Here is a 272,023-nt window from a genome sequence, read left to right on the forward strand (position 1 = left end):
ATAGTTTCGGAAAAAAGTGGCTGTGACATAATCGGACAGACAGACGGACATGACGAATCTATAAGGGTTCCGTTTTTTGCCATTTGGCTACGGAACCCTAAAAACCGGGAGCTTGAGTTTTTATGATGCTTCAAGTCAAAAAGTTTTAACTTTGGACAAAAATGTAAAGAGACCTTTTTTGTGTAAAATAAAATTACCTTTTCTGTTTATTTAAACTTTTTTTTTTGTAAAATGTATCGTTCACGACTTATATGCCGCAACGCGTTATTCGGAAGACGAAATGGCTCCTCCACACTTCCGGTCATGCGGAAACCGGCAGATTTTGTATTTTTAGTAAGTTTTAGATTATATTCTTCAAAATAAAAAATAAAAAAATCGCGCTCGAGAATGCCGGATTAACGTTTTTTTTTTACAAGTTCGCGACCCTATAACTCGGCGGCGTCAAGGACTTATCGTCAGATTAGTTAAATTTAGTCTTAAAACACTAAAATCAACCCCCAATATCTTAATCTGACGCGCTCGAGTATTTCAGACTGTCAATTTTTTTTTACTAATCTGATCGTCTATCCTAGGCGCGCGTCACTACATATAGATCTAAATACTTTACAAGGTTGTTCTATTAGGTCTAAGGTATCTCTCATATCTTAAACTGCCACGCTCGAGTATTACCGAAAATTCCCCTATTCGCCTCCCTAACTATAAGTCCACTATTCACATTATATCACGAGAATTTTGTTTATATAGTATAATCCAAACGCAAGTTATGAGGGTTCAAAAAATGACGAATCGCTGCCAGAAAATATAGACAGTGCCCTTGCGCTTCGCTTTGCTCGTCTTGGCAGGGCACTGCCGTGCCCCAAGATGCTATAAATAGAATAATAATAAATAAGAAAGAAATAGGTATCAAACTTTGCTCTCTTGTAGTACAAATAACCATTTTCTTCTTGTTCCTTTTTAGGGTTCCGTATTTTACTTTGACTATGCTCACTTTGTTTTTAGGGTTCCGTACCAAAAAGGTGCGACCCTTATGGTGCGACTCTACTCGTCCGTCTGTCACAACACTAAATATCTCGAGAATCACTTAAGCTATCGATTTGAAATTTGGAATAGTTAGGTTAGGAACAAACGCCAACCCAGACACATTGAAAGTATTATTTTGGTATTTTATTTTTAATAACTATGGGAAATGTCAAATATGAAGAGGGGGCAACAATTCAAAGTCTAGTGACTAGGTCAAGTGGGGTATCATTTTAAAGAGCTCAAATTGACCATTCCAAAACCATTTTTTTATAAATTTCTAGTAGTGGAAAAAAATTATTAATAAAAAACAACGGGTTGCACTCCGGGAGTGCAGGCAGAAGTGATAACTTGAATATTAACGTTGTGCATTTGATATTTTGGAGAAATTGAGTAGTAGTTTTATAAAAAGAGATAACGCTTCTTTTCTGTTATTTAACTTTTTGGTAAGGAAAAAATTGAGTATCTACAATCATGGACACCCAACAACCCAAAGATACAATACAACACAATTAACAAAGATTAAACCTCTTTAATGTTATGACAACACTTTGATTATGAAGAAAATAAAATGTCACACTTGAATGAGATTAGATTTTTCAAAAGTAACTAGTATGGAGTGTGGATTTAAAAGGAGTGAAATCTCTTATGGTAGCTGTTGCAAAAGTGTCCAGCTGTCTGCTTTAAATAATAGTTCCAAATCTCTCCAGAGTAGCGCTAGAGTAACTAAGAACCTAGGAGTTATTGACGGAGTGAAATCCGCTGTCTATGATTTGATTTTTTTATCAAGTATTCTAGGTATTGCAGCGCCACCTATTTAAGGTTTTTTGGCGACACTTTTTGGTACATGGAGATTTAATTCCTTATCTCCACCTTCCATAGTAACTAGGCTTCGATGACATTCAATTGGCACGCCACCATTATGTCACGTGTCCGTCTTACGAATTTTCAATCTGACGGTCACGTGACCGGACGCGACTGACGGTCACGTGACCTGACGCGAGTTGAACATTTTTTCCCCATCACAAAAAGCGCCGCTAAAGAACTTTTCACTTCAAAAATACCATCCTCCCTCTATTATCTCCGTAGTTTACTAATCTTTACTTTTTTCATTGTTTCCCGCCATGCTTCTCTACGCACAGATTTAAAGGTGACCCGGTGAGAGCTTTCACTTTGTCGGTCCATCGCGTTGAGGGCCGCAATCTGGGTCTTGTGCTATCCACTCTGACCTGAACAACCAGCCTCTCCATGCCCCCTGAAAATAATACTATAAAACCTAAATAAGGAATGAAAATTGGTAAGTATTTCAGTAGACAAAAATGTAGTTACGTTTTTATTTTAGTAATTGTAGTTTAGGGCAGCGGCACGTGATTGGTATTTTTTTATAGTTATCAATCATTTACAGCGTATCGAAATGAATCTTAGTTGACTTGGGTGCCCATACATGAAAAGCACGTAATTATAGTTTGGTATACGAAATCTTAATTCAACAATTACAGTCGACGAGTGAAAAATTATGGTAGCTCTCACTGTTTGATGAATATTAAAAGACATCCTAATTTTCCCTACGTTATACACGGGATGTAGTCATTGAGCTCGTATTCGGCCCGTACTACCGGCGAGCGCCCACGAATGGACGCGGCGCTTTCGGGGCACCTGCGACCTCAAGCTATTACATCCCGCCGCCGTACAGATAGTCAGATAGGTACAAACATATACAACACATAGGTACATCATCTCTACTGCCGCCATACCGCCCGTAAAGGGCCCAGCTACCGGACATGGCATTGGACTAACTAATATATATCTACAGGCTACGCTTGAGGTCCACAAAGCGCTATAATCACCGGCGGAATCAAATATTATCTTTGTCTATTCCAACGGAAAATTAAGTAACTTGATTATTTGGGATGGAATTAACCAAAATCCATTTTTTAAAGGCACCATAATGCGAAAACTAAGAAAACTTAACATTACATGATTATATTTTTAATGATTTTTAAACCCATATATTTCTAGCAATCTAATAACGTTTCATGTACCAAATAAAGTAGTTTTTTTATTCCTTGCTTTTTCATACAAACGAAATTCATCCCAATTTACTTACACGACGAGGTTCAAAAGAAGTGTATGGCGAAAATTTCATTTATTTGTTACATGCTATTATCGCTGACTGTACTTTTCTTTCCATAGGCAATTAATACTCATCGAGACAGTTCTAACAACCCCAAACTACTTAGTTAACTGATGAACAAGTCACCCTACTTACTGAATTGATACATATATTAGGGAGATTCTATGAAGAACGTGCACTTACGTAGTTACGTACCAGTTACTAGCCCCACTGGGGGATTATACAAGCGATAAAGTAAAGAGGGAGGTAGTTTGTGTACATAATACTTCGCCTACCTACTCTACACTGATTGCTCGCGACCGCAGATCCATTCACTGCACCTATTTGCTTGAATTATTGCGATCGATACGTCCTTCGTGTTCAATCATAATTCATAACTTTTAATCGATTAATTTGTTGGTCTATTCGATTTAGAAACTAACAAATTGCTACGAATAGTGGATGCTTCTTAGTTGACGGAGCGTCAGCGAAGGTCTCCGTTTCAGCTTGGACAAAAATGCTTTCGTATGTCCGGATGGTCTATATGTCGTAATTCTCAACCGGTTGTCGTGAAGTTTTGTAAGTAGGTTCAAGAATTCAATAAATAGCATATATTTATACAGAGCCACTATACTAGTTATTATACAGTAAGAAGAGAATACGTAGTATGCTTATAGATAGTATTTTCATTAAAACAACGATTCATAACAGTTTTATTGGAGTTTTTTTTCCCTTTGTCGATTTGAAAGTTATTAAAATAATATATATTACGCACAGGTAGAAAAACTAGACACCTTATCTAACTTACAAGGATTGGATTGTATCTCATAATCAAGTTGGTTTATTCTAAGGTAAAACTCCTTTACATCGACTTTAGAACTTCACTTTCGCCTAAAATTAAAATATTATTTAGAATGAATTTATACCTATATAGTTTGTTCGTTGAGTTTGAGAGTATTACAGTTACCATCAGTTTGACATTGAAATATTCGCTGACGTCTGCGTGTTTTCTATAAATCTTCTCGCACTAATGTAATATGCCAGTACGAGCGAGATGCATAGAAAGTAAGTTACGCAGACGTTAGCAAATATGTCAGTGTCAAGTTCGTGGTAAGACTACATGTTTTTGTTCTCGTGGTACTGTGTCTAGTGGCATATAGTTTTCCTATAAAGTGCATATTGTAAATTTAATTTAACCAAATTTCTTTTCACCTGCAATTGCTGCCTGTAACTGTCTTTCTCGCAGGCATCTCTCGCTCCCATAAACACGTTATTATTGAAAACACGCTTTTAGCCAAATAATCTGTACCTACTTACTTAACTAAGTTACTATACTAGGTATTAATTATGCCCAGGAGTACAACAATGAACAGTTGGAATCAATGGACACGTGTGATTATAATATGATCGAAGCTGTATTGATTAGTGATTAGATTACAGACGCAATGTCATTTGCACTGCCGACGTATCACGTCTTAAACGATGTTATATATCTGCACCGACGTCATGTATGTTAATTAATTTACCGACATACGTGGGATTTCGCAACTTTAGGTATTTAGGTATTTTGTATGTAACAGTTGTTTTCCCTATGTACTCATAGAATTACGCCTACTGTCTTAATATAATACATGCAAAAGTAACTCTGTCTCTCAGCCTCTTACCTCTTCACGTTTAAACCGCTAAAGTAGTTTTTATCAATAATAATCATCATCATCATTCCGCGCAGACGAAGTTACTGGCAGAAACTTGTATTTGATAAATACTTACGTTAGGTACGACATACTTTAGACAATGGTAATATACAGGGCATAGCGGCGCGTAGGTACGTTAATTATTTTGAAATATAAAGCTGGCCATACACATTAAGGGTATGCTTGCGCAGTTTTATCAATTGCACAGATAAAACGGAGCGTGTGTGGCATTCGACTCGACTGTGCAGTTTACTACGAGTATACAGTTTTGCCTGTGCAGTTGAACTGTACAGGTAAAACTGCGCAGGCATACCTTAGTATGTATGGCCAGCTTTAAAGGGACTGCATTCACTGCATACAATCTCATACTTACATTTCGATCCCCTGCTATGCAAAAGTGACTCTGTCTGTCTGTTACCTCTTCATACTTAAATCGCTGAACCCATTTAGATGAAATTTGGTATGGAGATAGTTTGAGATCCGAGGCGGGACATAGAATTTTTAAAGACGAAATAGCAGGCAGAAGCTAGTATATTCTAAAAACGCCCGTCGTAACAGACATCATGTAATAATCAGATAATACAGTAACTTTATACATTTAGCGTTTGCATAAAATCCTGTAGATCTGATTATTTGCAGACTTGTTGTCTCGTATTGTAGCAAATTTAGTCTACTTTTAAAACGCTTTAAGAAGGTACTATAAAAAAAAACCGATCAAGTGCGAGTTCGTTTACCTCGCGCACCGCGGGTTCCGTACAAACTTTCAATTTTCTCTTGTAACTATAATCATGAAAGACTTTTGACCAGAAGCATATAGAAATAAGAAGTAATAGAGTGCTCACTCCATATTTACATCAGTTTTGGTACCAAAAAGCTTATTATATACGCAGTCGACATCTAGCATCAAGTAGCGGAACTCTCAGTGCTGCTACTCGACAATAGATATCGCGGCAAACAAAATGTCTAATGCTCAACGATTTTCCGCTAATATTAGAACCAGAGTAACCGGAACTCTATTTTCAACTCCTACACATACTACCATTAGACTTTTTGTTTGCCGCGATATCGATTGTGTAGTAGCAGTACTGAGAGTTCCGCTACTTGATGCTAGATGTCGACTGCGAATATAATAATCATTTTGGTACCAAAACTGATGTATGGAGTGAGCACTCTATTACTTCTTATTTCTCTATGCCAGAAGTAGACTATTAGAATATTTGTGTACAGCGCCATCTATGGGCAAATTGGCTAATTTGTGAGATCTGTAAGTATGTTGGTTTTTCAGGGATAATTCTTTATCATGTGAAACGATTTCAATAAAATTAAATTATGTTTTTTGTTAATTAAATGATTTTGTAATGTTCAATTTGAGCTCTTTCTAATGATAACGCACTTGACCTAGTAACTAGAAATTTTGCTTCTTCTTTATATTGGCCATTTTTAGGGTTCCGTAGCCAAATGGCAAAAAACGGAACCCTTATAGATTCGTCATGTCTGTCTGTCTGTCCGATCATGTCACAGCCTCTTTTTCATAATTAATATAAATAAAATAAAATAAATTACACTTCCAATATGTCTGGGTTAGCGATGTTCATTATCAATAATTAGTATTCCAAATTTCAAATAGTATTGCTCAAGTGATAGCTGATAGCTTGAACTTCTTGAGGTATTTAGCAATTTGACAGACGGACGGACAGAGTCGCACCATAGGGGTTCCTTTTGTACCTTTTGGGTACGGAACGCTAACTAGTCCTTAAGGGTTATAATCGCACAAATCTATCATTTGTATCTCTTTTAATTGACATATGTTTTGAGGTTTCATGTTTATTATGGCTTAAAGCTATGCCAGTCATTACCATACGGTGGTCTGTATTGTCAGTATGGCATACGATGCCAATGGCCTTTTTTTGTGATCTGATGAAAATGTGATCGAGACAAGCAGCCTCTCTAGTCGGTATGGAGATAGCAGGTGCTAGACCATGTTCGCCTGTTAAGCATAAATACTCAGAACAGTCTGATGGTATGGCTGTGTTTATGTTTATGTCTCCTGCGACAATCATTTGTTGATTGTTGAGAATCTGCCGAAGTTGATATTCATATTCATATTCATATTCATCTAATGCCGCTGTTTTGGTTTATATATAATTTTACTGGTTCTGTGGGCTGAGTAGCCAGGAATTTGAGGTATAACGGATAAATCACTTAGCCAACACTCAGTCAATATAATAACATCTATGTTCATGTTAAACCTTACTACACTTAGTACACTTGCAATGAAAAAGTCAAAGTTTTTCTGAGAACTTTAAAAGTATATTCACCGGTCATGAACGTTTTACAGGTTTCAAGCTCAGTTATTTTGTGGCAATTTATACTCATGTGATCGATATCATCTGCTAATTCATCATTGAAGCCTTTTGTAAAATAAACATAATATGAAAACATATCAGTGTTGTGAAAAACTGCCACATAAAAGATTTGGGTTTGGCTGTTAGAGAATGAACGGCTTTATGGTTCGGCTCGGCTGAGACTGGACTAGACTTAGGAGTTACTAATGTAGGAATGTTACTAATGCAGAATTTTGCCTGGTTCGCATATATTACAGTGAGCGGCGTGAAAAATGGAGTGTAGGTTAATACGTTTGCTTGTGTGATACTCATTGCTACGGTGTGCTGTGATCGCGACGAATCTTCTTGCCTATTCTTGCCCTTCGACTGTAGATCTACGCTCGGACAGCTCAGCGTTGAGCCTGATGTCAGGAGAGTTCTGTAGTTTTTGGAGGTCATCTTTCGATCGGATGTGTAAAAGAGTTGCACCCTGCTTCTGTCGCGCAAATATAGAGGCCCGTTTGCACCAGCAATACTCATAGCCGTGTTGCTTCACTGTTTGTTTAGCATCTCGAAATAACTGCCGGTTTTCCTTGTTGAAAAAAGACTTTAAGGGACGGTCCATCCAGGCCAACAGCTGAGCTTATTACATTGCAGCGCGATCGGGAACTGTTCACTTTTTTGGTACGTAGAAGGCGCACGACAACTGTACGCAGGTATCTGAGCTCCTTTCCCTTAGGGCCCGCACGATGTATCCAATCCACATAATTTTCGGTCACCTCTACGCCAACTGCCCGGGCTCCGAGTTGCACGACGTGTTGCAGGTTCTCGTTAGTTGACTCCATTATGCCACATAGTACCACTTCGTTACGCAATTGGTATTGTTCCCGTGCGTTCATCGTTTGTTCCATGTGGGCAACCTTCTCCTGTAGCATTGAAACTTCCGCGTCTCTCTGTTCGAGTCGTTTCAACCGGGTATCATGAACCTTCGACAGCTCGTCGAGTCTGTCGTGACATCGCTTCAGAGAGGACGTCGCCTCTTCCAGTTCGGTTTTAAGACCTTGTATTTCGTTGGTGAGCGCGCGGACTTCATACACTAAGGCTTTAACTTCGCTTTGCGGGGCATCGGCTTCGTTCTTCCTGCGGTTGTTCTGGTCCTCGCTGCAGGCCCTTATCGGTGTGTGTGTGTTGTCCCCGCCCTTTTTTTGCGCGGCGCTGCAGTCTGGGCATTTCCATATTTTTTTACGGTCAGCCGGATAGAGCAGTTTCTGGAGCACCCGTCACATTTCATTTTGTAAGTTTTTATAATGACAATCTCACTGAGGCAAAATACACAATCACTATTACGCGCGCAGTCTGCGATCAGTACTCTTTGATGCGCCGTGCGTCACAACTGATAACGTAATACCGCTGGACAGCTACACTCCACTGACCACTTTAGGCCCTATGCGCACAGTTGCCATTCGCGCGCAGCCGGGCGTGTGTATGTTTCGCTACCCGTGCAGGGTAAAAGGTAACGTGTTTACATTGATACTAATTTTGCTTTTATTTTGGACTAAACGGATACGCAAACACTTTTAAACACATCACTATCATTTTACACAGTTTGTAATTTTATTGCAGTATTTAAAATTTTAATTATGATAAAGGAATATTTTTAGACGGAGAGATAACTTAACGTTACTGTCAGTTAGACCGACCGGTCAAAGATGACATACACATTGTCAGAGTATACAGATATTACAGACATATCGTGCGCACATGACACTAAAATGTTTCTAGTATAATCGTACATAACACTACCTCTCTGTGATTTAAATCAGGAAAATCTTAACCGCTCTCTCTCTTTCATAATTTACCGTCACGTCTCAATACTCTCCATTCAAACAACCCAAAAAACGACGTACTTAGCCCGGCTAAACCTACCATATAAAAGTGCAAAATGCATTAGGATTTGAAACTAAAAGAACTAGATAAAGTTACAAGAAATAAACTGCATTTTGAAACCAGAAATAAACTGTATTTAAAGATCTTCAGAAGTTTTGTGTTAAATTGTTTTACTTTTAGGTATAAATAAAACGTGAATCAAATCATTTTCTTTTAATTACAGACATAGGGTACCTTGACAATATTTATTCTGTAGGAACTACACCATCCATTTTCATGTTAAAAGAATATCCAAACTATCCAGTACTTTAAATAAAATTCAAACCCAGGTTCTAGATAATGATTTTCTTTTAAATGATTGAATGCAGTTTCACTACCTTTTTGAATCTCTCACATCTATCTTATCTTAGATTTTTCATACAGACCAATTTTTCTAGCGATAGCATAGAGCTCCAGTATGTGGGGAGATTCTAGGATGTCAATTCTAAACGTGGGAATGCCTCTATTAGTAATGTCATTCAAAGTATCAGAGTCTAGTATCTGCTCTGCCTATGAGTTCGTTTTGTGATGTGCGTAGGTACGAGTAGAATAGTGTCAGCACATTTTGAGTGACTTGTTCACGTAGTCTATTCGTAATTCTGTTTATAATACCCCAATAGGTACTTTGTACAGTTTAAAAAAAGTGTACAATTACATTCTGAAAATACCAAGATGAGCCAAGTATGTTTATTGTGCTGCTTGTACGCGCGTTGTATACTATCCACCTTTTTAGGAGGAACCCTTATAGGTATAGTTTCGCCATGCCCGTCTGTCCATCTGCGGCTTAGCTCAATCATAGCTAGAATAAGATAGATAGTTAGATAGATATAATATGGTAGCTGCATTGGCATGCTACCATAACCATTGTTTTAAGTGAAAGCACACTTTCCCTATAAATTATCAAGATATTTGAATCAGATATTTTTAAAAGTAGCTCTTTAAAAAATCAATTACCTAGGTATGAAATGAGTGAAAATAAGAAAACAAACTTAGGATCTGGATATGATTATCGAGAATTTTCAGATTTAAATTTTATCCTCCACTGGGTATTTTTGGGGATCAAACTTGAGTATTTCTCGAAATGGTAATTTTTCGCTTCTAAGACAACGAAAGTTATTTCATGATAACAGAAGACCAAGTACCTATTTAAAAAAACTTACCTTTGACATGCCACCGAGTTGACAAAGTATATAGTTAATCGCAAAAATGAGAAAATAAAGATAAAAGTTAAGGTAAAGAAAGTTCTACTTTAGTTTTGTTACGAGTATTATACAACGAAAAATGCGGGCTCGGCGAGCGCAACTCAAGGCCCTCCATATTTTGATCGAGCCTAATGTATGAATGGCCTTGATTTTGCAGTTAAGTGCAAGTATGAATTTATAAAATTTTCAACTTTAGATACTAGATAGATACTGCTTGGACGTTATTTATACTCGTACCTACGGTAAAATAGTAAATTGGTGTGGTTTAGCATATCAAGAACCACAAATGATATCCTCTTTTTATTAAATCGGTGTACATGTAAACACTATTTAATTTCTCAGGAAGGAGGAATCGCTCAGATGTTTTTTCTCGCGTTTCATCATGCTAGCCGCACTGCTTAATAGTTGTTAAGTAACACATAGGTATGTAATGTACCTATTTTAATCTTTTTCGAAGATATATTACTCAATTGTCAAAATTCTTGGTAAAAAATCGTACAAAGCCCTGCGAAGGTACCTTTTGTGAAGGATGTGTAATTACGGAACCCTACATTGAGTAAGGCCCGACATGCCCCTGGCCGGTTTTTTTAATTCAGTTCCCAAAGCTTAAATTGCAATTTGCTCATAATGCAGTAATAGTGTAGGTACCTTTACACCTGGATCTGTATATTTCAAGACTCAGATATTATATGAACACAATCGTAAAAAAATAAATTATTAGCCATTTATTTCTTGATGATAGCAGTTTGTTATCAACGATTATCTAAGACATGAAATATCGCCGTGTGATAGGGTTCGAGCGAGGCGACACAACATGCGCGGCTGACACACTTCTCGCGATACGAAGCTAATTATTAAGCTAACTGAATCACTTTAATGCTCACTACGTCCTACCATTCAGCTGCAACATAACATCCGATAAACCTTTACTCGCTCATTTTTAGGCATAAAACGAGTGAAGTAGTTGCTTTACGCCTTAAACGTACAGGTGGCACGTGCATACCTGCCTTATTAATATTATTGGTAGTAAGTGCCTGGCTGCTGATAAGACGTGGACGTACCCGCTGCTTTACCGTGTTTACATTCGTTGAGTAACATGCCGTCGTTCCTCTTGTGACATCGACACGCTCGTTAGTGCTTAGAAATGATTCAGTGTTAAATTTAAATGTGTGATTGAATTCCATGTAAATCATTAACCAACCCGAGGTCCCGCGGGGTCACTGCGATCGCTCTTGTCGATAAGTGTTGTCGTCACACTTTCTTGAGTGTTGTTTAAAATGATGTGCACAGGTGTTATAATGTCAGTAGTCCGAAATGTTACTACTCGTAATTTAATAAGTGGAAGCCAGGACTAAATTTGCTGGTAGATTTTATTATATCACTATATTAGTTGTGGTGTTTCAGTGATTAACGTGTGACACGTTGTTATTAAAAATATGGATAGGTTTAGACAAAAAACGAAAAAAGATAAACCCATGAAACATGCGGAAAAAGAGAAATCTCCTATGTTCACGGACGTAAAGACTATAAAAGAAAATTTAAAAATAAAGGAGATATTGAGATCTGTAAAAATGAATAATAGTATGCGAATCAAGGCACCACGAGGCAGTGTTGTGATGGATAAAAATGAGTTTACTGATGTCCAAGAAGATGGTTCCGATGATCACAGTGACCTCCAAGACACAAAACCTGATGATGACTTGCAAGAAGCCAAGAACTTCGATATAGTGAATAATTTATTACACGAGAGTAAAAATCCGAACACACATTTGCAAAATGAAATTTCTACGAATACGGAACAACAACCTGAGCCCTATCAGGACAACTTGCAACTTGCGCACGATACTGACTATAACAATCATTCGACTCAAGATACTGAAATGTCTGCTTCAAAAGTGGAATGTATGAGAGAGCCCGATGTAAACCAGGAAAACTTAAAAAGCGAAGAATCCGCCTCTAAACCTGATTCACTACAAACCAAAACACACATCGTAAAAAATCGGGAGCGGAAATTATCTTTAGACAACACTATGTTAACCCGGCGAGAGAGTTTGTCTCAATCAGAAATGGATCTGCATTCTATAGGAAAATCTCCGCTGGAGAGAAAATCGTCATTTTTTAGGAAAAAAATGGACAGTTTCTTAAAGAACACAACAGAGATTTTTAAGAGACAGTCGTTAGGGAGCAAGTCTCACAGTATGTCCCGTAGAGGCTCCATGTCAGTTTCCCTTCAGTCTTTAAATGAAAACGTGGATACGGTCGGAGACGAATACAACAGATCTGCACTTAGTCAACAGGTAAGCGCTATATTATAAAGTTGTAAAAACTGTACAGGGATCAAATATCTGAGTCTTGAAATATACAGATCCAGGTGTAAAGGTAGGTACCTACACTATTACTGCATTATGAGCAAATTGCAATTTAAGCTTTGGGAACTGAATTTAAAAAACCGGCCAGGGGCATGTCGGGCCAAGCTCAATGTAGGGTTCCGTAATTACCCATCCTTCACAAAAGGGGGTACCTTCGCAGGGTTTTGTACGATTTTTTACTAAGAAAGGAAGACTTTCTGCGATAACTCAAAAACTTTCCACTGGTCATGTTCGTTTTAGTTTCGATTGAATGTCTTTATTAAGCTCCGTCTTCACAATTTTTTATATATTTTTTGGACCCATGGTTTAAAAGTCAGAGGGGGGACATTTTTTTTCTTTCAGACCAAATATTCCTAAAAATATTTTCAGTTTTAAAATTTTTTGGTGAATACCCCTATTAATTTAAAAATATCTTTTCAACGTAACCCCACACCATAGAGTTGAAGTGAAAAATAAAATCCCTACTTTACATGTAGTGAGGTCCCCGAAAAAAAATCTAGATATTTTTTTACCACTTTGTCGGCATGATTAATTTATAATATCCATGCCAAATTGCAGCGTTCCATTACTAATGATCACGGACCAAAGCCTCGGACGGACAGACACACAGATAGACATACATGGCGAAACTGTAAGTCCCTAGTTGACTACGAAACCCTAAAAGAGCTAGTTCAGCGATTAAATTGAAATTGAAATTGAAATCGTTTATTTCGGACATAATTATCCATAGTTTTGCTTAAAATATAATGAATAATTTATAATTTATAATCTAATTTACTTAATATAAATAAAATCTACATTAAACTAATTAATTAACTTACATTGAATTAGTATTATTATTCTGTCTCACATGCATTGACATCCAGTGGATGATCATAGGACTGTCCATCTTCTCGGCGACCACCTTTAATAGAGTGTTAGGGCTGCCCTGCAACCGCGCCCACAGGGACGCCACGCGCTTGCGCAGCACGGCGTGGAAGCCGTCCGTGCCGCTGTCGGCGAACATGCCCGACGCGCTGCAGCGCCAGGGCAGCCCCAGCAGTCCTCGAAAGGCATTGTTGTATTGGACCCGCAGAGCACTAAACGTCCTATTGGTGTAATCACTCCATAGGCTACACGTGTACAGCGTCTGACAGTAAGATTTAAACAAAGTTACCTTAACTTCGCTTCAAATTATGATGGTCCATTTGTGTTCCACTACGGTCAGCTACAGGCTGCTTGAAGGCTTGCTTCCATGAAGCTGATATACGGAATGTAACAAAAATCGTGGGGATACGTTTAAAAGCATATTCGGTATCGTGTTTTGATCAGGAAAAGTAGAAATGGAGGTTTGGCTGACTTGGACAACCCTACCTTCCTTAAAAAAATTGAGACAAGTTTTTTTCGTCTATTTTCCTTATCAGAACATAATATCGAATATACCCTTGAAGGGATCCTCAAACAAAACTCAGCTCATAGGTACCTTCTACTAGAACCAAAAATGAGATAAGTGGTGGACATCTATAAATGATATTCTAAAACACTTACCTACCTAAGACCATTTCAGAACTATGTGGGTACTGTCTCACTCTCAATGACCATAAGTGTGAGCGAGATGGAAGTGTGTGCCCGGGAGCGCAGATATTATTTATGTTTAATTTTAATATTTAAAGTGTTTTAAAAATAAAAAAAAGTAATCGCTGAGTTCCCTCAAGCAAAGTATTGCTCATTTTTAGAAATAATTTTCATATGTTTAACTTTTGTGCAAAATAAATTATAATTTTTTTAAATGCATTTTAGGCCTATCATTTTCTCTAAACTCAGGGCTCGAATTGCTTAAATTTATGGCAATCCATAAAAAAATTTAACCTTCTGAACCTACTGCACCTTAACTATCAACCTAAAGCAAGTGGGATTGACTTCAACTTATGCGGGCGTCCGCATTTTACGTAGGTACCTTCACAAAAGTTCAATTTCATTCAAATAGTCGTGCGATTTGGGGCACAATTACTTGAGACTCAAAGTAAAGTTGATTTATAATAAACTTACTAACTGCAAGTTCCTAAAAACTAGACAATTACCTAAAGGTCGCGACTGATCTGTAGGGCTAGGTCGGCTCTTTATCATTTGTTACCATGCCTGTCACGTTCTAACAAGTATGTAAGCGCCAAAAAGTGACGGGCGTAGTGACAAGTGATAAGAATGGAACTATGCTGCCACCGCTGTACATTTTGCTCATAATGTGTAACGGGATACAATACCGAAATGTTACAAGTGAACTTTAAGAATAATTAATATGAGGAATAAATAATTTTGTTGTAAAATTTTGTGTGGCAAGCAGGAGGTGCGAGGGAGCGCGGCGAGCGTAGCGTCGAACTCGACGCTTGGTGTGAGCGAGCGCGACAGCGCGGGCAGCCAGCCTGTCCTCTCGGCCAGCCAACCCAGCGTCGTGCACAGGCAGGGCAGTCCCACCAGTGAGTAAACAGAGCTATTCCACTGACACCCAGTCTGTCAACTGGAGCTCAAATAATCTTCACTAGTAAAAAACTGACTTCACATTATAAAAGTTTGAAATGCCATTAAAATCATTTACAATAATAGTGCATCTCATAACAATTACAATTAGCCCCAAGACGTAAAATGCCTATCGCGGAGAAGTTCCATCTGGTCTTCATGAGCAGTTCCATTTCACCAAACAGCACTGTTTAAATGCAAATGCTAAGTTTTTCGATTTAAATAAAAAAATCGCAATAAGTATGCCCTCAAGATTTGAGGAGTTCCAACAAACCCCTTTGGAATTCATCATCGCAACTCGACCTTGAACGTGAAGTACGTATCGTTGAGGTGTTCCGTTCTGGTCTTCATCAGCAGTTCCACTTGATTAAATGTCACTGATTTGCACATGGATTGGGATGGAATAGATTAAAAATATCAAAAATCACTATAATATGTATGCCTATAAGATTTGACGAGTTCCCTTTCCCTCAATTCCTCATGAAATCCATCATTAGAACAAAATTTTGACAAAAATTGTAAGTAAATTTCCGAATTGGTTCAGAAATGACGGAATTCTGAGGTAACAAATAAAAAATATATACAACCGAAACCGAGGTTATCATCCTCCTTTTGGAATTTTTTGAACTCTGTTAAAAATGCCGGTTAAATGTGAGCCGATGCTCATGGTCTTACGATTCAACGGACCCGAAGGGGCTTCCACCACTCATGCGTTCAGTAATGCTGATGGGGTGTTATGATCATGAAGCAGCTCCTAGTTTTAAGAAGCCGACTAGCCCGAAAAGAATATACCTTTATACCTAAAATACTTACCGTAAAATGTGCCCAAGTACTTTTATCCCCACTTGGCAATTGTGCTCCAACAGTTTTTAGGGCTCGGTACCAAAAAGGCAGAAAATGAAACCTTATCTGTCTGTCACATTGCCAAATATCTCGAGAACAACTTGAGCTACCTATTTGAAAATTGGCATAGCTTAGAACGCTAACCCACTCAGACACATTGAAAGTGTTATTTATAATTTTAGTTATTAATATACACAATGCCCAATATAAAGAGGGAGCAAATTTCAAAGTCAAGTGCGGTATCATTTGAAAGAGATCAAATTGAAAATTCCAATACATTTTTTTTTCATAGTGTTAAAAATAAGGTAATAAATACCATTGTCTCAAGTAGGTATATCAACAAAAAATATCAATTTTTTACATTACATTATCATAATATACAGTGTGTAAATCTAATACGGGCGAATCTCTTAACGGTGGTTAGTATAGGACATAAGAAATGTTATTAGATCATATTTACTTAAAATTGCAATTAAAATTTTATCCATACAAAATAATTCGGCCCGCAATGCAATCACACGCGCGTTAAACGCTCGTTGACTGTTACTTCCAAAAGCTCATATCGCGTATGTAATGTCATTATTGTGATTAACTGCCATGAGTGGGTAAATAATAACCAAGTATGATGCTTTTAATCTGATAAACGAAATACCTAGTTAAAAATAAAGTTAGATACCCTTACACGTAAAAAACTATTTTAATACCTACCTATTAAAAGCACAGTTTAGTTTCGCCGGTTTCGCCACAGATACCTATTTTCCACGTGTCTTCCTTGTATTTCATAACAGGTTTCGCAACGTCGTTTGACTAGCTCCATGATCACGTGGCGAAGATTGATGGTATCCCAGACTTTCTGCAAAACTTCAGTTATCTTGTTTCTCAGTTCTTCTTCTACCTCCTTCCTCTACTGCTCTCAGGGTCAAGTGCAAAATGGCGGAGGATTCGATCGAGAATAGCTGCTCCCTCCACCCTTCGCGAACTCACTGTATCGCGTTTACAATTACTTACTGGAGCGTTTTTTGGTACAATTCGATCAAGGAATCGCTCTCTGTACAGAGCTAACACTCGATTACCGTTTTGTAATGCTTCGCTTAAATCAAAATCATGTCCATTAATTGGTTCGGGAGCAGTAAAAGTTGTTAAACGAGGCATTTTTATAACTTACGATTACTTCTGTATTGACTATTGAATGACTCAAGAATGACTGACATTGTCAAATCAAAGTTGAAATAAAATAAAAAACATTTAACTTTACCAAAGAGTTTGTCACGTTTTGAAACAATGTACCAAACTTTGTGGTGTTTACACTGTTAAGTTAATTCTCGAAATCAATTTTGGTAATAATACAATTATCAGAGGGGCCGTATGCTTATTTCCCACCATCTGGTATAACAACATCAGACAAATGTACTGATATGAAATGCATTTTCAGAAAAGGTGCTATCAAAGCATGTCTATGCTCAGTATTAGGAAACATCACGTCAAGTACTGTTATCGTGACTGATTAAAATGACATTAAGTAGATGAAGTCAGTTCTTTGTTGATAAAAATGATAAATAAATAACATTTAATTTCATTTATTATTATATATAGAATATTTATTTATTTTTATTTATATATATATGTATGCATTATTTTATGGTTATTTTTCTATCTATGTATATTTGTATAAATGTCTATTCAAAACGTGCATTTCATTAATTTCAGTGATTGTACACTTTTGTTTGCGTTTGTCATTCATTCACCGTTATTTCTGTTTGACTCTTTTCCTCAAAGGTTGACTGGAAGAGATCCCATACAGGGATAAGTTCACCTTTGTTGTATTTAATTTACACTGTAACTGTGTTTTTCGTGTTTTTATTTCTATGTGCAATAAAGTAAATACAATAAAGTATATACATTTAATATCTTTAACATGCCTAGTAGCAGTCTGTCTACCAAAATAACCACAAAACATTAAACGCAGTGTAACACTAACATGTGATTGTTCCTGCAGATATTAGGTAAGTTTGTTTTGTAAATGCGTAGTAATCGTTTCGAATAGATATTCTGGTAACGCAACCATGTTTAAATACATTGCTGCTGATAAAATTTTCAAAAATTAATTATGGGGACACAGTTAAGTGTAAGTAACTTAAAAAAAAACATCTTAATTAATTATTATACTAATGAGTTCTATGTCTGGTTTAATTTATCGCCCGTATTAGATTTACACACTGTATACATATTAAGTCCAGGAATATAATTGTAATCACACCTGTATCTTGATAACTTTTTTTAACTATCATTTTTTTTTCTAGTTCAACCTCCGTTGCTTAAAATTTGTATGAGATGACATTAAAGACACCTTCTTTCAAATAAAACAAAACTTGTTGAAATCGGTTCACATAATAAAGAATTATCCCAAACATACACGGGTAATTCTTATTCTTATATATTTTTTGGGTTACCTGTAAGAAAAGCATATGTTTTAAAAAAAAAAAATAAACAATTTAATTCTAGTTTTATGTCAACCGTGACTTCCCCGGATTTTGTGATATAATTTTTTTTATTTTAACATGAAGTGTTTTTATTACTTATCCCTATTCTACAACACTGTTTAAAAATTGTATGCATATATAAAGATTTTATATAATTTACAACATCATACATTTTGTGATCAGTTTTCGTGTCACCGTCGCGCGGGTTAGTATAGTCCTCCTCATCGATTTCGATGACGGCGACCTCAGCAATTACGGATTACGCCGATTATGCGCCCTAATGTGGCTGGCCAGGCCGAACTTGGTCTTAAAGACTCTTTTGCAGGTGTTACAATAGAGTTGGCCGGACGCGTTGTATGTATACGTGTAAGAGGGCTTCGTTCTCTCTTTACGTTGTTGGCGTTTGGTATCTAAGGCATTGAGGCGGTTTTCCTCAAACGATTTGATGTGGTTAAAAATGGTGGACCGCCAAGATGCTCTGTCTGCAGCAAGCTCCTCCCAGCGCTTAGCGTGTTAGTATAAACATGCGGTACTCGGTAGAAAATTATCTTTACGATTAGCCTTATATATTTTTTTGCGTAAAGCAACACTGTGTTGTTATCAGATTTGCAAATGGAGAGTTGCATTTTGAGTAAAAAGATTTGCAAGGGAGAAGTTTTGTCGAAAAACATTTCTTTGTATTTATAAAAAAAAGGTGAACTTTAACGCGTCACCGCCGTGTTTGAGTTTTAAAAGTCATTACAGTTTCACGTTATTATTTGTATCACAAGATACATCTCATACATTCAAGATTAAGGCTAATTATGTAATTTGTGCAGGGTCAAAGGTAATTTTTAAGTAATACTGAACATGTTCCAAATTGTCACGGCCGTGGCCTCAAAATTTTGTCACCGCCACGGACTTTTGAGTCCACGTTCGTGACGTATAGACACGTTTCGTGACATTCTTAATTACTTTGATTAATTTAGAGGCATATGGACTCTTTAGAGATGGATTTTTATTAGGGTCAATTTCACCAAACCAGCATTTTTATCTAATTTCCATGGAATTCGGAAATATTAATTTAATATAGGTAATAAAATGTAATGTCATAATTTGTAGAAAAATAAAATACTAACTACAAATAAATACTTTGTTCGCCGTTTCGCTATCTAAATGTTGCCTGGAAGAGATCGCTGTTTAGCGATAAGGCCGCCTGTTGTTACCTACACTATTAGACTCCAATGAATTCTCTGTAACTTTTATTATGTAGTTTGTAATAAAGTGTTTTATTATTATTTCTTTATTTATTTTTAATCTATTATTATTATTAAGTATAAAGCTAATATGACATTCAGGATACACATGTTCATGAAAATTTGAAATATATTTTAGTTTTAAAATTAATTTGCTTGGAATCGTTTAAGTTCATAACAGTGAGACTTGCTGATTAAACAACTAATCAGTACCATTGCGATAAAACCAAGTGTATACCTATTTTGTAACTATTAGATACGAATTAAGAAGCTTAGATACCTTATTATTCATAAAATTGTTAGATAAAGTTTTTTTCTGTATTTATATTTAAATATGTCAAATGATGTAGCCTCCGTCAGGGCCTTCGTATAGTGTTGCCTTATAGTGTGCTGGAGTTGCGGTATCATTAAGGATGTGCTTACAAAAAAATGAATATAATTATAATTTTCCGTTGAGCTGTTTGTTCCTTATTGGAACTCATTGGAAGATTTTTTAAGACATACGGTGAAATTGCGCTTATTGTCTTCAGAACGAGGAACTCTATATACTCGTATACCATTGACTTATATGTACATCTATCCACCAAATTTTATCAAAATGTGACGAAAACAAATCGACACCAAATAAAAAATCAGTTAATTTATATTATTTACATTTATTTTAGTGATAGTTCCAGAGAAATGTGAATTAACGTGCTTTGACAAAGTGTGTAAGTGTCAGCATAAACATCAAATATAGATGAAAGAATGATGCTTATATATTATGGCACATCTACATTCAAGTATTCAGTAAAGAGTTAGCTAAATGATGCGTCCCAACGGGTGTCGATCCACGCAAAACGCGTTTAAAGACGAATTTTGTTTGTTTGCAATTGCCAGGGCGAGCCGTCAAACGAACAACTGCAATTCACAGTCCTTGCCTAGAGATAATTCATTATCAATTAATATAAATTTAATAATTTTTATTTACAATTAAAAATATACATAATGGATATATACAGAGGATTACTAAAACTAACTTAAATCTAAAATAGGCCCTTAAGGCGATACAATACCAAGGATGCTGGCGGCATTTCCTCGTTGTATCGCAATACTGATACGTTATGCGAGGCTGCGAGCAAGGCGCCAGCTTTCGGTCGCCAGTTATGTCAACCAGCGCGATGGGACCCCATTAATATAAATTTAATTTTATCAAAAATTACTGCACTATACGACACTGAATGTCAACATATGGGCCCACCAAACCATTTGCGAAATAAATCACGGCTCGTGCCGAATTAAAGATGTGTTTAACCTTACCCTTTGTATTAGTTATGCATATGCATATATTTAGGTATTTGAATGTCTGCCGAAGCGCTTATGTCATACTTAGCCGTTACTTTATGCAAATATTATAAATAATTATGAGAGACATGGCCAAAATCAACAAATTTTAGGCCTTGAAGGCCTATACTAAGTAAAATTTCAAATTTCAGTAAGTATCTCCCGTGTTGAAGACAGTGTTTTTCATAACACTTGCTAGACCGGACCGCGCCCGGGCGTCCGACACGTCATTTTCTATGACGGCTGATCGGTGATCATGTGGTGCTTTTCATAGAAAACGAAGCGCCATCCGCCATAGCATGAGTCATCCTCGTGTAGGGGCAAATATAAATATACACGGTGTATCACGAGAAACCCGAAATATTCTATCCACACATTTCTGAGGCCAAAAGAAGGAATAGTAGATTGTATTTTTTAGTTTTTTAATTATTTTTTGTACTTCTTTGGCGGATGTAGGGTACATGAACATTGAACGCATATTGGTGGGTATGTGACTCGGATATGGCAACTGAGTTGGGGATGCATTAATTTGATCAATAAAATAATTGTTGAAAGCGTTGGCTATACATATTCTCTAGGTTTACTAGCAACACGGTCTTGGTCTATTCGAATTGTATGTAGGTATGGGTTCTTTCGGGCATATCATTTTCGAACTATTAATTATTTGCCAGGCTTGTGCTTTCTTTGTTAACTTTTTTTTTTAAAATATATTTTAGAGTAATTGTCAAGGAGCGATTTGTTGTCTTCTGTAGGGGAGAGTCTGTAGCGCCACAGTAAATTTCTTTGCTTCCGACTGCATATTTTTATCCCCTTCGATACCCATTTAACTTTACTGAACCTTTTAAGTAATACTTTTTTATAAGGGAAGCATAAATCATAAAACATTCGAATTTTTTGCAATAATAAGTCATATGCTGTGTCTGGATCTTATGTTTGATAAATTTCGGTAAAAGACAATGAATCAAGGCAAGACTTGAATCTGAAAAGGTTTGAACTAGAAATGTCGCGTTTCATTACGGACCATGAACCAGGAATACATACATGTTTTTTTATGCAAACTTTTAGTATCTGCGCTGTGTGATCTGACAATCCCAGGTCGAGTACTTCACCATCACAGCCAGATTCTTATGTCTATGACTTAATTAAATAATAAAAATGGCGTACCTACCTACATACATTGATGTACCTTCTATTTAAGCGAATAGTTAAGTGAATGAAACACTTGTAAATTGCATTTGACTGTTAATTTTATTAACATTAACCATATGCTATCTAATTTTCAGGCACTAATGGAGCATATAACCAGGACTCACTCCTCAATTCTCGAGCTATTTCCATGAGCTCGGGGTTAGACTCCGCGTTCGGACAGCGGCGCCGGAAGACGTCTAAATCCAACAGGTAAGTAGGTAGGTATTACCTAGTTGGTTACTAAGTTCTGTTACTCGATTTGTAACCTCTTTATTTCCCTTAAAACAAATGCTACCGAAAAAATAAAAAAATACAATGTGATGGATTTGTGAGCTATAATTATATACCACACATAACGCTTATCTCGTCGTATCTATAATGAATTGGGGCCTAAAAGAGAATCGTATCGCAGTAATTGCGTTGCACAAATGTGGGCACCCGCCAAACATGATTTTGAAGTTGCTTGAAAACCTAAAAATCAACAAACAATTTGTTTATCGCACAATTAATGGATACAATATTACTCAGAGCTTCGATGAAGGTTGGTTGTGTCCTTTGTAATGTCTTGGTTGGAACACTGCCGTACCCCTGGGTACCGTCACAATAGTTGGAAAAATAATATGACATTTTACTTGTATTTTAATAAAAAAATATTTTCATGGTACAATTTTCAATAATTACTCCCCAGACTAAACTTTGGCTCCCTTATTTCCAGAATAGTACTGAGGTACGTATGCCTAAGAAAGCTCATCATTTTTTTTAAATATGAATAGTTTTGTGATGGTAGTATCGATAAAATTACAATTCAGAATTTTTCAATTTATTTCATAATTATATTTCTTGTTAATCCTACCCTGACGATCCTTTTTAGGAGATAAAATATTATAGTATTTTATGATTTTCATGGAATTCTCGCATGTTTGTAATTTTTTACGATCGTGATGTGAATTCTTATAATTTTGGCTTAGGCAAATTTGTACTGAACTTTATATCATGAACCGCAAGAGGTCCGCAACCGCAAGAGGTCTGGAAGACCACGCACCGTTCGGACCCCAGCTCTAATAAAGGGAGTGAAGGCGAGAAGTGCAAGAAACCACGTTCGGAAGCAAAAGTTGTTGGCTATACAGATGTCTGTGAAGAGAAACTCCCTAAAAAAAGTTATCAAGGAAGACCTTGGACTACACGCTTACCGCAGACAAAAAGGTCATTTGCTTAATGGACGATTAAAGACTATAAGGCTAGAGAGAAGTCGCGTGCTATTGAAGCGGTACGCACAAAATGACCACCAAAAAATACTATTTACAGATGAAAACATTTTTACCATTGAAGAATGTTGTAACCGCCAGATTGACATTGAGTGTATGCAAAAAACAGTCAAGAGGCGAATGCGGCTGTTCCGAGAGTGCAACGAGGCCATGATCCCTCTTATGTGATGATTTGGCTGGGAGTGTCATACTCAGGGCTAACACAGGTTCATTTCTGTGAAAAAGGTGTGAAAACTGGGGCCAAAGTTTGCCAGGAAACCGTTCTCGAACCAATAGTGAAGCCTTCAAGCCACACCCTATTTCAAAACCAGCCATGGGTCTTTCAACAGGACTCAGCTCCTGCACATAAGGCAAAAACAACTCAAGCCTGGTTTCGAAGGAGCAAAATTGACTTTATTGCCCACGAAGACTGGCCGTCCTCCAGCCCGGACCTTAACCCCCTGGATTATGCCATATGGCAGGTTATTGAGGAGAAAGCCTATGCTAAACCCCATACAAATCTTGACTCCCTCAAGCGGGCCATAGTTAAGACAGTGACGGAATTAGACATGACAATCGTGCGTGCCGCTATTGATGACTGGCCTCGTCGTTTGAGGGCCTGTGTCAAGACCAGAGGAGGCCATTTTGAATGATATTGTCATATGTAATTCCTGATTTTGTGTACTTCATTTTAATATATAGTTTATTCAACTGTCGTTCGTATATTTTATGTAGATAAAGTTTCTTACAGTAACAGAATTTAGTAACCAACTAGGTAAATTTGGGTTTCACTTGTTCAATAAACCACACATTTAAACACTACTTTAAAAGTCGTTTTTACAACTATTAAAATCTTTATTTTACTCTGAATAACCCCAACAGTTAAAACAATTACCTGATTAATCAGTTTTTCAACAATAATATTTGTTTTGGTTAAATAAGAAATATATATATAAACAGTAGGCCCAAATAACCAGAAAGATTTTAAAGATGTATTCTTGATCGCATTTAGAGACTAAAATGTTTAGACTAAAGGCCTTAGGGAACGTTCGAGGTGCTATCAGCCCCTGCCACTTCGATTATCCGCGCACTGGCCCGTTATTTTCCTATTTACATCCTTCAGTCCTCCAGGTTATATTATTAACGTGAACAACCGATCATAAGTATTTATGTGATGGCCAAGCATGTTTGTTTGATAAAACAATAAATGTCGTTTTCGGTCAGTTTATGTTAGCTTAAAGCTGCAGTTGACGTTGATCACTAGATGATCTAATAGATGATGAGTGACTAATGGTATAATTATATGTAACTATAAGTCCTTTCCCGCTGATTACACATTGAAGCTCCCAATTTTAAAGAACGTCCATGTCGTACGGCATTTACTCGTATAAGTAAATTACAATTATGAACAAAAATGTAGGTAGGTACCCACCTATGAAGATAAACAAAGGCTGTTGTAAAATGTATGACGGAGGACAAAAATGCATGTTTCTTATAGGTACTAAATATGTAAATTTAAGGAATCGATGATATAATTTGACAAATTGCTGAATAGCGTAACGGAGCGGCCAGCCTAGCCAAGGTGACAATCGCTATCGCTACGACTACGAAACGCTTTGTGTCTATCTCTCACACTTCCCTATTAGTACGACAGTGACAGTTGCGTTTCGATCGCTACGGAGCGTCAGCGATTTGCATGTTAGCTACGCGGCCGGGTTGCGCTTAAGTGTGGGATTATCCTGCCCTAGCCTCATTAAAATAATGTCGCACACGATTATGGACGGTGCCACTGTGCGTCGGGACGAAGTAACTTTCCCGTGACACCATACATTGCTCAGAGTCGTAAACATGATCGTGATTGAATAGGACTTGATGCCTAGGGATAATCAGCATACCTATTTAATGCATTACATTTACTCCTTTTTAGGGTTCCGTAGCCAAATGGCATAAAACGGAACCCTTATAGTTTCGCCATGTCCGTCTGTCTGTCTGTCTGTCTGTCTGTCTGTCTGTCTGTCTGTCTGTCTGTCTGTCTGTCCGAGGCTTTGCTCCGTGGTCGTTAGTGCTAGAAAGCTGAAATTTGGCATGGATATATAAATCAATAAAGCCGACAAAGTCGTACAATAAAATCTAAAAATTTAATTTTTTTAGGGTACCTCCCCTACACTTAAAGTGGGGGTGAATTTTTTTTTTCGCTTCAATCCTAGAGTGTGGGGTATCGTTGGAAAGGTCTTTCAAAACTAATAGGGGTTTTCAAGAAACATTTTTTGATAAAGTGAATATATTCGGAGATAAACGCTCCGAAAGAAAAAAAAAATGTGTCCCCCCCCCTCTAATTTTTGAACCATAGGTCCAAAAAATATGAAAAAAATCGTGGATGTAGAGCTTAAGAAAGACATTAAATGAAAACTATAGCGGACATGATCAGTTTAGCTGTTTTTGGTTTATCGCAAAAAGTTTTCCCTTCATAGTAAAAAGACTTACTTTAATTAGGTACTGATTATGCAAATTTGCCTATTTGTTTAACTCGGGTGAAAGGTACCGTTTCATCCCTTGGTTAACAATTTACTATACTTTAAGCTCCAGTTTAGCTTATTGTGACGGAAGAGTAACTACGGAACCCTACACTGAGCGTGGCCCGACATGCTCTTGGCCGGTTATTATGCCTATATTCCAACATGCGTTATACTATTGTTTAAGATAAGAGAATCATAATTGCTGAAAGATACTATAGAAATTACTTCAAGATACTTATTATTACTCCCGAACTATTGAGGTATTTTTTTAAGTACCTACAAATAAATTACCTACTTACCTATTTTGTACAGCAATCTCGTGTTAATAAATAGAAACAACGCAAAGAAAGCATGACATTCCAAACTTGGTACTCATATCAACCAAGGCAAATTTTTTGGGTAGGTACACCAAGGTACACCGAGAGCCTTCAACCACTAAATGCACGAGGTATTCAAAATTATCCTGGCTAAGTGGCTAGGCTTTTTTCAAGCGAGCGAAGCGAATTGAATAAGTAGTTTGTTTTCGTGATGACTTAAAAATTGGAATAATTTATATGATACGAGTATTAGTTAAAGCATAGATGATGCTATTATAGAACGAGCGAGCGAAGCAAAGAGAAGTTCTTACATTCAACTTGGAACACACGGCTGGCTAGGGGCACGTCCCGGCATTTCAATGTTTAAAACTGAACTATCAAAGGATAGTTTGTTTCGGAATAACTAAAGTATTGTTCTAATTTAAATGAAATTATATACATATTTTATTCTACAATTATGATCAGGCTCGATCAAGGGATTATGGAGCTAGAATAGCCTAGAAGGCCCAAAGGCTATTTGTCGACGCGGTGGGTACGCGGGAAACTGGGCATTTTAGCAGGAATATAAAATATTTGTAGGTATCACTGGTCTAATTGAGTTGGAAATCAAAACCTGGTAGGTACGGTGGGCTCAAAAATTATATGCGAACACATGTCGATTCCTTATGGATTTCATTATTGAATTCCAGTTTGGACAGAGAAAATTAAAAAATTATATCGAAATCACTTTCTTCACTGGCTCAGTTACCTAGTTAAAAAGGATCTTGGCCTCTGACACATGAAAGCGCCGCTCTGCCCCATTCTGCGCCACTTCATGCCGCAACCAGCTCCTATAGCTCCCTATTCTTTCTGCACCTCTAACTTCCATCTTCATCCCTGACATGTCCCAGAATCTTCTACAAGAATATTCGCAATCAGTTCATAAACAAAATAAACTCCGTTTTCCACAACTTTTAATTAGTACATGCAAGAACTTTCATGGCTTTCAAAGATTGGTAAGCTATGGCCTGCATTTAACGAAACACAATCATAAAAAATCAATCTGATCGGTCATTTAAAATGCGGTCGCGGTAATGACTTTATTGCAAGGCAAAAGTGATCGGCTAATGGGCGTAGTTATCAGTGCGATCTATTCTTTAATTATTCGATTCCGACTATTTGGAAACTAGCGTGATCAGAGCTATTGAATGAGAGATTATTTCGTAGGAATAAAACTTGAAAGTTGACCTTTCTATATTTATATACTTACCTATTACAATTTAAGACCGATTAAGCATTTTTTTTATGGTAGAGGAGGCAAACGAGCAGATGGATCACCTGATGGTAAGCGATTACCGCCGCCCATGGACACCTGCAACACCAGAGGGCTTGTAAGTGCGTTGCCGGCATTTAGGTTTTGTCATGGTTTTTACATTTCCTCTCGCAGATTTGGAACTACATATGCGTAAGGAAGGATAATGTTAGTTAAATGTTGCAGACTAAAACTGCAAATACAGATAAATCTCCCAGAATTTTAAGTTTTGTGCAGGTTCGGTAAGTCCCACGAGTCTACTCCTCAAAAGTTCATTATTGCCCCAACTTAATACTCAAAAATCCGTGAACACAGAATAAACGACAAGCGCGGTTATTGGATAGGTACGAGTACCTAGTAGATAGCTTAAAGAAAACAAATAGTTTTGTTGAAAAGCTCCTTTAATGATGCCTGTGTTAAGGTCATCGGCTATTGACAGCGCCATGTAACCGTTTTGTACTACAGCGACTTCGATTCCAAACTGTATTTTAAATTATACGTACTAGAGCCGCGCACACAAGGCATGTGTAAATTAACTTAGATCATAGATATTTTCGATAAATCCGTGTTTGTTTAAAAGTAGGTACTGAATTAAACTGAACTAACTAGTTTACGCAAACATCTAATACATGCCGAATTTGGTGGCTTATCATTGGAATACATTTCGGTTGACGAATGTAGTTAAAGTACATATTTTACGTTATTTGCGTTTTCAATTTAGGTTTAATGTCAAAAATTAAAATAATATTATTGAAACATGATTTTTTTATTAATTTGCCCAATAGGTGATAGGGAGTATGTATAATGCCCGGGCAATTTGAATAGTTATTAATAATAACTATTATTATCAAATCACCATCTCATATTGGTAATATTACATAATGCCCGGGCATTATGTAAAATGACCCATTTATCACTTGGTCCATAGCACATACACAACTCGTACTAAGCCATTAACACAAATCGCAAGTATTATGTTATTATGTTGTGTGTTGGTATTGTGTTGTTTCTTTATTTGATAGGCACGTACTTATATTATGCAAATTTAATATGTACGCGGACAATACTGAAAGTTCGTATAATGAGCCACTTAGTGATGACACAGTCAAATTTGTTTTAAGATATCATTTGAAAATCTATTTAACATTTTTTTTGTGGTACTATTTATTTGGGTGTAATTTGTACTTTAGATATGCTGCTTATAATGTGGGTATTTATAATGTTAAGTCGAGAAATTTGTTACGCTCGAACTTTATGCGACTTTCAATTTTCCCTCAGTCGATAAGTTTAGCTTCGAATATTGTCTTATAATGAAGCCCAATACTCGGGTGATTATTTGTGGTGGTTTTATTTGTTTGTTTTCATATTAATCTTACGGAGGACAATTAAGAATGAAGTCTTTCAACAGCGACTCTCCAAACTAAAATCGCTGTATGCTCAATAATAATAATTTACAAAAAAATCGCTTATCCGCAGATTCAGACAATCTTAGGGACCCAAATGAGTCAAGTAAAACCAATCCTACGTGTACCCGTATACGTCAGAAAACATGAATCTAAGTAGATACCCCGCAAACGCCATACTAAATCACTGACGGCTAAGTTTTCATACAAAAAGTGCCTGAGGAAAAATGGGCCGTGATTCTCAGGATGATCCTGTCGTAAAGAAAATTTGTACGCATTGTCACAATGAGTTAAGAAAAAGAATTATAAAATAAAATGTTACACAATAAATAAAGAAGTACTAGATTTTCTTCTTGAACTTTCGGTATGACCTAAGTATGTATAAGTATGACTACACTTATAAATTGACCGGGATATAAACCATTATTACTTTTTATATTGTTTTTATTGCTAAATAGCTTCCGATATTTCCCGGTCGATTTAAGTGTAGTGAAACTAACCGTGAATCTTTCAAAACTGTTATTATATGCTTAAGGCATGTACTGAAAAGAACTGTAAATTTCAAGCCGCTGTAACTTTGTTTCTAAGCAAGATGACTACGGCTTTCTTACCACGATAAAGTCTTCTTATTATTATATATTGCAATATAAATATATCTGGTTTTACGCTGTTCGACTTTACACCGGCAAATAGAAGAGATCACTGAAAATTGGTATTTTCAATAGCAAGTCAATTTGCAACATCCTACATGTTTGATTTTGAAACACATAAAATTACTTCAAAGTTTCGTGCATTGCATAATAAATAGCTAATTAAGTATGTTGTCCCTTGAACAGAGGCTTCGAAGCGGTAGATCTCTAGGAATAAGTGACCCTGGGCCCATCACAAAGACTGCTAATAGAATTTGCGAAAACGAAGCATACCTGGCATAATTATCGTAAAAACTACATAGGGTAGATATGCGGCTAAAATGCAACAAACTACGATGAAAGTCAGTTCAGTTCTTCGAACGAAGGTTAGGATAGCTAAAGTTACAGAAAATGTGTGTTACTTAATTCTAGGCCAAATCGAAAATCATACAATTTCCTTCGTACAAAAATCGCATTTAGCAGTTGACATAGAATAAAGTAATGTCGCTGGGGGGTGAGAACCTAGACTCAGTGTCAAAGTTTGTGTACCTGGGGAGCGTAATATCCTGTAAAGGTGGAGCGGATGAAGACATCGACAGCAGGATAAAGAAGGCGAAGGCTGCGTTCGCTCAATTAAAGGCTGTTTGGGAGTCGAATGTGCTCACGCGACGAGTTAAACTTTCCCTCTTCGAATCCACTGTGAAATCTGTGTTGCTTTTTGGCTGCGAAACGTGGAGAGTGACTAAAGGCCTAACTAATAAACTTCAGGTTTTCGTCAACAAGTCCCTCAGGTCGATCCTTCGCGTTTTCTGGCCAAAAACCATTCGAAATGAAGACCTATGGAGTATATGCCGGCAAACACCCATTGACGAAGAAATTGCGACACGGAAATGGAGATGGATAGGACATACTATTCGAAGAGGGGAAACGAATAATGCTACCATAGCTTTTGCGTGGAAACCGCCGGACGGGAGCCGTGGCTCCGGGCGTCCTGTACACTCTTGGCAACGGTCCGTCCAAAGAGAGTTACGAGCGGTCGGGTTGAGCTGGAGCGAGGCCTGAGGACGAGCTGAAGATAGGAAGGCGTGGCGCGAGCTTGTGAAGGCCCTTTGCACCTCTGGGGTGCTTTAGGACAACAACAACCTGCTGCTTTGTATTGTTTGGTAATATTCAGTAACAGTTGCCTGGAAACTCTAAAGACGAAAGTAGACGAGCGCCCCGAAACCGCCTTTATACGAAAATATTGTGTCATAATTTGAAACTATTTTAACCACAGCTATGTCCCATGTTTATTTTTATGGTTTTTTTATTAGAGCTAGGATAGGAGCATCAACAATTAGTATGGAATTTATTATTCTTTCTTAACTTTTATGAAAATCACCATTCGAAGTAAAAGTAGGAGTACACCAGGGATCGGCACTGAGCCCATTCCTGTTTAACCTGTCTATGGATTACCTCACAAAAGATATCCAGTCTTCTCTCCCGTGGACATGCTCTACGCAGACGACATTGTGCTCATCGATAAGTGCGCCAACAAACTAAATGCCACCCTCCAGCAATGGAGACGAGCGCTTGAGGACAGTGGTCTGCGCATTAGCCGATCCAAGACCGAATACCTAAAATGCAGCTTCAGTGAACAGCCACTTTCAAGCACAGACATCGTCATTGAAGGACAACCGGTGTCTAAAGTTAATCAGTTTAAGTACCTCGGGTCCATGCTAACAGCCGATGCCAACATAGACGCAGATGTCACCCACAGAGTCAACGCAGGATGGTTGAGATGGAGGACCCTTACCGGGGTGCTTTGTGACAACCAGATGCCAATACGGCTAAAAGGGCGCATCTACAAAACCGCAGTACGACCGGCATTAATGTATGGCTCCGAGTGCTGGGCGACCAACAAGAAACATGAACAAAAGATGCACACCAATGAGATGAAAATGTTGAGGTGGGCAGCGGGAGTGACGAGACTGGACAGAGTTCGAAATGAATATGTACGAGGCTCTTTCAAGGTCGCTCCCATTGCAGAAAAGCTGGCTGAAAGTCGTTTGAGATGGTTCGGGCATATAATGAGACGCGACGAAGAGTATGCGGTCAAAAAGGCCTTGGCCATTCCAGAGAAAAAGAACGGCAAAGGGAGGCCGCTTACCACGTGGTGGACAACCGTTACCAGGGACATGGAGCGGGCGCAGATCAACACCCAGACAACCCAGGACAGAAAAACCTGGCGCCTTCGAACGAGGAGGGCCGACCCCAGATAACGGGACAAGGCAAAGAAGAAGAAGAAGAAAAACTTTTATGAAAATAGAAAATCTAAAATATAAACATATAAGTAGCTACGGTTGATAAAGGTACATCCAATTGCATAGAAATGTTTTCTATAATGTTAATATCCAAGGAGGAAAATGGGCACTACGTTTTTATGGAAAAGCGGTCGTCCCCTGTTGTTACCTCTATCTATCTAATTGTCTTTGTATGTAATTCTGTACATTTATTGTAAGAGTATTGTATTGTATTTTATATAGAAAATATATAGATAGCTATGAACGAAATTTTAAAATAAATTTATGATAGCTTATCTCTGATTTTGGTCCTATCTTTCAGAGTCACATGGGTGGCTAGTGAAGGTTTGACCAACTACCTACGCCGTTCGACTCAAGATGAAACGAGCAGGGAGATGTACGCAGCCCATTCGTACCAGGACTTCTCGAGCATCCCCGAAAACTCGCTGCACGAGCCGAAGACCGACTCGAAGGGCCGGCGGCTCTCCTACCAACGTGCCGTGTCCGGCGAGGATCCCGCGCCCAGATACGACTCCAGCTTGAAGAGAAAACCTTTAATTCCTGAACATTCAGAGGTACGTTCTCATCACTTGTTATTACTCTATAGATCTTTATGTTGCTACCTAATCTTCTTTGCTACCTAATCAGACCAGCTTCCAAAATCCCAGAATGCAAAATACTATTTACTTATTGCCACCCGATCTTCCTGCCTAAGAGCGATTGCTATACCTCGTTTTTTAGATTTTACGGTAATTCAATAACAGATTAGAGACACGGTGATTCCAGTTCGTGTAGGCAGGATATTTGGTCCCTTCGAACGCTAGCAAGCGGTTCTTTGAAGTGAAGCTTATAATTATGCACCTACTACCTACCTGCAGTTATTTAGATACTTAGATTTGCCACCACCAGACAAGGCTTGAAAAACATGTACTTACATTTATACTTAAGTCGGGATTCCAACAGTTCCTCACAGTGCCGCATGCACACTGATATAATTTCGCCTTTGCGTAATCCATATGTAGGTAACTAAAATTATTATGTTGTATCAGGTAATATAAGGTAAATGTACGGTTTACCGAATGGGCCCTTTCACCGAATTTCGTCTATTTTAAGCTATAGTTAAGTCAATTACTGCTCATACATATTAAGTTGTATTTTTTTTCCGCGAGCTTAATACATTTCCACTATGTGGGAGAGCTGGCTAATTTGTGGCTTAGTCCAGATTGAACAATTGAAAGAGTCGGTCGATTGCCGCTTTGTATGGCATGCCTTAAGAAAATCAATTAGAAATTGCGTATACTTCTTAAGGTCATAATCCGTTGTTAATTATTTCAATCTTTCAAAATATGATTTGACAGGTATATTGTTTAATTACTTTATCTACAAACATATCATAAACCCTCAATGATGCCTTCAAAATCCGTAAATATTGGCCAACATTACGATAAACTGTTTTGTTACAACCAATTTCTTATCTGCGATAATGTTGTTATTGCTTCATAACTACATCAAAATCGATTTGGTTATGCATTCAAATTTGAAATATCCTCTTATTTGGAATATCCTATTATTTGACCTCTATTCTTATATCAGTCTAGATGCCTTTTTGTTCGAAATGAAATGTCAATTTCATACAGTATTGACATATCTCGCATGTTAGTTTGTATCGAATGATACGGAAATAGGCCTCCGACTCTAGTTTGTCTCTGAATTAAAAAAAAAATACATGCGTGAAAAAAGTTTTCATTTACCGCCATTTGACGTACAGTTTATCTTTTAATTAGTTTTAAGCATAAGTTGAATACGTTTTGTTGTTTTTAAGGTAACTATAGCAAATGTTTCGTGTAAAATAAGCGATAAAAATATTTCGGTGACGCCACCACATGTCCGCGAGTTCCGCCAAGAAGGCAACGATTTGGCAATGATGCCCCAACGGAGGCTGTAATTTGGGTTAGTGAATATTTCATAGAAAGTTTATAATATGTGTGTTGATAAAATAGTGTATGTAACTGTACATAATTAGGCATTAAAACACTCGTGTGATCTTTTTAAGAAACTCACTTTGTTGTTCGTTCAAACCCGCACTCGTGTATTTTAATGCCTTTTATTATGTTGGAGTCACATAAACTACTGTTTCTTACTCCTCTACTGTTATCTGTAATTTCTACATTCATTAACACGAAAATAAGAACACACATAAAAGGTTTCAAGAAAAGTCTATATTGTCTATTCCTCATAACAGCACTTGTGCTTTAAAATCGCTATATCGTTACTGCGATTAATGGCTACCAACCTATCAAAATCAAAACTAAAACAGTTTCAAACTAAGTGCATTGCTGCCAACTTACAAAATATTCATTTGGTTGCATAGTAGAAACAATTGCTTCATAAGTCGGAAACACGCATGTGACACCCGTAATATAACGACACCCATAGACTACGAAGACGGCTTAGCGTTGCTTGTTAGTCTTCATCGGCCACTGTGGCCAAAATCGAGAAAAAAACTGTCCAAAAATTCAATTTAGCAAAGAAGCAGGGCCTCATGAGCTACGAGAAGGGGTCGCTGACCGGCCGGGCCGGGGCGGGCCGGGCGCATACCAAGGTATGCTCGCTAGGGATTGCAAACCTAGGCTGTTGGGTTAACCATGAATGGGGGTCAAGCAAAGAAATCAAAACTAGGATAGAAATTGCCCGAAGCACATTTATGAAAATGAAGTCATTTTTCTTAAACAAGGATATAAATTTAAAATTGAGATGGCGAATGGTTAAATGCTATATAAATAAATAAATAAATAAATAAACATTATAGGACATTATTACACAAATTGACTAAGTCCCACAGTAAGCTCAATAAGGCTTGTGTTGAGGGTACTTAGACAACGATATATATAATATATAAATATTTATAAATACTTATATACATAGAAAACACCCATGACTCAGGAACAAATATCCATGCTCATCACACGAATAAATGCCCTTACCAGGATTTAAACCCGCGACCATTAGCTTCGTAGCAGGGTCACTACCCAATAGGCCAAACCGGTCGTCGAAATGCTATGTACTGTCAGTACTTCTTTATGGATCGGAAAGTTGGACTCTCTCAAAAAAAATGCTTAATAAACTTGACGCTTTTGAGATGTGGATATACAGACGCATGCTTAAGATATCTTGGCGAGACAAAGTCACTAATCAAGCAGTACTAAAAAAATGAAAAAGAAACAAGAATTGGTACTTACAATAATGAAAAGAAAAACCGCTTACTTTGGGCATGTATACAGACATAGCAAATATAATATTATTAAAGGGATAATAGAGGGAAAAATCGAAGGGAAAAGAGGCAGAGGGAAAAGAAAAACTACATGGATGGATAACCTTAGGAGTTGGACGGGAATGGACGCTGCCACGCTGGGCAGAAACACTGCAAATAGAGAAGAGTTCCGAACTGTGGTAGCCGACATCCGTAGAGGATATGGTACCTGAAGAAGAAGAATAGTTTTTTGCATAATACGAATTCCTAAATCTATAATTTGAAGTTAATAAATAACCTCTTAACAATAAAATAGAACTTAGTAGTAAAAAAGTGTTACAATGTGAATATTACTTTAAAAACAAAATTTGAAATCGGTTTTTTATTATATTTAACTATTTGCAAGTGCTCAAATTTTCGTTTACAATTATAAATTTGATTAGTTTCTAAAGCCCGATGATGGGATGTGGGGTGGGAAATGAAACTTCTTGAAAGGACAAGTTTTCGTAAGTGTTCTCTGATTGAATTCTTTGTAACGATGACATCCATTCTAGTAACAAAAGAAGATATTTTACTTTTAATGCGCTCCAATATTACCTTGTTCTAATTTCTTTGTCCGAGAAAGTAGTAAACTGTATGATTAAAAAAAAATTACAGAAAAGTATATTGGTCAAATTATAGGGAACGAAACACAACACGACGATCTCATGCGAAAAATAATAGAGTGTAGGATTAAAAACCATCGTGGAAAGGGACTTCCTAAGAAAAGTTACATGGATCAAATAAAGAATTGGCTAGACGTAGAGTAGCATGTACCAGGAGATGAAGGAAACTGCATTAGATTGGATGAAATTGTATAGACAAAAGATAACTTTTTAACATTAACCTTTCTCCTTAGCATAAATTACAAATGCCTTCCATGGCATCTCCATCCTTTAATTTTTCCTTCTATTACAGTATTTATGTAATCGTCATATCGTGCCACCAATATGAAAGAAGAAGAAATCCTTTCCTGTTCCCAGTCATCGTCATAATAAATATATTTTTATCTCACTAAATTTAAATTTTTTCATTCGTTTTCTGTTCTTTTCAACTTCATACCTCTCATCCGTCACCTTTTCTTCTTCTAAACCGCACAATGCGTGCTGTATTTAGGCATGATTTTAATTTTACCGGATCCGGTCCGGATCCGGTGATTTTTACCGGATGCGGTAGCTCCTGGAAAAGTGCCGGATCCGGCCGGATTACCGGATCCGCGGACCCGGATTGCAATCCCTAATCGCGTATCTTAGCTATATACTGTTGCTACTTAACTCACTCCACTCGCCTTTTTTGACCCTTCTTATACAACTGTTGCATAAAATACTATATAAAACGTGACTGATATTGCAAAATATAAACAAAACTAATTTTAATATTTGGAGCTTGTGGGTGGCTAGCTAGCTGCTAGAAGTAGGTACCTTAGAATTCTGATAATCGTGAGTTAATGAGTGAGTGTGTCAGTGACAAAACTAAGGAACTTTGACGTGTGATACAGTGTGTATTTTTTATATAACCGCTAACATAAACTTGACGTAGGTTTTAGTGCTCTAAGACGATTCTGAAAGTTTTTTTAATTTAGTGGTAACTACCACACGTCGTCGTCTTCTTTTTATAAAATCTATGAAAGTGTGTTCATTTTTAAACGTGGTGGCCGCTTTTGGGGCATAAATTAATAGTAACCAAAGAAATTGCTAAATATATCGTGCAACATATCAAGTAAAAAGGCTGGTAGTGAGAATCTCAAATATTATATTATTTAATATAATTGTATTGAAATTATGTAAGAACATAGGCGGAAATTGATTATTAGGTACCCCTCTTGGTTTATTGACGGAATGTAATTCCGCAACCAAAATTTCCGTTGATTTCATTTTGCTGGATGGCCACGCACTGTTTGGTCGAAGTTCACCTTCACCTCGGTTTGCTCGTCGTCGCACCATGCAATTAATTCTGTATGTTGTATGTCAATTATGTCGTTATAATATCTATTTGACAAAAACTCTCCAAGTAAAACGTTACCAATATAAAAATTTGGCCAAGATAAGTTGTCAAAGTAAATAATAGTGCGACGAAAAGACAGAACACCACCCCGCTTATCACCGAAATTACTTGGCCTAACAATATTTAAAAAAAATAATAATAGAAAATAGGTCTATACCTAGAGATTACTGATAAACTTATACGACGGTTAAGCTAGAGTCGATCCTACGAACAAAAAAATATACTTTGTAAAATACTTAGGGCGCGAGTCCGCCTCTCACTTGGGCGGGTTTACTGTTTGGTATCTCCAAACAACATATTACTCAGCGAATCTCACTTCGCAGCTCGAGGCAAGGAACATTGCAGTTACGTATCTACGAGTATATCAAAATGGTCGTTTCAATTAGCCGAATTGAAAGAACTAATTTAAAACCGCCTTGCCGCCTCTTGGTTTTATTTTTATCGTTAAAATTTATGTTTCCTGTATTTAAAAATGTACATGCAATCTTCTTCCTCGCGTTGTCCCGGCATTTTGCCACGGCTCAAGGGAGCCTGGGGTCCGCTTGACAACTAATCCCAAGATGTGGCGTAGGCACTAGTTTTTACGAAAGCGACTGCCATCTGACCTTCCAACCCAGAGGATAAACTAGGCCTTGTTGGGATTAGTCCGGTTTCCTCACGATGTTTTCCTTCACCGAAAAGCGACTGGTAAATATCAAATGATATTTCGTACATAAATTCCGAAAAACTCATTGGTACGAGCCGGGGTTTGAACCCGCGACCTCCGGATTGCAAGTCGCACGCTCTTACCGCTAGGCCACCAGCGCTTCAAAAATGTACATGCAATAACGTATCATAATTTAGGCATTTATTCTGAAATGAATAAACATGTCGTGCGAGTGACAAAACACGTCACTGTAAACCGTAAAATTAGTTTAATGTTAGTATATTTCACGACAGTTTAAATTCGAATAATATGTCCAGGTTGCGAAACATGGGTTGCGCAACCTACGCCGGGCGCTGCCCTATCCCTCCATTTCACACTCAAGTCAGATATAAATGTATTGTCGTTAATATAAACTGTCAAAGGTTATTTCTTATTATAACCGTTTATATAAAACAAAAGCTTTTTAATGTGTACGTGTCATAAAATCTAAAGTTTCAGTGCTATTTTAATCCTGCCCTTACATGCCCTAGACATGCCATGCCATGGAAAATTTCTTAACATTATGTATAAGTATACCTGTCGCGATTCCTGTGGAAAACAAAAGGCTGCTTTTAGTATGAGTGTACCTCCCTTTCATGTATCAGTATGCCTACTAGAAGTAGCCTTTTGTTATTAGAATGTCATGTCATGACGTGCCTTTCGCCGACAGATAGCCGATAATTATGGCATTTATAGGAGCCCACTTCGATTTAATTGTGCTCTTTGATTAAACAAAAATAATGAATAATACCTATAAATACATTACTTTAACAACAATACGAAGTAAATTTGGTTTCTTGATATTTATAAATAAACAAATATTGTTTGTAAAAAACCTACGTTGCCTTGAACAATAATTTTCGTAACAGAATTAGTCATAAACTAACGACCCTCCCCAGCTTTGCTCGAGCTACACAAAACCTTAGTAAATTATACACTTAAACCTTTCTCAAGAATCACTCTTTGATTAGCTGAAAACCTCATGAAAATACGTTTAGTAGTTTTTGAGTTTATCTCGAACATACATAAAACGCGACGGGGACTTTGTTTTACAAGTTGTGTAGTGGTACACGGAATCTTAAGTTACTTGTTAACTCTAATTGGTCGATAATCAGGCCAATTCGAACGTAAACTGATCTGAAAATGATATCTGAATAATGTTATTAGTTATTACATGCCTCGCCAGCGCTGAGATGAAAGTGTTGGTAAATTATGAAAAACTTGATACTAAATAATTCTTCTAATTATAAGTATTGTATTCATTAACTGAAAATCGGCCAAGAGCATGTCGGACCGTGCTCAGTGTAGAGTTTCATAGTTACATTTTTTTTTCATCAACAAAGCCGCAGACGGACAGTCAAGTGTAAAAATATGGGTGTACACATCTTACTCAAAAATATGTCCCATAGCATCTTTTTCCAGTGTAATAAGAGCGTAGTACCATATTTATGAGAAGATTTATTCGATACATCTTTTTGCAGTTGACTGGACATGGCAAAACTACGAGTAGGTATAAGAGTTCCTAGTGGACTGCGGAACCTAAAAATGGTAGGTATTCAAGTAACAGTTTTGAATGATTTACGGTTTTTTTTTATACTACGTCGGTGGCAATCAAGCATACGGCCCGCCTCATGGTAAGCAGTGTCCGTAGCCTATGTACGCCTGCAACTCCAGAGAAGTTACATGCGCGTTGCCGACCCTAAACCCGCCCCCCCCCTCGTTGAGCTCTGGCAACCTTACTCACCAGCAGGAAGACAACACTATGAGTAGGGTCTAGTGTTATTTGGCTGCTGTTTAGTTTCAATAGACTTAAACCGACCGGGATAAGAACCGTGATTATCTTTTATATTGTTTTTGAGCTCCCGATATTTCGACGCAGTTACCCGTGAACGCGATGCATGTAACTGCGTGGAAATATCGGGAGCTCAAAAACAATATAAAAGGTAATCACGGTTTATATCCCGGTCGATTTAAGTCTAGGTATTTAAGTACTTACCTACGTATGTATACTAAAATAATTTCGAAATAAAGAGCAGTAGATATTAGCTTGCGACCTGGTTGGCTTTGTCAATTTTGGCAAATGAACTAAGAGGGTAGAAAGTGCAAACGAAGATCTTTTCAATGATGCTATCAAAAAACGGTTACAATGCAAACGACGTACAGGTATGGTAAGGTAAAATGAGGCTCAATGCGCAGGTTTTTCGCGCATTGAAGGTGTATATAAAAGCGTGCCCACTGCCGCCCGCCGCCAGTGGGGTCGAGTTCCCGCTCCGCCTCGCGAGCGAATCCTCTCAACCCTCGCGACAAAACATAGAATTATTCAAGGCTATAAAGAGCCATTAAAACGTATCGCTCTTTTGAACGCAGTTTTCCGCAGGTCACTTTATAAGTACCTGTAACTAAATATCTGGTTTTAAAAATAGTTTCCAAGATTAACACGCTGTTGTAAACTTTCCAACATAGATACGAAGTAAGTTTTGCGACTTCTCGCGTCAGTTACTTCACAATAGTTTTACGACAATCCATAATTGGGAACAATCATCTGCGATAATAATATTGACGTTAGTTTGATTTAGAATTATTTTTATAATTTTTGTGCGTTGAGTATTGGATTTGCATAGTTGCAAGGTGAGTTTTACACGTAGATGATATACGTTATTTTTCATTGAATAAGTTAGTAGGTAGTAAGGGTTGAATCTCGCATGAAGTTAAGTTTGAGGGCGGGTGTTAGGACTAGCTGAACTGGCGGGTAAAGGTCGCGGTTCGCGGCCGCCGGTGTGTTCGTTATTGGGTAAGTTTGGCGTTTGCCGGCTCGTCACGAAATGAACTTTAGTACCCAGCGGTGTTCGCGATAAAATCTGCCTTGATATTGATTTAGGGCAAGGTGTTTCGTTAACTCGACACTTAACTTTACACTCTCCGTAAACTAGGCCAGTGTCTTTCAAATCGACCGTTACAATTTAAAGTCACTCAGTTAATGAAACAAAACAGGAATTGAAAGATACCTCATTAATCAAGATCGGCTAATAGTTTTAAAGTTTGTCTTTCTCAAAAATGTAATGCATAATGCTAACAGTGTTCGTTTAAGCTACCAAATATAAAACCGGCCATGTGTGTGTCGGACCACGTATAATAAAGGGTTACGTATCTTCATACAGTCCAAAAAGCGATACGAGCAAAAGAGGGTAGGTTCGCGACACTTATTACGTCGTTTTAGTTTGAAGATCATTTTTTCCTCCCGTTTTTCGAAGGAACGGACAGACGGACATGACGAAATTATAAGGATAAGGGTTCTGTTTTTGCTATTTTGACTACGGAACCCTAAAAACCAGCAGCATGAATTGAAATTAATAAATGTTAAGTTTATGACGAATATTTTTTTGTCGACTGCACTTTTATAGTCTGTAGTCATCTACGACTCGTAAAAACGGCTCTAACAATGCCAAATTATATGCGGCTGGGTTGTGTGACCAGTGATCACAAAGGTGCATCGACCACCATTGGTAACCATCATCAAAATAGGTTAAGTGGATTGCAAGCATCGGTAGGTAAATGTTCTATCCATTGTTTACCTTCCCCACATGTTTTATTCGCATAGCTGACTCAACTGAACGAATAAAGAATTGAATTAAACTGAACATTATCACTACCTGAACTGAAGAGGGGAAAAAGGAAAAACAGAAACCAGTCAATCTTAAAGTGGGCATGAACACACAAAGGGTGGATTAGAGTCTGTGCGGAAAGAGAAGAGTCGTGGAATGTATGGGGCCCGATGCATTCCACGATTCTTCTCTTTCCGAACAGACTCTACGCACTGATGTCTATACTGGCACGTAAATACTGTCAAGTCATTTCCGTCAATAGAAAAAAGCGGCAAATTAAAAAAGTAGGCCTGAAGGGTTATCGCCAGTGAACGAAAATAAAACATGGAATCCGGATTTGAGAACATTACCGTTCAAATTATCGGGACAATTAGCACACATATCACGCCGACATTTAAAAAAAAGGTGCAAGTGCGAGTCGGACTCGCGCACGAAGGGTTCCGTACCCTTAATTATAAAAACGGCAAAAAAATTATGTTTGTTGTATGGGAGCTCCCCTTAAATATTTATTTTATTCTGTTTTTAGTATTTGTTGTTATAGCGGCAATAGAAATACATCATCTTTGAAATTTTCAACTGTCTAGCTATCACGGTTCATGAGATACAGCCTGGTGACAGACGAAGACAGCGAAGTCTCAGTAATAGGGTCCCGTTTGACCCTTTGGGTACGGAACCCTAAAAAGACGATATGTTTACAGACCCTGTAATAAACGAAATAAATACTTTGTAGCAGTCAAAGTGGGCAAAAAGTTACGTTTTAAATTAGCATAGTAATATTGAAAAAAAATCGTCATATTTTACTGAAGTTATCTGTTTACTTACCTATACGTGAAAAGTGATCCTACTGTCCTTGGAATGTTCAGGATAACTTCTGCACCACTTCATGACACATGAAGACACTTTTAATTGTGAAAAACGTTCTTTTTATAAACCGATTTAGCCATCTATCACTGACTGTCATCTCGATCGAACTGAAGTTGCCAATCGAGTACTTTGTAACCCACGCCCACCTTAGGGTAGTTTACGTGAGCGTTCAGAATGCTTCCATTTTTTATTTTCGTTCACTGGTTATCACCTACGTACATAGATATTATTAAAAACATCTATGGTGAGCTTTTGCTGCAGTCATAGAGTTCCATATTGCTTCGTGGTCGATAGAGTCAAAATCTTTTTGGTAGTCAATTAAGCCAAGATAGAGTGGTCTCCTAAATTCTGCGTATTTTTCTATGAGTTGCTCTACTAACTGCAGGTGATCGATCGTAAAACCTTTTTTGAAACCTGCTTGCCAAGAAACTTGTGGTGTTATTCTTGACTGTAAACCTGCTGAAAAATTTTTATAGAGACGGACATTAAGCTTATTGGGCGGTAGTAATAAATTTCTATAGGATCTCCTTTTTTTGTATATAATAGTAATGTCGGATTCAGTCCATGCCTGTGGTACTTTCTTTATATGTAGTATTATGTTAAAAAGCATAGCTAGGGGTATGTATGGACAGCTACCCTTTAATAAGTCATTTGTTATGCCGTCTGGCCCAGGACTTTTCCTTGGTTTCAGTTTATTTATAAGCTGAAGTATTTCCATTTCATCAAAGCTTTTGATCGTACTATTGTATCTAGTTCATTGTTTTCAGAAACATCCGGTTCATTTTCCAGAAGGGTTGATCTTCTTTTCTTATATAGATTTTTATAAAATTGAGTTGCAATTTCCTGTATGTCTTGTCTATTTTCTGTGTCGGTAGTCTGATTTTAATTTCGACATCCATTTTTTGTGTTTATTAAGCTCTTTGTACGCTGTCTTCATGCTTCCAGGTGTTGTTAGGTATTTTTCTAGTGTAAACATTCTATGTTGATTATATTCCTGTTTAATTTTTTTGTTAACTTTTTTGTATAGTATTTTTTAATGTTGTAACAGTCTTCCTTTGTAAGCGGTTTTTTATTCTGTAAGTCATGTCTAAGTTTTATTAAATTTTTAGTCTCTATTGATATTATAGACGGTTTTTCTTCATTCTTCTGAATTGTAGAGCTCATAACACTGGATTTTAGGCATTTTATAATTTTTTCATAGTATTTCTGAGTTGCGTCTTCTATAGTACTGTATAAAGTTCTTCGATGTTTTCTTGTAATTTTTTGTACTGATTGATTTCTTCTTCGTTTTTATAAACATGTAGCAGGGGCTTTTGAAAATTTCTTCTTAATTGCCTTCTGCTTTGATAGTATCACTGTTGCGCATAGAAGACGGCGCGGTGGTCTGATGGGAACGTCGGTGTTAAGATTTCATGGTTTCTAGTAATTTTTGGATGAGTGGTTAAAATATAATCTATTTCATTTTTAGTATTTTTGTTCGGCGATATCCATGTTCATCGTTGTTTTTTTTATAGAATAAGGTGTTAACTGTCGTTAGCTTGTTTTCTGTGGCGAACTGTATAAGTCTGTGTCCTCTTTTGTTTCTAACTCCTGACCCGTAGTCTCCTGTTGTGAAGTTCTCTCCTCTTTTCGGTGTTCCAATAATCGCGTTAAAATCTCCGATTATAAATTTGATTTGTTCCGATAACGATTGCGCTTTCTCAATTGTATGGTAAAACCTTTTCTATGTCTTCATCCGGAGAGGCACTAGTGGGGGCGTGGACTTGTATGATAGACATTGTTTAGTTTTCGAAACGTACATTGAAAACCGCGACTCTCCCAGAAAAGCACACAAAGCTTATTATGTTTGTTTTGTATTTTTTTCTTAAAAGAAAGCCAACTCCTAGGTGGCCCTGTGTCTCGCCGTAATAACAAAATATGTGTGTTTCATCTTCTTCTATACTATAGCCTTGTTTTCTAATTTCTGATAGTCCAAGTATATCGCAGTTAATTGTTTCAATAGCGTTTTTTTTTTTAATTTTATCATTTTTTCTGTTGTAGCTAATGTTCTTGTATTATAAGTGCAAATTAATAGTCTGTTCTCTTGTTTTGTTTTCCTTTTAAAAGCTGAAGGGTTGTGGTATGTCTATCCCGCGGTTACCAGCCGTACTGGGACCTTTGAGTTTTTTTGATTAGTATATACTTGAGGTGACTTCGCAGTTGGAGGGTTGGAGGGGGCCTCTAAACTTCATGATTCTTCATTTCGTACAACATGGGACATCATGGAGTTCTGTGACGTTTTATATTTTTTGTGTGTTTGTGTTGATTGGTTTTCTTTACTTATTATACTGGTTTCCTCGTCAAATACATTTATATTTAGTGGGGTTGGGGGGACAGTAGCCTTTTATTATTGGTTGTTTCTTTTTTGTTATGTTTTACTATAAGCCGGTCGTAGCGTGTGTAGGCTATATTTCCTTTCTCCGTCTCTTTCTGTTGTTGCTTTTTAAGTTCTTCCCTGATTTTTAATATGTTAACTGCCCGTTCCATTAAGTTTATTTTTATTTTGCAGTACTTTAACTTTTTTTCCCAGTGTTGTAAATACTACGGATATTGGCCTGCAATGAGTATTTTTCTTGCCCATTCTCCTTACAGACTGAAGTTCCGATTCCTGTATATGTACTTTTATAGTCTTATTTATTTTGTCTAGTATTTTGTCCTGTAGCTGAAAGTATGATTTCTCGTTTTGTTCGACTCCATAAAATATAAGGTTTCGCTGTACACTGTTTTTTTCTATCATGTAAAGTCTTTTATCTTGGTTTTCAATTTTTAATCATAGGTTTCATATGATTTATCTATCCATGTCAAATTGCAGCTTTCAAGCACCAACGATCACCTAGCAAACCCACGGACGGACGGACTATAAGGGTTCTTAGTTGACTACCTAACCCTAAAAAGTTAGCTGAAGTCGCTTAGGCATATGGTTATATTTAACACATTAATCCAAAAATAACAGAATGGTCTGTTTGTTTTAATTATTTGTAACGTAATAGGGAAAAATTAAATGTAATAACACCATTAAATCACCTCCAGGTAAAAAAAACTTTGATCAAGTTCATATCATACATTTTAGTATGGTTGAGCGACCTCTAAATATTGTTTGCATGATTGTTCTCAAAATTGACCTTACCTGTACTATAAATTTTAATTTAAGTACAAGGTGCTCATCAAATGTACACTATGTACGAGTATGTACAGCAATGTAGTAGTGAGTGAGTGCAAAAAAGGCGAGTGATGTGGGTTAAGAATTGAGGGTATCCCTTTTATCAAAATGTAAAATTGAACTAACTTTTTAAAGTCACCTGATGGACTACAATGACTATACGTTGTGGTGACAGTAGGTACGTGGGTAGTTGATTACATTCAAGTCAATAACAGAAATAGCTTAGCTGGTGACGTTTTCAATTGATATGATTTTTTTTTATTGCAAGAATAAGAGTTCAGGTCATTTTGCTGCCGACAGAATAAAATAACTTAAGGTGCCGTGGATTCAGACAGCAGGGTTTTTGAAAATTCTGAAGCCTTTCTCTAGTAACTTCATTCGAAACCAGAATAAACAACTTTTGCTCTATAGAAAAAAATCGCGAACACAATCTATAACGCACCATTAAATTAGATTTTTTTTTTGTTAAAAAATACTAAAAAAATAACAATGACATACGCGACCCCGGGCACGCACGCGGCTGTCTGCTCAGTGTCTGTTTGGCGAGCTGCGTCCAGCCCAGCCCGCGAAGCCAACATGCCAATCGTTAAGAGGAATTCCTAGTGGTGATTTTTCCATACAAACGCTCTCGACTGTTTCCTCCCTGGATTTTGAACCTAGAGCAATGATTTTTTCAAATAAGATCAATATCATCAATATCTGTGCCGCTATGTTTTGCTTTTTTGGATTATTATATTTTGAAGAAACTTACAGCGCCTCAAAAATCGCAAAAACGGCTCAATTGAATTGGCTGTAAAAAAAGGCACAGTATACAAATATGACAATAAATATCCAAAAAATCAAAACATAGCGGCATAGATTATTTCTTCCTCTTGCAATTTCCAAAATTTCATAATGATTGGTTGCGTTTTGGAGGAGGAAACAGTCGAGAGCGAAACCTCGATTTTTGAGTTTTTTGCGAGTGAATATTAGTCCGAGCTGCAGTTGTCCTTATCGCACGAATTGGAGGCGGAGACAGTTTATAAATATACGTACACAGAAGGAATAGTGATGGGCATAACATCCTTTTTAGGGATTGCAGAACCGGTACTGTTTTAAAGAACCGGGATTTTCGGTACTATTGGAAATAGGAACAGGGATTTCCCGGTACTTTCGGAACTGGTCTAATTATTTCATTATTTTAAATAAAACGACAGCATTTTGCGAATTTAATAATCAATTAATCACAATTTCTTTTACTACGTATAATCACAATAATTAAGGCATTTTTTTAGAAATAAGTACTTATAGTATTTTACATTGCTCACACTTATGCGTCACAAGTAAAAGATAACTACTTTGATGTTTGCCACTAGATAGCAAAAATGAAATTACATTAACGAGGGGATTTATATATAAGTATCGCAGTCGTATTGTATAATCCACCGTATTACAATACGGCTAGCCAATATCAAAATAAGGGCCATTTTGAAATGCGGCGGTTCAACGATTAAGGTAGGTATGTTGAGTAAATACCGGATGCGGGTGAAGAACGTAGGACATTCATGTCTCCCTAATTTGGCTTTATTTTTTTTAATGTTGGCAACATTGTGTTAGATGCCATTTCATTGCGCCTCGACTGCCATTTCTTTTTCGATATTTTTTATATAACTATCCAATCAAAACAGACCTAGGACTGCTGCAGACCGATATCCGATCTTGACCCTTCCAGGTAAAGATCCGAGAGAAACAACCCGATCTTTACCTATTTAAAAATCAGCAGTGATTGTCAAACTTTAAATTTTCTTCAATTTACCTACTGACCTACTTAATTATCACATTTATTGTTTTCTTGATCACACTTTCGTACCATTATTTTTATCCAGTACCACTACCAACGCGACGGTAAATCAAAAGGAAGAGATTTTGGGAGTCTATTTTGTATGTATGTGTATGTACACCTACTTACGGACAATGTCATTTTTTTAATTTCCGCAACTCAAAGGTAGCCTGGAAGAGATCGCTTTTTAGCGATAAGACCGCATGTTGTTTACCTGTGCTTATGTTTCTGTTTTCTTTTGTATTGTTTTCTTTTATTGAGGTTTGCAATAAAGATTATTTATATTGTATAGGGATGATGATACATCTTGAATTTTATAACAAAATCGGGTAAAATAGATAGCAAATGAGCAATTTTTTTGCAATAAAGTACCTACACTTGCATATGTAGATGTGCACGCATACATACATAGCTAGTTTCGGATACAAAATAGAGATAGGGCTTCGAAATTAGTTTCCTTAAAATGCTTCAAGATGGCTCCCTTTTCCTATATATTTACTTTACTCTTTACATACGATCCTTACATTTTATAAAAAAAAAGATTGTATATCAACTATATATATAATTTCAAAATTATACTAACAAAATCGCAATTTTACTTATTTTCCATACTTCAAGATGGGCTCTCAATGACCTTGACCTTTTTAAAGAACTACTTAGTCTTTTTGATTTCTAAGTTTGATTCTTATTTTTTTGGCGACCTTCATTAAAAATGACTGGGCACGATTATTTTTTTATTTCGATTTTTGTCCCTCCTACTTAAGCACGTAATATCTTCCAGTACATTCCTTTCAATAAACAATACATTTACACTTTCACTAAACCTGTACAGTTCACGAGATCTTAAATTGTCAAAACTTCGAAACCTATCTATTATTTTAGTCGTTTTTCTTATTTTATTACTTCGGGTAAACCTTACAATAAGAGGTTTCTTAGCACATTGTTTACATATCAAATTGCCTTATATTAGGTATCAAAGTTTGGGAGCCACAATTTCCTTCTGACATAGGTATCAAAGTTTGAGAGCCACAATTTTACCAATTTTTGTATCAGGGTTAAGATCGGATTCAAAAATACGAAATAAAAACAACACTTAAGTTTGTAATTATTGGTGGCTGCAATTTATATACATTCGAAAAGGGTAGAAACCGGATCTATTTCTTTGTGATATCTTATTCTCTTTCCATTAGAAGCAACTTTTTTTCACCATCCGATGTTCTCCCTTGATGGCAAAACACTCGTTACCCTAAAAAAAGTATGTCTCATCTTTACACAGGTACAAAACTGAAACCGTTCTATATTGAAGATTACCAAAATTCAGGCCAAATCTACGGTTATTATTTAACGATTTGCTCCGTACTTCAAGAATCTGTCATGTGCTGAGATCTTGAATAAACGTTTTTTCACGAGTTCTCTCAATTGGTCCCAAAATTGTCCGGCATTACCCCAACATACTTTACTCAGATTGTCATTGCGATAGGTTCTTCAATAAGGCGACCCAAGTTTAGCCCCATCGTACTACAAGTTAAATAGATTGTAGTTTAACCATATATTTATACCTACTTACAAAATTTCACAACACACCATGATCACACTCAACTTACTGTCACGGATAGGTACAGTCAAGTGTAAAAATATGGGTGTACACATCTTACTCAAAAATATGTCTCATAGCATCTTATACCAGTGTAATAAGAGCGTAGTACCATATTTATGAGAAGATTCTTTCGATACATATTTTTGCACTTGACTGTACGACGACGACCGAAGCAGGGACATCATTCTTTTTTGCAGTTTTTACCTATATGGTAATTAATAGATACAGTATAATATAAAAATGAAAAACAATATTATGTGATCAAAATATGAGATCTGTGATATGAGACCAAAAACAACTTGCTTCGGGCAGCGCAGGATGAATTCCGTCCGGCTCGCGGGCGACGTCGACATGTCGACGCAACGGCGCGCAATGAGCGAGCGCTCGAGTCTCGCGTCTGTGTGTGCGCGCTCACACTTAGATAGCTCCGGCTCCCGCCCACCGCATCGCGACAGAAACATAGCTTCAAAAATTCGAGATTTGAAAAGTTGCTCAGCTAGGAATTGCTCTTAACGCTCGCACTATCGCAACTATCACTGTCGCACTAATATGGAAGAGTAATGGAGAGAGATGACTACGCTACGCTACTAAGCGTTAACCCCTTCAAACCTGAATTACGAGATTGTGTTTAAAAAAATATTTCTGTCAATTAACTGTATATTTATGGTCTAAATGAACGATTTTAGGTAAAAAAAATTTTTTTTGATTTATATTTTTCTAGATATTTTTGTGTCCATTGTAATGGACAGGAGGACTTAACTGTTGCTTTAATTGTATATATGTATTAGTTTATGTGAGGTTTTTAAGTTGGGCATTAAGGGTACTAAAATAATATGTAACACATTTTTTTTAAATATTTTTTTATTATTATTTGGTATAAAAAATGAAAAAAAGCAAACTCATTATGTGTTTTGGTGGAATGCTCTAAAACAATTCCTTTCACTTACAAAACACAAATGTATATCGCATTTTAGGCAGTAGACATGTGTTTTGCCTTTACAGCCAGGTTTTTTGCACCTTGTAGCTTCTTTTTTTTGTCGTATTCTGGTAAATGGTCGACAGTGTCGTACCTACTGTATTTCACTAGCTGGCCTAAATTCGATACACCGGCGACTCTTCGGTGTACTAGGTGGTGTATTTATTGGACTGCTGTTTCCAGAACTAGATGGACGTCCTCTTTTTCTTGAAAGAAGTGGTTGTCCCATTTTTATTAGAGCTTCAGTTACTCGTTGTCGGAAATGCAGAAGGTCTAAAATATCTTTGTCTAATATTTTACAAACTTGACAGTCTTCTTTATATTCTAACCAGCTGTTAGTCACCGCCAAGTCAATCGCGTGAAATATCATTCGCAACGTCCATTTTTTAGACCTTATAAAAATGCGGTACAGGCTAAGTAAATGGTCAATTTTATCAACGCCTCCCATACCGTTGTTATATAGTCGTACAAGTTCTGGACGTTTCTTGTTCAACTTCCAAGTTTTCTTCGAGTGGTTGTGGTTCATTTGGGCGTACAATATCACTACCCACACGAGTTGACGTTGATGATGCTGGCTGTATAATTTCATCATCACTTTCTTCGTCGAGGTCTGACAGCGTACCATTTTCTAGATCCAGCAGACTGGCAACGTCTTTGTTTCTTGATAAATCAAGTACTAAAACACAGAAAAAGTAATAATATTCAGTAACATAATATATTACTTGTACACTTTTTTATTTACAGTCGGATCCTAATGTCCATTCCAGTGGACAAACAAAGTTACTCATATTTTGCCAGGAATATTGATAAAAGTTACTTAGATTTTTAGATAAATACAAACATTAACGTCCAACCTACTTGAAAAAAAATATGTTATATTCATAAACAATCAATTTGCCAAAGAAAATAATTGAACAAAGTTAGCTTACCCGTACTGCGTCTACTCATGGCTGCCGTCAACATTCGACTTATTGTTTCGATATACCCACATAATTTTTCTTAGAACTTGATGAAGCATAAACAATTCACAATGACTAAAGAGCACGGCTAAATGTTTACATTACCTTTAGAACAACACTGGGTCACATTACAAAAAAATATCAGTAATGTCCATTGATATGGACGCCGGGTCTGAAGGGGTTAACGATTGGCATGTTGGCTACGCGGGCTGAATTCACGGCGCCTAAAATTTACTGTAAAAGAAATCCAACGATCAGGAAACATGAAAGTTATTAGAAGCGTATCATGAGCGTGTCTATGGTTAATTTGTTTTTATTTAACGTCTACTTACCAGCGTATCATCAATAAACAAGAGCTTTTTCCTTTAGTTTTTCATAAAACGTGAATACAGTGATTCTCTTTAAGTAGGTATTTGTTATTGTTGTGATATTATAAAGCGCGCCGTATTAGGTACCTAACCCTAGTTTAGAGGTCTGACCCTGACCACTTAGCATGCCTTGCGTTGTCGCGGCGAACCAATTAATACTTGAAGTCACACTGGGAGTTACTCGCACCGCACATGATAACGCAAGTCATGCGAAGCGGGACGAGAAGGGAGCAGCTTGTACATACTCGTTCTAGGCCTGTCTCGGGGTCTCTCGACGAGTGTGTACTGCTTACATAACAGTGTACGCCATAACACTAAACGCTACAGACACCACGAAACAAGACGCCAATGGACGTCCTAACAACGGGTTCTTGGCGTTCAAAGCATTATTAGAGAACGGATTTTAAATCAGTGTCTGAGAAAGACTTACTTTATTTTTCCAAAGACCTGTAATGGTGTTTTTCATTAAACGTTTGTAAAATCTAACAAACTAATTCATGGAAATCATACCAAAAAGAGGTGTTGCCTTACATCAAATGAGGTAGTTCTGTTTTTTTATATATATTGGTAGTGATGAAATAGTAATGACAAATCCAAGTTTTCCACCTCGAAAGCCCTTGCCTTCTTTGCATTAACATTGCAAGATGTAACTATTTTAAGTATGTTATAAGCGAAACTTAATTTTCATCTTTAACTGTTTGTACACAGGTCTGTGCTCCCTGCTAACGGAATAGTGTAACTAAGATGTGAAGTATAAATAATGCTTATGAAGATTTGTGTTTTAAGTAAGGTGGTCAAAAAGGTAATGTGAAAAAGGTGTGAGAAGATGTCGAGCAGTCGCGAACGCGAGGCCCGCGAGGGGCGCGGTGGCGGGCCCAGCCGCCCGGGCTCCAGCATGTCGGGGTCGCACTCGCCGGTGGGAGGCCGCGGAGACTCCGTAAGTCTGCATGAGCTCTCTGCATGCTGTGTGCTCTTTGCTCCGTATACCTCACACCATGCACGTTCCCAAAGGCTTGATCAGAAACAGAATTTCACTGAGATAGGAATTACAGCAGCAATCTCTGCTTAAAATTCGAGAGTATGCATGCAGGTGGTTTATTTCAGCGTTTGGTTGGCATTATTAGACGTATTCGAATATAATAACAAGTTGTGAATTAGACCTGGATTCGTTATGCGTCAAAAGTGACGTTTCTTCTACCAAAAACGTCACTTTTGACTCTTAACAGGTCAGATCCATCTGATCCTGGTTTAATTCACAATTTATTATTATATTCGAATACTATATATATATATATATATATATATTTTTTATTAGTCATTGTTTTTTCCCACCTAAATGAGTAAATACGAGTATTTATCGAGTGGAGTATTTATCACCCCCACCCATCTCTAATTGTGCAACGAGGGGCGTAAGTGAGATACTCGTATTGTAAACGAGGGTTATAATTAATTACGAGTAAGGGTCCGAGTTTGCAATATTCTTACCCCCGAAGTTACGCAATGATTTCATCACACATGCGAAGAAAAAACTAAATTTTCAGTGAAATAAGTATACCCAGGTACTCGTACCCATCTGGCATTCAGCAACGATTCAATATTGTATTAAAATATTTGAAACGGATAATAAAATAATCTAATTAAATATTTATAAAGAAACAAAATAATATTTTATAAACGTCAGTATTTTAAAAGTAAATAAATAAATTAAATAAATAAAAACCGTTTATTACAGATCACTGATCCATAACGACTATTATTATAAACTTAAAACTATGTTTATTAGGTACTAAGAGAAAAAAAAAACTTATAACTAATAAAAAAAGTTCTTGCAAAATTTTCTTTTTTGGTACAAGCTGTTATCGCTGACTGTACCTTTCTTTCCACAGGTAACTTATATTCATCGAGCCAATTCTAAAAACCCCAAACACAATAAGGTTGCGTTATTTTATCACAGAGTTCCTATGGCTACCTGCTGTCTTCATCATCAGATCAGCTCGATGGTACCACAATATTGCATTATCACCGTACTTGTTTACATATCTATGGAAATTTTAAGGTTTATCGGATTTGACCCGTACATACATAGGTAGGTACATTGCAAGTTAATAATAAGTTTTTGGCAAAAATTAAATTTTTGGTACAAGCTTTTATCGCTGACTGTACTTTTCTTACCACAGGCAACTAATACTCATAATACTACGGACAAGTGTACTTGTTAGAAGAAATTTTATGTTTGTTACTTTTTTTTTTTTTTTTTTTACTTTTTGATGGTACTAAATGTAATACCAGTTTTGTGTTATTTTTTCGAAAATAAAACTACTTTCTTTTTTAAAATTATGTGATCGGATCATTATGTGTTTGATTTCTTAATATATTAAATTCCTTTTGATCAACTCAATAAATTAACGTGAAATCAACCCTCAAAGTATGGCATTGTCACTTAAAATCTATTTACCATGTGTCCCCAAGCATAGGAGACTTGATCCCTTCGCATCAATACATTTTATTGGCGGAAATATAACTGCTAAGTATGGAAGATACAGTATATATATGTTTGTTGTGTGTTTTCCTAATTCTAGATGCATTGCTAGTTCCGATTCGGGTTATATAATCTGTGAGAATCTGGTATGGGGAGACACGGTAAAAATCTGTTTACCATGTGTCCCCAGAACCTGGGAGACTTGATCCTCCAGGATCAAGGCTCCCAACCAGGGGTAAACATGTCTTCCTTATACAGGGGACACATGGTAAAAGTCTACATTATGGCATTTCTTTAAATAATGGTCTAAATTGTTGCACAATTCTGTTCTAATTCAAAGTATTAAGAAATAGATAAATTCTGAATCGTATAGAATATAAAGCTTTTCAATACTGCTAATAGTTTAAAAAATTTAGTTTAAAATCAAAAGGGGTGATCAACCCTCCCCAGTTTCCCCATTGCAAGTTAATAATAAGTTTTTGGCAAAAATTACATTTTTGGTACAAGCTTTTATCGCTGACTGTACTTTTCTTACCACAGGCAACTAATTCTCATCGAGCAAATTCTAAAAACCCCAAACACAATTAGGTTGCGCTGTTTTATCACAGAGTTCCTATGTCCACCTCTTGTCTCCATCATCAGATCAGCTCGATGGTGCCATAATATTGCATTGTCACCCGACTTACATATGTATGCAAATTTTCAGCTCAATCGGAAACCGGGAAGTGGATCAAATTTACCTTGCAAGATTTGATTACAAACAGACAACGGTCAGGTGAAAGTAAATAAAAGCTTGTAATAAAAAGCTTGTAAAAACTAAGATGTGTGAAGAGGAGGGGCGTAGGTTGCCATACTCTATTTCGCTATCCCAATTGCCACCTCCACCCAAAACTTTATAACCGGACAGTCGAGGCGCTCGGCCAACACCTTGAGAAGACTGTTCAAAAACACAACAACACAACGTTGTTGTTGTGTAAAACTCATTTATACCTACTTGAAAAAACATTATGCCTAATATGCCCATGGGCATAATGAAACATAAACGGTGTTATTATATGCCAGCATACTGAGATGGAATGAACTATATAATGCCCACGGGCGGTAAAAGTTTTTCTTTTTCAACTTCGTTATGCCCATTTTTTAATTATGTCACTAATTCATACGAACCATGTGAATGTGTTTTACTTTTAAAATATTGACGTTTATAATTCAATATTATTGTTTATGTTTAAAAATTGGTGCCGTGCCGTGTGACGTGGCCATGACGTGGCGGCCAGCTGTCACTTGGCTGTCAGGGCTGTTTTAGATACGACAATTGCCGCAATGTTGCAGTGTATAAATAGTTTACTTAGTAAAAGCATAACCGCCTCGTCGTAGAACGGCGTACTCCTGGGTTACAACGGAAGAACAGCGCTGGCTTTGCCAGCTACATGCTGAGTTGTGACGCTTTTATGGCATTTTGCGCTAAATGTTAATTCACGGTATTGTCAACATGTTTTTGTCATCTCTGTCTGTTTTGTCATAAATAAATGTATTTTCTTTCTTTCAAAAATATTTAATTCGATTAATTTAATAGCCGTTTAATAGTTATTTACGATACAAGTGCGAATAATAGAAAATTCGTAATGAGTGGCGATAAAATAAAACACGACCGAAAGGAGTGTTTTAAGTCGACACGAGTTGCGACTATGCGTGAAAAAAATTGCATTACCGCCATTTTAGACGTTTAATTAGTTTGTAAGTATAAAACTACTTTGTTTTGTTGGAGCGTATAATATTGACGTAGATATAGCGGTGTATGTAACTCGTGTGATCCTTTTATAAAACACATCATTCGTTTCATAAACCCACACTCATATTTTTATGAATTTCATTATAATATATTAGTCACATAATAGTAGTTTATGTGACTGCTACATAATGAAAGGCATTAAAACACAATTGTGGGTTCGTAATAAAAGGACCACATGAGTGTATTAATGCCTAATTTTGTAGAGTTACATACACTATTTTATCTACACACATATTATAAACTTTCTATGATATATGCACTAACCCAAATTACAGCCAACATTGGGGCATCGTTGCTCTTTTAGCGGAACTCGCGGATATGTGGCGGCGTCGTCGCCGAAATATGTTTATCGCTCATCTTAAACAAAACTTTTGCTATAGTTACTTTAAAAACAACAAAACTTACTCATTGTATACTTAAAACTAATTAAGAGATAAACTGTACGTAAAATGGCGGTAAATGAAAACTTTTTTTCACACATGTCATGCATTCGTAGTTTTTTTTTTATTCAGAGACAAACTAGAGTCGAGGGCTTGTTTCCGTATCGTTCGATACAAACTAACATGCAAGATTTTTCAAAATTACATTTCATGTCGAACAAAAAGGCATCACGACTGATATTAGAATAGAAGTCGAATCGAATTGCTTTTTTTTCAGAGATTTTCTAAATTTGAATGTTATTACCAAATCCACATTTTCACAGATAAGAAATTTGTTGTTACAAACCAGTTTATCGTAATGTTATCCAGTATACTCGTATTGGGAGCGTGCACGACTGTCACGCAACCTAGTGTCCGCAAGTCTAGGGGAAAACGTCAATTCACTACATCTTATAAAACTACTCCAAAACTAAAATGTCTATCTTTTAAGGATAACTTACAATATCAATTCTTAACTTCTAGAAAAAGATCACGTAATATGTGGCATTTGCAAAGCTATTTACATGGATACATTATTAACAATTATCAAAATAAATACGTTAGTTATATTAAGCATTTCATACAGATTACAATGGTCCCTTACACCATACAATTTAAATGAATATTTCAGGAGTAATCGTAAATCAAAGTTTCATTTCGAGCCATATAATTGTACGAAATGTTAAAGACGCTATCCGCAGTTAGTTCAAATTTTTACCACCTTATGCGCTGGGATCGCTTTACTTACCCCCACCATGCACTTCGCACGGTCCCAATACAGATTTTTAAGGTATCATAGAAGGTTTATGATATGTCTGTAGATAAACTACTATTACGTTGCTGATCTTTGCAAATATGTTATGGTAAACCAGGCGCACAACTAATACTACATACATAATTATTGATAACCAGTCTAGTTACCTAAAGGCAATTAATTAAATAACTAAAATCAAGAATCAGTATACAATATTTTGTATCGAACACTGACCACAATTATCGAAACATAAAAATGTATTGAAGTGTATTTTAGGTATATTCTTTTCGTCACTATTTTCACAATAGGTAAATTGACAAGTAAGAAAGTGTAGCAAATGATAGCGATAGTTGTTTAATGTTTGTTATAGGAGTAGCAGGGGGAAAAATGGGGCTGGGGCGGCTGTTATCACGGTATAAAAGACAGGCAGGATAGGTGCAGTCATCGGGTTTATCGACTTGATTTAACTTAGGGGAAATCCCTTACATTTATTTCTACTCTTTATTATTTCTATACATCGTTACAACTATCTAAACGATTGAAATGTTATTTTTTTTAATTATGTACCTATTATAGTATTTTATGCAACAGTTGTATGAAGGGTCAAAAAAGGCGAGTGGCGTGAGTTACAATGTGAGCCGGAGCCGAAGGCGTAGGCGAACATTGTAAAGGAATACGCCACGAGCATTTTTTGACCTACTTATACAACGTTGCATACAATATTTTTCCTACGAGTCAACAAAAATAAATCTTAATTTAGGTAAACAAAGCAAAAGTATATAGCCAAGACTCGCGACAATACCTTGTTACGCGCCCGGTCCGCCCCGGGCCGCGGCCGGCCGGTCAGCGACACCTTCTCGTAACTCATGAGGCCCTGGTACTTGCTCTTTGCTAAATTAAATTTTTGGACAGTTTTTTCTCGATTTTTGCCACCGTAGCCTACGGAGACTAACAAGCAACGCTAAGCGGTCTTCGTAGTCTATGGGTGTTGCTATATTACGGGTGTCACATGCGTGTTTCTGACTTATGAAGTAATTGTTTTTACTATGCAACCAAATGAATATTTTGTAAGTTGGCAGCAATGCACTTAGTTTAAAACTGTATTAGTTTTGATTTTGTTAGGTTGGTAGCCATTAATCGCAGTAACGTTATAGCGATTAAAAGCACAAGAGCTGTTATGAGGAATAGACAATATAGACTTTTCTTGAAACCTTTTATGTATGTTCTTATATTCGTGTTAATGAATGCATAAATGACAGATAACAGTAGAGGAGTAGGAAAACATTATTTTATTATGGTCGTCTTCACTTCAACTTACTAAAACAAAACCTCATCGCCGGCTTCAATTATGATAGTTCATAATAAATATAACTATAACTAACTACTGTTAAAAATGGGTTAGCTAAATCGAAATGATGGAATTATCATAGCAGATTTGCTGTATCGGGCCTTCAAATTCTTAATAATTATGACTTAAGTTTACCTTAATACCTTGATTAATAATAATATAATAATAATAATAACGTTTATTGCTTTCACATTGGTGTTCATACAGATGTTCTTAATGAATAATATAATGTTTCACAATATGACACCCTGTAAGGGTATTGCAATTTTATCTATTACGAGTCGTGCAGTTGCTTCCAGAACAACCCACCCTTAGTTTACTCGTAGGTAAATATTTGTTCATAGAATATATAAAAAAAACATTGCCAAAATGCACAAGCTGAATACAAAAATACATATACATGTATAATATAAATTAAGTTACATTTTGTAGTAATGAAATGACGCAGCAAATGCCAAATAGAAAGAGGCCTTTTGATGAGAAGATTAAATTTGTGGAAGAGGTGAGGTCCGCACCGCACTACGGCCACTATACGCACAATGAAAGTCGTTTCAGAGTAAAAGCGAATGTACTTACACATATCTATGTAACTTTAGCCTATATGCTCGGAAATTCGATGACAAATAACATTAACTTATTTAAGTAAAAGATATGGGGTATAACTTATTTTTAGCAACATTTCCAAAAATTTAATATAAGTATAACTAAAACCATTTTACAAACAATAAAAATAGTATTTATTTAAAACGTCTTTCATTCACATTTCACATAACAATGAATTAACGAATGAATACGCTGTATCAAGGACGGGGTGTCTCTCTACAATCCTAACAACTTTTATCCTAAAATCACTTGCCCTAACCGTTTTGTCCTAATGGATATTTAACTTAATGATCAATTATCATAACATCCACTTGCCATAGTTTCCACAAAGATCAATAATCCTAATTTTCATTACCATAACATTAGTTTTCATAAAAAAAATTGTCCTAAACTATTTTACCACAAATATGACATCCTAATAGGTATCGCCCTAATGTTCAATAGCCATAATAGTTATTTGCTATAATTTATCGATTGTCATAAGCATTTGTTACGATAACAACCACCTAGTATAATTATGTGTGCCAAATTGTTGGCAGCTCCAATGTAACGCTATTGTATTGTAGTTATATTTTAGTGTATTGTAAGTTAGAACTGCGATCCCCATGAAATCGAAATATTGCCAGAAGAGTAGGATTAGGTTAAGTTAGAACTGTGACCCCCACAAAAACAAACTCTTGTCAGAAAAATATGCTAGGTTGGGTTAGGTTGGGCCCTACGGCAACGATTTGTTTCCAAAAGAGTAGATTAAGTTATAAGTTAGAACTGTAACCCCCGTGAAATTATTTGTTGCCTGAAAAGTACGTTAGGTTAGATTAGAACTGCGACCCCTAGAGAACGAACTGTTGCCAATACATAATATTCTTCTTTCCAGTCGCATCCTCATTGCTGAGGGTCGTGATTGATTGATTCGTTTGTGCGACGGGCTGTCCACTTGATCCCCAGTATTTTCCACATAATATTACGGTAATCAAAATAAGGAAATATTATCATTAGAATAAATTATATTACGAAATAACATACGAGTCCGAACTTGTTTAGCCACCCACTTGCTTTTGGTAACTGTAGTTACCAGCTGTCACCCTTATTTTATTATAATAATAGAAATCACTGAAAAATATGAAGCATGTGAGTGGTTATGTGCAATAACGAGTAGAAGATATATGGGATTTAGGATAAATATTATGGTAATTTCTTCATTATCGAACACAACATTAGTAGTACAGATACTCAATATGTCAAATCCAATTAGGAAATAACCTATTAGAGCAAAACATTTTAATCCATTCCATGTTGGGCAACCGTAATTAGGGCAGAAGAAAGTTAGGACTAATTATCATTATGACAAAAAATATTATTAGGGAATGCAAAAATAGGAGAAAAATCTTTAGGAATCCCGAATCCCGATATAGATCCTCAAGGACGATATACATTTTGCCACTTCCAGAATGTTGTTGGTTATATTCTTTTTGTTCTAGGCTTGTTCCGGGCTACGAAGCTTTTATACCGAATTTAAAGCTATTTCAGAGTTACGTTTTAAGGGTTCCGTAGTCAAAAGTGCTAGAAAGCTGCAATTTTTTTTGGGTCAGTTTACCACCATTGCGTAGTTTGTGTCTGGGTGTTTTCAGCATTTGACGTGGGTATATAAAATGAGCAGATTAGATTAGAAATGCCGTAAAATAAACTCATAAAAATTTTTTTTTGGGAACAGCCTCTACTCTTTGTAATTTTTTTTTTGCTTCCACCCTGTAGTGTGGTGTATTGTTGGATAGGGCCTTCAAAACGAGTAAGGGTAGGGGTCTTCAACAAACATTTTTGATTAAGTTAATATTTTCGGAAATAAATTCTCTGAAAGAAAATAATTTTTCAATGATGGGTCCAAAACATATGAAAAAAAGTCGCGCTAAAAGAGCTTAAGAAAGACATTAAATAAAAATTAGCGAACATGATCAGTGAAGCCGATTTTGAGTTACTACATTCATAGTAAAACGACGTACAGCCACAGCTAGAAATAAACGTTATTTCGACATTAAATGGGTCTTTAAAGTTGTTGGGCATTATTCATGTAAATAAAGTAAAATATAATAACGGGTGATAACAAAAAAATTAGAATGATTTTCTGTGGACTTATAAATGAAACTATCTACTTATGTACATAAAAAAAATCTCTTAGTAAAGTTGTTGCTAGTTCTTTTGAGATTCTTGAATTTCAAATGTTTTTTTTTTGTGGCCAGCGAAGATAATTACCAAGGCAAGCCTGAATCAACTATGCATTTTTAATTATATGAATTCCATGAGCCAACAAGATGCCGCCAAAAATTTTAAGTGTTACCAACCGTACATTGGTTGATCAAATAGGTCTGGAATGATGCTAGAAGGTAAGAGCCCCGGAATACACTGATCAGTAAAAATCGATCGTTATGTTGAGACATAACGTCATCTGATTTGTGTCGCTAGATGAATCCAAAATACAAAGGGAAATCATTCAGTTTGGACGATGAAAGTTATTTTCTTTTTAGCAAAACTGATATACCTGGAAATGGTTGACACTATACTATAGGTAGCAATAATTCTACAATACCAGGCAATATCAAACACAAGTATTACGGACAAGTATGTCCCACAGACCATCCATAGTGTCGGCTGATTGATAGTTTTTTTGGCTGTTGGAGTAGTTGAGTGTATACAAATAATTGGAGAGTTGAAAATTGTGCCCAGATAATAAAAATGACTAAGACTTGTGTTCCGAAAATGGACAAAAATGGTGTCCAAAGGTCTTATTCCCGTTTAGCCTATTGTGACGGAAGCCAATACTGAGCATGGCCTGACATGCTGTTGGCCAGCTTTAGGTATAGTTTTGTATGAGATTATCAGTCCTAGTGTATATCGTCCTTAATTGTGCTTGCAGTACTTGAGACGTGATACCTTTTCGACTAGAAACCCTAAAAAACCTTTAATAATACAGTGTCTTACCTATACATGCGTCACTATGTATGCGTAGATTCTGCGTGAGCAGCTTAGAATATATTATGAAACAACACACAGGAGTAAAAAGTGGTTATTACGTTGCTTAAAATGGAAGGCACAGCCAAGAGGGACTGTTGTGTTCAAAGGACCCTTAAAAATACAATGGAAATAATACAGACTAACACAATGACCTTAATTACATACCAGTCTTTTATACTTACCTATAATAAAAGGGTATTTCAAAGATTTTATATATTATTCCAAGTTTTACCTATAGCTAAATTACTTGACGCTTTGATAGTCATTTTATTTATGAAGCAAATAGACCCATATGGTGGGGAAATTTGCTGCCTATGGATGAGGTCTTGGTGGCTCAGATGGCAGAGCGATGGAGTATCGATCCAGAGGCCGTAAGTTCAAGTCTCACCCAAGGCAGTATTTTTCCACTTTTAAATTTATTCTAAGCTTAATAGCATCGTTCGCAGACGTTTCTGCTTGTTAAAAATTAATTTAGTATGGGTAGCACATCGTTACTAGTGAATTTCCAATATGACTTGAAACTCCGGTAGCCGTCCAAAAAGTGTAATTTTCTTACGGTAGATGTCGCTAGGGTCCCCTAGACCCATATGGTGGGGAAATTTGCTGCCTTTGGATGAGTTCTTGGTGGCTCAGATGGCAGAGCGCTGGAGTATCGATTATCGATCCAGAGGCCGTGAGTTCAAGTCTCACCCAAGGCAGTAATTTTTCCACTTTTAAATTTAGAATTAAGCTTATTTATGAAGCGTTTAAAAATACTCATGAATTCACAAGACGCCGCCCTCGTGTATTGTTATAGAACGATGAGCTATACTATAATAACATTAATAACTATACCTACTAGTAATAAACCACACTAAAATACTAATTTCGGATTTTTTTAAATGTATTTCAATGTTTATTGTAACGTAAATAATATTTATTTTCACTTAAATGGTATTTATTATCTTGTATGATGGTTAAAATTGTAAAAGCGAGTGATATACCCTTTATCTTCGATCTCTATATTCCCATAACCTCCCCGCCATTATATTCTCTGAAGGCACAATTTTCCTCAATATGACGTGATCGAGAGCTATATGGCCTATCCTCTGCTTTATAAGCCCTGTGCTTCTGTAGTCACAAATCCTTATGAATGTGTTAGACCACGAAGATGGGAAGGATCCTTTTTAGGGTTCCGTAGTCAACTAGGAACCCTTATAGTTTTTAACGAGTAAGGTTCAAGGTCACAACAACAAAACATTTAATGCGAACTTTGCAGACTTCATTCTAATTACTACTGATATAATGTTATATCCGACAAAGCAGTGAATTTGTAAATTTACAAGGAGCATTAATAAATAGTGCCAAACACCAGCGCCGCCCTACATCGAGAAAACTACTAAGTGGTGCCCTATTGATTTGCCGAGAAAAATACACCGATTTTCGTTTCTCCGACAACGATTCGCATGGCAAAGAAACGATTGGCAGAATGTCATTACCCATAATGTGTCGTTTGCAAGAGTAAGCAGAGCATTGATACGCATATTTACTTTTCGTAGAGTAATAATTTACCATTGGTCGAAACAGCAGAACTTCTTTCTTATTTATGGCTAGACTAGGATACGACTAATCTACACAACTTTTAGTTTGACTCTGATAAACATGGTTTTGATTTATTTAATTATCTACTTATTTTCACTAACAATAATGAACTAATTCCTATGCTTATTGTCCATAATATTAAGGTTAAAAAAACGATTAAAACCTAAATTAGAAGCAATCACGGTATTCTATACTAGTTTTTCGTGACACAAGCTTACAAGGGCATCGGCAGCAGGATGTATGTTATTCTTAGATAGTCAACTAACAAGAGGATACATTTAAAAATAGGTACATATAAAAATAAGATTTCTGATAGTTTACACTGAACTGAATCTAATTTACAGCGAACTGAACGGTATGTGAACCAAGAGTCTACGTAACATTAGTCGACCCAAAGTTAAATCTACAAATAATCATTCTGCGAAACGGTGTTCGGCTAAACGTCTGCGAATCGATAGATTACCGATTCGCGAAGAAAAATTCGGAGTCATTAGAAACCCATGCTAAATAGTATGGTTATGCGTTCTTAACTATTATGTACATACTTATAGAATAACTGTAGGTAGCTACGTAAATTTTACTACATTTCAAACGTAAGAAATTTTGCGTAGCCCAAATGTTTGCATTTCCCAAAGTAAATATTCTCAGTAATGTTATGCCCCACCACGCATTAAAACCCTATGTAATATAGCGTTAATATGCGTGGTAAGGCTCTCATATTGCCGGAAAGATTTCCTAAAGCGTTAGGAAACATTTTACCGACATTGGTTAATTCCATGTAGGTATATGAAAAATAAAGTCGAACTTGTCTTAAAATACAGAAGGAGGAAAATTATAAAAAGCTACTGTTTTTAGTTTAATTAACGATCAGTTCATTACCCAATAAACAACAATATTACTCATTAAACTTCAACAAAAATGTTTTTTTGAATTATAATTATGTAGCCATGACACAAGCTCACAAGTTTACTTTCAAATGCTTGTTAAAAAGTTGTTGCATGACACATATCACATGTTTATCTGGAATAAATAAGTAGGTACCGGCAGACTGTTTATTGCGTATATGTAGGTATAAAAGGGAGTTAACTTAGTGAGGATCTCTAATAATTATCGCACATATTTACAGGTTTTTCTTAATAATTTTATAGGCAAATGATCTGTCACTTCGGACATCTGGAAGTACACTCCGAAGTAACCTTGTTATAAGTATCACTTGGAATTCAAAAGTTTGATCATATATCCAGCTACCGTCGTCAGCTCAAGTGGCTTCCCATACGTCAGCGCCGTTCCTTTCGAATACTCTCCTCACTTTTCTCTATCCTATTCGAGCCCTCCACTCCAGAATATCTCAAATGTAACTTCAACTTTATGACCCCCCGCCCAGGCTGCGAGCTGCGCTCTGCCCGTTTTCTTAAACTCTCTGTTCTCCCTCACCATACTGGTTTCCTAACGTCTTCTTTCGCTGTTCAAGCAATCCGTCTTTGGAATGCGCTTCCTCTAACGATTAGACAAGCCCCAAACAAGCTGAATTTCAAACGAATTCTCTACAAGCAGCTGCTAGATACTGTCCCCCCCTCCCCCCACCCCCTGCCCTGCACACATGCAGAAGTATATTTATGTATATTGTATAGTATATTATGTAATTAATATATATATATATATATATATATATATGTATTTATAATGATAATTTGTGTAGTTTATAAAAGTATTATATATATATATTACCTATTAGTTTGTATACTGGCTTATTAGTATTAGACTTAGTATTTAATTTTGGAATTTTTTTTTTCACACTGCATCCACCTTAGCAAATTTCTGTTTGGCCCAGTGGTTGACTGGTAGAGAATGCCTCAAGGCATTAAGTCCACCTGTTGTACGTTATACTTGTACTTGTGCAATAAAGTTTAAATAATAATAATAAAGTGTTTTGTTTTCTGGAATGTGTTTCACCTCAATTTTGTTTAATCTAACAGAACCCATAATTTCTGTTGGTGATGATATTCATGATTGTTTTATAGTCTCTGATTTCTCCACAATGTAGTAATAAAAATATTTAATTATTTCAATTTTCGATAACTTTTATTTTACTTTTAGGCTAACTTCGAGCTGTCAAACCAATTGGCGGAATTCACAAGGAATGGTGTACCTCCGTTGGAGGGTTTCGAATTCACTGACAACGACCAGCCTCACTACCGCTACCTCCTGTGGGCCGAGGAGCGAACCAACATTGACGGAGTTTACGACTGGACTCGTGAGTACTTACCTTATCCTATCGCAGCTTATTATCTTGTTACGCAGCTTATTATATGAGGAATGGAGTTGAAGAAGAACTCCTCGGTCATGAGTATAGGTTTATTATGAATAGAATAACACATGTAGGAGCTTATATAGTAAGTTATGTCACGTGGGAGGGTAAGGTGTAGCACATACACAACAATACTTGTAAATATATCCTGTTTTCTGGTGAAGGACGTTTTTTTTGGTATATGTTTGGCATATGTATGTATTACATATGTTTATTTATTTAGGTTTGCCAACAGGAAAATACAAAAAAATACTTATAAATGACAAGTTACAAAATAAAATTGTTTGAGTATTCACCCAATTACAGGCAAACACGGCATGCATTTAACAGATTTTGCTTACATTTATGTTTTTTTTTAATTGCTGCAATTAGTAGAATACAGAAAATAAGTTAAGTATATCTAAGTAGTGAAATCGATGCTATCAGTATATATTATTATTCTGTTTGTGTATGTATATGTAATAATGTTAAGGATGTTCGGCAAGTTTTCTAATGTCGTATTCGGCCGAATTACCAGGTTAAAGTGCCGAATATTCAGCAAAATATTTTATTATGTTTGCATCATTGTAAAATGTAAGCTCCTCCAGGACTTTTCAAGTACCGACTCTCTTTTACGTTACACCAAAACACATTATCGAACATGTTGAATCCATAAGATGTATTGGATAGTGTTGAAAAGTCTGCGAGTCCCTTGTCTTTTAACCTATTTGTTTTAGGGAATTGCCTAGGAAACGATTAATCTTTAGCTGCTAATGTAATTGAAGCGTTTTCAAATGGTTTATAAGGATAATACAAATGAACCGAATAATTCGGAGGAATATTCGATTCGGTAAGATTTGAATCGAACATTCGGCCGAATATTCGTACTTAGCAAAGTCCGTGTTCGGCTCATCTCTATAATATAAGGGGTGTACCGAAAAAAACTGTAAACTTCAAATGAAAAAAACTGATGCGATTGAGAACAAACTAAGGTTAAGGCCTTGGTCACTTTTTCTTAGTATATGAAATTTATTTCAGTTTATAAACTAAGGTTTTTAGAATAACTACAATAAAAATCGACTCTTAATTTAGATATTTTTATTTTGTTCTGTAGGAGTGATAGGCAGCTTCTTCCTAGCGCATTCAGCGGCAGCTTTTTACGGAGCCGTTTTTCATGTTTGCCTGCAGCAGCCTATTACCTGCTGGAATTGTAATTGTTTTTTGGCTGTTTCATTCTTTGTTTTTCATACACTTTGGATTTGAGCCCAATAATGGTTGAGAGAACGGCACTGCAGGACGTTTGGAGCTCTTACTCTATTCTATGTCAACTGCCAAATGCGATTTTTGTACGAAGGAAATTGTATGATTATCGACTTGGCGTAGAATTAAGTAACACACCTTTTCTGTAACTTTAGCTATCCTAACCTTCGTACGAAGAACTGCACTGACTTTCATCGTAGTTCGTTGCACTTTAGCCGCATATCTACCGCAGTTTTTACGATAATAATAACAGGTATGCTTCGTTTTCGCAAATTCTATTAGTAATCTTTATGATGGGTCCAGGGTCACATGTTCCTAGAGATATACCGCTTCGAAGCCACTGTTTAAGAGACAACATACTAAATTAGTGTTTTAAGTGTTTTGAAATCAGGCATGTAGGATGTGGTACATTTTCTTGCTGCTTGGAAAAGGCCAATTTTCAGTGATCTCTTTTTTTGCCGTTGTAAAGTCGAACAGCGTAAAACCAGAACTATTTATATTGGAATATATAATATAATAATAAGACTTTTTATTGCGGTAAGAAAGCCATAGTTATCCTGCTTAGAAACAAAATTACAGCGGCTTGAATTTTACAGGTTTTTTTTCGGTACAGGCCTTTATTGGTCGCGTTATTGTTCCACGTAAGTATGTTGAGTAGGGGTTAAAAGTTTAAACAACTTATCCTAAGGTATCACGCTGTTACATACATGTATGAATTTCAACATTTTATTTATAGGGCTTACCTTTCAATAAACTGATTGAGTACCTTCTCGTAGAGCAACTCAATACTTGCAGCGCGATGGTTCGTTTTCTAGAAAGTATGAAATTAGTTGATGGATGTGTGCTACGTACTCTAAATATCAAATTTAAAATATGGATACATATAATTCTCCAGCGCTCTCTAGAGAGTTAAAATCATAACATCTATCTTCTATATTGTATTAACTGTAGCAAATATTTTTGAACTAAATTCGTGAGTTGAATCGGAATTTACTAAATCTTCCAAGATCGGAATATACTTTCGGGCACAAACAATCACAACACAATCAACCATCATTTGCCCGTGCGTCTCGCTCGCGCCAATACGTGTATGGACAATTACGAGTGAAATTTACGTGCGAACCATATCGAACTGAGTGACATATTTTATAGATGTCATAATATATGTTCAAATTGGACTCCTAAAATATTTGTGTTTTCAGATTGGTAACAAGAGTCAGTCTAAGCTAACTTCGCACAGTTTGAACAGAGCAAAGTGAAAGAGTGTCATTATAAACATCATACTTTCAAAGAAACTCGTCATTTATTATGACATTCCAACACTTTGTCTTCACAAATGCCATGCACTTGACTTAGTCCGACTTTTAGCTTTAGAATAAAAAACGTACAACACTTTTCCTATCCCAATATTGCATGTTTCCCTAAGATTGTTCATATAAAATCAGAATACGCCTGTCAGAGCCAGGAAATACATGTTTTATCCGTATTGGGGCATGGCATCCCAACTTAAATCTAGAGCAATTCCAAAAAAACCTTGTTAATTTAAATGAGTATGTATTTCAGTTGAGGTGTTTCATGCTCCGTGCCCAATCTTTCCGTGATTCTAATTATGGCCACCGTCATCGTCAGTAGAGTGACTCGCTAACCTAATAGATATTGCAACCAACTGTGTGACAGCGTAAACATTGGCATGTTTTCATGAGTAAATAGAATATTCATTATTGTAGGTAGGTATTTGTGTTTGGCAAACAACTTATGGTTTGGTATTAAACCTACAAACTACCTAAAAAAAAAAAAAAAGAAATGTATTGTATATTGCTATTATAAGTTAAGAAGTAAATACACCTAAATGTAATCTGAGTGTTAGCATGTAAGGTTTATCTGTTAGTGCTAATATTAAATAAATAAATAATAATAATAATAATAATAATAATTTGTTGGTTTTGTTAGTAATATAGCTATGCGTACTGAAGTAGAATTTTTATTTATGTTTAGTTTTTAACTACTTTTATGTTTAGATATAATTTAGTATGTATTTCCATGAAATTTATTATAATAGATACCATAGGTGTCTATAGTTAAAATATCATAGGTATTGTACATATTTAAATAGCTCTCAATCTCTCAAGTTTATCTTTTAGTCAAAACTAGTTTTCGTAAACTACCTTGGTGAAAACTAGTTTTGATTGATTGTTCAAATATTTATTTCAGTGAAAACTAGATTTTTTATTAGACGATACGTGGACGATACACGTAACACAAAATACTACTTAGGTACATTGTGCAATGAGGGAGGTAATCAAGATATTGTAAACGAGGGTTATTTAAAGGCCCGAGTTTGCCATATTCTTACCCCCGAAGTTACACACAATGTTTTTCATTACACTAGGGAAAAAAATCTAAATTTTAAGCGAAACAATTCTTAAATAGCGGTGATATTTCAATCAATCGTCCGCCATATTGTCATTTTTTGACCGGGTAGGCATCGAAGGCACAAACCCAACTGGCATTCAGCCACGATTGAAAATTATGTAAAAATATTTTAAACAGCTATTAAATTAAATATTTATAATCATCCACAAAAAAATTATAAACGTCAGTATTTTAAAAGTAAAACACGTATATACTTGAAGAAACATTATGCCGAATAATTCCAATATGACCAATGACCATGGGCATAATGAAAATTAAAAAAAATATCTATTACCTACGCCAGTTTGGTCATGGTTAACTTCGCTTCGCTCGTGGTCACCCATTTTGACTCTGGCAGAATATCGTGGAAAGTAGATTTAACTAAGAAAAAATACGTTTTCACTTAAAACTGGTTTTTAATGTAACATATAGGCTGTATTGTACCGCCGGTTAAATCGTACCACCTATAGTTTACCCACTAAACAACTTAGTTTATTTACACATAATGCACCAAACAGTGCGCTAATAGAATTAAGCTCAGTAATCTAATCAAATATGGTATATGACTACCATCGAACAAAAGAGAGATGAAATATGTGGTTAGACTTGATCTAACTTTTAATGTGTATTTGTAATACCATAACTTATGGTCAAGATAAGTTAAAAATACCAAATTAAAAGTATATAAGTAACTATAAATATATAAACGGGTTTACTGTGTAGTTGTTTAAAATTATCTAGTTTTTATACTTTGGTTATTATACCGATTATTTAATAAAAATAGCTAGTCGTTTAAATCGTACTATAGCATACTAGCATAGGTACGATTTAAACGACCAAGTATTTTTGAGTCGTGTAAGTATGATTTCGGATTCCCGTAATAAATATTTGTTATTCAAGCCTAAAATAAGCAATAAACTTGCAAAACGTTTCATAGATACAATTTTATTATGGGTGGTACGATTTAACCAACTGGTCGGGTAAATCGTACCGATGGCAGTGCTTCCGAAGAAATTCATTTTGACTTTGTTAATTTAATCTCAGAATGCTCATCTTCATAATGAATGTAGCCAAGTAACTGAACTTTTATATGCACAGTAAAACATATTTGTAACTATCTCCAAAAACAAAATATCCAAGTTGATGTAAAAACTGGTACGATATATCCGACTCCCCTACCTACACAAATCATTTCTGGTTAAAGACATTTATTTACTCAAAAGAAATTTACATTTCACTTAATGAGTAGGTAGGTAGTTTAAAATACAGAACAAATAACAAGTTATTATAATTCATGAGCGTCTACATTAATAGTTGTAGCAGAAAAAGCTATAGATTAAAACAAAGTTTCTCAAACTTGTAAGTATTGAGTGAGAATTAGTTGAGTATATTAATATTATTTACTAACAGACAATAAATATCACGACACAAAAATCACATTTACATATTCTTTTCCTTTTTTAAGTTATCAATATATACAATGCCAGGTAGGAGTAAAAAAAATATTAATGTTATTCGCTTTGGTACCGGGCGACCGGCCGGTTACTAAGCTCGCGACAAGACGATGTGTTTGCCAGCGGCGGCATCATGGTTCCATTTTTATCACTTGTCACTATGCCCGTCACTTTCGCACTTACATACTTGTTAGAACGGGACAGGTATGGTGACAAATGATAAAGAGCCGACCATCTTAGCCCTACTGGGCCGTATTTAGATAACCGGGATATCAGAGAGTATATGAGATTTTAATTTATTTTTAAATATTGAAAAACTTCCAGTGTCTTTTATATTTTTGGGAAGATCGTTGTACATACGTGCACCTTGGTATGTTATATTTTTATTTCCAAAATTTATAGTTCGCGGGAAAGTAAGGCATAGATTATTTGCACTTCGGAGAATTCTTTTTCCACTTTATTTTTTTGTTTTAAATGAGATTTGACAGTGTATTTTTTTGTGGAGTATGTTTCTTATTAGTGTAATGGTGTTATAAAAATAAAGTTGGTTAATGCTCATTAGCTTAGTTTTGGGACATACTGTTGCTGTAGGTGTTAGGTGATCCAGATGAAAAAGTTTTTTTATTATTTTATTTTGGACAATTTAGATTTCTTTAAGACTTGTTTTGCAGGCACTGCCCCAGATTTTGATAAGGTAGTTCATTCGGGATTTGATCAGTGAGTTGTATATATTCTAGCGTACATGATTGGGAACGCACTTTACAATGTTTCTAATGGAAGCCAAAATAGAAGACAACTTAGACTTAATTTGTTTTATGTGAGCATTCCATGTTAGGCCGTCATCTAATATAAGACCGAGGTACTTCCCTTGTGATGATTGGTTGATTAGGATATTGTTAACAGTTAATGGATTAAAAGTAGGATATTTATTGTTTTTAGATTTGAATATGATGTACAATGTTTTCGATGCATTGATTGTAAGCAAATTGTATTGAAACCATTCATGTAACATTTCGAGGTCTTCCTGTGCTAATTTAGTGATGTCAGTTATTGGGCTCCCATGATAGAAAATACATGTGTCATTCGCATATAGGGATATGTCACCATGTAGATTAAGCTTGCTTATGTCATTAACCCTTTACCAGGCCAAGGGATATATTCCACCCACATCTTATATCGGTGACCGTAGTCAGGTTTTGACTCCAAACCACCTACAAAATATTTTGTCAATCCTTGAAAATATTATTTTATGATCTTCATTCACAACACGCTTCTAAATTGCGAATATATCTTTGGCAGCCGTTTAAATTCACTTGAACGCTAATTTCAGTAAACTACGGAGAAATTCGAACACTTTCCATAATTTCTATGAAACAGAAGTACATAGGTCCAACAATTTTTTGATATTTTGTAGATTTTGAGTGTTGAAAGCTAATGTAATTGTAAACATTGCTAAATATTCATGCATTATTGTGTATGACCAAAATTAGGATGTGGGTTGACATTATCCCATGGCCTTATTAGAGTTTAACTGTGTGGGAGCTATTTTTCCCATGGCCCGGTAAATTGTCTTGTCATGTCATAAAAACTCACGTAAGTAAGTAGACTAAGTAGTGATTTATATAATGTTTCGTAGGAGATTTGGAGTTAAACCTTGACTATTATAACCGATATAAGATGTGGGTGGAATATATCCCTTGGCCTGATCAAGAATATAATAAGACAAAATCTAGTATGACAGTTCATTACTTAGACAGGCGATGGGATAACCGTAACCCACATTTTTATTTCTGGTTTAAAGGAAGATCTCCGACTTTCATAAATACATTTTTTTACAAGGCGATCAATACGGTTGCAACAGCATATAAAGTACGCTGGTTCTTCGGGGCCTGGTAAAGGGTTAATATAAATAATGAAAAGAAGTGGTCCCATTTTAGTTTGTTATACTTCGAGGTACCGGAATAAAAACGTAAGAAAACTGAGGGCATCAAAAGTTGTCTTATCCAAGTTTTTGTATTTTTTTTATATTATGATAAATAAAAATACACATTTAATAATTATATGTTTATATCTTAGGGAAGATGAATGTTCCCTTACGAATCGCCATTTGTCTGCCGTAGCGAAAGCCATATTAATTAGCCGTCGCTAATCAAGTGGTTTCATGAAGAAAGCTATGTGATAAATGATTTAGCTATACGTAGGGATAATCTCCTCGGTATCTAATAATCGCTGAATGAAACCTTGATTTTAATAAATAATCTCCGGGCGAGACTAAATGCCGCATTGAGGTCTATTTAACTTAATGATGTAGAACAACGATCAAACTAAGCTATTAAATGCACATATTAAAGCTTTTCCATGTTGAGGTAGTTTAGGGAATCATACGACGCTAAAATTCATAATCATAACATGTGGTATGCCGTCACTGTCAAAATATAGGTAAAAGAAGATCATCGTTTTTCGGCCCACTTGGTACAGTCGGTTCCCTAACATAAGTATCCACATTTCTATACAACTAGTATGGCTACTTGGTTACTTAAATTAGGCCACCGACCATACTATAGCGTATAAAAGTTCGTACTGTTTTGTTATTTAATCAATACGCATTTTAATACGCAAAGTAGTCGTAATATTGGGGGTAATTGAAACGGAAACTAGAAATACATAATAATAGTTATTTGTACAACAAGAGAGCAAACTTTGATATTTCTTCGAGTACTTATTTTGAGTCCGGTGCAAGCGAACGATTATATAATTAGAATCTTGAGCGCAGTAACAGGTTCAAAAGCGCACGAGATGTAAATAACTTTGATCTCGTGTAGTAGACAAAATTTTACACGACAGCAGTTAGAACATATTTGGAAGGTAACAATACAACCTGAAAAAATGTAATCCATTTTCATCACTATTTCACTCATGTTTTCTGAAGGTATTCATTCTAACAATTAAGTTTAATTCCCGCAATAAAACAAAACGAAAGAAATTTCAATACCTAATATAATAGAAAAATAACGAAATAACGAACATCAATTGACAGTTCAAAAAAAAGATACGGTCCGAATTGCGGATACTACTATTTGTCAACTATAGGTAGTAGTGATCGTTAAAAGTAGAATTATTCACTTTGCGTAACAATTGCGTATTTTTTTATAAGTTTATTGTTTTGATTGTATAATAAAATACGTAAAATATGATGTTTTTATGAAATGTTAAACTTTTATTTCATTAATTAATTATTACGATTGAGGACTCGTAGAGTGTTTTGGAACGATGCGGTCTGACTTATTTCGGGGGTCTAATATAAACCGTCAATATACTATTGAATCACTAATGATTTTTTTCTCTCTTTCTTTTTGCTAATGACGTGAAAGGGACAAAGACAATAGAATATTTCGAATTTGTATTAGGTCACTTAAACGTTATGTTGTCCCACTCACATGTATGACTATTTGTACGTAACGTACGAATAGCCATGTCAGATACACGTCAGTCCATACAATACATATGACCATTGGCCGAGATTTTCGACAGAGGGGTACGCTCTTAAAGGCCACTCCAGTTGTTGTATTTTTTCCTTCCAAATATGTTCTAACTGCTGTCGTGAATTTTTTTGTGTACTACATGAGATCAAAGTTATCTACGTCTCGTGCGCTTTTGAGTCCCTTACTACGCTCAACATTCTAAATTATAGAATCTTTCGCTTGCACGGAACTCAAAATAAGCACTCAAAGAAATATCAAACTTTGCTCTCTTGTTTTTTGTTTTTTTTTTCTTTTTATTGGAGAAACAACAGAAGTATGCGACAGGATAATAGGTTACATTGTTAGATACATACAATATAGAGATGAACACGCTCTCACTAAAACATACATAAAATAAACGGACTTAACTAGCTTAACTTAACTTGTTAAACAAATAAATATTTTCATACAAGGCTCCATTGGTAATTTATTTAGTAATCAGCTAATTTATCATACCGAAAGAGAGGATACTTCTTATATTCAGAAATACAGGGATTAATGTAATGATTTGCATTTTTAGGTGAAGTGAAGTTATAATCACTGAATTAGTCAGGCAATGGCACGATTCGATATTAGGTTATGTTCCGTACATTTAGTATTTAAGTTGCAAATGGCCAAGCGAAGCTGAATAATTATATGCCGCCTGTATGAATCTTGGTTACTCACTGACTCAAAAGTCCAAGAAGGTATCAATAGATCGAGGGCGAAGTAGACCGATGGTGGCTATAGCACGATTGATGGCGAGCCCGCGACCTCGTTGCGTGAACACGTCCCAGTACCCGCGCCAGTAGCCACGGCCAATCCATGATGCGCTCACGTTTATCACAATATTTATTTATTAAAGATGCCTTGTTAATAATAAGCGCTGAAATAAGGCAACTTATTTCTTATTTGCATACAAGTTTCAATTAATCAACCACAACCAAAGAAAAACCTACAATTTAGTTGCCTTAGGATAAATACCTAGGAGGAAAACAAATATTATTTAATAGGCTAGATGACAAGTTTTGTTTAATGTTATCTGTCAATCCGGTTCATTTTGAAGATCAAATGCCTTTGTATTACCCATAGCATTAATGCAATACAAAATTTAGAAACAGCTGTCGAGTGGTATTCTCTTTTCTTACTACTTAAACTGTACGTGATCGCGAAGTCACGATCACTATCATTAAGCCGTTTATGGAAAACAAGAAAATTGCTATTTTGCCGGTGAAATATTGCGTTTATGTACCTATACCTGTACCCCTAGTGTAACTTTCGACATCATAACGTGACGAACGCGTTTGCGTTAAGTCTCATTTTGTATAGGATTTTGAGTTTCCAAAACGTCCCGCTTGGCGCGCTCTTTCGAAATCCAATACAAAATGAGACTAAACGCAAACGCGTACGTTACGTTTGGAAATCGAATTTATTTACACTAGGGGTACAGTAGTTGCTATACAATTTATTTATCAATAAAAACAATCGAATGGTACCATTTTCTTGTCATTTAGAAAGTAAAAAAATCGGCCAAGAGCGTATCGGGCCATGCTCAGTGTAGGGTATCGTAGTTACCATTTTTGTCAGAATAGGCCAAACGAGGGCTATTAATTAGTAAGTATCATGTACATTACAAGCATAAGGGAGTACCTTCGCAGCGCTTTGTACGTCTTTTTTAGGGTTCCGTAGCCAAATGGCAAAAAACGGAACCCTTATAGATTCGTCATGTCCGTCTGTCTGTCCGATTCTGTCACAGCCACTTTTTTCCGAAACTATAAGAGCTATATTGTTCAAACTTAGTAAGTGGATGTATTCTATGAACCGCATTAAGATGTTCACACAAAAATAGAAAAAAAAAAAACAATAAATTTTGGGGGTTCCCCATACTTAGAACTGAAACTCAAAAAATATTTTTTCATCAAACCCATACGTGTGGGGTATTCATGGATAGGTCTTCAAAAATGATATTGAGGTTTCTAATATCATTTTTTTCTAAACTGAATAGTTTGCGCGAGAGACACTTCCAAAGTGGTAAAATGTGTCCCCCCCCCCCCCCCCCGTAACTTCTAAAATAACAGAATGAAAAAACTAAAAACAATATATGATATACATTACCATGCAAACTTCCACCGAAAATTGGTTTGAACGAGATCTAGTGAGTAGTTTTTTTTTTTTAATACGTCATAAAAATTTTAAAAATTTTTTTTCATCAAACCCATACGTGTGGGGTATGGGGCTATGGATAGGTCTTCAAAAATGATATTTAGGTTCCTAGTATAATTTTTTTCTAAACTGAATAGTTTGCGCGAGAGACACTTCCAAAGTGGTAAAATGTGTGTCCAAAGTGGTAAAATGTTGAACAAGATCTAGTAAGTAGATTTTTTTTAATACGTCTTAAATGGTACGAAAACCTTCATGCGCGAGTCCGACTCGCACTTGGCCGCTTTTTTTTTACTAAGAAGAGAAGTTTTTTGCAATAACTCTAGAAAGGCTAAACCGATCATGTTCGCTCTAGTTTTCATTGAAAGTATTTATCAAGATTATGTTTTACAATTTTTTTTCATATTTTGGGGTGACATATTTGTTTTTTTTTCAGATCGATTATTTCCAAAAATATTAACTTTATCAAATAATGGTTTTTGGAAACCCTTATTCATTTTAAAAGACCTATTCAGCGATACCCCACACTATTGGGATTATTTTTCTGATTTATTTCTGATTTTTTTTGTATTTGACCATTCTATTGTCATGCATGATTTATGTATCCATGCCAAATTGCAGCTTACTAGCACTAACGATCACAGAGCAAAGCCCGTCCGCGTACGTCCGTACGCGACGTGGAGAAACTATAAGGATTTCCAGGTGACTACGAAAGCCTAAAAAGCTTAAATATTGAAACTTCTGTATTGAATTTTTTAAATAATTCATTAGATATATTGAATTTATTTACTAACCAGAATTTGTTACAAGATCATTAGAACTTGTCCAACATGTGTCGTCATTATTCGCTATGTGCACGACTATTTATATTACGTTTATTATTATACATGAAATTCTTCTATTTTTAACCGACTTCAATTTCATAGAAGGAGGAGGTTCTGTATTCGGTTGTGGCAATTTTTTTTTTTAATGTACGTTCACCGATTACTCCGACACCCGTGGTTCGATTTGACTAATTCTTTTTTGTTTGAAGGGAGTTACTTCCAAGTTGGTACCATTTTAATTTGGTTCTGATCTGATGATGGGATCCATGAGGAATAAAGGGAACTCCTCAATTTTTAAAGGCATGTGTATGGTGATTCAACTGTATTCTTAAGAAACTCAAGCATTTCTTCTCGAAAACTACCAATTTGATTTAGTGCAACTGTAGCCTTACCACGAGTTTGACTCTACATATTAGCTGACGTGTTCGTAACTTACTTTCTATACATCTCACTCGCACTAATAGAATGCCAGTACGAGCGAGATGCATGGAAAGTAAGTTACGCTAGCGAATATGTCAGTGTCAAACTCGTGGTAAGGTTACTTACTGACTATGAAGACCACGGGCGATATGTGGAACTTCCCTCTTATAATTGGGTGTATTATGATTTTTGATGTAGGTAAATAAAAGTGTAGGTAAATAAATGGAAATAAGAGTGTATGTGTGAGAGGTTTGTGAGATAGACGGTGGTGGTGAAGTTAGACGGGGATCTGAGGTTGGGGGTTGAGGGGTTGGGGCTTAAGTCAGGGTTGAGGGGGTGGTGAGTTGATCGGTCGGGGACTGAGGGGTTGGGAGTTGAGAAATCAGGGGGTAGGAGATGAGTGGTCGGGGTTGGAAGTAGAGGAATTAGGGGTTAGGAAAATGAGATAAATGATGTTGTTGATGATGTTGAGGGGTCGGGGAATGGTGCTTGAAGGTTTAGTTGTTCAGGGTCAAGGGTTTCAGTGATCAGGGGTTGATGTGCTGTGAGGTTTACTGATCGGAGGGTTGAGTGACTCCATGACACTCCATGACTTTTGTACTTGTATATGGTTGTTTTGTGATGTAAATAAATGTTTTAATGGATGGATGGAGTGATTGGGTCAGTGGCAGAGCGGAGGATAGACTTATTGTTAGAGTAGTGGCAGGAATGATTTCCCAGACGGACTCGAGGAAAATCCTGATTATTTATTAAAGTTAACGGATTGAGTGTAAAACATGATTGTGTTTTTCATTCATGGGTCACACGTCACTCATAGCCTTAAAACTAAAAATGGTAAAATAAAAACTATTTACAAAAAAAAAGTAAACCGACTTCAAAAAGGATAAAATAATATATCATCCTTTTTTAGGTATGTATATGCTTTACCAAATGATATATTTGAAGTTGTTGTCGGTACCAAGCCAAATAGTAACGATACCGGTCAAAAATAATCAGCTTCATGTCTGATGTACTGTTGAAATTTACAGTTTTTTTTACAAATCACATTACAACTGTAGTAATAAGTATTATAAACGTGGAATTAATTATATCTATCTCTTTCACGGCTAAGCATCTGAATCGATTTAGGAAAAAAATTGGCATGAAAGTAAAAGTTTAAGCCCTGAAGACGGTCCTGGAATTGTTTTATATTTTGAAATGAAGTTCTCTGGATAAGGGCCTGCAAAATAACTCAGTCTCAATTCCACACTTGTGCGCTATGGATAGTTCGAAAATTAGTAAAAAAGCTTTAATAAATTTTATACGCCTTGAATTTATACTAATATACCGACAAACATGGTACGGACTGCGCTAAGAAGTTTCCACCATGTGTTCTTAAGTACCTACCTATAGAAATGATGTCCATTGCTATCATGTAAAGCAATCCAACATATTGTACATACTTATATAGCCGCATCCTTATCAAATCGCACCAAAATCATGGTATGCTTTAAAATTTGGATTGGCACCGACTTCAAACATATCAGTTCGTAAAGCATATACTTAAAAAGGATAATTCTTTATTTTATCTTTTTGAAGTCGGTTTACTTTTTTTGTAAAAAGTTTTTTGATTAATTCATTTATATAAGCATGACTTATACCTACTTTATTATTATGCATGACAATTATGACAAACATTATTTAAAAAATCGCACACCTACGGACAAAACATAGTGCTCCACGACATGTTTATATTATAAGATCAAACATTTTGTACCTATGTTTTACGAATTACGATGATGATGATGATGATGTAGTAGTACTACCTAAGTATATGTATTAAACTTTATAATGCGGCTTTAGCGAATTTTTGTCACTACAAAGTTAAAATAAAAACGTGGATTGAGTTGTAAATTATTATTACGTCATACTAAGTAAGCGACCCCAGTGCCCTCTGGCGACCCGCGGGACTCCGTCTCGCCGCGCGGACGAGTAGTCGTTCAAAACAAATATGTTTTCGCTGGGTTTATTTATGTCTAAAGCAATGAATGTATTATAAAATAAACAAATATAAATCTAAATCAATAAAATAACAAACAATAAATTATTATTTTTTTTTTTTTTTTTATACTACGTCGGTGGCAAACAAGCATACGGCCCGCCTGATGGTAAGCAGTCTCCGTAGCCTATGTACGCCTGCAACTCCAGAGGATTTATACTGAGTTTGTTTAAAACGCATTAGGATTTTTTATGATATACGAGACAAACGAGCAGACGAATCATCTGAAGGTAAGCGATTACCGCCGCCCATGGACACCTGCAACACCAGAGGGGTTTTAAGTGCGTTGCCGGCTTTCAAGATCGGAATACGCTCTTTCCTTAAAGGTGCCTTCGCCAATGGTCATGACGTAATATTATTTAGGTACATACTTGTTATGTTTTAGTACACAATTATCTTATAGTCGGTATGTTAACGTGATCCCTTCAAAAACACTTTCATGTAAAATGTATCCAAGACGAGACCATAAGGCTCGCACTGTCAAAAAGTTATGAGATCTCTTGTGGAGCCAAGCTTCTAACTCTACAAGCCCTAACTTCACACACTACACCTTAGTCAACATAATATGGCTTGGCCGTTTCGCTACGGTCAGATGGGCGTAAGGTGAAAAATTTATTCACTATTCATTATTTTTTATTATACAATACTTCTTGTAGTAACGAAACGGCCAAGCCACATATTTTGACTAACGTGTAGAGTGTGTGAAGTTAGGGCTTGTAGAGTTAGAAGCTCGGCTCCACAAGAGATCGGATAACTTTTGGACAGTGCGAGCCTTATGGTCTCGTCTTGGCTACGTTTTACATGAAAATGTTTTTGGTAGGATTTCATTTCTTTTTGTAAGTCACTTATGACAATATTGCATCCCCTAATTTAAAGGGCTGGGGGTGATTTGCTATTAAAAATCCTGAAATATTCCCCATTTAAACTTCAACCACCTTTCCCCCCATAACGCCCTTTTTCACCCCCTTTCACCCTTACGGGGTGCTTTTGGGATTGAAAACTATTCTGTATCCTTTCCCATAGCAAAACTATCTACATGCCAAATTTCAACTATAGGTAAATTGGTTCAGCGGTTATTGATTCCCCATACAAAATTCCACCCCACTTTTCAACCCCTTAGGGGTAAAAAAATCTCAAGTTTTTGATTTTTTTTTTGTTGTTTATTTACTAATACTATCCTACATACCAAATTTCAGCTTCCTAGGATATCAGGAAGTACCCTAAAGCTTTTGATGATCATCAGTGAGTGAGTGAGTCAGTGACGAAATCAGAGTTTTTTAAATATGCATAAACTCTGAAGTATGAGAGCTATAACAATTTAATTTTTTTACGCTTAATAAGTCCACTATTGACATTATATCCCGAGAATTTTGTTTATCTGGTATAATCTAAACCCAAGTTATGACGGTTCAAAAAACGACGAAGCGTTTCGAGAAAAGGTAGGTAGTGCCCTTGCGCTTCGCTTTGCTCGTCTTGGCGAGGCAGTACTGTGCTCCCAGATACAATTTGTGAAAACAAACCGTAATAATGACAACGTTTATTGTCCATGCGCTTGATCTTCCACAGTGGTGTGAATTTATCGGAATAAATATCTACATAGCGGTTAAAATCGTAAAAGTCCTCGTAATCGGATTTTGACGCTTGTATGACATAGCTACGAGTATTTAATACTAAAAAGAAAGTGCATGGATAGATTAATGTTATTATTATGAGGTCGTGTTAAGTATAAGGGCTGTACCGAAAAAAAACTGTCAACTTCAAATGAAAAAAAACTGGTGCGATTGAGAACACCTAAGGTTTTTAGAATAACTACAATAAAAAGCGACATTTAAATAATTTAGATAATTGTCCGTTTTTTATTTATATTTTTTTCTGTAGGAGTGATAGACAGCTTCTTCCTAGCGCATTCAGTGGCAGCTTTTTACGGACCCGTTTTTCATTATTGCCTGTAGCAGCCCATCAACTGCTGAAATTGTTAATGTTTGTTGGCTGTTTCATTCGTCTCATAATACACGTTTGATTTGAGCCCACTAATAGTTGAGAGAACGGTACTGCAGGACGTTTAGAGCTCTTACTCTATTCTATGTCAACTGCTAAATGCGATTTTTGTACGAAGGAAATTGTATGATTTATGACTTGGCCTAGAATTAAGTAACACACATTTTCTGTAAGTTTAGCTAACCTAACCTTCGTACGACGAACTAACTTTCATAGTAGTTCATTGCACTTTAGCCGCATATCTACCCCAGTTTTTACGATAATTATGACAGATATGCTTCGTTTTCGCCAATTCCATTAGCAATCTTTGTGATGGGCCCAGGGTCACTTGTTCCTAAGGATCTACCGCTTCGAAGCCTCTGTTCAAAAGACGACATAGTAAATTAGTTATTTATTATGAAATTCACGAAACTTCGAGGTAATTTTAAGTGTTTCGGCAATCAGTCATGTAGGATTTAGCAAATTTTCTTGCTATTTGGAAAACAACAATTTTCAGTGATCTGTTCTATTTGCCGGTGTAAAGTCGGACAGCGTAAAACTAGAATTATTTATATTGGAATATATAATATAATTATAAAACTTTTTATCGCGGTAAGAAAGCTAGACATCTTGCGTAGAAACAAAATTACAGGGGCTTGAAATTTACAGTTTTTTTTTTTCAGTACATGCTTTACCTATAGTGTAATGTTAATGTTGTAACATTTGCCGTAGCTACGCCAGCAATTTATGATTAGGTACTTTGAAGGCTCGAGCCGAGCGCTTCCTGCTCGCGTGTTAAATAGGCCCCACACCAAGGCCTCCCCACCGGCCCAAATTATAATCGAACTCGGGCGCGAAGGGGAAATCTAACCAAACAGAAGGTCGCCAATGAATGGCCCTTCTATAGCAATGATACCCTTTCCATCGAAAACTATCAAATTATTGGTAGTTATACTTAAACCTGATCTCTCATATCGATTATACGCTGAACATGTTTCAATCCGTCTATGAGATGAATCAATCTTTATAAGTACTAATCCCTCAAAGAATTAACGTGCTTTTTAGTTCAGAAATATTTACGAATTATCAGAATTAGTTCAGAAGAGCTTTTAGAATATACAGGCTAGATTTTTTAAATGGGGCACCGAGGGCAGCTTCGAATTCCCGTACTGGTATTTAAAAACCAATACTATAAATTATATATTACCTACCTAATTTGAGAAACTGTAACCTGAGCATGGATTTTTTTCATAAAGATCTTTCAAATATTTGGAAACAAACAAAAATGTTAATTAATTAAAAGACGCAGAAGATTTAATTCTACAGTGGATTAAACATCATTCTTTAGATAACAAACTAATCGTACATTAATGCAATCCATATATTATGTACCGTAGACCGAAAGAGAGGTGGGCAGACGAGATAGTTCGAGCTGCTGGAAAGGACTGGATTACAAAGGCAATGGATAGAGATACTTGGACGGATATGGAGGAGACCTTTACTCGTTGAGAGGTCCTTAAATAAACAGTTAAATAAATAATTATGTGAAATTTATTAATTTATATATATTTTCTGCATAAAAAAGTACTAATTCATAAAACTTAGCAATGGTTTATGTAAGGTATAGTAAATGCATGAAATGAATTTTTTTTAATTAAGAAAAGATACTGTGTAAATTGTGTTTGTTTATTAAGGAATAAAGAGGTTATATTATTATATTATGTACAGACATCCAGTGCATGCATCAGATAGATACGTTTGCTTTATAACCACCTGCTAAGGCAGGCGTAGTGGGAATTAGTCGGTAGGTAACCCATAACGCACGTGCAATTGTATGTATATGTATCTATCCTTGTTTATCCATATATATGTGTATATGAGTGTACTCATAGTCATAAGGTATAATGAAACATACTATAGTATTTATTTAGAAATTTTATTTCGCTCAAAAGTTACGGTTTTTTTTTTTAATTCTCACTGCACCCACCTTGAAATTTTTCTGTTTTGCCTTATGGTTGACTGGTAGAGAATACCTATTGGCATTAAGTCCGCCTGTTGTACTCTTTTTTATGTGCAATAAAGTTTAAATATTAATAATAATAAAGAGCTACTAAAGAGCTCCTCCTCGTAGATATGACCATTTGCCAACAAATCCGACGGAAAAGGGGGGCCTTTTCCGCCGCTTGGATTGACTACAAGAAGGCCTATGATTCGGTGCCTCATGTCATGGCTGGGGAGGGTCTTAGAGCTGTATAAAGTTGATACAGCTTTAATAGCCTTTCTAAGCGCGTGTATGAGGCAGTGGACCATAGTCCTTCGTCAACCAGGAGGCGGGGATGACCGCCCTGGCCCGCAGGATTTTATAAAGATTGAGCGAGGAATATTCCAGGGTGATAGTCTGAGTCCCCTGTGGTTCTGCCTAGCTCTGAATCCCCTCAGCAGCCTGCTGAAGGATTTGGGACTAGGTTGCCAGCTTCGGAGAAAGGGTGAAGTCATTTCTCACCTTCTTTACATGGATGACCTCAAATTATTTGCACCAAATAGCCAAGATTTGTTGGAGCTACTGAAAACCACCGAAGTCTTCAGTAGTGCCATCAACATGGAGTTTGGTGTCGATAAATGTGCGGTTATGCATGTACAGCGGGGAAAGGTTCTAATTCAACAAATTTACAACTTTTTGAGACAATGTCTTTCTATCTATCTCTTAATCAGAAACCTACAAATACCTTGGTATGTCACAGTCGTTGGGTATTGAGGACGAGGGTATTAGACAGTCGGTGAAGGAGCGCTTTTTCAGTCGGCTCACAAAAGTCCTTAATAGTCTTTTGTCAGGAGCCAACAAAGTGCGCGCCTTCAACGCCTGGGTAATGCCCCTACTCACATACTCCTTTGGCATACTAAGGTGGATCGGAGGGTCCGACTACTGCTCACCACACACCGAATGCTACACCCACGCTCGTCTGTTATGAGATTGTACATCCCACGGAAGTGTGGAGGTCGAGGCTTCCTAAACACCAAAGATCTCCACAACCGCGAGGTGTGCAATCTCAGGAATTATTTCCTTAACAACGAGTGTGGGATGCATCGTGACGTTGTGGCAGTAGACAGGAACCTCACGCCGCTCTCCTTGGCAAACGAGAACTGGCGCAAACCTGTGGTGCTAAGTACTGCGGATCGCAAAGCGGCATGGGAGAGTAAGGTGCTACACGGGCGGTTCTACAAGGCCCTCACGGGACCTGACGTGGACCTGCTCGCGTCGGTGAACTGGTTACGATTCGGGGATCTCTTCGGAGAAACCGAGGGTTTTGCCTGTGCAATTGCGGACGAAGTTATGATGACGAACAACTATCGGAAATATATCCTGAAGGACGGTACGGTCGACATTTGTCGGGTATGCCGCCGTCCCGGAGAGTCACTCAGGCATATCATTCCCGGTTGTTCTCATCTTGCTAACGGCGAGTACTTGCATAGACATAATCTCGTAGCCAGAATTATTCACCAACAACTTGCTCTTCTATACCGCCTAGTGGACCACGAGGTACCGTACTACAAGTACTCACCTGCGCCAGTTCTCGAAAATGGTCGTGCCACGCTCTATTGGGATCGATCTATTATCACTGACAGGACTATTGTAGCCAACAAGCCTGACATCGTGATAATAGATCGATGGCAACGCCGGGCCGTGCTCGTCGATATCACCATCCCCCATGATGAGAATCTCGTGAAAGCCGAGAAGGGCAAGTCCAGCAAGTACCTAGACTTGGCTCGCGAGATAACCGCCATGTGGAATGTTGACTCGACGATCATTGTTCCGATAGTCGTGTCAGCGAACGGTCTCATAGCGAAGAGTTTCGACCAAGACCTAGAGGGACTCTCGCTGGGTGACTGGATCAAGGGTCAGATGCAGAAGGCGGTAATCCTGGACACGGCGCGTATAGTACGTCGGTTCCTCTCTCTGCAGCCCTGACCACCGGCCGCTTGGGCCCCGCCGCGCTGCCGGCGGCACCCTAGGTTAGGTTTTTTATAATGTGTTTATAGGTTTTTGTATCGTTTTATAAGTGTTTTTATATTTTACTTTTATATTCATATTGTAAAAAACCTAAACTAAGACCCAAATTAAATAAAGGAAAATATTAATAATAGATGCAAAAACTACTAAAACATGACCCTTCTTTTTGGTCTTGCCGTAGCTAGTTATATAGACGCAAAACATTTTTAATAAAGAAACAAAGTTTTTCAAGTATTCTCTGCCAGGCTTTACGGTTAGGGAGTCTGTAGTTAAGGAGAACTCGTTACTACCGCGTCATGTAGTCGCGGGCGCGACTCTTAACTGTCGTATTAACAGACAATGATCATAAAATTTACGACATTGATAATATGCTCTTATCGCGCTATATCTTGCAGGAGTATTCCTCGACTAGCATATTAACAAAATTACGCAAATTGATGATACAGTCATCAGTGCAACCAACATAATTCGTTTAGAAAGTCATTTGATTACTTTCACTCCGTGTCACTTCCATAAGTGCCCTAAGTACCCTAATTGTCGATTATGCTAATGCTATTTTTTTTAGAAACATACACATTTAAAGTTAAACATAAATTATAAGTCAGTTCATTCAACATGTACCAATGCGACAAGCAAGCTCCGAGTAAAAACAAAATAAATAGAAGTTTCACCGTTATAAGCGCCTTGTCTTTAAAATGGCTTGAGCTTCTTTCGAGAACTGATTTACAAGTATATGTTTATATTTACTAATATAATGAAGCAAGTGGTGTATTAACCACGACGCCAAAAGTATGAAATTGAGTCCATATTTTTATTCAATCATATAACAGACAAATGACAACCGTAAATTTTTGATTTAAGAGTCTTCGATGTGTATCTCGTTTGTAGCAAATACAAATAAGTACCTACTAGAGTAATATCATATCAAGATTAATTTTAAATTTAACGTCCGAATGCGGCTCCTGGATACCTATTAGAATTTGTGATAATTATCTGTGCATCTGGGTCCTACCAATATAGGTATAAAGTTGAGTTGAGGTGCACACCTACACAGCTATCAAGAACACATCAATATAGGTATAGAACTTAATGTTCATCTTGTACTAGTAGAAGTTCCAGTTTTTGTGAACAGATTATAAAAACTCTTGAATTAAATCCTTGACAAAGAAATCCTTTTCCTTTCTTACTTCTCAGCTAATGAAATAATGACAATGAGACAGAGAAATTTCAAACATCAAGCGTCTATCGGAACACGTCGGTCACACTAACGAGTGGAGACTTAGCTAAGTTTCGAATTGGCCTAAAAGAAAAGCTATAAATAAACGCGCATTAAAACGCAGGGGGCCTACTGCGAAAACCGAAATTCGCAAAATGCGGGGATCTTTCTCTTTTACTCTCAGTAAGACGTAATTAGATTGACAGAGAAAAATGCCCGCAATTGACCAACTTCGATTTACGCGGTTATAGCCCTGGCCCTTCGCCGCGTAGCACACCGTAACCCGTAGTATTTTTATACGCTTCATATCAAACGTCATTCGTAGCCGCGTGACGCATGTTTAACCACAATAAATATTCGGTTGTATAATATTTTTAATGTTCATAACTAACACGGGGAAAGGGAAATAAATAATAAATGAAAGGATTAAATCCGTCAAAATGTGGAAAAGTTCATTAAGTTGGCGAAGACCTCGGTTGTCGGCGGATCGTATAAATGGCGGGCTATAATAGAATCACTAATTGCTATGAAAGTTAATTGAATGCTATCTTATTGCTTTTGCCTGGCCATTTTTAGCCCTTCATATTTTGATTAAGTGGCTCATTTTGTGTAGGTAATCTATTCATATTTATTTGATTAAGGTTTACCAACGGGTGTAATACAAAAAATACAAATGGACTTAAATACTAACCACAAATATCATAATGAAGCCAAATACAGGCAAACACAACTAGTATTGGTTAAGACTCGAGTCCTTTGAGTCCTCTGCTTTAAAACTCGACTCAGTTTTTCAGACTCACATATTAAGTCTAAAGTCGAGTTCTTTTCAACTTCTTAGAGACTCGAGTATTTTGGCAGGGACTTGATTCCGTTTCAAAGCACTCTCTATTTTTTAGTTTGCAGGATTTTGAAATGATTTCTCATTAAGTAATATTCGTGGACCAGGCACACAAATAATACGATAACGCATAATTAATTTACTTTTATTTAGGTTAAACCTATGAAATTGTTGAAGGAATCTTTATTCAGAGGCTCGAGTCCTTTTGAGTTCTCTTAAAAAAGACTCTTTAAATGACTCGCCTCGGGACTTAAAAGACTAGGGAGTTTTTTAAGCGCCGAATTTCGTAAAAACGAGTCGAGTTCTTCAAATTTTGACTCAAAAGACTAGAGTTCCTACCAACACTAAACACAACTTGCTAATAACTACCTACTACGCGCTAACATTTTAAAATTCTTAACCGTAACCAAAACAATTCAAGAAAAAAAAGATACCAGAAAACAAAATGAAAAAATAAAACAAATAACTATTCTAGAACTAACCTCTGAGCTAGCTAGCAGTTGACTTGTCACAACAATCATTTTTTGACATTTCAATGTAAACAATGACTACTATTTTTTTAAGTACATAAAATGTGTTTTAAAGGCATTCGTTTATGAGTATTACTTTTTGACAAATTTTACAATAGTTAATTACGATACGAGTGCATAAAATAGAAAATTCGTATCGAGCGGTGATAAATTAAAACACGACCGAAGAGAGTATTTTAAATCCACACGAGTTGCGAATTTCCTATTGGCACGTGTATCGTACAACGTTTTACAGTACATATGGCTTTTTAAAGTTTCGACTTCGACATATGGACGAAAAGTGCTAATTCCCGAACGTGTGCAGGAAAATAGCACCATACGTACTGTAATAGTACATTAGGATACAAGTGCGAAAAATAGGAAATTCGAAACGAGTGGCGACGCGAGTTGCGAATTACCTATTCGCACATGTATCGTACAACGTTTTACAGTACATATGGCCCTTTAAATGTTCGACACAGTAACGTAATATGCTAATTTTCGCACTAGTGCGGTAAAGTAGCACCATATGTACTGTAATAGTACATTACGATACAAGTGCGAAAAATAGGAAATTCGAAACGAGTGGTGATAAATTAAAACACGACCAAAGGGAGTGTTTTAAATCGACACGAGTTGCGAATTACCTATTCGCACATGTATCGTACAATGTTTTACAGTACATATGGCCCTTTAAATGTTCGACACAGTAACGTACTAATTTTCGCACTAGTGCGGTAAAGTAGCACCATATGTACTGTAAACATCTTTACAAGCCAACGTTCCAGAAACATATCGAGCGTACAATAAACGCTGTGGAGGCAGTGCAAGTGCAAGTCGGGTATCGAACGCGTCTTTGTCCTCCAGACCGTGGTCCACAGTGACGCACTGAGCGCATAGCCATAAAAGACTATAAAGAGACTTTACAAACACTCACTGAACATAGTTGATTTATTTTGTTCCACGAAATGACATTAATAAAATAGGACATTTGGACAATTTGGTATAGCTATTTACTCCTAAATCTGAAAGGAATACGTGATTGAAGCAGTACTAGTAGAACGCAGCCTGTACCTTCATTGTTATCATGAAAAACCACTATATGCTATTCCACCTTTTGCAAACCAACATGTTTCAGCACAGGGCGAACTATTTGTCATTGAAGACATGCAGTATCTTCTATTTCCTTTGAACTCCATCATTTTGTAATATATATACAGAGGTTGGATGCTTCGGGTTTTCTTTGTTCACTTCACGTAATTTATCGATCAAAGATGAAGCCTGGAGAACAATGCGAAGTCTTTGTCCTGGTGCTTTTTGCACCACGGCTCTGTCGGCTCTCTCGCAACATTATGAGCACATTTTACAATTTTGCTAAAGTCAATACCTTAATTGAAAAATACAGTTACTTGTTGAGATCAAATCTAATTTATTTCATATGTTAACATTAACAATGCACAGCTGCAAGTTAGCTGGCTCTTAGTATGTGGACAGAAAAAGTTAAAAATTAAGTTTTCCCCTCCTTCATCAAACTCGTCCTTTGGTGTTACCAGCTTATTCAAAGTTACATGGACTGGTTGAAACACATTTGTAAACAAAGTTACAATTATTATAAAATATACAAATGTACACAACCTATCTCAGAAAGACCCTCGGAATAAAATTCTAATAATGTCTCCCTAATGTGCGAATGACACTTAGCCAAGTCGGAGCATGGTATATGCGGAAAAGCTCTGGAATTACCCGCTATATATTATCACCAGCGCGTACCTTTCCATACAAGCCAGAACACCTCGCTAAGGAGGCATGTACGGTGCTATTGTTGTCCGCCCCACTTATAACCTCAAACAAAACAACAATTATACAGGCAGAACGAAGATAAAGGTGCCATCTTAAAGTTATGTACAGTCAGATGCACAGAGAGGTCAACTACCCCACTATTTAAAATAATGTTCGCTCCCGATGCAAACTTTCAACCCTTTTTCATCGAAATAGGTTATTAATCCAAATGTAAGGATACTGTTTAGTTTATATAGATATTTTGTCATTATAATACATTTTTCTAGATTAAATAAGCTAACTATAGTATTAAAAGTATTTGTAACGATCGATCACGTGAAGAGTCACGTGATCGATCCCTCCATCTTAAATATTGAACGAGCATTCGGGAGGGGACATTCGAACGATGACAGTCGAACGATGACAGTCGATGCAAAATTACAAGTGGTTACGTTGATTGTATTATTAGCAGGTCAGTACGTTTTGTTTTGTTAGAACTCGATACAATATAATTGCTTGTCTGAGCGACAAGCGTACTACTGTCGTGTGGTTAGTTAGATTGGAAGAGGTTATATTCATTGTGCCAAATAAATGTATTTTGATCACACCTACCGTTCTTTTAATATTATGGTTAGACCCCTTATATCTCAGAAGTGGGATGGCCGAGCTGTAAGGATACTGTTTAGTTTATATAGATATTTTGTCATTATAATACATTTTTCTAGATTAAATAAGCTAACTATAGTATTAAAAGTATTTGTAACGATCGATCACGTGAAGAGTCACGTGATCGATCCCTCCATCTTAAATATTGAACGAGCATTCGGGAGGGGACATTCGAACGATGACAGTCGAACGATGACAGTCGATGCAAAATTACAAGTGGTTACGTTGATTGTATTATTAGCAGGTCAGTACGTTTTGTTTTGTTAGAACTCGATACAATATAATTGCTTGTCTGAGCGACAAGCGTACTACTGTCGTGTGGTTAGTTAGATTGGAAGAGGTTATATTCATTGTGCCAAATAAATGTATTTTGATCACACCTACCGTTCTTTTAATATTATGGTTAGACCCCTTATACAAACATACATTTCTAAACACGCTGAAATCACTTTTGTTGTTTTATATTATTGTGTCTTTTTATGACATTTCAAGTTCATTGTTAAAAAAAAATTCGTTCCTGATGCAAACTTTCAACACTTTTTTGAATAACTCAGGGAATGAATTTTCAAAAACGGTAAAATTAATTTTTGTCTATTTTAATATAATGCCCTTTTACCAAGTTTCAAGTTCCTAGCGTACTTTTAAAGGAAAGTTCCTAGCTTATTTTAGTAATGTTATACTGAGTATGCCTTTCTAAAAAGGTTTAAAGCATTATTTGTACTGGATTCAAACTTTCGACCCCTTTTTAACCATTTTGGAGGATGAATTTAAAAATGCTGAAATTACTTCTAATGCTAATATTATGCCTTTAAACAAAGATTCAAGTCCCGCACTCACAAAAATGTTTGATCTCCATACAAATATTCAACCCCTTTTCACCACGTTGGCGGATGAATTTTAAAAACATTGAAATTAGTTTTCTTCTTAAAAAAATACCTTTTAAAGAAGTTTCAAGTTCCTAGCTTAAAATAATACTTGAACCCCATACAAACTTTCAACCCCTTTTAACCCTTTAGGGGATGAATATTAAAAACGCTATATTTACTTTCCTTGTATTTTAACATTATGTGCTTATACAAAAATTCAAGCGCCGTACTCAAAAAAGTGTTTGATCTCCATACAAACTTTCAACCCCTTTCTACCTCGGGGGATGAATTTAAATAAAAACGCTGAAATTCGTATTCATCTCTTTTAATAAAATACATTTTAACCAAATTTCAAGTTCCCTGATAAAAATAAAATTTGAACACTGATAAACTTCAATAACGTTCAATTAACTTTTTTGTAATCTTATATATTCTAAGAAGATTAAAGCATTTGTAATGAATTCAAACTTTCAACCCCTATTTAACACTTTTAGAAGATGATTTTTTTAAAAACGATGAAATTACTTTTCTTGTATTCTAATGATATGCTCACATACAAAGTTTCAAGTCTCTTACTCAAAAAAAAATTGATCTTCATACAAACTTTCAACTCCTTTTTTTAAGGGAAGAGTTTTTAAAAACACTGAAATATCTTTTCTTGTATTCTAATAATATGTCTTTATACAAAGATTCAAGCCCCGCACACAAAACAACTTTTGAACTCCGTACAATATTTCAACTCCTTTTGCACCACCTTGGGGAAAGAATCTTCAAAAAACATTGAAATCAGTTTTCTTTCATTTTAATAAAATTCCTTTAAACAAAGTTTCAAATTCCGAGCTCAAAATGAAACTTGGACCCCATACAAACTAACGTCCCCTTTTTAACCCCTTTTAGGGGTTGAATTCCCGAAAATACCATTTCAACACTACCAACAAATTAAAAAAAACAGAACCACCTCATTTGAAGTTAGGTAACATGTACCAATTCCATGGGCTAAAACGTAAGTATGTACACGCCGCTAAGGATTTCTTGGAAATCTTAAATTAGAACATAATATGAATTACTATTTCTATTCAAAATAATTTTATTTACGTGTCGGTTAACACCCCTGGTATTTCAGGACAGATGAACCGTATGCCTGTTTGCCACCAACATGGTATTTAAAAAATCTAATGCAGTCTCCATAGATTTTTTTGTTCCGTGACAACCGTTAATTTGTATCAACAAAAAGAATTATTGAATACCATGAAATTTCGAAGATTTCATATTAGTTCTATTAAAATATCAATAAAAGTCACTGAAAGAAATATATGCCATCCTTTTTTCTTGTTGATTTGTGATATTGTAACATACCTAGAACAATAACGGTTTTAAAAGACAATCATAAAAGAAGGTGAATCTCAATGCAACTGATACTAGATACTAGTATTTTATTTATTCAAATTTGAGTCAACCGAACCATTTCAGTTAAAAATCAGTTCTGCTTGAGCACTTGCCAGCGCCTCCACTCTAGTCCAACATTGGGGGTTATGTTAAGACTCCAATTCGCATTGAGTACCGATTTAGGGATGAAATATAGACGAGTAGCAGGTTGCCCGCGAGGTAGACGAGGCTCAGCTGGCCGCCTGTCCCGCCCACACAAGCCTTCGCTTATTTATTAACCTCCAAAACAGCCGACATCCGGAAAGCGCATAACTCTCTGATTTTATTTTTAAACAATAAGTAGGTACCGACTCTGTGGCATCGAAAAATGAACGAAACTAATCGAATATATATTCTAAATACTTACACTCATAGTTACGCCTAGCCGATATACGGACAGTCAGTAATAGTAGTTTTTGTGACAGCACAAGTGTGGGTTTTAGAGACGAACGAAGTGAGTTTCTTAAAAGGACCACGCGAGTGTTTTAATGCCTAATTATGTAGAGTTACATACACTATTTTATCTACACATATAAAAGTGAAATAAATGAAAAACCGTATATAATAATGGCAATATGGCCGTTCCTAAGTTCCTATCCTATACCTAAACAAATAGGTAGTCAAAATGATATTAGGTATATGGAAATATTTTGATAAATTTAACTTACCCTATATTATATTATATTTATACTTTTAAACGAGCTATTCTTGTATATATATGGTTTTTTTGGGATCTCTGAAATGGCTCTAATGATTTCGATAAAATTTGCTATATGGGTGTTTTCGGAGGCGAAATTTTTTTCTGGCTAGGTATTATATCTGGGATAACAAACATTTTTGAGTTCCTATATATTTTCCGAGCAAAGCTCGGTCTCCCAGATATTTGTAGGTAATATGTGCAAAAAAGCCCAATTTTTACGAGCTTTTAATTTATTCTAGACATCTAGCCTTATAAGAGTTAATAGGCTTAAGCTAAAAGCAGCTGTAAGTTTATGGGTGACGGCATAGCAATACACTTTGAGGCTTGAAAATCGAAAAGTAGTCGTATCGGTCGGGCTCTAGCCCTACTTATCTTATGAAAAACAGTTATTTTTGCCTGCGATCATAAGCACGTCTTCAAACATCAATTCAAATTAATTGGGAGAATGAATCGTTTATGAAAGAAAATCATTTCAATTCATTAATCTCTACCATCTCGATTTCTCTGGTATCAGATGAAAGTTGATTTCATAAATGGAAATTTATTCTTTTCTTAATTCAATAGGGCATTCGACTTCGACTGATAAAATTCGAGTTAATAATAATGGGTATACCAATGAGATAAAAAAAATACTATTCTAGTGCATCATAGATAATTTGACTTATGACAAACTGTGATACTGCAATGGCGGACGGTTTGAAAGAGTGCGTGTAGGCGAGTGATACCATGTTATATAATACAAATTCTCCCCGATCGTGAAATAATTGTTCTTAAACTAAAAAAAAGAATTGTTTTATGTTCGACAGTAAATATGTACCTGATTTTATGTCTTTAAAGTGCGTAATGTTGCGTAATTACTTTGTGCAAACATTATTTACGAGTAATAGGTAGTTATTTACGATACAAGTGCGGAAAGTAGAAATATCGCAACGAACGGTGATAAATTAAAACGCGACCATGGAGAGTGTTTTAAATCGACTCGAGTTGCGAATTACCTATTCACACGTGTATTACACAGCGTTTTACAGTACATATGGCCCTTTACATTTTCGACAGAGGCACGAAACGTGCTTATTCCTGCACTAATGCGGTAGAGTAGCAAAGAAGTACCATAATGTACTATAAAATAATAATGTTTACCATCGGATTTAAATCAATACAAACTTTGTGCGCGTTTTTCTTCGTTTGTGTTTGCGCTACAGTTATTATTTTTAGTAAATATGCTTATTTTTCTGTTAGCTAGGGCTTGATGTTGATGTATTATTATTATTATTATTTTGTATTTTTTTTTAAAAGAAAAATTTCTACATCAAGTTCTGCGTATATCCAATATATACAAGCAAAAAATTAAATGAAATGCTGTAATGCCAAAACTAACGAATAAAACTTGCACAAGGTTTGTATGGAGAATGCCTTGCCCTACCCTGCGCCTTATAAAATATTCACATGGTTATAGTTTTTACTGACCTCCGGACAAGGCAATCCCTGTCTCGTGGAGGAGAGATTGACTATCTTTAATATCTAGAAAACAATAATGGTAATAACAAGTTCAAATTTAATTATTACGTTTTAGAGTGGATCTTAAACATTTTTTATTCGTATTATCACTGCTATCTTACTTTTTGCATATTTTATTAAATAACTACTTAGTAAATAAATACCTAATTATATTGAATTCAAGAGTATACCTACACAACGACGGCAACTAATTTTATACCTGAATTATGTTTTCTTTGGGTTCTCTGAGTTATGTATACAGAAAAACTACTACTTAATCCAAAAAATAGTTTAGTTCATCGTATAAAATGAAATCTCTAACAAAGATAACGTAAGGCTTCGTTTGCCAAATCCATAAATTAGTTTAAAAGTAATTTTTAATACTTATCACTTTTTTGTTGCTATTTTGTTATCTAGCTATAATGCTTAGAAAAACGGCACCCTATCGGTATCGGTGTTCATTGACGTATTAAAAGGAGGCCCAATGCGGAAGAAATATGTCAAAATATATGGAACATACTAACATTAGGCAATGCGCTCTGGTAGATGCTAATAACGCTTCTTTATAATTTTAGTCAAGATAAGTATTTCATACAAAAGTAAACTAAATGCAATATAGGTACAGTTTAAGTGCCAAATTTGCAAACGGACATTTCAAAACATTGAATACCTTATGGTTAAATTACTTTTTCGTAAGTTCATCATTATATAAACGTCAAAATGAATGGCGAGTGAATGGAGTCGCTTTACGAGTATAATTTTTTTTTTTTAAATATTATTGTCTTTGAATAAAAATATCAAAATTATATTTTTTTATAACTAGGTTGAGATAGCTGTATGAATGGTCTTTGTTTTAAATGACAACATGCAGTCTGCGATTGCCCTGCAGGAATATACTACTTTAGAAGAACATTTTACTGCGTACATAAATATAAACAAAAATGACTTAAAAAACACCTAGTCTTTGAAATAATTTCAATTTGTTGTATAATTGTCTTTCTGGTCTACATTTACTTTTGGAGCTTTCTTTTTTCTCAATGTAATGTAAACGTACAGTTAGATACAGGTTGGTTATCGACTTTATTACAACAATGATTGTTGTTATGTTCTTCTTCTGGTGGACATGACGTAAAAATGTTTACGAGCATGAATGTTTTCAATAAATTAGATGCTATTACAGAATTGTCATGGTTTATTCCCCTTCGCATGTTATATCTTAAAAAAGTTTCAGTTGTTTTGCAAACAGTAAATACATCTTCAGACGCATAAAAAACAGCCCACCCTTGTACAACAACAAAAAAACGTATCGGCAATGCGTATACGACACCCTGGTGTTTCAGGACTCCATAGGCTACGGTGACCGCTTGCCACCAGGTGAGCCGTATGCCTGTTTGCCACCAAAATGGTGTTTAAAAAATCTAATGTAGACTCCATAGATTTTTGTTCCGTGACAACCGTTAATTTGTATCAACAAAAGAAATTATTAAATACCATAAAATTACGAAGAATTCACATTATTTCTGTTAAAATATCAATAGAACTCATTGAAAGAAATATATGCCATCCTTTTTCTTGTTGTTTTGTTATTATAAGCGCATTTTTACACAGAACATTTCGTCATGTTTGACAGTTGTCATCGTCGACAGCCGAAACGAGACTGGGAGCAAAACTCATGCTCAAGCCGTTCGAGCATTACTTTTATGGGGCCATTTTTTTCGGTTGATTGTGCATCCAATCAATTATACCTACTTACATCAGTGGTTGTTAACAAATAAAAGTACGGTATCCGCGGTGGGCAAGTCCGAGTTTCTCTTGACCGGCATATGGTTTTATGACATGCAGCGGAAAAAAGCGGTCAAGTTCGAGTCGGACTCGCCCATGAAGGGTTCCGTACCATTTATGACGTATTAAAAAAACTACTTACTAGATCTCGTTCAAACCAATTTTGGGTGGAAGTTTGCATGGTAATGTACATCATATATTTTTTTAGGTTTATCAGTTTCTTATTTTAGAAGTTACAGGGGGGGGGGGGGGGGGGACACATTTTACCACTTTGGAAGTGTCTCTCGCGCAAACTATTAAGTTTAGAAAAAAATGATATTAGAAACCCCAATATCATTTTTGGCGACCTATCCATATGTACCCCACACGTATGGGTTTGATGAATTTTTTTTGATCTAAGTATGGGGAACCCCCATAATTTATTGTTTTTTTTTTTTCTATTTTTGTATGAAAATCGTAATGCGGTTCATAGAATACATCTACTTACCAAGTTTGAACAGTATAGTTCTTATAGTTTCGGAAAAAAATGGCTGTGACATAACCGGACAGACAGACGGACATGACGAATCATAAGGGTTCCGTTTTTTGCCATTTGGCTACGGAACCCTAAAAAGGGCAATTAAGGACCATAAGTATTTCACTTACATTCCAGTCATATTTCTCGTTTAACCTCGTAAATTTCATTTATAACTATTAAGCAACATAAGACATATTAATTGGTCGGTTGTATATCATACTGCCTGCCACAAATCCTATTCCCCCAAACGTGCAACTGTGCTTGAGACCGACCACAACTCGAGCACGTGTCTTGTATTTTACACGTCCTAATTGTAGTTATTAAGCGCAACCTTAAGTAGGTTATGGTTGTGTTACCGTAATTAGCCTCGTCACGTCGAGTGTTTCAGCCCATCCATGCAAGCTATTTCATCGGCAGACAGGGCTGACAGGGCTGGCGACAGACATACCCTGCATTTAGGAGGGATGCATCAATACACATAACATATTATGAATTTAAATTAAGAGGAAAGGGGACGGCCGCTTCTACATACAAAAGTGGGAACAAACGTATTTTCCTTTCTGGATATTGACATTATGGAAAATATTTTTACATTATTTGATGTATATGTATGTATATTAACGATAGCTATGTCCCTACTTTGACTGCGATTATTGGATTATTGTAAAAAGTAAAAGCGAAAAACAGATTTCATACAAATTTTTAAATGCTCTTAATCCTTATAATCATTTAAAGTTTCGAAAAAAGTGCCTACGATGTTTAATAAATAATAATACAATTCATTCGGTTTTGTCAATACTTCTTTACTGTCTTTTTCTGTATCTAGCAATTAAATTAGATTGCACTGTAACTGAAACTAAGACTCAAAGTTGGTAATATTATCAATAAGTAGGTATGTGCTCCTTTTTGTTTCCCTTATTTTTGATCGGTTTTCAGAACTGAGTCCCAATGAAGAAGCAAGGCAGGCAGTGATACGAGAGCTGATCAGCACCGAGGCTGATTATCTACGGCACCTCATTTCCTTAGTGCAGGTAAATGTAACTATTATTATAATATTAAATAATAATACCCGTTAATACTCGTTGAGACTCGATAATACCTCTTCGTGTGGGTAAAATCCTGTGACATAAACGGGTAGGTATTATTTTGGTCAAGTGCAAGTCAGACTCCCATCTAACCCATCTTTACGAATTTAGGTGGAGATTTACTTTCGAATAATAGGTATATGTTAAGAGGAAAGAATAGCTTTGCGATCCTAGCGAAATAACGATATTCTTCTATGAAATTCTATTTCGGGAGAAACGCATAATATATTGTAGGTGTCGCTCGCCGGTAATTTCTTTTTTCAAATTAAAAAAAAAAAACGAAAACCTACAAACCTAGTTTTTCATTGTATCAATACCATACTAATAAATCATGGATAATGGATATATAGAAGAGGATAAACATTTTCTCTTTTTGTATGGACAATCACGTGGTATACTTCCCTCTTAAATTGTACAAACAACAACTTTCAGTTTCTTTTTGTACATTTTAATATATTTCAACAACTCACCGTGGTTTTGGTTAATACATTTAGAAATTAGAAGGGACGAGCGTTGACAGTAATGAGGTACTTGATATCTCGTAAACCATACGCCTAATAAAAAAGGTTCTAAGAAAACCCGGAATCCTACAAGAAACCCTTTTTAATAAGGGGTACCGTTCTCTCACAAAGGGTTGTAGCCAAAAAATGATCGGCACTTTCCATGCATTGTGGGTATATTCTATGAAAAGTAAAGTTAAATGCGTGACTCGCATTCCTCAAGTAAGTGCTCTGATCAAAAAATCTGTATACTTATTATTATCACCTATAACGCAAATACGTGGGTAATACTGAAAGTTTCTGGAATGAGCCATTTAGAGATCACGCAATAAAAATGTTTATTTGTGGAAAATATAACTTATGGTCTATTTTTAGATATAATTTGCGTGTGTCAGGGATTTTTTAAAGTATTTTTTTTTTTTTAAGATTACAGGAACTTTCAGTATGACCTAAGTATAGAGATCAGCAAGTATAGAGCAGGAGTTTAAAAAAGGTTTTTATAGATTGTGATATCGAGAATTCGACATATATAATGATAGCATACCAGTAATAAAAAAATAATTAATTAGACACTTCATGGGTCATGGGTGACATATATATCTTATACCTTTAAACGAGCAATTCTTGTTTATATATATATATATTTCTGTAATCTCGGAAACGGCTCTAACGATTTCGCTGAAATTTGGTATATGGGGGTTTTTGGGAGTATACAATCTATCTAGATTAGTCTTATGTTTGGGAAAACGCGTGTTTTCGAGTTTTCATGCGTTTTTCTTTCGACGCAGAACATGGTCGCTAATTTCGTATTGCAGGCCACTGGCCGTCTGGTCCAACGGGGTAAGACGCGGACTGCTAAACGAGTGTTACGGGTTCGAATCTCGCCCGGTGACTAACTTTTGTTTTTTTTTATATGTTCAAGTTTATATATAACTTTTTATTTTTTATTGTTTTAGACAAGTTTAATTTAGTAAAAAAATGTAGTTAAGATTATCACCTATAGACCACCATATTACAATAAATAGTTATAACCGAGCAAAGCTCGGTCGCCCAGGTACTATATATATATATACACGAGTATGTATAGATCTGTACCCCTAGTGTATATTTTATCGACATCATAACGTGACGAACGCGTTTGCGTTAAGTTTCATTTTGTATAGGATTTTGAGTTTCCAAAACGTCCCGCTTGGCGCGCTCTTTCTAAATCCAATACAAAATGAGACTAAACGCAAACGCGTACGTCACGTTTCAAAGTCAAATTTATTTACACTAGGAGTACTGTACTTCTGCTGTAGGAACTTCTATAAGTGAGAACCTGTAATTGGCTCTGTAACTCTATTGTTAGTCCGAGATATTATTTAACGCTGTTGGTTTTCCATATACAAAAAAATATATAAAATATTATTTACTAGGTTGACGGTATTAAACTTCGTTCTGTTTACGTTGTGACAGAATTAGCACCTATCAAAATGTATAGGTCAAATAGTCCTAGCGGTACATCCCGAAATTCAGTAAAATGCTGTAAATGGTCTATATGTAATAAATTACCATTAAGCATCCTAAAACAAGAAAATATTAAAGAGTTTAAAACTGCATTGTATAACTTTTTTAACGTCTAAGGCTTATTATACGATTCAAGAATATCTCAATGACAATTGTAATAAAGTAGGTAAAAGTAATTTATGCATGCGATACACATGACATTTTGTAAATATGTGCAAAAAATAAAGTATGAGAATCGGTACGTTTGATCTTTAGGCCATTTGAATTAATTAGACCCGTAGAACCAAATAAAAAAGAGAAGTTATGCCGTTATATGGAATAAAATGTTTCTTTTTGTTCAGAAACCAATGTATTAAATTAAAGGACTTTTTAAGCCAATTCTAAAAATATATCTCATCATAACATTTCTGTGACTTTTTTTAATTAGAATAAATATAATTTTCAAGGCATTATCAAGTTTAGACTCCTGCAGATACAATACCGTTCATATTTTATTTATAAAATATACCGATAATACCTAATATCCTCAAACTCCTAACTCATAAAAACTCATAACTCATAAAAAGCGGTGGTGGCCGAGTGGATCTGACGTCCGACTTTCAATCCGGAGGTCGCGGGGTCAAATACTGGCTCTACTAATGAGTTTTCGGAACTTATGTTCGGGATATCATTTGATATTTACCACTAGCTTTTCGGTGAAGGAAAACATCATGAGGAAACCTGCACACATCTCCAAAGAAATTCATAGGTGTATGTGAAGTCTCCAATCCGCATTGGGCTAACGTGGGAACTATAGCCCGAGTCCTCTCGCGCATGAGAGAAGGCCTGTGCCCAGCAGTGGGACGTCTATAGGCTAAATTATTTATCCTCATAACTAACCCCAAGAATGCAATTTTGAAAATATTTTCAGTATTTTTTTTTTAATTTTTATTATTACAAAGTGAGATAATACGCCTATCGAATTACTCAATACGTGTATAATGTTATTAGGGTAAAATAAGAATATTGAAAACTAGTTTACATGTTCCTTCGGTAATATCTAAGCTTTAATGAAGAACAAGTTCCGATGGGTGGGCGGTGAGCTTTGTAATAATTAAAAATAAATGTTATTATTTTCCAAATTATTTGGTATGTTTTGAAAATGATTTATATTCTAATTAATAAAAAAAATTACTGAAATGTGTTGAAGTTATATATTTACAGAACCGGCTAAGTCTAGTCTAACAAAACTTTTTTTCATACAAAAAAATATGACGTCATAACTCCTCTCCATTTTTTTTGGTTCTATGGGTCAAATTGATTCAAATGGCCTAAAGATCAATCGTACCGATTTTCATACTTTTAACACAATTTTGAGCGTACCGCTAGCACTAAAAGGTACATATCGCCCACCTCGCATTTTAATTCGCTCTAACAACTATACAACTATTGTAAAACCAGTTTGAAATTGACTTATTTATTACGAGAGAGTATTGTACACAATCGAATGATTTTCCCAATGGCTGTTAGGGCGGTTACTCGTATGCGTAATCAGGCAGCAATGTACCGCACGGGCGCAGCGTCATACGTTGGCGAATAAATTGCGAACGCGAAGCGAAGCAGTACGGCGCGACATGATGACAAAATCCTTAAATGTTCTACGTGACCATGACCAATCTCGTTCAAACGCGAAGCGCGATTTACTCGCGTTGTTACATATGGAAGTGTCTTAGGTGAGCGATCTTGGGGCGAAAGCGAAGCGGCGCGGCACCGTGCGGATCTGGCGCTATCAATCCGTTACATTTATAGACCCGAATACGACGCAGCTAGAGACGTGATTGTTGATTACTTGACTCACATTTAATTTCTTTATAGGTTTTCCTATAATCTATAGGCAAAAAAATAAAGCCGTCATGAAGACGATCAGGAGCAACACCTGTGTGAGTGGCTCAGGGGTGTCGCGAGGTGTATACCGATTTCTGTCCAGTGGCTGATAACAGCCACTGTGACAACTCGCATCTTATGCATGTTTCACTTCCACCCCTGGAACATATTATAGCTCTAACGACTCCTCTCTGGACAGTCAATGAAGGCAAGCCAGAGTTTAGAACCTTGCTACTCGGGTCCGTGGGGTCGTTACTCCCCAACAGCTTGCAACAAGCTGCTCTGCTATTATTATTAAATACAGCATCTAATTTTACAAGTAGATCCTAATACAATACTGCCTAAAATTAAATGATCCCTATTAATACTTAACTAAATTATTTCAATTTCAATATATTACGCAAAAAATTCCATATATTCAATTACACAACAGTCAAGAATCTCTATTTAGATATATCTCAATATTACCTTATACAATACATATATAATTTAAATTTAAATTTCTATATTTTACATTACACATGCACAATACGTATGTTTTTGATAATTCCTACATATTAGGGCGTAGCCAGATTGAAGTGGGAATGGGCTGGTCATATAGCACGAAAAACCGATTCGTTGAGTAAACGTCTACTGGAGTGGCGACCATGGGGGGAGGAACGTCCTCAAAGTAAACCCCAGATGCGTTGGGACGACGACATCAAAAGGACTGCGGGGAAGAAGTGGCTCCATGTCGCACAGAACCGTGACGAGTGGCATAAAATGAAGGAGGCCTACACCCGAAGGGTAGAGAAGGGCTACGGAAGAAGAAGAAGAAGAGGGCAGTAAAAAGCTCTGCCTTGTCGGCTACGAGATTCAGTCTGTGCAAGGCAGGTTGAGAGGTGCCTTACGGAACAAGGTTGTCCTGCCGGTGGAGTCTGCCAGCAGCTTCAATTGCCGCTATCGCTCGGTGTACCTATCAGGCATGAATTAAGGAAATTTTTATTAGTTGCGTTGCGTACACCATGTTACGTAGGTAATAAATAGCTCGATTCATATTGCATAACTTCAAGGTTAGACAGGTCCTGGATATGATTGTTAATTAAAAGTCGACAGTTATCAACCTCTCCGAAACTAATTGCCTCGCTCTTTGATAGTTATGACTGCTAATATCAAGACTTTAAATCACAGGGGCCGTACTACCTTTCCAAAATGCACGAAAATAGTGGAATTTACTTATGTCATTGATGGCGGGATCATTATGAATAACTGAAATATACGTGTCTCTAAAGCCGAGTCAATGCTGATAGTTCCCATTGTAGTAAGGCAGATCAATCTAGGGCAGACGAACGAAGTCAAAAAAATATCAGATTCGCCTATAACTCAAAAACTGCTTAACCGATCATGTGCATTATACATTTTTACTAAGATTTACTTTCACGATTTTTTCATATTTTTTACCCCATAGTTCAAAAGTTAGAGAGGAAAAGGTTTTTTATTTGGATTCGATTATTTCCGAAGATGAAAAAATGGTTACTAAAGACCCCTATTCGTTTTTCAAAAGACCTATCCAACGATATTCCAATAGGGTCGAAGAGAAAAAAAAAATTCATCACCACAAAAATATTTTTTTCTTGTATATCCATGCCAAATTCCAGCTTTCTAGCACTAACGACCACCGAGCAAAGCCAGGAACGGACAGACGGACAGACATACAGACGGACATGGCGAAACTATAAGGGTTCTTAGTTGACTATGGAACCCTAAAAACCAACTTTATTAAATGGAATAAGGTGGATGGTGGTGGATATCTTTCTAGCATCAAACTATAGAACCCTTTCGAATTTTCCTACCATCACGCGACGAATCCGCGCGCATGTGTTTTACAAGGCTATCGCATCGCGCCGCGCCGCTTAGCCTTCGCGTCAAGATCGCTCACATAGAAAGCTAGGATACTACCATATGTATCAACGACTTGTTTCTTCCGTGACGCGTTCGCGGCAAAATCGCGCCGCACCACTTCGCTTCGCGTTCGCGAGTGGTCCACCTACGTAAGACAAACACACAAACGTAAGCAAACTGCAACTTTAGTTTCTTATTACATCTTTCCTGAATATATGCATATTGGGTCATCTAACTTGCCAATATACGTGCAATGAACTCAGCACCATTGAATTGAACGTCCCAATAATCAATCAATTTACCGTATACTAAAAGATTTGGAGGTAAAGTGCCAAACACTGCAATTGGCGCTTGGTTTATGTACTTAGTAATGAAAAATATGATTTGTCATGAAACCGCAGCTTTTTCTGGGTTGATATTTTTCCGTTGTGTTGGGATTGGAACAAGATTACCCAAGGGAGTACCTATTTCACTGAAAGGTTAATCTTCCAAATATCGAGGGCACTAGGTGGCTCCAAGCCGGCGACTGCAGGGAGATCGATCACCGTACTCCTCCTCCCCATTCAAGGGTCTGCGAAGGGCAGGAGGGAGCACGATTTGACGCAAGTGTTTTTGCTTTCTATTAATAAATGTCTATTGTCCCCTTTAAGAATCAATTTAGTATCTATTCGTTCGCTGGCTTTAAGGAAAAAAGTGATATTTTGATTGAGTCAACATTTTAACGTATATTTGGTAGGAATTTAGTTTATTTCGATAGAAACCTGAATATGAGATTAACAAGAAAGGGGCGAAGATAATACTCAGTGTGGATAGCCATGCTGGGAATTATCTTCGCTCGAAATTACTTTAGCCTCGTAAGTCCCAAACGAATTTTGCGTGTTTGCATTTCAAACCTTCTTTAATTCCATAAGAGTTCAAAACTCGATTTGGATTGGTACTAAGTGATTTCGCTGGGACGTTTACGAGGCTAACGCTTGAAATCCGACCCCACGGCTACTCACCCATATGATGAGATACTGCCTCTTCTTGTTTTTCAAACATTTATTATTATATTATAGGGCGGATCAGTTGGGTATTTGGTTGTTATTCTATCTCATCAGGCAGCCGACAATTCAGTTTGTTTGAAGAAATGTTGCACCACGCTATCATGCTTAGTAAATGGCTCATTATGGAAAAAGCTTATAACAACCCCTTTTTTTGGCAAGTTTTTCATTTTTGGTTCAACCTTTTATTGCTGACTGTACTTTTCTTTTCACAGGCAACTAATACTCATATTGCAATAAGACCGCCTGTTGCTATATACCTTTATTTGTAAATCTTGTTTGAATTTGTTTTGTATGTGGTGCAATAAATAATATTTACTTTCTTACTCATCGAGACAATTCTAACAATCCTAAACATAATTAGTTTGCGTTGTTTAATCACAGAGTTCCCATTGCCACCTCCTGTCTCCATCATCAGATCAGTTCCATGTCATCATAATATTGCATTATCATCCGATTTACATATGTACAATTATTTATTGTAACTCAAGATACGTTTGTAGGCGTTCAAAATTGAAGGGTTTACCTTGTGACAAATTGTACAAGTTGCCTTTAGTCGCACCCGGGCAAGCGGGAAATGTGCACGTATTAACGAGCTCCCGTTTGCGAAAGAGAAAGAGACAAGCTCGTGTTTAACAACGAGTATGACAAAGATGAAGGTGTGATTTTTAGGTGTCACATGCGTGTAAAACACGGTAAACCGGTAACGTAAATACTTCAGACTATTTTTTATTCATAATGCAAATTAAATACAGCGAGGCTAACGGGCCGCGTTCGAACTTTAAGATACGTAAAAAAATCCCTAAAGATACGATATGGATTAGATACGTTTTTGCCCGTTTTTGGCCGTTACCGTCACATGGGCGTGCTTATTACTTTTCTTTTATACATACACTATACTAGTAGAATAGTTCGTTTAGTAAGGAACGGCAAAGCCACATACATATAAATAAATAAATAAATATTTGGGGACACAGACAATCTTACACAGATCGAGCTAGTTCCAAACTAAGCAAAGCACAAGCTTTGCTCGATCTGTGTCATAGTACAAACTATGAGTATATTTTGACTAAGTTTGTAAAATTAGGGCTTGTTAAGCTTGACTCAGTGGAGTTCAATAGAAATGACAAATAATGTAAACAAACCAAATTACTTTTATTTGTTTGTAATCTTGCACTCTGTGGGCAACCATGATTTCATCAACAGTTTAAGTATATACTTATATATATTTTTTTATAAGAATTGCTAGTTAAAATATATATTAACGATTAATATATAAATGAATAGATAAAGCATCTGTATGAATGGTTAATAATCCTATCAGGAAAATTTAAAAATAAATATAGGTAATGAAAATGCAATATGCAATATTACAAATCCATTCGTGAAAGGAGGCTATTGAAAAATAAAATTTATTCAGAGCCCACTGTGTCCCTGTGTGTGTGTGTGTGTGTGTGTGTGACTGCTGGGTCTGATCTGACCAGCCTCTCAAAAAGGAGTTCAAGTTAACCCGCCATCGCCGACGAGGTCTATCGGCTCCTCGGTTAGACTCGTGGGGCTCCCACTTAGTGGTCAGTGGAAAAAAAGTGGTGAAAATTGCGAATGGCAGTAATCGCAACTTGGAAAAACGATTTCCGGAAAACAGGAGAACCACCCCTGGTGGAACTGTTTTCAGTGGTAAATACCTATTCCACACAATTGTACGATCGCGCTCGGCTCATGATTGCTTCGAGCAGTCATTAATCATCGTCAGCAGCATCAACTAATTTGATAAAATAAATAAATAAAAATAAACTTTTAACGGACCAGATTATAAGAAATCTTCAATTCAAGCCTCATTGCTACCTTAAAATTTGTGCTGAAAATCCTGCTTAAGTCATTTTTACCTTATCATATTTTATTGTGCTCTATAAAGGGTTAAAGCACAGTGAACGAGAAAGAAAATACTTCATTTAAATCTACACTTTGGCTGTTCTCATACTTATTGAAATATAAAGTGCGGTGCCGTTTGTTGTGCGTGGTCCGGCACACTGAGTGTTTAGGACAGTGCCGGACCACGTTTACGACGACTAGACCACGACCAGATAACGATTTCGCTGCTTAATTGTCTCAAATTAAGCAAACCCTTGGGATATGGAAGCTTTATCACTGTTGCCTCGCAGCATGTATATAAGTTACTTATTGTAAATTCATCGATGAGCCGCGAGCTGCCAGGCCCTAGTAGATTTAACGCTGCCTTCACGGGCATGACAAACGTTCGAGCAACCTCAAACCTTTTGGGGTGCGGATATCGTTGGTAAAGTTTGAACAGATAAAGCATAAAATTATAGGCCACATGGAAGCCTCTTAATGTTAAACAGAGCGCTTTCGCCATGAATTATATCGGCAAAGAACGTTATAAATATGGAGAAGGGAATATATACGTACGGAAGTACCTACATCAAAAAAATCTAGTTATAATATGTTTTGTAAGATTGACTTGCGCTTGACCTTTTCACGGTTTTAGGGTACCGTAGTCAACTAGGAACCCTTATAGTTTCATTATGTTGTTTGTCTGTCTGTCTGTCCGTCTGTCCGCCTGTCCGTCCGCGGCTTTGATCGGTGGTCGTTAGTGCTAGAAAGCTAGAATTTGTCATTAATATACAAATAAATCACGCCGACGAATTGGTAGAATAAAAAACTAGTAAAAAATATTTTTTAGGACGCCTCCCCTACACGTAAAGTGGGGGATGAAATTTTTCTCTAACTTGCAATTAAATGTTGACATTACTTCAAATTAGGTCCGGAAACACTGCATATCAGGTGCGATGAGTGATGATGATATGTAAAAAAAAAACAAACAGCCTTAATACACCTAGACCTGTAAGGCCACTTTTTAGGGTTTTTTTGTTTTTAAACGTCAAGTTATGGCACGTCTTGGCATTCAACCATAAATAACCTATAAGCATATTTGTGTCTGTTTATTATTACTTCAGGGTTTCCTAAAGGGGTACGAAAATTTGAATATTTTTGCGCTACGGCGCATGGTTTAGGAGATACAGCCTTATAAAGTTTTTTTTCAATCATGCAGAAATCTTTATAGGGATGTATCTCCTAAACCGTGCGTCGTAGCGCAAACATAATCAAATTTTTGTTCCTATTTTAATGACTCCAAAGTCTATAATAAAAAAATAAAAAGAAAGAAAAAAAGCGTAAAGGCATGCGTCGTAGCACCAAAATAATCACATTTTTGTTCCCCTTCAATACCCCACGCACTGAATAACCTATCACATTTGGACATAAAACAATCATCATCATCCTATTTTTATTATTATTTCATTAAAAGTTTGAGAAAAGCACTAGGTATATACAAATCTCGGCGAGAAACGGGGTTGCCGGCCGCGTATCCCTATCTTAGGCTATAACTGCGAAAATCGAAGTTCGTCAGTTGCGGGCATTTTTCTCTATCACTCTAATTACGTTTTAGTGAGACTAAAAGAGAAAGATCTCCGCAATTTGAGAATTTCGTTTTTCGCGGTAGGTCCCTTGACCTCGCTACGCTCGGCGGTCTATATTTCTTGGCCTGCAACCCTTCGTTTTCCAGCCTCTATAGTAGTGTACTTACTATTATTTTCGCTTCAACCCTATTGTGTGGGATATCGTTGGAAGGGTCTTTTAAAATTAATAGCGGTCTTGAACAACCGTTTTTTCATAAAGTTAATATCTTCGAAAATAATCGATTCCAAAGAAAAAAACCAATGGTAATGAAATAATCAATGATCACCAAATCTTGAAGAGCATATTAATGCGATATTTTCACCTAAATGAACCACTAAGATTACCATAAAATGTATACATATTACCAAATAAAGTAAAATGACTCTCACAGAACCGAACTGCTATCAAAAAAGTTGGTTAGGTTCTTAGGTTAGGTGAGAACTGCGAACCTTACAAAAATGAAATGCCACTAGAAAAGTGGGTTCGGTTCGGTAAGAACTGCGAACCTTAGAGAAACGAAATGCAACTAGAAAAAGGTGACGAAGTAAATTAGGATTAGGAGATTAATTTAATAGAATAACGAGATGTTAAATGTTTGCATGACATTTTAAATTAAAATATGGTTAAAATTTTGGTGGTAAAATGTGGTTCAAAATAGTCATTATGTGATAAGTCTGGTATGGAGTTATATGCTTCAACAATTTTGTTTATTATTTTACACTAAAATGGAGTTTTAATTTTAGTAATCGTATAACAATTATTAGTTTTCAATTATACAATTACAATTATATTATGGGTTAACAATTATTACTTTGGTGTCATTTGCTTTAAAAGGATGTCAAAATATAAAAAAATGGTAATCATTTCACATTCAATTTAATGTAAATTTTAATTTTGGTGATCATTTACTATTTCTGGTAGTAAAAATGTTTTTTTTTATACTTTTATGTTTACTATATCAGAAACCCTAGTGTACATTTATTCGATAGCGTAACGTGACGTACGCGTTTGCGTAAAGTCTCATTTTCTATGGGATTTATAAACAGCGCACGAAGCGGGACGTTTTGGACACTCAAAATGCCATACAAAATGAGACTTAACGCAAACGCGTACGTCACGTCACGCTTCGAATAAATTTACACTAGGGGTACTGGTAATCAGTTAAAAACCAGCAAAAAATAAATAAACTCAGAGTAGTCACTGTATATACCTACATAGGTAGATAAAAACCCATGTCTAAATAATACGTTTTAAGCAAACTTTGCGAAATCTTATTTATAATAAATAATAAGATGTAAACGCATCAATTATTAAGGTTTATGCGAGTTTCAAACTTATTAATAATAGGGCAAATATTGGCTATTTGATGCTACGTAGTTATTCGGTAATAGGTGATAGTCAGTTTTATTATCTTTTAGCCGACTTGCCCGGTATTTTTATTCCTTAAAAAATGTTTAAGAGATAGCATTTAATGTGGCTAATGTGGTGTAATATGGTTTCAAGTAATAAAATTACCAGGTAACTCGGCTCGGCTTTTTTTTGCCCTACGTTTTACCATATCTCCCATATGACTTATTGTTAGTTTCTATTAAGTAAAGAAACTCATGTATGGAGTGAGAGCAACCCGACTGTAATTTATATGGGAACCACATATTGTCTGCACGCCGATTGCATAGTTTCTATACAGATTGCAGTCAGGATGTACCACCCCTAAGCTTCCTTATTTCTCTCTCTTCATTCAGACATCATTTATTCTATTCGCGTGTGCAAATTACAAGACCTATATCAGGAGCCATTATACATCCAGGTATTTATGGCAGCGGCGCACGCGCTGCAGGACAGCGGCAGGATGCTGGCGGTGGACACGGCGCGCCTGTTCTCCAACATACCCGATGTGCTCAACGCAAGCCTCGCCTTCTGGGAAGCCACTTTCTATCCTATGCTCCAAGATGCACACGAAAATGGCACTCCGTAAGTTCTATTCGAAGAGAAAGCTTTTAAAAGAGGGTCTGCCATCGTGTGGGCTGAATCGGAAACATAAACATGTAGAGTCGCTATCACTATCAGATATATCGGAGCGGCTAGAATGCTCACAAATCCTCTATTGTCAAGGCGTTAGAGTGCGTGTTCAGATATTTGTGAACACCTTGGCCACGCCTTGGATCTGATGGCGTCTGTACATTGACACTTCACGCCAAAGCAAGTGCTGCCATCTACCGTTCTCGTACGTTTTCTTGTGCATAGTAGGGGGTCTCTATTATTTCCCATAAAGTTTTAAGTCATAATGTATTGTTTGTCCGCATTTTTGTTAGCCGTAATTTGGATTTTCTCAGAAACGCGTAACTTTTCAGGATTGCCATAAAACAAACCAAACCTAACCTAACCTAAATATGTATAGGATAACCTAAGGAAATTCCTGAAGAGTTATGACTAATGATAATATGACTATCATTACATTATGACTTGCGATAATTATGCGAAAGAAAGGGATCCGACATAGTAGGTTTTGCCATCTTATGGACTACACAGGAAGCATAAACTTCACATTTACACCTCACGCCATAAATCTGACGTCTCCTGTGCTGACAAAGAACAGTACTTATAGAAAACTGTTGATGAAATTAACTAAGTTTGTTTTATTTTTCAGTTATAATACAGAATTTATGTCGAACGGTTTTGGTCATTTTCGTGAAATAATGCAACCGTACGAGAGGTACGTCAACGACCAGACCAAAGTGTTGGACTATTTTCGCACGCTTTCGAACAACTCGGACTTCATGGCGTACTTGGGATGGTGTCACGGGCACAGGACGTGCAACAGGTAAACATGGCTGGGAATTACTATAGGTATTACAAAACAGTATTTATCAAATCTATTCTGTCTGAAGTAATTCAGGTCTACATTGGGGTGATGTTCTAAATTGTGATTATTAGTTCTTAATTGAAAAATTATGAATTAAACAATAAAAATAAATACTTAAATACAATTTAAGAGAACTATGCCGTTTCGTTTTCGTAAGATGTACCTTTCTAAGTAGCCATATGGTTTAGCATTTTTTTGAATGAAGAACTTAGTACACAATTATTTATAAGTACAGGAAATAAAAAATGTGCTTAAGCACTTTATCTACCAGGTAAGCTTATTTGAAGATTATGAAACGCCATCGATGACTTTATTCATCACATAAGTGACAAGTAACTTATTCAGGACTTTACTTGGCGAAAACGGCCCTAGAATTACTTTTTCGTGTGTGGAACAATTAACATTAGTTGGTGTAATGTTCTCTCAGGCTGCAATTAGCTGATCTGATGGTAAAGCCCATGCAACGCCTCACTAAATACGGGATTCTCCTGCGGCGCATCATCTCGCACACGGACGCCGAGCCTGAAAGGACCTCGCTTAAAATTATGGTAACTTAAATTCCTAAGACCTCACTCATACTCGTAACTTATTAATTTTTGCCTAATCGGTCGCTTTTATTATTTATCGAGGACGTCTACATTCACGGCACGTTTTATCGTTATGATAAACCTAAATGTAAGATATTGTATGCAGTTGCTATTAATGTATCGTGGACGGTTACGCACATATTGGGGGCGCCAACGTCCGCGTGCTTTATCGTGCCCATAAAACGTGACATATAGGTATACCACCACGATAAATTACAGAAAAGCTACCGCGACATAAAATTATGTTGAATTTTCAGGAGACAAATGCTAAAAATTATGTACTTGACATAAACCGTACGATAAGGCAACGCGAAGAGTTGGAAAGACTGGAGCAGCTCGCGAACTCTATTGACGTTTTTGATGTGGTACGTCGTATACCTATGTATTTTATAGTGAATGAGTTCAATGATATAGAGTCTGTGCCGTGCAGGAGCAATTTGCCTGAAATACCTATGTTATTAACAATATTATAATCATAAATCGCCTCATATAACTTTGCTCACTTTTATTCCTTTTAGGACTTTAGGGACGAAGACATGGACAGATATTTTCGAATGTACTCTCACATTAACCTGCGGGCGCCGATGGTAAACTGTTTGCCAAGCCACAGCAGAACTATAATCTATCAAGGTGACCTTCGATACAGAGACAACGTCAAGGAGGCAAGCGATTTCTTTTTTATTTACTTTTGTTCGGATGCATCCGGGTAGACACGCTTTGAATGGTGGACAAGTCCCAATGTGTGGTGTAAAACGTAGTGCTGAAAGAAAATACTGTTGAGTATCTGCCGTTTAGAGGTCTATCTTGGCACACTGTCATTTCAATACATTATTTGCCTGAAAGTGGTGTTTATAACTGACAAATAATGTAATAAAATAACACGTATCAAAATTGACTTCCAAACAGCGGGCAACTGTTAAATAATATTCATATAACCATATAATATATCTGTTAGTTACATCACACATTGGCGCTAGGGAATTGAAATGCGATGGGCATGCGAAAGTAATTTGTATCTGCGAATTTTAATCATGCATTTGCGATTTCGTATTCATTCCAGTAATGTAATTAAAAATTTATTTTATTACACTTTTAAAATACTTTAACTTACAGATCGACGTACGTGTGATTCTATTAACTGACATGATGCTTATATGTAAAAAAATGTCTAAGGGAAGCGTGTACCCTTTCAAATTAATAAGGTATGTAAAACCAAGTTCTCGTTTAGTTACCGCCTCATTAAGATTTGTAAAACTTTTTAAATAATGCAACCCTGTGCGAATTTTAACTAACTAAACCTAAGTAAATTTATGTTGACCTAAGTCTAAATAAATAATACGCCATTTTTAGGGTTCCGTAGCCAAATGGCAAAAAACGGAACCCTTATAGATTCGTCATGTCCGTCTGTCTGTCCGATTCTGTCACAGCCACTTTTTTCCGAAACTATAAGAGCTGTACTGTTCAAACTTAGTAAGTGGATGTATTCTATGAACCGCATTAAGATTTTCACACAAAAATAGAAAAAAAAAACAATAAATTTTGGGGGTTCCCCATACTTAGAACTGAAACTCAAAAAATCTTTTTTCATGAAACCCATACGTGTGGGGTATCTATGGATAGGTCTTCAAAAATGATATTGAGGTTTCTAATATCATTTTTTTCTAAAATGAATAGTTTGCGCGAGAGACACTTCCAAAGTGGTAAAATGTGTGTCGTCGTCCCCCCCCCCCCCCCCCGTAACTTCTAAAATAACAGAATGAAAAATCTAAAAAAAATATATGATATACATTGCCATGTAAACTTCCACCGAAAATTGGTTTCAACGAGATCTAGTAAGTAGTTTTTTTTTAATACGTCATGAAATTAAAAAAAAAAATTTTTTTTCAACATACCCATACATGTGGGGTATATGGATAGGTCTTCAAAAATGATATTAAGGTTTCTAATATCATTTTTTTCTAAACTGAATAGTTTGCGCGAGAGAACCTCCCAAAGTGAAAAAAAGTGTGTCCCCCCCCCCCCTGTAACTTCTAAAATAACAGAACGAAAAATCTAAAAAAAAATATATGATATACATTACGATGCAAACTTCTAACGAAAATTGGTTTGAACGAGATCTAGTGAGTGTTTTTTTTACTACGTCATAAAATTTTAAAAAAAAAAATTTTTCGTCAAACCCATACGTGTGGGGTATCTATGGATAGGTCTTCAAAAATGATATTTAGGTTCCTAATATAATTTTTTTCTAAAGTGAATAGTTTGCGCGAGAGACACTACCAAAGTGGTAAAATTTGTGTCCAAAGTGGTAAAATGTTGAACGAGATCTAGTAGTTTAAGTAGTTTTTTTAATACGTCATAAAGGAACCCTTCTTGGGCGAGTCCGACTCGCACTTGGCCGCTTTTTTACTTTCGCATCTTTCAGTTTTTAACGTAATTGTTAATCCATTTTTTTTATTTGACAATTTGCTACATATTAGCTCTAATTGTAGGCCTAAATATATGGTGGACAGAATGATCCACTTCCCACGATACAGCACAAGGAACCCTAGGGAACTGGCGTCCTTAATATTTGTCATGGTCGACGAAGTAGGCTCTTCGTACCATAGTTTTTCTCTGTCTGAGCCAGCTAAGGACCCCAACCCTCAAGGCACGTTAAAGGTAAGCAATTTTTTAAAACACTCTTACTCATGTTTCCATTACCATCGTTCAATCAATAACCCTGCTTTCGGAAATCGGTAAAAAAAAAGTATTTTTGCAGTCCATGTATATTAGTATATTTTTCACTATTATACTGAAAGTGAGAGGGAAGCATTAAATTCATTTTAATCAAACTTGCTCGTAAACGGTGTTATTGTATGCCAGCATACTGAGATGGAATGAGCTGTATCTATAATTTTTTTTTTTTTTCATTATACCCATGGGCATATTGGACATAATGTTTTTTTCGAGTACAAATTATATTTTATTTAAATAATTTCATAGACTATTTTAGGAAATTTTACTATTTTAGGATCAAGACCTGTAATGATATAAGTACCTAGGCTATTTAGGTTGACACTCCATACACGAGTAATGACAATACATTTATTTTAGATATGGGAACAAAAACTACGAGAGGCTAGGCTCACATACGACCTCGGCGTGTGGTTTGCCAGAAACCCGTCTCGGGATCTCTCTGAAGTAGACGTGGATTCTTCTTCCGACTACGGTGCCGCTGGAACTAGCTCCGCAAAAGCGGTAATTATTATTTAATAGCATTAATATACATTATTTATATTATGATTAAATATTTGCTAGATTATTATTTTACTCTTATGCGAAATTTAAAAATATCAAACCGTCTATGAAACCGAAGATAATGGTTTGTCCCTATCTGTCATTTTGACATTTGTGTTTGTTAGGACCAAGTTAGGACCATGAAGGTATATATTAAAATGGAGAGCGCAATGACTTTTTTGCCATACCAAATTGAACCTTATCACCGAGCCAGAAAGGTGTTCGTACCAGACTAGAGAAAACGGTCCACTTGAGATAGCAAAACCGGAGGCCTGTGTCTCACTCGCACATGTTGCCATTGTTAAAAAGATACCATTGTGGTACTCGTAGTAATAATATCAATATACTAATGAAATTAATAACCTTCTTATACTATTTTAGCGCTATATTCAAATTTCGGTTCTGATATCTTTTAAGTAATCTTATACCTTTAAACGAGCAATTCCTGTATATATATATATATTTCTGTGATCTCGGAAACGGCTCTAACGATTTCGCTGAAATTTGGTATATGGAGGTTTTTGGGGGTATACAATCTATCTAGATTAGTCTTATGTTTGGGAAAACGCGTGGTTTCGAGTTTTCATGCGTTTTTCTTTCGACGCAGAATATGGTCGCTAATTTCGTGTTGCCGGCCACTGTCCGTCTGGTCCAGCGGGTTATAACGCGGACTGCTAAACGAGTGTCACGGGTTCGAATCTCGCCCGGTGACTAACTTTTGTTTTTTTTTTTATATGTTCTAGTTTATTTTTTAATTTTTATTATTATAACCGAGCAAAGCTCGGTCGCCCAGGTATTTACAATTAATTATGATGCTAATATTATTAACTAATTAAAACGAGCATGTAAGCAACAAAAAAAAAACATTAAATTTAATATGGTAGAAATTGTAGTAACTCAATATTAATTGGTATCCCCAACTTGATGACATATTTTCGTGTATTTTCAAAATACGTTAATGGCGCCGCGCAGCATTGATACGTATAATATTGCTAAAAAAATGTTTAAAAAATATTGTGTGACGGGTTGCAGGAGTGAAAGATATACTGAGTGTGGAATATCTTTTCACAGGTAAGTGACAATTATTCAATTTTACGATAAAAATACAAGATTATATTGTCAAACTTATTAGGGTGACTATGATGTCGGCACGATATTAATCGGTCTTACTTCTTATTACGTACTCGTACTTAATGTAAAAGTAACTTTATCTAAATAGGTATGTCTTTATTTCGGCATGTTTAATGTGGTCGACGTACTGAGAGCTATATAATAATAAATAATTGACAAAATGTAAATCCAAAGTCCTTAAAACATTCCAGACCCACGTTTATACATAATATTTTATTACTGAAACGTGGCTTCAAAATATTTATATATATGTAATCGATTCTACATAGGTTGGACACACACATTCGTCCGTAGGACAAGGCGGCGAATTTGAAAAAATTAGCTGCAACAGATCTACGATGATGCTGACGCTTAAAGTTAGCTGAAGTGTGCAAAGCCATCATGTATATGAACATCCTATGAGTGCGAAAGACGCAGACTACAAATGAAAAAACCTGACCAATGACCATTTTTGAGTCCGACAGTAGTCGCCAACGGCCGACATTTATGATTTATTCATTTACAAACACACGGAATCGTAATACCTATATTTTTAAATTAAGTAGAAAATATAAGTCAATCGGGGAGGAAACTTAAAAACGTATTGCAGTCAAACTAGTGTCGTGTTGTTTAACAGGTAATTATGATATTCCAGGAGAAATATTCTAATCAGTAGGTACCTATTTTGTTAAATGAAGAGCACAAGAAGCATTAATAAAAGCATAATAGTGTAAGAAGCCGGTTAACATAGTTAAATAAAAGTTTTTATTTCGTTTTGTGCTAATATTTTATCATTTTATTCAATAATCAAGATTATTTTGTGTTAAAATCTTAATTGTTACGCTACGCTAGGGCTTGATGGACCTACTTTCCGATTTCCAATTGAGCTGAAACTTTTCAGTCTACGGATCGGGCTCGGTCTATAAATATTGCTAGCTCGAAGAAGTTTTTGCTATGATAAATATGCATTATTGTTGTGTCAAATTGTGTGGCAAGAACAGTAAAACCTCTGGTGTAAAAAAATGGCATTTCATTTCACAGGTATGCCGATGATTTTAGATTTTGAAAAAATTAAGAGTTATATTAAATTAAGTAGCGCTCGAAACTCGTTGACGTCTTATAAGAAAGTCTCTTCTATTGCACTGCATCCGTATAGCTCATTTCTTGTCTTTCATTACGTGACTTTCCTAAGTGTGAGTATAAGATAATATGTCTATGTTCCAGAGGGACAAGCGCCCTAGTTAAAAACTGTAATGATGAGCGTAACGGTCCACGACCCTGGATATCTACTGTTTCGCTATTACTTATAGCTGGGATTTTGACGGACGTCCGGCGGGCAATCTTCCTCACAATCGACCAGGATCGCGATCCAATACACTGATCTCTAACTGCTTTTAGAACGACACTAAGTGACGTTGTTTAAAGCGTTTTACACGAGAAAAAAATCATATAGTTTTCTGGGGGAATTATAATTATATACATATACCCTAGATAAACATTATGGATGGTGTCTAGCGTGAGCCCTAATGTGGCTGGCCAGGCCGAACTTGCTCTTAAATACTCTATTGCACGCGTGACAATAAAGTTGACCAGCTGCGTGCGTGTGGAGTATTGTTCTCTTTTACTATGCACGAATGAGAAAAGATCCTGGCCTAACTTTACATTCCAAATATCCAACTTATCCTATATCCCACATAAATATGACTTATGGTCGCCCTAATTAGAACGAGATGCAGGGCTCTGGTTTGACTTCTCATGTGGACACACTTTTTGGCCAGTGTATTCTATCCGCCTTATTATCTACGTCCGTGGTTAGGACGAGATACAATTTAATAGAGGTTTCTAAGGCCCACTTGCACCATCCCACTAACCCGGGGTTAAGGGGTTAAACCGTTAACCCAGTGTCAAATTGTACTGGTACCCATGGTAACTTCAGGTTTAACCGGTTAACCCCGGGTTAGTGGAATGGTGCAAGTGAGCCTAAGAGTTTGCTTAGTTTTATTAATAAGGGGATAAGACATGTTCGTTCCGTACATTATGCGGTACATTTAGTTTTCAAAAGTTGGTATTTTGCAAGTCAGTTAGGTACCAAGAAACATTTAACGCCGTACTGGGCCATCTCCTTCCCCCGTCAATACGGGGGCTTGTTATTTTTCTACACTTTACATCTCTACTACTGTCAATAAGTTTTTGGTTGTAATACATCAGATGGTTACTGTTGGTAGTTAAAGTAAGAAGTGTTGTTTGTACTGGCAGAGCAAGCAGAACTCGGACGACGTGAACATCGAGCGCGAGGCGCGCGAGCGGGTGGCCGCTATGCTGCACCGCAGCATGGGCGCCTCCACTGAGTATGACTTCTCACAGGCTTCTATGAACACCGACTCCTTTGATGGTAATAAAGTTAACATTACTATCCGGTTATGCATATGAATTAAAACTTTATGGGAAACAATTAGAGGTCCGTTCTGGAACTTACGCGCATGGAAGTGATTGTCAAGTGGTAATATTCCAAGGAATGTCTACCAATGAGGACCCATTATCGGCAGGCGAGGCATCGGGCGCCGCGGGTGCGAGCGGGCGTGCGCCTACACTGCACAGCCTACGTCATCCCATGCAGCGGAACTCCACCAGCGGTAGCTCGCGCCAGAGTCGTCTCTCAAGCTTCCAGTACTCCACCAGGTCAGTTTCGACGAAGTTCCGACATATTTATACTATTTGACGTATGATTTTAAGCCGTCCCCATGCGACGATATTATGATTGTAAGTACAATGCTAGTTTTTTCGTGGACTACACGCCGCATTCAGGGTGGTGCTACTAATTTCCCGGACATCGTTTTCCATCGTATATCCAAGTTGCGATTTCTGCCAATCGCAATTTTTACCACTGTGTTTTTTTCGATAGGTTCCTCTCGCGAAAGCATTTCCAACCATTCGTATATTTTTCTATTATATTTATTTCTCAATAGTTTATTTTCCTAGCAGGATTTCTAACCGTTAACATAATTTCTCATTATATTTCATTTGTTTACAACCACGGAAGAGTGTATTTTTGACAGAGTCTAGATAGGTGCGACGACGAGCGAAGCAATTTTATCGCCAACAGTGAGAAATTTCTCACTTCAGGGATTGGAAAGCATCGTTATCGTAGTCCACAGGACCGAGCGTCGACGACAACGCAATCATCCTAGTATAAAGTATTTTATAAAATGTCCCGCGTGCTGACATTCCACTGAGGCTAAATGTAAAAAGTAACACTTGTGACGCATTACAGCGCGGCGTCCCACGACGAGCCGCAGCCTGGGCCCAGTCGGTGTAACTACTACCGCGCCGGCAGCTCCGTGGAGCACGTCATTCCTCCCCAAAACCCTGATGATGGTACGAAACACTGAATATTCAATAATATAACAATTTTGGAGCAATCTCTTATAAGAGTGTTGAGATAATTTACTGGCTGCTTATTATTTAGAGCTGGAAGAAATCCCTTTTAGGGAAAAGTTCGCCTTTGTATATAATTTTTTTTTTGTTTTGTCTGTTTTATGTGAAATAAAGTGGCATACATACATAATTATTTACTATGTTGTTATGTTTTCTTGGCCACCTAATTCTAGTTTTAGTGTTAGTCTTGGCAGGCTTCAATGAAAATCAGCGTCACGTATTGTGTCCATGGACTCACTTCGTGACATCAAGCTGAGTGAAAACCTATTAGCATAATTTTCTGTTCCTTTAAATATTATTTGTGTATAATGATTTATGTTCTTTTTGTGCTAATAAATATTTCTCATATTATCTTATATACAATTTATTTAAACGCTCGCACGACTAAGTATTTATTAAACCTTTACTAAAATGGTAGGTGCTTACTGTTTAGTACTCCCGTATCCATAACTGTCGGTAACAAAAAAGCCAAATTGTAAGCCATAGACATTTATGACCCAACCAACTATCTATCACTACAATGACTGTCTTTCCCATCGGTTACCGAACTAATCGCCTCAGGGAAACTATTATAATCCTAGAACCCGCTATCTTGTAGCAGCCAAAAGTGGGCGGAAGTCGCGCCAAAAGCTGGAGAGGAATAAGCGCAAAAATATAAAATATAGCGTCCGTCTAAGCTACGTTTACACCGACTTTGCCATGACAAAGTATGGTAGTGCCACTGTTCACGTCATTTTTTAATAGAAATCGGACGTTTAGGGTGACACTGTTCCGGTGGACGTGTAGTTGTCGAAACTGCATATAAAAACCTCTGTACCACTTATGAAATAAAATATGCATAATGTATTCCTTCCAGCTGTCACATCAATTACTGTGAACGTGGTTAGCGAGAGTGAATCGGAAACAGTGGTGCCGTCGCATCAGCAGCCGGTAAGTAACTCTTGATCTAAGTAAAACTACTTTTAAGTTACCTAATATATTTATGCACGAATATTACGTATTTACGTATTGTGCTAATGCTGCCTCGGGCGGCAGAACATTGCAGTATTACTCCCTATTCAGTTTCTACAAAACTTATGACGCGAGCCCCACCTATGAGACAAGTATATAATTCAGCTGTTAAACTTGACCTTGAACCGATGATTAAAAAATACCACTTTCAATGGATTTACAACGAAAAGACACAGAATGAAATTTGAAGGTGAGTGAGGGCGAGGTAAGATTGATATAGTTTCCAAAACCATTCAAATGAATGCTGAACGTTATTGATGATCGGTGATAGATAGGTTTCAGTACGTTAAAAGCACAACATTGACTACTGCCCCTAAGAATTGACAATGACAACCCCTAATTTGTCCGGAAACGTGACAAGTCGATATTTTCCATTTTCTTTAGAAACGTAACTACAAATGTTACTTAAATCAAACTAAAATATGTTTAAGGAAGGCTGATACATTTTTTAAGTGGCAACCATCCTTCCAAATTTAACATTTCAACTCCTATAAAAGCTTTGACGTAAAAACGACCACTTACATCAGCGGTAATTCACAAAATTTGGCCGCGGATGGGCTATTCGTGCGCTATATTATATTTAATATCGATAAATGTGTAATTTTAACCTGTTAATTCACTCCAGAACCTACCCGATCTTCTTGACAGCGAGAAGGTTGCAAATATGGAGGATAGAGGTAAAGAGGACACTCTCTGTGTATAAAAAAGTGGGTGGGGAGGACGCGACAAATAATACTTCGAGAAGGACAGAGAATTAAATAGGAAATCAAAACTTCCGCTTTTAAATGGCACCCTTATAATTATCATAAACTTAAAATAAATTTCAAGTGTGTTTTCATCATTAAAAAAAAACGGTCATGGCGAGTTCGTTTACCTCGCGCACCGAGGGTTCCGTACAAACTTTCAATTTTCTCATGTAACTATAATCTTATATACAATAGATAGCTTAAGTACTTCTCGAGATATTTAGCAATGTGACAGACGGACGGACGGACGGACAGAGTCGGCATAAGGATTCCTTTTATTGGTACGGAACCCTAAAACTATAAAAGAAAAAAGGAATATTTTATGCGGAATATGAAACTTCATAAAACAGTGTTTTAGTAAAGTAGAAGAAAAAACTAATTTCAGCGTTTTTGATAATGTATCCTCGAAAGGATACATTTTCGACTTCAAGATTTCAAAAGGAGGATGTCCTCAATTCGGTTATATATTTGTTACTTCAATACTCCGTCATTACTGTACCGATTTTCTCCATTTTGAAGATGGGATCCATAAGGAATCGAAGGAACTCATCAGATGTGAAAGGCATATGTACATATAGTGACTTTTCTATTTTCATCAACAAATCAAGCATTTACATTTAAAAAAGTGACATTTGATGAAGTGGAACTGCTGATGATGATCAGCATGGAACTCTTCAACGACGCATAGTTCACGTTTAGCGATTTGTCCTCTTCGCTGTGTTTGTTAAGCAAATTAGTTTTTCCAGACAATTTTTTTAATTTCATTGTTGAAATCCAAAATCAACAATAATCTTTCTTTAAAAGGTTCTGTTTTTTTGGTTTTTCTTAAATAACTCGTAAACGGTGTCCCATAGCAAAAAATGTTCTTATACGCAAACAATCTATATAAAATTGCCTACAAGAAATATTCCGTCCGTACACTTTTTCGCTAGGATCAATATTTAAAAGGATATTAAAGCGGGAAAGTTAATTATAATCAATTTTATGGTCCATATTTCTATATTTTCGTACATAACTCGTATACGGTCGTCTATAGCAAAATACGCTGTTAAACGTAAATAATCTACAAAAAAGATACGGTATACTTTTCGCATGGATCATTTTTTTTAAAGATATTAAAGAGGGAAACTGAATTATAATCAATTGTAACGTTCCCTTTTTCTAGTTCTGCGTTAATTTATGTACTTATCTATAATTTACATACAATTTACTATAAAAAACACGTGGAACACTTTTCGCTAGGATTAATATTTAAAAAGATATTAAAGCGGGTAAGTAAATTACCGGGACAAGTTAAATAAAAGCTTGTAAAAATAGCGACCTGCACCCCAACCATGTTAGCACAGATGTCAGCTAGCTATGGCAGTTACTTGTCAAATGTGCTGATTTTAAAGTGAAATGACTTTCAGGGCCAATCTAGAGTCTATTTCAGCTAACTTCTCACCGATGTGAAATGAACCAAGTGAGGGAGTATTATTACGATCGTTATATTTTCATATAAATTTGTCATTCATGACGACATTGTTAAAATTTGTCATTGCAAAAGCCATGATATAAAGGGGCATAGACAAGCTAACACCTTCTTGGTATGCGGGTATCATTATTTATTTAAAAACCAAAACACATGTAAAAATAGCATGCAGAGAACAATATCGCAAATATACTCTGTCAGTTTCGCGTCTGTACGTGTGGCCGCTCTCTATTGATTGTATTGTGATTCTATTTTATTTATTTCAGGAAAGATAAAACCATTTGTCGATGTTTACTCAAATAGCCACTTAAGTAGGTAGTCTTCGTCCCCTATCGTATACCTACTCGTTCCGCCCTCGAAACGTGGCTTACTTTTATTATTTATAAAGATTATTCATATTTTTTATTATGAATTCTATGCCATCTTAAATGTATTCTGTGGAGTGCGGTAATTATTTGTGATTTACGATGGCAACGATGACGCTAAAGTAAAATAAAATAAAAGCTGGTAGGTATACGTAGATAGAACAAGATCCAAAAAAGCGGCCAAGTGCGAGTCGGACTCGCGCATGAAGGGTTCCGTACCATTTAAGACGTATTAAAAAAAAATCTACTTGCTAGATCTTATTCAACATTTTACCACTTTGGACACACATTTTACCACTTTGGAAGTGTCTCTCGCGCAAACTATTCAGTTTAGAAAAAAATGATATTAGGAACCTAAATATCATTTTTGAAGACCTATCCATAGATACCCCACACGTATGGGTTTGATGAAAAAATTTTTTTTTAAATTTTATGACGTATTAAAAAAAAACTACTTACTAGATCTCGTTCAAACCAATTTTCGGTGGAACTTTGCATGACAATGTATATCATATATTTTTTTTAGTTTTTTCATTCTGTTATTTTAGAAGTAACGGGGGGGGGGGGGGGGGGACACATTTTACCACTTTGGAAGTGTCTCTCGCGCAAACTATTCATTTTAGAAAAAAATGATATTAGAAACTTCAATATCATTTTTGAAGACCTATCCATAGATACCCCACACGTATGGGTTTGATGAAAAAAGATTTTTTGAGTTTCAGATCTAAGTATGGGGAACCCCCAAAATTTATTGTTTTTTTTCTATTTTTGTGTGAACATCTTAATGCGGTTCATAGAATACATCCACTTACTAAGTTTTAACAGTATAGCTCTTATAGTTTCGGAAAAAAGTGGCTGTGATATAATCGGACAGACAGACGGACATGACGAATCTATAAGGGTTCCGTTTTTTGCCATTTGGCTACGGAACCCTAAAAAGTCATTAAGAATACGTCAAGACCTACTCTTTTATTCTAAAATGTGTATGATATTATCGTTACGCCGTAGATAGTTTCGCAGCTGGTTATACGAAGGTGCCTAAATTACCTGAAAATTCGCTGCACGATATCAGAAGCCCATTATAAGATCCTTTATCCAGGGGTCGAGTGTTGTTCAATAATTCATAGTATCGTATAGGTTTCACATTTGAGCATACACACCTAGATGGTATGTTTTTGTTTTTATTAAGATAAGTAATTACTCAGTGAGTAGTTTGGTGCATGCAAATGATTTCGCACCTTTTAAGGTAGGTACGCTTATTAAATAAGATCAAATTTTGATCTCGTAGAGTTTATCTGTCGTCTCAGTTTTTAGGGTTTCGTACCCAAAGGTTAAAACGGAACCCTATTACTAAGATTCCGCTGTCCGTCCGTCTGTCCGTCTGTCCGTCTGTCCGTCTGTCCGTCCGTCTGTCCATCCGTCCGTCCGTCTGTCACCAGGCTGTATCTCATGAACCATGATAGCTAGACAGTTGAAATTTTCACAGGTGACGTATTTCTATATATAACAACAAATACTAAAAAGTACGGAACCCTCAGTGGGCGAGTCCGACTCGCACTTGTCCGGTTTTTAAGGATAACACTCATAGTTCTTTTAACTTAACGAATGCTCAAAAAAAAGTTATAGAGGGAAATGCTTGGACTAGTTAGGAGGTTGATTGATACATATCAAATGTCCTCGGCCGTAATCCTTGAGACGGCCTCACCTCATATCTAGTACAAACAAAGTTACGGAATCAAAAATAGTATTTCAAGTATTTCCCTATATACCTTCTTACTGCTTGGCCTATTAAAACAACTGGGTAACTTTAACTATTTTACTGCCAATCCTGGGTTACCCACTAACGCGGAGTTGACCGTTAACCTAGGGTTAGATTGTACTTGACCGATTAACCCCGAGTTAGTGGCTCACTTTGGATGACACAAGTGTCCCCTATGGTTTAATTTACGCGGGACTATTTGTAAACTACAGCTACGAGTATCACTTTGCAAAAATAAACTACCGAACAATGTCATGCAACGACGACTTGTCTAAAGCTCCCTTTTTAGGGTTCCGTACCCAAAGGGTAAAACGGGACTCTATTACTAAGACTCCGCTGTCCGTCCGTTCATCTATCCCTTAGTCACCAGGCTGTATCTTGTGAACCGAGATAGTTAGACAGTTGAAATTTTCACAGTAATTTATTTCTATTGCTGCTATAACAACAAGTACTAAAAAACAGAATAAAATAAATATTTAAGGGGGCTCCCATACTTTTGTTGTATGGGAGCCCGATCGAAAAATATCGATCACGTATCCTAAGCTACAGGATGTACAGAATCACCAGTACTTAACCCTACCCATAACCCTACTTTCTGGTTAAGTCGCAGTCAAGTAAAATATTGATATTGGGGTATATGGTGTACAAATGTATAGTTCAAAGTGGAATTCATATTCTTCCCAGTTTTCTATTAATTGGATATCCCCTGAAAGGGTCTAAGCGCAAAATCTGGGTTCAGTAAGTATTTTTTATGCCAAGATGTATTTTTTTCGCAAAGATAGACTAGGACTTTTTTGTGTATAATTTAATCCCATCAAAAACATGTTCATGTAAAATTTTGCCAAGACGAAACCATAAGGCTCACACTGTCAAAACGTTATCTGATCTCGTGTAGAGCCGAGCTTCTCCCCTAACTTCACAAGTTCTACTGTAGAACTGTGGTAGTGTAAGATGTATAGTCAAAATATATGACTTGGCCGTTTTGCTACCGTCACATGGGCATAAGGTGAAAAATGTTTTCACTATTCCTTATTTTTTTATTATACAATACTTTTTTTAGTAAAGAAACGGCCAAGCACCATTGTAGAGTGAGAAGTTCGACTCTACAAGAGATCTGATAACTTTTTGACAGTATGAGCCTTACGGTTTCGTCTTGGCAATTAAATTATATCCCGAGAATTTTGTTTATCTGGGATAATCCAAACCCAAGTTATGAGAGTTCAAAAAAACAGGTAGGTAGTGCCCTTGCGCTTCACTTTGCTCGTCTTAGCGGGGGTACTACCGTGCCCCCAGATAAGCTTGAATGTTGCTTTACACGATATTTTAATAAAGAACGTAGATTTAGAGTAAAACACGAATTTCTCCTGAATGGTACACATTTTCCAAGATGGCTGCGATTCCTCGAGGTCCCCATATGTCAAATAGTGTGGGCATGAAACATCATTCTACTTGTCTCTCTAAATTGCAATACTTGCTTACCTACACCACCTCACGTGTATTATGTTATGTTGATATAGGGGCCGTCCGTGCGACTACCGTTGCGCAGCCCGAGCGCCACCGCCGCGCACAACACGCTGCGCGTACAGCCGCAGAGCGGCGTGCTGGCGCTCGTGCACAGCCTGCCTGACCTCACCATCGACCCGTCCTCGCCGCCCGCACGCCCTGCGCCACCGTATGTCTGGGCCATAAACGCGAAGACCAACATTGGCAAATTGCGGACATCTTTCACTGTTAATTACGCCTTCATTAGAGTAAAAAAGAAAGATCCTCCCGAATTTGCGAATTTCGGTTTTCGCGGTAAGCTCCCTGCTATCTATCTGTCTTATTGTACGAGTAACTCAAGCCCGCTAACCGTCCGGCCACAGCCGTACAGCATAAAACATACCGCACCTAGCATGCTGAAAATACTGCAAAGGATACCATAGACGCGGACAGCTGATATATAACTTATATAAGTAAACGGTCCATTTCTCATGTTTTACCTCTTTCATTTTACTAACGCTGTCGGTCTTACAAATTGCCGGTAATCTTGTTATCTTGAAGTGACAGCATTTTCCAAAATCCTGTTGGTAATGTCAACAATGACAGCTAGGGGTGCAATTTATGTAAGTTATCGATCTATGCATAAGTAACTGCATGGTTAAAAATCTGTATCTATGTATAGATATGGCTATGTACCGATACGAAGAAATAATTTTAAATATTATAATTTTTGCAGACCAACTCCTCAAACGGCGTCAGAAAAACTATACCAATCTCATCAGGAGTTGCTACAACGAAACCGGCTGTCTGCCACGCACCATCACCAATACCTGAGCCCCGACCACAGGGGCACCAGTTATCCACCTCCCAGCCCGACTAGGTACGATAATCGATAGTAACTTGCCTTATCGAAATTAAAATCTTTAGAAAATATATACCTAATGTTGTCAAATTAACAACAATATCTTGGAGACCGAGCTTTGCTCGGAAAACATATAAAAACTCAAAATGCGCGTTTTCCAGAGATAAGACCTAGCTAGATCGATTTTTTTACCACCGAAAACCCCTGTAGCAAGTATCATCGAAATCGCCGAAAATCGCCATCCCCAATATATATATGCTGTTAATCGATTGAGTGTACTTTCAGGGCCGCATTGAGGCGCGGCATGGCTTTCTCCGACTCATTCAAGTACCCTCCGCTGTCGAAAATGGGCCACGTGAACAGCCAATCGCAGCAGCAGCAGGCCGAGCCGCAGCCCGGGCCCTCCACCTCCGCTGCTGTACGGGTATGAATGTCTACACTCTACTGATTTCAATTTACCTACCTATTGTTTTATTACAGTGAAGGTAGTTTTGCATTCCTTGTACGAACGCATATTTATGAGTTTTTCTTACATGATCCAAACCAATTATACCTAAATAAGTATGTATGCATAAAAATAAAAAAACCTTCATGAATATTTTACACAAAAATTATTCTCAACTTGATTGGTTGAGCCATTAATGAGTTTTATACAAATAACTTCTTATTAAAAGGACGTAAGTGCCTTAAAGATATGCCCTTTTACTGTTATGGCTTTCTATATCGCATGAAGGCATGGAATCCTCCATTACGAGTGCCCGTTACCCACTTAGAACCGGGTTTTAATTTCGTATCTTCGTCCTGTGATTGGAAACTTTACAGCTACTTAAACCATTATTTCTCTATTTTAGAGCGAACAAGGAGCCGTTAATCCAGTAATAGTCCCAAGTACCGGCACGGAGAAGGAGAAGAAGTCAAAACACCTGATTAGCAGCAGGTAATAAGATATTTAGGTATTGTTATATTACAGCCATACATGTTTTGCTGTTAGCATTACATTTTTATCGAAGAGTTGTTTAAGGCCTGACTAAAAGTAAAAACATGTTTGTTAATTTCACTGCGGTGACAAACAAGCCTACAGGCCGCCTGTTGGTAAATGACTCCGGGTAGACCTCTCTAGACTAGAGTCGTGTGCTTAATTTATTTATTAGACCACACTTTGACTTCTGATCCTTATAGTGGTGCTCATAGGCTTCACGAAGCTCGGATGTTGCCAGGCTTGAAAGTGGCCTAGTATTAGGATTCCTCTGGTATCAATTTTCAGAGACCAACATGATCAGAACAAAAATAAAGAATATCAAGATGGGGACCGTTTTTTACAATATTTAATTTGGATTATATAGATATTAAGGGATGTGCGAGATATCAATTTGTATCACAATCAGTCCAAAAATGTGTCCGGTCTAGTGAATATATATTATACAAATTATAGTTTGCGATCAAAGAATAAAGAAAGAGCAGTGTTTTTTTTTATGTAAGTCATGTTTGTCACAAATTGCAAGCACTTTTAGTAAAAAAATGATATTACGGTAAATTGCGATAAAATTGTACGTAGTTACGACATTAAGCGTTTTCTATTTAAGTTACATGCATCAAAGTGTGTAAACATATGTTACATATGCTATAAACCTATGTTTGTGAATTAAATACATTACAATCGAGCAGGGTCTTCTGTCACAGGTATTTTATACTTACTAGAAGACTCCAACCTTTACAATTGAACCCTGTTTTATTAACAAATAAAACATTTTTCATTTTCAATCTGCATGGTTAATTTTCGTGACACAACGGTATCCATTATCTTAATCCACACTACAAATCCTTAACTAATAATTACTACGCTTAATGACGTATATTTTTGCAATTCACCTATTATTGTTATGCGGCTTTCGGAATCAATTTATGTATTTTGACCTCAAATGATAGGCTAATGTAAATTTAAATTAGTTATATTTTAGAACGCTGAATATTATTTATGATTATTTATGAACGAAATACTTATTCTTCCTTAGTGCCATAATTATAACCATTACTATAAGAGGCAAAACACAATTTGTGAATAGGCTATAATTTTGGCGACTGGTCTGGCCTAGTGGGTAGTGACCCTGCCTGTGAAGCCGATGGTTCTGGGTTCAAATCTCGGTAAGGGCATTTATTTGTGTGATGAGCACGGATATTTGTTCTTGAGTCATGGGTGTTTTCTATGTACTTAAGTATTTATATGTAATATATATCGTTGTCTAAGAAGTAAGAACCCACAACACAAGACTTCTTGAGCTTACGGTGGGTCTTAGTCAATTTTTGTGATAATGTCCAAAATAAATAATCATTATTTATAATTTGAGTACCTACCTATTTCAACTTCCTCTCTTTGTAGACACAAATTGACGTATTGGCTGTAGATACTTACCTAGAATTTGATGGATTTTTTTGGGTTTTATCTTAAGGGCCATGTTCATTTTTTCCCCAACTGGAAACTCCAAGAAAATGTTAATAAGCATTGCAATTTATACTAAAATATGTCTAAAACGAACGCAAATCTAAATCTAATAAAAGCCCATGTATTTACAATTTTTGAATTATAATTTTTGGGAGCGATGGTTTGTTAGTTTTGACCAAATACTAAATCGTTTTCGAGAAGTATCAAGGCCAGGACTGAATTAAAGTGGCTTAACTCTTCTATCAGTTCATTCTTCAGCTCAGGCGGTTGGCACTCCAAAATCGAGGGATGACACATAAGAGGCTGGAGGGTGATGACATTTACAAGGCAAGAATATTATAAGTAGATTATAAGTTAACGTACAGTAGCTTACTCAGCCTGCGCCTTCTGCTCCCGTAGAACTGCCCCAGCTCCGTGCTTTGTAAATGGCATATTCGTATGGTTATAGAGATGTAGACGTGAATATATGGCATCTCGTTAAGCCGCTGACTATAAAAGCCTTTGCAATAAAAGTTTCAGTAGAGTAGTATCGTACTTCAATACAAATAATTGAAAAAAACACGATGCACGTTTACGTACGATTCGCCCAACTGGCTGGAGTCGGGCCACTCCGTAGCGCATTTTCAATGTGCCTATACCTAATACATGATGTAGGCAGAAGCGATAGAGCCGACCGGCTTGCCGCCGTGCAAATGTGAAATGCGCGCCGACTCCGCCCGTTCGGTGGCAATCCTACGACTTATTTACTAAGCGACTTAGTTGGATCCAACGAAGTACTTAAAATGCAATGTTATGTAACAAATAATAAAATTAGACATTTAACACAGGAACAAAGGAGGCAGCAAAAGCGAGAGCGCGAGCGGCCGCCGTAAGGACAAGCAGGCGGAATGACGCCGTGCCAAGTCGAAAGACTGAAGGGGGAAGAAGAAACGCAAGTCACGCGACTTGCGTCAATGGCTTTACAAATGGTGCTGTCTTTGTTAATGTGATAGCCCGAAGGGCAGAGTGAGAACTTATATTTAGATAGTTTTACATTTGTAACAGCCAACGAAAACACTTGTATGTTTGTGACCGTGGTGAAACTCAAAATAAACTTTGACCGCGCATCTCTGATGCCAAGCCATGCAGGAGCCGTAACAACGATGAATAAGGGACCAGCCTTTGGAAATCTGGTAACCGTGCCATACTCAGTATACTCACGTCGTCGCTTGACCCCTTCGTTCATATTCTGGACAGACTGTACTAGAACCGGGTTGGAGCTACCGTATGTGTAGTATGTATGGCGGCTATACAAGTATACACACTACTGATATATTCTCATGAGACCTACAACTAGTTACCAAGTACTTTGCTGAATACCTTCTTGTACTCATTCTTTAGGTTTGTTTACTTCTGTGTAATAGATACTTAACTAAACTAAACGGCCGATTTAACCGTTTTATAATAAATTTATCTAAAAGTACCAATACATAACCATATACAAATCACTTTCCTATCACTTTCCATTCTGAAAGGATTTTTTTAATGTTTCTTAATTCTAAGATAGAAATTTATATTCTGCCTGCCCCCGATGCATATATGTTCTCGTCTAGTCAGAGCATTTCCTGAGGTTATCATTTATACAAAAAAAATGTTCTAGATAAATAAAAACAATAGTGCTTGGGACTGACACTAAAGATAGATAGCAAGCAAAAAAGTCTTCTTTTAAAATATGGCTAAGCGAAAAATCGATTTATATAATTTTTATTTTGGTAGGAATATAGATATCAGATGTAGAAAGGGCTAAGTTAATACATAAAGTCAATACAATAACGTCATATAGTGACATGAACATTGTATAGTCTTCTTCTTTCTCTTTGCCTTATTCCGGTTATTTGAGTCGGCTTTCCTCGTTCGCATGCGCTAGGACCGTCCTCCTGAGTTGTCTTTGGGGTATGTTGGGCTCGATCCAAGTCGCGGGTCACTGTAGACCAACATGTGGCTTTAGGCCTTTCTTGTCTGCTCGCTCGAACTACGAGATCTTCGGGGCGCCTCATCACGTGGCCGTACCATCGAAGCCTACTTTCTGTGACTTTGCTTGTGAGGGGTGCAACTTTGTAACTATACCTCTAATGTATTCATTGCTTTTTCAAGTTTTGTTACTCCTGCCGCCCGCCTCAGCATATTCATCTCTGACATGTGTCTGACATCTGTCTTGTGAAAAATACATAGTAACATTATACATTATGAATAAAATAAAAAGAAAAGCGGCCATGTGCGAGTCGGACTAGCCCATGAAGGGTTCCGTACCATTTATGACGTATTAAAAAAAACTACTTAGTAGATCTCGTTCACACCAATTTTCGGTGGAAGTTTGCATGGTAATGTATATCATATATTTTTTTAGGTTTATCATTCTCTTATTTTAGAAGTTACAGGGGGGGGGGACACATTTTACCACTTTGGAAGTGTCTCTCGCGCAAACAATTCAGTTTAGAATAAAATTATATTAGAAACCTCAATATCATTTTTGAAGACCTATCCATAGATACCCCACACGTATGGGTTTGATAAAAAAAAAATTTTATTTTATGACGTATTAAAAAAACCACTTACTAGATCTCGTTCAAACCAATTTTCGGTGGAAGTTTTCATGGTAATGTATATCATATATTTTTTTAGGTTTATTATTCTCTTATTTTAGAAGTTACAGGGGGGGGAGGACACACATTTTACCATTTTGGAAGTGTCTCTCGCGCAAACTATTCAGTTTAGAATAAAATTATATTAGAAACCTCAATATTATTTTTGAAGACCTATCCATAGATACCCCACACGTATGGGTTTGATATTTTTTTTTTTTAATTTTATGACGTATTAAAAAACTACTTACTAGATCTCGTTCAAACCAATTTTCGGTGGAAGTTTGCATGGTAACATCATATATTTTTTTAGGTTTATCATTCTCTTATTTTAGAAGTTACGGGGAGGGGGGGACACATTTTACCACTTTGGAAGTGTCTCTCGCGCAAACTATTCAGTTTAGAAAAAAAATACATTAGAAACCTCAATATCATTTTTGAAGACCTATCCATAGACACGTATGGGTTTGATGAAAAATTTTTTTTTGAGTTTTAGTTCTAAGTATGGGGAACCCCGAAAATTTATTGTTTTTTTTTCTATTTTTGTGTGAAAATCTTAATGCGGTTCATAGAATACATTTATTTACCAAGATTGAACAGTATAGTTCTTATAGTTTCGGAAAAAAGTGGCTTTGACGTACAGACAGACGCACAGGACGAATCTATAAGGGTTCCATTTTTTACCATTTGGCTACGGAACCCTAAAAACAATCAATACCTGGAGGGCTAAGATGGTCGGCTTTTTATCATTTGTCACCATGCCTGTCACGTTCTAACAAGTAAATAAGTGCGAAAGTCACTGGCATAGTGTCAGACGATAAAAATAGAACCATGCTGCCACCGCTGGATGAAGATTACATTATAAAAATCTTAACATAAACAATTACTACAATATAACAGAAATGTATAATCTATATGGGTAAATATATATTAAATTTGAAGATGTAAACGATCCACAAAGTCAGAGTAGATACTGATAAGTTTTAGACATGTAAAAGGTCCCCACGGAGAGAAAAAAAAAACAATAATATATAATAAGGTTTGGAGGTGCAAAGGCTCTCCAAGTGTCAAAGAAATAAAATGAAATGTTTTATTGTCTACATGTAAGAGAGAGTAGGGAAAGCAACACGGCTTTGCCAATGTACTGTCTTCGAGCCCATACATGCAAAAGTGCAGTAGTAAAGGATTTGGTCAAAGTTTTATACATCCATTTTTTCAACAAAAAAAGTTTTATGCGATTTAATTATACGATTAAATTAAACTAGATTCAACGTTAAGGATGACTCACGCTAGACCGGCCCGTCCCCGGGCCGAGGCGTTCAACACGTCATTTTCTATGACGGCTGATCGCCGGTGATAACGTGGTGCTTTCCATAGAAAACAAAGCTCCGGAAGCTCCGGCCCGGCCCGGTCTAATAGCTTGAGCCATCCTTTATTTATATTTGTCCCATTACGAAGTCATTTGATTTACATACTTATGCTAAATAATTTAAATATTTGTATTTCACTAGATGAATACTGCGTCGGGGGTTATCTGTGTTAGTCGTTTAATTAGATTAAGGAAAATGTATCGTGCCTGTTGATTCATAATGTGGAAATATATATTTGTGTAATTATATATCTAAATATAACCGTGGGATCATCAAACTTTCCCCGTCTTGTGAAAAATACTATAAAGCACTAACAAAGGAATACATGGTAACCTATATCGCAAAATGTCACATAAACTAAATAATTAATTTGTTATAAGGGAGTCTCAATAAGAGTGCATGATTTGAATTTTGTGTATTTTTCGTGTATGTACCACATGACTGAAACTGACAGCTATCACCTATGATTGTTTCGATTAATAATAACCGGCCAAGAGCATGTCGGCCCATGCTCAGTGAAGGGTTCCGTAGTTGCCCTTCCGTCACAATAAGCTAAACGAGAGGTATTAACAGAGTACAGTAGATGGTTAACCAAGGGATGAACTCGTGCCATTCATCCGAGTTAAACACCCTACTGTCATATTGAATGCGAGGAAACCAAATAGGTAAGACAAGGCAAATTTGCATAATCAGTAATTAAAGTAACAGACGTATGGCCATGTTTTTTCCTTAGGACTTACTTGCAATCGGAGACTTTGCATGTCTGGAGATATATTAACCCATAACAAAAAACATTTAGATTTCAATATTAATGAAAATAATTATATATTTTAGCAAACTGCGGTAATTTTAAAATGATTTGTCTATTAAAATATAAAAATAAGCTGAATGCCTCTCACTTTTAATTTATTACTTTGTCGTTCTAAAACTACCCATTAGTCAACGGAATTCTCATAATACAGCCAATAAAACTGTTTTAGAGAATTTAAATGGATATTAAATAACAATTGGACGAGTAAAATAAGAAAATTTTATCTTATGTCAAATGACTTCAAAATCCCATTTAATGTCGTAATAACGTTTAACTGTGGCTGTATGTCTTTTTACTATGACCGGGAGACTAATTGTGATTTTTTTTATACCACGACGGTGGCTAGCAAGCATACGGCCCGCCTGATGGTAAGCAGTCACCGTAGCCTATGGACGCCTGCAACTCCAGAGGTTTTACATGCGCGTTGCCGACCCTTTAAAAATCTGTACACTCCTTTTTTGAAGAACCTCATACTGTAGACCCTCGGGAAAACCTCGGCAGGTAGCTCATTCCACAACCGGAGCGTGCGCGGGAGGAAGCTCCTCTTAAACCGCACAGTGCGTGACCATTTAGGTTCTAGGGTGTGAGGATGAACACCCTGCCGACGGCGGGCGGTGCGGTGATAGAAAGTAGCCGTGGGCATCATGTCAAACAATTCTTCAGAGCATAGCCCATTGTACAAGCGGTAGAACACACATAAGGAGGCAAAGTCTCTCCTTAGACTTAAAGGTTCAATACCGCTTGTGAGTTTGGGATCGTCGACGATTCGTACAGCACGTCTTTGAACTGAGTCGAAGGGCCCAAGCTGGCATCCAGGTGCTCCTGCCCAAAGGTGACAGCAATACTCCATATGGGATCTGATTTGTGATACCTGAAAACTGGTTTAACTAATCATTCTCTATAATTTTCATTTAATGTTTTTCTTAAGCATTATTTCCAAGTTTGTTTTTATAATTTTTGAACCAATGGTTTAAAAGTTAGAGAGGGAGGGACACGATTTAAATTCTTTCGGAGCAATTATTGCCGAAAATATAAATTTAATTTAAAAAATGTTGAAGACCCCTATTCATTTTGAAACCTATCCAATGATACCCCACACTCAGAGGCGACGCTAGACGTGGGCGATGTGGGCAAACCCTAGGGCCTCGCGGTCCGAGGGGCCTCGCGTCTGAAATACGTATAACTTGGACGCAACGTAAAAATTTATCCGTTACTTCTTGCGCCACCAGAGGGTGGGAGGGCGGTAAATGTAACTTGCCCACACCAAATTTTGGTCTTGTCCCGCCACTGCCCACACTATAGGGACCGTGCGCGTTGGAGGGTCTGCCATCTTGTGGCCTGAATCGGAACCATAAACATGCACATTTACACGTCACGTGTTTTCTTGTGCATAGTAGGTTCTGCCATCTTGCGGGCTACATCGGAACAATAAACATCACATTTACGCCTCGCGCCAAAAATCTGACGGCTCCTGTGCTCCTGTCCTACAGTTCATGCACGCTCCCTATAGGGTTGAAGCGAAAAATTACATTCCCACTTTACACTGAAGAGAGCCCTGAAAAAATATATTTTAGATTTTATTTTACGAATTTGTTCGATTGATCATAACGCAAAGCCTTGGACAGACAGACGGACATGGCTAAACTATAAGGGTTCCTAGTTGACTACGGAACTCTCACTAACTATATAATACAAAAGAATAAGCGTTATCATAGTAAAAATGCCCATTTAAAAAAAACGAACTATCGCAACAACAATTTCCAGACCAAATTATCTCACGAAATTCAATGTCACCTGGCCACCAAGACGGCTATTGCGATGCGAACGCCGTGCGATTTCTTTCTTTGGGGTCTTGTAAAATATTTATTTGAATAAACCAGAAACAATTCCTGAGCTCAAAGCAGAGATCCAACGTCTTTGTCAAAAAGTCATGAAAAGAGAGAATGGCTTGTCATCAGAGCCGTGGAGGCCATTTGCCAGATATTTTATTCCATGAATATTCGGAACATGTCTTCTTTACAATGCAATATAAATATCACAAGTTACTCAAAAAATACATCTTATTGCACTTAAATAAGTGCACTCCTCTTGAGACACCCTTTATATTATTTTATTAAAATCTGTAGAGTATGTAACTTGTTCCTACTATATGTATGCAATCTGATTCCTTAGACATTCCTGACAAATTGTGTCTCACCGACTCGTTTGTTTAAGGCTTCATTTCCACCAGAGATGTGCGAGGATGCGTAGTGAGGGATGTACTCGTATTTGTTAACAACCTATAGAATCATTTCATTTACCTCGCTTGGCGCAGCCCTTTCGGCAATTTTCTAATAGTTCTTAATAAACACATCCCACGCTCCGCATCCTCGCACATCTTTGATGGAATGGCAGCCTAATTAGTGAAAATTACGTATTTAATAGGGTAAAAGCACCAATGCCCAGCCATGCGCCAGTGGTTAGCCTTTCTTGCTTATTTCTGGCTGTAATTATTTTTTGTAATTTTCATGTCAACAGTAGTTAACATTTTAGACTGATAAATTATTCATTGAAAAATAGCTTAATTTTTAAAATAATTATCTAGCATGCATCACAATACTACTTCAAAAAAGTGCTGTCTTTTTTTGACAACACGTTAGCAGCCACATTGTAATTACTTGTTAAGCAAACGTGGCTTGCTTCATATACCTCCTAAGTATACTGAGGCAAGTGCAAAATCAGGATTTTGCAGGAGAGCGGTTCAAAGGTAAAACAGAACGTAACTTCCTTATTTGTTAAAGTAATTCCATACAATTTTAGAATTGTTCCGGCGAAATCTCTTAGATTATGTCTGCATTCATAGAATTCTAAAGTTTATCGCAGTTTATGATATAAGAGTATATATACTCCAGTATACGCGTATTTTAGCCGAACCAACATGCACTTGCTCCAGTATACGTCAAATATTGTTAATTTTAACAATAAAATTTGTTTCAAAGTAGAATTGTAAATTATTTAATAATGAATACATTTTTATCAGATAATTGTAATATCAATTGTTTTTTTACCACGTTGAACCAGTGAGTTGTATCAGTATGCCACACTTTTATAACACCCTTGTATCACACTTTATTTCCAAAATGAATACGAATTTCAGCATGAAACTTCAGTGGAAGGTAAATATTGGTATTGCAATAATAAATATGTTTAAAACGAAAAATCATAAAATTGTCACTTGCCTCCTTGACCAGGAATATATGATCATTATCAAGAGGGCGTTATTTTTAGTGTAGGTAAGACATATTTACACGTAATAGTAAAAGTTTTAAAGTATACGTTATACAAAAAGCTAGAATATAAGAAATCATTATTAGTACTTAAGTAATTGAAATAAAATTGCGTGTCTTACTGAATTTATTCGTTTGGTAATTTATAGATCAAAATTTTCTAGAAAGTCATTTGTAGTTATAGTGTAGGCAGAAGGAATAATTTTGTAATAAAAATGTATATTGATGAACAATCTATTTAATACAATTTAAGATACTTACCTATTTCAATGTTATAGGTACCAAAGCTAGCAAAATGTTTGCTTACGACAATACCTTCGATTAGAAAAATGCTTTTTACTAATTAAATCATATTTTCACCAGATATCTTCATAAAAAACAGTAACCGAAACAGATTTTTATCTATATGGGTGCAAAGTAATTTGATACAATTTATAAATCGTTTCTTAACCTTGGCTTAATTTTTAGGGTTTCGTAGCCACCTAGAAACCCTTATAGTTTCGTTAATAATGATCGCGTAGCACCTTTGCAATTTCGCATACGAACTTTTATGCAGGGAGGGTACCTTTTCTCTGCAGCTGTCTGTACATGATACTATAGCCTGACCAGGAATATATGATCATACGCCATGTTACGGAATTTCATTGGAACTAATTTCTTACACTGGCAATAATTTTAATGATAGGTTGTCACCATTGCCAGTGTCATTGTGGCGGTTTACTTGAATAATACTTAAGTGTTGAATATTAAATAATAAATGTCAAAAATGCCCAAAACTATACATAATCAAGATCGAAACATTGTAAATGATGTAAATAATAAACTGCTGGAAAATAACCTTTCGGGAAATTATACTGTTTCGCTACGAAATATTTCCAAATGAACATCAGAGCTGACAGGTAAACAAATCAAAATGTCATTATAGTCTGGTTATTACGACTTGGTTGTTGTTATACAATTGCGGGCAGCCGGACTGAGTAGGAGGGACGCGGAGCACGAGTCACAGGACAAGAGCGCATGGCAACGTCTCACGAAGGCCCTATGGACCAATGGGGTATCATAGGACGCCATAGGACGACAACATGTTATACAAGCGAGGAAATACTTATAGTAACAAAAATTAGTTTGAAAAATATTTACTGGGCTTTGGATACGATCAATCTTATTAATTGATTATGAACCTATGTAAGGTTACGGATTATGCCTACCAACTAACATCATGGTAGCCTTTTTGGGAGCCAATCTTGGATGTAGTAACATACAATAATATGAGCTGAGCTGATGGTGTGGTTAGTAATGGCCACACCATATGGCATGTTACGACTAAATTAAATATAGGTAACTATCTGCAGTAATTATAGTCATTAATACAATTTAATTAATTAATTTAATTAATTAATTAATTAATTAATTAATTAAATTCAATTAATCATTAATTTCTAGATAAATCAGGGGCTAGATTACGCGGATTACGAGAGAACGTTCCTCCTAAGATTTTAGGCTGCCAAAGAAAAGCAAAAATAAAAAAGAAAATCCACTTAGACTATTTTGACCTGTGTGTGATACGTAAGAAAATACAGTAATTTTACACGGAAAAAACAAGTAGGTACCGACGATTAAAAAAATGACAAATATTTGGATTCTGATTTTGATTACGGCGAATAAAAGTATGTAAGTCAAAATAACGAGTTGCCAATCCACATTGTTCAGACTATGCTGAACTGTTGCCATGTAAATAAGAAAAATAGCGCCCTCTTGACAATGATCATACATTCCTGGTCAGGCTTTAATAGCCCCCGTTTGACCTATTTTGATAGAATGGTAACTACGAAACCAAAACCCTACTACACTATGGCCGACTTTTTTTAAACTACGACTTAAAAATGACATATATTTAATGACATTGACCGAAGCGTTAGCGAAGGTCTCCGTTTTGACTCGGACAATCTGCGTTCGTATGTCCGTATTTTCTCCTCTACGGGTTGCAATTCTCAACCGATTCACATGAAATTTTGTAAGCTGGTTCAGTAGTTTCATAGATATTTTCTGTCGTTTCGTTTTTTGGAAATCTTCAAAATTGTGGAAATTGGCATAAAGGACTTAAGTTCCATTATGGTCTATGGCACTTAAGGTAATGACTCAAAGAAGTACACACCTAAGTGTTTTTTTTAGTTTTTAACAAAATTTTAAGCTTATCAACCTTAACGCGAGGTCTACGACTAATAGTAGATACAACCTACTTTCCTCGCGGTGGTGAGATGAAGAATTTTGTGATACATTCGAGAGCAGTGTTAGCCGAACGTTAAATAGAATCATAAATATTAAAAGTTAACCATTACAAATTCAACCGTAAACTGTAACCGTCCGTTACGGTTTACGGTTCAATTTGTAATGGTTAAATTTCAATATTTTCAATTCTAATGAATGTTCGGCCAACACTGCTCGACAGTAAAATCAGTTTGCCTCTCGTGCCTTGAAACTCTCGCAACGATCAAGTTTTTTATAATTTTAGACTATTTTGCTCGGTCACAACATATATTATAAGCACGAAAAGAAACAACAACTTTACTAATTTATAGGTACCTACATGTTAGGAAACACCCAGTTTTTTTTTTGTTAATAAAAATGACGGAAATTATATTTTGGATAATTAAACTTATATTGATTAGGTACAGCCATAGGTATAAGAAGTAACAGCTAGTCTGATTATCTATGTATTATCTTTCTGACGTAAGTAGAAGTTGAATAATATTTGAACGTCATTGTTGGAAATATGTTATATAAGTAAATTCATGTGCTAGATTATTCGAGTACGATATTGTTAATTAGTTTGAGCTATTTTTTAAGCATGACATTAATTTATTTTATACGTACATAAATGCTAATTGTATTATGACTTGTAAGGTATACTTATAGTTATTAATCAAAAACTGTAAAATTCAATTAAATTAGATTTTTTCGAAGAATATATTCCCAGCAAGCTAGAAATCGTTTTAATACTTTTATTTGGTCCTAAATGTGTGTAATCCGAGTTTGCTCCATCCTAGGAGGAGTGCTTACATTTTACCTGTTTTTCAGTTTTTGCTTGTAGATCGAAACAGTCACGTCTGAAAATATTGATACGAAAAAAGTAAACGACTTTATTGCCCATATATTAAAGTAGTATATATATATTTTTGGCAAATTTTTCGTACCGATATTTTCAGACGTGACTGTACGTCAATACGTACCTTATTATGAATTCGTAGTCAAAATTATAAAAAATGGCCGCCATTTTGAATTGCTTTATTTTTGGTAAAATCTAGTGTGTGCACGGTACCAGTGTCTGATCCACCAAACCTTGCTGGTAGTGCCATTGTAATTGATGGTGGGTTCCTTCTACTTCGAGTGGTTTGGCAATCCAAGGAGAAATGTATCTCCAAAGGCCCCAAAATGTATGACCACTTCCAGGGATGGAACAAAATTGGATTACATGCGTTTAGGGCCAAATGAAAGTTACTAGTAGCTCTGTGAGCTGTAGACCTCGCGAGCATAGCTTATGACTCCTCTACACGATGGCCCCGCGTAGGCAAGTCCATTTATGCGTTAGAGCAGCGGTTCCTAACTTGGCCCCCGTAGTGGTAAATCTGGTATTTTACGAAGGTAATAGCTCAATTAAATAACAGAAATTAGACCTGTAAGAAAGAATATTGATATTTATTGGGAGTAAGGGTAAAATCGGGTTCCCTAGTTAGTCATAGGGGTGACAGAACTGACAAGGTTAGGAACCACTGCGTTAGAGGGAGCAAGTGATATTGCTATCTCATTTCACCGCATAGCTGCGTCCCTTAGATTGGCCTACGCTGGGCCATCGTGTAGAGTATCCCTTAAAACTGAATAAATGTATGGCTCCGCTGTTTAGAAGAATTTATAAAAACTAAATTGACAAAAAACATAATTATCGAATAGGATGGTCCAACTTTGTATGTAGAAAAAAGTTGAAAGGATTTTATCTTCACATGGCTCCCTTTATAGAACAGTAATCTATGTGCCAAATTTGAACTCATTTGCGAATAATCAAATCAAATGATGTGTGGTGGTCGCTATGATTTTGTGATTTGCAATATCCTCATACAAATAATACCAATATTATATTATCCCATACATTTTATTCATGAGAAAATAAGTAAGGTCTGGCGGTTCTGAGATCTTGCTCTAATGTTTCTCACTCTAACTTTCAAACAAAAGTTTAAAAAAAAAATGAAAATATATCGGGAGATTAGCCGCAGAATAGAGTAATAAAATACTTTGAACATGATTGGTTGAGCCATTATTGAGTTTTCTTTGAAAAAAACCCTGAATAACAGGTCGTAAGTGCAGCGTAAACGCACTTTTGCGCAACATGCAGTTCTCTAGACCATCGATAGAACTTAAGTCCCATACATTAAAAGTAAATACCTTCTTTTATTATAAACAATATTGTTAACTACGTAGGTATTATCACAATTTGGCTATCACTGATGATTATATACCCTTTTTTTATCAAAAATTAATCTTTACGCTTTTTATTATGTAAATATTGTTAATTTAACACTCTTCAATAAAAAACAATTTCGTTCGTAAATCTCACTTTTTAAAGGGGGGGGGGGGGGGGGAGTTCTGTAGTTACCCTTCCGTCACAATAAGCTAAACTGGAGCTATTAGCAATACCTGTGTTGTACAACATGTATGCAAATAAAGAACTTTGAACTAGATTGTTAACCAAGGGATGAAATGGTACCTTTCACACGAGTTAAACAAATAGGCTGCATAATCAATACCTAATTAAATTAATAGACGTATGCCCATGATTTTTTCCTTTGGACTTGCAATCGGAGACTGCATGTCTAAAGATAAATATCCCATAGCGAAAAACATTTAGGTTGCTATATAGCGATAGCTTCGGACCGATTATCTCCGAATATATTCACTTTATCAAAAAATGTTTGTTGAAGACCCCTATTACTTGAAAGACCTTTCCAACAATACCCCACACTGTAGGGTTGAAAAAAAAAATCACCCCCACTTTACGTGTACTTTAGTGTAAAAATTTTATTTTATTTAATTGTACGACTTTGTCGGCTTTATTGATTTATCCATGCACAAATTGCAGCGTTCTAGCATTGACGACCACGGAGCAAAGCTTCGGACAGACAGACGGACATGACGAAATTATAAGGGTTCCTAGTTTACTACGGAACCCTAAAAAGGTGAATATTTTCTTAGTTATAACCCATAGATTGAGGCCTAATCTTTTTTAATTAATGTCACAAAAAAATTACAAGAATGTGATAATGTATGTAATAACATAAATTATGTTTGGCGAGATAAAAACCTCTTTGAACTTTTAAAATGGGTTAAGCCAACTAAAAAAGTATGAAAAAAAAATATAAAGATTTATCCGTTTCCATACATATTGTTAGCAATTAGTTACATTCTTACACACAAGTGCTATAATGTGAAAAGGATAATTATTATTATGAGCCTAAAAGCGTTTCAATAAGTTCCACGTTACGAGCAAGTGAGTAGAAATAGCACATTACGATACAAGTGCGAAAAATAGTACAGTCAAGGTATTAAATATCGATATGGACAAATTGCCGAAAATATGTATACACGACCTTATTGCCTATACTTTAAGGCAGTGTATACATATTTTTAGCACTTTGGCAGTGTATATATTTAAAACCTTGACTGTACGATACAAGTGCGGAAATTCGCAACGAATGGCGATAAATTAAATTAATACGATTGTTTTAAATCGATATGATTGTATGTTACCTATTCGCACATGTATCGTACACGTTTTACAGTACATCTGGCCCTATAAGTTTTCGACATAGTTACGTAATGTGCTAATTATCGCACTAGTGCGGTAAAGTAGCACCATATGTACCTACTGTACATGATATTATTACCTACCGTTGATTGCCTCAGCATTGCCAATCATGCCAAGCTGAGTGAGGTAGGTGTGCAATAAAGAGTAGTACACAGTAGGTATAATCACATGTCTAATTATTGTCATCTCTCTCCCAAGATAGGCAATGTTGAGCAAGCTTACGGTACCTACTTATATAATACAATGTTAAATGTGTAGACGTTCATTGTTAATTGCAGATGCTAATTCGTGGTTACTTGTGTTAAAAAAAATATTATCCAGATAAAAAATAATAGTTTTGTGTTTTATTAACCTTCTTCTGATAAATATGAGTCGTAAAGTGTCATAAGAAACACAAAAAAGCTCTTGCCTAATGCGAAGTATAACAGAACTCCTCTTGTACGAGTATTTTGGAGCGAGAACAAATGGAATAGTTATGTTCGATACAAGTGCGAAAAGTAGGAAATTTGCAACAAGTGGTGATAAATTAAAACACGACCGCAGGGAGGGTTTTAAATCGAGACGAGTTGCGAATTACCTCTTCGCACGTATATCGGCGACGACGTTTACAGTAGGTACTTACATGGTATTTTAAATTTTCGACAGACACGGAAAGTACTGTAAATATTTTTTCACTACACCAACGGGTAAAGGCCGTTTGATTGGTCAAAAACTAATGAGAAAGATGCAATTTATCCACACGTGGGACAAAGTAATCAGATGCAAATTTTGAGTTGTATTCAGGGATCGGAAACCGGTATTTTTTGTATGGGAACGAAAACGGTATTTTTTCGTTCTTTGTCAATTATTTCATTCCTAATTGGGCAATCTAATAATACGAAGTCGTTATCTAAAAACACAACTGAGTCCTACATTTTGAGTATAAAATAAACCGAAATATATGGTTATTTCGATGTTTTTGCAAAAAACCGGTTCCGATCCCTGGTTGTATTCTTATGTTGGTGGTGTTGGTGTAAGTGTTGGTGTCCAGGCTTCTCAGTAACAGTACAAAATTAAAAATCTATAAAACCGTCATTCGGCCTATTCATATGTACGGCTGTGAGACCTGGACACTAACTCAAAAAGAGGAAAGTCAGCTCCTGATAGCGGAAAGAAAAGTGCTCAGGGAGATCCTGGGACGTGTCCGAAGTAACGATGGCTCCCGGAGGATCCGGAAAAATGCCGAGATCGAGGAGTTGGTGGCTGAGCCCAATATCATCGGCGTAACTAAATCCCATATTTATAAATATATCGTACCTGCAATGTACCTTTATAGTCGCCGTGGCAACCGATGAAATACGGCGTTTCGTGAACCACAAGATTTCCCTTGGCAAGATTAGTCCTTAGGATCCATGGATGAATTTAAGAAGTGGAGCCATAAGTATCTACATCATTCAAGCTACTTTGCCAAGTTTAGAATGCTGAATTTATTTCTAATACGTATTATATTATTAAACATTTTAAATATTTAAACTAACTTTTTTTAATGTTCGCTCACGCTTGAACCGCTGAACCGATTTAGTTGACTTTTGGTATAGAGATAGTTTGGTCCCGGGGAAATACATATGATAGTGACCAATGTGAAAGCAATAAACGTTATTATTGTCATAGTTTATATCCCAAAATCCCTCAAAAAAGGGGGGTGGAAGTTTGTATGGAGAATTAATAACCGCTGAAACGATTTAGAAGAAATTTGGTATGGTTTGCATCTTTGATTCAGTTGAAAATAACACCAAACGTGACTTGACAGTTATCAACCTCTGACGTCACCAAAGCTGTAACCCTCCTTGCTTTGTAAATCGCCGTTTCAACCGTGCCTTGTTACAACACTTACGTACGGTTGTAACCAGTCTCTACTACTAACCGGTATAAGAAAATAATACCAAAATTACATATTTTCAATAAATAATTTATTTATTTACCACATCCACCTTCATTACATGTCTTAGTATTAGAGATCATAAAAATCCGGTTTTTTCGGTCTTTGGCGTATACAGGACCCGGAGGAGCGCAGAGACCATCTGCGAGGCAAGGGCCCCACATCAAAAGCAGCGCTGCTACCAGAACTACTTCGTACACCATTGTGTGTGTCTGCGTGCGCAGTGTTTGCAGTCTGTTCCACAACTAGTATATAATACAAAACTTAGGTATATAGCTAATAATGAACTTGAATACTTATCGTAAAATGGGTATCTCTACATCTACCTGTACTTTAGGGTAGACACTTCCCTTTCCATATGCCAATCACATAATGGTCATATCACTGTCACTTACGTTATTTGCAAATATTAATAATAGGTCATCAGGCAGTCACCTAAACCAATCTTAAGATTCGAATGTGGACATGATTTTATTTCAAACAGGCCTCTGTGAGGAGCGCACTTGCCGCCCATACCGCTTCTCGTAAGTACGTATTCAGAACTCCGGGTATGTACGTAAATAATTTAAATCTGAGCCATTCTTTTACAGATTATTCTGGTGATGTATCAACTAACTACTCTTATAATTTCTACTGTAAAATTACTGCACATTACTTACATAGTTTTCATAACATTCCTAATTCATACCGATCCCACTACTGGCACGACTAAATTTCCGTTATACTAAACAGTTCCAAAGTTTGTTTACGTACGAAATCACTATTGTGACTTGTGACAAACATTTATATGACATGTGATGACAAGGGATTCAACGAGTTTTATTCAATAAGGTAGCATTCACTTAGTCACCTATTTTACTCTTTGGTCGGAGTCGGACCTAGCTAAATCTCTATGGCATTTGCAATGACAAAGTGTTGCAATATCTTCATTAATGTCATATTTCCTTCGAGCAACACCGGCTTTCGCATCATTCTGCCATTTTTTGTGGCGGGATACGTGCACACAGTCGCACTTCTCACTCACTACATACAAAATCCAATCTGTAAAGACGACACAATTACATAGAAAATGACAAAAGTCACAGACAAATCTTGCAAACCTTGATCTTCTTTTGTGTGCGGACAAGTCATAACATGCATCGCCATAGGTACAGTTGTACCTATGCTCCGGCAGAGGGGGAATAGTATGAATGCCGTCTCCCTTTAAATATTTCTATGAAAATATTCCGTTTATAATGACAGTCTCCTACTTTGTTCTGTTCAAGTCGGTGCCACGTTGGCTTACGACGGACTCGAGTTAATCCCTGGTGATCGATACCATGTAATGCCACATTTACATGTTATGCAACTTACGTGCCGAGTCGCGACACGCATACCGAACGTGAATGTGTAGACGCACGGGTAATATAATAAAAGACTTTGGCAAAGGTAAGTTACTGTTACTTCACTTATTATGGTGCTTCCACATTTGCTGTTATAAAATGTTAGGTAACATTGTGTGACAGGGACAACAACACTATCAATACTATCATGTTTTCCCAGTCACACGATGTTATAAGATTTTATAACAGCCAATGTGGGAGCACCATTACGAAGACACAGTACTGTTATAGCAGAATTACCTCCCGAGGTAGTTTTTAAGTTTAGTCGTTGTAATCGTAGTAGTAAGCGGTGGTGGCAGAGTGGATATGACGTCCGATAATCAATCCGGAGGTCGTAGGTTCAAACCCTGGCTCATACCGATGAGTTTTTCGGAACTCATGTATATACGAAATATCATATGATATTTACCACTAGCTTTCCGGTGAAGGAGAACATCGTGAGGCAAGAAAGTCAAAGGTATATGTGAAGACCCCAACCCGCATTAGGCCAGCGTGGGGACTATACCCCAAGCCCACTCGCGCATGAGAGGAGCCCTGTGCCCAGCAGTGGGACGTTTAAAGGCTGAATTATTATTATTAAGTTTAGTCGTCTTAGTTCTACTATTATCTGGCACCTGATGTATGAAACAGCTTATCGCACCGGATCCGCGACCATCTGTTGTTAACTACTTTTTAATTATTCATGGAATGGTTGTGAATTATTTTACTCAATATTCTGTTCTGTAATATACACCTTATAATGACTGTATATGTTACTTGGGCGATTTTTTAAATTGGTTAAGTAAACAAGTCACTTCGACTTCGCTTTCTGCAGTACTAAGTAGGCACTATAGGGGACAGAGTCGGACCAAGTAAACTCTGTTTAAATTTCTATGCAAATATGCCGTTTATAAATTTGTCACGTCAAACGCGGTGCAGAGTTGGCTTAGACGGAACCTAATGACCCCGTGCACTTAAAAAAAAAAACAACGTTTTTAATATATATTTATTTAAAAAAACATTATATTGGAAGCACTATATCACTTATGAGTCTCATGACGCAGTAAGTTTCACAATAACATTTTACGTTTTGGCCCATAATTTACCATTCACCATATTTACAGAAATGTGATGTTGTCTTCAGTTTATGAGTGATAGAGGAATGTTATTAGTAGGAATGATTGTAATAAATAAATTAAATAAAGTTTCAAATATATTTAAAATCACACATAAATATGTGTTAAACTTAAAAACATATGTTGTGTTTTCATTCAATGCCAACATGCAACACTAACACGGATTACTCTCAATATGTAAAATCGAATGTATCCAAAATTAATAACTTTGCTGTTATCGCCACACCCCAGGGAAAAAAGCAGTAAAAACTATCAAAAAAGATTAGTCAAAGCAATCGTTTAAGATTGTAATGTAATTTTTGGGGGCAATGGAAATACAGTGATAGTTTTTTTATTTATAGTACAACATACTTTCTGCTATCGTCAAATAAATGCACTTGACTTAAAAATACATTTCCGCTGTCCTAAGAGTTTTAAAAGCAAATAGAAATGGAGTGTGCTGAATTAAAGTGGTATTCTATGATACTTAGAGGAAACTGAGGATTTAGGTGTTTGTGTATTAAATAATCGAGATTACAACATTATGAATATCATGATATAAATTAATACCTTTCACAAGTTAAAGTTACTTTTATACGAACATTTTCAAAATTAAGTTTTGACTTTTTTTTAGTTTTATACATATAAGTAGGTATAAAAATATATGAATCAGACAAATATTTCTCAAAATGCTGAATCTCTATTTACTGTACATCTGAATACCACCATAGTGTGAAGTCCCTATGCATGTCTACGTGCTGTAGGTAGACGCGGACACGTTGCCGCCGTGGCCGGTCCAGTTGGTGTGAACGAACTCGCCCGGCTTCGTGGCCAGTTCATAGGTGTGCGCGCCAAAATAGTCTCTCTGGGCCTGAAACACACAAGCTCTGAATACACGTTGCAGACAATTAACAAATGTACGAGTATGTTCAGCTGTGGAAAGTAAGCTTTATCCTTGCTATAGTTTCAAAACTACTCGGGCCCGAGGGGCCAATTGAAGGGGTATGTGGAATAATGATAAGTGATAACATGGGAGATCTGCTGGCAAGTACTCCCGGCAAGGTCACGGCAGCATTGAAGTGAGTGTGAGTCATGTAATGAAGTCAGTAAAGTGCTTCCCGGTCAACTTGCAACTTAAAACTGGCTCGCTGCAGCTACTACCCCTAACTCTTCACGGTACGAGTATGACAATAAAAATTAGAGTTTGCTTCTACACAAAATCAGTATCAGAACCGAGGGTTCCCGCACAAAAATACACCGTGACCTGGTAAAACCCGACAGATATTAAACACGCATTCCTGAGGTCATAAGGAACAAATAACGTTACATATATGAGTTTTGGACAAATTGCGACATAAAAAAATTTTTTTGCGTCTTCTGCACATGACATGTTATTTCTTTTTACATCTTGGCGAAAATAAACTACATAGAATAAGTAAAGTTTTCTTTATTAATAATTTAGCGATTAATTGCGAGTTTCCTTTAAATCTTTAACGTGTGTCAGTAGGTATGTCTAAACCAAGCCACATAGTGGTAGTGTCGCAGCCAGGAAGGAGTTTTTCAATAAGTTATTACAGAAACAAATTTTTACCAGAATTGTCATCACTACACCTTATAAAACAAAGTCCTCCGCCGCGTCTCTGTTTGAATGTATGTCCGCGATAAACGCAAAAACTACTGAACGGATTTTCATGCGTTTTCAGCTATTAATAGAGTGATTCTTAAGGAAGTTATGGTGTATAAATTTATTAGTTTTATGTAACCCGTGCGAAATCGGGGCGGGTCGCTAGTTATCTCTAAAACAAGACCCATTTTAGAAAATGTTGAACGACATTTTATTTTCTAAATGCGGTCAAGAATACACCTTTAAAATCTGTCGGGTTTTACCAGCTCACGGTAGACAGACAGCCCCATGTCACAAAGTAAACAGTGGCGGCGCGCGCCGGAGCAGAGTCCACTCAGTACAAAGTGCCATTTTCGCCGCACGCAGGCAGACGTGACATTTACGCACACAGACGTTACATTTACAGGCGTTCTCGGGCACTCTCGGGCAGAGCTTAGTCGGGCTGTGCGCGCGTTGCTCACTTGACGTCCCCACCGCTACGTAGGTACCTACTGTCATGTATGTCGATGTATGTATGTCTGTAAACTTATATTCCCTACTCCTTTTTTAAATTCGAAATCAATACAGAAGCAACCCTAGTGAATCGGGCAAATTGAGCGTGCATGGAGTAGGAGGAAACAGCAAAAAATATTCTTCTGGAATGCAAACAGGTAGAAGGAAGGAAGGAAGGCAATACAGGAACAAATACCTAGGAACGCCGAACACACTGAAAGAGGTATTTAACAACCTGAAAACACTGATAGGTTTTGCAGAGGAGCTGGGGTGGCTATAGTAGTTTTTCACTAAAAATAGGCACAGTGGACGTTGTGTTGGGGGAAAGGCCCTGAAAAACTAACTAACTAACCAGCCCACGGTGAATAATACAAAAATTGAGGAGCTAAAATTACGGAGCTAAGTTCAATGAAGAAATTACCTGTAGCAGGTTAGCGGGCAAGACGCCGGCGCGGTAGCCGTCGTAGAAGGCAAGTGCGGCGCCGAAGGCCGGCGCGGGCACGCCCAGCAGCGCGCTCTGCGCCACTACCTGCCGCAGCGACTCCTGCGACGCGCCGATGTGCTTCGTGAAGTACGGGTCCAGCAGCAGGTTAGACAGCTGAGGGTTCTTCGTGAACGCGTCCTGATCGAATTATATATAGGTATTATATGTGATAGTGCCACCAGGGTCCCTTCGCGATGTGCTGTGATGTGCATATAGCTATTGCCTGCTTTTTAACTATGAAGTAATATTATGAACGCATATTTGTTTGTTGCATAAAAAATATCTGACGTAGTACTTTACTGTAAAAAAAAAATTCAGAAAAAAGTAAACCGATCGGCAAACGTCGGCAACATTATATCTTAAACGTGATCAAACATACCAATGGGTTTTCTTATTTATAGACTGTCTATTTAAGCGAAACTGGTTCAAAATTTGCTTTGTAAAGTCAATATTCACAATATGCTTGAGTAGGTGTTATACTTTGCAAATGAACTGCTTGTTAAAAAATCCTAAACTTAATTCAATATTTAGGTATACAATATACCGGGGCTATTTGACATTGACATACACGCAGTATCTTTTTAGCACTTTTCGATACTTCGTGTAATGACCACTGAAAAAATGTTGCATGAAATACATTGTTGCCAACCTTATTTTAAATGTCCTTATTTTAATTGTAAATATTCCCGCCCGTATCCTCCATTCTTAGCTACTTCTTGAATGTGGTTATTGTGGTTGTTGAATAAAAATTTCACATTTGTGTTAAAAACAGTGTCTTTTAAGTTAAAATGGATGAAGACGAAAACTTTGTGTCTACGCCTAAAGAAATATCAGTGATCACCCAAGTTACTAAAAAATTTTTGCCTTCAAAATCGTGACAGATGACATGAAAAATATTTGTTAAATTTACAATTTTATTCCAAAGTACCCAAGTGCTTGGTCGCAGAAAAAGTATTGTATGCAACGTTTTTAAACTGAGTCAAAAAATAATCGGGGAGTCTTTATTAACAATTTTTGGCTTCGCCTCAAATTGTTACTCACGCCACTCGCCTTTTTTGACCTTTCTTAAACAACGGTTGCATAAAATACTATATAACACGGCACATTGTCATATAACAGCCAGTGTGGGATCTCCATTAGCTGTCGAGATAGTTCTCAGCTACGTTTTGAGGAAGTCGAATGTTTATAATAAACTTATCATGGCGACGAAAAGAAAAATAGTTTTAGTACCTTGATATTGCCGAGGAACACGCTCCTGATGATGCAGCCTCCGCGCCACATGAGTGCGATGCTACCATAGTTCAGGTTCCATTGATGCACCTGAGGCATAAACGATAATATATCTTACAAATAAATATACATATGATATAAATATACATACTTATTAGTATTACAAATCGTTTTTGCTCTGAATAATAACAAATGGAGATCAGTGTTGGCAAAATATTCATAAAGTAAAAAAATAAAAGTTCAAAAACTAAATTCCGTCTACTTAAAAATACACTTTAGGTTAAAAGTGAAAGGTAGGTGAAACAAGAAAATTTTTACCTCAGAATATTTCTAGAAGCTTTCATCATAATGATGATGCCTTTCATTCATGAATGTAAATAAATGTGGTCTACTTTATTTGATGTTGAATTTTTTAACCTTTGATATGTTCTCACTACTGAGGTGAAAAGTTGTATGTGTCACACAAGAGCGAAGTTATTTTACGTCTCCTGTTTTTGAGTCCCTCGCTACGCTCAGGATTCTAACTTAGAATTGCGCGTTTACCCTGAGATAAGACCTAGCTAGATCGATTTTTCAGCCCTGAAAACCTCCATATAGAAAATTTCATCGAAATCGTTAGAGCCGTTTCCGAGATCCCCGAAATATATATATAAATATACAAGAATTGCTCGTTTAAAGGTATAAGATGTTATGATGTATAAAATTTTCGTTGTTATTTTTCACAAGATCGGAAGAGCCGCAAGCGAATCTCGAAAGAGTAGGTTCGACAACCGCCAATTAGTAGGTTCGAATACCAAACCTATGGGTCTAGCTATAGCTATAGTTGTCGTACTAAAGGCAAGTTAGTAAGGTAAGGCTCTCACCTTGGCGGTTTCACGAAGCAGCATGAACCCTTGCGCGTACGAGATGATCTTGCTGGCGTACAGCGCTTTGCGCAGGTGCTCCAGGAACGCCTTCTTGTCGCCCGTAAACGTGCCCGACGCGCCGGGCAGCACGCCGCTCGCCTTCACTCGCTCCTCTATAACACACACACTTTCATTGGCTATGTACGACGTGGCAAAAGTCTAACGCATGAAAGTTCACGGACTTAAAACTTTGGTAGGTATTTGAAAAGAAATTATTTTGTGCCCGGGGTGGACTCTTTTAATAGATATTGTGATAGTGACACGTGTTGGATGAAAATAATCAAGTTACCTACTGTTAAAAATTGGCAAGATAATTCTTTCAATCCGGAGGTCGCGGGTTCAAATCCTGGCTCGTACCAATGAGTTTTTCGGAACTTATGTACGAAATGTCATTTGATATTTACCACTAGCTTTTCGGTGAAGGAAAACATCGTGAGGAAACCTGCATACATCTGCGAAGAATTTCAAAGGTGTATGTGAAGTCCCCAATCCGCATTGGGCCAGCGTGGGGACTATAGCCCGAGCCCTTTCGCGTATGAGAGGAGGCCTGTGCCCAGCAGTGGGACGTATATTATTATTATTATTATAAAGATAATTTTTAAGAAATGTAACCAACTTCAATTAGGGAGACCGGTGAAAGAAAGATTATTGTTGATTTTGGATTTTATACAATGAAATTAAAAAGACAGCAGCCTAGGCCGAATTATGTAGAAAAAGAGGTAGCATGTTTTTTTTTGTTTCTGCACCCACCTTGACTCATTTCAGATTTGCCCTATGGTTGACTGTTACTGGTAAGATACCCGCAATTGGGTATTCGACTGTATTTAAAATAAATTATTTCACACCATGCATGAAATAAAGCTAAAATCATCAATCAAGAAAAACTAAATATCATAGAAATATAAAAAAAGGAGGTGAGTTGACCGTGACGTCATTGTGTAATATTTCTTATAAATTCCATAATATTAGCAAATCGTTTTGATAGTTTTAAAAAAGAAACTAATTTGATAATAGGAGAATAACCTATTATGACAATGTTTGCGAACTTCGGTGTTCGTGGTTATAGCCCGACAACAAATTGTAGAAAATAAACTTAACAAACACAGCGAAGAGAACAAACCGCCAAACGTGAACTATGCGTCGTTGAAGAGTTCCATTCTGATCATCATTAGCAGTTCATGAAAATACAAAAATCTCTATATGTATGTATGCCTTTCACATTTGAAGAGTTCCCTCGATTCCTCATGGATCCCATCATCAGAACTGAGTTTTGATAAAAACGGGACATATATACATTCAATCAAAAAAATAATTTTCATAATCGGTTCAAAAATGACGGAGTTATGATGTTACAAACATAAAAAAAACATACAACCGAATAGAGAACCTCCACCTTATGAAATCTTGAAGTCGGTTAAAAATGTTACAAAGTTAAACTTCGAAATTACGCATACATTTCGTGCAGACATGCGGATCCATGACTTGCTATGGCGTCACTTCTAATTAGCATTTACTTATAGAAATAGTCGCTACTATCGTCGATTGGCTTAATGATGAGTACAAAAGTCCACCTTTGGCTAACAATTTTCATGTTTTGCTGCGTAATGTAGCTGACACAATCTTCTATACAATAGCTTTTAAATAAACAGCTTTAATGCAAATGGTTCAGTATAAACATTAAGGTCTAAAAATAACAACGTCAGGTGACACCATGTAAACGAATAATTAGTACATACTTAATAAAGTCTATTTCGTGGTAAATATTTAATAAACGCAAAACCCGAGCACGAGCACATCAAATTGAAGGTTGGTGTATCTGGTGTTGGTGGACCCCCTACCACGCAATGACATTATAACTATAGATATGGTTATAGCCCAACATAACAAGCGAAATTTTTTTTTTCCAAAGTCACGGCAGCCCACTCTCACAATATGTTTATTGTTTATTTATACCTACATACGCTAAAGGCGTAAAGGGAAGGCATAATCAAAAGAATATCTAAATAAAAAAGAGACGACTAGTGTTTATTACTTGCGCGTCATAGTTGACAGTATCAACAAAGCTAACTCTTTAAGATACTTAGGGGTAGAAATAGACGAGAAACTTAATTTTAAAAAGCACATCGCGATAACAGCGGGTAGGGTTCGAAAACTTATTTATACAATGAAACTACTAAGAGCGGCTACAGATGGACAAACTCTTAAAATGGTATATCTGGCATTATGTCAATCTATTTTAGATTGTTGCATTCTTGCGTGGGGTGGCTGTGCTAAGTCCACTTTAATAGACTTGGAAAGAGCTCAAAGGGCTGTTCTTAAGGTTTCCTTACTTAGACCCCGTCGATATCCTACACATGCTCTCTATAGTGAAGCTCAAGTATTGTCAGTTAGAAAATTATTCATTTTACGTGTTGCCATGCTCATGCACAGAAATACTAGCCAGACATCTAATCTGATAAATATGGTACAGAAAAGAATATTCCAAGTCCCGAAACCACGCGTTAAATCTGCTTTTGCTAAACGGTTTAAAGCATTTCTGTTTCCGCACATATACAACAAATTACTCAAAACCTGCAATATAAAAGATTGTCGGTTAAGTCAAGTCAAAATGCAAATCCAGTCTCTTCTGGTATCCTGGAGTTATGACGAATGTGAAGACATTTTGAAAGTTATAAGGTAGCAGCAGATAGTAACCTCGGTTGGTATCTGATCCCAAGAGAACAAATTCCCTCGTAGGGCTGCATCTCCTTGCTATGATTTAATGCGTGCGCAAAAAAACACACACACACACACACACACACACACACACACAAACTCACACACACACACTAATCTTTGTATTTCATATCTAGATTAAATATTAAAATATATATTAACTTGTGCACCTTTATGCTCAAGCAAATGCATGTAACAAAAAAAAAAAAACAAACATGTTTGTAACCACGGTAACCACGATACAGGCTTTGCCTAGTGTGGGGACCATCGTTAATCTTAGGCTTTAACATTAAGATTTTAAACCTTTACTGTAAAAGGAATATCCTGTGGCTGCAGCGTAAAATGGAAATAAATAATTTTTCAATTTCATTTTTTCAGTTAAAGTCCAACGCGTCGTCACTGGTCGTCATACGCGTATAACCTATGTAGAGTTATAATAGTTATGATTTATACCACGGACGTAAGTTGACGTGACTGACCTTTGAGCGCGGACAAGCAGCGCGCGAACACGGCCTCGCCGATGAGAGTGACCGGCACGCCGTACTCGAGCGCGCTGATGCCCGTCCACTTGCCCGTGCCCTTCTGGCCCGCGCAGTCGCGGATCTTCGGCAGCAAGTATTTACCTACGGGGAACAAACTATTGTAAACACCATTGACAATATCATAAAGCATAGTTCATATAGAATTGGAACAAGCCAAAATAGTAGCTCGACTATTGTACGACCCAGTATTGACAAAATTCGAAGGTTGGTTGTTGTTGGACGGCAAGACGTATGTAAAACTCGATTTTAATCAACTACTCGGTTGAAGTTTTATATGGCCGATAATAGAGGTAATTTACCCGATAAATAGTTCGTGAAACTTGACAAGTTCGCAAAAAAACATATGATATGGCAAGGAATTTATAATTGCGGCTGTAAGACGAAAAGTTTTATAACATACTCAACAATGTAGTCGGACCTTTATATTAAAAAGTGCTTAGAGAAATGAGTATTGCCAATTATTAGAACCCATAACGGTCCTGTGAAATGTTGGCCAGATTTAGCCAGCTGCCACTACTCAAAAAAGTTTTGGCACGGTATGCTAATAATCAGGCCAATTACGTACCCCGCGAGATGAATCCTCCGAATTGTCCCCAATTTCAATCTATCAAAAACTACTGGGCAATTATGAAAAAAAAAACTAGTCAAATTGTCCATGGTATCAATTCATTGCGATCTATCATAGAAATCAACACGCAAAAAATGTCGACAAGTGTTGTGCAGAAAATGACGGGGGTCCATTATGAAAACAGTTCGTAATTATTTACATATTCATTTTTTTTTTAATTTATACATATTTGAAAGCTTTTTTTCATTACTATTTAAAATTTACCATTCATAACTTTCTTATTTTATTAACTTAAAAAAATAACAATCTTCTAGTGCGTACCTATTCTATATGAACTATGCTTTAGTAGTCTGCTTTATAATATACCTACGCCTTTCTGTCTACAACTAAACATAGCAATCTCTATGTGATCCATATCTAAAAATATTGAGGAAGCAGAAACATTGATTTTGGTGAATTAGTTTCTGCTAAAAGCTGTCTTACGTAATACTAACATTTGGTTTTATTCACACTATCCTTACCATCGGTATCCTTGAAATTAAGAATATCTCTTGTGATTTCAATAAGGAACGAGTCTAATTCGCCTTTGTTCCATTCTTCAAATACACGCGCCATTTCACCTTGATCCATATCTGAAAATTTGAATAATGCACAGTCATGGTCACTGTGTTTAATATTTCACGCAAGTGTTAGATGTCTACTATTTAAATAATCGGATGACAAGGCTCACATTTACAACCTAAAAGATGTAATACAATCAATTATTGATTTAGTGCCAAATTTTTGGATTAATAGCTCATTTTAGGGAGAGGTACAATAATATCTAGCTTCTATAAGTAGCTTGAATAATTCCAAACATACACAATTATCCTCATTTACATTCATTTAATTTCTTGTAATTCTTGATCATTCCACAAGTTTATTTATTATTTATTTATTTAATTTTTTACCACAAGTTACAAAATGCTTATTCTTTTAATGCTAAAAAGTCAATTTTAGTTGTTTGATTGATTGATATCTTCTCCACTTATCCTTGAGAAAGAGATATCATCGAAATTAAAACATGTCAGAACACAAATCGGCATCCCAGTATTGAAAGTGAAGGCTTTAAATTGTGATAATATTGAAAAAATAATAATACCTAAAACGTCTTTCATAAGATGGTAGGCTTCACAGATGAGTTGCATGTCGCCATACTCGATGCCGTTGTGCACCATCTTCACGAAATGGCCGGCGCCGTCCTCGCCCACCCAGTCACAGCAGGGCTCGTTGTTCGCCTTAGCGCAGATAGCCTGCATGGAAACCATCACTTTTGATGAGCGGCCGCTCAAGGGCGATCATACATTTGGTGGCGTGCAATGTGCAATGTATGAATAGCCATGATCGACCGCTTATTCCAGTCAGCGGCCTCAGAGCTAACAATAAGACATATTTTTCTTGATTTTTGTTGTAAAGTGGTGAATAACTGCCACCACCGGATACAGAAAACACATACAAGAATAGCTTAGCAGTAATGAGCTACATGACTTTGAAATGTTAATATCCAACCGTTATTTGACTGCAAACTAAATCACAAGTGAACTTAGTGTTAACAAAAAACCGGTCAAGTGCGAGTTCGTTTTACTTGCGCAACGAGGGTTCCGTGCAAACTTTGAATTATCTCGTGTAACTATAAAGGCGAAACACTTTTGAACAGAATTACCTATACTAAGTACGTTTGTGTACAACGCCATCTATCGGCAACTTGTCTAACTAATTTGTGCCGATACTGCACGTATGTTGGTTTTTCGAGAATAATTCTTTATCATGTGAACCGATTTCAAAAATTGAAATTTTAGGTATAATAAGCACACGTAAAGTTGGTTAAATTGCAAACTGAATTCGGAAAGGTTTTCTGTTAGTTAAAAAAAAGTTATCAAGAAAGAGGTCTGATTATATTTTTCCTTTAAAATTTATAGTAATATTATGTCAATATATATTTCGTAAATTTTCATCGGTAAACTTCAGAGATAAGGCGGGGGGAACGGTATTTTTTCCACATTTTCCTTTATAAATCATATTTATTTCTAAATTTTAAAAAATGTTTTGGACACTTGACCTAGTCACTAAACTTTGAAATTTTGCCCCCTCTTCATATAGGGCATTTTCCATAATTAATAAAATAAAACCTTTCCTTTTGTACCTTTTTGGTACGGAACCCTAACTATTGTGGCCCAATGAAAACGCACCCTTTTTTACATCATACAGCTAATAAATCCAAGATTGAGTGCAAACAAGCCCACTTTGAGCCTGTTCAGACAGAGTAATCTGATATTGATTCTTCATGGCTTTGTAAGAAAATGAAAGCAACCTCAGGAATGATTGATTGAGAGCACATACCTGGAATATTGGTTTGACGTGGGGCCAGGCGGCCAGGTGGCCACCGGGCATCAACGACGGGCCGTACCGTGCGCCATCCTCCCCCCCACTCACCTGCGACAAGGCATCTAATGTATTTCATGGATCTGATCATACATAATATTAATAAATTATTTTATATCATGTCATATTATATAAGCACTTACAGCAGAAGTAACTATGTATGTACCTAGAATCTACCTATTATACAATTACTATAAGCATTGTATTTAAACAAAAGCTATTCAAGAGGTATTATTCGTTTTTTTTAATACCACGATGGTGGCAAACAAGCATACGGCCCGCCTGATGGCAAGTAGTCACATGCGCGTTGCTGACACTGTAAAAATCTGTACACTCCTTTTATGAAGAACCTCATACTGTAGACCCTCGAAAAAACCTCGGCAGGGAGCTCATTCCACAGCCGGCGCGTCCGCGGGAGCAAAGAGAATTTGAAATAGAGGTGGATTATCAAAGAAAACTTTATAGCCACAGTAAATTTACTGCCATCTTTTGCCACATTATTAAAACTTTTAGAACGCCATTTGACTTTGATACTTATTCTTTCATTGATATGTGTTGAATTTGTTAAATATCAAAATCTTGTAGAATGCCATTTGACTTTGAAACTTATTCTTTCACTGATATGTGTTTAATTTGTGAAATATGAAAAAGTGGCGCCATCTACAAGATCATAAGCCAAAGGTATGGCAGCATTGTTTCAAGCAATGGCGCCATAACCTTTGACCTTGACAATCCACCTCTAATTCAAATTCCCTTTGGCGGGAGGAAACAATACTAAAGACAATACTTATGGCTTCATTATCATCTGGTATAAATCTAATAATTAGAGTTATTTTTGTTAGCATCCTTCTTATTCATAAGTATCTTAACAAAATAAATGAACTTACACCCATTCCCACATAGTGGATCCCAGTTGGCTTCAGTTCTTTGCACCAGCGCTGTGTGTCCATGTATTGAGAGTTACCACCATCTATTATTATATCACCTTTCTCCAATAGTGGAACCAGTTTTGTAACAAATTCATCCACTGCTGCCCCAGCTGTAACATTATGAATATATTTTCACCTTCCCTCTTCTTGGATCCTTCTTAGATAACAATGTGACAACATATGTAAGTATAATTGATCCTTTTTTGGACAAAGATCTTTTTTTAAACAACAAAATCAATTAATTGTATTACATGAAATTGCACTTAGATATGACTCATAGGTAGGGTTGCCAAAAGTGTAGGAAAGTTTACATTATTTTTTTAAATTAACAACGAAAAGGGTGAGTTGGGGCACTTTGTCCGTGTCTATATTTAATACCTTGACTATACCTTATAATATTTCCAGTAAGATTGGTAAGATAGATTGGTAATACTGGGAATATATTACTCATAAGAATGATAATTAATTTCTTGAGATGTGTTTAATAACTTGTACCGTATGAAACATCCAATGTAAAGTAAACCCTAAATTACTCATCAATTAAAGTCTGTGACTTTACTATGACCCTATTAATATATTAAACATAAAAAAGTAGTTATTTTATTGCTATTTCTCTTTCTCTAGATTAGTAAAAGAGGGTTTAAATGCTTAAATGATAATGTCTTATAATACCTTTTACCAAAATGACAACTTTTCTTGGCTTTTTAAGTTTTGCAACCATATCTTCTAAGGATTTAGCTCCAATAATTTTTGTTCCTTTTGCTTCATTAGCAAGAAATTGATCCACCTGTAAAATACATATTTATAGGAACAGTAAAACCATAATTCATAGTAATTTTTTAAGTGACAATACTAAGAGTGCTAATTTATGAAAAGTATATACCTTGGCAACTGTTCTGTTAAATGCACATACTACAAATCCTTTAGAATCCATGTTGAGGATGAGATTCTGGCCCATCACAGCCAATCCAATGAGGGCAATGTCAGCTTTTGGTCTGCAATAATTAAGCAATTATTCATTTAGAATAAGTATTTACCATTGTAAGTAAATGTAATATTTTATTATTAAATTACCTTATACCTAACATTGCTAGTATTATAGAGGAACTAAACAGGACAGCCTTAACCTATATTAAAAAAAAGTAAGATCTAATTTTAAAATAAATAAAATAATATGAACATTCCCCCCACAGCAGGCTAATTGAGACTACTGAACTTCCATCAATTCACTAGGAGTCACCTTCAGATAACCTTCAAGGTATAAAAGCCTTTACTTATGCCCCACTTATGCCAAATTACTTAAGAAGTATCTACTTATGATTAACAGATTTAGGCAATGACATTGAAAACGGAAGGGCGCCACAGGTTATAAAGTAACATATTAGGGTGGCGAGTTAATATGTATATAAAGAACAATTAATAATTATGGTAATCATGTTTAGTAACGACATTATCAAGCATTTCACATTACGTAGATTCAAGTCATGGTCTGAAATTAAATCGATAAAGTAGACGAACTTACAAATAGTGGTTGCAAGGCTAAATTATAAACAAAGCATGAATTGATGTACTTACTCTGCCATGTCTAAAATAATTTATCACTTAAGAATATATTACACTTATAAATATTCCGCCAACTACTTTGCCGACCGAAAGCCGATCGGGCACTTATCCCAATGTCAAACATGTCAAGCATGTCTTGTCATTTTACGTAGCCACCGTGGTTTTGTAGCGGTTACTACATAATGTTGCCAGCGTTAAGAGTCTACTACACGGTTGGAAACATGTCGAAACTTACAACGCTTTCGACGACTCAATGCAAAGCGTAGTATAATATTATATAGGACAGTCCAATGCATAGATGGTAGGATCACAGTGTAAAAAGTAACAGTGGGCCGACGCCTTTGATATTGCGTAAATGCCGACACGGCTCAAGGTCACCGTACCTACCTAAGGTTGTCACAGACTTACACAAATGTAATGTCCAAAAGAGTAGGGAAATGTTTTTAGGTTTCATGTTTGTGTACTAATTACTAATTTTACAAACGGCGTCCATTTTTGAAATAAAGATGGCGGACGTCACTTTTTTGAAAAAGTCGTCATGGGTGTTGTTTTCTGGGTTTTTAGGAGTGTAGATTTCAAAAATGGCATCTAAAATAAAGATGGCGAACGTCACTTTTTGAAATGTGTGTAGCAGTGATGTCAACCATCTTTAATTCTAAAATGGACTCTATTTTTGAAATCTGCACCTCCAAAACTGCGAGGAACCTCATGACACCCATATCGATTTTTAAGAAAAATTGTTATATTGTATGTCTATGGAAAAATTAATGTCCGCCATCTTGGATTTCAAAATGGACGTCATTTTCGTAATCGGAACTCCGAGGAACCTCAGATTGACACCCCATACAATACAACTCTATTTCAAATTCACTTTGGTTTTACCAAGGGATAAGCAGCAGCTAAGCAACCGCCGTGCATCATTCATAGTCGTTTCTAGTCAAGTCGACCACCGCGTTTGTTGTAAATGTTTCCACGGCGTAATAAATATAAATTAAATACTATAAGAAATTCAGTTGCCAAATAAATAATAGGTACTTGCCTTAAAATAAACAATAACTGTAATGGCATTAAAATACTAGTCATTTTTAAATATTTTAAAGCTCCACTTTAGTCGCCAAACTATAAATTTTAGTACCTATTTCTATTTTTTTAAGCTACCGAAATCCAATATTCCGAATCCCAAATATAATATTCATTTATTGCGCTATCGTACACAAACATGAAAATTTATATTACATAAAAAATTTTGAACATCTGAACCATTACAATTATTTAACATTAAAAAGTTTATCTCTCAGAAAAAACAACTTCCATCCATAATTTCAACGACTCTACTCTACTGGCTTCAATGACATTGTAACAGTTTTTCGATCAGGTCACGTGTCCTTCTTACGAATTTTCAATCTGTCTAATATGTCGGTCACGTGACCTGTCGCGAGTTCAACATTTTTCCCCATCACAAAAATTTGTACACCACAGAGATGAAATGGTAGAGCCGGCAGATGACCGTACGAGATGCTCTTATGGAACTTTCAGTAGGAGTACTATAGTTGGTCAAACCAATTTGTCAGTAAATAAGAACAATAAAAACTATACTCATCCTTTTCTTTTGGATGCTAGTACTAGTGTAAGACAAAGATAGTATGACTCCCTCTGTCTATGTTTGAAATGAGATAGCCCTTTGACAAACTATAGTCCTTGTCCCAGTTTCATTTTTTTTATTGCTTACCGTTAATTTTAGTACGGCTTATGGTGGGCAACAAATAACCCTATTACGGAGGTTGTTTTTGGTATGCTTGCAGGAATGTTAAAACGTGTTTTTAATTTGGCGTATTGCGTATGTTCTGTCCCTTACAGGCGCACACGTGTAGCACATCTAGTTGATCCTACCACAGTCTAAGAAATTGGGACCGTGCGAAGTGCATGGTGGGGGTAAGTAAAGCGCTCCCAGCGCATAAGGTGGCAAAAAATTGAACTAACTGCGGATAGCGTCTTTAACATTTCGTACAATGATATGGCTCGAAATGAAACTTTGATTTACGATTACTCCTGAAATATTCATTTAAATTTGAATGGTGTAAGGGACCATTGTAATCTGTATGAAATGCTTAATGTAACTAACGTATTCATTTTGATAATTGTTAATAATGTATCCATGTAAATAGCTTTGCAAATGCCACATATTACGTGATCTTTTTCTAGAAGTTAAGAATGGATATCAATGGATATAGTAAGTTATCCTTAAAAGATAGACATTTAACATCGCGTACTTTTTTGTAGACCTATGAATGAGAAACAACCCCACCATACATTGTGTTGTTATAGCTCAATCGGATTAGGCAGCGTTTTCGATAAAAGATCCTAGCCAGCGTGATTTTTTCCGACAACATCGTTATATTTCAGATAATTTACACAAAACCTTAACAAGTTATATACTTATCAATTTGTGCACAATTAAAATATTGCATACGACATGTGCTAATTGTTTGTTTCAGTGTAAACAAAAATATATCAAACGATATCAAATTTTAAAATTCAAAATGGCGGACATGAATTATAGCTTATTTTAAGAAATTACGATTAGTTTAAGACTTTATTTAAAATGCAAGAAATTGTTTCATGCTTCTGTTTGTATATGTATAATCTAGTATTTAATGTTTTAATCATTATTAAGAGTCCTCGGGGTGCCGATTACAACAATGACATTAATTTTTCTTAAAATTCGATATGGGTTTCATATCGGAGGTTCCTCGGAGTGCCGATTACGAAAATTACGTCTATTTTGAAATCCAAGATGCCGGACTTTAATTTTTCCTAAAAATCGATATGGGTGTCACACGGACTTATAAGATTCCATGGTTATAGCATGTTTTTAAGGTTGTGGACTTGTCAATTTTAATCATGTTATATATCGATAACCTCTACACAGCGGAACGGAATACCGATTATCTTAAGCTTCGATATCGTCACAAAAATTAATGTCATAGAAATGCTAATGGATAATGAATACTATGAAATAATAAAATAACTAAATTATTGCGGTAAACGTATTATAATTGGTTTTGGCCGGTGTACCATGGATTTTTTGCCGTTGATTATTTCAATATCGTCGATCTTACAAAATCAATTTGGTTGGTAGGAGTACATAAAGTTGTGTTGAATCTGGGGGCCTACCGCGAAAACCGAAATTCGCAAATTGCGAGGATCTTTCTCTTTTACTCTTAGTAAGACGTAATCAGAGTGACAGAGAAAAGTGCCCGCAATTGACGAATTTCGATTTTCCCGGTAGCCGTCCTGTTAATTTTAGGTAGTTTAAATAAATCCTTCCAAGTAAAATTAAAATTGCAATAAATACCGAGAGTTTATCGATATGATTTTATCGACAAGGCCACAGCATCTGGATTACGAAGGGGTTTTGTTTTTTCCTTGTAAGACGTTCATAAATATATGGCTGCGTGTGTGAGGCTACGGTGACAGCTGGCTTAGACTCCATCTTTAGAAATATTATATCTCTGGTTTGTGGAGCCCATTATTTTATTGCCAACCTGACAAAGTGTCATTACTGCCATTGCCAACTGCCGTGGCTTCCTTCGTTCCTTTACTTCATACGCCACGCTTCCGCCATTTTGTTGTTGTTTGTTGGGTTTAACTGTACGTGATGGGCGCACTTTGACTGTCAGTAATGATTATTATTTAAAATTACAAGTATTATGGAATTAATGGGGGACAAAAGAGGACGTTCAGTAATGGCTTGATATTTTATTATATTATGTCGCGGGTCGCGCAATGCACAAATATTAGCTAACGACTGGCGGCCAACTCAATTTGCATATCGGGTAAGTCTTATTATGTTATATTATTTCTCTTTTCTTTGAATACTACCAAAATAAATTCGGCACTGAGGCACGCAGGTGAGGGACGCAAGCTACTACCATTAAAAAAACGAGTTAGCTCGGCTTCTGCTATCAATCACCTAACTCATTATACGCGGGTAGGTCGGTGCTCTTAAATACGTGGTCTATTATATATTTTAACTGAAGCTGAAGCGCACAGCTCCTTATCAAAATACCCTGTTAATTTTGTAATTATTAAGGTGCGCGGAACGGTGACAGCGTATTGTTACTGTGCTACGTGCGAAATGTCAGCAATTAGTTATGAACTCGCTCCATAAAGTCTACAACTTGTATTCATCTAAAAATCGTACCTATATTTTTTGTGCATACTGTACGCAAAGCGAACGTGATTTACGGCAATACAATATTATTTATCTACTCCAGCACCTCAATTGGCATAAAAGAAAAAGCTATCAGACTTGGTTATTACTTGCTACCTACATTAGACTCAAAACTTTATGGGCTTTGACATTTGCAGTGGTGGATTTGCAATCTTCGCCGCCCTAGGCCACAGGCCCTGTAGTAAGTACTCGCCACAGCCCTTTTCTCAGCACCCAACATATAGACCTCCACCCTATGCCCCACTGGGTGTTAGGGCAAATGGACACTTGCATTTTTGACTGTTTGATAAAATTAAATAATTTATCTACTACAACCTGTCCATTGTACATGTGATGTAGTAGTTGTATTATTCCCATTTCATGTTAACACTCCCCAATACTCACACTATTCCTACCCTATAATATGAAGTATGTTGGTAGGTAGGTGTTTACAAATAGCCATTTCTGAATAAGTAAATGTTTGCTTGGATTGTTTCCTTTGTTATAGAATTTTGTAATGGTATTATGGTAGTAAGTGACGAAACTTAGTATAAATCATGGTACTTATCAAGCAGTAAGTAGGTAGTTTAATATAATATTGTTGTTCGCTCGTCGCATGTCGCTCAAATTCCCATGTTACATAACATGAAAATTTGAGAGCCATGGCTTGGCATGGATGTAATAATGATTACAAAATTTTTAAGTTGGTTGTCATAGGCTTGTTGTACATGTTACTATAATCAGTAATCAAAATTAATCATGGGACATAACTTACCAGATAATCTTTCTCTAACATAACTCACCAGATAATCATGGTATTTGCCCTGCATAATGTATGCCATTGTTTATGTGAAAATGGGAGCAAGCTTGAATACAGTTGACCAACAAAAGAATTAACATCTAATGGGTGATAAGTGTAGATATTAGCCGGGTTCACACAGAGCGAGCATAAGCGCGAGGCAACTTCCTCAGGTACAATAATTTCTATTTAATTTTTTTTAAGTAATTTATACAATCTATATATTGGACCTATAAATACGAATTAAATTTCAAACCAGAAAATCTCTACTGGATCACACTCTTCAATATATTAAAGCACTTCTCGCATCAGCACCAGAATGCCATCTTTTAAGTAGTTGGGCTAATTTGTGGGAAGAGTGTAGTAGAGTGAGGTTTATTATTGTTGACAATACAATGTCTACCTTTTTAGGAATCTCTTGGAGCATTAGTATTAACTGTAAAGCAGTGTTGTATATTTTCAAACAAATGTAAGTTCTAACATGAGTAGGATTGGAGGGGTTATGGAATTAGGAGGCCTAATATCCATTATCATAGGCTTGACATACTTAAGATCACATACTTTGCTAGAAAGTACAGCTAGATTTGGTATCAAATGAAAAAGTGAGTAAAAGTTTACTCTTGTATGAAAATGTTTATAAAAATATACCTGCTTGCTTATAATACAGTATGTTTACCAATGAAAACCATTTGTTAAAACTGAAAGGGTACTGGAGTACACTGTAATGACATGCTTTTTAGTAGCTTCTGAGCCTGATTTAATAAATTTCCCCAGGAATTTGTTTTTACAGTCTCAGTCGGGGCGAACTACTAATTTATATCTATTTACTAGTGGCACTATTCATTATTGGCCCCTCAAACCCTCATAGATGGATTATTAACTGTCCTATAAACTGTATTGGCAAAAAAGTCCATACATGCATCACACCTGCTTACAAAGGGTCTAGCAGGCTAAGCGAACTAGAGGTGCCCCCAACGACGGATTTGGTCATTCTTTCAGGTGGTGTACTGGCAAGTCCTAAGAACACCCTATGCTTAATATCAGTTCTCGATCTTCTTTTGTTTTCGAGTTATTCAGGATAATGTAAAAAATCAGCGTATCATTGAAAGTGGCATATTTTGTAAACTGTTCAAGTTAGATTAACGAATCAAAATTATATTTGACAATATTAAAATAGGCTAGAAAATACACATTTTTAACCCACGTCATGTACTTATACTTCATTGTGTAAAAAAACATTTTATTTTTCTTCACATTATTTTTTTTACTTTTCGCTGAGGTACACCTCCAGAAAAAATATGCATGGATAGCCACTAGTACCCGCTACATAAACATATAAAAATATTTGCCTAAATCTTCGTGCGTCATGTCAAAAAAAAATCGAATTATTAGTTAGGAGCATATGTAAACAAAGTATTAGTGCAGGGTGTAGATAAGTTAGTATGTAGGTGTGTAAACTATTCTTATAAACCTATTTATAATGCATTGACGATGACAAGTCAACGTTGATAATATTTGACGCATATTCTAGCTGCATATGTTTTATTTGCATTTTGTGTTAGAAAATGGATAACACTAAGTGTAATTCTTGTGAAAAAACATTAAAAAATATTGATGGGAAGAAAAAATGCATAAAAACTGGTCAAGAGGCTGATTTATATAGCAAATGCAAAAATAAGCTAATTTATATCAATGATATTTTGTGTGGTAAGTGTCGACTTTTGGTGTATAAACATAAAGTACGAGTAGTAGCATCAACGTCTACGTGTAGCAGCACAGCACTTTGCGATGCTGGCTGTCTGCAACCTCCGACGCTTCCGATTATAATTTATCCGATGATGATAATTTTGTGTGTGATTCAGAGGAACGATATGAAATGTTTTTTTACAAGACTTACACTTAGTGTTATCCATTTTCTAACACAAAATGCAAATAAAACATATGCAGCTAGAATATGTGTCAAATGTTATCAACGTTGACATGTCGTCGGCGATGCATTATAAATATATTTATAAGAAAAGGTTGCACACCTACATACTAACTTATCTACATCCTGCATTAGTACTGCGTTTACATATGCTCCTAACTCCTTATTCGATTTTTTTTGACATGACGCACGAAGGTTTACGCAAATATTTTTATATGTGTATGTAGCGGGTACTAGTGGCTATCCATGCATATTTTTTCTGGAGGTGTACCTCCGCGAAAAGTAAAAAAATAAATGTGAAGAAAAATAAAATGTTTTTTTACACAATAAAGTATAAGTACATGACGTGGGTTAAAAATGTGTATTTTCTAGCCTATTTTATTATTGTCAAATATAATTTTGTTTCGTTAATCTAACTTGAACAGTTTACAAAATTTGCCACTTTCAATGATACGCTGATTTTTTTACATTATCCTGAATACCTCGAAAACAAAAGAAGATCGAGAACTGATATTAAGCATAGAGTGTTCTTAGGACTTGCCAGTACACCACCTGAAAGAATGACCAAATCCGTCGTTGGGGGCACCTCTAGTTCGCTTAGCCTGCTAGACCCTTTCTTGGGAATCAGTTTAGAAAGTGACTTGTAAAGAAAACTCCTGAAATGGAGACGCATTGCACATGCTTCACACTTTCTCAGTCAATTAAAAATAACCTCCGATAATCTATAAACTATAATGTGTACCAAGAATGCTCATAAAGGCAATCATGTCTACCTAAGGCCGCGATTTCTAATGTACTGTATGATAAACATCTTTAAAACTCTGCAGATGTCCCAGTTAGGGAAGTTGACCTGCATCAATGATAACTTTAACTTATTGAGGGGCATGTGAGCAGTAACTATGAGCTGTTGGAGCATTTAGGCACCAGGCTATCTGAGGCGACTCACTTGATCCATAAGTTTTGAAACTGCTTTTTAATAGAGGTGAGCAGTTTACTTATTGTTCTGATTAAAATGTGCTCTGTGTGTGTAGCATTGAAATCTATTCCGCAAGCTCATGGAGAGGTTTCCGTTTAACACATTTTATTTTATTTTCATGGTACTTTAACATGCATTGTAATACATTGAAGCCACAGTTATATATAAAATTTTATTATATATTTTACCATTTTGGTTGACGAAAATGTAATTGCAAATGACTCTTATCTCAATGACATTTTTATTTAGTCAATTTCGACAACTCTTACAAATCTTAGTTTCATTAATTTGTGGGAAGTAAGTATGGTAATGTGGAGGAGACCGTCGTAGGGCTAGAACTGTCGTATTTGTATATGTACTTCACTCAGACACAGTCAATAAGTAAGAGCTTCACTCTTTCTGCTCTACCTATCTTTTGTAAGTGGAGTATGTGATGTGATGTGTAGAAACGCGAGGGTTAGAAGCGACGAAAGAGCTCATAGACCAGTGGTGGGCAAAGTACGGCCCGGGGGCCAGCTCCGACCCGCGCAAGGGTTCCATCCGGCCCGCCGCCGGTCCTTCGAAATAATTAGTATATGGCTCGCGACATAACGGTTTCAAATCAAAATACATTTATTCTGCAGTTCTGGCCCTTCTTGGATGTTTTTCAAATTTTCTGGCCCTCCGTGAAAAAAGTTTGACCACCACTGTCATAGACTGTCTTACCATATTAACACATAAGGATTTTCCAATTAACACATAGGGTTTTTTCAAGAATTGAGAAGTCATATAACTACACTTAATATGCAACCGATTGCCACAGTATATGCTTTTTACATTATTTTGACAGCTGGTTAACATCAAATGAAGAAAATGTGCAAAGCTTTTGAAACTTTAAAGGCCGAGCCACACCGCTTGCGTGCGCAGCACCCCTGTCACACCGGGATACGCGCACGTCACGCAACGCAAGTGCTGCAGGGTGCTGCACACGCCACGCAGGTGCACGCTGCGGCTCTGTCGTGCGTGCATGCTGCGTGCACACCCGCCGATATAAATTTGCGTATACGTCCTAGTTTCTAAACGACTACCAATGTCCGACAGCAGTTTATCGGACGAACAGGAAGCACTCCTCTTACTTTAACACAAAATACTCCTGCAACACTACTTTCTTGTTATTATACTCACCTTACAAAAGCTGCATGCTGCTTAAACAATTTTGTCAAAATTATACACGGCGACATGATGCGAATGATATCAAATGAACTGACTTCGAGTCAAAACTTGCCCGAAAATATAGAAGCAAGGAGTCAAAATTTGGAAGGCAGTGCATTAATGCCTTTGTTTCGTACTAATGCAAGGTCACCTATTTAATGCCGCTATTGCAATTCGAGAAAAAAAATGTCTCACTTCAATCGAGATAATTTAGAGTACATAATATTATGCAGCGCATAATAGTTCATAATACATATACTAAGCTTGTATTCCAATAGTGCATAAATCGATTTGTTCCCACAGTACATTTTTGTAGTATTTGTGCTTTATGTTGTAAATACATTCGTATCGACGAACAAGTTCAACTACTTTTTCATTTATCACGGAATCCATATTAAAAACCAGCACGCGCACCGCCAGAGTTGTAAATAAATACAAGAGAGCTGCGCGAGTACACGCACAGCACCTATGCAGCACCGAGCTGTGCGTGTCCGAACCTGCTCGGTTCGCCCTCTCATAGGGAACGCCGTTAAACACAACGTCATCACTATACGCAACTCAGTGTACGCGTGTACGCAGCACGCAGCCGATTTGTCTCGTCGGAGCTGCAATGCGTGCAGGTCACGCGCACGCGCACGTCACGCACACGTCACGCAAGCTGTGTGTCATATCTTATGAGAATTCTTATTTTAAGTACAACGCAACGGGACGCGTACGTGCACGTGTACGTCTACGCACACGCAACCGGTGTGGCCTGGCCTTAATTCCAATTGCAAGTTGTTCAATCTCTTAAATACATGAAAACTTTAAAATTAACAACATATTATTATGTTTTTATTCCATTCCCTATTATGAATCATATTTCCATTAATTCAATCAATAAAGTATACCTAAATATGTTACAGAAAACAGTGCTCTGTTCACGTTCACTCCAATGCCACCAAACATCCCAATTCTATTAAATATAAGTACACTTACAAAGTTTGTGCTACTAGCTATGACAGCTGAAGTAGATGGCGCAGTACGCATTAATTCTGGTCCTGAATAATTATTCGTCTATGTCGAAGTTACAAATTATCTTGGTGCCAAATTTCACCAAAATCGGGGTAGCCATGCGGGCCATAGCTGTGATGGAGCCGTTATGTTGTGTGTTGCCTCCCTGTTAAACAAGAAAATATTTTCATATTAATTGGTAAACAATCTTGTCTTGTTTTTATTGAAAAACCCTTAAAAATATAGTAACTATTATGAAACCAAAAGAATGTAAATATACCTATGCCCTTGCTATATAATTATTACATATTTGTTGTGACTTATTTTTAAAAGTGTTTTCAATAAAAAGACACGTCTAGATTGTTTACCCGTCTTATGCTTAATAAAAACGAGGTATAGAGGTAACTACTCAGCAGCTACTGGCACTAACTTGCTAGTACTGAAACCAAGAACTGCTACTACTACTATTAATCATTGCATGTATATGGGACTATAGGTATTTAATAATTATGTTGTATCTAATTTGAAGTATTTCTGTATTCTTATAAATTATGCTAATGTTCTGGAAGGTAAAGAATTAAGTAGTGTAATTTTAATTTTTTAGTTGCCTCATGCTACCTCGGCAACATCCATCAACATCAGCATTGGGACCATTAAAATCACCGTCCTCTTCTGATGCTGGATCTGGACATACTCAAAACACGGAACAAATCTGCCGAGAATACATCAGGGGCAATTGCACCAAATATGGACAGTGCAAATATCGCCATGAGCTCGATACAAATAGAATGAAAGAGATCTTACAGTTTTGCCACGACTATCAAAATCGAAACGGCTGTACACGTAAAAATTGTAAATTTCTTCACGCCAGCAAAGAAGAGCAAAATACGTTTCTTGCAACAGGGCAAATCCCTCGCGCCCTAGCTGAGAAACACGCCGCCTCGGCCGCTGCCGCCTCCAACATGCAATCGAACGCAGCTAATGCAGAGACAATTCCACAAATTGCTATGTTTATTAGCGAATCGTACATGTCGCAACCGCCGCCCGCTCCCTGGCCGCCGCTGCCACCTCCGCAAGCCGTGCTGGCGCCGGTGGCGACTGCGCCGCCGCCACCGCCGCCGGCGTCATCGCCGCCTAGGCACGCCGCAGGCCCATCTGTCCCGTCAGCCCAACAGCTCCCTCCGATGTCCGCCCCCGCGCCTTCCGTTTCTCAACTTCGCCCGGTAGCCACAACTTACTCTGGTAAGTTTCCTAGTTCGTCTTTTAAAATAATAGTAGACTACCGCTTCTCCATCCATACAGAGTCTCCGTTTTCCTCTCTGGATATTGACATGAAAATATCTATACCATTTCATGTTTTATTAACTCTATGGCCTCTTCGTTTAACTTTGTTAGATTTATTTATTACTATAATTATCACACTATAATAGCAGTGGGTAATATGTATACATCAAATTGTGTAAAAAAACTGAGATGTTAATACCCACAGAGGAAAATAGAGATTGTATGTTTGGAGGAGCGTCTGTAAGTCCATCCACTTTCCTCTTATTTATTGTTTATTATTATTAAGTATTCCCTTTAAAACAGTCTATTCCCACTAAATTTGTATGACCATAAATAGTATGAGAATAAAAATCAAATAATATGAGCGCATGCGGTTCCTGTGGCGTCACGCGCGCAACGTAAGTCTAAAGTGGCCCACTGATTTTAACAGTCCGCCAGACTGTCTCGGCCTGTCAGTTGTTCGGAACTGTCAACTTATGGAGTGTGGAATTAAGAGGAGTGACATCTCTTATGGTAGAACTGTTGCAAAAGTGTCCAGCTGTTAGCTATAAATAATAGTTACAAATCTCTCCAAAGTAGCGCTAGAGTAGCTAAGAACCTAGGCGCTATTGACGGAGTGAAGTGCGCTGTCTATGATTTGATTTTCTTGTTCAAGTATTCTAGGTATTGTAGCGCCAGCTATTTAAGGTTTTTGATGACACTTTTTGGTACATGGAGATTTATTTCCTTACCTCCACCTTCCGTATGTCAACTTTTTGATCTAACTGACAGGCCGATACCGTCCGACATCCTTGGTATAGTGAAATTGGGCCTTTTAAGAATACTGTATTATTTTTATTTTCAGCAATGCCACAACAAACATTATTCTCAATTAACCAGCCGGCGATTGTGGTACCGGAAAAGTAAGTTCTTTTTTAAATCTTATAGTTATCTTATTTTAATAGTATTTAGCCAAATAAATCTTTCTTTATTTGATTAGGTGTGAAATGAGTATTTTATATTGTATGACAACAGTTAGCTAAACCAACTACAAAACATAGGGTTGCCACAGAAAATAGTTGAAAATCGTAAAAATGGACCGAAAGCGTTAACATTTTAGATGGCCACCATTGTAACCAAATAATGGTTACCTATTCTAAATCAAAATTTAGACCACATTATGTACAAGTAGGAATTTGACCCGATTTTTTCCTTCGAATGGACACTGCTCTGAAATTAAAAGATAAAAAAAAGAAATGGTGGTGGCTTATCTTTTCTTGATACCTTAAGGATAGTTCTCAATTTTTTTTATTCAAATTAAAAATCACACGGCGCATCCTATTTGTCGAATTCAGGTGGAATGGCCCGGTAGTCAGTGGGAATTGTTATTCCCATTTGTTCAGGCCAAAATAAAGTAAGCATTCTGTACTTTGCACCGTCTTTTTTTCCGTTAATTTTAAGGTTGCATTCCTGAGCTTAAATTAAGTAACATTCTCAAAGATACCAAATTCTAATTAACTCCATTTCGGAGATAATCATTAATTTCTTTTTATCTGACAAAGCCCTTACAAGCGTGTGCATTTGCCGTAGGAACTGGTTGCTACATACAACATATAATTACTATTTTTTTAAATTAACTGTGCGATTTAGTTTCCTTAAACATACTTATCGATACCCCGAAGTTAACGGAGTTCAATAAAAACACGGTGTATAATGAGAGATAGTAGTCTTTTCTTCAAGCACTCTTCAAGGTTAACTTCAGCGTTTAAGATACTGGTGCTGAAAAGATTCTGAATGAATGCCACATTGATAAATTGCTTGCCAAGCCTCTTTGCTGAATTTCTCAACACTGATGACATTCAGTTTTTGAGAATCCTACCACCGGTAGAAACTTGCACACTGAGGTCTGGGAAGTGTTTTAAAGTCTAGTTTGCAGTATGTTTCGGTGTCCATGATTATATATTGCGTTTTTTGATCAGTACATGTCCATTTTCTAACTGCTACCACTTGCTTTTCTAATCCTTGACGTCGTTTCTGTTTTTAAAGGTTAGGTTAAATACACGGTGCCCGCGAGGAAACGGAAATATTTTAACAGTAACTTTTATTCCGGATCATAATTAGAGACAATAATGTCATATAACTTTTTTTTAAATTCGCCTAGTGTCTAGTAGTGAGTTCCAGAGTTAATAACAATAAAAAAAAAAACATTTCTTTATTGTGGTTCAGCATTAAAAAAACAAGCATTTTTTTTTATTGTAGCCAGTCGGACCATGCGACCTAAGGGATAAAAAAAGCGGCCAAGTGCGAGTCGGACTCGCGCATGAAGGGTTCCGTACCATTTAAGACGTATTAAAAAAAATCTACTTACTAGATCTATGTATGTGTACTACGTATGGGTTTGATGAAAAAAGATTTTTTGAGTTTCAGTTCTAAGTATGGGGAACCCCCAAAATTTATTGTTTATAGATTCGTCATGTCCGTCTGTCTGTCCGATTATGTCACCGCCACTTTTTTCTATTTTTGTGTGAATATCTTAATGCGGTTCATAGAATACATCCACTTACTAAGTTTGAACAGTATAGCTCTTATGTGACCCAGTCATTAATGTCCTCGTAAAGCTTTTTAATCAGGTTTTGCGAGGTACTCGCACACCAGAATCCTGGAAAACCGCCACAGTCACCATCTTACATAAAAAAGGAGATATATCGAAGCTAATTATCGCCCCATAGGCCTCCTTTCCCATACGTACAAACTCTTTGCAAAAGTTTTATGTAACCGCCTAACTTGTATACTCGATGAATGCCAACCTCCCGAGCAGGCTGGTTTCCGGAGCGGATTTTCTACGATCGACCACATCCATGCGGTAAAGCAGTTAATGGAGAAAAGTCACGAGTACAACCGGACCCTGTGCATGGCTTTCGTAGATTACGAAAAAGCCTTCGACAGTGTCGAGCATTGGGCCGTGTTTGACTCTCTCCATCGCTGCTCAATCGACAATCGCTACGTGGATGTGCTCCGGGAGCTATATAGCTCGGCAACAATGCAAGTCCTGCTTCACAATCTCAGCAACCCAATATCCATCAAAAGGGGAGTGCGTCAAGGGGATACCATTTCACCCAAGCTTTTTACGGCGGTACTAGAAGACGTGATAAAAACGCTTGCATGGGACAGAACTGGTATCAATATCCATGGTGTCTTCTTGTCGCATGTCAGATTTGCCGATGACATTGTATTGTTCGCCGAGACCCTGGAAGAGCTTCAAGTCATGGTCAAGGTCATGGTGGTGGCCTTTACCATGCTTCTTTGAAGATTGGTCTTAAGATGAATATGTCCAAGACTAAAGTTATGACGAACATCTCTAGTGAATCGATTCCAACTATTATGGTTGGGAACGAAGTACTGGAGGTGGTCGAGCAATATGTGTATCTTGGACATATTCTATCTTTTGACAAAACACACCAACGGAAGATCTCCAGGAGGATCCAGCTGGGTTGGGCGGCATTCAATAAACTGGCGAACATCCTCAAACCCGTTAACATTCCACAATGCCTGAAAACTCGCCTCTTTAACCAATGTGTCCTGCCCACCATGACTTACGGTGCCGAGACATGGACGCTCACTAAGGAGACTGTGCATAAAATTCGAGTGGCACAGAGAGCCATGGAGCGCGCCATGCTCGGCATCAAACTTCAAGACCGAGTGAGGAATGTCGAGATCCGACGTCGCACCAAGGTGCAAGACGTCGGACACGTCATTACCAAATTAAAATGGAGCTGGGCGGGACATGTTGCCAGGCAGACTGATGGCAGGTGGGCCAAAATGTTAACGGAATGGTGGCCGCTTTCAGACGAAAGGAGTGCCTGGCTTCCGTTGGCTCGTTGGGTGGACGACATTCGGAAGACTGCGGGTCACTTCTGGATGAGATTGGCTCGGGACCGGGATAAGTGGCGTACTAGAAGAGAGGCCTATGCTCAGCAGTGGGCGATAAAAGGCTCATATGATGAGCTCCTATAGTTTCGGAAAAAAGTGGCTGTGACATAATCGGACAGACAGACGGATATGACGAATCTATAAGGGTTCCGTTTTTGCCATTTGGCTACGGAACCCTAAAAACGGAATATCGTGTTAATTCATAGTCATTTTTGTAAGAAATATCAGTTCCGTCATGGGGAGACCTCGTGGAAATAAAAACTTAACAGTAGCTATACAAGAAGCAATTATAAATGGCTATTTCGGCAGAGCGTTTATGTTTCAGCAAGATAATGACCCGAAACATTCGTCTAATCTTGTTAAACAATGGTTCAAAAAACGTAGAGTGAGGGTTTTGGAATGGCCCAGCCAAAGTCCGGACTTGAATCCTATAGAAAACCTATGGAAGGAGCTAGGTCGTCGTGTGAGTGCAAGAAATGCAAGAAATGTCAACGAAAGATTTGAACAATTAAAGGAAGAGTGGGAACGCATTCCAAGTCCTTTCCTCGCGAAGTTGATTGCATCACTGCCCCGAAGATGCCAAGCTGTTCTTGATGCAAAGGGTTTCGGTACCAAGTACTAATATTTTGATTTTTAGTGCAGAATCTGTAATTTTTGTTGTTTTCTTTATTAATAAACCACTTTTACCTATATTTCTCTCGTAATTCCCCATATACTCGTACAAAACGAGTTTCTTATATGGTGTCATACAAATGTAGTATATGATTTTACTCTCCATCTAAAGGACTTTCACATGATAATCGTTTAGGCAGCCTTAGTCGTTCTCATAAAAAAATACTTAAAAACTCAAATATGATAGATTATTTTCCGCTACTGTAAGTATATTGCCAACTTACAAAATATTCATTAGGTTGTACAGTAGAAATAATTCCTTCATACGTCAGAAACGCGCATGTGATATTCTTAATATATCAACATCCGTATACTACGAAGACCGCTTAGCGTTTCTTGTTAGGCTCCATAGGCTACTGCGGCCAAAATCGAGAAAAACCAAGGAGCAAGTACCAGGGCCTCGTGAGTTACGAGAAGTAGTGGATGTGCTACAAAGAAAAAAAAGCTACTTTGGTACGATTTTTGGTACACAGGTACTTTAGACCAAAACATTAAATTTTTCCACTATTTCCTGAAAAGGGGGCAGTACTGACGTCATCAAATTTTTGTATGGGATTTGATTTTTTTTTTCAAAACCTATCGTGGGGGGTATCAAATGAAAGAGCATTATGAGACGATTCTACACTCTTACCTTACAAACCTGTTTTCCAAAAATCTAAAAAACATTTTCGAAACATGCCAACTATCTCTACGTTTTGACTTCATACATTTTTGTATGGGATTGGATTTTTCTTCCAAGACCTATCGTGTGAGGTATCAGATGAAAGCGCAGGAAGAGACGTTTCTAAAAAATATACTACAATGTTACCTTTTAGCCACTTGTTACTCTCCTTTTTTGACCCTTTTCATACAACGTTTGCATAAAATACTTTTAAGGGTATTTCAAACAGCTTTGTGAAGACGGTTTTTTTTTTAAATTATCTAATCGTATGTTCAGGGTTCGATTCAAGTTTTTCACTAAAAGTATGCAAAATGACTTAGTTTGCAAAAACCATTGATAAGCGAGTTGATTTTACTTATGTTTTTGTTACAAACAGGTTTGACCCGTCGAAGCCGCCCCCTCCGCTGCCGTCGCACATACAGCCCACTAACAACGGCTCCTTAAAAAGAAAAGTTGACACTAACGGAAACGGTAAGTCTCAACCTACCAGTTTATTTTTTCATTCATTAAAAAATTAATCATAATAACCCTTTGACAAAGTATGCAGTTCACAAATCACTATATCGATATAGTTTTGCTCAGCGATATAAAAGTGCAATAATAATAAATAAATATAATATTTACGCAACATAGCGAACGCTAATCAGTGGCTATAAAGATCGGCCGGAATATTATGCAAATAATTTCGCAAGAAAATATGACCATCTATTGTAAATGGTCCTTGCTATCAAGTTTCAAAGGCAGGATGTACCTAAACTGCTCTGCAATATAGATTAAAATATCATCATATTATATAGATCAATAAATCTCCGTTGTAGTTTTCCTTACTGAAGTAGGACCAATGAATTATTTGAACTTCCCTGAAGGGCCGATCACTACAGCCACTATAAAGACACAAACGTGTTTGGCAACATGACTTTTTGCCCTGGAAGAATAAGTGGCGCCTAGACGCCGCAGGGTTTTTAAAGGCAGCTGCTAGACTTAGTGTCGCAACGCAAAAAATATCTGAAAAATGTCAAGTAACTTATTATTTCTTCGATGGTGTTAGCTTTTAGAAATATTGTCAATTCGGACCCTCAACTACCTACTCAGAATCTTAAATGTTTATACACGATTGCTTAAAGTTCGTTCTATGCTACAATCCTACAATTTGTCTTGGGCATACCTCGCCATGCAGGGGTTTCATTCATGGAGATCTATTATATATCATGGTATAATGCATAAAAACTAAAACCCTGTTTACTTTACTTTACTCATGCATCATATAAGTTTAAATGTCTCTGTTATAAACTGAGTTCGATGTTTAATATTTAAAAGAATGTAATGTCACATTTATTACTATTACTACATTTCTAGTATCGACTTTGATCCTTTGATCGTCAAGAAGTCCTTTCACGTCACCGGAAAATTAACGCGCAATGCAACTACGTGTATAGTAGTCAACATTTACTGAATAAACTTTGGAATTCAAGTATCCTAAAGTATTAATCGTGGAGTAAAAATAAACAACCAAATTTGTAAGAAATTGTATGGTTAAACTTTTGTCCGAAGTAATTATAATGCTATTCGTAAAGATATTCGAGATATGAGCAAAAATATGAAAAAAGGTACCTTCAAACCCCTCCTACGCCGTTAGCACAACCCCCACCCTGGATTAGTATGTTCATCTGGACACTACAAGGTATAATTTTACCAACGTACAAAACTACACTAATTATTTCCCCTGATTGCCCATATTCGGCTTAATTTTCTTGAGCTAAAAGGAATGACTCCGAAGTAGATTTAGGAAGATATGCAAAGTACATTTGAGCAATCCTGTCTATGTAAATGTAAATGGGCGGCCGATTTCTAGCGTGACAAGACAGTGTCGTAAATGACACTTGTGCCAGGAAGCCTAGAACGGCGACCGGCCCACATAAAGTGGTTGTATGCGATATGACAATGAAAGACCAACGATCAAAAGTGAAGGAAATATCTGACACAGTAAGCATTTTCTATAAATGGGCCCAAACGATTGCTGTTATCAAATTAGGTTTTTTCAAGCTGTGAGCGAGATGGGTCCCAAAGCGCCTTTCAATGGAACAAAAAATCACTTGTGCTATTCAAGTTCACGTGACTACCTAGACCTATGGTGAGAGTCAGAATGGCGGGTGTACCTAAATAAAAATAAATGAAAAGCATACCATATTTTTGTACCTAATTTGTACTATTTAGTACCTCCGCTCCGTTAAAGAAATTTGTACCTCACGGTACACAAAGTTATCATCAAAAAACAGTACACCCGCCATCCTGACAGTCAGAATGGCGGGTGTACTTTATTACGCTATGTTCCCGTGGTTATTGATGAATTCTATAAAAGCCAAAATTTTGTACCTTCATATTCAATTATAATATAAGCCATTTTATTTGTGGTTTCCAAGTTTTACTCATTTATATTTTGCTTTCTATTACACTTTTGCAGGCGTTATAATTTTTCAAGTTATCGATCTCATTTTTAAGAAAAAACGCTAAGTTACAATTATTTTTATATATATATTTAGGTACACCCGCCAGTCTGACTCTCACGACCTGTGTGAACCGGACAGTCAATACTTTTTGACAAGATTTGTAACTGTGGACGTTACGTGGTTCTACTACTACGCGCCAGAGGCTAAACAGTAATCGAAGGAGTTGGTTGATGCTGTATCTCCGCCTTTTAAAAACGTACGGCAATTTTGTCGGCAAATATCATCACGGCGTCAGTTTTTTGGATGTCAAAATAATAACAGTGGTAGATAATCTTGAGAAATTATAAACTATTATTTCAAACTCATAAGGAATTTATGCGATGATATGAATATAAAAGGCCTGGGCTATTGACAAAGAAATTTATCTTTCACAAGGATAATACCCGTGTTCAGACTTTACAAAAGTCGATGGCAGATATTCAAAACTGTGGGACTTAAATATTGCACTACCCACCCTATTCACCCGATTTAGCATCATCGGACTACCACATTTAATACCTAGTTGGTTACTAAATGCTGTTACTGCAATAATCGTTATCTACATAAAATATACGAACGAAAGTTGAATCAACTATATATTAAAATGAAGTACACAAAATTAGGAATTACATATGACAATATCATTCAAAATGACCTCCTCTGGCCCTTGACACAGGCCCTCAAACGACGAGGCCAGTCATCAATAGCGGCACGTACGATTGTCATGTCGAATTCCGTCACTGTCTTAACTATGGCTCGCTTGAGGGAGTCAAGATTTGTGTGGGGTTTAGCACAGGCTTTCTCCTCAATAACCTGCCATATGGCATAATCCAGGGGGTTAAGGTCCGGGCTGGAGGACGGCCAGTCTTCGTGGGCAATAAAGTCAATTTTGTTCCTTCGAAACCAGGCTTGAGTTGTTTTTGCCTTATGTGCAGGAGCTGAGTCCTGTTGAAAGACCCATGGCTGGTTTTGAAATAGGGTGTGGGTTATGGGCTTCACTATTGGTTCGAGAACGGTTTCCTGGTAAACCTTGGTAAACTCCCCCAGTTTTCACACCTTTTTCACAGAAATAAACCTGTGTTAGCCCTGAGTATGACACATCCAGCCAAATCATCACATAAGAAGGAAGATGGCCTCGTTGCACTCTCGGAACAGCCGCAATCGCCTCTTGACTGTTTTTTGCATACACTCTGTCATTCTGGCAGTTACAACATTCTTCAATGGTATTTTTTTTTTCATCTGTAAATAGTATTTTTCGGTGGCCATTTTGTGCGTACCGCTTCAATAGCACGCGACTTCTCTCTAGCCTCATAGTCTTTAATCGTCCATTAAGCAAATGACCTTTTTTCTGCGGTAAGCGTGTAGTCCAAGGTCTTCATTGATAACTTTTTTAGGGAGCTTCTCTTCACAGACATCTGTATTGCCAACAGCTTTTGCTTCCGGATGGGGTTTCTTGCAATTCTCGCCTTCACAGACTTTATTAGAGCTGGAGTCCGAACGGTGCGTAGTCTTCCAGACCTCTTGCGGTCATCGAAGCTCTGAGTACTATTGTATCTATTAATTGTGCGATAAACAAATTGTTGATTAATAGGTTTTCAAGCAACTTCAAAATCATGTTTGGCGGGTGCCCACATTACGAGATAAGCGTTATGTGTGGTATATCATTATAGCTCAATCCACCACCTTGTCATTTTTTACTTTTTCGGTAGCATTTGTTTTAACGGAAATAAAGAGGTTGCAAATCGAGTAACAGAACTTAGTAACCAACTAGGTAGTCGGCACTTACTGATAGGTGGCACCTACCAATTCTAAACTGACAACGACTGCTGGCACAAAACTATTGCTAAAATTCTCGGTATTATTTACACGTGTATTTTAGTAACAAAGAAATTGAGTAATTTAATGACTAATTAGTGTAATTTTTATTAAAAATTATATAGTAAATTCAATTGCATGTTAATCGATTGCAAGTAAATCAAGTAATTAATTGCGCCCAACAGTGTACCGGCCCATTTTTTTGTGGTGACTGGTCAGTCGTGATTTTTTGAACCCTAAAAGCAAGTATACTATAGAGTTGCCACACGCGTGTGGCCTTGAGGCACAGAACATGCGCAACACGACAAATTATAAACACGTTTATCATTGCTAACAACAACGAAAAAAAATGCTCCCACAAACACAATATGATCACAGAGAAGATAAAAATGGCGACAAAGAGATGAAGTAACATGGACAAACTGAGAGAATGAAATGGCAATATCTGCCATTCGTTTTATGCCGAATTCCATAGACATTGTTTTTTGTTCCTACTTGCGCCAGGCTGCCGTCTGCCGTTATGACGTGCAACTGCAAGAAGGCAAAATTTTTAAATAAAACTATGACAAGGATAGTGATGTGCCGTGGGAATTTTGTCGGAACAAAGATATTCCCTTATGGAAAATTCCTGGCAAATATCCCCTCTTCCCGGGAATGAAACATAGATTAAGTGAATTACAACTTTAATTAGAACTAGCTATAATGACAAGTAACTTTAATTAAAGCTAGCTATAATGACAAGTAGCGTTTAGTAAAATAAAGCACCCATAAACAGTAAACTTCAAAGCAGTCGCCACTTTTGATCAAAAACAAAAACGGTATTACTTTAAGCTCACGAAGTCCCTGGATGCGAAAGCTCAACGAAGTCAGATTATTTAAAAAAATTCTCCATTAAAAAAATAATTGCTATAGATTTTTTATTGGATATTTTGATAATGCAATGCAAAAGGTTTCATAAAACCCGTCCAAAATACTCTTATTGTACAGAGTTTCTAGGTACAAAGCTAACGGAACACCACTTTTCTTATTTACTACCTAACTTATTTTGACTCTGATTAAAACTGTGTTGATTTGTATCGATGTTGTTGATCAAAGACGTATTATTGTGAAAAGTATATTATTTTGGTTAGGGGATTATTCCCAGAATAGAACTATGGGAAAATTCCCAGGAAGAATGGGAATTTTCCCGGCAGTATAGGGAATTTGCTTTGGTGGATGAGATACGCTTTTTCCTTGGCGGATGAGATACGCTTTTAAATGATTTTTTTAATGTCGAGAGTGCAAGTGTTGACTTAATTTCTGATAATAAAATAGTACCTATATCTATGTACAAAGTCAAAATTCCCCTATTTTCCCTTCATGGGGGAATATTCCCGGGGAATTATCCCAGCAACCATAAAACCGCTTTTCTGCTACTCCTGTTTAAAGTTTAATAAGACCCTTCTCATCTCTATAGAATACTTATTACTTTTAGCGACAACCAGAGTTATCGCATCTACTCTACTCTCAGCTGTCAAATTAAAAAAATGAAAGTTTTCTTATAATTTACACCTCCTCACCTATTAATAACTCTTTGATTCATGTGCTGACAAGTACCACACAATATTTTGTCAATTTTATTATTTTTGCAATGTCTGTTACGTTTTGTTGTAAATGTATAAGAACAGTTAATCACTTCCTAATTCTGAATACGAGTATAGTTTTAACTGCGTTACATACTGCCTGAGGAACTATACTCTATATCTTTAGGTATTTAAATAAAAGTAAACAAATTCTACCCTCAAATGGCTCCTTAAGCCAGTTGAGGATAGATGAAAACATTACATGATCAAATAAAATGTGGTCGTTCAGTCACAGATCCAGGCGGTTTTGTATTTGTTTGGTTAACCAATAAATGTTACAACTACCCGAAAATTTACAAATTGTTTGTTCACTTTTATTTAAATGCCTAAAGGTACGGAGTATAAACTATAAACAAATTGTTTAGAGAGACCTTTTACTTCTAGAATAGCCTTTGGTATGGTAATAAACATATAAATCTAGATGTAAGCTGGGTTAGCAAAAATAATGCATTTCTTTGTACTATTACTTAAATGTTATGATAACTCATGAGACTTGGCTAATTTTGAGTTTTGCTTGGCGCTGATCGATTCTGTTCTCAGCTGCAACAAGCAAGATTCGGAAACCTGATGGCCCTGAAGTGTCAGAGCAACACTGCGAATGCTGTGTCCAGCGAGAATTAAGGTTTGCCATATCGCTATTTGACCTAAGATATCATTGCATGACTATTATACTAGTAACTATTTTGATATCGCACTTGACATTACGAGTATGCTTTAAGTCGATTTGGTGAATATGTATTTAATTGAAAAGTATTTCCTTATGTTTTATTGTATGCATAGCGTGTAAAAACAAATCATTTTGTTATGAGCGAATTTGAAATGCTTTCAAATAATATTTTAATGCTTAAGCTGATACTAAAATGTGTAAGATATATATTTGTATAATGAGTCCCAACTCGATGTCAAAGGCATGTGTAGTTTGACAAATAAACTATTTAACACATAGCCATGTAAAAAGCTGTGCGAAAAAAATATATATTTATAAATCGATTTAATGAAATCGTAACTTTTATCGATTTATCGAGTTAATTTAATACTAAACTTAATTCAAGGTAAAGCTGAAGCAGTATACGTTAGTAGAGCGCAGCGACTTCAGTATTTTTTGTACGAAATATAAGAGTGCTGCCTTTTAGATCAGAAACGTGACCTCTTAGGCTGTTTTTGCATCAGATCTAAGCTGAACATTGACATGCATTTCGGCCACACTAACAACAAGTGAAGCTGTTTCATTATGTAAACATATCGCAGCTTAGGTCTAGCGGGAAATCAGCCTTAACGCGAATCGTTGATATCTACTGAATGCATAGTGTTGTTGATGGGGGCGTGGTCTATAGAGTACGTCGAGCGCCACTCTGTTGATTTAAATTAGTAATGTGGCGCGGAACTTGACTCTTCCGTCACTAAATACTGTGGCGATCGTATTGTATGGACACTCCTTCTGTTCACTAATTTCTTTTCAACACACTTGCTTATACATTTTTCATTATAAATTCCACGCAAGCATACAGGGCAGTTACACCTCTTATTACACCCAAGGATTATTTTTATTATAATTTCTATATATCATGCAAAGTAAAGAGGTCAAAGCCGCTTAGCTTTTGTAATTGAAATAAGTACATAGATATACTTAATTACTAACTAATTTACTGTATATAACTTGTTCATTTTGTATTATCAATGTATGTCTTCTTTCTTCTTTTCACCCTGTTACCCCCTGCTCTATTAATGTATATATAAAATTACATTTTAGTAGTTGATAACATTTTTTTTTTGTTTATTGGTCTGGAAAGCTTGGAATTAATAAAAAAAAATATGCATATTTCTAAAGATTTGAACATTAAATAATTCGTTTTCTAAGAAATGGCGGCAAGGTTAACTTTGCCGTTTTAAAATTAGATGGCGAGTTGCATAGTGATAGTCAGTCAAGAATTAAAAACTTTGCATTATCTATTTTGGCGACGTCTATGTTGCATATATACGAATTCCATAATTTGGGATGGTCGGGACCGTCCATACTTTACATAAGTCAATTAAGCTAAAGATGTCAATTAACCGCGACTTTTTCTCTGTGTGTAAAATAACGAAAGCAGAAAAATAAAATAAAATGCGAAGAATATAAAACAAATTTTATGTGAAGTGAAAGAAAACACGATTTTAAAGCAAATGAATGACTTGTGTTTACGCTATAATTTAATGAACAATGAACTAATATAAAACGCTAAATTTAGCACCGAATGGAATATATCCAAGGAAAAGTTAATACCGATCACAAGGAACATATAAATTGCTTGTATACAGATATTTGTTGTATTATTGCATCATTTTGTAGAAATAAAACTTACTGTTCCGGAATTGATAACTGCTGCGGTCTGTATAGAAAAATATTTTTTTCTTGTAACTCTACTTATAATCAATAGAATCTTTGCACACGGTTAAATCATAAAAATAATAATTATACATTAACTCTGACAATGACTGACCGACATGTGTAGTTTTAATTCCATAGGGGTTACCGAAAATGCCCTATTTATTAACACTGCTGCTACTGATGGAAACAAGCAAGCACCCATAACATCATTAATGTAATTTTCCGTTCTAATTGTAAAAAAAATATTGTCTATTTTATATTGTACTGGTACTTAATTATCAAAATGGTTTTTCAATTAGCACCAACTGAAAATTTTAAATGTTGTCAATGAAATGGTTGTTTGTAATAAATAATGTTTGCCCGTTTTAGAGGTGTTTGCCTTTTATGTTTCGCGTAGAAAAATTATAAAACGGGGGACCAAGGTTTAATATTCGTGTTTTAGACTTGACATTGATTTTAGTTTAGGATGGTATTCCACCTGTCTAATTTCTTTATCCATTGTGCGCATTGCGTCTCGCTCTCTCATTAAGCAAAATGTGAGATGCAAATACACATTCGACCAAGAAATTCGACAGGTAGAATACCATCCTTAAATCGGTTTTTGGCAAGTGTGATGAAAACAATGTGGGAAATACAAAATTGTTAACTCGATTAAAGAATCCTCCATCTTTGATGTCACTTAGTAGTGACATGAGGGTTACTAGATTACTCTTGTTAACAATATCTACTATATCCCTCTTAATGAAAAGTGTACAAAAAAGTCCTTTTCATGATTTGAAATGCTTATTGTAATTACATTTTATATATTATACTTTTTTTCAGAATTGACGGGTACAAGCAGCAGATGGAAGCATTACACAATGAGGAAGAGACGCAAATTTTATTATATAAAAAGAAATTACAGGAATATGAAATTGGGAGAGATATCTTAAAAAAACTTGTTGGGCCAGAACTGTTCGCCGTATTTGACAATCTGATTGAGGTAATTAAGTGTCATTAAATTATAAAAAAAAAACCACATGATTCGGGTATGGTGACATCTATCATCTCCGTACAGATGACAACAGTCACCGTATCCAAGCATATAATAAGCATACTATAGAATATGCATGTATAAGTGGGGGGATGCATCTAGTGTGGGGCCGCAGGATATCTTTTAAATGTTAATAAGGTTTTTTCTTTTAAATAAATATTTCTTTTTCTTATAAATTATAATAGTGGACCCGTCTCACTGTGGCTAAATTGTTTTCGTGACGATTTATATACGTTTGATAGTTATTCCATCCCGTCAGTCAGCAAGAAAACAACAGGGAAAGTATGTAATAAAATTAAACTCGTAATGGATGGCTCGTAGAGGAATATAACAAAAAAAAAAACCCGACTGTGATATGTTTATTGTGTGTATTTATATTTATATAGAAGAGTAAACCATATAAAGTGGAGGTCAATACAACTTGCAAGTTATGTAAACAAATATGACGGATTTTGTTAGCATTTGACGTATAACCTGAAAGTTTTACGATAGTTTTTTTTTTCATTGAAACATTAATAATTAACATATGATATAAATAAAAGATAAATGATGAATGAATGACATTTGTAGCCAATACGCTGCTGACTGCGATATTACTGCCGACTGCGATATTAATGCGTCATATGTCAAAAATCCTGGCACCGACATCGATTTTCAGTTTTTACATTTGCAACAGTAAGGCAGTAATGTCGCGCTGCAATACTGCTGCCGACTGCGATATTGCTGCCCAAAATGTGAAAAATCTGGGCAGCAACTTCGATTGTGATTTTGCGGCAGTATTGTCGTGCTGCAATACTGCTGCAGTCGAATGCAATATTACTGCAGAAAATTTCAAAATCTGTTAAACTAGTACGTTAAACATAACAATAATAGGAGGCGGTACTCGCTTCGGACGGTGCCTGGCGGTAGCCATGCCTATACCACGCCTTTCGAAAGCGCTCGATCTAAACGGCAGCGTTTAGGCACGTTCGGTATACCTTGGAATGCGCAGAAATCTAGGACTACCATGCTTATAGTTAAGGCTGCACCTGCCGCCAACGATCTCTCGCGTGTGAGCGGAGCTTATACCTCTCACTGCACCACGCGCTGTAAAAGATCGAGCTCGCAGCGCCCTGCGATAGCTCTGCGTTCGTAATAGAATTTCTCCTGCTTGCGCGCGCAATGCAGCACAGGTCCGTCTAGCTACACGACTTGCCCCGCACTGACTATACGGACGAGAGCGGGGTAATGGTAGGAACCTAGGCGGGATTTAGGCTTATTTTTTAGGCATTGTGGCAGTTTTATGAATTTGAAAAAAGCAAGAAATGATTTTCATTAATTAAATTCAATCATTTTATAGTCTTTTGTGAGAAAAATTGTATAGTTTCAGATATTCGATAAAGGTTGCAGTAGTAATAAAGATTACAACTGAAAGAAATAGGGGTGACTTGAAGATTTTTTCTTCACTTATTTAAATTAAAATATATTTCCAGAAAAAACATATCGTTTGTCATATCTTGTAGATTGTAACATATTTTGTTCTGCTCAGAATGTGTCATATTTAATATAAAAAATGGTTAAGAGCAACTCATTTTTACGGTATTTTGCGGGAGGAGGGACTTTAAGAGGCCGTTATTGATTTTACTCCCAAAAATGACAAATCGATGAAATTGTACACCTTTTGTTAAGTGCTAAGTACTGGTTTCTGTTAGTACCTCTTGTTATCTTTCATTTTAATAATTTTTTTTTAAACGTACAAACTTAATAATTAATAAGGATTCTTTTCTGATGGGCGCTTAGGTAAACGCGCGTAAATCACGGATTATAAAGCTCTTATTTGTGAAATTCGCAAAGTTTGGACTGCTAAAAATGCTAGTTTTGTATTACACATATCCTGTACTTCAACTTTAATAGATTACATTTTTGTTATTATAAATTTGAATTAATATAAATGAAAGTTAGACGAAATCAATTTTCTCCAGAAATGACTTCAAAACAAGTGACATTATCTCTGAAAATATACTTAATTTCAACGTAATTTTGATACTAAAATAATCTACAACATTTGCTAAAAATATTCTTTACATCATTTTGTACGATTTATCACCATAATTTTTTGATGTATTTTTAAAAACAGTCACTTCTCGTCACATATTACCGGGGCCGCACGCTTACGACCTCATTATTAAAAGGCAAGATGAGACGTGCTAATAGAAACCAATACTTGTTATTTAGATATTGCGTAACAAAAGGTGTACAATTACGACGACTAAATCTATCAATTTTACATTTTTGCTCTAAAATCGTTACCGGGCTCTTAAGATCTTGAGGTGTAAGATAGACAGTATTAGCCTCTTATAAAAGTTTCTAAAACTTTTTGTACCTGGTGAGTCCTGTAACTCCTGTAGTAGATGGAGGCGACCGCCCCTACTGGCCATAGTGCGCATGCCTACTCGTCTGCGCTTGCACTCCCCTGTACTGCGCGCAACGAGTGTGATTTTTTTGCGTCAAGGATGGGGAGGCTAATATCTGAGTGGAAGCGAGTGCTTGTAAGGATGCAAGATAGATATTCGTTGATTTAAGTTAATTTTTAGTTAGTAAATAAGCAGTTTTATGTCATGAATTTTTGTCATGTTTTGACGTAAGCTTTAATGTTATATAACTTGATTCAATAAATACCTAAACAGAGGTTTTGTTATACAGCGAACCTTTTGTATGTGGTACTATTATTTATTCTGGGATTGAGATTAAATTGTAGTATCACTAGATACTAATATATGCTATTATAATGCACAGTGTTTCTTTGCAGTATTCATCATATATTTGTATAAAATGACAAGTAAAATAAAATATGCAACCTACAAACTAATATTCTCTACACACGCACATACAAAAGTACTCAAAGTTTATATATTATTGCCCGGTACTGTAGGAAAGTCATTGTTTAAGTTTAAAGCAGAAAAAGTCCAAAAATACCAAAGCAATTAAAATTGTGATGCCAGCAATCCTAGATAAAAATGATAGATAAAAAATTTCTTCTAAAACTGGTTGTGACGTAATTGTAATTGTGACGTTATCTATGAAACCTGGATCTTTTGTCAAGGACGCTTACGCCACACTGCGTAGCGCAGCGTTGTATTGGTATAGGAGCATCGTTGATAATGGCGTAAGCGCTGTCGACAATAAAGTCCTTTTCAATAAATAACGTCACAATTACACGAAAGAGCAAACAAATCAGTAAAAAACCGATTTTTTTTATCACTTTAAGGAAGTTTACTGAAACAGTTATCGACTCATAATGAAACGAATAACTAATTACGTAACTTATAATTAATTCGACGTTTAATTAATTATTGGTTAAGGAACTCTATTTTTATACTGTTTTTATTAGTATTGAATGCTAACCAAATTTTGGTGGTTACTCGGAAAAAAAATCCCAGTAGTTACCACCAAACCAGTGGTAAAAGGTGGGAAAAAAGATTCCCAGTAGTTACCACTGGTAAAAACTTGGTGGTAACTAGTGGGAATAACCCTCTTAGACGGACTCTAGTAACTTTACCTTTGTTATTGCAGGGGGCTCAGGCACCACAACTGGATAATTCGGTGTCTTTTAATTCGGTAAGTTTTACTTTTTCATTTATTTCATAGGCCATCATGCATTTATCATGCCTAGACTACAGTCAGACCAAGCTATCTCGGCAGGGTTTTTGATAGCACAGACTGTGCAAGTGTTATTTTAAACGTCATAATTTAATATAAGTTTGATGTTTAAAAAACACTTGTATAGTCTGTGCTATCAAAATCGCTGCAGAGTTAGTAGCACCATCGGAATAGAACAAACCTCGAAATCTCTGGAATAGTCCTGAAATTTGGTATGTGTGTAAATTAAAGGCCCCCTTTTCATGTCCCCACCATTTGGGAGCCTCGAGGAATCGCAGCCATCGTAGAAAATGTGTACCATCCTGGAGAAATTCGCGTTTTACTCAAAATCTACGTCATCTAGGAAAATATGGTGTAAGACAACATTAAAGCTTACTAAATTCTACACAAAAAAGTCCTAGATATCTTTGCGGAAATAATACATCGTGCTATAAAAATTACTTTTGACCCCAGTTTTAGCGCTTATAACCTTACAGAGGATATTCTCTTAATGGGAAACTACTACAAGCGCTATGCAGCGACAAAATTAATTCAGAGCTCATACTTGAATGTCATCGAAGCCTCGCGGAAGTGAGCAAAGAAGGCAACAAAGTAACAATTCAATGGATAAAGGGGCATAGTGGATCAAGAGGAAACGATGCAGCGGACGAACTGGCCAGGAAAGGCTGTGACTTAACCAGAAAGTAGGCTTGGGTTACTGATGATTGAGTACAGCCTGTAGCTTAGGATACAAGCCGGATTAAAAAAAATGACATATCGGTAGATTTGTCTTGCAATTCACGACCTGCTTACACATGTTTTATTAATAGTACATTACTATAGAGGCCGGGAAACGTAGGGTTGCAGGCCAAGTAGATATATACGGCCGAGGTCAGATACGGAGACGCGGCCGGCAACCCCGTTTCTCGCCGAGATTTGTATAGTGCTTTTCTCAAACTTGCAATTAAAACAAAAAAATTGTAGTCAATTTGTTTTGTGGCAACCTACTCCGCTCGCCACTCTACCAGCGGTGTACAACCTTACGCGCGTAAGTCCGCGCGCCTGCGCTATGCTTAGCAACGACTATGCACAACAAATTACCGTACCAAGCTAACTGAAGCTAGTTGATGGTTGGATGCCAAGACGTTGTGTCACAATTTGACGTTAAAAAACAAAAGAAGGTTGCTTTACAGTCCTAGGTGTGTAAGGCAGTATGAAATTTCTTTACATATCATCTTCACTCATCGCACCTGATATGTAGTATTTCCGGACCTAATTTGAAGAAAGTCATGTCATCATTTCATAGCAAGTTTCAGAAAAGAAACATTACTGTTGCCGCATGGATAGGACTCCGAATATTAAATCATATTTTTTCTTCTAGCGCCTAAGTTATAGAGGAGATTTCAATAAAACAGTAGATCCGTAATTGTTACACGAGTGCTATGAAATACAAATTTACTAAAATTAACGGAATAAAAATGTTTAGGGCTAAATATTGTGATTGAAAAAACAGACTAGGTCTTAATTGGGGTTCAAACAATAGTGACAGGTAATAATTTTTTACACATACAATCTCTGGGTTCCATGTTAACGTTCCTTAAAATTCATGCTGGGGACCACGAGGATCAGGCGCAAGTTATTTTTTTATTTTTTCTATGAGTTTTATGTGTATGGTGAAACGGAAACTTATTAAATTCCACACAAAAATGTTCAATGGATCAAAAAAAACCGATGGCACACATTTTTCAAGATGGCTGCGATTCCTCGAGGTCTCCAAATGTCAAATGGTATAGACATGAATAAGGGGCTTTTAATTTACATACATATCAATTTTCAGGGCTGTCCAAGAGATTTCTAGGTTTGTTCTATTCCGATTGTGCTATAGCTAGTTCTGACTCTAGTAGTGAAGAGGCTAGTCGGCCTGATACAGTTTTCTAGTTTTTTAACAGTGTACTAGCGAAAAGGGTTGTCGGTAGATTACACTTGTTGTACGGCCTGATATCGTTGTGTTCGTGATGCCTCCGAAGCATAAAATAAGGGTTTACCACTATCTAAAAGTGTGGAGAGGGAAATTGTGACGTCGCAAAGATTCGTCTCGTAATCTACTTACTACTATTAATCAAATGAGGAAAACTGATATTCTAACAACACGTCCAGTTGGTCTAAATAAATATTTTCTTTGTAGGATTCACCAACTGTGTCTATGCAGGCTGTTAGACATCTATTTAACATGCTGCTCGGCGGCGGCACTAGAAATATCATCGATCCGGTAAGCATGTGTATATTCATTTACAGTACATATGGTGCTAGTTTACTGCACTAGCGCGAAAATTAGCATATTACGTTATTGTGTCGAACATTTAAATGGCCATGTCTTATCTTATACCTTTAAACGAGCAATTCTTATATATATATATATATATCTGTGATCTCGGAAACGGCTCTAACGATTTCGCTGAAATTTGGTATATGGGGGTTTTTGGGGGTATACAATCGATCTAGATTAGTCTTATGTTTGGGAAAACGCGTGTTTTCGAGTTTTCATGCGTTTTTCTTTCGACGCAGAATATGGTCGCTAATTTCGTTTTGCCAGCCACTGTCCGTCTGGTCCAGCGGGTTAAGACGCGGACGGCTAGAAAAGAAACGAGTGTTACGGGTTCGAATCTCGCCCGGTGACTAACTTTTGTTTTTTTTATATGTTCAAGTTTATATATAATTTTTAGGGTTCCGTAGCCAAATGGCATAAAACGGAACCCTTATAGTTTCGCCATGTCCGTCTGTCTGTCTGTCTGTCTGTCTGTCTGTCTGTCTGTCTGTCTGTCCGAGGCTTTGCTCCGTGGTCGTTAGTGCTAGAAAGCTGAAATTTGGCATGGATATATATATCAATAAAGGCGACAAAGTCGTACAATAAAATATAAAAATTTTTTTTTTTTTAGGGTACCTCCCCTACACGTAAAGTGGGGGTGAATTTTTTTTTTCGCTTTAACCCTAGAGTGTGGGTTATCGTTGGAAAGGTCTTTCAAAACTAATAGGGGCTTTCAAGAAACACTTTTTGATAAAGTGAATATATTCGGAGATAATCGCTCCGAAAGAAAAAATAAATGTGTCCCCCCCCCTCTAACTTTTGAACCATAGGTCCAAAAAATATGAAAAAAATCGTGGGAGTAGAGTTTAAGAAAGACATTAAATGAAAACTATAGCGGACATGATCAGTTTAGCTGTTTTTGAGTTATCGCAAAAAGTTTTCCCTTCATAGTAAAAATACTTATTTTAATTAGGTACTGATTATGCAAATTTGCCTATTTGTTTAACTCAGGTGAAAGGTACCGTTTCATCCCTTGGTTAACAATTTACTATACTTTAAGCTCCAGTTTAGCTTATTGTGACGGAAGAGTAACTACGGAACCCTACACTGAGCGTGGCCCGACATGCTCTTGGCCGGTTTTATTTAATTTTTATTGTTTTAGACAAGTTTAATTTAGTAAAAAAATATAGTTAAGATTATCACCTATACACCACCATATTACAATAAATAGTTATAACCGAGCAAAGCTCGGTCGCCCAGGTACTGTACTGTAAAACGTTGTATGATACATGTGCGAATAGGTAATTCGCAACTCGTGTCGATATAAAACACGACCGAATCGCCACTCGTTTCGAATATCCTATTTTTCGCACTTGTATCGTAATGTACTATTATCGTATTTTTCCGCATTGGGCATTACGGTAATTCTAAACGACGGACACTTCGCGGTTTGCGCGACAGTTCCACTCGCTTGGCAGTTTTAAGGCAGACTTCCGAGCAAAGCGGCTCCGGCGTCACTGACGCGGCGACAGAGCGATAGTATTATGCATATGCAGTATGGAAATGTATGAACTTCCGAGCGCAGCGTCACTATCGCAGTGACAGTGGCGCCGCGTCAGAATCTCTCGGCGATAGCTACAAGCACTGCGCAGCCGCTGCGATTGCACGTGGTTTTGAGGTTATGTCAATATTTAGAATCTCTAAGAAATTAACCGTACTTACATATTTACTGAAAAGGAAGACGAGACACTTGTAAATTTAGTATCACAACATTCTACTTAGTATGATTTAAGCGAATTGGCTATAAAAACGGACCTAAAAAGGACAAAGTCTGGGGTAACTGATGATTTTGGGGCAAGTTCTTCCAATGCCAATAAAATAAAATGAAACTGACTTTTTATTAAACCGACAAAAGATTTTGAATTTATCATCGTTCTCATTTAAATGTTTTTTTTTTACAAAGATGCTATAAGTGCCTTCGTCTATTCTACTCTTGAAAATTGAGTTTGGTAGGCTTCGCTCCATACTATAAAAGTAACGAAGCAAAAGATCGTCATCCTCCTCTTCTAATAATATTTTCATAATTAATCGGTTTATCATAAGTAAGTATATCACGTCCGCACCGTATGGAATTAACAACTGCGACTGTTGCCGGAGCCGCGCCGCTCGGAAGCGAATCTGCGTCAGTTAACGCTGCGACACTGACGCTGCGGCCTTTGCGTCAGAGCCGCTTTGCTCGGAAGTCCAGCTTTACAGTTGACAGCACTATTGTAGTATTATAGATTTCAGAAAGATCCCTTGAACTAATTATTAGGCTTGTCCAATCAGAGCGAGAAGTGAGAGTCAGGATGGCGGGTGTACCTAAATAAAAATAAAGCATACCATATTCTTCTACCTAACATGTACTATTTAGTACCTTCTTTAAAAAAATGTACCTAATTTTTTTCCGGAGGTACTTAATAGTTATATTAGGTAGAAAAATATCTCTTGGAGAGCCCATAAGCTTCAATTCTACACGTCCTAACTTCACAAACTCTACACCTTAGAATATGTGTCTTGGCCGTTTCGTTACTACAGTAAGTATTGTATAATAGACTAGACCGTAAATTCAGTAGTGAGCCATCTCGATTGGACCATTTTACCGGGATTTCTTTTAAACAAGTTTTCCGAACAAGTGCCCGCATTATTAGCTTCGCATCTTCGTACAGGTACAACTGATCCGTACTTAAATCGTTGATGTTTGTAAGATAGGGTAAAATATATTCCATGGCCTGAAACTCTACTACTGAAAGCGATTTTTTTGTTACAGCACGAACAATAATTGCTGGAATTGAAGCCAACTACCATGGTTTCATCACTTTTTCCGCCACTTCTAAGCTTGAATCACTAACTAGATTGGCAAACTGGTTCACTTTTTTTCAACTTATCCAAAGATCATAAGTTGGCAATACATTTGGTGGCAAATCTCTTACATTACCAAATATTGGACCCAGTGGCGTGCCTAGAATTTTGGAGTAGGGCAAGCTGAAAGATATGTTTTCTTAATAACTTGTCCGATCTTCACTTTTCGCACTCAATTGCATTTGCTAGCCAGCCGAGACGAACTTATCATAGCGCACTGAGTTACCTACATACTATTTAATAGAATTTTACAAACATATCAGCAATTATAAACTTATCTTTATCGCGCCAGATAAATTTTATAAGTCGTCATAGCCAGAAGCATCCAAACGTTAATGTCGTTTGAAAAAATGGGCAACACCAGCAATAGATACATCAACTAACAATCCAATGTGTTTTGACTGTTTTGTGACCGGCCGTTGCATTACATAATTTTCTTTAAAAATAATTTACATAATTTTCTCCTATGTGACTGACTTGTCTGAGAAATACACAAGTCAGGTGTTGGTTTTGGCGCGGGAATGATATCCCGTTTTTCTACAGACAAACTTTACCTTGCCTTCGTCGAGTAATACTGTGGACGCATCTCATCACACAAGGAACAACTTCATATATTGTTAACGAATTAGACACTTAAACAACGAACAAAGAAGTCCACACTCACTGATTCACTTAAAACAAATTAAAATTTCGGAATAATAGTATTTCGACTAGGCAAATAATAATAATACACTTGAAGTTGTCTAGTAAACGCGCGCTCGTGCACAATTGTGCAGCTAACTTCACACTAAAAGCCCGCCATAATTCGCCGTATAAGATTGCTATACATACCAACAAATAGTTACATTCGTTATTTGCAGTTTCAATAATACGAGTTCTTTTGGCGCGTGGTTTAAAAATAATCTATATTCATCTTATACTACGTAATTTCAGTAAGGCAACTAAGGCAAGCCCGGCTTTTGGGCTTGTATGGAAGTACTGCCACTGATTGGACCAAATGACTGCATACCAATGCCATGTTCGTCACAATAAAAACAAATAACCGATATTAATTTAATACACTATAATAACTACTGCTTAAGTGCTTAATCAACGAGATACACTTCTATTCAATGACAATATTATCGTAATTAAACTATTATAAGAACGTATATATTTTTCTAAATAAATTAAAGGTAGTTCTTACCCAGTTAAGTTAGTTTGCACTTCATTTGTATCAAACGTCATAGGAATGCAAAGTTAACGCAGTCGAGTAGTTAGAAAAATTATGCATTACGCATAGTAATTGGCTTGCGGCAGTACTAAAACTCAAAATTTTGAAAAAATATTTTTACCCATAAGAGGTGATTGACGGAGCATCTATTCCGCACCGGCCCATTTAGAAAATGTAAAAATAATACAATTCCATACAACCGAGCTCCACCCTATTGTATATAAAAAACAAAATAATGACGGGCGCAAACTAACAAATTAACATAGAATTCATTAGTGCATGTATGAATCTCATTAAGTGAAATGTATATTTCTTTTGAGATCAATAAAATTCTTTAACCACAATTGTGAATACATTTTTCACCTTACGAAACAGCCAAGCCATATATTTTGAGTAAGGTGTAGAGTTAGTGAAGTTAGGGCTTGTAGAGTTAGAAGCTTGGCGAGGCAAACGTGCTCTCTAAAAATTTACACGAGCACGCTGCCGCGCGAGATGGAAAAATTTACGAGGTGCCTCGCCCTGTGTGGAATATCGCATAACTGCATAGAGAGAGCCACTAGAACATACAGAGGGTCTACTGCGAAACACAACATCGAAATTCCCTTACCTTAGATATATATATCTGTCTCTGTCTCTCTATCACTCTCACATTCGACCGATAGAGAAGCAGTTAACGAAATTTCGATTGTCGTGTTTCGAACGCAATAGGTTAGTGAAAACTTCTCAAAAAACCGGTCAAGTGCGAGTTCGTTTTACTCGCGCACCGAGGCTTCCGTACAAACTGAATTATCTCGTGTAACTATAAAGGTGAAAGACTTTTGAACAGAAGTACCTATACTAAGTATATTTGTGTACAGCGGCGAAATGTCTTAACTAATTTGCGCTATGTAATGCACGTATGTTGGTATATCAAGGATAATTCTCTATCATGTGAAACAATTTCAAAAATTGTTCTTAAATTTGATATAAGTTTAATGTAATCTCATAGCGGTATTTTTTTCACATTTTCCTTCATAAGTAATTTTTTTTTTCTATGAAAACAATATAAAATGTTTTGTAATGTACAATTTGAGCTCTTTCAAATGATACCCCACTTGACCGAGTCACTACACCTTGAAATTTTGCCTCCATAATTGGGCAATTTCCATAGTTAATAAAAATAAAATAACAAAATAATACTTTCAATGCGTCTGAGTTAGCGTTATTCATAACTATTTCAAGTTTCAAATCGATAGCTTAAATGGTTCTCGAGATATTTAGCGATATAATGGACAGACAGACAGACGGACGGACGGACAATACGGGTTCGCACCATACGGGTTCCTTTTGTACCTTTTTGGTACGGAACCCTAAAAACTGTTTAAGGCATAGTACGAGTATGTATAAGTTACTCTATGGTTTACAATATACTAGTGCTGCACACTGGCGGCAGAACATTTCAGTAATACCCCCTATTGGTAACCTAGCAACGGAAAAAATCTGCGAGCATATAGCCAGTGATCCGAAAATTGTAAACTTGAGCGTTGCGAGGGTTTCAAGGCACGAGGGTTAAACAAACTTTGCTACCACACCAACGCGAGGAAAATACTAACTGTAGGTAAAACATTAAATATTTGTCATTCAAATCATCATTTAAAAGTAAATTCTACTCGCCAATATGATGAAATAACTCAAAATTTTGCATCAGATTACTCTGCCTCTCTTTCGGATAAAATGCAAATTTAAAAATAAAATAGTTGTAACTGAATAAAGAGAGCCTTTACAAGCTGGTGCGGCGAAACTTTTTTTTATCATCTAATAAATTTGTATTCGTATTTTATTGTAGGTTCCTTCAACATCCCATATGGACGAAACGTTGCAGTCCCTTACAAGACGGCATAATGTCGGCTACAATAATGCTGGACCAGACTTGATCAAATTCGTCACTGATACATTAAGGAGTAGTAAGTAGTAGTGTTGAGCGTACATTTGATTAAGTTAGTTTATGTGTGAGGGTAAATTTTGGAATTCGTGTACGGAATGTCATATGATATTCGGGGCATTTCACGCCAAACGGGCAGCGAAAGAAATGTCAGGTCATAGAATTTGCTGATATTTGGAATAGTTATCTTACTTGATGGCCTGAATTTATGTATATTTTTATTTTATTATAATCGTAGGAGTGCATTTTTCAAATCGGATGTTGCTATTATTTAATAAACTGAAAAATAAATTTAATAAGTATTGATATTTATACAAAATTCATTGCTCTTCCTCGCAGTTATAATCAGTTTTAATTTTTTCATAAGAAAAACTGGAAATAAAAATTTCAAGTGGAATTTATATGTATAAAGTTCGGTACTTTTGAATTTTTTTTTGCAGAACTAATGCAGATCCCGTTCGCAAACTTTCCAGGCATTTTTTATGAACTACAACCTACAGTTTAAAGTATAAATATTTTTTTATCAAAAATACCGAACTTTATACATATAAATTCCACTTGAAATTTTTATTTCCAGTTTTTTGTATGAAAAAAAAAAAACAAATTTATTGTAACCACGAGAAAGAGCAATCTATACTGTATATAAATCAATATTAAACTTATTTTTCAGTTTCTTAAATAATTGAAATATCAGCTTTTGAAAAATGCACTCCTCCGATTTAGTCAATTTTTTAAATGCTTCTAAACCGGAATCTGTGCGAAATAAAAATAAAATAAAAACATACATAAAGTCAGGACATCGAGTAGTATTACTATTCCAAATATCAGCAAATTCTATGACTAGGCATTCTTTTAGCTGCCCGCTTGCCCCTTTCATCACTAGCTTTCCGGTGAAGGTATTAGGAAACCTACAAACATCAGCGAATTAAGTCTCCTACCCGCTTTCAGCGACGTGGGAATATAGCCCAATTCTGAGCTTGTTAGGCCTCTGCCCAGCAGTTATTATTTAATATTTAATGGCATCTGATACAATGGGCTCCATGTATGAGACATCGTTTATATGAGCATGAGAAATATATTATTTCGTTCATAAACGTTAAACAAGCTCAACTGAAATTAGTCCAAAAAGAGTAAATAGCAATTATTTGTAATTTTTTTGTAAATATAATTGAGTTGAAAAGCTTTCTCAAACATAATCCGAAATGTATATGCGTTAATATCACGAAATGAAGACATGAAGTTGTTCATTTATGGCTCCTTACTTTACTTCTTGACCTAGGTCAAGAAGTATTGTAGGGAGTTAGTATGAATAGTACATTATTGCAAAGGCCGGGATATGGCAATTCGTGGATGAGTTTCGACAAAGAAGACGAATCCTCGAATTGCTGTTCCTGCCGAGGCATTTATAGTGCTTTTCTCCAAACATGCGAGAAACTCAGGCAAAATAATCATAATGCAAGCATCAACCAGCACTCAAATCGAACCATCACATCAAAAACTATAAAAACAATTTCCCTCTTTAATTATTTTTTAAAAGTTAAAGGCACAAATATTCTGCCATTCAGTTCCATTCAATATTCGCTCATTCAATATATTTGTGCAATATAAGCTGTATTTGCACGCATGAGATCCTTAAAAAAAGTTATATAGTCTTTGATTTTATTAAGCAGTATTCGCACGATCATACACAACGGTCTTACACGACTCTATCCTATAGCTTGAAATGATGCTGACCGGGTCGTTTGCGTTTTTCTTAGTGCATTCATGTTTTTAAAAAGTAGAAAAACAATACAGTAATAATTTCCCGTCCGTTAAAACACGACAATAATGGTTAGAATTTTTTAAATTTGAGTTTGACCATAACGAAGAACTTTCCGTACTATTTTTGCTACAATAAGGTGAACATTTCCGAGCATATTGGAGAAAACGTACATTATTGTCCGCTGCTCGAACTTCTTAAATTTGCTCACTAAGAGCTGACAAAGGAAATATTACATACAGCCAACGACCACTCTCTCTGTAAGCATACTTGCGACTTAAAAAATAAAAAAATAAAATCTATGGTACTATATTTATAAGCGGTTAAACATGGTGCTTGAATAGCTTTTTCAAATGTCAAGTTTAAATAATAAAAAGGTGGCAATTTTTTTTTATTTATAGTCATTCGTTCCGATTGTTATATTTCCAGAAATAAAAATGACATCAAGTGACGAGAGCGATAGAGAAATGGACTGTACTCCGCCTAATTTAAGAGAGGAAGCCAACTTAGCTATGCGTAATATGCTACCGGAAAAACTTATTTACTTTATTACTTAGTAGTTATTTTAATTATAATACTTTATTACATTGTTTGAGAAAAGCACTGTACAATCCTTGGCCGGAACAGGGATTGCAAGACTCGCTTTATCCGTCTACCGCAGTCTCGTCCTGCAATCCCTTACTTCACGGTCTCTGCAGTAATGTACTGTTTCATGACTCCTTCGCATACATTTTAGCGCAGCCGCATATACTGTAAGGGCACAGGGTGTGCGCTATTTGTATGTATGTATTAAGAGTATAAGGTCGTTTTTAACTGCGGTGTGCGCACCACATTAATTTTCGCGAAATAAACGTTTCTGGGGTACAATCGACAGCAGGTTTATTAAAAATATTTAAATCGCACAATAAGAAGAATCGAATGACATCTTCAAAAAAAATCATGCATGGTGCTAATTGCTGCAATTACATATTCAGGTAATATAGCAGAGAGATCACCGTCAGTAGAAGAACGCCCAAGTGAACCGACGCTAAACAACAGAACAAATGGCTATTTAGCAAATGGGCAAAAACCTCACACAAGCACAAGCGAACCTACGAGGTATGGCGCAGCCGCTGGGTACGCTGGGCCCAGCGTGCAGGTTCCGGACTTCGGAGCCCGTGCGCACCAAGCGATGCCCAACTACCCCGTGGCGGGCCCCAGCGGGTATGCAGGCGCCCCTCCGCCCGCGCCGCCGCCTGCCAGCTACATGTACCACCCGGCCGTCCCGCCACCGAACCGGCATTACTACCCTCAGAACCCTGCTGTGTCCGGTGAGTCGGTGTATCTCTGTTTGACGTCACTTATTTTACATTTGGGTAAATCCACGGTGACTCACGTTACTTTGTAGTCACTATTCCTAACAATCTTGTCGTATATTTGAGATCAAGAGCTTTCTACCTTGAAATTTTGATAATAATATCACAGAGTACATTACTGCGAATGAATTGTCGAAGTACTTTTTCTCCAACAAATTATGGAAATTGGAGAAAAGTAGAAAATAACTCTGTGACTCACGTTACAAGAAATGGACACGGAGTTTTTCGCCTTTTGTGTTTATTGATTTCCCTTTGATTATTGAATGAATTTGTTTTAACAAAATAACAACACAATGACATAAATAATCAAGCTTCTTTAATAGTTAACCAAATGAAATCAAAGATATACACTTATTAAAATAAACTATAAAACCTCACGAACTCACGTTACAGCGATTTCGTGAATCACGTTACTTGCGACTACCTAGAATATTTTGATATTTTTTTATCATTTCTAGCAAACAAATAGCATATTTTTTACTTATTATTATTAGAATTAGATAAAATAAATTGTATAAAGGCTATAAATTATATTTTTTTATTCAGCTAGTGGGTTTATGTCATCTTGTTTTTCCATTTCGGTATAATGTATAATTTGGGGTTAATAACCTGGTTTTTCTTTTACACCTTTGTCGAATGCTTGAGATATTTGTGCTTTTTTCAACTTACCACACTGCCAATACATTATATGACACTTTGATATGCCAGTGACGGCAAGCAGTGTTTTTTCTTATACTCTTCATACTTTCCTTCGTCTTTCAGCTTCTGTCTTCTTCTTTTTGCCCTTTCTGCCGCTGATAGAGGCATTGTAGCTCCAAAATACATTAAAATATTTAGTTACTCTCTTTACAGTAGCAATAACGCGATTCACTGTGACTCACGTTACAAGTATCTCAAGTCAAGTATTTCTTTAAAATAACACTTTTGCGGAGAAATAAACCGCGAGAATGACATCATCTAAGCCAAATCATATACTATGTGTTCAATATAAGTTCATTTGTCCAAAGCTTCAGTACAGTAAATGAAAAATATTGTTTTTTGCGTTACTCACGTTACTCAACGACATGCAATTTTCATTCTCCTCTTACATAATTTTCTTTCAACTTATGATAATTGTAATCAAAGTACCGCGTGAATAATTTAATAGACAACAGATAAATAAAGGTTACTTACCTCTTCTTTGCGTAAAAATCAATTAAAGTCGTAATATTTATAATCACTTATTTTACGTTCGTAGTTGATTCCGCAAGCAGCACTTACAATGTCGGAAATTATGACAACCGTTGACTTATTATTGACTTAAGGTTATAAAATTTGTTCTGCTACCCTCATTTGTTTATTCTACATTCAGACACATTCTAAATTCAATAGTTTATTTTTTCGTTGTCATGTCCGAGTTACGCGGAAAGACCCATTTTTATGTATAATATTTTCATAATTTGCGAATGTTGTAGGTACTGGCGGCATGCAGTACAATGGCACAGAGAGAGCGCCCGGCCCGGGCCCGGTCCAAGGGATGCAGCCACCTGCTGTGCCAGGTGCTCTTCGACCGGCGGCAAATGCCCCAAATTACAATTATATGGCTCGGTATCCTCAGCCGCCTTACTTCCCACCTTACCAATAGCCTCTGCAATCCGCAAGGTACGTTAAACGAGCGCAGAACAACGCGAAATCGCTAGCGAATTGCTACTAACTTTCGGGTAACTGATTTGATGATAGTAGTCCGCTTTATCCAAGTTATGTTAAACCTTATCTGTGCAATAAGATTACTTTCAGTTTATTTTTCAGCATTTCTTTTAAGATGTACAGTAATAACCTGTTAACGTTGAACTTCAGTTGATCGTTGGCATTTAATCATTACTCCGGATTTTTTTCTTTCAGAAATATTTGCTAACTGGTTTAGAGGCATATAGATACGTATCATACCGAACAAAAATAAGTTATCAGGACAAAACGTTCTTGTTAAATTCGTGAGCGTCAGGGAACGTTTTAAGGAGAGATACACTGTTCCCAAAAAAAAAGTTTACAGAGGTACATTGAAGGTACAATATAAATACATACTTTGCGTGAAATAATGCAGGATTTCACAGATCCACCCCCTAACCTGACTTCAAGATGGCGGGTGGACCTTGTTTTGAGCCTAGCTCGTTTTAGGGATAGATACTTATACTTATTTCTATTAAAGTTTACAGAGATAAACTGAAGATACAATATAACTGGATTCTTTTAGGGCGGTATAATGCAATATTTCATAACGCATACTTAAATTCAAGTTTCTGACCTTGAAAGCCTACCGACAGGTAAGCATTGTCCAATACTTCAAGTTAACTAAACCCATTTTTTACGGCAATAATCTTAAGGAAAGTTTTAAGCAGACTAAATTTGCATCGAGTCCATATTGGTTTATATAGACCTTATAGGTCTTGAGATATAGCTGCTCAGTCGCTTGCTTTTTTTCGATGCCAGTAGTATTTGATACCAGAGTTTCAGACCTGGTAACCAGAACAGACTTTTAATATTTTGGTAATCGTGGAGCTAGGCCTCTAAAACAGGAAACAGTCATGAAAGAGACAACTGACTAGACTAGTCCCAGATCTTAGACCTTCTACTAGAAAACACGCAACTTTTAAGTAAGTATGTAAATATTCTATATTGCTCCAATAAATTACAACGAACTTCTTAATTAACAATAAAATAAAAAAATAAAGAAAGAGAACAGCAACTTAATAGAGGCAAACAACATTTATATTGTATATACATAAATAAACAGTGTGTAAATCCAATACGGGCACAAAATTAAACCAGATATATAATTTATCTGTGTAATCATTAAATGACCTCTTCATCAACCCATAATTAATTATTGAAAATGTACCGAGCAGCAATTACTGCAAACATTACGAGATTTACGAGACAACATGACATGACATGACATTATGAGATGCCAACAAGCGTTGACAGTTACTGTGAAAAGCTCGTAACTTGGGTGTTGCCGAATTATTTTGTATGGTTAATATTTTTATTCTACATATTTCTAAGCAACATTTATCTCAACATACTTCTTAGGTCCTATGTTAACCACCGTTTAAATATTCCCCCGTATTGGATATTACACCTATTGGTGCCAGCCATAGAGAAAAGTTCTCATACTTCTAGGAATCTGTTGTATGTACAAAGTAAAGTAGAAGACAACATTTCCTACAAAAAAAGGTTATATACATTTATGTCATAAAACGAACTAAATTTGACTTATGAGCTTCCCAAGTTGCACAATTTTTTATTATTATCAATTTGTCATTCACCAGTAGTAGTCTTTATTTTCATCTTTCTTAATGTAAAGCCTGACCAGTAATATATGATATTGCGGAATTTAATTCGAACCAAATTTTTCATTCTTACCTGAACGGTTACCATGATACATGAGAATAACAGCGCCCTCTTGACAATGATCATATATTTCTTGGAGGAGACAAAAAGTGTAGTTTAGCGAGTCTCTTGAAAGAGTTAGGAGACTGAGTGAGGAGAAATGCTGGAAACCAAATTGGAAGTAATCTTACTATACCTACTTCTTAAAGCGAAGTTTAGACTAGCAAGAACTTGTATGCAATTTCCGTTACATTTCCGACTACATACACTGCATTCAAAAGTTTGATCAGGTACCGCAATGTAATAAAAATTGCATGCAAGTTCTTGCTGGTCTAAACCCCGCTTTATGTTATGTAAACCATTTCAAAAGCAAATGATGTGAACCGAGGACCTGTCGTTACTATATTTTTCTGATTACAAAAAAATATATTTATTTTAATTGTATGTTAAAATGAATTGTTGTCTTTAACCGCTTACCCACGTCCACGTTCACCGCTTATGTTAGCGACGCGAATTTTGGTGATTAAAGCTCCATCTAGACGGTTCAAGAACTTTCATAAATTAATTCAGTCGGTCGACCAAATACCGCAATGTAACGAATAAAAATTCAAAATCGCATGGAAGTTCTTGAACTGTCTAAATGGGGCTTTACCTATATCTGAGAAGGAGCATTGTTAATGTCTGATGTGGATTCAGGATCAGAATGTGAGTATTTAAAAGCCCAAGGGTAGGTAAAGCACTCACCCGTACAGTTAAACCTTTTTAGCGTATTTTGTTCATCTATGTGCCTTATGTATCGTATAGTAGTAACAATTTTAATCACATCATTATATTTAAGTATTACAAAGAAGAAATCGTGTAGACAATATTTTTCTTAATTTTTTTTTATTGATTATTTGATACTGCAAATCTTAAGCGACGATGTTTACTTATATTATATTCTTATTAATACCAACCAGCTATGTGGACGTCTTTTCCTGATTAGTTTATGTTTTTTTTGGAGGGTACATTCGTGCACGTTATACATGTAGTACATTTTGATTAGGGTGGTCCACGTTTATATGGAATTTTTAATTTTTTTCTCCACAAGTCTCCCTTTGTTTTATTATGAAGTAGTAATCTATACGCCAAATTATGACTCATTTACCCATAATGTACTGGTCGCTACACATTGCTATAGAATTTGAGATCTCATACAATAAATAAGACACATTCATACAAAAACAAAAAAAAAAGGTTTGTTTTATTTAGAGCCACCCCACACCAGCGTCTAGTCAGCGCTATGGAAAAGGGCGTTGTTGCGCAGTTGCATCAACGTTGCTTCGAGCGGCAGCCATAGAGTTGGCTGAACGCCGACGCTCGGGAGACGCTCGTGTATGGTGACTCTTAGTTGTAATTAAAAATTAAAGCCCCTCAAGTAAGATTTTTTTCTTCGGTCAAGTGTTTTTTTTACATTTAAGTATTGCAGATTTTTTAATTTTGAACGACCTCTAAATTATGTTGATTGTTCTCAAAATTGGTTTTTGTAATTTTTATAAGTTTTTAACTAAAAACTACCTTGTGGAGAGTTTAAGTATAAAAAAATGGACCACCCTAATTTTGATCTTACCCGGATGGGTGGGATTATATCAGCTAAACGTCGAATTAGTTGGTTGGTAATAATAATAACGGGCAAGTAGGAATGAGTTTACTATTCCTAGGCCTACCTCTATTAGTCCGCGCCGCCAGGCGAGGACGAATAGCACCCCTTAGTCTTCCATAAGAGTAAATTATTTTACCAAAAATATACAATGAGTATTTTAATACGACAACCTGATCTCATTTTGGAGTTATAAGCCTAAAATCTTTGTACGAGGTTGTATGCATTTTCGAGGCCATTAATAAATCTAGCATTCCACAGGAATGTCGCTTACGAAATGCCATTATTCTAGAGCCAGACCAAGATAAGCTGGCAGCGATTTTGATAGCCCAGCCTGTGCAAGTGTTAAGTAAACGTCATAATTTCATAGAAGTTTGACGGTTAAAATAACAGTTGCACTGTCGGTCGGGGTTGTCAAAATCACTGCCAGCTTATCTTGGTATGACTCTATAGCAGTGGTGGGCAAACTACGGCCCGCGGGCCAGTTCCGGCCCGCGCAAGGGTTTCATCTGGCCCGCCGCCGATTCTTCGAAATAATTAGTATAGGGCTCGCGACATAACGGTTTCAAAACAAAATGCATTGATTCTGCAGTTGTGGCCCTCCTCAGATTTTTTTTTTATTTTTCTGGCCCCCCATGTAGAATTTTTGCCTACCACTGCTCTATAGTCTTTTTCAAACGCGAAGGGTAGAGTGACATTTGTTTTTTTTCCATTTCATGCCTTTGATATTTCAGACTAATCCTTTTTTTAATAACTTGAATCCCAATAGGGCAAAATACCTTTCTTTGTAGCTTAGAATATCTCATTATAATAGACACAAATCACCAAAATAAGATATGATATAAACATAAAAAGATAAATTTTAATATCGTTCAGTTTCAATGTAAAATGGAACTCAATTGCAATAGTTTGACTCTACTTATCGACCTAATCAGACGCGACTGAAGACACAAGCTTCAGACGGGTCCGATTGTGAAGGTATGTTTACTTAAAAATATAAATCATCACCAATAGAATCGATTATGACCTTGTTAGCTTTAATCGAGAATCGTAAAGAAATCGTTTCTAATTTGTGTCACAATCCTATAATTGCTTTTTGACATGTGTCAGCCTACCCTTCGATTTTGTAAAAGAATATTATACTATAATTTGATCTGGTAGGTAAAATTTCATGACTTGCGGCCGCAACATAGTTCCATTAATATCGCCTGTCACTATGTCACTTTCGCAGTCACATATTTGTTAGAATGTGACAGGCGATAAAAATGCGACTGTGCTACGGGGCCTTTACAAAATTAGCAGTATATTCTTGAGCTTTACGCATTTGATTAAGTTAGTGCCATATACGGCAAAAGTATTTCGTAAGTGACATTCTCGTGGAATGCCACAAATACATCTAGTTGGCTGAATACCCATGTGTGAATACATAATTCATTACATTAAGTAGAAGAAAAGTCTTACCAAAGATAAGATTTTTTAACATTCTCGTAAACGAAAGGCCATTTAATATTGATCTCGATAGACATTACGAATTAAACATAATCCTAATATTTGAATTAATTACTGATATTTTAAGTTAAGTATTATATTATTTTACTGGTATTGTCATTCCATTTTTTTTAAATAAGTATCTGAATGTTACTGTTTACTTGTGAAGACTACAATTGTCAACATTTCATATTTTCTAACCCTCTAATTTTATCGGCTCTCTACATTTTAATTGAAACTAGGAATACGGTGTTGTTGTTTTTTTCACTAGGGCTTGTATTAAAAAAAGTGTACTTATTCTAAAATAGCGTAACTCTAGTTCTACGCTAAGGGACGAAACAATATTTGGTATATTTTGGAGGAGCCATTGATCCATACGGCTTTGTCCATTTTAAAAGTAGTAGCTAAAAGTAGTAGTAATATTAGCTTAGTTATTAAATAAATTTATCTTTGTTTTGAATTTAAATGAATACGTCGTATTTGATTGACAATGTCAAATCCAATATTTACTGCAATTTTTTTCTCGTGACGAATGGCAATGGATTTTCACCTATTGTGCCGTAGAATGAGGAAAATCCCAATTTTTTTATTCTTCAGTATTCTTTGTAATAATTGGTATTAAATTAATGCATTGCATTGTTCAGGATGCCAACTTCGAAAAAGGTAAAATTTCAGGTTTTACAGATATGAAGTTGTCAATTGTTTGCTTTAACATAAATTCTATTGACGTTTAAATATAACGTTTGAGACTGATTTATTATAGCTAATGAATAACGTTACACTACATATGCGCACTACTTAACGCCGCATGCTGCGTACAGCGACACGTTCTGTAGTAATGTCGTCTGCGCGCAGCCCACGGAGTGAATAAAACACCTTGCTACAGATGTAGTGAATAATACTCACGAACGTGTTATGCTATTTCAGTCAGTCCCAGTACATAAAGTACTGAGGTTGACTGAAGTAGCAGGACAAATACCAACGTTTCCGAGAAAATACGATGGGAGAGGATTGTTCATTACATCTGTAATATCATATCGCGGTAATGGAACGTTTATATTTAATCCGTCCCGACTACATATTTGTATAATAGGATTACTAATTAATATGCTATGCGATTTTAGCTATTTGCCATACGTTAAAGCTATGCCACGCAAAATAAAACGTTTTATTTTGACTATTAATGCACTCAGTCTATTGTAGTATGATACGTTAAATTGTTTCACTATAATTCTAATGTACTAAATGGAAACAAATAGTTGCTATATTTTTTAAAACAAAGTTTGGTTGCGTAGCCTTTATTTGGGTCGCACCATATTTATTTATCGACGCGGAAATAGGCTTGAGCCGATTAAGTTGTATAGACGCATTCATACCTGTAAGATTTCCTCGGTCGCGGTCACTTTAAGAGGAAAGGTGCGTGGTCCTCATTTTCCTTCCTGGATATTTATGGAAAATATTTTTACACAATTTGATGTATGTTAGTGCTATGCCCGTTCGTTTGAGGTTTTTCGTTTTTTTTTTTAATTATTATAAAAGTTAGGAGCAGTGCCGGATTAAGACATTTTGATGCCCTAAGCATTTCTAGACCATGGTGCCCCCTCATCAAGAGTACATTGAATTTTCTTGGTAAATTGAGTGACGTTTATTGCCGCATTACTGCTGAGAATAGAATTTTCAATCCAACACATCATTTTATCACGGAAATTGACAGTACTGCAGCAGTAATGTTCCAACAGTATGTAAGGTCAAGTGTTAGCAAATTGAAGATCGTGCTTCGCATAAGGCCGGAGGCGAGCCAACCAATGTCCAAGTGTGAGAAGACATAAAAGGCATAAGCCGTTCTCCGCACAGGGTTTTGCAACCTCTAGAGCTTTCCTGCGAAGCTCATTCATGTGAGAGCAAAGGCAGAGCTTCAGTAGGAGCTTAGCCATTAGGGGACTTAATAGGGTAAGATTTAAAATTACCACTGACCCGATGTTTCAAAAACTGCGTTATCCCCATGGTCTCGGAAAAGACTGGGTAAAGTCGACATCAGTATCTTGACGTTGGAGGTAATTTTAGAACTTAATCAAACGCGATTAAGTCCCGTTTTCTTAAATAATAATGTGTCACAATTAGGCCAATAAAATCAGTTTTTTTCGAATTTGGTCCTAAAATGCGTGTAATCCGAGTTTACTCCATTCCTGGAGGTGTGCATAAATGTTTCCTCTTTTTCAGTTTTTTTGCTTGAAAATCGAAAACGGTACGTCCGACGGAAAATTTGTTCTAATTATGATTAAAACTGATATCTGAGGATCCGAAATGTAATTTAACTATGTTCTTGCAATAAAAAATATTGATTTATTGAAGGTACCCTAATATGTATTCCTAGTCTAAATTGTATAAAAAGGTCGACATTTTTTATTTTTGGTAAAATCATGTTAAAAATCCAAAAACGCGTTCTTACCAGTGTCTAATCCACGAACTGTCCTATGTCCTTCAAAATCAAGTGGTGTCGAAAGGAAAAAAATATCTCCTAAGGATCCCAAAATGTATGCCCCCTGGGATGAAGCAAACTTGGATGACACGCATTTAGAATGAAATGAAAGTATTAAAACATTTTCCAGCTTGCTGGGAATTAATTCCTCAAAACGCTATTTTTGGATTTAATTTGATTGGCCTAAATCGTGAAAGTTTAAATCAGTGTTTTTAAAGGCAAAGTCTAAGGCTGAGCTTTTCATAAGGCTGAACGCGCGGAGCGTTCGATCGGCGCTTACGGATGAGGCATGGATTAGGCCAAAGGTCGAGCTGGAAGAAAGCATTTGAATTTGACCACTGGCGAGGTATGAATGGCTGAACGTCCGGAGCGTCCGATCGCGGTGGGTTATCATACAATACAACTGATGGCGAGGTGTGAGCAAGGCAGAAGGCCCAGCTTCGAGAGAGGACAGCTTAGATTTGGATCCATGTTAAGTGAAAGTAAGGCAGTTTGCACAAAGTAGAAGGCCTAGCGTCGCATAAGACCTAACGCCGAACTGCAAAAGAGTGGCTTGAAATCGAACCTATGTAATCACGGTTCTCCTACTGCTCGGCCTTTGGCTTAAGTGGAAACCGAAACTTAATAAGTTGCTTTTGGTTTTGTGCCTTCGCGGGGCCCTTTATAACAGTTTGACAATTAGGTCGCAGGATCGTGGTTCTGCAGCAACTCGGCCAGGCCGACACATCTGGCGTGCAAGAGAGCAAAATTCGCTACAAAATCGGTAATCTACGTCGAGAAAATCGGTTGGCTCAAGCCCGACGGTAAGATATTTTGGCTATTAGCTTTGAGGGCCTCCGCGAAGGGTTGGTGATGTGCTTACGTGTCCTCACTCTATTACGACCCTTCGTTATTAGATGGGTACTTGCACACGTCAAAGTCGACAAAAAGTTTCGTGTACCTACATAAGTACTACGACTGCGATGCAGCCTGCGCGTTTTTTTCCTACGATTTTGGTGCCCCCCTAGACGTGGTGCCCTAAGCAAGTGCTTATTTTGCTTAATGGTTAATCCGGCACTGGTTAGGAGCAAAAAACAGCTTGTATAATATTGAAAATAATCCGAAAAAAAAATGTAACGGTCGGGCATAGCTATGATTAAAATACATCAAATTGTGTAAAAATATTTTCGATAATGTTAATATCCAGAGGGGAAAATGGGAACAACGTTTGTATGGAAAGGCGGTTTCGGGGCGGCCGTTGCCGTCCACTTTCGCAGTTTTAATGTTGTTGCATGCCTCATCTCTCGTTGCCGATTGAATTGTCCGATTCCGTGTCGATGAATGTATTAATATATGTCCTGTATTTGTTCAAACGAAGAAATGTACCATGTTACCTGATACTTAACCAAGTTTATATATAGGTTAATTAACAAAAGTTCCTTAGACACCTCAAGCGCCTATGAGGCTGTGGTACTAGTTATATAAGTAGTTATGTAAGCATAATATGTTGAAATACAGTATTCCATTTCAATAGGGGGTATTACTACAATGTTCTGCCGCCAGAGTGCAGCACTAGCAAATATTGTAAACCATAGATTAATGTATACATACTATGCCTTAAACAGTTTTACGACAAGTTTTCACTATGACTTTGATGCATCAAGGAGGTTTGTTTACAGAGAGTCTACCACGAAACGCGAAAATCGAAATTTGATTCTCCGCTTCTCTATCGCTCGAATATGCAAGTGATAGAGAGGCAGATAACGAAATTTCGATTCGTGTTTCTTGGTAGGTCTTCAGTTTGTGCTAAGTAGCGCCTTCTACGTAGAGTTTTGCGTAATATTCCCTATTGTAATTGTTTGATCTATTAACTCGTGCCATGCGAATGTACCTGATTTTTATACTTGTAAACTTTATTTTATTGCTATGAAAAATTAAACTTATACGTATAACAAACGTGAGTAGTTTGTGTATGCTTGTCCCATCCATATCCTAAACCGTCTTTCTCCTGAACAATGATTATTGGAAAACGGATGTTGGTTTAGCCGATATAACGAGTGACGGCACCGAACGTAAGCTACTTTATAAATAATATATGTTTCATATTTATAACGACATAATTATTATCACTTAACGGCAAGTAAAATTTAAAAATAATGTCTACAACAATAAATGGTACAAAAAAATTTAAAAAATGAATCATTATAACTTATAGCCAAAATCACTTTCACAATCTTATCTAGCTCTACATTTTGATCATACACTGATGTCAGAAAGAAGGGCGGCATGTAGTGCAACCCTATGAGGTATAGAAAATTACGGCCCAAAGAATATAGAACCCCTGGATTACACAGGCATTAGTAATTAACTTAAAAGGCCCGTCACAATAGATCACTGCTTGGTCTACGTGGCACTCAAAGGCCCGCAACACCCCATAATAAATAAAATAGGCAGATTAACCAAAGGAGTCACAATTTTCGTAGACATGTCACGATTCTCTTCACGATTTTCGTAGACATTCATCTAAATACCTAAAACTGGTATGAAAGTGTTCCTTGTTGTCTCCAGAATACGAATTGCCTGATTTTTAGTTTATGGAGCGGGGAGGTAGCGGCCGACTATCATTGATATTTGTTCAATATTGAGTCCTATATGACCGATCAGTTAGTGTGAGGTGTTGTTTGAAAGAATATAAAATGTATTATGTTTGTTTTTTAACCTTTTGGCCGCCGGACCCTGTCCGCCAAGACGCTCACTCACACGCCAGAGCAAATTTTAAGTAAACAACTAATAAAAAGTTTAGGGATTGCAAATAGTGATATCGATATTTATAATTAATGGTGGAATTCTTCTCAATTTGGCTTATTTATTTCCAAACTTTGATTTCTCTCAAAAATTCTAAACTAAACAGATTTACTATACAAGCAAATGTTGAAAATAAAGGACTTTATCATGAAAAACAACCGCTAAACATAATCGATTCATGTAGTAATATCCCCGCACTAGTCTGTACGAGTAGTCTTTTATACATGCCAACGGCGCGTATGGCTCGTCTTTAGTTCAGACTGACAAATACTGTTTACGCGCGAGCTAAGTAATAATAGCGTCTGGGTCAACGGCATAAGCGCTTGTCGGTACGTAAACTTTATAAACGTAAGATTAGAGACGCGCATCGTGTGTCGATAAATTTACATACTTACCGGAGAATAAATAAGGAAGGAAAAGGGTGGGGATCGGAAATGTTCGGGATTTCAGGACTAATAGCCGACTTGTTTTTTTACTATAAATTATCTTACCAGTGTTCTGTATTACACCTATGATAAATTTTGGCCAATTTTCTTATATACACAATTACACATATATATATACACCACGCTGGTTTTGGTTACCATTAAATTCAACAGGACGTTAGGTTCATTAACAGAAGCTAACTGGTAGATCGCTTTTTGAGCCCCACTACACTAATATATCAAAATAAACATGAATAACAATAATATATGAAAATAAAATGATGAGAAAACGCAAAAGTGAAAATTACTCAGTTCTTAAAATCATTATCACTGTCAAGTCACGATAGTCTTAAGCGCCATATACGCTATTTGAAATTAAGCCCTTTAGGGCAATTTCCGCATTTTACATAATTTCCAAAAAACTGGATCGACAAAAAAATTGGTTCATCATAGAATCTGGTTACAAAATTTCACGAGAATCGGTTGAAAATTGCGACCTGTAGAGGAGAACATCCGGACATACAAAAAGCAAATCGAGTTAAAATGTAGACCTCCGCTGTCGCTGCGGTCAATAATTTATTCGGCAAATAAACCGAAATGGTCGATTTACTTGTCTGACTCATTTACTGAAGAAGCTGCCTAAACTTTATCTATAACTATGCCTCTCTTTCTCGACATATACCTAGTTACTACGAGTAGTTACCAACAATGACAATAATAGGCGATTAAATGTTTGCACGATTAAATAAAACCAGATTCGTTAAATCATATTTATTTAAAATAAAAACCGGCCAAGAGCATGTCGGGCCACGCTCAGTGTAGGGTTCCGTAGTTACTCTTCCGTCACAATAAGCTAAACTGGAGCTTAAAGTATAGTAAATTGTTAACCAAGGGATGAAACGGTACCTTTCACCCGAGTTAAACAAATAGGGAAATTTGCATAATCAGTACCTAATTAAAGTAAGTCTTTTTACTATGAAGGGAAAACTTTTTGCGATAACTCAAAAACAGCTAAACTGATCATGTCCGCTATAGTTTTCATTTAATGTCTTTCTTAAGCTCTACTTCCACGATTTTTTTCATATTTTTTGGACCTGTAGTTCAAAAGTTAGAGGGGGGGGGGACACATTTTTTTTTTCTTTCGGAGCGATTATCTCCGAATATATTCACTTTATCAAAAAATGTTTCGTGAAAACCCCTATTAGTTTTGAAAGACCTTTCCAACGATACCCCACACTCTAGGGTTGAAGCGAAAAAAAAAATTCACCCCCACTTTACGTGTAGGTACCCTAAAAAAAATATTTTTTTAGATTTTATTGTACGACTTTGTCGGCTTTATTGATTTATATATCCATGCCAAATTTCAGCTTTCTAGCACTAACGACCACGGAGCAAAGCCTCGGACAGACAGACAGACAGACAGACAGACAGACGGACATGGTGAAATTATAAGGGTTCCGTTTTATGCCATTTGGCTACGGAACCCTAAAAATTGCACATCGATTGAACTTTCCCATCCCTAGCTGTCTTTTATACATGCCTACGGCGACAGTGACACCGAAAAACGTAGAAATTATAAGCATATTTTTTAAATCCTTTACAGGCGCGGATACAAGATTTGGCTTAGGGGGGGGCCATTTTGAGAAAATCATATATTTTTGCACAGAAAATAAGGTAAAAAAAAATGTTACTCAATTTAGTAATGTGAGAGCCAGGGTTTTAGGGGGGGGCCATTGCCCCTATGGCCCCCCCTTGTATCCGCGCCTGATCCTTTATTATGTAACAATGGATTCATATAGCTGCCTAAAAAGTAAATGTATGCAAAAACAAAGGGTCAACAAGTTGACATGAGTACAAAAGAGTTTCCAATCTCTATTTTTTTACCATTTAGTAAGCGGTTGAAACTTTGTCTTGTAGACAAGACGACGGCGCGAGTGAATCGTACTGTCGTTGTCTTGTATACCGGACAACGGCGGCCAAAGGGTTAATCAGGGTCAGGTAAAATAAGACTAAATACCTATGGCAATTTGGCGGCAAAATATGTACATTCATGAATCTTCGTTTTTAGGGTTCCGTAGCCAAATGGCAAAAAACGGAACCCTTATAGATTCGTCATGTCCGTCTGTCTGTCCGATTATGTCACAGCCACTTTTTTCCGAAACTATAAGAGCTACTGTTCAAACTTGATAAGTAGATGTATTATATGAACCGCATTAAGATGTTTACACAAAAATAGAAAAAAAAAACAATAAATTTTGGGGGTTCCCCATACTTAGAACTGACACTCAAAAAAACTTTTTTCATCAAACCCATACGTGTGGGGTATCTATGGATAGGTCTTTAAAATGATATTGAGGTTTCTAAAATCATTTTTTTCTAAACTGAATAGTTTGCGCGAGAGACACTTCCAAAGTGGAAAAATGTGTCCCCCCCCCCCGTACCTTCTAAAATAACAGAATGAAAAATCTAAAAAAAATATATGATATACATTGCCATGCAAACTTCCACCGAAAATTGGTTTGAACGAGATCTAGTAAGTAGTTTTTTTTTAATACGTCATAAAATTAAAAAACATTTTTTTTTTTCATCAGACCCATACGTGTGGGGTATCTAGGGATAGGTCTTCAAAAATGATATTTAGGTTTCTAATATCATTTTTTTCTAAACTGACTAGTTTGCGCGAGAGACACTTCCAAAGTGAAAGTGTGTCCCCCCCCCTGTAACTTTTTTAGAAGTTCCTATCTTTATCTTGGTACTAGAAATGAGGGTTTGCAGAATCCTATCAAAATATAGGGGTCCGACCCCCTTTTCGGGGGGTATGTGCAGGGGGGTTTATTTTAAAATACCTATGCCCATTTTACAAACTAGGCAAGTGAGATACGCACGCACGCTTTTTCATTATATTATCCAATTGAGTTAAGAAGGTAACTAATCAGTTATGAAAATGAAAAAAATGAAAATGAAAATATTTAATTCAGACACCAAGTATCCATATTTTTGTCTACAAGACTGTGTTAGTAAAATAACAAGAAAAATCTTAAAAATAAAGTTAACATTAATGTTAGTGGAACACATAATGCTCATTGGATCTAACATGCATTGTCATCCAGTGAGTTGTAAGAGGGCTATCCACCCTTTCCGCAATCACCCTCAGGAGAGTGTTGGTGCTGCCCCGCACGCGGTCCCACAGGGACGCCACCCTCTTACGCAGCACTGCTGCATGCATGTGCTCCACTCAGCGAACATTGCTGACGCGCTGTAGCGCCAGGGCAGCCCCAATAAACCCCTGAAAGCGTTGTTGTACTGGACACGCAGAGCACTAAAGGTTTTTTGGGTGTAGTTGCTCCACAGGTTGCACGTGTACAGGTTTTGGCAGTAGGTTTTAAATAATGTAATTTTTACCTCACGGGAACAGCGAGCAAACCTGCGTGACAACATGTTACCCCTAACCGATAGTGCTCTGCGTTCCCTCTCCAGGTCTTCATTATCTTTTAGAATGTCTGTGACCCAATGCCCCAAATATTTAAATTTTGTAACTGTCTGAAGAGGAGAACCGTCTAGGTTAATAGGTGGTATAGAATACGTTTTAGTACCAGACTTAAAGACTAAGATCTCACTCTTCTTGACATTATATTTGAGCCCGTGGGCCACAGAGTATCTCTCACATATACCCAGCAAGACTTTTAATGCGTTTATTGAGGGGCTCAGCAGCACCATATCGTCGGCATAGCTAATATTATTAACAAAACTGCCGTCCACTGAACAACCTACACCAGCGCTGCTGAGCTCCTCAATCAACCCATTTACATACAGATTAAAAAGTGTGGGTGACGTCAATCCGCCCTGTCTCACACCACATTTCATTTTATATGGGTCTGAGTATGCCCCAGCCCATCTCACAATATTTATTTGATGATCATACCAATACTCAAACATATTTGTTAACTCAACTGGTAAACCAGTCCCGCTGCGTAACTTGTGCCATAACAACTTATAAAATACAAGGTCAAATGCCTTCGACAAGTCCAAAAAACATGCAAAAACTGGCGTGTTCCGCTTAGTGTAGTATTGAACAGTATGCTTGAGACACAGTATAGCCGATTCAGTTGAAAGTCCGGGTCGAAACCCGAACTGGGCATCATGTAGGTTGATATGTCTATTCAGATACGTGTTAAGCACACTGTCCAATACCTTCACCAGTATAGTTGCCAGCGAGATTGGTCTATAGCTGGACTTGTCGGAGGCATCACCAGTCCTATTTTTTATAATGGGCACCACAATGGTTTTCATGAGGTCTTCAGGCAAGTAGTTGTGGCGAATACATCATCGCAAGAACCCTGGGAAGATGAACACCCGCATGTTGCAGATGCTCGATGCTAAGACCATCGTGTCCGGGTGACTTACCTCTCGTCATTTGCCGTACATCCTTGGATATTTCCGCTGGTGTAATTCCGATTAGGGTACCATCCCCACGAGTCCCAGCATCGAGCACCGGCAGCCGCCCATCCACCTTCAGAGGTTCCACTTTGAACTGGTTCCTAAAGAGGTTTGCGATATCACTCGGCTCACTAACACTGTCAACACTTACCGGAAGGCTCACCTTAGGGTTCATCATGTTTGTCGATTTCCAAAACTGTACAAAGTTCTTAGATTTATGATGTGAGGCAATAATCAAAGAGCATATAATCACTACGTTTTAAGAGACGGGACTTCCATACTAGCGAGTGGAATCCCTTTGTTTCGCAAATCATTACCAAAATGTACGACAAAGAACTGTCAAAGAATAAGCAAAAACATAAGCAATTTAAATAGTGTAGTACGCTATACGCTTGCGTTTCTTATCGATATCGATAAAATGGGGAGGGTTGAAATATAGACTCTTGTCTACAAATTTTGTACTCGAAATCAAGTTAGGATCGAGTCCACATTTAAGTTGTATGTTATATAGTGGATAGTTCTATGAGTGGACTAATACGTGGTCGAGCTTAATGTGGACTCGATTTTTTTTAGAACACCTTGTTGTTCTTCACCACTAGGAAGGATCAAAGTAGCACTTTTTTTCCCTACTAGGAGGGATCACTTTTCCTCTTTTTGCAAACTTCTTAGGTTAAATTATTTAATTTAATTACCATTAATTAAATTTATTTATCTATTTGTACCATAATAATTTCCTCATAGGTGATGTGAAAAGCAGTATGTAAATTTATCACGTGGTAGCAAAAATATTTCCACCTTAGGGTGGTATTCCACCTATCCAATTTCTTGGTCCAATGTTATTGCGTCTCACTCTGTCATTAATCAAAATGTGAGACGCAATACACATTGGACAAAGAAATTGCATAGGTGGAATACCACCTATAGGCGTTAACACTTGAATCTCTCACTACGCTAGGATTCTATTTTAGAATACCTCGTTACACTCAGATTGTAATTATAAAATCCTTCACTATTTTTTTTCTTAATTTTTTATTTATTAAAAACACTATTTTCAAAATGATCTGCAGATACATGTTTCAATAAATGTAACTTTTCTATGGGAAGATGTATCAGGTCTTCGTTCCCAACAAATTTAACCCACTGCCTGCATCTGAAAACATACAGCCTTGGTTATGTACAGTTAATATTCCAAGTGTTTGCTAATGAGATGATCAACTGATTATTTAGCGCTAATATGCATCTATAAATCAAATCAAATATGTTAAATAATGACCATTAATGCATAGATGATAGATAATTTTCCACTGAAAATCTTCGACGAATTAATTTTGTGTCATATTGCATGCAAGTTCTCAGGAAATTTCACATATTTTATTTAATTACTTACACTGATATACAAATAAACATACAATTATCGATAGTTTTAGTACATCCCTAGTTCACAACTAAAAATAATATAAAATATCAAATTTTCGATGTGTTTAAAGCCTGCTGCACCAAAATAAGGTCAAAAGTATCTAAAGCAATACGTACCGGTCTTTATCCAAGGGAAATTTCGCCATAAAATCCCTTTTCTCGTGATTTTCTCGAGTGGCTCGCTTGCCGCATATTTAACACTTAGTAAACCGTTTTCTCGGTGGCATTGTAACAAACTCGTTCTTTATTCTGATCACGGTTCACTATTTTCGATATTTTCACTAAATAATAAAGAAATTGCACGAAATACCCGAACAAAACATTGAAGCCTTCATAACAAACAAAACAATTAGGCTGACAGTTGACTTGATGTAAACTTGACAGAATAAATAGCACTGACGTTTTATTTTTCTTCGTTGGCAAAGATTTGCGAAACAAGTTCCATACAAAACTTATTTTGTTCCTAGTTGCGTCAGCCTGGCAATAATATCCATCTTTATCTGGTCTTTCTTATTTTGACAGTACTTAAGTTTAGCTTTAAAATGTTTTCTAGAAAGGCACATCTCCTCATATAGTCGGCCCGACTTAGGCTTACCGGACCTGCACCATTCTACTAATCGGCTAATAATATGCATGGAAACGGAGCCTTCCTAATTTGGTCGAGTAATACATTTTTTAAAACCAACTATTAGGTTTCAAATATTAGTTCAAAGAGGATTTATCACACCAAACAAAATTTCTCGTTAAATTATCTCGTAAATTACATAAATTAATAAATATAATATTTTCACGATTTGATCTCCATCCGTCGAATAGAAATACGAAAATATTAGCTTTTCTACGGTTTTTAGGGTTCCGTAGCCAAATGGCAAAAAACGGAACCCTTATAGATTCGTCATGTCCGTCTGTCTGTCCGATTATGTCACAGCCACTTTTTTCCGAAACTATAAGAGCTATACTGTTCAAACTTGGTAAGTAGATGTATTCTATTTCTATGAACCGCATTATGATGTTTACACAAAAATAGAAAATAAAACAATCAATTTTGGGGGTTCCCCATACTTAGAACTGAAACTCAAAAAATCTTTTTTCATCAAACCCATACGTGTGAGGTATCTTAAAAATGATATTGAGGTTTCTAATATCATTTTTTTCTAAACTGAATAGTTTGCGCGAGAGACACTTCCAAAGTGGTAAAAAATGTGTCCCCCCCCCCCGTAACTTCTAAACTGACAGAATGAAAAATCAAAAAATATATATATTATATACATTGCCATGCAAACTTCCACCGAAAATTGGTTTGAACGAGATCTAGTAAGTAGTTTTTTTTTTTTATGTCATCAACTTTAAAAAAAAATAAAAAATCATCAAACCCATACGTGTGGGGTATCTAGGGATAGTACTTCAAAAATGATATTTAGGTTTCTAATATTATTTTTTTCTAAACTGAATAGTTTGCGCGAGAGACTTCCAAAGTGAAAAAATGTGTCCCCCCCCCACCCCTGTAACTTCTAAAATAACAGAATGAAAAATCTAAAAAAAAATATGATATACATTCCCATGCAAACTTCCACCGAAAATTGGTTTGAACGAGATCTAGTAAGTAGTTTTTTTAATACGTCATAAAATTAAAAAAAAAAATTTTTTTTTCATTAAATATCTTTTTTTTCTAAACTGAATAGTTTGCGCGAGAGACACTTTCAAAGTGGTAAAATGCGTGTCCAAAGTGGTAAAATGTTGAACGAGATCTAGTAATTTATAGTTTTTTTTTTAATACGTCATAAATGGTACGGAACCCTTCATGCGCGAGTCCGACTCGCACTTGGCCGCTTTTTAAATTGGCTGTTTGTCGATTTCGTTCGCGCCTTTGCCTTGTGCGCGCATTGGTTTTTTTTTTTTTTTGCGCATTGGTATCGCGCGTAAAAAAAATAACACGCCAGCCATTTTCCGTATTTGTCATAAAATTGGAATAGTTTTGCATGTTTTTAGTTTATATATTGACGAAAATGTCATTTTCAAGCATTGAGAATGCAATAAACATAAAATTGATGCTGCCAGTAATACTAATAAAGGCAAGAGCCGAGAACGATATCCTTTTACCATCAAACTCGGGTGAAAAATAATTGGCGGCATATAAAACTTTTATTTAACGGCAAATCAGCAAAAACGCCCAGTATTTCTTGGAAAACGTGTTGGCAGCTTACTTCAATTAACTGGTAAATAAGTGCCTACAAGCCCAGCACGCTTTGGTGCAATTATTCGATGTTAAAACTGTAAGCCACCATTTTGAAAATTGTACTTTTACGGTTTTGACAAAAAAAAATCTAAAAAAGTACTGATTAAATTATAAATTAACCGCAATAAGGTAACCCCCAAAAACCCCCATATACCAAATTTCAGCGAAATCGTTAGAGCCGTTTCCGAGATCACAGAAATATATATATATATATCTTATACCTTTAAATGAGCAATTCTTGTATATATATATATGTATATATATTTCCGGGATCTCGGAAACGGCTCTAACGATTTCGCAGAAATTTGGTATATGGGCGTTTTTGGGGGTATACAATCGATCTAGATTAGTCTTATGTTTGGGAAAACGCGTGTTTTCGAGTTTTCATGCGTTTTTCTTTCGACGCAGAATATGGTCGCTAATTTCGTGTTGCCGGATACTGTCCGTCTGGTCCAGCGGGTTAAGACGCGGACTGCTAAACGAGTGTTACGGGTTCGTATCTCGCCCAGTGTCTAACTTTTGTTTTTTTTATATGATTATGTTCATGTTATATATAATTTTTTAATTTTTATTGTTTTAGACAAGTTTAATTTAGTAAAAAAATGTAGTTAAGATTATCACCTATACACCACCATATTACAATAAATAGTTATAACCAAGCAAAGCTCGGTCGCCCAGGTACTAAATATATATACAAGAATTGCTCGTTTAAAGGTATAAGATTGCCTAAACCCGGTACTCGACTGAAAAGCGCTCTATTATATGATACATACGATTGTATAAAATACTATTTTGGAACGTTGGTTTGTAAAGATGTTTGTTATCTCGACTGTTCAAGTTGTAAACTAGTATTTATATAAAGTTATATGGTTAAAATGCTTGACTAGCAAAGTCAAGCGGACATTCATCTTATTTACTGCACGGTTTTTATGACTGGCCAATCATGTTGTTATAAGCACGGTATCGGGCCATTTTACTTTCCAAATTAAACAGAGCTTGCGAAAGTGTATATAACCTGCTGCGTTGTGCGAATATTGATTCATTTGTGATTTGTGAAGTTACTCAAACAATTATTTATATTAATTTCAGCTGTGAATCATATGGTGACCATTATCGAGAAAGACGATTTTAAACTAAAAGGACACTACATGTGCTAGTATTACCTAAGTACGTTCTAAGATGCGACTGCAGTGTTAACTTAGTAGGAGTGCAAGTGTGTTTTCCTTAAGACGAGACATGTAAATACTCTACAGTGTTAGATACATACCTATTTAGCTTATAAGCGAATACTTTAGTTAACATAAGTATAAAGTGTATAATTTTTACAATAGTTTATTATGTTGTTGTTATTAAATATCTACATAATATAAAATTAATGCTGAAATCAGATAGTTTCTTTTAAAGGTAAAATAATTTCAGGGAACCGAATTCTAATAAGCAGCAATAAACATTTGATTCCTTATCGTCACATAAACAGCTCAAAGCAAGCATGCATGTAACTAAATAATCCACTGTTATAAATGCACAGTACCACTCATATTACCCAATGAAAAGCAAAGCAATGTGGCATGCTATTAACACCGAGCTGGGCCATACCCCCCGTGAGCGACTACACGGACCTGCTCGTGGACTGTGCCGGAAACCCGTACGCCACGAAACAGCTCGCGGTGGACGCGATCAACCGCGAGTTCGTGACGGCCGCCACTGCGTGTGGCGCCCGCCACCGGTCGCGCCATCTCCATTACCACCTTATCACACGAGCGCATTGCCACCGACTGCTCAATAAGGCTCAAAACCTTTCACACCATATATATAGCACACCATAAAAAACAGCACTGACGTGTACGGCTTATCCGCCAATCTCTTCAAGCAAGCCAGCCCAGCGATCTCATATGCTTGGGCTCAGCTATTTAACTGCTGCATAAGAAAAGGTGTATACTCGGAGAGCTTCAAAAAAGTCAAGATAAGCCCACTGTTTAAAGGTAAAGGCCAGAAATCTGATATTAAATCTTACCGACCCATGTCCAAGTGTCTTGAAGTAGGATTTCTGGTCGTCAAGGAATGTATTCACTGACAGTCAATATGCATACCGCCAGGATCGATCTACCACCGACCTGGTGCGAGAAGCGGTGCGCTGCGTTATGTTGGCTCGCGAGACAGGACACAGCGTGGCGGTGATCAGCTGCGACCTGTCCTGCGCTTTCGATACAGCGGATCACGCCCTCGTTGCCGACAAACTCGCCCATTATGGCGTTCGGGGACTGGCTTCCCGACTATTATTGTCATTCATGAACGAGAGAGCCCAAATCGTAGTCTGCGATGGTGGGAAAGTCAAGTCCTCAAACTTACAAAACCTAATGGGTGTCCCGCAGGGATCGTGCCTGGAGGGGCACACATTGTTCAGTATTCTGCTAAACGACTTGACGCAAACCATAAAAGGCGCTCAAATTTATATGTACGCCGACGATTTAACGGCGGTAGTAAGTACGACTTCTGGAGAGAGCACTAAATGACGTAATGAATCAGCTGCACGAGTGGTTCTGCACAAACGGTTTAGCACTAAATAAAGAAAAACGTCCTTCATGACGATCAGACTGAATGGCCACGCCAGCTCGCCCCTGAGAGTGTGTGCGGGCGGTGCCCCTATACAGCAGATGACCTGCACACGTCTCCTCGGGTTTCAGCTGGACAATGATCTAACTTGGGAAGCGCACATAGAGCGAGAACGAGCTGTGCGGCAAGTTTGGGCGCGCGTGCTTCGCGTCGCGGAGGCTTACGCACACCGCCAGAAGACTCGCGGTGCGAGAGTGCTACTTTGCCACGGTACACTCGCTTCTGACATGCGGCATGGCACTGGGGCCGCGCAGCAGACTGGAAACACGTGTTTGCCATGCAAAAAATGTCCGCGCTATGGCCGGTAAAGCAGCGGATACCCCTGCACGTGACCTCTTTCAGGATATAAAGGTCCTTCCCCCCCCCCATGTCTGTTTATACAACAGATAGCAGTGTTCGCACGAGAAAATATTGTCAAGTTCAAATGTAAAGGTATTAACGACAAGTACAGACTTCGCAGTTACAAACATAAAAATAGGCTGGTAGTCGAATCACACCGACTCGCCAAATCAGCGAAATGGACCCATATTTTGGGACCATGCGTCTACAATCGCTTGCCCGACACTATTACAATAGCAGCTACCACCGCAACCTTTAAGAATCAATTAGTTTTTGGCAAAAAATTCATTTTTGGTACAAGCTTCTATCGCTGACTGTACTTTTTTCCAGGCAACTAATACTCATCGAGACAATTCTAAAATTCCCAAACACAATTTATCACACAGTTTGATCACAGAGTTCCTATGGCTACCTCCTGTCTCCATCATCAGATCAGCTTGATGATACCATAATATTGCATTGTCACCCGACACATATGTATGCAAATTTTTAGCTTCAGCGGAAACCGGGAAGTGGGTCAAATTGAACTTGCAAGATTTGTCTCATACATACCAACAGGGCAAGTTAAATAAAAGCTTGTAAAAATGGGGCTCATGACTCACTTATTTCTAACCGACTTAAAAATTTCAAAAGAGAAGGTTATCAATTTTTAATGTTTGTTACTCCATAACTCCGTCATTTCTAAACCGATTTTGAAAATTTTTCTGCTTGAATTTATATACAGATTGGCCCCATTTTTTTCAAAACTCAGTTCTGATGGGATCCATAAGGAATCGAGGAAACTCTTCAAATGTGAATGGCATACATATAGTGATTTTTGTATTTTCTTTGACAAATCAAGCATTTACATTTAAAAAGTGACATTTGATGAAGTGGAACTGCTGATGATGATCAGAATGGAACTCTTCAACGCCGCATAGGACACGTTTGGCGATTTCTCATCTTCGCTGTGTTTGTTAAGCAAATTAGATTTTCAAGACAATTTTTTGTCAAGTTCGAGTTCTGACGATGGGGTCCATGAGGAATCGAGGGAACTCTTTAAATATGAAAGGCGTACATATAGTGATTTTTGTATTTCCTTTAACAAATCAAGCATTTACATTTAAAAAAATGACATTTGTTGAAGTGGAACTGTTGATGATGATCAGAATGGAACTCTTCAACGACGCATAGTACACGTTTGGCGATTTGTCCTCTTCGCTGTGTTTGTTAAGCAAATTAGATTTTCAAGACAAATTTTTGTCAATTTCGAGTTCTGACGATGGGGTCCATGAGGAATCGAGGGAACTCCTCAAATGCATATATATAGTGATCTTAGTATTTTCATTAACAAAACAAGTATTTACATTTGTAGAAGTGACATTTGATGAAGTGGAACTGCTGATAATGAACGGAACGGAACTCTTCAATGATGCATAGTTCACGTTTGGCAATTTGTTCTCTTTGCCAAGCAGTTAGGTTTTCAATGCATATTTTTATATTGTTATCCTATTTAGTTTTTTTTTTAATAATTATCTGGTGCATTATTTCATGCATGGTGTGAAATAATTTATTTTAAATACAGTCGAATACCCTATTGCGGGTATCTTACTTAGTCAACCATCATAGGGAAAATCTGAAATGTGTCAAGGTGCAAAGGCAAAAAAAAAACATGTTATCTCTTTTTCTACATAATTAGGTGTTGACGCTGTCTTTTCATTATATGAAATCTAAAATCAACAATAATCGTTTTTTCACCGGTCTCCCTCATTGAAGTCGTTTTTTTTTTTCTTGAAAATTATATAGCTATGAAGAGGTCTTTAACCTACCTATCCTAATATAAATCATAAGTGTTGCGAATTTGTATACTTTGCCTATACGTGAAATAATGTTTAAACTATAAATTATGGACAATACCAACAATCTGAAATGTTTAAACTATAAATTATGGACAATACCAACAATCTGACCTGTAACTATATTTTTAATAAAATTATTTGTATTTTATCTGTATAATTTTATAATCCGCAACGATCGCAACAAAGAATACAGTTGATCTCACGGTACTTAAAGTTATCACCAAAAAACAGTATACCCGCCATTCTGACAGTTAGCACTGACAATATAACCTAACTGATTTTATTGCATATCAATATTTCCGACGAAATAAGAATCCGGCGAAACGGGAACTAACCAAAGAGAGGCTTAACGAATAAGAATGCCAAACGTTCTTCAGGAGGCTAACTAAAACACACCCAGCAATGAGAATTATAATAACCTACGATTTCTATAGGCGGCATAAGCAAAAGGAAAGGCGCCGAATCAAAAATACCTTTCTTCCAATGTCAAAGTGGAAAACAACTCGACAATATGGAGGGGCTTCCATTGACGGACTCATCGTTGAGGACCCGTCACAAGAGGCCACAATTGAAGACATTGACAAAATCGTTAGCCAAATGCGAAACGGCACTGCTCCCGGCATCGATTAAGTGGACACGGAGCTATACAAGGCAAACACTCAAGATCTAAAATCCGAGATTTGAGACCATATAAAAACGACTTTGATAAAAAATATTCTGCGGTCCACTTGGACAGTCACTCCTAGTACTTCGTCCAATAAATCCGACTCGAAATCGGTTAACGACTACCAACGGCTTTCTATTTGGACCATAGACCACAGAATATACGCAAACTTTCTCCTAGCGAAGTTAGATGAAATAACTAAAGAGCTAGGCAATTACCAAGGACCTTTTCTGAAAAATTGATCTACAGACGACCACATGTTCACGCTGCGTCGAATCTTGGATGAAGGGTGGAGAGCTGATAATAAAACACGTCCTCTACGACCTTCGACAAGGTCTTCCTAGGTCCACTGACCTAAACGCGCTCAGAGATATTTTACTAAGCAGAACCAATACACCTATCTATATTTCAGTTGTTGTTACACCAAATAAATATGAGAGTATCAAAAAGCACGTGGAAAAATATAAATGAAATGTTGATCTTTGTAATCGATTCGCTAGGTAAACATAATTTGCAAATAAATGTTGAGAAAACGAACTATGTACAATTTAATACAAAACTCGGCAAAAGTGAAGAATTAAATATACATTATAAAAATAGAACTATAGCTGAAACGGATAATATAGCATTTTTAGGTTTAAAATTAGATAAATATCTGGACTATAATGAACAGATTGAAAAAGTTTGTTCATAAATAAATGGGTTTGTTTATGTTTAGAGGAGACTGAGACGCACGTCCGGTTTACAAGCCTCTTTAGCCGCTTATCACGTCGATATTAGTTCAAATTTGAAGTACGGCCTTATCCTTGTGAGAGTCAGAATCGCGGGTGTACCTAAATAAAATCAAATGAAAAGCATACCATATTTTTGTACCTAATTTGTACTATTTAGTACCTCGTTTAAAAAAAATTGTACCTCACGGTACGTAAAGTTATGATCAAAAAACAGGTCACCCGCCATCCTGACAGTCAGAATGGCGGGTGTACTTTATTACGCTATGTTCCCGTGGTTATTGATAAATTCTATAAAAGCCAAATTTTTGTACCTTTTTTTTACCTTCATATTCAATTATAATATGAGTCATTTTATTTGTGGTTTCCAAGTTTTACTCATTTTATATTTTGCTTGCTATTACAATTTTGCAGGCGTTATAATTTTTCAAGTTATCGATTTAATTTTTAAGAAAAAACGCTAAGGTACAATTATTTTTATTACGCCAGGATTTAGTACCTTTAATGTTTAATCTGTTAAGTTCAAATAACTTAGAAAATCATGTCTTAAAAATGATTTTTCTTAGGAAGATTTCTTTGAATTAGCGCCTAGCCTTTTTTAACGCTAAGGTACAATTATTTTTATTACGTCAGGATTTAGTACCTTTAATGTTTAATCTGTTAAGTTCTAATAGCTCAGAAAATCATGTCTTAAAAATGATTTTTCTTAGGAAGATTTCGTTGAATTGGCGCCTAGCCTTTTTTAAGACATGATTTACTGAGTTATTTGAACTTAACAGATTAAACATTAAAGGTACTAAATTTAAATGACATAATCAGTCGGGAGTCAACGGCCTACCACTCCAAGGGATCGGTCATGTAGAGAAATGTTCAAAAATTTAAAGATCCTGACGCTTCCGTTTTTGTATATTTTGGAGTCGTGCATTTTCGTCAAGAACCATATGGAACTTTCACGACGGCCTAAACTGTGTTTCCGAGGGGCACGAGAAATGAAGGTCGTCTTGTACATGATAGTATTAATTATATAACAGACAGTGTTTTGCAATGTGCATTAAAGTGCATATCAAGCTACCGCAACGCATGAGGGAGCTACCTTTTAATAAATTTAAAAGAAGTCTTGTTTGTTTTTTATTAGATAAAAAATATTATTGCCTCAAAGATTTTCTCTACGAAAACATCCAGAAGTAAAATAAAAGTGATCGGCATACTGAGCTCGCACAGCCTGTCGCAGCATGTAAAATACCTAAACTAGCTCAACGCCGAAACGTAATAGCGCTCTTAAGAAGTGTACTTAGTTGGTCACTAAGTTCTGTTACTCGATTTACAACCTCTTTATTTCCGTTAAAACAAATGCTACCGAAAAAATAAAAAATGACATAATGTGGTGGATTTGTGAGCTATAATTATATACCACACATAACGCTTATCTCGTCGTATCTATAATGAATTGCGGCCTAAAAGAGAATCGTATCGCAGTAATTGCGTTGTACAAATGTGGGCACCCGCCAAACATGATTTTGAAGTTGCTTGAAAACCTAAAAATCAACAAACAATTTGTTAATCGCACAATTAATAGATACAATAGTACTCAGAGCTTCGATGACCGCAAGAGGTCTGGAAGACCACGCACCGTTCGGACCCCAGCTCCAATAAAGGCAGTGAAGGTGATAATTGCAAGAAACCCCGTCCGGAAGCAAAAGTAGTTGGCAATACAGATGTCTGTGAAGAGAAGCTCCCTAAAAAAAGTTATCAATTAAGACCTTGGACTACACGCTTACCGCAAACAAAAAGGTCATTTGCTTAATGGACGATTAAAGACTATGAGGCTAGAGAGAAGTCGCGTGCTATTGAAGCGGTACGCACAAAATGGCCACCGAAAATACTATTTACAGATGAAAAATTTTTTACCATTGAAGAATGTTGTAACCGTAAACCGCCAGAATGACAGAGTGTATGCAAAAAACAGTCAAGAGGCGATTGATGCTGTACCGAGAGTACAACGAGGCCATCATCCCTCTTATGTGATGATTTGGCTGGGTGTGTCATACTTAGGGCTAACACAGGTTCATTTCTGTGAAAACTGGGGCAAACAAATTGAACTTTTAGTAAATGTAATAAAACATTACTTTATCATTTATTTTCCATAAAAAAACTCAAATAAGACAATGTAAAATAAATGTATGGGTCAATGAACCAATGTGTGTCATAGGACCTAAATTATATAATTCACTACCCAAATCAATAGTTGATTCTGCCAGTGACAAAATATTTACGCGAAATTTAAAAAAGCTACTCTTAGAAAAAGCTTATTACACTATTGAGGAATTCCTCACAGGGAGCAACCAACATGTAGACTGATTTTTTCAAATGTAATTACATCTGTACGTATTTGTAATTATGATGTAATACTTAGACTAATTTATTGTTTCCCTATTAAATTTCTAATTATAATTATCAGATATAAATTAATACTGTACCACAATTGTACAAGGTGCCCGTGAGCGATTTTAACCGTGCATTCCTGATGGCAACAGAAGCAAAAAATGTGATATGAGTTTTTGTGAAATACGACAAAAAAAAATTTTTTTGAACACTACTGTACATAAAACGTCATTTTTATTGATAAACACAACCTCAAATTTACTAAAAAGTTTTATTTATTTATTTAGGGGTAGGGCTTGTATAAAATGACATAATTTTGATTAAATTTGGTACTTACTTAAAAAATATATGTGCAATGGATTTACCTCAAAACGTAAATACTTTTAAATAGTAATTTTTAGTAATGTAATTTCTTTTATATAAAATAAATGTATTTTTTTGCTACTCGAAATTAACTTGACATGTAAAGACCTGTACCCCTAGTGTAACTTTGATCGACATCATAACGTGACGAACGCGTTTGCGTTAAGTCTCATTTTGTATAGGATTTTGAGTTTCCAAAACGTCCCGCTTGGCGCGCTCTTTCGAAATCCAATACAAAATGAGACTAAACGCAAACGCGTACGTCACGTTTGGAAATCGAATTTATTTACACTAGGGGTACAGTACCCCTAGTGTAAATATTTTCGACAGCGAAACGTGACGTACGCGTTTGCGTTAAGTGTCATTTTGTATGAGATTTTTGACTTTCCAAAACGTCCCGCTTTGCGCGCTGTTCAAAAACCCATACAAAATGAGACTTAACGCAAACGCGTACGTCACGTTTCGCTATCGGCTAAATTTACACTAGGGGTACAGTTCGCCCTCGGAATACCCAACTGGCGTGACGTGGCGCAGGATAGGGCAGAGTGGCGCTCTCTTGTGTCAGAGGCCATGCAAGATCCTGTTTGGGTCACTGAGCCAGTGAAGTAAGTAATAATTGATTATGCCCAACTCCAAGAGCGTATCTAGCCAGTGAACTAGGTGGGGGGGGGGGGGGGGGGGGGGGGGGGGTTGATATCGCCGGATGCCTAGGCGGGGGCAGACGCCGCAGAGGAGCATACATGGTATGTAAAATTTGAGCTCTAGGGGTGCCTGCCTGTACCTGCCTACACCCATGCCCAACCCTGCAAGAAGGTATGTGTATGTGATATGTGACTTCTAACACTGATTTAACATTCTAAATAAAATTCCCAGAAACAGTAAACAACTAAGTGTCATGTAAGTATATTAATTTCGATCAAACACAAAAAAACATGCATTTCAGGGTTTAATTTTTAGAATTATTTTATTCTTTTTTTAACTAGCTGCCGAAGCCGGAGCGTGTGGTCCGCCATACCCAAAAATCTCAGAGATTTCCGTACATTTCTTGAACTGTGGAAGCCTGGTAAACGTAATTTTTGTGCAAAATGACGCCGGCGTTCGTAATCTTCGACATCTCCAGGGTCAACTTCCCGTAGTACGTCCGGGGTGGATGTACCAGTGTTATCCACAGTAATATTATGTAAGGTGTCTTTTATTGTGATATCGATGTTTTCCCCTTCTAGTTTAAAAGTGGAGTAGTTTAGATAGTATGTTTTTACCAATTCAGTCGTAACGTGAATATCGTAGTACAATCTTTGACATGATGTTGCATTCCTTATCAGCTGTAATGAGGATAATGGCAACTTATTAAAACACTTGAATTATTTAAACATTATTTGTGAAAATTAGGTTACGTAAGTATGTAATTTGGATACTTAGTTAATCCACATTCATTCCAAACAAAGATTTCAAAAGAAAAGATAGGCCCATTCATATGATTTCCACGGTCCTGTTCTACGTATAAGCAAAACAGCGCCATCGCCATCTATTGTATAAGATCAAAAATAATTTGAAATGGAGGTGGATTGTCAAAGAAAATTTTGTAGCCGTAGTAAATTTACTGCCATCTTTCGAAACATGATTATAACTATCAGAAGCCATTTGACTTTGATCCTTATTATTTTACTGATATGTGTTAAATTTGTTAAATATCAAAAAGTGGCGCCATTTAATAGGTCAGAGGCCATAGGTATGACAGCATAGTTTCGAGCGATGGTGCCATAGCCTTTAGATTGTGCCCTATAAGATGACGCCACTTTTTGATATTTAACAAGTTTAACGCATAACAGTGAAAGAATAAGGATCAAAGTCAAATGGCGTTCTAAAAGTTTTAATCATGTGTCTAAAGATGACAGTAAATTTACGTCGCTACAAAGTTTTAGGGCCTACTAAAGCCGCGAATACCAGTTCGTAAGCCACGCCCGCTAGCATCCGTCCTCCCCGCTAGCACGCACACATGGAAGCGCTCCACGGCGCACGTGAAGGTGAAAGCTCCATCTACTCGTAGCGTTACAAAAGTAAACTACTATTATACGCGGTCGGCCAGAAACATAAATTCAGAGAAAATAGAAAAATATGGCGTAACTTGCTAATAGCAAATAAAAAATTATATAGTTGTAAATTGTAATAAACCTGAGACTACAATATAGCCAATTTTCATTGTTGATTTTTGGAAGATGTTAACAGTAAAGTTCATTTTAAGTATAACACTACCTATTTTTTTAAATTCGGTATCATACATTGTTAGTTATTGTGTTTTATTTAGTTATATATTGTTGAGGTAGGAAATACATGGTGCCGTTTTCCGACGGCGAATGTTTCGGATCATAGTGAATAACAATTGTCAGTGGTGACTACATACATATAAAAAAGAAAAAAGTCAGTAATATGGTAACAACGAAAACTACTAAAGAAAATTGCAGTAAGTATTTTTATTACGCTGAGATATGTAATATTCAACTGATAACGTTCAAACAATTACTCAAACAATCAGGATGATTCTTAAATTGTGTCCAGAAAAATATGTTGTCATGAAAGTTTTTTTTTATTTTTCAGATATTGTTACGTATAAAAATCATTTTTTGATGCATATGGTTAAGCTTATTACCCTCAGGAAAGGTAAATAAAATGAGTAAATAATCACGGTTGTGACAAAGTGTCCCTCAGTCGTGACATTTCGGCATTTTGGCGGTCAACTCCACTATTTTAATTTATACAATAATTTTAACATAGTCTTAGTCACTCCCATGACTACGGCACATCGACCGAATGACAGCTCATACGTTGATATCCGTCAAACTAGCGCTGTAGAGCATTATGAAGAATTGAATACACATCATACATCCACATACACGCGGAAAACATTTTTCTGCTTTAGCAGTTGGGCAATAACAACAAATGATCTATAGCTAATAAAATCCATTTCTAAAGAGAAAGAGAGAATATGCCTCTAAATTAATCAAACGAATTGAGAATGTCACGACCACGTGTCTATATGTCACGAACGTGGACTCAAATGTCCTTGGCTGGGACAGAATATTGAGGCCACGGTCGTGACAATTATTAAACATGTATTAAATAATTCGTTCAATCTCGAATTTATTAGGTATATCTTATGTTACAAACAATAATGTGAAACTAATACTGACTTTTAAAACTCAAACACGGCGGTGACGCGTAAGGTTGACCGTTTTTTTTTTCAAACTGCTTTGATGTTCTAAAAGAAAACGAAAAGGCTGCCAGACGTAAAGATAACTAACAACCGAGTACTGCATGTTTATATTACCACGCGCGGCGGTGATACGAAAACTGATAACTAAATGTATGTTATTTAAATTTTTATGAAGTCATTATATATTTAAAATGCAACTGTTGGCTCAGCAAAATGCCCCTAGGATTAATTAGAAGTTACTTTATCATCTTATCGACTATGTATAATTTAGCCATGATCTTTGCAAGGATCTGAACGCCTTGCCTATTACAACTCAGCCTGTTTTAGACATACGATGGACAGAATTTAAAGTTATTCTTACACAAAATATTCAAAAGCATGCTCCTCTTGTTACAGTACACAAACAGTACAGTAAACAGAATAAATACAACAAACCTTGGATCAATAAAGACATAGTGGCTCTTACTAAAGAAAAACGATTAATATGGGACTCCTATAAAGTAAGCAAGTCAGATGAGGATTATGAGCGATTCAGGGCCATTAATAACCGGTGTGTCGCAGAGACTAGGAAGAGTAGAAGTTGGTATGAAAATAACATATTATCAAATGGTGACCAGAAATTCTATGCTCACATTCACAGGCTCAGTACATCCAGAGTGGAAATTAAAAGTGCCAGTGTAGATCTACTTACCAACCCCATAGAAATTGCCAACGCTTTTGCTGCTAAATTTCATAAAACATACTCCCAGGAACCGGATTTCACTGTACATCCTATAGTCGATAAGGTGGCTCGTGTTCAGACCGCACTATGTGACATACTTTTCACACCAAAGCAAGTTTTTGATGTTCTGAATACCTTGGATGTTAACTCAGCTGCTGGCCCTGATAGCTTTCCAAGCATTGTATTGAAGCAAGCTGCTGCTGTGATATTCCCGAAACTGGCAGGTTATGAATTGTTCTTTTACCTCTGGTTGTATACCCCGGGATTGGAAACATGCTCTAGTAACCCCAATTTTCAAGAATGGTGACAAGACCGACCCGTCCAAATTTAGACCAATAAGTCTCACAAGCATTATCTGCAAGTGTATGGAAAAAATTATATGTAAGGAGTTGACAGGTTTCCTCAAAAGGGAAAATTTAATATCAGTGAAGCAGCATGGTTTTGTACAAAAAAGATCTACAGTTACCAATCTCTTAACCTGTGTACATGCTTGGACCAAAAGTATGGACCGTAACCTTCCAGTGGATATTATTTATTTAGACTTTGAACGTGCATTCGACAAGGTTCCTCATCAGAGACTACTTTTGAAATTTGAGATTATTTTGGAATCCGTGGAAAGCTACTAAAATGGATAGAAGGGTACCTGTCAGACAGAACCTTCAGTGTGCGAGTCGGTGACTGCCTGTCTCTAACACTAAATGTGCTGAGTGGAGTACCTCAAGGATCTGTCTTATCTCCGACTCTGTTTGGAATATTTGTGACTGACTTTATCAAGTCACTAATAGAGTCAGAATCGTGCTTCTTTGCAGATGATGGAAAGTTCTTCGCTAACCCTCATGTTTCTTCTGGTCAGCTGCAATAGTATACTGTATGTATACTGTAAGATAATGAACTGATTTGGATCGGTTAACGGAGTGGACTTCGCAGTGGATATTAAAATTGAATGTTAACAAGTGCGCAGTTCTGCACCTTGGTAAAAAAAACCCTATGGTCCAATACACGATAGGAAGCTCTCCAATTGCAGCGGTGACGTCTCAAAAGGATCTCGGAGTGACAGTTACAAATAACCTGAAGTGGGGTGAGCACATATATAATATAGTCAAAAAGGTAAATTCGTTCTTGTATGTTATAAAACGCTCCTTCCAATGCATATCTGTTGAAGTTTTTATCAAAATTTATAAAACATATGTCCGCCCTCTGCTCGAAGGATCGATTAACGGAGTGGACTTCGCAGTGGATATTAAAATTGAATGTTAACAAGTGCGCAGTTCTACACCTTGGTAAAAAAAACCCAATGGTCTAATACACGATAGGAAGCTCTCCAATTGCAGCGGTGACGTCTCAGAAGGATCTCGGAGTGACAGTTACAAATAACTTGAAGTGGGGTGAGCACATATATAATATAGTCAAAAAGGCAAATTCGTTCTTGTATGTTATAAAACGCTCCTTCCAATGCATATCTGTTGAAGTTTTTATCAACATTTATATAAAACATATGTCCGCCCTCTGCTCGAATATGCTTTCCAAGTATGGAATCCCTATTTTGTCAAAGACATTGACCTTTTAGAGAGTGCGCAACGAAGAGCCACCAAAATTCTATTTAAGCTCAAATGCCTACCTTATGAAGAAAGGCTCCTTATGAAGAAAGGCTAAATGTACTGAAGCTGCCCACACTCAAAGCCAGGAGAGCTAGAGGAGACCTTATCGAGTGTTTTAAGATTGTTACCCACTGTTACAACCTCCCCGATATTCACGATATAATCAACAAGAGAACTATCAGCCGCGAGACCCGAGGTCACAGCCTAAGAATTGTTCGCACTCCCACTACTACTAAAGCTGCATATCATTCTTTGTCCAACCGTGTCGTGGCGGCTTGGAACCGTTTACCGGATAGTGTTGTAACTGCTCCCTCGGTCAATGTTTTAAAAAACAGATTGGACTAGTGGCTTTTAAACAATACCTAAGTTAGACTGATGTTACTTAGTGATGTGATACGACTTTACAAACTTTGAACTGTATAATACAGGACACTGTGTGACATAGGCTCATCAGCTAAATAGCTGCTCGCCTATAATTATATAATAATAATAATAATATCCATACAAATTTTAAACCGTATTGTGAAATAGGTATAAGTGTTTACATTTGATATAAATTCTTCCGAAATCACTTTGAAATAAAATAAAACATCTAGGTCATTACATTTAGGTTGACATAAAACTAGAGGTAAAGTGTATTGATATACAGTTTACTTATTTTCTTAAAAATGTAAAAATAGCATACATTTTTAAGCAAATAAGTACAGGTACCGTAAAACCCCCTAACTATAGTCCAAAGCTCCCAACTATGGTCCACAAATAAACTCAATTTTTCTCGTTCAGGTGTGTATTTTACTATATTTTTGTAGTTCTAAGGCAAAGTATGTTTATAAATGGAAGGTAAAACTAGGAGTAAACCAAAAGGAACATTGGTATAGATACTTAATTTCCTTTCAAACTTGTGGACCATAGTTGCAGTATTGGACTATAGTTGGGTAGTTTTACGGTAACACAAAATTGGCGTATGTATTTATGATTGTTATTTTTACTATTTTTAATTTAAGTTAATTTGTATTGTATTTTAGTTTGTTTGTGATGTAATTATTGGTCTTTCACCTGAAATAAACGATTTAATAATATCGTTCCCCTGGCTTTGGTTCACTGTGACTTGATTTCCCGCGTGTTTTGATATAAAATGTATTCTTCATGGGCATGTACAATGTTATGTCATATGTAAAGTAAATGAATATTTACTTTCGTGGATTAAGTAAAAATTATCGTAATCATAACACTTGATCAAAAAAATACTTATTTCTATTCCCCTGGTGCTCATTCCATGCGTTTGGACTGGGGTTTCAAGTAAAATCAACATTTGGCACATAGTTCTATAGATCTTAAAAATAACATTAAGTTGCTTAGAGCGTTCTATGATTCAGTGTATACTTTTGGAACTAATTGTTCCGGAATTCATTGTGATTCTGTCATTCCTTGTCATTTTACATTTTTTTATCGATTTTATTATTCCCCTGATAGGTAATACATTGATAAAAATTGATGCCTATTCGATTGATGGGCTTATATTGAAATTATATTTAATAATCTGATATCAAAGAACGACCTTTCAATAGTTTCAATGCCCGTCATAAACTAATTGATAAAGCAAGATGAATAGTTTCAAGAGCATTGATAAATAAAGTATAGACTAAGATTGTCTACACAAAATCGCGTTCCTCTGAAATGAAATGTTTGATCGGGATATTCATAATTGCACAGCGCCGTCTATTAGGAACTAATTTATTTATCAGACAGTTTGATAAGAGGTTGAAGCACCGAACCAAGTGTATGAAACTTAGACTGCTGTTAAATGGTGGTATGTACTATAGCAGTTGCTTAAACTTACAGGAAAGCGATTTTGTAAAGACCTTGTTAGTAAGCGATTTTGTAAAGTATAACCCCCTTATTCATGATTTTTTTTGTGACAATCAGATACATGTAAGTAGTGCCTCCCCCCCCTTAAAAAAATGTTTCTTACAATTTTGAGTAATTAACTAAATAGCGGCTTACAAAATACACTTATATTTCAAATATAAAACTACTGTAAAACTTATTGAAAACTTGAAATAACATTATGCTCAATATGCCCATGGGCGTAATGAAATTGAAATAAAACTATTAAGCCCGTAAGCATAATATAGCTTATTCCATCGCAGTATGCTGGCATACAATAACAACGTTTACAACCTAGTCTGATAAAAAAATATTTAAATTTTAAGAGCAACCTGTCATTCTCGCGGCGCGTAATATTACCTAATTTAAATTGCGTGTAAAAATATGCAAGTAAGTAGGGTAGTGGCACCAAAAGATGACCGGCCCTCAAAATATGAACATTTGGCCTCAAAATCAATATAATTAAATCGTGAATTATTTTACGCACCTGAGGGTATTTTTTTCTAACGCGGCAATACTTTGCCGAGGCTGACATTTAAACTCTCAGACAATTGTGCTGTGCGTGTGGCTGAGAGCGGTCGTAAAATGCGCGGTCCACACCAAAATCGCCATTTGTATTTGTATTAGCGCTTCAAAGTATAAGCTTGTAATTGCGTATAAAATTGAATTATGCATTTACTTACATACTTTTACCCAGAAAGGATTCTAGACTAATTTCTCTAACGTTCTCGTTATCAAGTATTGCATATTTTATCTTATTTTATTAAAATATTTGCAGTTCAACTTCTGGGCAAGGGCTTGTTTTTTCACATGCTTGTATAAAATCTAATAGAAAAGCTAGACGCATAAATTATGTTTTAAATTGATAGCTGGCTAGGCCTTGATTTTTTGACCAAAAGATGAACAAAGCTTTCCTTTATTTAACCCAGTTATTTCAAGCTTTATTTTAGTATGGGCTGTTCAACTAAAAATCTTACCCCTAAAAAATGAAGTATGATAATTTACATCTTTTTGGCTCAATTCCAATACATGAATTTCGGATTAATTTTGATAGTTCATTTCTTCAATACCGTGTCCAAAACTAGAACCAAGTAATTTGTTCGTTGGGTAGCATTTTCAACACTAAACAAGTTTAATTGTAAAAATAGTGAATTTTATATGTCTAATCGGTAGCTTAATTACTTTTTTATATATTTACAAATACAAATTTAAAAAGTGTAGAATTTAATTTATTTAGTCGTTTTAATTTATTTGAAGATCATATAGATCAGATCAGAGAGAGAAAAAAAATCCCTAGGTGGAATTTTTCTCCAAGAAGCAATTCTTGGAGAAAAATTCCACCTAGGGATTTTTTTTCTCTCTCTGGCACAAATAATTTAAACTGAGATTTTATAGACCATTCTTTTCGGTACCGATTATAATTGCTCAGTGGTCAGAATTTAACAAAAGGGGCAAAGTTACACTCTATCTATTCTAGTTATCTATTGGCATCATGTCGTTCAATATTAGGGTACTTGATTTTGGTTTTATACTGGTTCATATTTTGGGGTCAAAACGTTCAGAGATAGGGCACGGTGTTTATCTTCTGGGCATTTTACCCTATTTCATCATATAATATTATTTATAAAAATGCTGAATTACAATATGAGCATTTGAAAGAATTCATTCTAATCTAGATTATATGCTGAATCATATTAAAAAAATAAAGTTGTTAAAAATAAGTTACAACATATGTAAAAAAACGTCTAAAGTAGGGGTAGTCGCTTAACTGGTCATCTTTTGGTGATTTCACCCTATAACGGGTAAGCATTGATTGACTTGCACGTTATTTTATTATTTCACGGATTAGCAGTAATATTGTTGTTTTAATTAATATGGATTTCCGTAAAGTAACGCCTTATGCAATTAATTAGGTGATTCCGTTTTATTACCTCCAGAATGGATCTGTTTTTATAGGCTGTTCGGCAACGATGGACCATATGCATCTGCTGTGAAAATTTATTGCGTATTTTGTAAGCCAATCTTCCCACGATGAAGGCAGTATTTCTCTTATATCTGCTTTTCACATACTCGATTGAGTCATACTTAGTCTGTATAGTGATGTAAGTATTCTTTTCCAATTCATACAGCGTTTCTTCATCCCAGTCCAGGATTCTCGGAGTCTAAATAAGTAAAACACATTTAGTTTGTTAAAAATAAATAAGTTATGCAGATAGGTATAACCAGTAGTTCGCCCCAACCCGACCCCCGAACTGAGAACTCGCGGTTCGCTAAAAACTCTATAAGTAGATTCACAGATTTAGACCGAGATAACTATGTAGTGTTTTGATAGCTCGGACTGTGCAAGTGTTATATTAAACGTCAAACTTGTATGAAATTATTACGTTTATAATAGCACTTGCACAGTCTGTGCCATCAGAATCACTGCAGAGTTATTTTGGTCTAACTCTTGACATCTAGACGGTGTTTTTTTAAACTCCGTTAATTGCGGGGCATGGCTAAGTACATTTAAGGAAAATGAATGGTATACAGTAGAGTCCGGTTAGTACGAGTTCGCATATAACGACCGACCGCTTTCAACGACGGAAATTCATATAAAATCCGTCCGTCAGTCTGGTTACAACGACGAGAGACGTCATTTTTACAAAAAAAGTTGGTAAGTAGCTTACTCCATCCTACGCATCCAACTCACCTCCCCCCTTTGCCTATATGCAACAAGATGAGATAGTCCTGTGACTTATCGTACCATTGTTAGGGTTCCGTACCAAAAAGGTACAAACGGAACCCTTATGGTGCGTCCTCCGTCTCTACCGTACTCTGTCCATCCGTCCGTCCGTCTGTTACATTGCTAAATATCTTAAGAAGTACTTAAGCTATCGATTTGAAATTTGGAATAATAATGAATAACGCTATCTAAGCCAGACATATTGAAAGTGTATTTTTTTTTAATTATCTTTATGGAATATTCCCAATATAAAGAGGGGGCAAAAGATCAAAGTCTAGTTACAAGTCGGATATCATTCGGAAAAGCTTAAATTGAACATTACAAAACAATTTTTTTTTTTCATAGTGAAAAAAAAATAACTTATGAAGGAAAAAATACCACCCTCTCCCACTTATCTCCGAAGTTTACGAATGAAAAATTATGTTTTTTTTTACATCTTAATAAGGTTATAACTAAAAGAAATAGGGGTGACTTCAAGACTTTTTTTCTTCACTTATTTAAATTAAAATAGATTTTCAGAAAAACGAAAACTCGACCTTGAGTACTGCGAGGGCCGTTTGAATGAGTGTGACATAATGCCGCAGTTGAAGTGGCTTGACTAGGGATGTATGGACTAGGAATCTAGCCTTATAAATCTACGAGTTGAGTGATAATGCAATATTTGGGTACCATCGAGCTGATCTGATGATGGACACGGGAGGTGACGTAATATCAGCGGTCCCTTGGCCGTCGTGAGTATCATTTTTGTACCACGGATATTATAAATATTCAAATCCACCAACGAAGTCAATACAATCACATTTCATACTAACATACTACTCATATAATAATATTACATATCAATGACATTTCGATCGATCGATATCGATCGTCCGAAATACTACTTTCGTTTAGTATCAAATGTATAAACTCATACTAATCACTAATCAATACGTAAACAGGCTCTAAGGCAAGTGTACGCGCTCGTAGGGGCCTTATCAGATAAAAACAAATCATTGATTATCTCCAAAATGGAGTTACTTAGAATACCAGTTTATTTGAGAAAGTTATTGAATTTAAGCTCAGGATTGCACCCATAAACTTAACAGACTTTAAAAAAACACCGTGTAGGTATTTGTCTTTCGATGCGATCAAGAGAATTCGAAATAGAAGTGGATTGTCAATTAAAGTTTTGTAGCCTCAGTAAATTTACTGTCTTCTTTCGACACATAATTAAAACTTTTAGAACGCCATTTGACTTTGATCCTTATTCTTTCACTAGAACTAAAAACAGTAGAAATAGTAGAGTATAAATATAGAATGCTTTCATAAATAATTATAAGGCGATTAGTTTTTCAGTAAACTGACTAAAAGTGATCAAAAACATTAAAACCGGTGCAAGTAGCGCCGCGTTATATTTATATAGGAGCACCGTTGATACTGGTGTAGGTAAGCACCATCAACAATGGTCCCTTTCAATAAATAACGTCGCAATTATACGAACGAACAAACAAATCAGTTTAAGACCTAATATTTTTTATCACTTTTAAGGCAGTTTACTGAAACAGTAAACGACTTATAATTAAATTAATCATACCCATACCCAACAGATATTGATTTATAATGATCAATGATCATACCAAAAATAAATAAATTCATAAGGACCATGTTTTAACAATTTTGACTACTATTCATATTAATACCTTTCCAATCCTCAGATATCAATTCTGAAAAATATCACTTCAAACGAGGCGTTCATACATTATTAATTTATTATGCAAAAATAATAATTTGTAGCGCTCGGCGGTGGTTATTCATTTCACCTGCTTACAGATTATCTAAAATGTTATTTTATTTCAAACTTGAACTTAATTGATTTACTTAATATTGAAAATCCCAGAGTGGTTTGGATTTTATGATGTCCGGAAGTAACTCGAGTAAGGTAGTTTTATAAGGTACCTACCTGAGAATTATAGAATAAGTAAAAGGCTGATCAACATCGATTTTGTACAATTGGTTCAAGTTTATAATAATACAAAATTTTGAGTATGAACCCTTAAATGGGAAGTGAAATTTTGTATGAAATAGAAATTAAAACAAACAAAAATTACCAAAAAGGGTAAAAAGGCATAAAAAAGTATACAATTGTTATTAGAACTGACAAATTCAGTTTTTTTAAAACGTTTTTAATCTTTAACCTTGGCCATAGTTCCATTTGAAACAGGGAATTCTAGTTCAGCAACATGTAAACCATCGCAATTTTTTTAAGTACTTATTTGTTTTATGCACGGTCTAACAGAAGAATCCGAAAGATTTTAACGACGCATTTCTGAGGCCAAAAGAAGGGAGAAATGTTCTTTGAGATTTTGTAAATTTCGCCAAAAACTTTTGATTATATTTGTACATAATAAGTAAATATTATGGGTAAAACTGGCACTTAAAATGTATTTTTACTTTTTTTTTCGTTCTACCTATTTTTCTGCAAAGTGTTACTTGACACTATTTGACATCTATCAATAAGGTTATTTAGACCAGGCTGACGCAACTAGGAACAAAATAAGTTTTGTATGGAACTTGTTTCGCAAATCTTTGCCAACGAAGAAAAATAAAACGTCAGTGCTATTTATTCTGTCAAGTTTACATCAAGTCAACTGTCAGCCTAATTGTTTTGTTTGTTATGAAGGCTTCAATGTTTTGTTCGGGTATTTCGTGCAATTTCTTTATTATTTAGTGAAAATATCGAAAATAGTGAACCGTGATCAGAGTAAAGAACGAGTTTGTTACAATGCCACCGAGAATACGGTTTACTAAGTGTGAAATATGTGGCAAGCGAGCCACTCGAGAAAATCACGAAAAAAGGGATTTTATGACGAAATTTCCCTTGGATAAAGACCGGTACGTATTGCTTTAGATACTTTTGACCTTATTTTGGTGCAGCAGGCTTTAAACACATCGAAAATTTGATATTTTATATTATTTTTAGTTGTGAACTAGAGATGTACTAAAACTATCGATAATTGTATGTTTATTTGTATATCAGTGTAAGTAATTAAATAAAATATGTGAAACTTCCTGAGAACTTGCATGCAATATGACACAAAATTAATTCGTCGAAGATTTTCAGTAGAAAATTATCTATAATCTATGCATTAATGGTCATTATTTAACATATATGATTTGATTTATAGATGCATATTAGCGCTAAATAATCAGTTGATCATCTCATTAGCAAACACTTGGAATATAAACTGTACATAACCAAGGCTGTATGTTTTCAGATGCAGGCAGTGGGTTAAATTTGTTGGGAACGAAGACCTGATACATCTTCCCATAGAAAAGTTACATTTATTGAAACATGTATCTGCAGATCATTTTGAAAATAGTGCTTTTAATTAATAAAAAATTAAGAAAAAAATAGTGAAGGATTTTATAATTACAATCTGAGTGTAACGAGGTATTCTAAAATAGAATCGTAGCGTAGTGAGGGATTCAAGTGTTAACGCCTATGGGTGGTATTCCACCTATGCAATTTCTTTGTCCAATGTGTATTGCGTCTCACATTTTGATTAATGACAGAGTGAGACGCAATGACATTGGACCAAGAAATTGGATAGGTGGAATACCACCCTAAGGTGGAAATATTTTTGCTACCACGTGATAAATTTACATACTGCTTTTCACATCACCTGTGAGGAAATTATTATGATACAAATAAATAAATAAATTTAATCAATGGTAATTAAATAATTTAACCTAAGAAGTATGCAAAAAACGGAAAAAAGTGATCCCTCCTAGTAGGGAAAAAAGTGCTACTTTGATCCTTCCTAGTGGTGAATAACAACAAGGTGTTCTAAAAAAAAATCGAGTCCACATTAAGCCCGACCACGTATTAGTCCACTCATAGAACTATCCACTATATAACATACAACTTAAATGTGGACTCGATCCTAACATGATTTCGAGTACAAAATTTGTAGACAAGAGTCTATATTTCAACCCTCCCCATTTTATCGATATCGATAAGAAACGCAAGCGTGTAGCGTACTACACTATTTAAATTGCTTATGTTGGTACTATGGTTCTTTGACAGTTCTTTGTCGTACATTTTGGTAATGATTTGCGAAACAAAGGGATTCCACTCGCTAGTATGGAAGTCCTGTCTCTTAAAACGTAGTGATTATATGCTCTTTGATTTAGACTACGCCCCATAATGGTATCATCGCTATCAAAAAGGCGTTTTGCACTAAGTAACGACACGAAGATGTTTTTTTTAATTGGTAAAAGGTCAGAAACTAGGCGAATACTAGAAAAAAAAAAAAATTTAGCCTTTGAGTGTGATCAGGAAAACACTGTTAAAATCTTTCGAGTTCCTCGTGTTACACCGCGTATGTACCTATGTAGCGATGGAATACATGTTTTAAAAAAATGCATTTCCGCCAACTAGATGCATTTCCGCCTTGCCGTCTTGTCCGCAAAGTGCTGCAGGACAATGGGTACAATTGCCGGACGGCAAAAACCAAATGCCTACTCACCACACACTCCATCTGACCAATGATGTCAGAGGTAATTTTGTTAAAAATAAAAGATGGTGCAATGTGAAACATGTTTAATATGCATTTTTAGGGTTCCGTAGCCAAATGGCAAAACACGGTTATGGATTCGTCATGTCCGTCTGTCTGTCCGTTTATGTCACAGCCACTTTTTTCCGAAACTATAAGAACTATACTGTTCAAACTTGGTAAGTAGATGTATTCTATGAACCGCATTAAGATTTAATTACAAAAAAAAAACAAAAAAAATTGGGGTTTCCCCGTACTTAGAACTGAAACTTAAAACATTTTTTTTTCATCAAACCCATACGTGTGGGATATCTATGGATAGGTCTTCAAAAATGACATTGAGGTTACTAATATCATTTTTTTCTAAACTGAATAAGTAGTTTGCGCGAGAGATACTTTCAAAGTGGTAAAATGTGTCCCCTCCCCCTGTAACTTCTAATTTAAGGGAATTATAAAACTTAAAAAAATATATGATATACATTACCATGCAAACTTCCACCGAAAATTGGTTTGAACGATATCTAGTAAGTAGTTTTTTTATTCGTAAAATCCTTATGCAAAGGGCTCTAACGGCGACAGGCGGTTACGCGTTTGTATTACAGTAACGTTAATAAACACATATTATAAGCTCTTGCCGTAAAGGCCCTTTCCATGTGGATTATTACAATTGCGATTTATTGAGTAAAGGATGAAACCACAAAATGTTTATATAAATGTATATATTTTACAAGTTCCAGTTGGTATTTCGCATTTCTGGTATTGTAAGTGTTTAGTATATTGCGTAATCAATAAAATCACGAAAAACCACAACACGTCAGGTTGGTTTTTAGCGTTTGCGATATTTTACGTAGTTGGCGTTTAGCGTAATATTTTTTAGAACTCCGCAAAATACCAAAAAATCTGGGATTGGTATTTTGCGTTTGTGGTTTTATGCGTCGAAAGGGTTTGATGTGATATTTTTCAGAATAAAGATAAAATGGGCTACATTGTTCAATTATTTATATAGTGCTAATATAATCGCCACTTTATGATTGTGAAGATCAAAAAATTTACAAGAAACAACAATTTTTTTTTTTTGTTTAAATATCCATTTTTTTTTCTATGAAAAAGTCGAATCCGTCTTCCCTGATTCATATGAAAATGATACCAAACATGACCTGGCAGCTTCAGATTGGTAGAAACAGTGCGTAATCCGCTGAAACCGCCTTTCCCTCCTTTTTTGGGGGGCAGCCAACAGTTAATCTCTTGGTTAGGGCATTAGATCAACTAAGTATGATCCACGGGACAATCGCCCGAACTAACTGCACTTTCTCCCACAAATTATGTATAGAATTGCTTGTAATTAACTTTCTCCATTTAATATCTTATTGAATATTTGTAGATATATAGATTACTTATGTATTAGATCATTTATTTCTATAGGCCACCGTTTTCGAGTTATTTACAAAAAACTATAAAACGGGACCTTTTAATACACGTTAACTTTATCCCCACCAATCAGAATCATCTTTTAGTATGTTGTTTACGTTTATCACAATTCCCCACAACAATGCTGGAATTCGCTTATAAATACACGAATAGGGTTGTTTCCAATTTTTTGAAACACTTAGATTACGTTCTATATTAACTAATAGTTGCCCTAAAATTCAACTTTTATACTAAAAACGGCTTTAAATATGTTAAATTAACAAAATATATTTTGACAGATGCTTTCGCGCCCAAAACGCTCTTTGAAAATTGTGTGACGTCACAGTTTACGGTTTGACACATAACTACATACACACGTAGAAGATACGAACTGTCATTTGAACTTAATTGATTTACTTGATGAACATTTGTCATTTGTTGTTTATCGCCTAACTGTCAACAGTGTCAATCCGAGAGTTGTGACGTCATCAGAATCTTCAATGACGTTTCGAGTTTGGTCACGTGACGTGTGCCAAAAGATATTTTAAATTCATTATTTACAAAAGTATAGTCATTACAAGTCCCCTAAAAGTAGTTTAATATGTTCTTATAATCGAAAATTTTTTATTGGGATACAATTCTGCCCTAAGATTTGTAGATGGAAACAACCCTATTACTTCCCTATTTTTCCTTCGTTTGGTGGTCTATTATTACTTTAACAGTTTTGAATGATTCACGGTGAGTTTCACTAGACTGAAAGCGAACGCAACAGACGCGCACGAATGAGGGTAGACCGAGCGGGGTCTACATAACTTTGACACCTACCCGCTATCTCGTTAGCTACCCGTGAACAAGATGCATGTAACTGCGTCGAAATATTGGGAGCTCCATAAAACAATAGGAAAGGTAATCACGGTTTATATCCCAGTCAATTTAGGTCTATTATTACTATATCCATAAAAATAAAAGTTTACTTACAAGTTCTTGAGTATGGCTTCTGTCTATCAGTACTGTAAGATCAAAGAAATTATATTTTTACATACCATATACACTGGCATATTACTCGTACTTCAACTTAAGTAACTTTAGCGAGTAAGTAATATTAGCGATAACACCGCATCTTCACTGAGGTGTGCTAATAAAGAGTATTCTATCGTTCTAACTTATCTTATACCTTTAAACGAGCAATTCTTATACAAATATGCTACTGTAAAAGCCCGAAGTACGGTAAAACGATGCCGATCAGTAAAAGCTCGAAATGTTAAACAATAATTGTTCACTTCGGGCTTTTACCAACATGGATTCGGTAAATCTTAGGTTTTACCACGGCGACCGGTATATGTTGATGACATTATTTGATGAAAATCTTGTACCAGTGTGAGGACCGAATTACATGCAGCGCCTTTTAGAGTGATGCTTCGAATTGTTTCCGCTATTTTACTAGTCATTTAGATCTAGGTCTTCCGGTTCTGCTGAAGGTGAGAGTGAACTCTACTCACTGCAAATATGAACGCCGTGACCAGGGGTGTAGAAGTCCTGAGAGCAGAGTAATGCACAGTGTGTCACATACCCTCTGTAGGCAATTTGCCACGTTGGTCCAAATTTTTGGTAAAGTACTGTAACTAGCCGCTGTACTCGTAATGGGTAACAGAAACGCGTTCCGTATGTGCTTCGCTTTCTAAATGACTAGGGTGCATAGTGTCCACCAGCTGTCCACGCCACCGCTCCCTATTTTGTCGGATTTATGGCGCGATTGCGAGTCAAAGTACCGGCAATATGAAGTACATAGCGTCGCGATAAATCGCGCGAGTAGGGAAATGTGTGACTGAAGCGGGCAACATCGCGGCAGCGCGAGGAGCATACTGTGGCCGTAGTATTACTATTACCGATTACAGCGGCTAACTACAGTATTTCCCCGAAAATTCGGACCAACTGGGCATAATGCCTACAGAGGGTATGTGAGCCACTGTACATTACTCTGCTCCCAGGACTTCTACATCCCTGCTCACGGCGAACCGGCAGACAGATCTATAATATATGACTAGTAAAATAGCCGAAACAATACGAAGCATCCCTTTAAATGGCGCGACATGTAGCGGTCCTTACACTGGTACAAGATTTTCATCTAATAATGTCATCAACATTTACCGGTCGCCGTCCATGTCAGTAAAAGCCCGAAGTGAACAATTATTGTTTAACATTTCGAGCTTTTACTGATCGGCATCGTTTTACCGTACTTCGGGCTTCGGTGCATGATTCAACATGTACCGGTCGCCGTAGAAAAACCTAGGATTTACCGAAACCATGTTGGTAAAAGCCCAAAGTGAACAATTTAACATTTTGGGCTTAACCTAGGTTTTACCGTACTTCCGGCTTTTACAGTAACACAATAATATTTCGGGCCCATGATTAATTTTACCTACTACAAACTTAGTCAGTCAGTAGCCACCATTCCTCAAACTTCTGTTGGAATTGATCAAAATAAGCAAACGAGTTTTTTCCACCTGTTACCATTCCACTTGTACCTATTCGGAATAAAGATGGTAGCACAGTTAGTACCTACCGCAAAAAAGAATCGGTAGTATAGTATAATATTAGGTTATGTATTTCTATTATACCTAATACCACTGGTAAAAGATGGGAAATATAACGAAAGATTAAATAAACTATAGGACATAATCGACATAATCCGTCGGTCACTTGCCACCGTCAACGTTCCGGCTATACTGGAGCCTGCCGGTATTGCCAGAGACGATGGCAAGAGACCAGACGGGAGGTCTTTGATTCCGTGGAGGATGGGACGTGTGCTCCCCCGGGGCCCCGCAGCACAGGGCCTATACCGGCAATTGGCGAACGGCTGGTGGATGGGACCGGGGATAAGAGAGCTGGCAGCTTCCTCGCCCAACGCTTGAGCGTAGCGATCCTGTGAGGAAATGCTGCCAGCATCCTCGGCACCATGCCACGGGGGCATGGTGCCGAGTGCCCATTTTAGATTTAGATTTTTAGTTGTTTTAGTTCAGTTAACTGTAGTTTATTTGTAGGTATAATTTGAATTATTGTAATTGTATTTTTTTAATAATACACATAGTAAATAAGATTACACATTGACTATAGGAAAATTAACCAGAAGTTATCGTAAACATCTCTTCTAAATACTTAAAATTAAACCGGTATGGATGCAATAACAATTTGATATGAAACATTACAAAATGACGTCACAGCCAATTCACCTACTTTTTTATATACACCGTGTTTTTTTGACTTCCGTTAATTTCAGGGGTGCATTCCTGAGCTTAAATTAAATAACTTTCTTAAAGACACACTTATTCTACTTAACTCCATTTCGGAAATAATCAATATTAAATTTTTATCTTATAAGGCCCGTACGAGCGTGTACACTTAGCTTAGGGCCTGTACCATAATATATTTTATAGTGTTAAGCAAAGAGTAAAGTAAGTATATAGGTAAAGAGAGCCCTCTTGAAGCATTTTATGGAAACTCATTTGAAAGCGCTATTTCTGATACCTTCCCCAACCTAAATATGTATGTGTGCGTGCACAACTACATATGCATCCGTACGTGTAGGTACTTTCGTCCTACATAATATTAGGTTTACTTGGTCGGTTTAGAAGTAATTTTTTCGTTTGGTTTCTTGTAAGAAAATTGGTTACAACTGTTACAAGTAGGGCTTGCAATTCGATTATTCGAATATTCGACCTCTTTTCATATTCGAATATTCGGCCGGTCAGTTTTCGAATATTTTTTATTACTCGAAAAAATCTATTTCATTTGCTATAGTTACAGTTTCTGTGTGATTTGCCGGATATTTTTTACAGTGAATGAGGAACGGTAGGTATTCAAATGCGAAGGAAATAATATTTTCATTGTATTCTTCTCGATAGGCTTCGTGAAATTACAGCTAAACCTAACTCGATTTCAACGGAAATAAAATCAAAAATTGTTATTTTTATTGTGCGGCTATTGCTTTTTGTAGGACTGTGGGTACAGAGCAACGTTACGTAAGTTTTAAGTTAAAAGGGTTATTCTGTTTATTCAGTAGGGTTACTACAAGCGTAAACGCACCTGCCTGACTAATTTAACCATGCACCTTCAGGTGACGAATAATCTACCCAGTAGTCAGCTAACTTTTTTCCTTTAATATTACAATATTATAATAGCCGACCATCAGGAATCAAAACTTGTCAAAACAAATAAAGCTAATAAAAAATCAAAATACATAGACACATACAATACATACAATCACGCCTATTTCCCGGAGGGGTAGGCAGAGATCACAGATTTCCACTTGCTACTGTTTAGGGTGTCTAGATCTGGCCTTTCTTCAGGATTACCCCGATTTGATCAGAGAAAGTCTGCCGAGGTCTACCCCTTCCAGCTCCGTCTTCTACTTCTCCATTATACACTCTCTTTATTAGCCTTCTTTCACTCATTCTTTCCACGTGTCGAATGGTTTGAGATGGTATCTCAACATATTTTTTTCAATTCTTGTCACTACATCTTCCTTCAGTCAGCACTTTTTCTTTATCACACTGTTCCTAATTCTATCTTGTAATCTCACATTACACACACTTCTTAACGCTCTCGTTTACACTTCATCCACGTGGCTCTGATGCCTTAACTGCTATACCTAACTTTCGCTACCATACATAAGTGCGGGCACCAACACCCCTCTATGCACAGACAACCGTGCTTTTTGTGACACCTTCTGGTTGCTCATAAAAGCGTTAAGTGCCCATCCACGATTAATTTCCAGCATTTACTCCCTTTCAATGTCTTTATCATGCTTACCGAGAAAGTTCCCAGGTACACAATCTATTTCACTTGTTCCACTCTTTCTTGACCAATAAAAAATTTCAGTTTGTTATATTTCCCCCCTTTCCAAATACTATTACTTTCGTCTTGCTTAAATTTATTTCATTCCTTTCCTTTCAGAAGACCCGTGCACTCTAGTTACCATCTCCTGCAACTCTTCACCCGATGATGCTAGCTATTGACCAGGTCATCTAAAAAGACATCTGACGAGTAACCCACTCATTCTCAACCCACATTCATCATTTCTCAAATGATGCAATGCAAACTACTGTCCATGAGTAGATTAAACGGCCACGGTGACGCTACACATCCTTGCCTAACACCCTTTTCGATGCTAAGCCACTCGGTGTACTATTCGTTTACTCTCACACAACCACTGGAATAGAGCGGAACAAAATACAATTGAATGAAAGGCTTTTTTATAGGCAACTGAGTGGCTAAAAATAAATATTTAATTTAAATCGCAAAAATAATACCCTACTACATTTTTTTTTCTCTTACGTGTTTGGATGCTTATATGTAGTTATAATAGTATTCATTCACATACAAATATTGAATACGTAATTTTTTTGCGTTTCGACTCGTTTTTATAAATGTGCACATCGCAGTAGGATGATAAAACTAGTCAATTAAGTGGATTTCTGCAAAATATCATTAGTTTTTTCAATATTTGAAAACAGTTTTTGAATAAAACGATAAAAAAACCGATTCCCGGTCATTTTCTTATTTCTTTAAAATATTCGAATTTTATTCGAATATCTCGTCAGAAAAAGTCGAATATTGGAATACCTGAAAGTTTCGAATATTTGCAATCCCTAGTTACAAGAAACCGAACAAAATATTTACTTGTAAACCACCCAAGTAAACCTAATACTATGTAGAGGTTTTAAAAAAATGAAATGAAAAAAAAGTAACGCAAGTATGTTTATTGCTTTCAATTTGGTACACAATAAGATAGTAATAGGTGGTAATAGAGTAGGTGTAAGTACTTGCAGCTCCTAATCTCTTTTGAATTGTTCTTCTTTTTAGCCTTGTTCATCTTTATGCACAAAGCTGCATTAGCCTCGTTTTCTGTGACTTATGTATGTCAGTCTGACAGTACTCTTTCGTATTCGCATAACTGACTTGCAAGGTTCTCAACTTCCTTCTTTGACATTAACAGCTAACTGGACTTTCATTCAAGATATTCCGGAGGAAGTACCTAGTATCTTGCACGGTAGGAGAATTTGGGATAATTTCGTCTAGCTCTGTAGCTCCGTAAGCAGTTTGCTCCAGATATTCTCCAAAATTGACCCATGAGTACATAGACTAAATAGGTATATTATCAGAGGTAATTTGACTTATGACAAACTGTAACACTGGAACAGGCTGACGCAACTAGGAACAAAATAAGTTTTGTATGGAACTTGTTTCGCAAATCTTTGCCAACGAAGAAAAATAAAACGTCAGTGCTATTTATTCTGTCAAGTTTACATCAAGTCAACTGTCAGCCTAATTGTTTTGTTTGTTATGAAGGCTTCAATGTTTTGTTCGGGTATTTCGTGCAATTTCTTTATTATTTAGTGAAAATATCGAAAATAGTGAACCGTGATCAGAGTAAAGAACGAGTTTGTTACAATGCCACCGAGAATACGGTTTACTAAGTGTGAAATATGTGGCAAGCGAGCCACTCGAGAAAATCACGAAAAAAGGGATTTTATGACGAAATTTCCCTTGGATAAAGACCGGTACGTATTGCTTTAGATACTTTTGACCTTATTTTGGTGCAGCAGGCTTTAAACACATCGAAAATTTGATATTTTATATTATTTTTAGTTGTGAACTAGAGATGTACTAAAACTATCGATAATTGTATGTTTATATGTATATCAGTGTAAGTAATTAAATAAAATATGTGAAACTTCCTGAGAACTTGCATGCAATATGACACAAAATTAATTCGTCGAAGATTTTCAGTAGAAAATTATCTATAATCTATGCATTAATGGTCATTATTTAACATATATGATTTGATTTATAGATGCATATTAGCGCTAAATAATCAGTTGATCATCTCATTAGCAAACACTTGGAATATAAACTGTACATAACCAAGGCTGTATGTTTTCAGATGCAGGCAGTGGGTTAAATTTGTTGGGAACGAAGACCTGATACATCTTCCCATAGAAAAGTTACATTTATTGAAACATGTATCTGCAGATCATTTTGAAAATAGTGCTTTTAATTAATAAAAAATTAAGAAAAAAAATAGTGAAGGATTTTATAATTACAATCTGAGTGTAACGAGGTATTCTAAAATAGAATCGTAGCGTAGTGAGGGATTCAAGTGTTAACGCCTATGGGTGGTATTCCACCTATGCAATTTCTTTGTCCAATGTGTATTGCGTCTCACATTTTGATTAATGACAGAGTGAGACGCAATGACATTGGACCAAGAAATTGGATAGGTGGAATACCACCCTAAGGTGGAAATATTTTTGCTACCACGTGATAAATTTACATACTGCTTTTCACATCACCTGTGAGGAAATTATTATGATACAAATAAATAAATAAATTTAATCAATGGTAATTAAATAATTTAACCTAAGAAGTATGCAAAAAACGGAAAAAAGTGATCCCTCCTAGTAGGGAAAAAAGTGCTACTTTGATCCTTCCTAGTGGTGAATAACAACAAGGTGTTCTAAAAAAAAATCGAGTCCACATTAAGCCCGACCACGTATTAGTCCACTCATAGAACTATCCACTATATAACATACAACTTAAATGTGGACTCGATCCTAACATGATTTCGAGTACAAAATTTGTAGACAAGAGTCTATATTTCAACCCTCCCCATTTTATCGATATCGATAAGAAACGCAAGCGTGTAGCGTACTACACTATTTAAATTGCTTATGTTGGTACTATGGTTCTTTGACAGTTCTTTGTCGTACATTTTGGTAATGATTTGCGAAACAAAGGGATTCCACTCGCTAGTATGGAAGTCCTGTCTCTTAAAACGTAGTGATTATATGCTCTTTGCACTGGAATGGCGGATGGTTTTAAAGTGTGCGTGTAGACGAGTTATACCATGTAAAACATATTCTCCCTGATGTAAAAAATATTTTTAAAATAAAAAAAATTGCACTGCTTTATGTTGGACAATAAATGCGTAATGTTGCATAATGACTTTGTGCAAACATTATTCAAAATAATAATATTTAGCATTGGGATGATATCACTTCATTTTTTTTTTAATTTATACATATAACTTAAAACATATCTTTAAACCATAAGTTTTAAACAAAAAAATATGTTGTAGATCGGAAAATATGATAAATTATGGTCGAAAAAGTATAAATATCGATTATTTATAAATTTATAAAAGTATAAATAATCCTATAATATTATTAAATCAAATATAGACTAAATTATAAATATCTACGTAGGTATATGCTTGTAGGCACATGCGCACCATATCTACGGACTCAAATTACATGCACCGCGTGCAAACACTTATAAAATCATAATATTTAACATTAGATGAAATCAATTGTTAAAAGACATTAGAGATATCTGATTTTGAACAAAAATATAATATACATAACAAAGGTTTACTATCAAATATTAGTCATAAAAGTGTCTTTAATCTCATTATTTTCGGGAAATTACCATACGGACTTATTTTGAAATTCGTAATCAATAATTTATCCATTTATCTAAATAATCTTTTATAAGTACATAACGGGTGATCACAGATCACCCGAGGCAGAGGCAGGCCAAAAACGAGATGGCGAGACGACCTGGACTCATTTTGTGGCGACTGGCGTGAGCATGCACAAAGCCGTGACGAGTGGCGGCAGACAAGGAAGGCCTTTGCCCAGCAGTGGGACACAATGTAGGCTAATAAAAAAAAAAAGTACATAACGATTTAATAAGAAGGGTGTGACTAGCCATATGCCTATTTCGTAATATTGGCCTTGGTTTTATATTAAAACACATAGAAAATAATGAAAAACTACAGTACTCTTCGTTTGCATCTTTCAGTCATGATTTCACTCCGTATTCTAACAATTACAACTTGAAGGACACGTTTCCGTATTTTACCACTTGTGATTTCGATTAAATACATAACACTCAGTGAATTTTCATTTTTTTATTTATTTTAAAATGCTGCGAAGAATGATAATAATCAATTGAAGTTAACCTAGAATAAATGCATAATTATTGGTGTAATAAAGAACATTGAGTTACTAACTTAATAATAAACGTAAAATATTACAATACAGACGTTATTTTCAGAAAACAAAACTATAATACCTGAAGTTAAATAATAATGTTGGCATATTCATGCTTGATAGGTTTTGAAACGTTTCATTTTATCATTTTTTTGGTCTACTTAAACTGACTACTAAGCGAATACTGTCATTGTGTGCGTTATGTCGCCGTTATGTCGCTATTATGTCGCCGTTATGTCGCTATTATGTCGCTATTGTGTCGCCGTTATGTCGCCGATATGTCGCTATTGTGTCGCCGTTATGTCGCCGATATGTCGCTATTGTGTCGCCGTTATGTCGCCGATATGTCGCTATTATGTCGCCGTTATGTCGCCGATATGTCGCTATTATGTCGCCGTTATGTCGCCATTATGTCGCCGTTATGTCGCTATTATGTCGCCGATATGTCGCTATTATGCCGCCGTTCTGTCGCTATTATGTCGCCAATATGTCGCCATTATGTCGTTATTATGTCGCCATTGTGTCGCTACTATGTCGCCGTTGTGTCGCTACTATGTCGCCGTTGTGTCGCTACTATGTCGCCATTATGTCGTTATTATGTCGCCATTGTGTCGCTATTATGTCGCTATTGTGTCGCCGTTATGTCGCCGATATGTCGCTATTATATCGCTATTATGTCGCCGTTATGTCGCTGTTATGTCGTTATTATGTCGCCATTGTGTCGCTATTATGTCGCCGTTATGTCGCTATTATGTCGCCGATATGTCGCTATTGTGTCGCCGTTATGTCGCCGATATGTCGCTATTATGTCGCCGTTATGTCGCTATTATGTCGCCGATATGTCGCTATTATGTCGCCGTTATGTCGCTGTTATGTCGCCATTATGTCGCTATTATGTCGCCGTTATGTCGCTATTATGTCGCCGTTATGTCGCTATTATGTCGCCAATATGTCGCTAGTCGCCAATATGTCGCTATTATGTCGCTAGTCGCCGTTATGTCGCCGTTATGTCGCTGTTATGTCGCTATTAAAGTATATAAAAGGGCCGTAAAGTACGGAGGATGGGCATTCATTCTTTGACCATCGGACTGGCGGTATCTCTGGCTTTGGGTAAGTAAAGTTTCTCTACTATTCCTTCTATTTGTTTGTGTTTGCTGGGAATTATCCTGGTAAATTTAAACTTGTAAATTGTGTCTATGTTTGGCATTGCGGGGACAATGTTGTCGTAATGCTAAGCTTAGGCTATGGTGGAGATTCTTTACTTCCTTATCTGTGGTACTATATTGTGAGTTTTTGTTAGTAAAATCTAATTTTGTTATTTTATTACCTTTCTATGAGGTTAGTTTGTTATTTTATAAAGCCAGATCACTGTTTGGACTAACAGTTTGTCCATCTAATCAGCTGCTCCCTAACGGTGACAAACTGCAGCTGTTTAGAAGTCTTTTGCTCCAAGTTGAGAGGACTTGGCGTCTCTTCTTTACCAACATAAGAGGCGAGCATACTCTCCTTAGTCTCAAAGTCCAGCTGTTAGATGAATGTGAGGGCATCACGTGCGTGCCATTGAGAGTAATCTCGGCTCACTGAAGTCTGCAGTAATTGAGGCTAGGTCTCGTATTAAATATATTTATATATTTCGGTGCTCTGGCTCATGCTAGTGCTGGTCACGGGAGAGCTTCTGTCATGATTGGTAACAAACACAGATAAAGTTTTAGTCATGGCAGGGTATCCCATGTGGCTGGTACGAGTGTGTGTGCTAGTGTGCTGATTACCTATAGACATGCTAGGGCGGTCTATTCTCATCCACCGTGCCCACGTGGCGATGAGGAGGGGGCCAATCACACAGACACTAGGGTTTGCTATACCTCGGTTTTGTCGGCCGAATGCTTACAGCTTAGACTTAGGGATACACTCGTGAATGTTCCAAATCACTAGATCAATGGTAAGTACGATCTGTGTTCTGGACATACTAGATTAGGGTCTAAGGGTAGGAATAGGGTAGAGTCACACACACTGTTATAGGGTCTCTCTTAGGTTTGATCTAGAAATTTGATTGGTTGGTGTATATATATATATATCTTTCAAAAGGTTCTAATGACGTGAAGCTATGGTTTTATAACGTGTACTGATGATAATATTAGTGAAATACTGGTAATGGGTTTTAATTACCTAAATCTTCCAGACTGTTACTCTGAGTGGGAAGTTGAGGGTTATCTGTAACATCTTATATCTATTTATTTTCATTTCTGGGTTTTTGGTGTAGAGACGAAGTACTGAGTATTACGATCAGGTCCTAAGGTATTTATATATTCAATCCTTAAATATCAAGTTGGGTTTAGGAACACAGACTATTCTGGGATTAAAGAATGGTTTGTTTTAGAGATCCTTTGGCAGGCGAGCGCAGTCCATTGGAATCTTTGAGTGGAATAATACTCACCTTGATAGTTCGATCTCATAAAGTACAGTAAAGAGTTAAACTTGTACTTCGTTTATACATTTAAAAGGCCTAGGAATTCAGCCTACTTTTAGCTATGGGGACTGGGTAATGGCTTAGTAGCCTTAGCTTTCGGATATAAAAAAAAGAGATAAGTAAATGGTGTCTGACGAATACTTATCGCTTCTTTTCGTCAGCCCCTAGGTTTGCATAGGGTTGCGAAGCGTTGGTCATAGCCCGTCTGGCTAATAAGATAGGAGTAGGTGGCCCGATTGATATTGCTAATCGGAATAAGAGTCTTCAGACCTGCATCTAGCAGCACGTGTGATCCATTCACACCTCGTTTAGAAGATGATAGGACTGATAGGTAATAATATTTAATCTTAATATAAAAGTGTGTAAATGGGCTTATCCCAGGAGTGCTGCTTCAATGTTACCCCGAAGACTTAATAGGAGTAGCAGGATTTTAACAAATATATTTTTATATTTATATAATATATATGCTGCAATACCTAAATATCTTTCTAATGAATTAATAAAAATATATTTTACATTACATCAAAAATCATTAATAATTTCTGTAACTTAAGGCTACTCCCGTCGTCTACGACCTTGCGCGTGAGGGCGGAGCCTATATCCTTGACCATGACACTGCTCATACCTTGTCGATTGTTATATATTTTCATTCTACTTATAAGGTGTCATATTTAATATAGAAAAGGTTTGGAATAACTTAGTCTTATGGTATTTTGCTGAAGGTTGAATCTTAATATAATATCCTATCGATTATTTCCTCTCAACATACTAAATTATTTAGTATAGTAAATTTCCGAGTCTTAACGTCTAGGTAATACTTAATCAGGTAGAAACAGAGTCCAAGATTTAGTTGTTACTCATTAAAGAATCTAGGGTACCGCGGTTCGCTTCGAGGGGTCCTAACCTTTAACTAGACGATCACTTGGCCAAATTATTGTTAAGGTAAAATTATTGTTGGGGTAAATTTTAGGGGTAATTTTAAAGGTGGGATTGTTAACGATTAGGTTCAGTATTTTATTAGGTCCGGGGTTGAATAGATGGGGTAGATTTGGGGTGTAGGTAGGGGAAGTTACAAGGGCATCAATTACCCTACTTTCGGGAAATTACCCTATTCAACATACTGGTCATACTCCTGTTCCACAGAAATTTAAATTGAAATATAGTGATTTTACGTACGATAACATGATAATTGATGAACTTACCTATGAAGAGTTATCCCATCTCTTTTTTTCGTCCAATTTGTATAAATATTACAACACTTGACCACGCATGTCGGCATATTTTATATTTTTCTTCCACCAATTTACTCAAATGACATGTCGACCCGACTGACGGCAAATGGGGTTGGCCGGTCGAAGTATTAAACAGATGGCGCCATCATAGCTTGCCCTGTCAATCCCTAGAATTGTGTCAAATTCTTGTTGTTTTTTTTGGAATTTTGTGACCTGGATTCCAGTACTTTAAGCCAAATCTCATAGAACAAAACTAGAGACAGGGGCAAGCTATGATGGCGCCATCTATGCAAACCTTTGACAGTTGCCAACCCCATTGGTGGATGAAGGCATAGAGATAACTGTCAATGTCTGTGTGTCACACGTAAATACTAGGAAATTGGTGGATGATGGAATCCTAGTTGTGTTTTACCGATACTCCGTCCGCAGAATTATTAGTCCAAGCATGAGTAATTATGTCGTGATTCGGGTCTTTCTTGTAGCTGATGAATTTCAGGCATAGGTCGTATCTCGTCTACACACTTACCTCAAAAATGCGCTCTAGTTCGGCTCAGATTTCTTTGGCGGAATCAATTTCTTCTTACCTTCGAGATTGCCTAAACCTCCCAGCATCGGCGTTACCTTGAGCACTATTAAAAATTTGAACCTCTGAAGGTTTTGTAACATTAGGAGTCTAATTTCCCTATTTGAATCTCTAGGTACTCGAGTTTATGCTTGCTCCATTTTTACTCAGCTACCACTTCAAAATTAATAGAGAACAAATAAGCCCTTAAATCTGTTTACGACATTTATTTATTTTTGATTGACAGCAAACAACAGTTGCTAGGTAACAACATTATAAATAAAGAAAGGTCTTGACAAATGAGGTATATACTTAATGTTGTATTCATGCCTTAAAATGATATCAATTTGTAGTGACATCTAGTAATCTAGTTTACATAATCGGAAGTCAACTTTACGCAAAAGTAGGTTGTCCGGAATGAAATTACAGAAATCGCTACCATCTTTACTAACTTTAACTATGTTGCTAGTGTCCCCCCCACCCCCCTGGTGTTAAGTATGAGTTAATAAATTGGCTACTAAACGTAAATACTATCTCGGGCGATTGATGTTCAAAATGACGTTGATATGTCACAGTTACAACAACGCTATATGCAACATTTATTTATTTATGTTCAGGAGAACCAACAGCTTTAAAGTCTTTAAACTTACAATAGGACAATAAGTTTAATACAGACAGCCAATTGACGCACACACACATGCGTACAAAGTGAGAAAATATAAAAACACAATTGAAAATGAAAATACAAAGAAGCCATTAAAATACGCCTAGGTTCGGAAACACTTAGCTCATTAGCGCCCAATTGAGGTCTCGAAGTTCGGAAGAAAAAAAGAACGAAGTAAAGTATAAGTATCAGATGTTAATGCTGATAAAGCATATTTTAAAGTTCTTATCAAGGCGCTAATGCACTAAGATTTTTCATTTCATCGCCTAATGAAAACTTAATAAAGAAACAAAAGAAAAAAAACAGTATACATGTAATGATACAGAGAAAGAAAGCTCACATAAAACATCGCTTAACCAGACTATGCCTCACATTAGGAACTTTACAATTGAATATGTCAATATCAAGTTCCTTCGACAATTCATTTAGCTTACGACTCGCGCGAACCAGGAAGCTATTCTGCCTATACTTGGAGGATGCAGTTTCTATAGATATTGGGGGATAGTACCTTTTACAACTGTAGGGATTATTGAAAGAAAGTTTGCTTAGTAGCTCGGGACAGTCAGTTACGCCACTGGTGATGTTCAGGAGAAAGGTAATGTCAGATATTTCACGTCTTTTTTGTAATTACTTTATATAAAAATAAAAACAATAAAAAAAAAATTACTATGCCATATAGTTTCCTTAAACTTACTTACTAATACCCCGAAGTTAACGGAATTCAATAAAAACACGGTGTAGAACTTGTGTTTAAATAAGTCTTTGGCAAAAATTTCATTTTTGGTACAAGCTTTTATCGCTGACTGTACTTTTCTTTCCACAGGCAACTAATACTCATCGAGCAAATTCTAAAAACCCCAAACACAATTAGGTTGCGTTGTTTTATCACAGAGTTCCTATGTCCACCTCTTGTCTCCATCATCAGATCAGCTCGATGGTACCATAATATTGCATTGTCACCCGACTTACATATGTATGCAAATTTTCAGCTCAATCGGAAACCGGGAAGTGGATCAAATTTAACTTGCAAGATTTGATTACAACAGACAACGGTCAGGTGAAAGTAAATAAAAGCTTGTAATAAAATACCTGCTATCTATGTTTTTCTAATAATTATCTGATGATTTTTTTCATGCATGGTGTGAAATAATAAGTAGGGTAATAATGAGGGCATCTTACCAGTCAACCATAGGACAAATCTGAAATGTGTCAAGGTGGGCGCAGTGACAAAAAAAAAAACATTTTAAGCTTACCTCCTTTTCTACATAATTAGGCGTACGTAGCTGTCTTTTTAATTTCATTGTATGAAACCCAAAATCAACAATTATCTTTCTTTCACCCGGTATCCCTCATGGAAGTCGGTTTTTTTTTCTTAAAAATTATTTTGTATTTTTTCCTAATCGGAATCATTAGAACTACCTCTTGAGCGTCAAGGGGGTCTGAACACACTACCTTAGCTTTTTTGATGTTTAGGGTGTCATCTATTAAGCACCATGAGCGTGTAGAGCGCTGGTATGTTTGCCTTATAAAGTCACTGTTTAAATTTAACGTTAATAGAGTATAATACTACTGTGGGTAACGTTAATAGAGTATAATACTGCCTACTAAGTAAAATTATTGTAACAATTAAATCATTTTAAATAGGGTACTTACATAATGATGTCAGAATAAAAAAAAGAGGATATGTGTACATAGCCAACATGATTCCAATAATAATTAATATATACCTATAGACTGTAGAATTCAGATATATTCTGCGTAAACGTAAAAATATGTTTGCTTCGGATATATAAAGGTGTATCTAATTACGTGGAACTTCTCATTTTCTATTGGTGCTATTAGTACTCATATTTAAATTACAAATTTAATGATCAAGAAAATTAAAACGGGTAATAATTTATAGCAGTATTTATAAGCCTATACGATAACATCAACACGTTTTAGAAGTAATGTAAAACTGTACTTGGGTGATGTCCGATTCTCGCACGTCCACATTGATATCGTAGGACCTCTGCCGCCATCTCAAGGTTACCGCTACTGTCTTACTGCCATTGACCGCTACACACGCTGGCCAGAAGTCATTCCGATGATGAACATCACAGCCGAAACAGATGCCAAGGCTCACCTGTCTGTCTGGATATCACGATTCGGCTGTCCTGTGGACATCGTCACCGCGGAAGACAACTTGAATTGGCACTCTTCGCATACTTGGCAAAAATAGCAGGATTCAAACACAGGCGTACAACGGCGTATCAACCTGCCTGTAACGTAATTATCGACGGGTTTCACAGGCAGTTGAAAGTGGCCATTTTTTGTTACGCGCAGAAGAACTGGACGGAATCTTTACCACTAGTCTTACTAGGAATAAGAAGCGCGTTCAAAGAAGACCTGCAGACATCATCCGCAGAGCTCGTATACGGAGAAACCTTAAGGCTACCTGGCGAGTTCTTTCAACCCAGCGAAGTTACGACAACCGATGTCACCGATTTTACTGCGCGATTGCGTAATATTACCTAGCAGCTGCACCCTGTGCCAACTTCGAGGCATGGAAATAAGAAAACTTTCGTTTTTAAAGACCTGAGGTCAGCCACTCACGTCTTCGTAAGAGAAGACGCTGTACGTGGCGCATTAACGCCAGCATACACTGGGCCACACGCAGTAATAGAACGAGGAGAGAAAATCTGGAAGCTGAGGGTAAATGGAAAAGAGACCACCATAACCAATGACAGACTGAAGCCAGCTTATATGCTCGAAGATAGCACCAACAGCAACGTTACAGAACCTGAAAAGAAAGATAAGATGAGTACACACCCCCGGAAAACCAGAGAAACAGACAGTAATAAGCCCAAAACGCATACCAGATCTGGCAGACGAGTGAAGTTTCCAGATTATTATCGCCCGTAAGACGGTCTCTGGGAGGGAGTGATGTGGTGTAACCACTATACTTCTATTAAGTGCATGTATATATAATAATAAATAATACCATAATATTTACTTATATCCATAACTAGCATATATATTAATACCAAATATTTATAACACTAAACATAAACAATAAAGTTACACATACAGTAAATATAAATAAATAAATACAATATATATAAATATAAAAGAATAAATAAATTTATATAAATATTCACTTTCACTATAGTAACGCACATACAATATATACAAAAATGAACTCATTAAAATCAATATCGATACCAACAAATTATCTTAGCTACTGTGTCGATAATCCGGACGCGGTGGACAGGCAGCCGTGACGTCACACCAGATACCCGGCTCGACGTGGTGCGCGCCCGCACTGGCCGCGCCGCCCGCCACGCCACCACGCCAGTCAGACAGCCAACCTGACGGCGAATGTATGCCGCTCCGCGCTGGCTTATAGCTTTCGATTTACGCACTGTTTACATTTATCTTCCTTCGCTCGTGCTATAGACTATGTACCGCTTTGCTGCAATATAGCTGTGAATGTGATTCGGTTGTAATCTATGGAGTCAGATCCCGCTACCACAACTACATAATTTTATACAAATTTTTAAGGACAGTAGATCTTATTAACCCTAAATACGGTAAGGTATAAGACGTCAAACTCTCTATCTGTCATAATCAATTATTATATACATTTATTTACAATAATAATATACATAATGGATATACAGAGGATTACTGTAACTAGCTTAAATCTAAAATAGGCCATTGAGACATTGTACCAAGGATGCTAGCGGCGATCCTCATTATACTTGTGCGAGGAAGCCGCCAGCTCTTGGATCACCGGTTACGTCAATCAGACGATCAGCCGCAAAACCATTTGTCCTTGCTTCGGCAAACATACCAGACGCGCTACAGTGTCACGGCAGCCCCATCAGCACCCGGAACGCGTTAACATTTTAACCACTTAAATGTCACCAAATAATGCGTGGTCGTGCAAGATAGCATCTATCCAGCACGACCCCGACCTCAATGCCACCTTGCCTAAACCGCCTTTGTACATATTTTTTATAAAAGTACCTACATTTATTTTGTAGCATATTGACTATTAATTTAACCACTTATGTCATAAAATAAAGCGTAGTCGTGCCAGACAGCATCTACCCAGCACGACCCCGACTGCTATGTCACTTTGCCAAGACCGTATGAGTATTTTTTTTTATAAAAGTACATTTATTTTGTAGTATTTGGATTATAAAATTAACCACTTTCATGAAGCAAAGCGTAGTTGTGCCAGATAGCGTCTACCCAGCACGACCCCGACTACGATGTCATTTTGCCTAAACCGTATATGTATAAAATTACAAAAAGCACATTTTATAATATTTAGACTGTTAAAATTACCACTGATGTCATATAATAAAGCGTGGTCGTGCCAGATAGTATCTACCCAGCATCCCACGATCCCGGTGTCACAGTGCCTAAGCCGCATGTGTACATTTTTTAAATACAAGTACAATTTTTTGTACTTGTATTTAAAAAAATAAAAGTACAATGTTGTTTTGTGAATTCGTACCTCCAAAGAAATTACAGAATCTTCCGTGGTCGTGCTGTATAGTATCACATCGCGCCGGGGTGCGTACGAGTATGAAGGTATCGCTGCTGCTCGCGTATCTTAGCTGATTACTTTTGGTTTGTTTTCTTATATGATTCTACTATTTTAATAGTACATTATGAATTATGATACAAGTGTGCTAAGTTGGTCATTACACACGAGGCGATATTGTGCAATAAGAAAGCCCATGTGGTTAATGAGTAATGACCAATGCACACGCGTTTCATACGACGTTTTTCAACAATTTCAACACACTTGCGAAGAAAAACAAAATTTATAAATTCGATTTTTTTTTTGTCAAAACAGTAAAATTACTATTTTCAAAATGGTGACTTACAGTTCTAACATCGAATAATTGCACCAAAGCGTGCTGGGCTTGTGGCTTGTAGGCACTTATTCGCCAGTTCATTGAAGTAAGCTACCAACACGTTTTCCAAGAAAGACCGGGCGTTTTTGCTGATTTTCCATTGAATAGGAGATTCATATGCCGCCAATTATTTTTCACCCGATTTTGATGGTAAAAGGGTAAAAGGCTATCGTTCTCGGCTCTTGCCTCTAATAGTATTACTGGCAGCGTCAATTTTATGTGTTCTTTATTTTCAATGCTTGAAAATGACATTTTTGTTAATATATTAACTAAAACCATGCAGAACCATTTCAATTTTATGGCAAATACAGAAAATGGCTAGCGCGTTATTTTTTTTACGCACGATTCCAATGTGCGCGCAAGGCAAAGGCGTGAACGAAATTGGCAAATAGCCAATTAAAAAAATGTAAAAAAGGCTAATATTTTCGTATTTCTATTCGACAGATGGAGATCCAATCGATAAAATGTTATGTTTATTCATTAATGTAATTTACAGATAATTTAATCTATAAATTATGCTTGGTGTGATAAAACCTCTTTGAGGAGAACCATTTTGGACGCCGTACTGAGTGGTCGTGCCCGGAGCGAACAAAAAAGCCTCATAAACGCTTAGAACGCGCAGAGGAACAATAGCACCCATCGCCAGATGGTCGAGCTAGTGCCGCGCTAACATCTAAGAGTTGTCCCGCGCTAACCATAGCTCTCGCGACGATTGCTTATGCAGTTCCAGAATCTCGGGAAAGTGTTTATAGCTACGTCTATCAGTGCATCCCAATTCTATAATATTTACGTGTGCTTTAATTTGTGCGCGGTCAGTGTCTACGCAAACCAACCGCGATGATCGTACGATCGCTGCTGCATCAGCGGTCCAACGACGCCGAGACGCGACGACTGCCGCTCCCGCCTACACCACGGTCAATCGGGTGAGCCCGCTCCAACTCATTAGGCACAACATCACAAGTGCACAAAGGCTAGATATGCCCAGGCCCTTAGCCTAAGTTCCTACCTTGAGTAGGCAACCTGAATACTAGGCCCATAATACCACCCCGATCCACATAATAACTAGACATTTTTTGACTTGACTACTCTCTGACCCGTTAATCTTAATATCCTTAGATAAGCGTATAAATAAGATAGGAAGGTACACATACCTTCAACCGACCACCAGTTGTTAGCACCCTATAAATAGTAATTGTAAAGTTAACCAATAGGTACGACAAGAATTTAACGGAATTTAAGCAACAGCATAAACTCATCTTACTGTTTATACATAGATACAATAACTACACTTGTTTAGGAATTGCACATACCTTACAATCGCACCTAGGAAAACACAGTTTTTAGAATAGAAAAGTTACTAGTTTATTACTAACTCAGATATTAAGCACCTGCAAGCCAGTGTGGGCTATCTAGGGCGATTACATTACACTAGGTAAGGAAGGCTGATTACTTACTTGTTTATTTCAGTGAAATACCTAGTCTCATCTAATCTTGGAGCGACGCATTAAGCTTTAACCAACACCTGCAGCAAGCCAGTGCGGGCTTGCTAGCGCGATTACATTGCACTAGGTAAGGAAGGCTGATCATTTACTAGTTTATTTCAGTTAAATACCTAGTCTTATATAATCTTGTAGCGAACCATTAATTTGTTAGCTTTAACCAACACCTCCAAGCCATTGTAGGCTTTCTAGCGCGATTACATTGCACTAGGTATAAGAACGGCTGATCACTTACTAGTTTATTTCAGTTTGAATAACTAATTTCATAAAATCTTGTCATGACACATTGTTTTGTTAGCTTTAATTGACACCACCACCTACAAGCCAGTGTTGGCTGCTAGCGCGATTATATTGTATTAGGTAAGGGAAGCAGAGCACACTTACTAGTTAACTTTATTTATTTACCTAGTTACATCTAATCTTGTATTCACGCCTTATTTTGCTAACCTTAATTTTAAAATACAAATCATTTATTGTTGGAAAGTGAGTAATAGAAATGATATTTACATATCTTACATATGTCATCTAGGTAGTCTACCACCTACAAGCCAGCGTTGGCTTCTACCACGATTATTACTTGGTATTAGGCAAGGGGGCAGATCACTTACTAGTTACTACTCTATTTTAGTTATATACCTGGTCGTGACGAATCTTGTATTAGTGGCACCTTATTTTGTTGGCCTTGATTTTGTCAGCTTTTGTTTACTTTTGTTTAATTTAGTTTGGTACCACTACTCAGCATTAAATAATAAATTAATCTACCTTACCAAGACATCCATAGTATACAGAATAATAACACGCGGTCAACATGTGACGCAAGTTTACACCGCAATATTGTATTCCAGACAATCAATGATCATAAAATACACCGTATTACGACTGAGATATAACAGTAACGATCTTTGGTACCTACCTACCTACTTTACCCATTCATAACCCGAAGCCATATTGCTCCGGGGTAATCCCTAAATGCCCCATCTGCCGCTCGAAAAAAAGGGGTTTCTCTCTGAACTATCTTCCCTGTTTGAACAACATAAAACCATGTGCACCTACCATAAAACAAATAATAAAATTAGTAAAATTGCTTTCCATAAAGAGGAGCGTGACTAAAAAATCAAGACAAATTGTTTTAAAGAATACCAACGCAACCTATTTGCAAAGGAGTGCACATCTGGCACTATTCATGCTATTTCTACAAAATGCGGTCATCAGCAGCAATACATTGTCCAGGGCCCTATTGAAGGCTGTCTGCTGGCCCACTGGTACTATTGTAATGTAACGTAATGTAAACAGACGGCCACTAAATTTCGGGTTCCTCCGACAATCTCGTACTAGGTATTAGTACCATTTAGTGTCATTGTTAGCAATGAAACCGGCAATTAAGAAAGCTTCCGATAGCTCGCGCTATCGCCCCTGAGGCACAACGCTATTACAAAAAGAAAGGGGAAGTTACTACCACAGCTCTTACCTTTCTATTGCCTAAACTGTGTATTTAATATAAACACTTTATATTTGCAACTTCTACCTAAGTTGCATATCAACTAAGAGTCTAGTTAATAAGTTTAACTATAACCCATAACGTAAGTACATAAATTATAATAGGCCTTAAATTTAGTAGAAATCACTGTGACTGCTTTGAATTGAAACTCGTCTAGAAGTACTTACCAGAGACAACGGCAAATGACCTAAGTCTCACGGCTGGAACCAGCACCCCAGAGGAGATACCAGACGCCGCCCACCTCTTGCAGTTGTTAGAGAGGAAACTGAAGAACTTGATACCTATCATTCTAGGCGACTTCAATGCACACATAGACCACAAAGATACAGCCACACTTCGTGAGCGAAAGCAGATTGGTAGAAACCTGTTGCACGAGACAACTGCAATGAGATCTTATTAGACCTGATTCACCGAGAGAAATACCGACTAGACACATCGTTTGGCCGTAGTAACTGCAAACTTACCAGGAGACCAGGCAAGAAAAAGTCACAAATCGACCATGTAGTGACCGAAGCAAGAAATTAACCTATTTTCTACTTCATCAAAGGGGAGTAATCAAGCCTAAGAGCCTAAGAAACTTGAAACCTAGAGAAGTCATATCCAATAAGAATTTTTCTTACCAGTCACCCAACGAGAAACTACGAGTAACAAGCGAATTCAACTACAGGACCCTAAATTACGAAACAGTACGCCGAGACCCCGTAAGCTTCGCTAAGCGAGATATTAAACGGCAAAACAATAACCAAAAGGATATAATGAATGTGCTACCTAGGACATATCCAAAGACACCCAAAAGGCAAATTTATCAAAACAGCAAAATAAATATATCGAAACACCGCGAATCGACAAGCAAACGACATCTCAAGATGATAGCGACCTTGTTTGGTACAAGATTTAACGAAGACCGAAACGGAAACGACGAGAAGCATATCACCAACGCTCTCCCTCGACAACATAACCTACCCCACCTACCTTCCAATATTGGCTTTAGGCTGCATAGCCGGCTGATTATAACTATCCCTTTTCCATCCCAGAGCGTGTCACTCCCCATAAAATTACGTCCCCTGGTATGCCGGCTAGACCGGAGCAGGCATGTTCCTGGCTAGGTGTGGCGTCTCTTGTCTTGTCTTGGTGTGATAAAACCTCTTTGAACCCTATAAATAAATGTATTACTCGACCAAATTAAAAAGGCTCCGTTTCCATGCATATTATTAGTAATCAATTACTTTTTAACTCAGTCGGATAATATAATGAAAAAGCACGAGTGTTATAATATACTGAAACAGCACGCGTGTTTAATATCTAGGATTATGGGCCGAAAATCGGTGAAATAAAAACGCCGTTTTGAGCAAGTGTGTTGAAGAGTATTGTATACAATAGTGATATAATCAAACTTTTCTCGTACTCACTAAGGCCACTCGGCAAGCTTCGTCGTCGTCTTAACCCTTTGGCCGCCGTTGTCCGGTATACAAGACAACGACAGTACGATTCACTCGCGCCGGCGTCTTGTATACAAGACAAAGTTTCAACCGCTTTCTAAATGGTAAAATAATAGAAATTGGAAACTCTTTTGTACTCATGTCAACTTGTTGACCCTTTGTTTTTTCATACATTTACTTTTTAAGCAGCTATATGAATCCATTGTTTCATAATAAAGGATTTAAAAAATATGCTTATAATTTCTACGTTTTTCGGTGTCACTGTCGCCGTAGGCATGTATAAAAGACAGCTGCTAGGGATGGGAAAGTTCAATCGATGTGCAATTTTTTTAAATAAATATGATTTCACGAATCTGGTTTTATTTAGTCGTTCAAACATTTAATCGCCAATTATTGTCATTGTTGGTAACTACTCGTAGTAACTAGGTATATGTCGAGAAAGAGAGGCATAGTTATAGATAAAGT

The 272,023-nt window shown here is 36.6% G+C and overlaps 3 protein-coding genes and 1 long non-coding RNA gene across 8 annotated transcripts; 2 read left to right on the plus strand and 2 right to left on the minus strand.

Moving 5' to 3' along the window:
* Nucleotides 1-7,507: 7,507 nt before the first annotated feature.
* LOC133517165 (uncharacterized) lies at nucleotides 7,508-137,962 on the plus strand. 2 transcript variants are annotated; one of them, XM_061850352.1, is made up of 23 exons: nucleotides 7,508-12,573; nucleotides 14,966-15,098; nucleotides 22,303-22,417; nucleotides 32,212-32,464; nucleotides 65,331-65,487; nucleotides 98,306-98,400; nucleotides 110,532-110,695; nucleotides 111,372-111,545; nucleotides 112,015-112,135; nucleotides 112,432-112,539; nucleotides 112,693-112,836; nucleotides 113,288-113,376; nucleotides 114,664-114,832; nucleotides 115,268-115,411; nucleotides 118,817-118,952; nucleotides 119,107-119,239; nucleotides 119,832-119,935; nucleotides 120,852-120,925; nucleotides 126,865-127,019; nucleotides 127,566-127,709; nucleotides 127,977-128,115; nucleotides 128,543-128,628; nucleotides 130,959-137,962. In XM_061850352.1, the coding sequence occupies exons 1-23, from the start codon at nucleotides 11,713-11,715 to the stop codon at nucleotides 131,020-131,022; spliced, it is 3,762 nt and encodes a 1,253-aa protein (XP_061706336.1). In that variant the 5' UTR covers nucleotides 7,508-11,712; the 3' UTR covers nucleotides 131,023-137,962. The 2 variants fall into 2 exon arrangements, with proteins under 2 accessions (XP_061706336.1, XP_061706344.1); XM_061850360.1 differs by lacking the exon at nucleotides 130,959-137,962 and adding an exon at nucleotides 130,378-130,948.
* A 10,365-nt stretch (nucleotides 137,963-148,327) lies between these two features.
* Nucleotides 148,328-162,090, minus strand: LOC133517216 (6-phosphogluconate dehydrogenase, decarboxylating). Its single transcript, XM_061850427.1, has 12 exons — nucleotides 161,936-162,090; nucleotides 161,244-161,355; nucleotides 161,033-161,147; nucleotides 160,319-160,470; nucleotides 159,390-159,482; nucleotides 158,152-158,302; nucleotides 157,532-157,642; nucleotides 156,380-156,523; nucleotides 153,144-153,298; nucleotides 152,281-152,370; nucleotides 150,988-151,188; nucleotides 148,328-149,321 (listed from the first exon to the last, which is right to left on the minus strand). Exons 1-12 carry the CDS (start codon nucleotides 161,941-161,943, stop codon nucleotides 149,202-149,204), a joined length of 1,452 nt encoding a protein of 483 aa, XP_061706411.1. The 5' UTR covers nucleotides 161,944-162,090; the 3' UTR covers nucleotides 148,328-149,201.
* Nucleotides 162,091-165,355: 3,265 nt separating this feature from the next.
* Nucleotides 165,356-224,598, plus strand: LOC133517177 (DNA translocase FtsK-like). 4 transcript variants are annotated; one of them, XM_061850390.1, is made up of 14 exons: nucleotides 165,356-165,759; nucleotides 166,295-166,338; nucleotides 169,690-169,844; nucleotides 172,627-173,264; nucleotides 174,151-174,208; nucleotides 178,925-179,019; nucleotides 185,012-185,093; nucleotides 187,662-187,821; nucleotides 191,425-191,469; nucleotides 193,676-193,759; nucleotides 199,735-199,852; nucleotides 202,564-202,899; nucleotides 204,399-204,585; nucleotides 224,304-224,598. In XM_061850390.1, exons 4-13 carry the CDS (start codon nucleotides 172,634-172,636, stop codon nucleotides 204,566-204,568), a joined length of 1,779 nt encoding a protein of 592 aa, XP_061706374.1. In that variant the 5' UTR covers nucleotides 165,356-165,759; nucleotides 166,295-166,338; nucleotides 169,690-169,844; nucleotides 172,627-172,633; the 3' UTR covers nucleotides 204,569-204,585; nucleotides 224,304-224,598. The 4 variants fall into 4 exon arrangements, with proteins under 4 accessions (XP_061706374.1, XP_061706381.1, XP_061706365.1 ...); XM_061850397.1 differs by lacking the exon at nucleotides 169,690-169,844; XM_061850381.1 differs by lacking the exon at nucleotides 166,295-166,338.
* Nucleotides 224,599-233,035: 8,437 nt separating this feature from the next.
* LOC133517286 (uncharacterized) lies at nucleotides 233,036-243,132 on the minus strand. Its single transcript, XR_009799351.1, has 2 exons — nucleotides 241,493-243,132; nucleotides 233,036-233,466 (listed from the first exon to the last, which is right to left on the minus strand). It is a non-coding gene; the product is annotated as an uncharacterized LOC133517286 (long non-coding RNA).
* Nucleotides 243,133-272,023: the final 28,891 nt, after the last annotated feature.

The sequence above is a fragment of the Cydia pomonella genome, chromosome 1 (genome assembly GCF_033807575.1).
Source record: "Cydia pomonella isolate Wapato2018A chromosome 1, ilCydPomo1, whole genome shotgun sequence".
In the NCBI taxonomy this organism is placed as follows: Eukaryota; Metazoa; Arthropoda; class Insecta; order Lepidoptera; family Tortricidae; genus Cydia; species Cydia pomonella.

Coding starts and splice junctions, on each gene's coding strand:
- LOC133517216 (XM_061850427.1), bottom strand. Junction 161,148..161,243: donor TTAACAGAACAGTTGCCAAG/GTATATACTTTT, acceptor TGTATTTTACAG/GTGGATCAATTTCTTGCTAA. Junction 157,643..158,151: donor TCTTATGAAAGACGTTTTAG/GTATTATTATTT, acceptor TCAAATTTTCAG/ATATGGATCAAGGTGAAATG.
- LOC133517165 (XM_061850352.1), top strand. CDS start 11,713: ATGGATAGGTTTAGACAAAAAACGAAAAAAGATAAACCCATGAAACAT. Junction 12,574..14,965: donor GATCTGCACTTAGTCAACAG/GTAAGCGCTATA, acceptor TGTGGCAAGCAG/GAGGTGCGAGGGAGCGCGGC. Junction 118,953..119,106: donor GAACACCGACTCCTTTGATG/GTAATAAAGTTA, acceptor CATTATCGGCAG/GCGAGGCATCGGGCGCCGCG.
- LOC133517177 (XM_061850390.1), top strand. CDS start 172,634: ATGCTACCTCGGCAACATCCATCAACATCAGCATTGGGACCATTAAAA. Junction 185,094..187,661: donor TGTGTCCAGCGAGAATTAAG/GTTTGCCATATC, acceptor ACTTTTTTTCAG/AATTGACGGGTACAAGCAGC. Junction 193,760..199,734: donor CTAGAAATATCATCGATCCG/GTAAGCATGTGT, acceptor ATTTTATTGTAG/GTTCCTTCAACATCCCATAT.